Below are 288358 nucleotides of genomic sequence, written 5' to 3'. Positions count from 1 at the left end.
TCAGGGAGTGGTGTCTGCATCACAACATACCACAGAATAGTATGGACTGTGTGTAAAAAAAAGAAAGAAAAATAGGCTTTAATAAAGCAAAATGTAAAGACTGAAACATAAGCCAAAAACAACATGGGGAGATGACCAGGAACACTTCAAAAACAGATTATGAAAAAACAGGCAGGACTGAATTGTTACCAAAGACTAAACAACATTCTAAATGACCCAGTGCAGACACTGAGCACAGAGAGGGGCGGGGCCAATCAAATACAGGTGTGACAAACGAGACACAGGTGAAACACATTAGGGCGGGGCAGTTAATCAGGGAAGACAGGACAGGAAGTAAAACTACACACAAGGTACACAGGAAAGAATTTCAAATTAAAACCAGAAACCAGAATGAACTAAAAACTGAATAAATGTTCAATTATAAGTGACCTGGAACATGCAAGTACAGGTAAAAACTCATATTTAGCCCTGTAGCTTTGTGTGAATTATCACTGCATTACAACTTCTCATGTTATGGCACTGAACATACTCAGTCAATCAGAGATTTGCCTGTGGCAGAGGCGTTTTTAGTTTTAGTAAAGCTCTGACTTCTCGCAGCTGTTTCCTTTGGTGAGTCTGAGTGCAACATCACAGAAGCAAACACAGAGTTTCCAGAGGAAAGTACAACATTTAACCCCAATTACTTCCCATCTGCTCTCATGGGGTTTTTACCTAAAAACACACAGTTGGGTTGGGTTACTGTGTCTATTTTCTTAGTCAAAAAGGAATTGTCACACATTAATTAAGCATTTAGTGTGTTGTTGTTAGTGTTTTGGGGAAGGTAGTGTGTATTTAAATCGAATATACAAGCATTATTATTTTTATAGGGCAGTTCCTTTCTTCTATAGAGAGGCAGCAGTGGATTAACCACTTTTGATTTTCTTTAGGGACTTTTTTTTTGCGAGAGAGTGAGCAGTTTATGTTTGCAACTGGCAAACTCTACAGTGAGATCAAGCAGCAAACTTGTTCTTAAGATGTCGTAGACTTGAGCAGGTGTGGAGTTTATTTAATGAGCCTTTTGTTAAGTGGACAAATTGTGTTTTTCCATCTGTCCCTGCTGAGTGTTTGGGTCTCTCTCTGAGTCCAGTCTATACAAAGAGCAGCATGTGTGATGGTGAGTGTGGCAGTCACAGTGGCAGTGTTGATAATATGTCAATACCTCACACAAACACACTTAAAAAAAAGAAGTATCCCTTTAAGGGTTTGTTATAAAAGTAATTTAACTTCATTCGCATCTCTCCACTGCAGTGCCCTCCAAAATGACCAATACTCTGCTATAGAGTTTCAAATACAAGACTTAAAGTGATTATTCTGCCTGATAACTTTAGATGTAGCAGTAAACATCATTTGTAGATTGTTAATGCAGACGTCACACATTGTGTTTGCCACATTTCGATTCTCAAAACCAATATTGCCCAAGAGGTCATTGCCTTGATCGTCAATGAAACCTATTCTCTACCGGGCCTGCGGCTGACCTGTGACCTGTGACCCTAATTTAACTAACCCTCACCAGTTTACTACAAGGAGACAAACACTCCCAGTTGCTGAGGCTCTCAATGGTCTTTAACTGAAGGGGAGGAGAGTCCATTATGGACGCGAGAGTCGTCGTACGCTCAAGAGTGTAGTTTGCTTGTCACTTGAAGTCACTTGAGAGCGTCGCATCAGCAAACAGCCACGATTCAAATGTACATAGACAAAGACTTTCACAACTTAAATCATGCTTTAAGAATAATTACAATGTTAAGAATATGTTGGTATTGTTGCTACTCAGTCTTGTTGCTGTGTTTATTTTCAGTCTTTGCTGGGAACCTCACTGTGTAAACTGGTTTATTTATGCACCGTGTGTTGTGGCAGCATAAATCACATAATGTGTTCGCACGCAGAAGAAGACAAATTACCTGACACATTTCTGATCTGCTCTTTTCTTTGAATAACGCCTCTGGCCTCGGAGTGAAATTACAGATTATAGTCTGCATCTCCATTGTCATTATGGTCTGCCTTATTTGTTTAGTGGGTCTCCTCTTTGATTGGATAATGATACGCTGAGCTGTGATTGTACGAACAAAGAAACATTTCCCTCTCCATGCACACCGGCAATTATCTCGCCACGCTTTAAGACCCTTGATGAACTTTGACCTTTCTTCTCAACAAATGTGGCTTTGGAGACATTTTTGAGGAACGTGAGAAAGTGATGATAGCTCTGCTCAGATCACAACGACACAGGGAATTTGACATGAAGTGTTTCAGCATTTTTTTACTGTGAATAAATCACTGAATATGAATAAGAGTCCAGTCCATCCATTGACACATCCATTCTGCTTTTTTCCCTGATAGAAAGTTGGGTCAAAATGATGGTACAAATTATTTAAGTTTTGATTTCTGTTGCATTTTTGTTGTATTCTAGAGGAGGTTGGGGGTTCAATACCCAGCTCTGCTACACACAATGCACTGAGAAGCCACTGCAAATTCATTATCAAACATTTACATCATATATTGATATAGATCTACTTTCTGTACATGTGACGCCTACTTTATGTCTGTCCATTCATCCAGAGAGGATCCCTCCGCTCTGGCTCTTCCTGAGGTTTCTGCCGTTTTTCTCCCGTACAAGTATTTTTGTCAGGGTCCAAGGATAGAGGGGGAGTGACTTGCTGTACACACTGTAAACCCCTTAGTCCTCTCCACAAAGAAAAGGCCAAAGCCTTCAGGTGCACTCTGGGAACAACAGGGAGCCATTCTCTGAGTTGCAATGCACTGTCAGACCAAAAGTCATCATGACCACACGGACGTTCTTACAGGAGAAAAAAGTGACAGAAGTGTATCCCAAAATGTGGTTGACCCTCAGAATTGTTCCAGGTCCAAGATCCAAGATCTACCAGGTCAAAAACATCTCAACGGAACTGCACAAATGAGCATCGACTGATCATATAATGTGACATATAATATAACGATGAATATAAGCTGCAGTTTGTTGTTCTCTGCTGTGAACTCCTCTCATCTGATGAGAAAGGACAGACCTATTCATTCGTGACAGATAACCAAAAACAATATCACCATCTCTAAAGTGCATGTTAACGCATCCTATTGCATGTGTTGTCCAACTGTCTTCAATTTTTTATTATTTTTTTGGTTTTGTTGCATCAAATAAAGAGCACCAGCTCTCTCTCTGAAATGCCCTGTGACCTGATTGGTCAAAACCTCCCTTCAAGCTGCAGGTTTAAGGCTGTGAACAGGTTATGGGTTAGGGCTAAGAACTTGTGGTCTCTCTCTTAAATCCCTATATTAACATTTTGCTGAAATGTTATGAAGGAAATATTATTACAATAAGGTCTACTGTACCTTTAAATGTTTGAATATTCTGTCCACCAAGGCCATTTTAAGGGACTTTTTGGGACCCAGGGGCCCTATTTTAAACTAGTTCAAAGAAAGCTTGTGACATCAGGCTTAGTTAGAAGGTTTCCAACCATGGTGTCATAGCTGATCCAACAATTTAAGGGTGGTCTCACAAAAGTGTAACTGTTGTGGACACACATAACCACCTGTCCTCGGAGGCCCTTTCTCAGCTCAAGGCCCAAGGCAATACTTGCTTTGACTGTGATTCAACCACAAACTTTTATATTTTTAATCACCTTTTCAGAATATAACATTACTTGTTGATCATTACATGGTGCTGGTTTTCATTTGTGTGGACAGGAGGTTAAATTCAATGGAAACATTACGTTGAAGTCCTGTGGGGAATGATACTTATTCCAACAATGTGGACACTTGTCCAGAGGCAAAATTCACAACCTCACAACTATTTACAGCCAGACATTCACTACATTTGTGTGCACTTTGCGTTTAAGCACTTGCACTGACTTCCATCTTCACCATAACCTGCTCATGCCTGACCCTAACTTTAACCTCACTAGAATTGAGATCTAGCCCTAAACTTAACTGGTTCCTCAGAAATTAGGTTCTGCTTCAGAAGGACAAGGTTTTGGTCTCTGTTCCTGACACACACACACACACACACACACACACACACACACACACACACACACACACACACACACACACACACACACACACACACACACACACACATACACACACACACAAACCAAGCATGTGACATGTCCACAGTGCAACAGTAGCTACAGCAGCTGCAGTGGGGTGCCATCAGTGGTCATGTCTTCATACGTTTGATCCTTTAGGCTTCAAGCTTTAGTGCTGCAGGAGAAAAAAACAGCAAAACTGAGCTAATGTGTGCCTTTGTCCTCCATGGGAGGGGAGAGCCTTTCTTCTCCCCAAGTACAAATCGCAAGACTTTGGCTGCATTCTCACAGGACAGGGGGAGGCAATGGCAGAGAGAAAGATCCCAATCAGACATTGATCTGAACCAAACTAATCCCCCATTGGTGCCAACGTGACCTTAAAAAATCGGCTTAGAGCAGCTCAGTTAAACTGGACACGGTTTTGCTATTTAAGTGGCTCCAGTAGAGCCCACCCTAAATTTGCCACCCACAGACATTAGTAGAAGAGAATTAAGGCACATACATTCATAACACTTTTCATTGCGGTGAGGGAGGGGCTGTGGGTAGCAAATCTGCCGCCCTCACACAGTGAAACAGCCTGACGAGCAAGATTATCTGAGGGCCTGATGTGAGGAGATGGGATGATATCCTTTATTTAATCTGTGAACATTAAACAACATGACAGTGTTTAATGCGTTTTCACAATAAAAAAAAAAAAGAAAAAAAATGGAAATGAAGGTTTTATTTGGACACATTTGTGTGTTTTTCTAAAATCTACAGATACTAATAATTGTCCATACATTCATTTATTTGGTTGCAATGATGCCTGTCATTTCAGTGGATACAGGATGCTTTTATACAAAGTCTGCTAATAGTTTTAAATTTGTTCTTCAGGAAAGGTCTTTTTAATGATGACCAGTATTAAGCAAATAATATACGTGGTATCTAATATTGGTATATATTATATGACTTTTGTAAATACAATCAAAAAGTAATGTAAAACAAGAACATTTTGGAACTGAAGCCACTATAAAAAGTAGAAATTAGCAGTCAAACAACAAAACTGCAAACATGGCAGCCAAAGCCAAAACATCTCTCCCAGCTTTTACTGTTTTCTGGATATTCCTTCGAATACAACCTGTTGCATTTACACATCATCTTATCCAATAAAAAAAAACACGAAGGAACAATTTGTGATCAACACATAGTAATTATAATATAATTGCAGTTTTGTAAATATTAATCCCTTAAACAACTAGTTCCCAGGTAAACTCATTATATTACAGAGTAATGCAATACCACCCAATACTGATAATGACACAATTTTCTCATCATAGATGTGTATTATCCCACTGAATGCAGAAGTCATGACGTTGAACCCCAAACTGCACAAATAGCTCAAAGTCTCCAAAACTCGAAAAACGCAGCCAAAACGTGCTCTGTGTACCAGCTATAGTGTCACATTCGTTTTCTTTGGCTGCAACTGACGTCTCAACTTCTGCTTTTGATTAGAGAGCATGAGCTGCGACAGTTATAATCTCAGCTTCTCTGCGTACCCGCCTGTCTGTCTGCGACTGTGTGTAGGAGGTTAGCACATGAATGGATAAGAGGAATAGTGGAGGGGATTTTGTTTAGGGGGGGTTCTGTTGTCTATACTGGTGAGACTGAGACTAACGAACATTAAAGAGGCAAAAGAAACTTTTAAAGATGCAGATCTGTGTTGCGGCCTGCTGGTTTACAGGCCTAGCTGAAGACAGAGGACTATTTTAAGCGCGGGTAAAAAAAACGCATCTCAGCTTTGTTAGAGAGGCCGAGTCTATTGTGGAGATGTAAGAAAATCAACCACAGTAAAACTAACCATATCCTGTGATTTATAAGAGCACCAATGCAGCCATGATCCTGCACCGCCACTTCCAGGGATCAACGGCTAAACCAACAGCCAGTGAGAGGCATTTGGGGTTGCTGGCAGAGAGCCAGGGCCCTTAGAGAGGGTTCCCATTATAAAGACAGATCTTTCTATTAAACAGGCTGCACCACAGTGAATCCGCTGAGAGACACAACACACAAGAATCACACAGATTGTACATTGATTCTTTCGTTATTGCAGACACAGTCCAAACACTTTACATTTATGTCAAAGGGGGTTTTCAGTTTCAAAAGAAATATGAAGGATTATGAACATTTTGCATTTGGAAAACATGAGATTTTGTTTGTTTCACTTGTTTTCTTTGCGTCTCACGGAATTCAGCCGTGCAATTCTGTAAACTCCGTCCTCGGACGTGTCTGTTTACTGTTTAGTCTGCACCGTCCGGCAGCACAGACCAGCCCTGTGTCCCGTCTAGTACTGTGCCTCTCTGCAGGGAGGCAATCAGCGTGTGTGTGTATACTGTATGCGCTTGTGAGTGTGCTCCAGCACCTCCATAAATCACTCAGAGGAGTTCCACTGGAATGTCTGGCTGACACATCAAAAGGTTAACTGTCCAATCAAGTCACAAGCTGTGATTTTATCCACCTACAGCAGGGAAACGGCGCTTACACAAACACGGTGACTTTATGTACTTGAGCTGAGACGGATGCAAAACCTCATTATGTCAAATGGCTGTCACCAACACACATTCGTCTCAACAGAGAAAGAAGGGCGATGACACACAAAGGGGGATTTGATTATCTGCTTGCAGGGACGCAGTGAGAGGATGTGGACGTCAGTTAAGGTCACTTGTAGGTGAACTCGCACTGAATGGAGTTACAACACAATGTTGTATTTAAAGTGTAAAACTGTAAAGAAGCATTAGTTCTAACTCACCTAAACCAAAATAAGCAGTGTCAGTTTTCCCTAAACCGTGGATCAGTGATACTGTTTAAGACGTCACATAAACAAAGAAATGTTTTTTGCAAATCAAAACCACATCTGATCTGGCTCCAACATTTACAGTCACACCAGGCCCACATCTGAAGAACGAGTATTTCTCTTTCTGTTTATGTGAATCTGTGTCAAATCAAATTTCGCTTGTTTCCATGTCAGAGTCAAGGGACTCGTAACGTTGTTCTCAATACTTCTGAGGATATGAAGAGAGCGTGCTAGACGCACACACACACACACACACACACACACACACACACACACACACACACACACACACACACACACACACACACACACACACACACACACACACACACACACACACACAGACGCACACACAGACACACACACACAGGGTTAATGAGGCAGCACACAAAACCCATACCACTCTTAACTCCTCAAGAGAGACACATGCACTCGAGACAGTTCTTAAGATGCTCTCAGTGTTTCTCTTCAAAGGAAACAAATGTATAAGAGCCATCATTAAGGTAAGCAAGTATTCTTGGGCTCAACAAAGTACTGTAGTGATACAAACCACAAGAAGAGCACAGTCAAATACTCCACCCAGCAGTGTGTGTGTGGACAGAGATGCCTTTTTTTTATTTGTTTAATTGAGCATTTTCCCTTTTGAAAATTAAACTGAACACACTTATGGGTACACTTGAATCTGATGCTGTAAAAATTATTATTCATCATTAACTAGATGCTTACTAACATGCATATAAGTAGCATACTAGCCCTTTATTAGTAATTATTAAGCACGTATTAACACCTTATGTAGGAAAAATCTTAATTCATGTCATAATAGAGGTAGAATAAGGTTAATAGCATAAGGTGTTAATACGTGCGTAATGATTACAAATAAAGGGCTAGTATACTTATGTGTTAGTAAGCACCTAGTTAATGATGAATGTGTTCCCTAATCCCTAATCTAAAGTGTTACCAAATGATTCTTTATTTCTGTCTCCCACCTCTGCTGCTCCACATGAAAAGACAAACACTGCCCTCTATCTTTACCACGTGGAAACACATGAATATAAGATGCATCATTGTTTGCTGTTATGAAAAAAACAACAACATCATCTCCTCCAAACTGTTGCCCATAGCCTGAAAGGAATAGCAATTATATGTTTGGCCAAGGATTGCAGAATATTTTTGTTCCAAAAAAAAAAAGTTAAGCGTGGCTTTTCCCCTCACTTTATTTATAGGTGAGAGACTCGAGCTGTGGTGCTTTGTTGCCTCGGTGAAGATTGCAGTCACTGAATCGTTAAATTGTTTCTTTGAGTGAACCAATATGAATTCATTTACCAGTCCAATGACAATGTGTTTTTTTTAAACTGGGATGTACCTCAGGGGCCCTTCATTCACAGAGCCCCACTATAAAAACAGCCATTGTGACTTTATCAGTGTGATCTGCATGTCAGCACAGTTCCGCTCTCTCACACAGAGTTAGTAGGGTTTTTGTAAGCAACCCAAACAAGTTGATCTGGAAACAAAGCATTTGACATGTCCACAAGGCAAACAGAGGAAGGATATTAGACGCATGATATAACAGAGGATGATTTAAGTTACAATAACAGGTGAAATAAGGCAAGTTAAAGTGTTTGATTTGGTGGCAAATGGCAGACTTCCAATAGAAGTAGTATGGATGGAGGGATAACTTAAGTGAAAATGAATTCATAACACAGTATTTTCTTTTTCTGACCTCTGAATGTACTAACAAGCCTTACCATTTATACAACCAGAGCTACTGAAACAGAAACCCTGATGCACTGTACACAATGATTCAAAAAAATATGAAGCATTCTAAAATAGTGAACCAGTGCATCACAACTTTGACTTGCAACTAGTTACAGGAAGTGTCAGTTTGGGGCCTTTTCATTTCAGTGCTCCATTTGATATGAGTGATGATCACATTCTTTTGCAATGTCTTGAAGAGATTACTCTGATTAAAAGAACTGTAATTGGCTGATTTATATGATAGATTCCAATTCATCCAAGCTAGTAATAACTGCTCCATACACACAAATATTAATTACAGAGTTCCACAGGGCTCAGTACTTGGGCCTATACTCTTCACTCTTTACATGCTTCCTTTAGGCAACACAATTAGTAAGCACGCCTGAACTAATGCTTCCATTGTTACGTGGATAAGGCCTGATGAAAAAAATCAGTCCGTGAAACTCCAGGAGTGTGTCAGAGACATTAAGTCTTGGATGACTTGTAACTTTTTACTTTTAAATTCAGACAAAAATGATGCAAGCCTGTGACTTAGTTCAGGCAGTCAACTGCATTTTAATATCCATAAGACATACACGTAAAATTAGAAAGGATGCTAAAAAACTGGGCCAGTCAGATTTGACTACTGCAATTCTTTACTACTGGGATGTTCCAATAATTCTGTTAAAATCCTCCATTTGATGCTGCAGCACGAGTTCTGTCAGAAACTAGAAAGAGACGATATAACTTCAGTGTTAGCTTCTCTCCACTGGCTCCCTGTACAGTCCCAAATTTTATTTAAAATTCTCCTCCTCACATACAAAGCACTTCATGATGATTGTACCTTACCATCTCAATACATCACGTTGATCCCAGAATGCAAGGCCTCCTTGTGGTTCTGAGTCTGTAACCGTAGACTGGGAGGCAGAGCCTTCAGTTACCAGGCTCCTCTCCTGTGGAACCAGCTCTCAGTGTCGGTTCGGGAGGCTGACGTCCTCGCTGCATTTAAAATTAGACATAAACTGTCCTTTTTTTTAAAAAAGCCTATAGTTAGGGCTGGCTCAGGGGAACCTGAATTATCTTAGTTATGCTGAGGAAACTCCCATGGTGCACTGAGCTCTCTCTCTGATTCATCATTAATGTTACATTATGATTAAAATTTATGTCTTTGTAGTTTTTTTTTAATAAAGTGTATGCTTCTGTTGCTGCTGAAGCAGACGGTTGCACATCCGGTTTCTTCCAATTAAAAGTCTGTTTTTTCTGTCATTGAGGGCTTTCTCATTGTGCAAACTAGCGTTACTCTTCCCTTCTTTCTCTCTTGGGATAATGTATGCTGTGGTTTGGCACTATACAAATACAATTTGATTTGATATATAAGTGGATACATCTAACCAGTTTAGGTACTACCTACAGGATCAACAAACTATTTGAATAAATTAGAATATAGAATTCCCAGATTAAGTACTTTTACTATCATTATTCAAACGTGAAGAGATATCCTGAAGAAGAATCAAACATTTCTCTACATAGCCTTCAAATTCATTTCCAACATGGCACATCATGTCAAATCCTGTTTCCATAGTAACAGTGTGGATGAGCTGGCTGTAAGGTGGTGACCTGTTACAATGGATGGGGACCACATACTAATGACAGCGACCCCTGTGCAACTCAGAATTTGATGGGCTTCACCTCTCATTTCACCTGCTGTGACATTCTGCAGGTTTTTTTTTAATAAACTGAAATTGTGAGAGGGAAAACCTGTCCGGCTTTTCTTTTAAATGCTAACCTTCATTTTTACATTTAAATTATTTAAATTAGTTTCTTCAATCCTGTCCACGTTTTGAAGGGACAAATCCGGGGAATTACATGTAACATTTCTCACAGTTCAACACAATTAGATCACCTCCTTCGTTGTCTGCTGAAGCCACACGGGAGGTCAGGATAGTAACCTTACTCCACCTTTACCCTGTGTGAAGGAGGAGAACCAGGATAAAGAACTTTAATGGACACATGCTAGGGAATTTGACATGGTGGTCGAAGGGCTGACATGATTCTTTGACAATTCACGGAAAGCTAATATTTTTAATTTGCTTGTTTTAGTTTGTCATAGTTTAATGATCACTTCCTTTTTGGACTGTCTCAAAGGCCAAGTATATGCAGGAATCTTGGAATGGTGTTTGTAGACAAAGTTGGCCCCTCCTCCACTGTTCATGACCAGCAGCACGGAGTCTCAGATAATAAACTTACGAACACCTGGGTCACACTGGATGCATGTACGCTGTTGAACTATGCCTGGAATGGCTTTTCATATGTGGGCTTGTAAATTAGTCATACCGGCTCAAACCAAGATGCAGTAGCTGTAGGTTCTGATAAACTAACCATGGAGGTCTGTAACAGCTATTATTGCTACTTAGGTTAAACGCTAGCACTTACTTGTCTAACAGCAAAGAGGCCACCTCATCCGCGTCCTCTTCTTTAGGGATCACCAATGCAAAAAGGCCAACCCCAGATTCACACTGGTGTTTGAACAGGCTTTGGCACAGAAACTTGCTTTTCCTACACTCTCTATCTGCCATTACTGCAACTTCTGATACCTGCCAGGCTGTAACCTGATTGAACTGATCCCACTCCCATTGCTGTCATTGGCTGGAGGAAATAAACCCACTGTCCCACAATGGCTTTGGGTCAACCCTAACCCTAACCCTAGCCCAACCCTAACCCTAAACCCCAACCCTAACCCGAACCCTAACTCCATGCAACAAATCTTTTTGGATGAATCTATACTTTTTTCTATTCAGACAAATGCCGCATACTCTACCTCAGTGTTGCTCAATCCTGGTGCTTTTTAAGGTGCTATATAAATAAAATGTACTTAATTCACTTACCTATATCTCCAGGGTGTTGTGGTACTGAATGTTTCCAGGAGTGTTTTCAGGAGGGTTATACCAGCAGACTCACCTTTAACCACTAATGCACTGGAGCTAAAGAAAGGGTTTGTTTTTGCAGACAGAAAATAACTCATAGACATACATACAGAAAATGAGGGAGGTGTGTGGGCGACAAAAAGGCATAAAAAAGTGAGGTAGACTGTAAGGTAGAGCAGTGTTTCTTAATCCTGTTCCCCGGGACCCACTGCCCTGCATGTTTTTGATGTGTCCCTGCTCCAACACACCTGGTTCTAATAAATGGTTTGTTACAGGTTTTTGCAGAGCTTTCTGATAAGCTGATGATTTCAATCAGGTGTGCTGGTACAGGGAAACATCAAAAACATGCAGGGCAGTGGGTCCTGAGGAACAGGATTAAGAAACACTGCTCTACCTTACAGTCTACCTCACTTTTTTATGCCTTTTTGTCGCCCACACACCTCCCTCATTTTCTGTATGTATGTCTATGAGTTATTTTCTGTCTGCAAAAACAAACCCTTTCTTTAGCTCCAGTGCATTAGTGGTTAAAGGTGAGTCTGCTGGTATAACCCTCCTGAAAACACTCCTGGAAACATTCAGGACCACAACACCCTGGAGATATAGGTAAGTGAATTAAGTACATTTTATTTATATAGCACCTTTCACAGATATAAAATGATGTAGTGCTTGACAATAAAAATACAATAAAATAATAAAAGCAAAGGAGCAGCTACAGAACATAACACAATACATAAAACAGACAATCATTTAAATGGAGAGCGATGTACTCTCTGCATCCTGACAGAACTAATATAAAATAAATATATACACAATTACACATGGGCATGTGTTTGTGGGCGGGTTTTATGTGCATGTGAATAAAAATAAAAGCACTGCATATGTTAAAATAGCTCTGAGCACTTTGTTGTGTTAGCCGCCGTGTTTCCTGGTTAGTGTGTGATCCATGCATTGCTGGTCATGTCCGCAGGACTCATGTTCTGCATTCCAAACATGCAGTGTTTTATGGCTGTTGGTGTTGGTGGTGGTGGGAAAAAGCCAAAAATCCCGGCTCTGGCTGCTGAAGTCATTAGGTTTGTGACGGACAGGCTCTGAAATGTTTTACTGTTAAAGGCACGGTGCCCGAGAAGTCCCGCCTGCTCCCATGTGGACCCCCGCTGCCAAAACTCAGTTTCTACACTCATGCACACAAACTGCAGCTGGATGCACAAAATCTACTTTCACAGAACCCTTAGGGGGCCGCACACCCATTCTTTTCATTGCACAAGCTGACACAAAACACACACCTCAACTCAAACCATAACGCATCAGGTATTTCGACACACACACATGGCACACGTATGCCTCATATGAACCCAATAATACGTTTTACAGTTGTCAATGTGCCAAAAAGTAAAAGCTAAGCAATCCAAGCTGTCTCATCCCTACACCCCTGTTTTTACAGCAAATCTGCTTCGAGCTGTTGACCACAACACACTTTCTAGACCCCCAAGACCTTCCACAAGCCGGCACATAGGGGGGTGGCTCAGTTGAGGACACAGAGGTTGTCCGTCTGACAAGAGAAAATGGATGGTTGGGCTCATTTGCTGACTGACCAGCAAGAGAATCTGTCATTGTAGCCCTGATGTTAAACGCTTTCACAGGCCACAGTGTGTGCATGCATGTGTGTGTGTGTGTGTGTGTGGGGGGGGGGGGGGTCAATGTGTAAACACACATATCTGGTGTCGCCTCAGTAAAAACTACTAATTACACGTGACTCATTTACAATGTTTTCAAACGGCAAGAAAACCCAGAACAAACAAAGTTGAATCAATTGACCGTAGAGAATCAAAGCATCCGAGGCTGATACATGCTGTAAGTGTTGGAACTGGAAGTGTTTTCCATTAAAGAAACACATTTGTTTCCTGTGAAGAAATGTCTTAGTCTTGAGTCAAACATGTTTGAGGTTAGAGCAGAGAAGTCTGCTGATTTGCAGAAATGTGATCAGCATTGAGTAATAGTGTAAACACAATGAGGACCAATTTTAATTGTATATTGTGAGAAACCATGGGAAAACAGAACTTTAAACGCATCACACTGGCTCTGAAAACAATTGCACATTGGCACTGTTGTTGTACCGTTTATCCCACTCACCCTCTGAACAGTCTGGTCTGAGGCATTTTTGCAAGAGGTGTCATGGCAGGGGTCTGGTGGTCATGATGTTAAACAGACTCCAGATGTTGAAGGAGAGCACAGGACAAGACGAGTGCAATGCGATTGACAGTGAAAGGGATAGAGAGAGAGAGACAGAGAGACAGAGAGAGAGATGCCACTGACCCCTGCGGACCCCACAGGGAAACTGACTAACCACTGGGTCACATCCGTCTACTTCTTTCAACACAAAGTCATTCCTCTCCCCCTCCCCTCTCTCTTCACAAACACCTTGATATATGCCAAAGCCCTTCCTGGCAGCATTTCTCACATATCCCCTCCTCTCCTATATATCTGCTAAATTTACTATTTCCATTGCCAATGCTGTCCTAATCTGGTCATTTATTCTATGCTTCATCCCTTTTCCTGCTCTCAGTTCTCTGCTTGTGGCCACTCTTGAGTGTGCTTTACTGTGATTCACAGTGATTCCTTTGTCTGTGAAGTACAGAGGATTAAATTTACTGGAAACATGAATGCAAATTCATGCAGGACTCAGTTTATTCTTGCTCAAAGAGTTGGCTTGTTTTCCTGTCAGCCCCATGAAGCAGATGAGCAAGGATCTACAGTTTCCATTGATGATCTTCTGCAGCGCACATACATGCTGAAATGTTCCTTCACTTGTGCTGTATATTTGTATCAGAGCTTTTAATTAAATAGAAAAAAAATTGTTTGCAAGGGCAGTTGAAATTATTTATTTCCATGCATGTTCTGGGATTGTATTATTTTATTATTTTTCCCCTTGATGCCATTTTAGAAGGATTTTTTTTTTTTTTTAATCAAATGATTTAACTTGGCAGGCTTAGAACTGGGCGAACATGCAGTGGGATATAGAGCTGCAGTAAATCTGTGCAACACTGCCATCTATGGAGACAAACACCGACTCTATGCATCACACTGTATGCATGTCTACATTATTTACACCAGTTCAGGCTGAGAAACATACTGGATTGAAAATGTGACTTGATAGAAGTTGACTAAAATGAAGAGAATGAGGAAACACGTTCAACAATCTTGACTTTTTTATTTTAAGGTAGACGGCAAATGATGCAGAATGTTTTCTGAGATTATTTAATTCTGTTTAACACAAAAACGTGTTAATAGAGGTGTTATAAAGTTAAATTTAGGACAATGCTTATATGGTTTATTTTTTATTGTAATGTTTTCCAGATAAGCATAGTCACTTTGAATACCCTTCATTACTTTAAGTTAATTACCAGTGAGGTTAATTAGGCCTAAAAAAAACTGTTCAGGAAATCCTGAATCTTTTATGTTAATGTTACAGACATAAGAGACAAATGACAAACAAAATTCTGCAATGATATAATTTGCAGTTTAAGTTTATATATGCATATTGTACAGTAAAATACTATATCTAATCCATACTTTGAGCTCCTCTGAAAATTCACAGTCTTGTGACCTGCAGCAGGGTGTAGCTGGAAGGTGCCTGATTGAACACTTCTTCTCTCCCAAACCCCTGATTACTGCGCTGACTTCTGCTGACCCTGTTCCAGGCGAAGTCACATTGGTCCATTGTGACTAAAAGACTTCAATCAGAGAAGTGAGCTGGTGCTGTAATGACTTCCATCACATGGGGGAAATTGGACCAAACCCAGGGCTGCTTGACTCAGTGACATGTAGAAATTCATGAAAATGTATGGACCTGTGCGCACACACACACACACACACACACACACACACACACACACACACACACACACACACACACACACACACACACACACACACACACACACACACACACACACACACACACACACACACACACACACACACACACACACACACAGTTCCCAACCAGTTCACACTCATTTTCATTTGACTCTTCATTTCTCTTATCACTATTTCAGGCTTAGAATCACTAAAGCAAGAAGACCCAACAAAATAAAGGACTGGGTTTGTTTTTCATTTCCTCTGCAGGGCTCAGACCAATCTTATTACTCCAAAGGGCCACAGACACATCAGCCCCCTGCAGAACTTCCTATCAAAATTAAGGGATAAAGATTCCAGCAGCAAAGAAAACATTTTATGTTGTTTACTTCCCAGAGAGTCTCTGTGGATTTACTGATTCAACTCATAATGAACAATTACTAAATATGCGCTCAGACCTTTCACTGCTAAAAGCACTAAACTTGCCATGTTGGTCATGTGACCAGACTGCATCACTCTGCCATAATATTGGTTAGCACTACATCTTCCTTAGATAAATATTCTAAATGACCGAAATCCCATGTCAGCTGTGCAGCTGTGTGTTGGTGGCCAGAGGGGAATGTTTATGGTCATGGTAAACTATTGATGGTTATATATGCAATCATCAAACATTACAAAAGCTTGCCAAGGAACTTTGTGTTGCTGCAAAGCTCCAGCGCAGATGTTCATGGACAGGGAGGAGGTAGAAAGACAAATATTAGTCCACAGGACAGCTCAGAGGAGTAGGCTTTGGGTTCAAAAACATCAACAAGGAAAGACAGAGTGCAAAAAAAATTTGGGAGAAGAGGAGGGGAAAGTGCTTGGGCATTTGAGTAAAAAAGAAACTTTTGGTTGGAACATCTTAGTCACTTGGTTGAGATTGTTTGGTCAAACTGTAGAAACCAAAATCAGCGTAGGTGTTTATAGAGAAGAAAGAAAGGAAAAAAAATGACGTATCCTGTTCAAAAAGTATAATTTGTGGTTTGAATCTAGAAAAGAAGGTCAGTTGCTGAGATAACATATTTACTTTAATCAAACACAGGGAAAATACATCAGGAGAGTTATCTATGATCGCTGCTCCGAGGTTACCTATGCCAAAAAGGATAAATGATAAGGTGTAATGTTATAAACACATTTCTTCTTGCCATAAAGTAATTCAGTTATTCCAGACACAACTGAAAGAGGAGGGTGTGGCAGCAAAATAACTTTCACCTCTTTCACCACAAACATGAATAGTTTATACACGCGTATGTGCTGGACTACATTAGAATTCACGGAGGTGTTCATGTGTGAGGGTTAGAAGCTGCTGCCAGCCCAGTTCAGCTGTACGTGACACCACATGTGAAGTCAGCATCAATGTTTGTTGCTGAAGAAGAACCCCCCCCCCCCCCCATCATGTCAAGGTCATTCTGTGTTGGGAAGTTCAGAAGGGTGAGGCCACCTCAACACTCTCTGGTCATCTCTGGTCACCAGTGCACACCAGCCCGTGGGAGGAACCACACTGCAGCAAACCAGCCTCAGTGTGCCTGTGAGGCCCCCGTCGATACCAGGACTCTGGGTGTTAAGTGACACTGGATTGAATTAGCAAACAAAATGGACAGGCAGTAGGAGGGTAATTTGCCATGTCAGGGCAAATCCAATTATCCCCGAGGTGCAGATGGCAGTGTATCCATTACTACTGCTCAACTGATAAGCACATGCACCCTGTAGTTATCTTTAGTAACCCAGTTTCTTTCTCTTTACTTCACGAAGGGCTGAGCATGTTAATCAATGTTATAATGTACATTGGCTGATTAAACACAACTACATAGTTATTGAAGACTTTCTGCATTGCCTAGTGTTCCCAAAAATCAGGGAAACAAGTTGGTACAGCCATGCTCGTATCATATGTGCAACACATTGTATGCTACATTTAAACTAGTGTCAAGTGAATTCACACATAATTCATGCTGATTAGAGGCGAGGCAGAAGTGGGTGGAAGAAGCACACGGCGTTAGTAAATCGCGGCAGTCTGTATACTATGTTGTACTATGGCTGAAAACACACAAGGCTGTGCTCATGAAAACTTTCAGAAGTGGATTCTACAACTAAAATTACTCTCTGAATTACTCTTTGAATTGTAATAACAATCATGATTTTGTTGTTAATAGAACATGTGTGCACAGAGCAAATCAAGTGCTCCCATAAACAATTGCCTGTGTGCCAAACACAGCTGCTGCTGTTTCTGTGACCATGCAGCTCCAAGTTTCCTGAATTACTTGTATTGTTATATTAAATGACAAAATCAACAAAATCGAATAGTATTGGATGCATTGTTTTCCAACATTTTAATTGATTTCATTTAGTGCTGGGAACTAAATTCATTTTCTTTTCTTTGATGCTGGTCCTGTTAGTATTTGTGTTATCATTGTGTTATCACTGTTTAAGGCATAAGGTTGACCATGTTTACTAGTTTAGTTATTTGTCAAAGTAAATGCAAATTTAGAGTTATAGTTTTGCAGATATTTGGTCATATTGTATTTAAGTGTGATTGTTTATATCCTGTATCTTGCATGTACTTTGTCCTTCCAATTCCAGGTCAGTCCATCCAGTTTTCATATGAGTTTAGATTTAGTTGTAAAGTTTGGAACCATGCTGCTCACACCATCAAAAGTACTATTATCACAACTGTTTCAAATAGCAACAACTGTCTTTAACGAAAGACTAAAAAGCAAAATGTTGGTATAGTAAATTCCACTTTTGTGCCCTCTGCAGGCTTCTTTGTCAAATAATACCTCAGCTTCTCACCCTTCCCCTTACACAAATATTTAGAGTCCCCTGATCCATCTAATAAAACAGTTTAGAATATTCCCTGGGTGTTTCACCTCAGAGCAAGGATGTAAACTATTTCACAGTGTAAAAAAAAAAAAAGAGGAAGCAAGGCGTAAAGAGTGATTGAATGTCTATGTACACCTCATGTAAATATTTGGGACATCTGCAAATCCTGGATAACCTTCTGTCTTTGGAAAGATTAACTGTTTCCTGTGATAATAATTGTGCCTCACCTTCCCCAATTCATGCGTGGTTATTGTCACTGAAACTTTGTATCTGAAAGAAGATCTTTCACGCTGCTAAAGGACATTTTGTATTTATCACTGCATTTAAAATACACATAATGACCAGGGCTGAGAGAGTCAAAAAGAGCTGTTTTATATAACTGATAACTGTTTCCTGCTCTTCTCATGCACACGTCTTACGTAAGCAGCATCACTGAATTAATCATTCAGGATGCTCCTTGTGTTTTTGATGCTTGGTTTTTTGATGATGTATCAATTGAACGCCCTTACGTCATCTGGATCGCAGCCACAGCTGAGATAAAAGAGCCCTGTTAGCCATTAGCTCAGGAAGCCTGCTGCAGTATGGTCCATGTGATGTGCATTAGGAGCTAACTGGGATGGCTGGCTCATTAATATCAATGTTCTCTCAGATATGTCTCCAATAACAGAAGGATTGACATGAATCCAGTGGTTATCATCACATATTTATAATGATCATTAGATGTACCCACCTGACTAAAACACAACATCTATGTGAGTAGCCTGTTATACTTGGTGATTCTATCTTGTTTTAGTGAAAACTGTACTGTGGAACTTTCAATGACCATTTCGTGGATACTTAAAATGATAACTTGAATGATGTCATTGGTATGGAGGAAAATGGAAGTGTAATATTATTATCTTTTCAGTAGCAAGAACTTAAATGAAATTATAATTCCTGGTTAAAAATCATATGCTTGATGAATTGCATCTGTTTGTTTTGAAAACTACTGAACCAATCTCCATGAAATTATGTGGAGGGCTGAGGCATGACCCAAGGAAGAACCCATTAAATGTTGGTGCAGAGAGGAGCGAACGGTTAAGAACTTACACTGTGAGCTGTCATTTTACTTCAACAAGCACATCCTGATTTTTGTGAAACAATTTCTACAGCTCATTATAGGAGCTGTGGGAAGTGTGCACTGTATTGGGAAACTGTAAAAAAAACACATACTTCTAATATAATGGCTTAAAATGTATTTATCCCAAATGGGCAAATATGATTTACATTACATTCTAAATAAGTTGCTGGATTGATATTATAACATGTTCTTAGAGCACACCCATAATAAATCACATAAGATTTATCATAACACTGGTTGTAATAAATAATTTGTGATTGATTATAACACAAAAGGCAGTGTTATTTATTATAACACTGATCTGTGTACATGGAAATTGAAACCAAATCAAATTCTAAAGCCCCCGTTGTGAACGTGATTGTAAGGTTAGTTTGTTATTTCACAATATGAGTCGAGTTTCTATCATCGTCTCATTATGTAACACCTCGGTTATTGCCAGATACTCGACACCCTTAAAAAGGAATGAAAGTTAGGTCACATAAAAGAAAATCCCGCCAAAAATATGTCACCATATTTTATTATCACTATCATGCTTTTTTATTTGGACGGGTGTGTGTGAGCAGAACAGCGGTTAATGTCAAGCTTGGTTCACCGCCATTAATTTTGTGCTTTAAAAATGAAGGAAAAAAAAAAGTTAATGTCCACAAATCTAATTACGTTTGGAAAGCATTGAAGTAGTCGAGAAAAATGGACGAGCCCAAAGCCTTGCACACAAGGCCTTTAACTTAAAAGGATGGTAGTAGGCGGTATAGGAGTCTCAGGATGATGATCTCCTTTATTAACACCTTTACTGTGTCTATAAAACATGCACTACAGCTCATGATGGACTTCCTCAAACACACCATCACTCGTGTGAATATAGAACTGCAGCAGTAACTTTTGCTATGCCACCCAAACCGTTATATTTCACGTCACTATTTAGTCTTTTTCTCCCTGTGCTGTACATCGACCAGCTCTCATACTAAATAGTTCTGGCTGGGCTTGTGACTAAGACGGCTGCTCTTGTCTGTCTTTAGAGCCCTGAGGGGGTTCTTTCCTTTGATTACATTTTTTAACACTGAGCCTTTCTAAACCCACAAGCCTCAATATCTCCATCCCCCGTTTGAGCTCAGACTCAGTGAGTCAGTGCGTAAAGCCATTTTTTGTGACAAATTACTGGCATATGCTGAGCTATACTCTCTTTTTTCCCCCAGTGATTGAAATGAATTGCCTTGAAGTTTCACTATAATTGATCTGCATATTGAACCGTGATGTTGTTGCATTCATTTTTACATTATTCATTTAGTGCAGAAAGCCAGGAACGTGAGAAACTGCCGAACACAGAGCGTTCCATGAATCCTGCAACTTTCTCACACACTGGATGTTGTGGAGGGCACAAAAATCGCCCCCTGTACCCTGCTGCTTTTCCTCGGGAAAAGATCAGATGTGTTGAGTGAAAGTTTGGAAAGCACTATGCAAAATATTACATCTCCACAACTATATGTGACACTGGAATAAAACATATGAACGCACTGCACGTTGCGTAACATTCTTCATGAATGATTAAATCTGAACGTGATTATACTCTGGACTTTTATTACGCAACATAGCATCCCAAGATCACTGGAGCTATATTCAGCTGCTGGTCACAAGACCCCACTCAGGGGGGGAACAAGGCTGATGAATATTTGACATGTGCTCGAAAACCAAGACCTATACACTTTGCTCTCTCAGTCTTGCACTCAGCTAAACATGAAACACAGCTGTGCCACGCAGGTTATATGAAAAATGGACAGTCTCCTTGTAATATATGACATAAATTACACAATCCATTCTATTACCTAAGCTAATTGAAGGTGACACATTGTCAATTTCATTTATGGGAGCAACTTTAAGGTTAACAATTGCAATTAGGCTTGACATGTGGTGGGCAAAGGCAATCAGCAGGGTTAGACAGTGGATCTATAGTAGTGCATATGTAATTAATGCATTCAGCAATGCCCAGGGCATTCTGCTGAGCAGAACACGCAAGATGCAAAGACTGCGTTATAGCTCGGATAAGAGCTGCAGATGTGAGCATGTTTTATTGTGTGTGCAGTTTTTCCCCTGTCACAGCCCCTTTCTGCTGCTTGACCCATTCTGCCTGTGTTTGTGTGTGTGTGTTGGGATAAATACAGAAGGTGAAATGCACAGCCCTTACTTAAGTATTGTTTTTTGCATATGTGTATAAATGGAATGTGCCCGAGCATGTGTGGCAGAGTTGACGGGCCTTCAGAGCAGCTGTGGCAAATGAAAGTGATGCTCAGGAGGAGAGACGCCTGGAGGAAGGCTGGGAATAAACAGCCGGATCTGTGACGCACTTTGAAGTACACATCTGAGAAAGGAAAGGAGAGAGGAAGGAGAGAGGGAAAGAGCAAGTAGAGAAGGGACACAACATAGTAGGGAGCTGTTTTCAAGCTCTTATAGTGCTGAGGTATAACTGACCATACACTGGGTCAACTCACATGCAGAACAGCTCAACTGTGAGGTAAATCTGCTGCCAGGAATCCAACCAGCATCACGCAAACAAACTGACACTTTAAAGGAACAACCCAAGAAATTAGAAAAAGCATTGAAGGTGGTTGCTGGATGGTTTGATGAATATGAATTTGAGGTGAATCATAATCAGAGTCACTACATCTGAAACCAACTGCAGACCTGTGTTTGGACAAACATGTGGGGCAGCTCTTTCCACCACCATCATCAAAACACCAAAATGACTGAATGTGTTTTGTCATGCTCGGCCGAGATTTAAAGAATCAAAGCCAAAATGGACTGAAGCTGCAGTGGTAGCACATGGTGGCCCATGCGACTTACTGGAAACTTTTAGTTTATTGTGTTGTTTTTTTCCTTTCATTCACCACTCACGTACATGTGAACACAGAGGTACAGATACATTTCTAATCAAAAGAGACATGAGTTTGACCTGAAGAACTAAACTTCTCACTGACCTCTGTTGTTGCAAGTCTGACGTGATTAGAGCTACGCCAAGTTGCAGAGGATCACACAGTGACTGCATCTCCTTTAAGAAAGTCTGCACTTCAAATATAGGTATTAGAGAACACATTTACTGCAGTGTAGGATTAAGGTCATGCTATTGTCCCAGCATGATAAGAAGAACTGAGATTACTTCAGATATTCTTATCTAAATCTCAGCACCACTACTGGCAGGATTAGTCTGTCATCTGGGAAAATATACAGTACATCGCAAAAGCAAAAACGTACACTGAGCATTTAAACATGCACGGTCACATAAAGAAAGAGGAAATATTCTCTGAGGAGAAAACGAGTACTGTTTGTAGGTAGCAGAACAAAGATCGACACCAGTCCTGCATGTTTTCACTGTTCCAACACCTGATTTGAATAACTGGGTCGTTATCAGGCTTCAGCAGAGCTTACTGATGAGCTGACCATTTGAATCAGGTGTGTTTGAGCAGGGAAACACCTAAAACATGCAGGACAGGAGTGAGAAACCCTGATTTGAGGGATTAACAATAGTATACAAGGTCAAGGAAAGCCCAGAGCTGAGTTGGCTGGATGAGTGTAATTGATGGCTAATAGTTCCTGTCAGAGCTAAAGGCATAGCTATATAACCAATATGTAGTTAGACACGACCACAACTATTTATTTTGTGTCTTCTTTTATTTTGCCTTTGCTAGCTTTACTTTAACTTTATTTTGTTATTATTTTATTTATTTGATATTCTGATTATTCCACTCACACTGTGCCTGTGTTTAGAGTGCTATATTGATACAATTATGAGCATTATTATACGTCATATGTGGCCAATACTGCACTTAATTCACGTGGTATGATTCTGAAATAACTGCATCCATGTACTATTTCTGTAACTTAACCAACAATCCAAATATCACATACCCACATGATAGAGGTGAGAAAGTAAGTTTATGTTCTCTTAACATCCAGTCCGAGCATGAGGTAGGTATTAACGTCTAATAGTTCTCATCATGACACATATGTGCGTTATACCCTGGCTTCAACTTCCACAGAATAAAAAGAGGAAAGCACTGTATTTATTGTCAAAAATTTATTGAAATACTTTAAACTTTAACTGTTTTTGTGACCGGCTTTCTGAGTGTGGAACGCACCCAGCTTTCATGTGCATATAACACATCTCTTAGGTCAACGGATTTTATCAATTAGGTGGCTTCTGGCTGTGAAAGTACATTAATTAATTTGTCGATAATTAATTACATTACAGAAAAAAAAAAAAAGCAAAAGCAAAGACACACATTTATACAGCCACAAATATCATCCACCACCCTGCATGGTATAATGAGCACACGGAGACCCACTGTGGTTCTGCGTCGGATGGGTCACAGTCTTCAGAGATGAGATGCTCTGAATGTATTTATCCCATTAGCAGACAATCGTGTGTTCACACTAATCACTTCGACGTATTCACCTGCACATTCTGAGGGGATTAAGTCAGGAAATGCATCTGTAGCCATCACTGGTAACATTTTCACAACGTGAACATGAGCAGAGATTTTGGACGGTTCAGTAAACACCAATGTGATCAAAGAGCATCAGTCAACATGAGTTATGAGTGGGCGTGTGTGTTCTTGTGTTTTGTGGCTTTGTGAGGACAAAACATCGTATGAACCACACCAGCAAAGTGAGGACATTTGGCAAAGTGGGGACATTTTGCCTGGTCCTCACAATTCTAAGGGGCTTTTGGGAGGTTAAGACTTAGGATTAGAATTGGGTTTAGGTTAGGGTTAGGTTAAGGTTATTAGTTTTGAGGTGACGTTAGACATGCATGTCTTTGACTGTTCTCACTAAGTTAGCTGTACAATATGTGTATGTGTGTATGTGTGTGAGAGAGAGAGATAAAGAGACTTTGTGTTTATACAGGGATGTATGTGGTCTTCTGTGTCAGCCATCTGTGTCTTTTGGAAATGTTTATGTGTCGTTCCATGTGTATATGCCTGAACAAGACTGTGGTGATAAGTGATAAGAGTCATGGTCAGTGAGAGGGACAGGGTGGCCAGCCCACAGGAGTGTGTCAGTGGTTTGGCGTGGTGAACTCTGTGTTATCTAAGAGGGCTTTCAGCAGGGACACAACTGCTTCTGAGAAACCCCAAGGTGGCAGGCTGTGGTAATACCCTGAAAAACTGCAGCAGACCACCATCTTTAATGTGGTCCCACTCAGACCACAGACCGACCCACGCTGCAAAGATGGGTAGGTAGGGCAACAGTGGCTGAGTGTTAGAGTGAGTCAATTGATAGAAAAAGCCCTGCACATAGATGACTGAGTGAGTATGAGTTTTGTTTTTATGCACATTGTTAATTCGGCACAATTTAGAATATGCCAAATAAGCTACCAGCAGTTATTTTTTGCAATACAGCCAGACTAGATTCTCGTTAGACTAGATAGGAGTATATTTTTTCTTGAACATTTCTGCTGCAAAACTCACCCATCCAGTTCCCTCAGGTCGTCTGGAACAGGTCTGCTTTCTATCCCCAGAGTCAAACCTAAACACGGAGAAGGAGTGTTCAGTTTTTACGCTCCAATTATCTGGAACCAACTCCCAGGAAACTGCAGGTCTGCTGCAACTGTGAGTTCTTTTGAATCAATGATGATTACTTTCCTCTCTGCCACAGGCTTTTATTGAATCAGATAATTTCTCCTTTATTACTTTTTATTCAATTATATCATTTACATTCATACGGATAATTTCCCCCCGTTTTAAGGGAAAAATATTTAATTATAATTTCATTATATTTAACTGCCTTTCCTAAAAAGTATTCACGATGACCATCAGTGATGATGATTTCCTCAGTGTTCATTTTAATACATGGGTTATTATTCCTATGGTTTCAGATTTGACCCAGTTACGACCCACGCACTGAGAATTTTTGACACAAACTGCAGCAAATGGGGCCAAAAGTTTTACTTTTACTTTACAGCGAACACAACAACTCCAACTGAGTTTCTTGGAGGGGCCAATGAGAAACACTGAAATCTGTTAAATCATCCAACTGCAACAAACTACCTGATGTTTTTAGAACATTAGCATGCATGTGTCCTTGTTGAGTTCACAAAAAACAAAATTAGTTATTAATTAGTGACCTCTAAAGGTTTGAATGTGTTCTAAATTACCTTTGCACTGAGCCAGGATAGTTGCTTCTCCTCTAAACTTCACTGACACCTGACCCTGGCCTCATGTACAGACTTGAGAGTGATGATGCAAGTGAAACTACTCCCTTACTCATGAATATAAAATATATAAATATTCCTATTTGGCTTTACGAATGCAATATTACCATGCCTTAGTATCAGTCCTCATTCCTTTTAAAAATCCCACACTTGTGTTACACTTCAATTGCATCATCCCTTTTCTTCACTGAGTTAAAGTACGTTCACCTGTTCATCTGAGCCTGAGCATGTGATGCAGTAACAATGTGTCATAGGAGAGCGATTCCCAAAGACCGGGTTAGAACCAACAGAGGAGTCATGGGAGATTGTTGCATAAAATTAAGTTTTAATTAATTTGCCTATTATATATTTGAAGGAAGATTTAACAAGTTCCATAGGGAGAACAGCACCGTTTGCAATCATTTATAATTTCTAATATCCAGCTCACATTAAAGCAGGCAGGCAAACTCTCCGGGTACCGGGTCTTATTTTAAAGCGGAACTAGACCGGAAGTTCCTATTTTCGCTGTTTTTTTTGGTGTGTATCTGCGTCATTACCTTGTTTATGAAGCCTGACGGTTCGAAACAAACAGTTCAGCCATTGCTGAGAAAGTTGTGTTTTATTGTAATCTCGGGGCTCAACGAGATCACTGAAAATCCCGTTAACGTTACGTAAGCAGCGGTTCTCCTGAACAACCGATCGTCCTGCTCCGGGCGGTAGTCCGGGCACATCCGGTTGCGTACATTGAACCGCAGAAGAAGAATAACGTCCGTTGTGGAGGTGTTTCACGAGCAACAGTGTCTTCTGACTCTGGGTCTGACTCCGGTTTAAAGTCATAAAAGGGACTGCGGCGGGGAGTCGAGCCGAAGCTATTTTTAAACACTGTTAAAACAATGTTTTGATAATGAGGAGCAGTGAATCCACCGCTCCAGAGAGGGAGCTGCGCTTCTGAGAGCATACGTGATAGATTACGTCACTTCCAGATACCTGGCCAATCACAACACAGGTGGGAAGGCTCTACGCTGGCTGGCCAATCACAACACACTCTGTCTTCTCGGGCGAGATTTATGGCTAAAAATAGCTCGACTGACAAGCGCTTCGAAAAGGACAGATTTCAATCGGCTCGTTTACATCAACTAGGAGGATTTTGACCATAAAAACAACTTAATATATGTAAGTAGACCTCCATAACTCACATATATGTGCAACAGGACCACTGTCCAGATTTTTACCGGCTGCTTCTTTCAGCTCAATAAACTACCCTCTGGAAAGGGCGACCAGAACAAATATGGCGGACAACTCGAGTGTCTTTAAGAGGTTTTATTCTAAACACAACTCAATACACTACTTAATAGTGGTAAACCGGCAAAGCATACAGGTTCTGATGATCAGTTACAGATGAAAACACACAAATAAGGGGTTGGTTATATATAAGAAGCGCCTTGGATGTTAAGGCTTTGATTGCGATTGCTTTGATGACGATCCCACTCTGATTCCATACAGAGTGCGCTGAATAACTGCTAGAAAGTTCTACAACCACTCTATGTGACCTTTAAGTGATCAATACGATGATGTGTTTGGACTTGATGCCACTAGAAGCAGTGATAAGGGAACTAAAAATTAAATAATCCAAGTGTTTATCATGTAAGAGGCAGGTGGAAGCAATTCCAGTGGATATTCGGTGAGGGTCAGGGTTCACCTGGACAGGTCAGCAGCCCAGTGTCAGCCCCAGCCCCAAACTGCTTGTCTTTGGACAATGAAGGGGGCCTGAGTACCAGGAGACACAAGGACCTAATGTAAGCTCCACACAGAAAGGTCCTGGTTGGGCCAGAATTCAAACTGGGATTCATACCAGGAACCCTCTTATTTTATGGCACAGGTTAAAGGTTTGCATAAACCATCATAGCTGGCCAAATGCATGTAGCTTATGACGTGCATGCTGTGTGTCTGTGTGATTTGTGTGTGTGTGTGTGTGTGTGTGTGTGTGTGTCCTATATTTAGCTCATTTTATGAAGGCTCAGCATTTTCAACTGGATTTAATCATCTAAACACAGAGAGATAATAACGGCCGTCACATACTGCAGGTTATTATATTATTATGAGGACAAGGCTCAGTTGCCTCTCAATGACCTCTCCTCCTGCTCTGTAACTCCCTTCACCACTCTCCACTGAAGGTTGGAGATAAAGACCTTAATTACCTTCCTCACTGGCATAGCTGTGCAAGTGTGCCGTTTGCTCCCAGTGTGTGTGTGTGTGTGTGTGTGTGTGTGTGTGTGTGTGTGTGTGTGTGTGTGTGTGTGTGTACAAATAAGTCGACAACACAATGGTGGACTTCCACTAAACTTAGTGGAATTAGTAAGTGTGTAACTTTTGGAAGTGATAGGTCAAGGTCATTGTCAAGGGCAACAAAAATAGTGTATGAAAAGCACATTTCTAAGGTTGCTGTGTTGATAGTCAGAAAATCAGTGGACATTTCAAAGATTTCATTGAACATTAGAAGACAGATGAGATGAGAGAGATGCCATCACCAGGAACTGCTGGCACACAGTTTGTTTCTTATAATCATACAACAAAACACACCACAAAACACTGAGCAAAGGCTGGCCTAAAGGGCAACGTGCAGGTGTGTCTGTGTGTGTGTGATGCTGTTTATTTTCTTTAATGTCAGACTTGCAGCTGGAGCAGACAGGTTCAAGCAAAGGCCTCAGACAACTGAACGAACACATGCTTGTCATCCATAGTAGGCAGCGGGTACAGCAATGGAAGAGTAGGTCAAACCATACAAAACAATCTTGCAAAGCAACTGCCAACTATGTTTCTTTAGGAGCTAATGAGCAAATGAGCAGCAGATGTGCAGACAGGTGGTTGATCACAAGAACAGTCAGGAGATTGAACAGAGGCAGGAACGATTAGATGCCTACTGGGCAGGAATGGCATTACTAAGGCCCACTTTACATTACGCTTTTCGCGACAACCGGACTGGCGACTGTCGTTGTCCCGCTGTCTTCAAATTTTCTCCCGACAACTGCAAAGTGGTCGTCCAACAACTCAGCAGGAGAAGCCGGAGGTCAGGGTTTAGGCGGTTAGCATATAGCGTGCGCTAATTAGCATATACCGCAGGACTTTTGTTCCGAAAAAAAATGGCGGGGGTGATGGAGGGCGCTGGACGCTGTACGTGGAGCACCCCCGAAACCAAGTGCCTGATCAGTATCTGGTCGGAGGACGAGATCCAGAAGAAGCTGGAGTCATCCAGGAACAAGATGGCCTACGTAAAAAAATGCAACAGCGGATGCGGGAGGCCGGCTACGATCGTACAGTCGAGCAAGTAAAGAGGAAAGTTGTAAGCGCCGCTGGTGTCCTGCCAGATTTCCGGGCGGTGTGTCTAAAGACAACGAAATTTCGCCGCTGTCACGAAAAGCGTAATGTAAAGTGGGCCTGAGACTAAAAGATAAAACACAAAAACATCACATTGTTGCTGAGCCCTTTCAAAGGAGGAGTATTATTCTGCTTAAACTGAGAGGACACTGCTGATCAGCCTTTAACATTACAGTTCTAACAAACAGTCAGACAGGTGACCACACTGACAGCATAATACAAGTCAATTCAATGTACACACACTCTCAGTGAGCTCAGTTAATTATTAATGCATTTTTTTCCAGACACATTGTCCACTTTTACATTTTTTCTGTACATTAGTTCTATAATTTGAAACATTTTGACATTTTTATTGACCCAATCAGTCCCACCCTTACAGCCTTATATTATGTTCTTATGTCATAACCGCATTACAACCCACACACCCAAACATGTGCTGAAAGGTTACAGAACTGCACGTTACCATGGCAATACCTGCGCTGATATGTGCAGCAGAACCAGTGACTGGAACATATTGTGAAGGTTGTCATACAAGGTCTGACTGAAACTCAGAAACTGCAGAAAGGAATAATACTTGAGAAAGTGTCTGTGCTCCAGTGAACGACAGTGGGCCACCCCATCGTCACACTGACCCCTGACCACCTCCACAAGCTGGTGATAGTTGTGCTGCCTGTAGGTGCAGTTTTATGGAGAGTGGAGGCTGATGACAGAGAGCTCCCCTGAGCACAGTTAGCACTGTCAGCAGTTGCTCAACAGGAAATGCCCAGGCTTCAGGCCTATCAATGGGTCCTTTCAACAGGAACACATCAGCCCTGTTAAGGCCGGGTAAACAGAATAAGAGTCACACCTCATGCTCCTGGATATCACCATAGCAGAGTCTGAGTCTGATTCTTCTAGTACAGTATGCTGCAGACATGTATGCATAGCTGGTCCATTTACTGAAAATATTGCTGCAGAAAACAAAACTGTTTAATACTTAATTATGTTAATTATTTGATTTGAAAGAAGTGTTAATTGACACCTCTATGTTGAAAGACGTTTGTAATTAAAATGATGGCAGTGCTGAAGAGGGGTTGACATAATGGATCTTCCAGTTGCAAAATAAAAAACACTTTTCATTCTTATTTTTTTGTCATGAAAAAAAATGTTTTAACCCAAAACCACACACTATTTTAGTCCATCTTTCCCCTCAGGTAAATGTTCATTCATGTTATAAAACAGTGTGCGAGTAATGTACTCGTTTGTTTCCCTGCTCCAGCACAACTGATTCAAATAAATGGCTCGTTATCAGGTTTTTGCAGAGCTTGCTGATGTGTGTTGGAGCAGGACAACATCTAAAACATGCAGGCCAGTGGGGCCCCAGGACTAGGACTGGGAAACCCTGTTTTAGATGTTGCCCTTCTCCAGTACACCTGATTCAAATGAATCACTCGTTATCAGGCTAATGCAGAGCTTGATGAAAAGCTAAACATGCAAGGCAGGGGACCAGGATCTGGTATTGTATTAAATAATACATTTTTTTTTTACAACCTTTGGAGTTGCCCCCTGGTGGCTAACTGATACTCCTTTTTCCTGGGCTTCACTTTTGAACATCCATTTTTATATGCAGGCTATGGGAAAAGAGGCAGTGTGTAAGTACAAGCAGTACATATGCACACACAGAAAACACATTTCATAATCATGATTCATTTGCTAATAAAAGATGTTTGTTGTGTTTTCACGAGGCCAAATGAAGACATTTCAGGGTGAGGTTTTGAAGTTGGTTGTGGCGAAACAAAAAGTGTGGGGGGGGTTAGATAAAGTTTTTCTACATGTGTGTCCGAGTGTGTTTACAAGACAAGAGACACGAGAGCGGGAAAGAGGGAGCATGAAAAGACTGGAAGCATCTCCCTCAGACAGCTGGTTCTCATCATTCTGCGTCATGCTTGGTCCATCTTCCTCATTAGTGACAACTCACACATCTCAGAGTGTCTGTTGTGTGTGTGTGTGTGTGTGTGTGGGTCTACTTCATTAGTCACATTGCAGCAGTTGCTGACTTTGCACTGGTTGCTATTATTCAGACCAAAGATCAGCAGAGTAGATGCACCTTAATGAATTGTTTGAGTCAGATAACTTATAAACCAGGCCACTTATTTATTTTATTGAGATAACTGCTAGTTTTGTGCTAAAAAGTTAAGTAACAAAACCACCAACATTCATGTACAATACAATTTGCTTATTTGTTACAGTTACAGACCCACCAATATTTGGGTATAACAGTCACAATTGGCTCTTACAAAATAAGAGGTAACAATTAAGGTGCAATGGCCACAAAAGGCTATTTTTGCAGAAATGTAAGAAACAGTACCAATAAGACACAGGTACCGCTACAGTTGGCTCATAGTGCAATATATTCTGGTACATACATAGGCCGCCTACAATTACAGCTGAACTAGTATTTGACAAAAGTGTCACAAAGTGCCAGAAATAGGCGAAGCTATGGTTTTATTGGCTTTTTAATAATACATTCATTATGTACGGGTTAATGGGCCGCGGGCCGGTCCAAATTGCTTGAAGGGCCTGATCTGGTTGAATAGCCTTGATATAAACCCAAACCATAGATGCAGAGTGTTGTATTATGCAACCAACCCTTTATAGCGCTGAGCTTGATGCTACAGAGCAGGCCTTTCAGATCATCTGATTATTATATTGAGTCATTCCCCTGTAGGCTGTGAGCCTTTCACATAACCTTGTCTAATCCATGATCTCCCACATCAGAAGTGTCAGGCTCCTCACATAGATTCTGGCAAATCAAAAAGCAGCCTACACACTGTGCTTTGAATTAAAAGCAAAGGTTCTTGCTTCTGCTAGAACAAGGTGTTCTCACCTCCCTTTCCCTCTTCTGTCACTCTCTGCCTCTTTTTCTTTTCTATCTCTCCCTCAGCCCCTCTCTCTCTCCGACTCCTGGGGCCCCCACCACCTCTTGCCGCTCCGATAAGAAGACAAAAGATAAACAACCCCTCCAGCATCTGCCATCGATTGCTCTGTAGTAAAAGCCTAATGGCTTGGCTCAAAGTAATAACACTCCTGGAGTTCTCTCAACTGATGTCAGTGATAGATGCTCTGCCCTCAACGGCACCTGTGAGTCTGCAAACAGAGAGAGTTTGAATGTGGATAGGAGGGTGAAGGTTGGGCCATGTAGAGCAAGACAAAGAAATAAATGTACATCTGAAAGAAATAATTAAACGGACAAATGGAATCTTTTCCTCTGGAACCTGGAGTGTATTGTTAGCTGTGCTCTCTCCGGCTGAGGTGATCTGGGTTGTAAACCAACACCTGCCACTTATCTTGATGATCTGAAATCGTGTCTAGCTTGTGTCACAAGGCAGCTGTAACCAATGTTCTTACACCTATCTGCCAATGTAATGTATGGCCTACCTGGCAATTGTGTCTTTATCACAGATTTCTGTTACATCAAACCTGTCCCTGACGCAAAACAAATATAATCTGACACTAAATCCTGTTTGATGCATTTCAGAGAAGGGAATTGCCTGGTAATGTTAAATAGGATTTTAAGGCACGTAGCCATGCTACTACAGTGACATAACACAGTGCAACATGTCAGCCTTTTCGAAAGGTGACACCAGGTCCTGGGATTAACCGTCCATACTCACACAGGCATCTGCTATAAAACATGCTATTTGAAGTTGAAAACTTGGAATGGATACTTACTTTCAATCCTCAAAATGCTACTTTTAACCTGCCACAACCCTGCCTAAATATGCATATTGTGTGCACATGTGTTTCATGATCCACTAAACTCTCATTGTTCTTGCTTTTCTTTTTTGTCCTATTGTGTTTTCTCGCTCTGTAATTATTCCTCCTACTCACACTAGCCATGAAGGCTAACTATTCTATTTGTTGTTACTGTTGTTTTAATGATTTTACTATCCTATGTTGACATCAACCTGCCGAAGGGACTAAAGATGGAAATTAGCCGTTTGGCTATAATCTTGCATATTTACATGTATGTGTTCATTAATATGTATTGTCCCTGCTTTAAATAAATGAACTCAAACTCAAAGACAGTGTGAGACTAAAAAGGAGGATGTGACACAGTCGTAACAGTCTTAACATTTCTGAAATGGGCCTTCTTAGGTCACACATGCTGACAGGTCACAGTAAAGTGTAAATAATGAACTAAATGAAGACTATAAGGTCAAGTTAGCTTTTTTTAGTCAAAGGGTGTCACACTGTCCAGTTTTACATGAACTGAACCAGAGCCATTGTCAGTGTGATCAGTAACATAATGTGGCTCTTCTGACCAAAACATGTCAAAATGTCTGTGGTGAAAAAGGTTAATTGTTTGAAATTTCATCTTCCACGTAGTTTCAGGTCTGTTTGTAAAGATTCATACTCCCTCTAACGTTCACTCTACAACAGTACATTGCTCATGTTGGTAGCTTATACAATCAGACATATTAAAGCTATTGCACATATTGGAGTTATGGAGGTCTACTTACAAACATTAACTTGTTTTTATGGTCAAAAACCTCCTAGTTGCTGTAAATGAGCCAATAGAAATCTCTCCTCACTGTAGCTCTCGCCAGCCGCACTGTTTCAGACTGAACTCTCACACCCAGAAGACTGTTGTGATTGGCCAGCCGACGACAGCTTTCCCAACTGTCTTGTGATTGGCCAATACCTGGAAGTGATGCAATTAGAACACCATGCTCTCAGAAGCGCAGCTCCCCCTCTGGAATGGTGGATGCACTGCTACTCAATATCAAAACATTGTTTTAAAAGTGTTTAAAAGTGCTTCGCCACGACACCCGCCGCAGTCCCTTTCTTCTTCTGTGGTACAATGTACGCAACCGGATGTGCCCGGAGCAGGAGGATCCGCTGTTCAGGAGGAATGCTGTTTACGTAACCCAACCGGGTTTTTTCAGAGATCTCGCTGAGCCCGAGATTACAATACAACACATCGCTCTCAGCAGTGGCTGAACTGTTTGTTTCGAACCTTCAGGGCCTCATAAACGAGGTAATGGCGCAGATACACACCAAAAAAGCAGCGTTAATTAGAACTTCCGTTCTAGGTCCGCTTTAAATATGCATCTTCTTCCCTGACCACACAATGTTTTGATGAAAATTCTGAATACACTGACAACACCACAATGTCTTTCTAAGCCTTGAAACACTAAGGCAATCTAGTTGCAAATGCGTGACAGTAAAGATAGGAGCAAGGGGTAATAAATGGAGAGAGCGTACTTCCTCCGACAAACTCCTTTACAAGTACCATGGTGTAAAAGCTTAGTGGTCCAGAATGAATGGCTTCCGAGAAAGAGACGGTGTTATCCCACGAGGGGACATCAGCGTATCCTCCTCTAGAGTAATTCGCTGCAAACGCATCAGACTCTATCATGCTCACATCACAATTCCCCATGCTATCGTCCTGAAACAGAGTTGGACCAAAAAGACTGTGCAGCTTGATAGAGTGACACCATCTTCTCTGCTCACTAACACAAAGTTTGGAAGTTGAGACAGCCAATTAGGAGTCTAATTAGCCACAGAGTCATTACGGTGACTTATTAAACTGAACGGTGCTAGAGCTTGAAATCGTGTCATCCTCATACTAAAAATAATGTTTGCACTTCAAATGACTTCGCCTTCTCTTCAGAAGCTAAGTCAGAGCTGCTACAACATGTGAAATAACACTTCTATTACAGGCAAATGGTGTTTAAAAGGGTTACTTCCATTTAGTTTTTATCCTGAAACAAGGGTCACCATGTCTGTCTAATTCATGAGGGTTAAACATCATGGGTGTGTTGATGAGGTGACAGTGAACAGAGACAAGCACACTCTGCCACTGTGGGAACAGGCACAACCTCTGAACCCTGACCTCACTGCTGAGGCTCTCTGTGGTTGGCTGTCTCTCTCGAGCTCTCCGGGGCCACCCGATCACAAACACTCACCTTGGGCATGATAGGCTGTGATGGATGGTAACCTGTGAACCACGAGGTCAGCCAGAGTTTGCCCCACATGGTGTTGACCAACTGACCTCACAAAGGGGGGTGTTAATGTGGATGTGCATCACAGTAAGTTATTCAATAATTCCTGATTTAAAATCAGCCTCTGATACACAGAAACACTAAAGAGAGTGAGAAAAATGGACCGACATGATTTGGGATCAAACTTGCATGTACCAGGGAGAAATTGCTTGGCAGCAAATGCACACTGTTTTAAAGGGATATCTTTTATCAAGATCATGGAATGGATTTCAAATTTCACTCAACTTGTGAAAAAGCTGTAGCCTATAACTTTAAAAAATGCCAGAGCTCACACAATGTGATTGCGCCTATCCAGACAAACTATCTCTCTATTCCTCAGTATAGTGGTGATTTGGTTTTGTGTCCCCTGGCAACAGTCCCTCACTGCACAGAGGAAGTGATTTGATTTATATCAAGAGAGACAGAGACAACAGAGACGACTGCAAACAGGTTGTAATGTGACTTAAAACACAAAGAAGTGCCCACGACCCACCCTAGCACTACTGCTGTGTACACAACACTCTCTTAGTCAGGTCTGATAGTATTGCTAGACAGACAGTTTTCTGATGAATGATGCAGCTGACAAAGACCATACAGCCTATACAGAGTAATAATACCAAACAACAAACTCACCAAAAGTTACTCGCTGCATCTTTAATATTCCCCACCATGTGTCTCTCTCTGTGTATTCAGCTGATGGTCTTACGATCGGCCTGCAGCGATGCACTGCAGTGTCCCTGCTCTCCTCTGTGCACGGTGCCATAATGACATCCTCCTTCTTAATCGTCGAAAATGACAACTGACACTCTTAAGTGTGTCCCTCTGAGTCAGCCCCGACACACCTCCCCACAGGTCCACCACAGGCAGGTGTGGATGCAGATACTGGAGGTGGGGATGTTACATAAGTGTTCCATGATAGATGGTGGGGGGTGTTAGCAGGGCAGAAGATCCTATCTCAGAGATCAGACTGAAAGACACGTTTATATGGAGACGGTAACGATGAGCAGTAATAACCAAGGTGGACATTATTATTAGACAGACCATTTTGTAAATTACATTTTCTGGGAAAATATCATTTCAAAGCTGAAGCCTATTTAAGAGAAATGGCTGACACCTTCTTGGTAAGGAGAGCCATGATTTTCATCCACATGCATTGTTAATGTCACAGTTATGAAGCGAAATCCATGAACTTTTAAAACCCTTCATCAACAACGTCGTGGGCAGGCGGCTGCTGCTGCTTTCACAGTACTGATGCACCGCAACTCAGCTGTAACTGAAAGCCATGAAAACAGGCAGAAGCTTTCATCATGAAGGGCATTTAGGAAATAGCTGATATTTCCAGAGGTAAAATTAGACCGTGTACTAAAAGCCCTATAAATGGATATAGTCCTTTTGTTCTTTCTCCAGAGAGTAAAGCAGTCAAACAAGGCACAGATGAATGTGTTTCACTGTGGAAGGCGCCCTTTTAACAAAATCCCATCGATGGCTTCCCATCAGGCAGCCATTATACAGGGGCTCATACTATTTAACTTAACTGATATTAGGTTTTCTAAAGATAAGTGAGGCATTCTGGTTTTATTTTGTCTGACAAATGACTTTCTGAGGGCATAAAGTCAAAACACAATCTTTGTGCACTGCTGGTTTTGTGGGTCTAGGTAGGAAAAAGTCACTTGAGTTAAGTATGAAAAAGCTCTGTTGTCTGTGAGGAGAGACAGCAGGCCAACAAGACATTGTTAAGATAAAAGCTTGAGGGAAAGAAAGAAAAAAAAAGAGACAAACCAGAGGCAGACAAGGCGGAGATGTTTCTTCTCTTCAGCCTGCAGTAAACGGAGACAGAAGTGAAAGATTGTCGTGAGACTGAGACACAAATTAAGAAATGGAGCAGTGTAAGTGTAAAGCTACAAGGACTCATACAAAAGACTGAAGAGTGGAGAAAATTGGATTTTCTATAACATTGAACTCACACCTATGTAGTTAACTACGTATTAATAAATGCTAAAGTGATGTTGATGTGACAACCACCATGTCCACCATAGATGGAAGAATCTCACAAATAACATTGGTAAATGGGAGAAAGTCATTGTCTGAGATCTGAGCTAAACATTAATTGTAATTGGCCAAGAACCTGTGCTGGGAGATTAGCCTAAAGGGGTTTGATTTTCAGCTGACGCCTGCACCATGAACATATGAGTCCAGAATAACCAATCATGAGTCTCTTAATGGTCAGCGTTGTTTCAACAGCAAAGCTTCTTTGGCCAATAGTTAATTATCCTGTAATTATGGTAATCAATGATGCTTGTGGTTACCTCGGTAACAAGTGCACGATAGTATAGTGTTTTTCTCTACCACAGAAGCACCTACACACAGCGTTAGATAGCCATCAGCAGCACACATGTAAGTTCTCCCACGTGCTCACACACACACACACATGTACGAGCGTCACAGAGCACCAGGAGAATAACATGCGGTTCAAGGGTCTGATTTGGATCAGAGGTCACATATTGAGTCTGTCCTCGCTGCGACGTTCATCTCTGACAGCTTTGAAGAAGGGTCGTTTATCATGGTGGGGAGTCCTGCGTGTCAAACCAAGACCTTGTGTAACACGGACCATCCTTCCTGTGTGCGCATGTATGCATGTGCACTGAGGGCATGCAGGGGTGGATGTCACCATTACTGGTCTGAATTAAGAGTTCTTCCCACGTACCGGAATATTTCACCATGTTCACCAAGTTTTTGGATTATTGTCCATAATCATGCCAATGTTTGGATGTGTATCTGCTTGCCTGTCATCACTAACATTAGAACGACACCATAATCAGACAAGTAAAAAAGCTTGCTTGATAGCAGTTCACTGTGTGATGTTGGATTCAAATGTACTTTCTGTGTGGTTTTTAACCATTTTTAATGTATTTAATTATCACCATTTTCTTATAAACCCTATCTTAGCCATTTATCTCTCCTAACCGAATGGACTACAGGGGTATTAACCTAGCCAGTTGCTAAATCGCAACGAATCACAAGAGACATCCTTTTGTTTTTTATCTTAAAATGAATTACTGAGAAAAATGTTTCATACGTCATAGTCCAATATCCCACAGTGATAACACAAATATTGGACAGTCATGAATAGTGACGATGTTCATCTTCTGTTGCCAGGAAGCAAAATAAGTGTAATGCAACTTTCAAAACATTAGATGTTTTAGGGTTTGTCTTCATATACATGCAGTTTCATTTTTTGCACCATTCACAACAATCATGGTTGCATGATTGTTGTGAATGGTGCAAAAAAATGACATTACTATACAGTGCTAGATCCACAAGCTGCACGGTATCACATTTCAGAGTTGCTTCACTTTCATGGGAAAGTGGTGAGAAATTGGTGAGACATCATGAAATAGTTTTCTTTGAACAATAACTCTAAACTGTCAAATCATCAATTCTTTCTGTTTTATATTGCTATAACCCATTTTGTTTTTCCTTAACTTTTTTTGCTGTAAGAAAATCAACATGCACATTGTTTTGGTGTCTTCATGTACCACAAGAATCACAATGACCATCACATGATGAGACATGGAGTAAAGATGGCTTTCTTCACTTGCTTATTTTCTGCCTGATCTATGACACTCGTGCAGGTGTCTAGATTTCAACCATTTCTTGATAGATGATCCACAGATTCCGAGATCGCCTTCCCCTCACCCACAGTTGACACTTCTGTCCCCGTCTTCAGTGCCGTCCCTCTCAATCCTTCAATGTCATTCTCCTCCATCCGTTGCATATTGTGTTACAGCTTACATGTTCTACCTCCGTCCCTGCTTCCCTCTCTCCGCACTCCACACTCCCTGTCCCTCCCTCTCAGTGACTTTGTGAATTTTTGCAGCTCTCTTACATAATGGTGCGCGAGGGACGAGGGCACTTCAATCAATACTTCAAACAGCCCAGCCCCAAAGGACTCGCTCCAAATGCCACGTGACAATATGAGAGGATGACATTTTAAGAAGGGAGGGAACAGGGACACGACGCTGAAATACCCATTGCTACAAGCAGTGCTTCAATGGAAAAGGAATGGCTATGATTGGAAGGGAGAAAGAGAGTGAGAACACTGATGAGAGATTACAGACCACTGAAGACGGGGAGTAATTTCAGAAAAAGTTGGAACAACAGGCTGATAAAAAAAAAAGACGAAAAAAAAACGTGCTCTAGGACACGAGCCCAGGGTGACTCACATGTCTGACTGAGATAAAAGCTAGATGAATAAATTGAAAAATAATTATTCATTCTGTGACATCTAGAGGGGGAGTACAAACTTTATTTTTTAAAAAGATTGCAAAGTAGCCCATAAACTGGGAAAATATAGCTCTAGGGACAAACGCTCACACCTCTCTTTATCCAGTTTCCATGCGTGATGCTCCCTTGATGGAGGTTGATCTTGCATTAGATACACGGCTAAAAATATATAATAACAACTGCCAATGGCCTAATGGAATCATTGTTGTTCGATATTTTCCCGTTGAAGTGTATTGGCCCCATGTGTCTGTGAGCATCGTCAGTGATTAGCCAGCCTTGGACTGCGAGTTGTTCTGTGCGTCGTATTCTGGAGGAAGATGAGGACTCCAGGCAACAATAATCTCCCACTGCTGCTGCCTGGTTCGGGCTATTTCAGGCCTAAGTGGCCACAAAGACCTGGCTGTAACTGTGGGTTTCTCCTTCAATAAGTCTACATCTATTTGACCTGCCCCTTGTGAAGGCAGTGTTCACTGCTCAGGGTCAATCGAGTGAATCAAACACCTTCGAGTGTATGTGTAAAGGACGAAGAGAAAGAGCGGGAGGGACATTCTTGGAGACAATCCGATTTGTCCATCAAGTTATCACAGTTAAAGTGTTATTTATCACACTGTGGCAGCGAGAGACCTTTTGTGCTTCAGCTGAAACATCACTATAATTAAATCATAATGGATTGCTGGTCCAGTCAAGAAGCAGGAGTGGGAGGAGTCCACGTGTGGACATGTTACATAAACTGTGCATGTGCAGCACTTTACCAGGCGTATGATATTAGTGGGTTTACAGTCTGTTTAAATGAAATCAATGCAGGAAATTTGCTGGAAAGGTGTGGAAAAATGCAGTGTAATGCACACATATAAATACTAATTGTTCATTTTTCTTATCAATTTGCAAAACACATAATGACCTAACGAGCTGAAGATCTAAATCAAATCGAATCAATAGTTGGTGTGTTTTAACCCTGCATATGAAAATGATGATCATTAGCACATGTTTGGTATAATTGGTTAATCATTCACCTCACTAAATCCCTGACTCTGTGTGAATGTGCCTGCAAGAGTTGATGCTGGTTTGAAGACAGAGAAACTATTGATTTGATTTAGAGTTCTGATTGCTCACTTTGCATTTTGTAAATTTGTGAAAACGTTATTATTTTATAGCATATACACCTAAGAAAATGTTTGCTCATGTGTAGCTTATTATATGATTTATTAATCATAATATTTCTAATATCAATGAATGTCCTTTTTTACATATAATGTATTTACTGCTAATGAAGCTTCCCGGGCAACAGGTTTTCACTCTGTGTGTGACAATAAACATCTTGTTTCTCCGGGGCCAATGTGTTCCAGACTCAGACCTCCCTATCCGGTCTGCAGACCTGACCTGAATCTCTTTGCCTAAAACAGTTGTCCCTGAATGTTCCAGATCACCCTGACAGAGGAAGTTTACAGTACCAGAACAGGAGTGTACCAGGTCACAGCAGCTGGGTCATAAACTCCTGCGTGTTTATGTGTGCAGAACACATGTATGTCTGTGCTGTTCTCTCTAATCTGTGAGAAATGTCAAAGTACTGTTACATTCTTTGGGCTGAAGATCTCTTTATAGGTTAACTCTATATATGTTAGCAGGTGTCATCAATTTACCGGGCCCCCAAAATTGGGCCAGATCGTCTTGTGCTATTCACAGTTACTACTAAAGAATAACAATGAACTTGCACTTCAGTTTTTATCTGTCTACCAGCGGTGCAAACAGTGCTATAAATAATTAAATTATTTATTTTGAAGGGTGCTGTGCTGATATGTGGTTTTATTGTTTTTACTTTACTTTTGCCACCTGTTGTGTTCTGTTTGAGATTCATGGGGTGCATTCACACCAGCCTTGGTTACTCCAACTGAATCAAACTCTGGAATATTTATGATGCAGTTCATTTGGGTTAGTGTGACCATAATCCTCTGATGCAAACCAAGAAACCGCACTCTGGTCTTTCACTACAGCCTCAGTGTTCTCGTCTACGTACATCCCCCAGATGCTGGCCTGAGTACGGCTTGTCTGTCCTGTCTGTCTAGGAAATTCTAACATTTCCTTCTCTGCAAGTAACCTAGCCGAGTGTCGTCATCTTGGAGCGCCGCAAAAGTGTTGACTTGCTGCATTTTTTCAGAAACGGGAAGGCGGGCACAAGGCCTAAGAGGTGTGGTAATCACCTGCATGCTCAGAGCCGTCCTTCCCTCTGCCAGGAAACAGGAGTGAGTCCAAGGCTTTGAGGCGCTTAATGCTAGCAAAGCTAAATGTGCTAACTTACAGGAGGATGAGTAGGGACCTCTCAGACACAGAGGATGGATACGTCCTCTTACTTTGTTCTATTAGTGGTTCTCTTCCCAGAAAAACACTGAGGCTGTAGCCGGCCAACTAGGCTCACTTGCCGGCCATCTGCCGGCCTTCTGGGAGCTGCTCATCACCAATGCAGAGCAGCCACTGCTCCATGATGTAGAACTTGCAAAGGATTTGTCTTTTTTACTGGCCTACATGTTTGACCAATAAGTCATCGGCATTCACGGCCTTTGTTTCCAATTTATAGTTTGAGTTTGTCTGAAAATTAAACCCAACTCCCATCAGTGGACCAGTGAAGCGAAATATTAGGTGTGAGTGCATCCTTAAATAGATGTGCTATTCAATCAAATTATAATCAAACTAACATGGACCAAGGAGGTGGGAGGGGGGGGTGTTAAATATCTTGCTTTTCACTCTTTGTATGACGTGGCTGTGAGTAGTTCACTTCTCTTTTAAATCTGACATTGTAGACGGACACATTATCCAGTTGAAATGTGTATAATCAATGTATTTTCAGTTGTTACCGTTTCTTTATCGTCCAGTAAAATACAATGTACTGCATCCGTCAAACAACCTCAAAACCACTTAGAATTCAGTTCACTTGTCTTGAATTCACCTCCAGCTATGTGAGCCTTATCCAACAATACATTCACCTGGACACATTTTTTAAAACTACAGGCATGTTGATTTAAGCTTACCATCCACCATCTCATTACATTTGTATCCTTTCATGCATAGACAGAAGGGGCTTTTTGAGAGTGCATGTACTCAGCTGTTAATACATCAAGACATCACAGTGGGGTACACCTAGAACAAAGATACATTCTGATTCATGGATTACTCACACTGAATGAGTGCTAATGGAGCAATTTTACATCGCTCTCATGGACCACATGAGGTGGTTAATCAGAGAATAACACAACTGAAGGCCGTAAAATCAAACAACACACTGGACAACTGGTATATTTGGAGAGAAATGAGAAATCTGGCAATAAATTAAAATATCAGAATAGGACAAAGCATGAGTCACAGTTGGCAGAGATTTTCAGGTTCTTTGTCACGACGCTAAATAGCTCAGGGGAGGAGGAATGAAAAGTGGGGACAAGTTTTAGCCAGTGAAGAAATCTGATTGGGAGGGCGCGAGACACACATGCCGAAACAGTGCAGCCCAAAAATGTTACAGCAAAATAAAATAAACAGTAAGACAATACTAGTAGTATAGTATATAGTATAGAGCTCTGGGCATCATGTTTATACCACCATTTTGGCAGGAAAAGCTTCTGTTAAAAGGAATAGCAACAGTGCTGGTTTGAAGTTAGACATCACAGATGAAGCAATTGATTGTAAAACTTAACAGACTGGATGTATCTGATGCATAATTCCATCAGCCACAGCGGACATTATTCCAAATCTGCAGTATCCTGACATCTTCAGATTGCTGATCAAATTTCCTTTGTGCTATTCAGGAAATGCTCAGCTATCTCAATGAAAGCATGCAAAATAAACAAGATATTATTCTGTAGATTGGATAAAATGGCCCTTTTCTTTGCTTTTGGCACCCCTATACAGTTATAGTTATACATCATCTTCAGTTTTTAGGAAAACAGCAAAGAGACTTGACAGATTTGAACATAGACATAATGGATATACGCGTGTATGGATTTAAACAATGTCACTTCCTGTCAAAATGGCATTGTTTTGAGACCGATCATTGCTTGACAATTATCTCTCTATATTAAGATTCTGCATAGGTTTTAGACCTGGCTGGTTGAGTTGATCTTCAGCCTCTGAGTCTGTGTCTATACACCTAAAGAAGTTGAAGCAGCAGCAGCAGAATGCTGGATGACACTGTGTTGGTGGGTTTCCTCATGCATGTAAGGGTAATTTGAAACTAATGTATGAATGATAGTGTTGGCCTTTAACAATAAAACTACTACATTGAAAGGCAACTACAGAGTATGTATGCACTGAGTTTTTACTTTAAAACAATAAAATGTACGATCTAAAATCAGACATTACTACTCTATATCAATTTCCTCAAATGACAACAGAAACCAAGGCTGACTGCTACCATAGACTACCAAGACTCACATTTATAAAAGCAACTTGTGCCCGTTTCAGCAACTTGGTGACTTTGGCAGAGAAACATTTGATGGGAGTTTGAAAAGCAGCAGTGCAGCCCTGGAGCAGTACAATGTGTGCTGAACTTTCATAGACTCTATAAAATGTGTCCTTAATAGGTCAACCTACACGTCTTAATATTGCAGTACACTTTAACAAAGGGCAAGGAGAAGTCTATCATACCGAACTTTGTGTTGTGTACCAACATTTGATTAATCATTGTGTTGACCAAACAACCCAAATACCCGTTTACAACCTGAGATTTAGCACAAAAAAAATAAACTGCAGGTGCCCTCACCGACCAGATTCTTCTCACTTCTCAAAGCGAAACCTGTTTTCTGGCGTTGTTGTGCCTTCATGTCGCTGTAGAAACATGTCGGCAAAAGATCATCCTATCATCACTTTCACATTGGCTGTGACTCAGACCACTGGCTTTAGTGACGATCAATCGGCACTGACCTGTGCAACACCATCCATCACGATTGCACGATTTGTGATGGCTCCTCCTGGAAAGCTTGAACGAGTTCCTGAAATTAATTTCATTTCGATGAAAACTATCAGGATAATGATTGTAAACAATGCTAATCCCCCTGTGTGCATTGTTCTGGGAATTAGAATTGCAGAGTTGATCCAATGTTCATTCCTCCAGGGATTTAGAGTGTGTGTAACAAAACACTGTGTATGATAATTGTTGATATTGCTCCACATTAAATGAATACTGACTTCATGCCTTTATCTCCTACAAATCTCTCAGAATGATCTCTTGAGGGACGAAGAGAAATGTAATCAGCTGTATCTTACTCATAGGCTTAACGGGAAGGGAAGATGTTTTTGTTTGTTTGTAACTTTCAGATGTCAGTGACTCATAGGCAATGTGTCACATAATTGTCATCTGCTATGCTGATACTCCTGCCTTGGATGTTCACATGCGTATATCCGGTGCCTGCTACCTACGTTATGATTAGACCTCTCTGGGTTTTAGCTGTGTGGTTAATTACACAAAGCTGAGGGAGAAGTCTAAACAATTTGCCTGCATTCAGTCCCAGTTCATTTAGTTGCTGCCCACGGGACGGAGGCTTTTCATTATGAATGAGGCACCTCACTGATGTGCCTCAAAGTCAGAGGCTCATTAGAGCTAAACACTGCATGCTGCCTGCAGTCGCATCTTGATGACTTCTTCAAGAGCACCGCAATTCCATCCTGACTCCATCACTTTTGAGCAATGGCAGCTACTTGACTGATGCAGCTGCATTCAAGTCAAGTCAAGTCAAACTGAAAGCTGTTAAGATATGTGTATATTTTCTCCAACTGGCTTATAAGGCTTTATAACGTCTGAGATATAACATGTTTAAGCTTTTGCTCTGCTCCAACGCACCTGATTCAAATGAATGGCTTGTTATCAGGCTTTTGCAGAGCTTGTTGACGAGCTGATCATTTGAATCAGGCGTGTTGGAGCAGAGGAACATCTACAACATGCAGGGCAGTGGGTCCCTTAGGAACAGGGTTGGAAAACACTGCGTTAAGTGTCAAATGATGCCATTTTCAAACGCTAATAAGATGTATCTTGTATCCAAAAGGAGCAGTTTTACATTTTGGGGAATTTGGTTTTTCAGTAAACGGTAGCAGAAAGACTTTAAATGGGGCATTACACTGGCTGGTTTGGTTGTAAAAACTGGGTGTTATATGCTGCTCGTTGAACCTGTACAAGAACAAAGTGCAATCATAACAATCATTTTATAAGGAATCATACCATGGGTTATTTCTTGATCCTGAGCATTTGCCATGCAACCAGTGGAGACACTTAACACTGTCACGACCGGCTCAAAAAGCCATGACGAGAGATAGTGAGACGAGGGTAAAGTAGGAATTAACAATATTTATTTAAATAAAGTGCACAAATCATAATGATGCCATGAGGTTCATCAGGTTATCAGTGTGTCTGCCGATGGGTGCATGTGAGTGATGAGTGCAGAGTGTTGTAAAGTGTAGAAACCGCAGCCAACAAAACAATACAATGACTCCAGAGGATATAACCAGGTCCTTCTGGTGTGAGAGAGGGAGAGAGCGACTGAGACGGCCTGCTCTTAAGACTTCCAGGAGACTGGCCAGGTGCTCCTGGTTTCAAGCCCTGCCCACTGAGATACATGCTGACAGAAAGGGAGGGACACACAAACACACAAAGCAGGCCATCAAACAGCAGGGGGGCTTCACAACACAAAAAATACAAAATACAATTAATGTCATATAGCATATTAACACACTGAATACTGTCGCAGTGAGACTCAGGCTGTGTCATTCAGTTTGCAGAAACCTCATATCAAGTGTTTACGTCTACATAAAGCACCTGAAACCTCAGCAAAGCTACTCAGATCAATATAAAGCTATAAGACTGCACACCTCTTAACTTATTACATGCTGTGTTACAACTGTCTGTAATGAGTCGCCACTCTACCTCAACCACTCGTAGGCTACATGATCATTGTTGTCAGTTTGCTGGAATAACACTCATTTTCAATAATATGCATCATGACTAATCTCGGACACCCTTTTTGCCTTGTAATGAAAATGACAAAAGAGAATTAAATTACTTCAATCTGCTCCTAATTTCCCACCTCACCAGTTTCTTGTTTCCCTTTACTGGTCTGAGGCCACTTCACTGCTACTTGTGTTACTGTACGAGCAGCAAGTTTATGTTTTGACGCACAAATTAATGTTACTTTTCATTTCTCGGTTCTCAGTACATAATACATAGGGGTTCTTGATACATACACATACTCACGCATGTGTGAAACAGAGAGGGGGAAAGCAATGTGTTCACTGTGATAAAAAAGAGAGTACATGTACTCTGTTCCCTGTGGGGTTGTTAACACATTTATATGTGGGCTATGTCACTGTTCTTTCTCCTTCAATTGACTTATTGATCCACTCTTAATTATGTAACAATTTCAGGTTAAAAATAGGCCTCTGCCACAGTCAATATGCTTCATAATTAGCATCCAGTACAGCCTCCCCAGCTCAGGCCATCCATACCACAGGATTAGGAACCAACTAAATGGGATTACCACCCGTCCAAGAACCCTTTGTTATTCACTCTTTCACCCACTCTAAGATTAATAGACCACTTTAAATTCTAATTCAGTAAAGGCTGGCTTTAAAACATGCAAAACAGTTGAAAATCAAATTCACTTCCTCATCTATCCTTTACATTTAGTCTCTTACATGAGTGTGTGTCCTCTCTTATCTTGTGCCTTGGTTAAATGATTGTGTTGTGTGCCAACCTCACTCTGTCACTTTGCAGCACAGGACTGCTCGCTGATGAAATTGAGTGCAGGCAAATCGTGCAGGCAAACCTGAGTAGACTGATTATGCTTATACTCAGGAAGTGGAAGCAGTGTAATCAGTTTCCTGAATCATCCGGAACATCGTACTCTGTTTATCTTACAGTGGCTGGTATTGGAAACAAATACGCAGAAACGAGAATATGTTAATTCATCATTTATCATTCAATAAATATACAGAAATGCATTTGTGTTCGTTACATTGAGCCTGTGCATTATTATCACATTAATATAAGTGTGTGTTTATCATCAGTGTCTATTTCCCTCAGCTTTTGCTTGCGCCAACCCCTCCACCCTCTCTGTGACGCTAACCTTGCACGTCAGCTCAACGTCACAGGATCAGCCGTAGGGGAGGGGACCATGGGAAATGGATGAGAAAGAGAGGGATGAAGGAGAGGATGGTGAAACGAGCACAGGAGAGAGAGGAGATGGGGAGGGAAGGAGTGGGCGGGGGAAGGCACGGCTCCAAGTGTGACCTAAGTGTCACTCCTGGCCCTCGCTTGCTGGTTAAGTCGTATTCTACACACATCCATTAAATCCCTGGATCTGCACTATTCCCTTTCTCCTCCGTCTTTTGCATGAAACTGTCGTTTGACTGAAAAGCCTTTTGTTTCACTCACCACTCCCGCAGTTCTCTCCGCCTGCCGTCATTAGTCATGTCGGCTTGCACTCTTTGCTTTGTGATGTGAAGGCTCCTTTTAAGTTTTAAACAGCAGCTCCATCCTGCTCAGTCTCATCATAATAATGTACGATTTCAATGCAGTACATTTTTATTTGATTGTGGCCCTGTTTTTGCACGTCTCTCCTTAGAAGTTTAGAAAAGCATTGCTCGAAACATCTTGTGTCACCCTTAGGTTATGGAAACCATATCCACCAAGTGTGTCACACCACTGCGCACACACTGTACTGAATGGAAAACAGAAGTGGGAAAAGATACAGACACTCCACAAAGAATAAAAAAGGGTGAAGGACTGTCACACAAAAGATTTTTGAAACATGAAACTGATCAACTTCAGACGGACTTTGAGCCTCCAGACCATCATCAATTATGGCGCTTTTCCACTGCCCAGTTCCAGCAAGTTTTTTTTTTGCATTTCCATTAGCGATAATAGCTGGTACTTTATACTGTACTGTATCTGCTCTGACGTGGTTCCAAGAGAGCTGAGCCAATATTATTGGCTCAGCTCGCTTAGTCTGTCGACGTCGACAGACTACCACTGGATTCTGGAAGAGTCATGAGCAACACTTCTGACACGAGAATCAAAAAAGAACAATGCTGAACTGTAGATCAGTTAAAAAAGACAAAACAACTGCTTTAAAAGCCACTAGTCACTAGCTTGTGTGTGTCGCTATAAAACTACGCCACAGCAGTTACATGCAGCCATGCTATGATGACTCCGCCCGCATTGAGGAGGTACTATAGTAATGGAAAACCATAACAAATGGTGTAGTCTAGCCGTGCCAAGCCGAGGCTTCTACTACACTGAAAGGAATAGTTTGATCCGTGGACGCTCACTGTTTTTATCGCTATTTTGTGGGGGGCTGAGCTGCCTTGGCAGAGGTCTGCGCTCTCCGAGTGCTTTTCCAGTTTACTTTCTTTTCAAAACTCTCACTTGTTTTATGATGTTAGTAGACAGTAGCCATACAGTGAGCAAGTGAATTTGGGAAACCAAGAAGGGGTCCAGACACATGACCCCAAATCATCTTTAGAACCTTCAATGAGCCAAGGAGCCAAGTTTATCCCATTTTCTCAGCCACACCAGGCTAAGTTAATCAGCTGCTGACCCTAGCTGTATATAACTAGACAAAAGTGAAGGTAGTATCCAAAACTAAATATGTGTATTTAAAAACTTAACTTAGTATAATAATTACTCAATCTAAATATCTTAACAACATCGCCATAACATCTGCGTATCAGTTATTACATGGTGTTGCAGCAGCTAAAGTTTATCAAAAGCAGAAGTGAAACAGGTGCACATGCTACAATGCATGTCCTTACACAGTTATGACGTCAGTGCGTCTGCATTAATTCTTTGACATGGTTGTTGTACGGGTCATTGCGAAGATGTAACGCTATGCCTGAGGCTAAATAAAATCCATTAAGATGCTTCACATCGAAGACTTAATTATCTCACCGGTGGTCATCTTAACAGCAGGGCAGCTGCTGCGACCACAGAGGCACGTGAGCAGCACATCATACTGCACTATAGCAACACACGTAGACAAGCAGAGTACAGTGGAAATCAGCACCACACAGAAATAATCAGAAGTAGTATCAGACATACATCAAGAGCAGAAAAGAAACCTGCAAAAGGTGTCAAAAGGTATGAAGAGTGAGAGGATTGAGAGGTAGACTGTGTCAAGAAGCCTGAAATGAGGAAACTATTTCCATGGCAACAGACAGACAGGAATAATGACCGCCACAATTGCATGCCAGAGCACGTAGACGGAACAATAACACTCTCATAACGTATCTCATAACACTGAGTTTTCGATTAATGAGATTTGGTGCGGCATGTATCACAGCAAGGTCTCATGTCTCATTGTGAAAACATGCACAGGTTGTGATTCACTATATTAATTCATGTTTAGAGCCCCTTTGGAAATGAACGCCTGGAAATAAAAGTCATTTTGGGCACACGGGCGAAGGGAGCACATCAGGGTAAAGCAAGAGGAGGCGAGATTTGTGAATATATTTAAAAAGCTGAATGTGTTCATTGCACAACAGATCTCTCCAAAATGATAATGCTTTCACAAAGAGTTGAATAGAAACAACGATTGACAGCCTTTTGCTTTTGTACGAGTGTTTATGCATTTCTGGATATTGTTTTTTTTAATTTCATCAATGATTGTGTGATGTGTCCATGAACGAGGATGCAAGGCTTCATGGCAGCAAGAGTAGAGTGACTGTCTAATAAAAGGATGAGAGGATTACGGCTGTGATGAATGACGCCGTCTGTTCACATACTTGTAAGTCCTGGTCATCTGGACTGTTGCATCATAAGCCCAATTTAATCACTCCAAAATACTTCGAAATGAACAGCCCCCCACCCCCCTTTTATTTTTTAGTTTATTTTATGCTGTATTCTAACCAGAACTTTACATAACCATCGCTAACATTATGATGAATTGCTATTCTCCGGTGACACTGGTGTGGTAGGAGGAGATATTAGGGTAATACAGTGAAGCAGTCTTCACACAGACCCCACTATAAATGTCATGGAATATTAGGGTGTGACTCTGTTTGCAATCTATTCTCAGTGGATCAAATGTCTCTCTAGAGGCGTGGAGGTCCCGCTGGGACATTGACATCGTGTCAAGGACTGGGATACGCAGGATTCTGCCAAATGGACTGATTTCTGCAGCTCAACTGCAGGGTTTAAAATGATAAGTTAATATACAATAAAACTTGTTCCTACAAACGGAATTTAATCTGTTTATGCATTCAAAACATCAAAGACAAAGACGAGGAGCAAGTGAACCAGCTGAACCAGCTTCTTTGTCCTCTTGGACACCACCTTCCCCTGGCTGGCCATCGGTCCTCTCTCATAGTTGATACCAATGAAGAACCGGGAAATGTAATAACAGAGGAATGTAAGGTCTATATCTGAGTCATCTATATTTCAACTTAACCTTGAGGTGAAGCAAAGAAAATGAACATGAAACAGCCCCAGAACAAATGGTTAAATAGAGCTTTGTCCTTTATAGCGATTTTACAACAAATGATCATTTCTAAAGACCAAACTAATTTTATTTATAGACTTGATAGAGATTCAGTCATGAAGTCAAATAAACGGATGAGGTTCATGGAGATAATAACTTTGCCCCCTTGGCAGATGAAAGAAGAGAGAGTGTAACTGTAATGTGCAGTTTTGCCATTTCCCTAAAAAACAGTCAAAATAAAGCTTTAATAAATTAAAGGGTAATGTTTACTTCCAGAAGATTGCCTTGTTAAGTAAACCACAGGAGCAGGATGGATGATGGTGTGTTTGAATGAGAGCAGGAAAGCAGTAGTTGGTAGGATGTTCGTCCACTTTGCTGCTGGCAGGATCACTGCCAGAGTGATTTGTCTTCAGGTCTTCATCCTTTTGTTCATCTTTCTTATATCTTGAATAAAATCTGTGCCAAATGAGGCGGTGCAACTTTGCACATAATATGTAACTCATATTATGAGTTACATAGTCGACAGATAAAATATATGGTAGTGGCACAAAATAATAGTAATGTATATTCCACAAATTGCACTGAGAGAAATAGTGCAAATACTAATTATATTTGAATAGTTGCTTCCAGATAGAATCCAAATCATTTCAAATCCTTTATTTCTCACACTATATGTCTTCTTCTGTTACAGTGTCTGCAGCCAATCAGGCTAATATGACTTTATCTAAAGAAAAACTTGTGAGTGAGTGACATACAGGACTGGCAGAGGTCACTGATAGCCTCTCACATAGGACCAGGATAATGAGACTGTCCCACTGTCAGGCACCTGTGGCCCCGTTGTACTTTTCCTTCAATACACCCTTTGGTGCATGTACACACATAAACACACACAGGATTGTATATCAAGTCACAGACACAATTTAATTCACTCGGTGACAGAAATGTTTGAAAAACCCCAAACATAAACATTTTAGCAGTGAAACCTGCATTGGATTGATGGTAAGATGTGTGTGTGTCAGTGTGTTTAGGCGTCTGTTTGTGAGTCTCAGTGCTAAGGTGTAGTTTTGGCAGGAGAGAGATGAAGTGCATTCATCTTCATTTATTGGTTGGCTGTGTTACCTACTGGAACAGAAATGCTCTGTTTCCCCCTTGAGATTTAGACCACCAGTTTGACACCAAGATATACCTCCCTGTTCATCTCCCCCTCTCTCGCTCTCTTTAGCACTCCCTCCCCCCCTCTCTCCCCCTCTCTTACTCTCACTGTGTCCCTCTTTCATTTGTCTCTTCCTGCCTTCTGATTCTGTATTCTGTTCAGTGTATGTCCCCCTTGTCCTACTTGTACAAATGTCTCCGTCTTTTGTTACAATCTGGCTTGGTGTCACTGTGACATTTGACAAATAGCGTGACAAATCACACTATCCGTCGTTTGCACTCTGAATGATGACATTCACACCAGTGATTACTGCTCATAGAGCAGCAGTCAGACCTACACATGAATGCCCATGTTCTGCAGCCACACTCTTATGAGACACTTTTCTCTGTGTCAAATGTGGAGCCCCCTTTGACACTAGACTAATGGCTTATTGAATACTTCATTATTTCCACAAATTATTTTGTTAGAGCTGAGAAAATTCAAATCGACAGGCCTACTTTATCACCACGGCGTTTTGTGCAAATGGGAACAGTGGCTATCAAAGAAAAGAAAGACATTCTCATAAGAATGCTCTGGAAACTATCGATTCTGAAGTCTTGTCTGAGTGTGTAGCTTCAGACTGGAGAGTGTTTGAAGAGGCAGAGGCAGCGGACCAGTCACGGAGAGGCAGAGGCTAATGTGTGATCTTTTGTTTCATCTCTTCTTCTTTGTGTATAAATAAGTTGAAGTGGAGAGCAGTGTATGTGTGTGGCTGTGTGAACGCCACTCCTATATTTCTGCTGCCACCTTAAATCAGCTTTAAGGTGGCAGATGATTACCAAGAAAAAAATGGAATGCATTTCATTCCGAAAAGTGAATCCATTCATCAACAGCTACGGTGAGACAACACCACGCTGTTCTGATAGTAAACAAAAAAACAAGTAGTGCGACAGCAGACAGAAGAAGAAAACAGGATTAGATGTGGTCTGAGGGTAGACTACCAGATGAATGACAACGAGGGACTGAAGGAGAGAGGACTGTTTATTTTTTCCAGTCAAGTATGAATGTGCGTCATTTGCCTGCAGTGCAGAGAGGAGGAAATATCAGTATTTTTCAGTCATGTTGAATAATTACAATGAATATGACCCAGGGTTCAAGTCTGTTGGTACAGGGTTGTTTTCACTCTACCAACCTTACAGCCTTCCTCATTCAGAATAATTCCTTGTACTACAAAACATAGTTGCATACTTATTAACATTGAATTCCATACCATAGTTACCATAGTTCAATGTGATTACCCAATCCATAAAGACTCAATGTAGTGTGTTTTGCTTGTTGAGAGCATGTTGAGTTAATGAGATCCTGGCGTAAACAAAGGTTGCCTCAATTGACCCCAAAATGACTGCATTTTGGGGACTCAATGATCACATTAGAAGGACAGAAGGAAATGCAACACCATGGTGATGGTCACCATGCTGCCATGGTTGCGTCTCTTTGATGACCTTTCCTTGAGCCGTTTTCTCTCTTCAGTATTCATGCTATGAAGCTTTGAATTTGCATTGATGATGGAGCCAATGGATGGGTGGATGGGTGGATGAATGGATGGATGGATGTATGGAAGGAAGGAAGAGTGAAAAGTGACCTTTCACTGCCACGTGAGAAGGCATAGAAAAATAGAATGATGATGGTATATCAAAAAAGTGAGTTAACCAGGATCCCTGTCTTTGCATAATTATGTGACATTCTCATATGCCATATGATTTCAAACCATTACTGGGGAGTGAGGGAAATGTGTACCAATCTGTTAGGTGAATGAAAGAGAGAGAAGAGAAAAAAAGAGAAAGAGAAAGTGTCCCATAGAGGTGGGGGGAGATTGGTTTCACCTGCACCACAGTGTTTAGATAAACTCCAGTAGCAGGGAACTGAGGAGTCAGCAGAAACGAAACAGGATGCAGGTTCAACTCAGTGTTTCAAAGTGAACTCAAGATTTGAACAAAGTCAAACAGAGAAGAGAGGAAGGAAATGGATGTGGAGGATCACACAAGATCATGTGGAAGGAAGAATGGCAACTGCAAAGGTCAGCGGGAATGATAGGCTGGGGAAGAACTATCTTCTAGTTCGTGGTCAGCTGTAGACATGTCAGACATTAGCCGTGGTAGCATTGACTCTGGATCTGAAATACCAATTCTGGCAAAACTCGATCCTAACACATTATAGGTGCTACCAAGTAATGTTGACACTTATGGAAAATAAAAAGTGTGCCAACAAGACACCCAGGGTTCTAGACCATGAAGGTAACCCTACTGAGTCATAAGCTTGTCTTGCCCTTAAAACCAAACAGCTGGTCATGTTACAGATCACTAACTGAATGCAATGAAATATAAAACTGAAGCCTGGATCTTTTATTTGTGATCATTTAATCTCATTGTTCGATTGCATTACAGAAAAACTATGTGGGTCTAGAAGGATTCATCCATTGGATCCTTTGCACAGGCTACACTCTTAAAAGGGTCCTTCCACAAGGGCTGAGGTTCTACCTGGAACCATTTGCCTCTGAAATACCCTTTCCCGAAGCAAGGGTTTTTCAAGGGTTCTTGGTAACACTAATGGTTCAAGTAATAACCATTTTGGTCAAGAGAACCCTTTAAAACCCCTTTCCTGAATAAAGGGTTTTAAAAGGGTTCTTGGTGGAATCCTCCAAAAGGGTTCCAGAAGCGAAAAATGGTTCTTCTGTGAGGACAAGCCAAAGAACCTTAGAAGGTTCTACTTAGTACTTTTATTTCTAAGAGCGTACTTGTACATCTGGATTATCATGATACAATATTAATTTAGGGAATCACTAAAGAAGACAGAATAGTTTTCTTTCCTGTACTTGTTCAGAAACATTCAAGTCAATGTCATTGTGTTACAGAGGAAGCAACTTTCACCTGCCTACTTCAATTACCAAGACATAACGCATGACAATGAAAATGAAAAATAAATCAAATAAATGAATTGGCAAAAGCATATTAGTAGAACACTGGGCACGCACATGTACTCACAAGGTCTTTGTGACTATTCTCTATGTATTTGGTAAGTAATGACTCACCTCTACTTTCTGGGTGACTCATAAGAAGAGCGGTCATTTTGTGTCTGCACTTGTGTTCTCCTGCAGCACCTGTGGCTCACAGAGTCTAGGGTTTAAAGAGCTGCATGTGGCATGCCCCGGAGGAAAACCACATCTGAAAACAGGGATAACAACTGTTTTTGTACAGATTCAGAATCAAATGCACAGCTTTACAGAAGTAGCTATTGTCAAAGAGAAGCAAAACCACAACAGCAAAAAAAGAAGGCAACGTATACAAGCAACAGGTATAATAGAGTCTGTATTGTACACAGGTTTAAAATACCTGCTGTAACACTAAGCCTCAGACATGTTGGCATTTACTTCAATTATGGGTACAGAGAAGAGTTCTTTGATGAAATGGTCTGCTCTAAATCAGTTTTATGTTATTACTTTTTTATTGCATTACAATAGAGGTCCTGTCAGAATGTGGCGCTGAAGAAGTTGGTGACCTTTTGCAAGACATGTCAAAATTTTCTTTAATTTTCCTTCCCATTATTTTGTTTCCTACTAAATGTTGAGGGAACTCCAGCTTCTCCCAGACTCCCAGAGCAGGTTTGGGCAGATCTCTTGTTTACCTTTACTCTGGCCCCCGCCCCGCAGCTTACTTCCTGATCACCTTGGCCTGTTAAAGGTGAGCTGTGCTCTGAGCTCACACAGGAGCAGCTTTCCCTCCAATGGGCTCGAGAATTCCCTCAAGACCGGTAACCAGATAGAATTTCTCCACTGCTAGCCAATCGGCGGGCTCCGTGACTGGGACAAAGTCCTCTTTACTGAGACATTTAACTCTGCCGTCCTTCCCCTCCACTGCCTCTCTGGATGGTTTAACATTACAGCCTCGGCTAGGGTTTACCTGTCCAGGTGAAGAGCACGGTTGAAAGTGAACGTCGCTTATGTAAGTACGCTTTTCCAATCCACATGTAGTTTTTACTTTTAGTAAGAAAGGTTTGTCAGTTTGATATTTATCTGAAATACCTAAACTTTGCCTGTCATAAAAGTGTTTCTAGTACCTGTTGCTGCTCTGTTTTATTTGCATTGAATGTGTGTCTGTGTGTTAGCATGAGCGTACGTCACTGTACTTTTGTGTGACACAAATGGGAAGTATAACAATGTTGTTTTTCCGTGTGTGTGTGTGTGTGTGTGTGTGGCTAAACCAGTCAGCCATTCTAATATTAGAGACACTTCACAGAGCTTCACATCTGCCTGCAGCTGTTATCCCAGACTGGGTCATCAGGTCTTGTTCAGACTCACTGAGGAGATTGCTATGAACTCAGAGAGGGATTGGCATGCACAAAAACACACATAGCTACTAAGTTTATTTGAAATGAAACAAGGTGTACTTGAGCTGAACTCGCTGGTCATTTACATTAAGTGTGTAATTCAGCAATGGGTTTACGACAATGCATTGAAATACACACATGACCAGCATGTTCAGGTATGAGTAAACTATGGATGATGATTTCTATCCTGATAAGGAATTTATTTTGTTTTACTGTGCTAACAAAGAAGTCACCGCAACGAGGGAAGAGAAAAACACTGGTTACTGGAATCTTGTGTTTGTGCTTTGGGAACATGTCTGAACACAACAGAGTATGCTGGATTCATTTTTATGTTGTGCCCATAACTCCTGGGTATATTTTATATTTTCAGTCTCCTTTCAGGGGTCCATAGTGAGCAGCATGGCACAGCGGAGTAGTACTATTTTAAGATTTGTATTTGATGATCTGATGACCAACAACATGTTCCTGAGTATTTTATTGTTCCCATTCTGTTGTGTAATTGTACAGGCCAGTGTGTGGGCGCTGCGATCGTGTGTCACGGCTACATTTCTTGACATGAATCACAGAGCAGTTTATCTAGAATGCTATATCTCGGCTAGGCCACACCTGCATGAACTACAACGACACAGCGTCTGTGACTCTCGAGAAAATCAGTATCTTGGAGCACATAAAATGAAATCTTTTAATGATTAACAAACGAGTTACGCAGGAGAAAGCTGCGTTCACATATTATCCAGCATGTTCTTCGCACACATACTCAAACTCTGCTGACCTCTCCTCTGTGGGTGTGTTTGTTTGATTGATACACTTAATATACTAAATAGGAGTGGATAGTGCAGTACATAGCAACATGCTAGATCAGCGTGGACAGTGATAGTGCTGACACAGCTCCCTTGTTATTGGGTTGTTTTTCACCCTCACTCATTTGAAGGGGCTGACTTGGCACAGACTTGTATCATAATTAACTCGTCAAAGTCATCTCAGATCGGGCCAGAGTAACCCAAGAGTGATTCAATATTTACATAAAACGTGTGGAGAGGAAGAAGGCACAGGCTTAAACAAACAACTCACGTTGCTCTCAATAGTTGAAAAGCACCAGGGACGGCCTGTTGAGCCAAGATGTGACATGACTTTGGTTCTTTAGACACTTCAACTCTGTGTGATGTTTGTTGTCCAAACAACTGCTTTCTCTTTCGCTTTGTGACAAACCTGAAGTAGACACGTGAACAGAATGATACATTTGCTGTCAAAATCAAAGCCTCACCTTCCTCGTGCTTGTTTGGCTGTGGGATAAAAGTATCAGTAATATGTGATAGGTTCAGCCAGTCAGTTTTTGTCTCCAGAGCAAAGTGAGGCAGGACTGTGTTGGCAGTTTTGCGATCACTTCAGGGGTGAGGAATGAGGCAGGTAATGTTCCCCAGGCACGGGTGTGTCCTCTGAATCTTCTCGCCTCTGTGTGTGTGTGTGTGTGTGTGTGTGTGTGTGTGTGTGTGTGTGTGTGTGTGTGTGTGTGTGTGTGTGTGTGTGTGTGTGTGTGTGTGTGTGTGTGCATGTTATTGAGCGCATGTCTCGGCCTGCAGGTAGATACTGTATTTGTGTGCAGGAATGCGATGTGCAATATTCATTCCAAGCACACATTATTATGAAGAATATCAAATCTTACGAATGTGGGAGCTGGCTAAACGGACAATATGATTCATCTCTTTTTATTGTTTGTACGAAGAGATATTTTTTAAAGATATTTAACCCCAAAGTTTCTCAGCAAAATAATAACAATCTTATAGGAGATTATTATCGTGGTCAGATTAGAACTGTAGGCAGTTTCTCTCGTCGGAAGTTTTTCGTTCTCTGCACACTATTTTAAGGTCACCGTCTCTGTCTTACTATGAAAAATGCCTTAAGATACTGTAATATATGTGTTGTGATTGGGTAAGTTTCTTTTTTTTACTATTATTATTTCTATGAGAAGTTGGTAAGAATATCAAATCTTTTTCTTTTTCCTGCTACAAGGTCATTGCTCCTTAGATCCTCTGTACATCGTTTACAGTGCACTGAGATGAATGTGCGTTGCTTCACAGATCAGACCAGACCTCAGGTGCAGCAGGTGCCTCAGTGTGAGATGAATCAGCCACGTTACCATAAGCTCTTAGAGGGAAAGTTCATCTTTGTTAAGACTGTTCAGCCTCCTGTTATTAGCCTTCCCCTCCCAGACGAGCCAAAGACACAATAAGCTTTTATGGCTGACATAACTCTTCGCACTGTCCTAGCACTGTGTATGTAAAACAAATTGGGGAGCCTGTTTGTTTTGACATCTTGGAGGATCTCTGGATTTATACTTGTACGTGCACAAGGCTGTATTTGTATGCACTGGCATATTGGGATGCTCATCGAAGTCTGTTGTTTATTTAGAGCGGGGAAATTTGCCCACTTAAAATAAAACTGGTGCTTTGATATCATTTGTTGTATTTTTCTTTTGTTTTTAAGGAGTTGGTATTTTGAATATAATCTAGTGTCTAATTGAACAGCAAGAACCAGCAGTAGGTCCAGGAATGAAGCTAGATTAGGGCCAATAAGATAGCTATTGCCAAGGTTACATGTCTGGCTGAGCCCATCTGTTCATGTCCATGTGCTTGAGGAGTCCGCCTGTTATGTGACGTGTACTCTGGCAAGCTCACACTGTTGGGCAAAAGTGTGTTACAGAAAAAAAATATATACCTTGACATGTTTGAAACCATGTCACATCACTCATTGGATTACATGTGATGCATTTTTGTATCATAGATTGCATTGAGTGAGTGAGGACTTGAAAGTTATCTGTGTCTATCTGTCTCAGCACTTGCTGCTGAGAAGAGTGGTGTTGATATCGCTGCATGCACTAAAGAAATCTCTCTTGTATGATATCTCCTTTTAGTGCCAGAGGAGAAAATCAAGAACAAACTGATAGAGAAATAAGGTTCAGAGACCTGCAAACATCAAATGCTGCTGTTCATATGTGTGTGTACGTCTTTATACGCTCTTCATACAATGGTGGAGAGTTATATCAACAGTTTTTCAGAACAATGTAGTTGTATTTTAATTTGTAGAGAAATTTTTGACTTCATGTCAGTATTATGTTAAAAGTGTTTGCTTAGTTTAATAGGAATAGAAGAATGCGAGCATTCAGGGTTATACTGAAACCTTATTAATCCTTGCTTTCACTCTGGTACTCCAGTATCAGTATCCAAAAGAATGAGGAAAATGCTGTTTACCTGGTGTTTATTATGACACAACACAACACCAGTTCTGAGGAAAAGCACCTGACGTTAACAGCCTCAACAGTGACCAAACAGGAACCACGAATGAAACAAGGGCTGAATGTTGCCTCTTTTGAGAACATGGTATGCTTTGAATTAAGACATGTTATACTTTCTATATTTCATTCTCTCCCATAATCCCCACAGGTTCTGCCAATGACCTACTTCATGGATCCTACGAGACATCCTTAGATCATATGAGTATCCAGGAGGAGAGTGTAGAGCCAGAAGGGGCTACTGCGATGGCTGAAGCATCTGCTCCACCGCTTTCGCCATCAGACTTTGGACTGTTGTCCCCACCTCCTGACCTCTGTGTGGCATGTGGCCACAGTCACCAGCTGGAGGAGAACCACGAGTATCTCTACAAAGATGAGGTGGATGACGACCTTATCTGTCACATCTGCCTGCAGCCACTCATCAGGCCGCTGGACACACCCTGTGGCCATACCTACTGCCAGGAGTGTCTCACCAGCTTTCTGCTGGAGAGTGACTTCTGCCCTGTGTGCCGTGCACCCCTCATGCTGCAGAGCTGCAGGAAGCCCAGCCTGCTGGTGCACAAGCTGCTGGATAAGCTGACTGTGGCTTGCCCTTTCACTGACCATTGCACTGAAGTACTGGCCCGTGGTGACATGGCAGACCACATCAAGAGCAGGTAGGACAGTAAAAACACTGTTTGATATATCCCAACACTAGACTGTCCACCAATTAATCTATGGGTCGTAATTCCTGCATATGACCCATAGGCAAGTTTTTAAAATAGGCACTCTTAGAGGTAGTATACATAACAGATTGCTGTTATTTAGGGTTAGAGTAACCCTAACCCTTATCCTGGTACCTTGGGTGTGTTGTCATCAAGTAGCTTCAATTAGGTCTCCACCAGCAGTTCATTTAGTGGTTAAAGCATTGTACTTTGGCGTGATTGACACCAGTTAAAATTCTACATCTGTCGTTGTCTGTAACTTACTGCCAGGCCCTGTCTTTTTTACTCCTAACCTCACTCCTTCTGTGGGCCCTAAGCCTAGTTGACTTGAAAAATACCAGTGCCTATGGGTCGTTATTTAGGGGTTGACCGAAACTCATAGTTATGTTTCAGTTGGAGGACCATGTTGTAATAAAGGCAGATTGGAACATTTATAGACCTTTAACTGCACATTTTCCAAGAGATCTGTGTACATGTTCAATAACTTGTGCTAATATCCTGACAAAAACAACAATGGCCTGCACTAAACACACAGTTGCTTTTGCTTTCTGTCTACTGCCCATTGGCATTTTATTATAGTTCCAGTCTCAAATGGGAGACTTCCTCTGCTAACCAGGCTTTCATCGAAACTCAGCCCGGCTCTTGTCATTAAAAGACAGTATTCTACCTTCTTTCACTGTTGGTCCATTTTCATTGATGCTCATTAACACCCCTCCCCCCAGCCCACAGGAATAATTAGTGCATCTCACCACAGACAAAGTGTTTGATAATCATTTGCACTTTATAGAACCCCAAGAAACAGTAAACTTCAAATTCAACTTCTTTTCAACCCCATCTCACGCTCACACACACACGTATCCCCCCCAAATTTCTCTGCATTGCTTCATAGTTTCCACAGTCTTGTCCTTCGTGTAGTGTGAGTGTTATAATTAAGAGTGTGGAGCTTGGAGGGTTGACTCCCTGAAGAATTTAACTGCTCTCCCATTGTTAGCAGGTGTTGTCTGTGAAGGTTAGAGGGCACATCCAGAGAGACAGCTCCACGCAGTGTGTGCAAGGATATGAAAGGTTTTGAGAAAACACCTTTTGTTTCTTTTCCTTTCACTTAAAATAATGTTGTCCAGTCATGATGGCTGTTTCCACAGTGGTGAAAATATACCTTTGGGGAAATAGTTTAGGCTTATGAAGCCGGATATCGTTGTTGGTCGGTCATTTGTTGAAATATAGGCAACAAATACCTTTCAGAGAATACCTTTTAATTCATAGTCTACAGGTTAAGTATGTACACTTTGGTCCGACAGTCTTCCAAAGGTGTTCAACTGGCTTGAGAACTGTCATAACAGAAGTCAACAGACTCTGCCCTCCCCCACCCCAGCCTTCTCTTCCTATCACACACACAGAATGAGTGCACAGAACGAGTAGAGCAGTGAATCAAAGACACTGAAGATCTAAAGCTCAAGAACAATCTGCTGAAGTGACAGAGATGTTGCTGTGAAGAAGACACATCTTCTCCTGCTGCAGTTTTATGACACCAATACAGTTTGTCTGCAGGAGTTAGGACTATGAGGATTAGGAGGAAACTTTTAATGGGTGCATCTTGGCATTGTCAGCCGAAAATGCGAGCTGTGACATCAAAGCTTACGCACTGCTCACATGGGCCTGCAGAGGACCACTCTTGCCCTACTTGCGTAGCTTTTTCGCCTTCCCTCCATCAGTCACGATGCAAACGATGTGTGCAGCACGGCAATGTCACCACAGACAGGAAAACACAACGATGCTAAACTGAGAAACACAGAGAGTGTTGTGTGGCACTGATAGGTTTAATTGTGTAAACTCCTTTTAAAATGACTTGAATGTGTCAAACATCTATTTATATTCAAAAGTTATGAATTGTGTTTTTTTGAGAATGAAAAATAACCAAAACCTTTTCCCACACTGCTTGGGAGTCTGTCATCCATCTTGAGCTAAGTAAACTTGCCTAACTTTACAGCTGGCAGAATCACTCAATCACGCCACATGCAGTTGGAAGTGTAATAATATTTGTACTACACTTGTCTGAACTCTACACAGACTAATGGTTTTCTGATCTTGATGTTGGGGAGTCACAGTTCCCTTCTGAATCTCAATATGTCTTAAAACCATGGTGATGCAAAATGACTACCAAGTCAGTAAGGCAAGTATCTCATCTGTGCCCTACCCTACACTCTTAGAAATAAAAGTGCTAACGAGAGCCATATAAGGTTCTTCGGCTTGTCCTCATAGGAGAACCCTTTTGGAGGGTTCCACCAAGAACCCTTTAAAACCCTTTATTCAGGAAATGGGTTTTAAAGGGTTCTCTGGGTCAAAATGGTTCTTACTGGAACCCTAACCCACCAACCCACCCTTCCACCAAGAACCCTTGAAAAACTCTTTCTTCAGGAAAGGGGTTTTTCAGAAGCAAATGGTTCCAGGTAGAACCTCAGCTTTTGTAGAAGGACCCTTTTGGAACCCTTATTTCTAAGAGCGTACATGTTACAGTTATGAGACATCTAAACATGTGACATGGCTCTAGTCTGATCATATCTTTCAGTGGTTGCATTTTGGTGCCCTGAATCTGGCACTGGGTCAGGAGTTGTCATGACATGTGACAGGCAACCATCTGGGCAGAGCTAATTCCATACCCATCCAATGACTCATGACCTTTTGTTGGCCTCCGGATGGAGAATTTGTAATTCTGAACACATTTGCTGCGATCTGTATGCATTATTGTCTCTGTTGCTCTGTCCTGTAAGGGCCTGTGCAGGATTCAGTCAGAAGCAGCCTCTTCTGTTTTCCTTTTCATTCCATGTACATGTAGCTACACGCACAGCCCAGTAAACAGGTTTTGCCTCGCTGTCTTTTCATTTTTTGCCTCACTAACGTTAGAGTGTAATGTATATATGCAACTGATGTTCAGTCTGGTGCATAATGTTGTTTCTTTTCACTTCTTCTCATTTTTTTTTGTCAAGATGTACTTGTTTTCAAAGCCCGCTGAGAAACTCTTCAGAGATAGTGTGAATATTTGAAGCAAATACATTTGTATGAGTGTTTCCTGTTATTTCAGTCCCAGAGATTGCTTTTGTGTGTGCTCTTGTGTGGGTGTTTGAAATATGTATATAATACTATTCCAACATTTATTACATATTGAAATGAGCACTTGACGTTTCGATAAAATGTGTACATTAGAATGTTCATATAGGAGGAGTTTTTGCAGCAGAGTTTATTAGATTACACTTTCAGTTCCAGATAGATGTAACCAATAAACTGCCAGCTGAGCACAACCAAGAAAACACAAAAGACTTTAACACTTTAAACCACGAAACAGTAGTCAGTGTTTCTTTTATTTACCATTTCTCTGACCTTTCCATTACCATAACAGTGTTTAATAAAAGTGTCTGATATTTACCAAACCATAAAAACTTCACAACCTACAGTATACTGATACTGTGAAGATGGGGGGCCATTACACCTGGTGCTTCTATACTCCTATAGGTTAAATTCAGTTGTTATTATGACAGTAACTACATAGGTCATTTAGGTTGGAGGTTGTTGACTTGGGTAAATGGGTAGAACAGTTCACTATCTTGTTGTTACCCATCAGCCCCATAGACTGTGTATAAAAAGTGGCTTCCAGTTTGTTCACGGACACCAACCCGGGAAGTAAGAATATACTGAATAGCCACCAGGGGGCAACTCCGCTGATTTATAATGTCAGTAAACAGTATATTGAGGAGATAATGATCTCAATCACTAGTTTTAGGTCCTCTTCAGTAGAACATGATGTCCGTGGAAAAGGAGGTCAGAGTCAGGTTGCAGGTGAGGTCTTTCTGCAACATGGTGCCGGTCAAATCGTGAATCTCAAGGCTGTGAGTTCAGATATGTAGGATGACGTCACAACTGGTTGCAACTTGGTCTCACCCTCAGACTTTCCCTTTCAACTGACCTTTCCCTTCCATCATGAAGCATTCTCAGTTTTCCAATTGTCCGTCAGTATTCAAACCTGCCTCCTCCACCTGTGGTACAGTGTGGGCTGTGAGTAGGAGTAAATATTTGAGTACAGTATGTTATGATGGCGTTCTTGTGAGTGTGAGTTAACACGCCAGTGTATGAAATGACTCCTGTGGGGCAGACTGGCTTCTGTTCACAAACTGCATCCTGTCACAATCCAATTACATTTCCATTTCCTGCGTGCCCTGTGGTCTTGTTGCTGTGCATACTGTTCAAATACCACAGGATAGCTCATGCCCCAGTATGCACGCAGCGTACACATGCACACACTTACATACAAAATCAGCCTGTAACCAAACCACACAAGCCCCATCCATCAAATATTTATTCAGTGAGGGTATTTACACCAGCTAAACTTCTTACTCAAAGGCAGCAGACAGCTCCTTTCTCTGGAAAGTCCATCAGATAATAAAAAAAAGTAGAGGAAAATAAGTTTGGATAACAATAGGTAAAAATATAGAAATACACATAACAAGAGAAGAGGGTTGACAAGAACAAATGTGTGGTTTGTTTATAAATAAAACTGCATAAAATAAATAATACTAAGGGAAAAAGATCAATGGTCAAGTGGGAATGAAAATTATTTTTGATGTGTTGCAGTGTTTCATATTTTAAGGTGTTTACCAACCAGCCTGATGTCTATCACACACATTGACGGAGCAGTTTGGCAGTGTGGAGACAGATCCACGAGGAAGGATTAAATAAATTATTGTACATCACTCAAGCTTGCTTTTCAAAATGAAATCCCTTTAAATTCCCGTCAGGGTAATGTCAGTCACCAACACAATGACTAAGATGGTCTGTCAACACATACCTCTCTCCCAGTCACGTCCCAGCATCCCTCTGAGTTAAAGCATCCTCCATTAATCTTCCTCCTATTTTTTTTTCTCAGAAAATATATGAATTTATAAATAAGGGGCGGGTCTTGCTCGAGTAGAATGGGAAAGGTTTACTTGGAACAGAGGATTCCCAACAGGACAATTGCTAGGATACCTCTAAGCTATGTATCCAGTCCCCATTATTCCCCATTGACTGCGTAAACTGGCGCAGAGGTGTCAAACTGGTGGTCGACCAGTTATTATCATGTTATAATGGAAAAAGAACCTAATTTCTTTTAAAAACACAGCACGCATTGCTGAGGCATATTACCCATCCACTACCTTTTCACACTATTTTCTCTACACTGGCCCCCTCTTGGCCAGACATTGGCCCCCAGGTCATTTGAGTTTGACACCTCTGATGGAAGCATGGAAAAGAGTGTAGTCCTCAAGAGCATGATGAAACAAAGCTAACACATTTCCTGCGATTGGCTCCATTTCTGAATTTCCCCAATGAGGTATCAATAAAGGTACATTTTATCTTATCTTACATAATCTCCTGTTACACTACCAGATGGTCTCAGACATCTTCTGTTGTTGATGATGACCTATTCAATAAATTATTTGTATATGCATGCTGTTTGAAAGGGCAGTCATGTTCAGAGACACTTTAAGAATGTGATCTTTAATATGTCAGACTTGAATCAGATTTCAACTGTTTGGGTGGTAATATGAACACAGCCTCGTGCGCCCTTTGCCTATAGACATTGCAAGGATTGTTGTCATTATTGAGCTGCTCTGACAGCACAGCGAGGCCAAACATCTATAGTGTGTGCAGTCCTCAAGAGCTAAATCTCACCCACATATTTGTCGCGATAGCTTCCACTTTCTCTCCAATCCCGAGTTGCCTCAGAAATATCACGTTTTATGTTGTTGTTGAATGAATTGTATATTTGTACGACGGTCCAGAGCAGACTTTCTCCACATCTCTATTTTTTTTTTCTTCTTAATGTGTCGTTTCCAGTCATGTCAGTCAGGATAACAAGCCTCCATCGCTGCAGAGAATATTGATTTGCCAGTGTGTTTCGGTCATGCTCTGATTTGTTTTGGTTTGTTGTTGTTTTTTTTTACACATGTAGGAAGATTCTTTAGAGCGATCAGACCAATCTGCAGCACAGAGAATCATCCATCATTGAAGAGGAGGGGTGAGGGTTCGGAGGCAACATATTCTCTTCCTCCCCTCCCCTTTGCTCCCCTTCACAGACCAGCGTATGGTCAGGCAGTGGGAGGTGAATGTAGAGGTTGTATGTGTGTGACGTGTGTGTATGTGTGTGAATGAGTCTGTGTGTGTGTGACAGGGCCAGAGCCAATCAGAGCAACACCAGGTACCTTCCCCCCCCCCCCATGTCTTTGTTTGGTCTGCTCCATCTCCCCCCTCAGTGGTTTCTGCTGCAGTATAAGTCACAGCCTGCGCTGTTCTCTCTGACATACACACACACGCGCGCACACACACACACACACTCTGAGCAAAACAGACATGCACACACAAGCATACGAGCGTAAATCCTCTTACAACTCGCCAGTGTCCCGAGCAGATTAAGGCACATCTCAAATTGTATTCCAAATGTGCCACCTTTGCATGGGTCTCCTTTCTCTTCTTCTTGCACTTTCTCCTCTTCCTCCTGTGCCACACCGGGACTTCTCCTCTGCACCAGCTTCTGCTGCTTCTTCTTCCTGCGCTTCGTCTTCAACCTCTGGCAACTGGCCCGCTTGCCTCTGCAGCTGAGATGATCAGGCAGCCAGCCTGAGGCAAAGGAAGCAACTCACAGAGCCCGAGAGAGGGGTGGGAGAGCAAGGGGAAGGCAAAGAAAGGGGGTGAAGAGGTAGGAAGCTGGGAATTAATGCTGATCTGAGAGCACATCTGGAGAAGAAAAAACAGGTGAGGAGGAGGATAGGGGGGTCAGCACAGCCAGGTTCAGAGAATTGAAGCAGGGGAAGGACGGGGGCATAGAAGAGGACAGAGCTTGGGTGCAGAGAGGAGATAAAGAGGCAAAAGAAAAAGGAAAAGAGTGAGTGTTGACCATGAAGGCTCTGTTGCTGTTGGTCCTGCCCTGGCTCAGCCCGGCCAACTACACAGACAATTTGGGCAACCTGCACATCCTCTATTCTGAGCTGTGAGTACAACACTCAGCCTCCACCTGCATCCTTTCATCAACACCACTTCCATCGCTCCCCTCCATCATCACCGCATGCAGCTTTTAATGAGTTGTTTTGCACGAGGTTCACTCTGCACAGCCATTTGTTTGTGCGCCCATGTGCTACTTTCATGCGTATCGAAGATGTGTAACTGCTTACGTTTGCATTTTCATCATCACTCCGAGAGTGAAAATTGTGCCTCTAAGTTGGAAGAATGCTGTAGTTCGTGCATGCTGTAGCACTGTGTGATTCAGCAGGTAAAGCGTTGTGCTGTTCAGGACAGCTGGTGTTTTACGGAACAGTACTGCAGCATGGCATCACTCTTTCTCTCTCTCCATCGCTCTCTCTCTCTCTCTCCCTCTCTACGGCTGCATGTGTGTTTCTGTACTGATGAAGTGAAATGTCAGCGAGCATTAGTTTGTGTAAAAAGCTTTCACCTCAGCATTAAGAATTTAAAGCTGGCTTCTCTCCAGTCGCATCTGTTCCATACGCAGTGTGCCATCCCTTGTGCACACACAACTTTTATCATATTTATGTCAACAACAACAACATCATTGCCATTACATGAGAGAACACACAGCGTTAAGACGCACATGTTGGTGCAAAAGCTGTCCTTTTTTGTTGTTGAATATTTAATCACCTACGGCACAAAAATGGACAACATGTTCAGTGTTGTTTTGAGGCTCCATGGAAACAAGCCTCTAATCTTCTTTGTGTGTCAGGACTGCGACTAAAGATTAATTTCACCATTGAGTGATCTGTGAATCAACCAATATTTTTTTCACTTGAAAACAATAACTATTTCACAAGGTTTGCATCAAATTCTTTGTATCTATTTGGTATTAAATAATGATATGAAAAAGAGAAAATATCAGCGGCCGTTCTGTGTACTTTTGTGAAATTTAATAATTGATGATCAAAACTGGAACTTAGTGAGTATTTGATGAATTGCGTCAGCAGAAATCATCAAAATAGCAGACAAAATCCTCTATTAATGCTGTCTGTGTTTGTGGCCCCACTTCCTCTGAAATGTGTCTTCTGCTTTGTATTAGCCCTCAGAGTGGAGTTAATGACTGTAAACAGCGGCTCCACATGAAGCTGGGGCTCCGTGATCCCTAAGTTGGGCTCTAGCTCCTCTCTGCAGCCCCAGTGGAAATGGCTCATACTGTTTGAACACAGGCAACAACGGAGAGCTTCTCATTTTATACTCTTCTCACTAAAACAGACCCCAAGTACAGCTTTGGCGCCAGTGTAGTGAACAGATGAGAGGTGGATTACTCACGTTTGATTATAGGTAGAAAGAATAGCAGGAGGTGAAGGATGCAGAAAGAGCGGAAGTAACGTGGATGAGCATTACCTCAGACAGGAGACAGCAGGGAATAAGGTCACTTCCTGTACATGCCGCCCATCTGGCCATTCATATGGCTGCCATGGTGATGACAACCAGTATGTTGTATGTGGGGCATTTCAATGAGGAGTTCCTTTCAAATGTTGATGAAGAAATATCGTGTGGGAGAGTTATTGTTGTTGTTGTTGTTGTTGTTTTTGGCTGATTATGACATGACGGAGAGAAAAACCAGGAGCAGACAAACACGGACGTGGTGCTTTTCTGCCTGACTGGAGAGCAGTGGTACGCCATTTGTCTCTATCCATTCTGTTGACAGGAGAAGCCTCCAGCTCTCCGTCTATGTGACCACAGACTCTGCTTTATTGCTATTTTCCCTGCTCATTCACCTTTCTTCATCAGCTCGGTCTGCCGTCTGAAGTCTTTCAAGTGTGTGGGAAAAATGAAAGTCTGACTCACAGATACATGGACACACACATGCTTAGATAGATAGATAGATAGATAGATAGATAGATAGATAGATAGATAGATAGATAGATAGATAGATAGATAGATAGATAGATAGATAGATAGATAGATAGATAGATAGATATCTTATTATATTATTATTTTTATAGGTATTCTGTCATACTAATGTCACACTAGCACACAGAGGAGAGCACAGCCATGTTTTACTTGTTTCTTCCCAACACACACACACACACACACCATAAGATCTTGTGAGTTCCCTCCCCCCAACTCACGTGTCCTCCCCTGATAATTACAGCACAGTGCTGTAGAGCATTAATGATTAATCTATGTTCATTTCTGGGGCCCGGCCTGAGACGTCTTAAACACTATGATTAGCTTAACTTCCGATCTTTCAACCCTCATCTCAGGGGTGTTTGATCACCGAGAATCGCGCGTGGTCCCAGTGCTCCGGACGTCTTCAGCATGGACGCATCCTAACAGGATTAGCCTGCCGCCTGCCACACATTCACTGAATCTGAACAATAGCGGTCATTAGTTTATGCCCGGGTCCAGCTCAAGTCAAAGACAACACACCGTGCCTTGACCTCTTGATCCGTGTATTGCCACTCCAAGTGTGTGGAAGGGTTCACTAATTAGAGGTTTGTTTGGATTAAATATTAAACCCTGTTCTGTAGCGAGGCAGCTTTCCTTGCTTCATTGTAAACCAGGCCAGAAATACAGACACAGCCAACGGGGAAAAGTGCCTGAGAGATTTTTTTTTTTAAAAAGCGCCTATGCCTACCCTCCTGAAAAAACTTGCACAGTCCTTTAATGGAGACAGTATTTAAATCAGCTTAATTATTTGATTATGGGGTTTACACTATATGAGGCACTTTGAGTTGCTCCATCTTGGGAGCATTTACATGCATGGGTAGGCAAAGTCAACAAGAAACAACAGTGTGAAACAGAGTGCAACGCACGCATAATCAAGCATGAAAGGAAACATGGGGGCGAGGATGCACAGAAAAATGATTTACAAACAAACAAATGCATACTATAATATTAAACGTTACACATCATCACATAAAACAGATTAAAACTGGAACAAAGCATTTAATATGTATCACTGAAGTGTGTACGCTGCATATATAAACACATGGTCACAAAAGAACTGATGAATAATGTATTTATATTAATTTATTCATGAGAGAAGTGAACAGCAGGTCAAGGTGTCTACTTGAGCTGACCTTTCCTCTCAGATGTGTTTCATTTTTAGCCAAAGTACAACACACGGGCACGGTGAACAGGTGTTAGTGACCTTATGGGATGGAGTTTTATATGTTGTGTTTCATAGTCAATGAATTTTACACTAAACCCTAAATATTTGCTTCTGTAGTGCACTTTTATATCTGTGCTGAAGCATTTAAATAAAACGCCCCACTTTCTGAGACATATCACTGAAGATGGGTTTTGTACAGTATAGTCTGTCTACTGTTAAGGGGTTCCGAGGCATGACATGTTAAACGTGGAATATTTCCTTCTGTCTACAGCAAGTTACTCTGCAGGAGTCCACAGTGCAGGGAGCCAGCAGTGTGTAACTGACAGCACAGAGGAGAGCAGTGTGGAGTTAATCTCTCACGTGAGCCCGGTGCCCCAGTCAGTGTCAGAGCTGTGATTCAGGCATTTGTACCATGGCACATGGAGGTGGAGAAATCAGGATCCTGCCAACGGCTAGTGAGAAATATAGGCTAAAAGGAGCCAAGAGCAATGTGGGACGGCAGCCTAGTGGGAATTCTCTATGATCGTGTACTGTAGTGTAGTGAGAATTACAGTTAGGGTTGTCTGCACTTCAGTGACGGAAAACGGAATTCAGAATTGAGAGAATTGTAAATCGATAATTGAGCTCAAACATGGGGAGGATGTGAAGAGACTGGAACAAAGGAGTAAAACGAGCAAGCCTACATACTTAGAAATAAAAGTGCTAAGTAGAACCATATAAGGTTATTCGGCTTGTCCTCATAGGAGAACCCTTTTTGGCTCCAGGTAGAACCTTTTTATAAAGGTTCCACCTGGAACCCTTTTTCAGGAAAGGGGTTTTAAAGGGTTCTCTGGATGAAAATGGTTCTTACTGGAACCTTTAGTGTTACCAAGAACCCTTGAAAAACCCTTTCTTTGGGAAAGGGTTTTTCAGAAGCAAATTTTTCCAGGTAGAACCTCAGCCCTTCTAGAAGGACCCTTTTGGAACCCTTATTTCTAAGCGTGTATCAGATAATTTTATTGTAATAAAGCATTTATCAAGAAACATACTTGCCCACACAACATTGCAATAGCTCCGGCAAAGAGCAGTGATTAAAGCAGCTTGAGTACTTCCTGCGCTGTTCTTTGTTGACAGATGTAGTGTGAGATTGGCCTCCTTGTTGAAACCAGACACTGACACACACTGTACAAACAGTAAATGCCGCATAAATGTTTCTTTCAGCCCCGATCATGGGGTCAGGCCTCAACTGATGATTGTACGTATTGATTGGCTGAAAAACCATGACTCAGAGTTTGGGCCGTTTTGCAACAGAGTCGGCGCTGGACACTGTGCTGGGAGGACGGCTTCCTCTCTACGCGCTCCTAAAGCATGCAGACGCATCAAGCATGCAGAACTTGTTGAGCCTGCCATTGCACAGGAGCACAAAGGAAAGTTCAAACACAAAGCCAGGATTTATGTGCTATGTAGGCAGCTGTACACATTCACTTTTGGTTTGTGTGTGCACATTGGGTTTTGTAAAGGCTGTAAGAAGTCACACCCAACTAAGCCTCACCTCTGACTTCAATTTTGGAAACAAGCTTATACGTAGCTAAAAAAAAATCTTCCCACAGCAGAGCGATTCCCCTCTTGCTCCTCATGCAGCTCGTGGGATTACACTTCACAGCAGGTGGATTCAATCCACACACCAACACGGCCTTTGATTAACACTCCCCTAGTTCATCATTAACTGGATTACTCTGTCTGTCTTTATGTCGCTCACTCCTCTCTCTCACTCTACTCAAACACAAATAGTACAGTATAGTATAGTGTGATAAAGGAATACACAACAAAGAGACGACTAACTTCCTTAATGAACACTGCACTAGCTGTATTATTTATCTTCTACATGTTGTAAGTGTGTCATGGGGCACTGGGGTTATTAGTCACAGCATTGTTTCTGGTCTGAGTTAAGGTTCCTCTTGATGTTTCTCATGACTCCCATTCTTGTATTTACTATTTGTTGTGAGGCAGGATTATGTTTTTACATTTTCATTTTCAGCAGTCGAGGATATTTGTGCACCAAAGACTAACATGAGTGACTAAAAGTCGTTGCATATTACACCTACTGAGTCTGTGCATTCCCACGTACATTAGAGCTCTGAGAATAGACTCATTCTGTCAGATCCTGCCACACTCTTTGTCACACATGGAAACCTCCTATAAACATACACCTTTCTGTGAAGAAGAAAAAAAAAAACCTGTCAGCTACCACCAGGCTCACAGTGTAAATCATTCTAATTTCCGTCTCAGGTTCTTACATGTCAGGTGTTGCAGGTGTATTTTCAAGAGCATCAAAAAGCTGAGTGCTGAAGCTGTAACTTGTCAGAATCAACTGCCTGCCACTGCCCTCTGATTTATAAGGAAGTAGGATGAAGAGAAGGGAAGAAGAGCTCCCTTTGACTCAAAGTCAAAGTCACTCAAACTGTGGATCATGCACCTGTCACCTGGCTGTACCTCACAGGTGACGCTGTGCATAAAGACAGCGCTTTAGACTCCAAGTTGCTTAAAAGACATTGCATCGTTTCTAAATTTGACTGTGCGACCATGAATACCAGGAGGTAAATTGGGCTGTGTGCATGTGGAGTGTGGCCCAAAACAAGTGATCGTGAGCAGAGAGAGCATTTGGGTTAGCATGGATAATCCACACACCCATAAAGAGGATTGGAGAATCTCACAGGCTTTGATGACTTGTGAGCTGGTGTTTATTTCACATCACAAGAACAAGGCTGTTTGTGTCACAGCCAGGTCACCTCAGCTCCACCGCCACGTCACCGAGAGCATCATGGGTAAATGGCGTTGCTTTGAAGATAGCGGACAGGAAGGAGGAGGGAGAGGGGAAGAGTGCTGAGCACGTTTTGGCGTCTTTGCGTCTTATCTCGCCACAAATCCTTTGGTTTAGAGACATGATGTGATAACAGAGGCTGTGTTGACTAAGACAAGGATACTGCGGCGCTAATGAGCGTCCTCTGAGTTCACTGATCATCCAGCGATGATGATGATGCATCGCAAGAAAATGGAGCTGTGCATCAACACTCAAACTTCCATCGATAAACACAAAGGGATGTTTGTTTGTCTGTGGGATTAAGAAAATGAGAGGGGAGAAATAAGTAAGCAAAGTGTATGTGGAAGTCTTTGTAAGCACTTCACCTCTCTAGTGTGCAAAGGTAATAGACTCTCTTACCTTGGTCCCTGAAGCTCTGAGACCACCCTGTGCAGAAAGACAAGGTTTTCCTGTCAAGCCTGCCCGTAACCTCAGACAGCTCAGACTCTGTCCTTAAACGCTGAATCTCAAACTTTAAAGCTCTAAGAAGCTGAGATATGGCTACAGGTATGAGGCATCTCTCGTTGCCCTGGAGGAAGGCAGTTTTAATTAAAAAGGGGGACAAAGCCTCTAATAAAACATTCGCACACAAACCAATAACTGTGCTGCAGCTGCATCAGTGTCTGTTTAGTAATGGCTTTTATGTTAGCGTGACGTATCAAAAATGGATTTGATTCACATTCTTTTACAGATCCTAATATTCCATCCTTCGCTTTTCATCATTTTTGCCCGAACTCTAGATTTGCATAAAAGAAGACCTTCAGAGCTTCCATAGTTAGAAAGTCACGACCGTCTCATACGGTGTGTGTAGTGTGCATTCATTTATACTTGGGCAGACTTTATTTCCTGAAAAAGTTGGGTGGTCTGTAAGATTTATGTAACTGAATGAACCTGTATTCAACAGTATTTGCCCATCCCCACTAACTGACTGTGGTTTCACATTTTCCACTACTCTGGGTGAAACAGGGCAATGTTGTCTTAGTCTTCAATTCCATATAGTGAGTGGGCGACTGTACGAGTGCCTATTAAAGGTGCATGTGTGAGAGATCCCTGCAGTACCTGAACACATGCATGTGTGTGTTTGTGTGTGCATTTGTTTGTTTGTCTTATGATTCTTTGCAGCTTAAAACGTTTGAATCTACGTTGTGTTAGTGCCAGTATTAAAGGAGCTTACTTTCTTGTAATTACTGTTGAGTAACTGCAGTTGCTGCTGAATGAAATGTTGCTCCATTCAACCACCTTATTCAGTGAAGTGGTTGCATGGGCATGCTTGATAGCCTTCACTTTAGCCAACAGAATCAATGAACAAGAACATAGGTGCACATACATGCATTCTCTAGGGTCAATGGGTATTTTAGCTTTGTGTGATGCTGTCTAAAATCTGCAATATAGATAGAACAAATGATCCATCCGGACAGCATCAAACATGATGTTGTGCCCTCAAACTCTCACTAACTTGTATTGTAATATTGTTTATATTATGGTTACGCAAAGATGGCCACCATTTTACTTAAACTCTCCATCTCTTAATAACAGTCATGTTACAGTCAGTGGTACCCAGCCCATCTTTCATCCCACAGCCGAGGAGAATGGATGCTGCGCCTCTTCATTTTCTGCACTACTGTCAAAGCAGAGTCTGGCTTTAATCCAGCTCATTAAAACCCAGTTAATGTTTGTCTTGATGGCCCCGTGGAGACAGAGGGAGAGACAAGCCAGTGTTATTCCTGCCTATGATGAAGCGTCAGCTCAAAGCCTTCATGGCTTTCTTCGATAGAGCACTACCCTGCTCTGTGGGGATATATTTAATTTGCAAACAGACATTCCCAATTTAATATTGTCAGTATGAAGTTGTGGCAGAAGTGTGTGCAGTGTTGCGGATAAGTTCTGTGTGAGTGTAAAGGTCACATTAGCAGTCTTTGTGTAAAGCTGACCGACAGTAGAAGACGAGGTCAGTGTAGAAATATATCGAAAGCCTCAGGCCACAGGAGATGCTGAATTTGACATTTTCCTTGAATGTTAACATGGATGTGTTGACTTTCACTCACTGTAATGACATCAGCATACTACAGAATGTCAGCATACCGTGTCACATCATCAATGTCACTATTTTATCAGCCTGCATCACCCAAACCATACTACAAAAAGCAGTGAAGTTACTCAGATTACACCAGCTTGTGTAACTTGAGTTTGTAACTGACCGTCTGACTCCTCCTGTGTGCAGGTGTAAAGGGGCCTCCCACTATGGGCTCTCAGCAGACAGGAAGCGACGCTCGCAGGAAGGCGAATGCACTGACAGCACATCAGAACTCACCATTGCTACACTGCCTAATGATGGGCCAACCTCCGCCGCTGTGGCGCTCCTGTCAGATGAGCAAGGTCTGGTCAACCCTGCGTTTGACCCCAGCATGGAGGACAACAGTCAGTCGGGCAGCACGACCAGCCTGGCCGCCCGCAGCAGCTCCAAGAAGAGTGAGTGTGAGTGGGAAAATGGATGTTTTTGCTCATGTGAGGCCATGTTCAGTGTAGCATGATGGTTATCGTGAAGTTATCTGTGGACACAGAGAGAGAGAGACAGAACACTATGGTTGAGCCAGGATGACAGATTGAAAAATCAATAGAGTGTAGAGAACCTTCTAGGCACTGTTACACAGTCTCCAAGTCAAAACCTGATGTGTGTACAAACATACGTTTACTTCTGCATACTTATGATATATAACCCAGCCACTTGTTCAACCTCGAAAACAGACTTTGTTTTCCCTAATGATCTCTGATAGAAATCCTATTAGCCAATTAGCTCGACTGCCTTGTTTTGTTTTTCTGCCAATCCATAAAAACTCTCCATGGAAAACACAATAGAAACTGAGAGGGAAAGTCACTGAGAGGGCAGCAACATTATTCATTCACTGGAAATAAAAAAAAAAAGGAAAGACATGTATGTTAATTCCCAATGATGTGGTGGCAAACGTCCCTACATTTCACCCACCACTGAAAGCAGAAAACCGTTACAGGGGTTCTTCTCTGCCCCTTCATCCCTCTACCCATCCTCTAACATCAGCACACACGCAGTGGGGACACCAAATGACGCTGCATCAGCACTTTTGGCTTGGCCGGCTGAGTGAGCACCACCACCACCACCACCACCACCACCACCACGAGCGCCACTACTGCTGAACAAGCTGTCAGCTCCAGAAGCGGCTGGGGCTTTAAAGAATAATGTGGCTGTCAGGAGCCCTTGCATCTCCTGGAGCCCGCAGAGAGAGGGAGGGGTTCTGCAGAGACTCGCTGTCCTGAGCTCGGTGCAGCTGGGCTGCTGCCTCTCCACTCCACTGCAACCTCTTGTTGCCTGTCTGCCTTTTCCTGAGAAAAGCAAAGTACCAAACAAGAGTCTCTCTGGGATGTTCTTTTTTTGCACATGGTCACTAAAACATGCACTGTATGTTACGTCACTGCTGTGATTATGCAACTACATCACTAAAAGAAAAGATGCATTATTTGAACCAGTTGCTCACTAACTTATCCTTGGAATAAATGGCTGAACTGGAGGCGATTCAATTCTAACTCCATTGATTTCAGTGAGACCGCAGATTTCGATACTACATCCAAAAACTGGCAAAAACAAAAGCTGAAGCAGGCTCAACGTCTTTCATCGTAGATTCCTTGTTTTCCTGTCAACAAAAAAAGTTAATTTGCACACAATACAGTTTCTTTGATAGTGTCTTTATGAAATTCATAGTTTCTTTCTTCTGCCACATCCATTTAGGCTGCTGACTCATACCACAAATAAAAGGAATTTCAATTGCTTCCAGACACTGTGGTAAACATGTTTAAATGTGTAAAAAAACTGGAAAAATGTGGATTGGAGTTGGGTATTTGCATTGGGGTAACAGCAATAAGTATCACTTAAACACGAGTCAGCTTGGTGCATCCTTAATGTTTCCAGTCTTGTTTTTCATTGCCTTCATCAAAGTGCTGAATATTTTGCCACCGACTGTTTGCGAGGAGGAACAGCAACACACTGGCAGTAGAAATCTACAAATCTACAAACAAACATCATCACAAAGAGTGGGTCTCTTAGTGATGATCAGAAAACAAGAGATTCAGAAAATTAACTACTGGCATCAGAAGATTTGGAAAACTTCCTTATACTATTTACTTACCTATACCTACAGCAGCACAGATCTGTTTTATATGCAACTGTGCTTATAGTGAGTAAATGGCAGCTAAAGCCTGAAAATACATTTGATTGGCTGTGAGGAGGCCCTGGCCCTCAGACATGTCCGGGCATGTTAAAGGGTGAGGTAATCTATTATAAAGTACCTCTCTGTTTTCCCCCTGTCTCCTTTGCAGTTAGAAATTTTGACCGCTCGTCAGTGAGGAGCCGTTCCTTCAGGAGGTTGAACCGGGCTTTCAGTGTCCTACGAAGAACCAAGAGTGGCAACGCAGTGAGCAATGAAACATCTGAGGAGAGGGACAATGTCAGGAACTCCACTATTCCACAGGAAGGTAAGGATCAGGATCTTATACAGTATATGCACTATATGCCCCCTGAGGAGGCTCTCTTGAAAGAGAATGTGTGTATTGTTGGTTTAGCTGTACAATGAGGGTGACATGGTCAGGAGCCAACAGTGTGGCAATAGCATATGTTTCCTTAATTATTCAGCTACAGATTGCAAAAAGTTTGCTGATGCATCAGATCAGGAGGCAGGGAGAGTGGTCGCCTGAGGCACTCTGGACAGAGATGAGGAACAGGAGGTCACTGGAGATGGCTGGTGACAACGTGTTCTTCTCCTCTTTCATCTCTTCCTCCACCTCTTTCTCCCTTGTATCTCACTCTCCCTGCAGCACACTCAGGGTCATCAGGTGCTCACTAGGTTGATGGAGTAGTCACCAGGGACAGCAGTGCTCTTGCCGTGGTAGAGCAATAAGACATGTAAAAAAAAAAAGTAATGTATCTAATGCCCCTTGTGTTATGGTATTGCAGAGGAGGGAAGCAAGTGTAAAAAGAGCTTAATGTGGGAAGAAGAACTGCAGCATGATGACAGGAGGAGAAGAAATGTGGTATTACGTAAGAATGAAGGATGACGAACGATCAGTTCCTTAGATTATTCTCTGTGGCCATCACTGTGGAGGCTGAGAGAATAGATTAAATATTCATCGCGTCGCCTGCTGCTGAAGAGACCAAGATAGATGGAGGGGATGGAGAGAGAAGTATAATTTAACAGCGGCAACATTCAAAACAGTTTGTACAGTATATAAACTGTATGTGTACTGCCAATTAACCATAACATTAACTGTTTAAAAAGAGAAGATACAGTAATAAAAAAAAAAAAGACTGTAGCCTAAAGGAAACAAATAAGCTGTGGCAATGGCCTCATGAATGAAATAAAAAGATACTTAAATGAAAACATTTATGGATGGAGCAAGATAGAGGTGTTAAATGGAATGGTTACATAATAGCTGCAGATCCCTGTGTTAATGTGATCTCCCTCCTTGGAGCAATATGCTGCAATAAAGACAAAATATTGACTTTGGAATGAAGAAAGTGCAGCGTGAGTAAGAAAGAATGGCTGTGCCTATGGAGCTGGAGACCAGAGGGAGACAGCCCACTGAGGAATAGGGGGGAGGGAGGCATTTTTCATAACCAAAGAAAAAGAAATACAAGAAATACATCTTTTCTGTCAGTTATTCATTAAGGCTGCTGGCCAAGATGAGTGATCCCCACCCACTTCCTCTCTGTCCAGTCTGTGGCGTGTTAGTCTGCTGGTTTGTGGATTTGACCACTAAACAAAATGGGATGGGATTTTCCACAACACGAGAGAAAAGTGGCAACATTTATTCTGATTTCTCAGAATTTGTTTAAATGGCTTAATCGTGTGTATTGGGATGAAAATACAAATCTGACTGTTTTTTTTTTCCAGAGTATGCTTCAATAACAAGCAGGAAACACACATTACAAAACTATGCAAAAGTTTGTGTAATGTTGCTGTTCCGCACCCAAGTAATAACTATGGAAATGTAAAATTGAGGATTTTCCTGCGAATACTTGCTACAGATGTATGTGACTAATGGCAAAAACATCAAGTTGGTTAATCAGCCAAGAACATTTTCCCTCTTGAGTTTGTTTTACTAACCTGGGGGAGTAGGGACAGCTGGTTCCACTGCTGATCTTCTCTAACACAATCTACCATTCTTTTTTTCCCCTCACTGAGTCTCATATTCACTCTCTTTATCTCCCACTTCCTCTCCTATTTTACTTGGCTGCTCCAATCCAATTTGGATTTTCTTGTGCATTTTATTAAAATTAGCCATTTCCTTCTCCTTCATCTCCTTCTTCTTTAGTGCTGGCTCTTCCTCAGCTCCATCACCTGATCCCTGATGGTGAGCTTACCAGTATTAAGATCACACGGGCGGATCACTCAGAACCACTGGCCATCAGCATTGTCGGAGGCAACGAGACCCCCTTGGTTCGCATCCTCATCCAGGACATCTACAGAGAGGGTGTCATCGCACGGGATGGACGTTTACTTCCTGGGGACATGATTCTGAAGGTATCACAGAAACAAATACAGCAGTATTCCATATCTGTAAGAAGCAGTCAAATTTATAATGCTATAAACAATGTTGCCCTCTCAGGTAAATGGCATCGACATCAGCAACGTACCCCACTGCTACGCCGTGGCAACCCTCAAACAGCCGTGTCAACTCCTCCGACTAACCGTGCTCAGAGAACAGCACCATCGCTACCGCTCGCATGGCCACCAACATGGCCACGGACACAGCCATGACGGTGCCGGGGGCCACCCCTCTCACGTTATACCACACCATCCCTTGAGGGACGACAGCATCCACGTGGTCCTGAGTAAGAGCACTCCAGACGAACAGCTTGGCATTAAGCTAGTGAGGCGGCCGGAGGAGCACGGAGTGTTTATCTTTCACCTGCTGGAGGGCGGCCTGGCCGCGCGTGACGGACAGTTGTGTGTGGGTGACCGTGTGCTCGCCATCAATGGGCACGATCTACGTTATGGGGCACCAGAACACGCTGCTCTGCTTATTCAGGTGAGTCGACAAGGGTTAACTGAAAGTGTGTTGTGTTGTTTTTTTTCTTTTAAGGAATTGATGTAGCTAAGAGAAACAGGTCCGAGCAATTTGTAGAAAGTTCACAGCCGTGACACTCAAATGAGTCCACATGTTGTTACAGACCGTAAACAACTGGACTCTGTTCTTACTCAGGGTCTCTGAGGTATTAAAGATAATTGTGGTGATTCAGGCTAATTGTGTTGTTCTCTGCTGTTGTGTCTGCACAGACCGCACTTAATAGTATTTAATTGTGGCGATTCCCTGACGGACCAGGACATGCAACTGCCTCTGGTTCCTGGTTGATGCCAGTCAATGGTGGTGTTTGTTGTTAATCATGGTTAATTGCAACATGTTAGTGGCTGACTGTGCCGGGTCTCTGAGACCGGAGTTCCTGTCTAAGCAGTCTGACCGGCATCTTCTGTGTCTCTGCGGAGCCAGGACGGCCCCGGAGAGTAGACACGTTCTGTCAGAGATCAAGAACTGGGAAGGAAGAAATTAAATTAGTCAACTAAGGCAATAATGGGCAGGGCAAGCTAATTCAGGAGTCAGCTCTGTGGAACCGAGTTCAGGGGAAACCTCAGAGGAATGAAAGCAGGAGGGGGAAGAGGCAAGCAGCCAGCCAGTCTGTGTGTCTGTTGGATGACTTTCATGTGAATGTGTAATGAGGACTGAATTGGCATTTCACTGTGGTAGGTTCAGCAAAATGGTGACAGTGAATTAAATCTATGTTTGATGGTTTTTGCTGCAAAGTTCTTCTTAAAGGGCCATTTCACCAAGATACAAAAAGGCATACACTTGTGCTAGACATTAAAAATGTAGTGTGCTAGAATATCTGTCACATTCAAATCATCATTGAATCACACAGTGTTGACCAAGCTTATCGGCTCCTCACAACTCTTGTGTTTCTCAGTATAGTTGTGTTTACGTCTCATGTTGCCCAACAACATTCCCATTTTATGTCAAGCAGCATTATTATCGTAAAAACGAGAGGGTTGCAAACAGGTTTGAATATTTCTGAAAGCACACCAGGTGTCTACAGAAAATTTCAGAAGTCAATTTTATTGCTCAGAATAGCAGGTTTAGCAGTCTGACAGGGTCTGACTGTGCTGCTGGTGTATACACACAAACACTCCCTCAGTCTGATCTAATTGTATTACTTCAAAGTCCATTTTCAGATAAAGGATGCAGCATACAAATAATGTTACATCCTCTCTGTTCCCATAGACCAAACAGAGGAAGAATAATAACATCATCAACAACAAAAATCACTAAAAGTGATTCACTGGAGCTTGGTTTGAGTGTGTTTGTTGAATGTGCAGCTAGTTAGGGCTTTGTTTGTGCCAATTTAGAGATGGCAAACAAGATTTTAACAAGGTTTTTGATGGCGTAGAATAACATTTGTTATGCTTTACTTTTTAAGGTTATGTGAGGTTAGAGAGTTTGCTGAGAAGACTAATACCACTCTGCTCAAGTACTGGGCTTCAGCCGTCATCCAGTTAACCCACCTCAGTATAAAGTCTGGAAACATAGTGTACTTCTTCCCAGAGAAGAAAAATTTAATAATCTGCAGATGAAGTTGTCTGTTTCTTCAGAGTCACTCATGTCTTAACTTTGTGTTAACTCTCCGTGGTTTCTAGGCGAGTGAGGAGGGTGTCCACTTCATAGTGTCTCGTCAGATCTGCCTACCGACCCCAGACATCTTACAAGAAGCTCCGTGGGGCATGGACGGTCCGCCGCCATACTCTCCTGTGGATATAGAGCAAACACTACTGGTGAGGAGGCACACACATACACGCAGTGCACAAGAGACAGGGAGAGTACCTGTACTCTTGGGAATGCTTTTTTCCCACAGTCTCCCCTTCCCTTGATAAATATTCCCTTTCAGGGACAAAATGATTCAACGTTGTCACCTATTTCCACCCCCCATCAAAGCTGAATGTGTCATTCAAACACTACCATAGACAGTCTTCTCCCCTTCAGAGCTGATGCATTCGTATCAGCCATTTTATTTTCACTCGACAGACAAAAACATCCTGTCATCCTGCAGGATTTAGAGTACCTTCTGCCAAACCCTCACCAAAGCTTTTATCCAGACAGTAAAGTCGGCCTCTGTGCATCACTGTCACTGAAAATTCATTCCGTGTGCTACGAGCTACATATTTGCCTCAATATCCCTTTTTAAAAACAGGATGACATTATGACAGATAGGTTGTTTTTTTTCTTGCAGAGAGTGAAATGAAAAGACACCACAGACAGTCACCGGTTAATTTATCTTAGGTATTCAGCTATTCTACCAGAATTGCTGGAGCTCTCCTCCTAATACGTTAATAAATACAAATCTTGTGTCCTGTGTACAATCCCAAACCAAACCACAGCCTGTCATTTTAACTTTGGCTTACATTATTAACAAATTGTGTATATGTTGTACAGTAATTAGTAATAATTAGTAATTAGCTTTCCATGTCAGGTTTTCTGAACCGGCACATCGGTACGTGTCAAACTACTCACCACAGACCACACAGCAGAGCATAGCACACATCTTTAATAACTCACTTAATATTGCATCGGCAGGTAGTGTGGACTGTATCCACTCACTTAAGTGACCACAAGTGATCTGTGATCTCCGTGTGTGCATGTCTTATTCATTATTACTCTTACTCTCCCTTGCCCCGATCACTGAACAAAAAGACACTTGAGCTGCCCACCCCACCCACGCTAATATCCAGTACCAGTTATGCTAATGAGGTCATGTATTAATTAGCACCTATGTCTATATTATTGGACTCCAATAGCGTAACATGCATGGTTTTCATATGAATTTTCTGAGCATTAAGAAGCTATCACCCGTCACAGTCTTCATTAATATGCAAATGTGCTGCTGCACAATCTAATCAGTGTGTGGAGTCTGAACAAGTGCCCTTGGTGTCACAGCAGTTTTGTGATTCTGTATGGGAAATGTAGGGTTTTTTAATAAAATATTAACACTTAAAGAAAAAAAAATATCCATCAAATATCCTTATCAAAACGATGCCTGTTTTTCATGAAGGTTAGCATCAGGGAGGGACACAATTCATAGTTGTTTTATTTAGTGCTTATAGCATGATATTTACAGACTAACTTCAAGACATTAGAATATTCAATCCCTATACTTCGCATTTCCCCCTGTGTCAGTTGGGATTGGTTACAATGGCTTTGTGCCCCTAATGTGGATGATAAATTTGTACCAGTAGACGAGTGGAGATGTTGACAGTGGTTCATTTACTCTTATTCTCTGTGAAGGACTCGTGTCAGAAGCCCGCATGCTACGAGAAGACAGTGACTTTGACTAAGGAACCGTATGACTCTCTTGGTATGACGGTGGCCGGGGGCATGTCCAGCCGAGGGTGGGATCTCCCCATCTATGTCACAAACGTGGACCCTGACGGAGTGGTGGGACAGGAAGGCTCTATCCGCAAAGGTAAAATGAATTACTAATAAACTGTAAAATATGCTTATCCCATTACATGTGTAAAAGTTTCACTGTAACCTTGTTCTTTTTTCCAAATGCATTTTATATTTTTTTTAACAGATGACATGCATTGATTCTGTGTGATGTTAAAGCAACTGGAAACCATCAAATAATAGTGTAGATGAGGAACATATCTAGGTTGAATCTACTTGACTGAAAAATGGCATTTGCTATGAGTGTGGGTTTGCTGGACGAGATATACAGTAGCAAATTTAAACAGCAAAGTATCATCTTGAAATGATGTTATAGTGTAATCCATATTTTGTCTTTTTGTAAATACCTGCACACTTGTTTATTACAAATCACAGTTTTAGTAGATTATATTATATAATCCCTATTGCAAGGAATGTCATGTTCAGCGCCTTTGTGCTAATAATTCTCCGCTTATTAAATTTGTTTACATGCTTGCCACTGTCATAAATCTGACGTTGCTGTTGAATACTCAGTGTGGAAACAGGGATGGTTGATGAACACTTGTGTTTCATTAGGAAGGCTGTTCATCCAGCAGAAAACTCACAGCTCTACAAATTGGCTCTAACGTGCCGAAAACAAAAACACATACAAACATTGGCAGAGCGGTGCGCAGGACTCGCAGTGATCCAAACGAATTGTTCGAGGACTTAATTATTTCATTATATGAAATCAGTCGGCTCTCAAATGGATCAAATCACGGAGCAGCACACAAATAACTCGATGTGATAGCTGTAATCTTCCTGTCTAATAATGCACTTTAAGGCAGGGAAGTGAGAGATTGGAGCCTCAGCTGCTTATACCAGCATATCCATCTTCAAACATGACCATATTAAAGCCTGTCATTGTGCCCCCACTGCTGCAGCAGCTGTCTCTGTTTGTGCTGTGATGAAACCTGTTTGAGTTTTATAATAGGCTATTATTTTGCATTAACATATCCACACAGGGCAAATGTGCCCTTTGAGTTGCTTATTCACAAGCTGGACCGTGCTGTCACTTTTTCTTGCACCACTTTCATTACGAGGAGGCTTTTTAAATCACAGGTGGTGCTTGGTTTTCCGTAGCCTTTGTGTTCCAGCAGGGACGCTTTTGAATATTAAATAGGTAGATGATAAGTCCCTGTCCTGCGAGGTCTTTTGAAAACCTATTATCAAGTCAGCAAACCTGGACGGATGACAAGCCGTGCTGTCCACTCTCTCCCCGCAGGTGACATCTTGCTAGACGTGAACGGGGTGGATTTGACGGGGGTGACGCGAGGCGAGGCTGTGGCCAACTTGAAAAACACCACCTCTCCTGTTGTGCTCAAGGTCTTGGAAATGCGTCCTCCTGAAGAAAGCCTGCAAGAGTGCCCACTGCCGCCTTGTCTCACACCCTCACCCACAGATAGCACCAAGAGTTCGCTTCCTAATGATGACTACTCCCCACAGTGGGTGTCATGGCTGCAGTTACCCAGGTGAGCACCCCTGGAGCCACTCCATATTCATTTTTCCTTTGAGTTTTTCCATTGACAGAATAATCTACGCCCCCACAGTGGTGCGTCTGACCTCTGCCAGCAGGTGCCAACTCAAAATATTGACAGAGCGAACTTTTCAGCTTAAATATTCATAGTTATTACATCAGCAGAACTTCCTCTCAGAACTTTTAGCATATGATTTAACAACACTTAAAAGTGACAGAAAAGTGAATTGATTAGGAGTCAATTGTCAGTCAAATGAACAGGTTCCCATAAGTCATGGTAATGAAGTCTAGACCAGAGGTGCAGCTGAAAGCCTTTGAATATAAATTTTATTCAGCCTTGAGCTTTTTCTATGAGACAGATTTCGAAATCCCACGATCATCTTCTGGGAGGAAAAGTCACACTGTGATTCAAAGAACTACAACCTTTTATCTCTTCGGCAGAGCTGGTTGTAGCAGTCTAGCTACGGCACACATAGCCAGTATGGTTATACACAGTATGTATCATTTAAAGATGAAGTTGAGAGATTAGTGTTTTTAAGCTCCCTCTTGGCTTATGCAGGCATCTCTACTGCTGCAAAGACATCGTCCTGCGGCGGAGCACATCGGGAAGCCTGGGCTTTAGCATCGTGGGAGGTCAGGAGGAGGTCAACTGCAATCAATCCTTTTTTATCCGCTCTATCGTGGAGGGGACGCCAGCCTACAATGATGGCAGGATAAGGTATACATACTTTTATATTTTCTTATGTCCTGTCAGCAAAATGATATAGACCATTAAACAAAGCCTGGGAAAACTACATTTCTTTCAGATTTTTGATTATATCCATGAAATGAACTGTGCAGCATCTGTAACTTTTAGTACTTGGGTACCGATGTTGCTTTTTGGATACTTCAATTGACAATGTGCTGATGAAAAACAACAAATATTAACGGGTTAGTACCTAACGGTCCAGTAGAAACAGAGCCACAATGTCATTACTTTGCGGCCCTTTCTGGGCTTTCAGTTGTTGCCACCGTTCAAACGCAGCACTGACATTCGCTCTGGTCATGGATCGCTCTGCTTCAGCCTTTTTCTCTGCAGTAGTTGTCCCAAAAAAACAACCAACCAACACCTGTTGTTGGCTCCTTTTCTGCCATAACGGTGCTGCAACTGTCTCATTCAATGTTTAGCAAGCTAGCATAAGCTCTGTGGTTGTCTTCTGAGCCATTCAATATGATTGGATGGTGTTTTACATTTAAAATACTTACAAACCAAACTCCAACAAAAAGTAATCAACTGTGAAACTATAAGCTCTTTTTGCTCTGATTTGAGGCACCACCATGTTTTTTAATGGCCATTTAATGTCTCTGTTCAGGTGCGGGGACATCTTACTCGAGGTGAATGGGAAGAGCACATGGGGCATGACCCACACTGCGCTGGTGCGTCTCCTGAAGGAGCTGCGAGGAAGAATCACCCTGACCATCGTCTCGTGGCCGGGCAGCCTGCTGTAGTGCAGCAAGTGCAGTGCACCAAGCCAACACATTGCTGCTTCAGCAGCACGGACCAATGAATGTGGAACTTAAGACTGGTTGACGTTTCTTAAGCTTGCAGTGTGGGAGAAGCTTAGAATAGTACTGTAGCTGTATGGATTTCTCACATCTGATAGACAGCTGAGACATTGCCAGGAGTTGGACGAGGGACACACACAAAGACTGGAGTGTTACCAGAGGTTAACTTGCCCCTCCGAGAATGCCGAACCAGGGAAATCCAGGCCTCATTGGCTGCCTCTAACCAGGAGGATTGGTGTTATCTGTTTAGGAGATGTGGTCATTCTCTGAAACAGCATCCAGTGGAGTGGAGTGGGTGGATCAAGAGGACTCACTACATGTTGCCAATTCCAGTAGTTATATATTAGGGTATGCATTAAGTTGGACTCACATTTCTTTACTGTAAATGTTGGGTGTCTAAAAAAAAAGTACTGATCCAAGCACTTGTAATAACATTTCTTTTGTTTGTTTGTGGTATGGCCTTTTAAATATAGGCTCCATTCTGTTTGTACTGACAGTGGTTGTCATCTTCATGTGTTGACCTGAGGACACGTTGCCAAGTAGTAGTCTGTGTTGAGGTTTTTTTTTTTTTCTTTTCTTTCAAAGGCTATGGCTTAATGATCAAACCACTGGCAAGAAAAAATATATATTTAAAAACAACAAAAAAATATGGATCAATGTGCTCATAACATGTTAAAAAAAAATAATGACATTGTGGAGGCCTTACTAATTTTCTTACTTTTAAGAAAAAAATAAAAGCTGACTTGGTTTCTGTGTATCGGTGGATGGTCTGGGGGCCGTCTACTGTGGTTGTGTCTGTCACACTTTGGCCTGTGTAATATATCTGATGGTATATTTGGTTAAATGATCAATAAAGTCATTTAAAAAGATTACAGTTGACTGAGATTCACATCCAACGGCCTTGTTTTGAACTTGATATATTGATATATAGGGGAACACATATTCACCATTAACTATGTGCTTACTAACATGCATATAACTAACATACTAGCCCTTAATTAGTAAATATTAAGCATGTATTAACATAGGAAATCATAATTCATGTCGTAATAGAGGTAGAATAAGGTTATGTAGAATAAGGTGTTAATATGTGGTTATTGATTACTAATAAAGGGCTAGTATGCTACTTATATATGTTAGTAAGCACCTAGTTAATGGTGAATATGTGTTACCCAACATATATATATATATGAACTTTATCCAATACATGTAATACACACAGCAAAATGAAATGTGTATACAATGCTCTATAGAGCTTTTTGTCAAATAGCGCCAAGTCTAAGTCGGATTCAAACTCCCTCTTTTCATCATTTAGTTATTGGTGAAAGATCATGAATAATACATTTCACCATTATTTCAGTTTTCCAAATCCCATCCACCCGTCATCACTCTGCCCTCAAATAATGAACGCGTGCAAAGACGCCTTTTAGTTCGTTTCAGACTTCTTTTTAATGACACAAATCAAATACATTACACATAAGTTTGTTTTCATAAGTGTATAATCACTTTAAAATAAAAATTGGTTGCGTTTTTTGTAGCATTGAAACGTGTTTCTACAAGAGCCCGAACAGACAAAACAGCAGGAGTGCAGTTAGCGTTTATTATGCAAACAAAGTCGAATGACATCCTTTCTGGTAGTGATGCACTTTGGAGAGGGAGGGTGAAGCAAAGAGTCCTTTATTTATTCCAGTCTACAGTCTCACTTACCGATGTTACTATTTCTTACACGCTGGAGCTTCAAAGTAAAAGCCCAGGAATAGTAATAATAACAAGAATGTGTCCTTGTGATTGCATTTCAAGATCATGAAGATGAACCAAGGACTTAAGTATTATTTTATGTCTCCTTGTTCTTTTTGTTTGTTTTGGTTTCATTGTGTTTGTGGCTCTTACTTTTCCCTTTCCGCCTCATCATCTCCCCATCCTCTACAAACCATCACATGCCAACTCTTGTTGTCTTTCACTCTGTAGCTGAGGACAATGTTTTGGTGTCAGACCTGCATGCTGATTTTCACCATCCCTTTATGCCTCCACTGTGTCGATCTTTTTTCCCCACTGACCCTTTCAAAATTGTGATTTTTGTGCCAATCCTTCTTTGTGTCGCTTTGACTCATTCGCTCCATCCAAACATGGATAAAACATTTTTCTTTCTTTTTACTTGTACATCTACTATTGACGCAACTGAAGGCTTTTCAGTGGAAAATAACACAAAGGAGGAAAAAGCATATTGGCCACAGGAGTTAGTCTGCTGGCCATTTTTCTCCACTGGGAGAGAGATAAGTCAGACCTCAAAGGACAAAAAAACCTTAACCACAGTGCCTGAGCTTTTGTAGACTCCCCCCTGGCTGTGACTTTGAGCAACAAAGAGCGCAACACTAGTGTCACAGCATGCCCTACATTAAAGTCATGCAAGCGTGCTGCTGTATCCTTTAAACTAAAAAAGAATCTATTATTCTTTGCTGTTGAGGAACCAGGGCTGTAACTCTCAAACTGGGAGAGTGGCTCCAACACATTGGTTCTCAAAGTGCGGCCCGGGGGCCAATGGCCGCCCGCAGAAACATTTCTCGCGGCCCGCAATGAATAACAGTTGATAGTTTTAATCCAGGTAGTACTAAGCTTGTTAAATGTTTACTGGACATTACTGGATACAGACCAATAAGTGTAAACACAAATACTGGGTATTAACCTGGTTTCTATATGGTGAATTTTGGTGTATTATTGGGTTATACGCTGGTAATAAGCAGGTAGCTACAGCTCCCAATTACTAGCGATTTACCCAGTAAATAATGGTAACAGAAATGTGTTACTTGGTATTAACCTGTAATTAGAAAGTAAGAACAATGGCCAAAATACTGGGTAATAACCCAGTAAATTATAAAGCGTTATTATATTAATGTTTAAATTACATTATATTAACAGTTATATTACTTAACGCTAAACTGTAGAACTGCAATCTGGTCATTAAAAGGATTACAAATGGGATTTCTTTCTGGGTTTTTTTCCTTTTTTTTTCCTTTGGCTGCCCTCAGTCCAATGTTCCTAAATTGGCCCTCAGGTATCAAAACTTTGGGAACCCCTGCTCCAACAGATTCCAGGAACACCATCTGAAGTCTTTGTCCAGAGAAGTTCAGTCCTCGGAACAGCTACCTCAGGCCACCATTAGATATGTTGTTTTGGCAATCCTATAATAACCATATAGTATAATAATGTATCAGTCATTTTTTTGAAAAACAATATCTGCCTTTAAAAAAGGGTCTATTCCACCAGGTTTATTCAAGACATGCGTGAGCATCACATACATGTTGTATGAGTTAAAGTCATTGACAGCTTGCTGATATATAACACCAACTTTCAGTCGTGTCATTCCAATCCAAATTCCAGTGTTCACAGTATCTGACAGACATAAAAACAACAAGGTTGGTGGAGCAACCTTTGGTACATTTCGAAATGTTTGTAACGTATGATAAAAGAACTCCACACGCCTCCTTGCTGCACAAAACAGCAGTTTTAGGATAATGAACCTAACCTTCATCAACCATCATCCCCGCTGCCTCTTCCCTTGTGTCATCTAGTTTTAAAAAGACTATAGGAAAAGTAGAGGTTGATTCGTGGCTTACACATGGTTGGGGTAATTATTACCAGTCCCTCGCTCAACGCAAAAAAAAAAAAGAGAGAGAAAGCCTTCAGGGGCAGGGTTGTTGCAAGAACAAAGCAAAATATATTCGATATTTGGAGACAGCTCTTGTATTAACAGCAGGAATCTGGGACCCAAGGCTCACATTTGTTCTTGCTTAAAGCTTTAAGACAGAAACAGCCACCTCACATAACACTAAGATGACAGTCAAACTGTTCCCAAGGAGACCATATTAGTAACAGTGAATAATAGCATCAGGCACTGTTCTTTTTTTTTTTTGTTTTCACATTTTATAATTGTATTCATCAGCAGTGGCCAGGCCTGTCAGGGCAGGCAGTGTAACAGATTTCATTATAGATACTTGAGCCTACTGTGGTGTAATGTTGTTCACTCCATCGCTACAGTCATCTAACCAGAGGCCCGGCTGAATCAGGGAGTCTCACCACGGATATGAATTTCTAACTAACACAATTAAAATGAAAGTCATATTCACAAAAATAAATAACAGCTGTGGGTGGAGGGAGAGAATATAACATCTAATGAATCATGGTTACGAAGCTGTTTTTCTTTCAGCTCGACTGTGGAACTGTGTAGTAGTGTCACAGTTCCACGTTCCTCTACTTAGTATCACAAATAAGTCCTATATCGCAGCACTATTCTCCTTGTTTTCTTCTTTGATTTGGCTGAAGTGGCCAGAGTTATCGCGGTGAATTATTACGACTGAGCCGCGAATATGCAAAGACGCCGATGCTAATCAGTTTGTTTCAGTTAGAACAGAGATACTCTCAGGAGCCATTATTTCCACCGGAGCGTGAATGCAAAATTGAACAAAATTGGGGGTCTCAGCTCAAACCTACAAAATAACCAAAGTGGAACCTTGTGAGGTTGTGAGCTTCCAACATGTTTTGTAAAAAATTAACCAATTCACATTGCTGCTGCAGGGGTTTAACCTTCTCTAGATACAAAGTGAGCAAATGTTGCAAGCTCTCTGTGGGAAAAGAAGCCATGTATGTGCCACTGTTTGTAAAGCTGAGGCAGAATGTCCAAGATGTTTAATAATACCAAAATTACTGTTGAAAGCAAGGACTACAACGCACTTGGGGAAAGAATATTAAAATTAGCTGGGCACATGCCCCGAGACTGGCTCAGGAAATAAATTAGTTTCATGCATGAAGTTAAAGCAGAAGAAAAACAAGTTTGTCACATTTCATACTTGGAATTTCTAGTCGAGGAAAAGTAAAAGCAGATGTAATTGGAAGAATGTACAGGCTCATGGATCACGGTAGGCCCTGAAGCCAGAATATAATGTGGCATGTGGCACAAAGGCAGCTGAGGAAAATCAAGTCAAAGGCACATTTGTACTGTAACACAGTCTGCCAGTGGGAGAAGTCGCGTGGCAATTTGGATCATGCCAAGTACTTCTAAATGGAAAACAAACCCGCGGAACGGAGCCAGTGTTGTTCTTCAAAATCACTCAAAGTTGTAAAGTTCACTTATCAAAGTAAATTTCTCATCCAAGAAAGAAAGTCGTTCAGATGTGCGTTAATGCAAATTGGATGAGGATGTTATTATTGACTGGTGCAAATTAGTTTGATGCTGTAAAAATATTGTCGTCATTCTCTTTGCTGTTCTGAATTAGCAAAGTCCTATTTTAGTTTCTGTGAAGTATTCCATCTGCTCTGAACATAAAAATAAGCCCCACACTGTGTTTCCTATTGATGACTCCAGTGCAAGTTAAGTGCAATTAAAAAATCATTTTTATTTTTTTGTCACGTCTCCAAACTCACAGGGGCCAAATGTGTGACCACGACCAGCCGTGATCAACGTGTGTTCAATTGTGCACGTGTCAGAGACAAAACAGAGGGTTGATATTCATCCACAAAGATCTGCGTTTGGGCAAGTAAGCTCTAAGTGTCAGGTTTGTGGAATCAAATCTGAGACATGCAGTCACAACCAAGACGACCAAGTAACCGATGCCCAGAAGGCTTCCCTGCCACATACTCCCTTCACCTGTGTGTGACCTTTTCATCCTTTAAGTCATTGTGCGTGGTGTGCATGCATGTGTGTGTGTGTGTGCGTGCGTGCGTGCGTGCATGCGTGTGTGTGTGTGTGACTCAGCACAGGACATGTGGGCTAACAAGCACAGCTCCTACATCAGTAGCACGAGTGCACGCTAACGCTCTCAACCGCTTTATTGATGAACAATAAGCAAAAAGGCCGTGGAAGGCTCCATCTGTTTCTCTCTCTTTCAGAACACCACCCACATGCACACACGTGAACACGCACACACACACACACACACACACACACACACACACAAAAGAACAATGAATCCCTCTGGTTTCAGTCTAAAAATACTCTTGAGTGCAGTCATAAATCAACGTGAGAGAGAAAATAAAACCTGCACATGACTGTGTGTGTGTGTGTGTGTGTGTGTGTGTGTGTGTGTGTGTGTGTGTGTGTGTGTGTGTGTGTGTGTGTGTGTACATATATATATATATATATATATATGGTGTGATGAGACTGTGGTCATGTGACCAGGATGTCAGAATGTAGGACAAATGCATCACAGCTCGGAAGGTGTGAGGGATATATATATATGCCTCTATGACTGTGACATTTGAGCACTTTTATGGTGGGATAACCAAACCCCCTGTGCATTATTCCCTGAGTGTGACGCCTGCACTTCCCATCTTTTGCACCTGTCCCCAAGTCCCACCTCCAGTAAATCCAGGAGAATCATCTAACACACAAAAATGCCCAAGCAAAAGCGCACAACTTGAAGCTGGAGAAGTGCTTAAAAGCGAAATAGTGTTCGATGATATTTTACCACAGCAGAGTACAGTAAGAGATATTTCAGTTTGTCATTTTTGCCATTTTTGCACTTATTTCCATGCAAGTTAATTAACAGTGCAAGCTCCAACATGAGCTGACACAGGGATTTGCAGCTATCAAAGGCATTACAGCTTTTGCAACCAAAGATAGTATTGTATTAGCCAAGTCAAAATGTCTTCGGCTTTACTGCGTGTAGTTGTAGAGGTGATAATGAAGGAATCCCACTCTCTATCTGCAGACGAGCTCCTTGGTCAAGGTTCAATGACAAGAGTATTCCCAATACCTTCCACTGCCACAGTGACAATGTCACATCAGTCATGCCGCATAAGCCTCAGGTTCAACTGAGGAAGAAAAATGTGACTGTGTGTATTACAGCTGGCAGCTGCCTATGTGTTAATAATTAAATAGACAACATGGCCACTGGTCAGCGCTGAGTGTGCAGATGAAATGTAGGGCAGGATTTTATCTTGTGCATGCATGTGAGCATGGCTGACGACACACATGACAGCACTCTGGCAGTCACAGGGTGTAGGGTAGTAGGGCACTGAGGGATATTTGGAGAGGATCCTGTAATCAGAGAGGCGCCCGCAGCAGCAGAAGCAGGAAAGGCCTAAACTACATGAGGAGAGTGTGCACTTTAAATGATTTCCTGGCAAATCGAATGCGTTATTTCCTCATGTGGTCTGCATCCTACCTACCGCCCCCCTCACACCTCCCACCCCTCACTGCACCACAACACCTGAAATAGTTCTGCATATGCTGGCAGTAATTTCTCCTGCCCATGCAATAGTGTTTATTTCTGACACAATCGTACTAATTTTCTTTTGCACGAGGGTTGCAGCAACATTTCTTTACAGCTAGACATTTTTGTCATTGCAGTCAAAGCAGTTTGTAGAGAGACGTCACTTGGAAACTTGTTCTTAGTGTATGTGTGAGTTTGTTGTGACCCTGAGTCTTTTGTGGGTTTGTTTGGCATTTGTATTTGCAGTTGTCTCCTCTGTTGAGTGTGTGTGTGTGTGTGAGTGTGGTGTGGGTGTGTCTTTGTGACTGTCAGTCTCTCAGGTGGATTGGCTCACAGTGAGTGGCTCCTTTGAAGAAGATTGGCTCACCGTGAGTGGATGAAGTGATGAGGGCGAGGGCTATATAAACTCTCCTCTGGGCTTCCTCCTCACTCTTTCCAAATGAATCCTTTGTCTGTGTAATCGAAAACTGTTGCTGATAGCAGTTAGTTATAGGTACTTTTCTTGTGTTAAGTTAAGCTAAGTTGTTTTACTGAAAGATAGTTTTCTTTGTTCATTAGTCGAAGGTAAATAATACTTGCTGTAGTCTAACTAAATTGGAAATGTTTGCATTTAATTTAAAGGTAGCAGGAGAGAGAAACTCTTTTTGTTCCACCTTTCTTTTCTCCTTTTTTTAAATTAGGAGCTTAGGTAAGGTTTTTTTTCTTTACTGGAGATAAGATTTAGAGAAGTTTTTGTTTGTTATTTTAGCATTGCTCTTCTCTGAAGTTTGGTTTCCTTTGGAGAGAAAAGTTGGAGGTCACACACATACATGCTACCCCCTTGTTCCCCTAAACCAGGCACATCCTGTGCAAAAGGCAGATAAAAGAGAGCCAAAGTCACTGAAATACATAACTGAATAAAAAAGCTGTTTTTTTTAGATATATATCAACACAGCGTGTATGTCTAATATAGCTGAACAAGGTATTAAACAATTTTGGTGCATAGAAGCTAAAAGAGACTTTGTGAGCTAATTTGGGTTCTGCTGGAAAAAAAAAAAACAGCATCTGCAGACCTGAGTTCTTGCTGAGTTCTTGCTGAGTAATAAGGTATTAAAAGACCTGGGCTGCAAGAAGGTATAATAATGCACGATTGTATTTTGTATTCGCTTCACAATATATTTGGAATCAGGAACCTTCTTGTGTGTGTGTTTGTGTGTGTGTGCATGATGAACCCTGCCTCTCACCTTAACTCACCTGGGATTGACTCCAGCTCACAGACAGTTATGTAACCATTTCTGTTGTGCTCTTTCCTCCGATATTTTCAATCATCCCATGACACATTTAGCTTGTTATCTGGATACTGCTGCAAGTGCATGTGTGCGAAAGAAAGCAGGCTGTGGAAGGCACACATACTGAAATAGTCAAAACGGGGAGGACGCCTGGACAAGAACCAATACTATATACACTCTGTTGCACAATCGTGAAGGCCGCAGCTGTTCAGCAGACATTTACATGTTTCCACTACAGAAGGGAACGTGGACGAAGCTTGATCAAAATTATACAGAAAAGGGGAAACATATTTGAGAATTTAGAGCATTATATGACCTGAAATGTCCACTCATCATGAGTATATATAACTTCCTGCGTCACCTGTGGGGAAGCTGTGGGCTTGAGCTCAAGGAGATGGGCCTGCGACCAAAGGTTTGCTGGTGTAAATCCCAGGACTGGCAGGATGACCTGGCAAGAAGAAAGACAGGATTAAATGAACAGTTCTTTTCCCTCCATCCACTTCCTCAGCACTGCAGCACAGCTGTCCACTGCTTCAGGTGTCTGCACTTGCTGATCCCACTGTGCTTATGTGTGCATAATATATCTGCAGAGGACATCCAATGTGCAATATAAGACATTCTTATTTTTCTCCTCATCTTCTTCCTCAGAAGACGTTATTTTCCTGTCTTTGTCATGGCCAAGCTCTCTGGATCTGTCACACTTTTCCTGCCACATGTAGCATTCAGCAATGGCTGTGTTAATCACTCCAGTGCTGGAGGCCACACTCTGTTGGATTCAAGATGATACCCCGAAGAAAAAACAGTCACGCCAGACACATGGCTGGGGAGAACCGTAAACAGCAAGCAGCAGCTGGACTGACACCACACTCATGCACTTACTTTGTTCAAAAGGCAAAGAATTCAAACTGACACCAAGTCATGTCTTTGTTTTCCATCAAGAGTTGTGTACCAATGTATGATTAACAACAAACTAACTGCATGCATAATGGTATAGGGTGTATGAGGAATGTCTCAATCAGAGTTGTATTATTTTATTAAGTAATTATTTCCTGATTGGTTTGAGCCGTTTATGGATATGGTTACCGAAGGGAAGAGATTCATTTGTTTTGCATTTGTTTAACTTTTTAGTGCTACGGTATCTGCAGCCGGTCAAATGTCGTCTTTGTCGTCTTTCTCCGTGTCAGCAGATGAGGTTCGTGAGGCAAGGGAGAGGGCGAGCTACCGCGGCCATAGCAAACGAAGCGGAGAGAGAGGAGGCGGGACTTCCGCTACAAGTAAAGAGACGCTTGATTTGTTCTCTCGCGTTTGTCCTTACAGGCTCCGGTAGAAACATGGCGTCTCGCTGCTAACAGTAGCTATGCAACCGCAGCCCGCGACCATATTATTTTACATGACTTTTTGAAACACTACGAAAATGAAACAAAAACTATTATACAGCGACTAGACAATGCAGGAGCACATAATATGTATAAAAAAGTGGATTTTGGGTCATATAAAACCATAAATACTATACTACTACAGTGTCCCTTTAACCTTAACAACTTAACCACAATTAAACCTCAGAAATTAAGTTGTGCAATATTAGGACCAGGTTTTGGTCTCCATTACTAATCCTGATCCAGGTTCATAGACCGTAGCTGTTTTATAAAATGTCATGAATGGGTAGTTGGGAGATCATAAAAGAAAAAAAGGAAAAAAGTTTATTGTGATTGTAAACAAAGACCACATGTATTTTATGTTCCAAGTGCAGCTCATGCAAAATTAAACAATAAAAATAATCAATGCACAATTTATGCTATGAGGACAACTGTGTTATGCATCTGTATGTAGATGTAATATAATATCTGTGGTATTATAGGCTATAGTATATGAAGAGGTATTGTTTTATTCTTTTGTATATGTTTTCAGTTTTGGCCAACTCTCCTGCTATTCCCGCTAGATTGTTATGCCAGCTGTCATTCAACTTCAAAGTAATTTATTTTAAGCAATTCAAACAGGAATGAGGTGATCAGACAAGTTTACAGATGAATCAATGAATTTGAAACAAATGGACTGGTCTACAACATGATCAAAGCACTTTTCCAAATGCACAGCTGTGTTTTCCAAGTGTTTGAAGTGACTGGCTCATTGTCAAGGTGCAGCGCGGGCTCACACATAGCCACGAGGAACGGATGGAGGGCATATTACTGATAATATCTGGATCTTCCACTCATCCACGTGGCCTGGACGTGCACCAGCTTCCAGTTGAATACTTCCGAGTAAGCTGAAGGTGGACTGACTGGATGTGTGTGAAGCACATCCAATGGAGCTGCTTCCCACCAGATGTGAGTCCAAACACACACTATAAATCCTGCAGTAAGCGAGTCTATCAGTCCCTGTATTGTATTAGCAGCGGCCCAGCCAGGTTTCTTTCTTTAATTTTAGCGTAGCAGAGCTGTGGAGCAGCTTGTTTGTGAATGGAGAGTGAATGAGTGAACGCAGAGTGAGTTTGTGAGTGAGTGAGCAAAGCCCTTACAGAGATGATAATGACTGTAATGGTTCATCAATGGTTTATGAACGCACATCCCTATGCTGCTCCACTGGAGAATGATCTATACGAGAGCATTTATGTGTGATGTAACATTAAAAATGGGTGATAAGGCAAATGTAATGGTTTGCATAATCCATCTGTATATTATTGCCAAATGCAATCAAAAACAATCAAATTAAATGAGAGTGTAAGCTGGACACTGTTGACATGAGTACACTGATGGTGTAACACAGAGACCTTATATATGTATATGACATTTGAAGCAAGATAGTGTTAAAGTGACCTAATGCATGATTTATGACCAATTAATGTCTCCAGGATAATTATACATCAACTTACAATGGGTGAATGGCACCTCTGTTGAAGCCTGAGGAGGTCTGCGTTGCCTGCATTGGCACGATGTTACTTCTTCTTTTGATGCCACAAAAAGAACTACAACATTCTACTTTACAAACAATGGGAATATGTCTTGGACAAACTAAACTACATGTCCTGAGTGATTACAAGTTGGAGATAAGTTTGAAAATAAATATTTCCTATTGACTTTGTCTTTTGTTGTCACCAAAACTAAAGTGCTCCACTTAGAATAAGAGTCTGGAGCTCTACAGATACTCAGCCACACTGTGGTGAACGTGTCCAAATGCATGTTTGAAAACTGCCTGAAACGCCTGAATCCCCTCCAAACACTGACATATATAATCACTCAAAACGTCATCACTTTCTTTTCACTGGAAGGTTTGAAGGTTTAAAATGAAAACCAGGTAGAGTAATATCAGTTTTTGATTACACAGCCTGCAAACACTTTGTGTTTTCTGTGGTTTGACTTGTTCAACAGTGTTTTTTTGTTTTTTGTTTTTTTTATTGTGGTGATTGTGCAAGACTGAAAACCATGAATGTCCAGCTGTAGCAAGATGTTCTTTCACCTATCACTTGGACAGTTAATACAACTTTTGTGCTAAATACTAAATTTGGGTGTTGGGAACCACAGAGCTCATAAAACTAGGCCTCAGATCAAGCAAGAAATAACCCAAGGCAAAGGCTGCACAGCACCAATATGGCTGTGTGTGTAGACACTTCACATGTGTATGTTAGAAAAGTTAGAAAGGAAATGATTTATAAAGCGTACGGGAGATGGTTGGCAGAGTTCTTAGGAACAATAAGTCCCTGAAGGATGTGAGGATTTGGCAGATGGACTGAGATGTGAGGGGAAATAAAAACATCTTTTAAAACAGAGCCACAGCACAGAGCAGAATTCAGTCACACGTAGACAGAGAATTAAGAGAGAGGAAAAGAGCAGGATTGAGAAAAGAGGAAAAAAGATGAAGGGCAGGAAGCTGAAGAGACAGACAAACAGAGAGATGGATTGAGGCAGGCTGGATACAGACAACATCCAAGAGAAACAAGCGCAAAACCAAACAAAACTGAAGTCAAGTGGAATTCAGGCCTATGTAAGAAAACGTAGGAGAGCGTGGGGTACAACGTGACCCATGTGTGATCTAAGTGGTATAAATTAGAGCTGAAATGTGGGAGTTTGTAACATACATCAGACGAGGGGAGTAGACGATGACTTGGATACTGATAAACAGGAGACCGGATGCACAAACAAGGTTGCTGCCTTGCACTCTACCTTATTAGGACATTGGTACGTTTGGGAGATCAGCAAACAGAGAACTGTGTGTCTGTGATAAAACTGATCCAGCTGAGAATGAAAAGCACAAATGTCAACTAAATACATGTTGTCCTTTGATGAGTCTGTCATAGAGATTAGGCAACTGCTCCAACAGCAGTTATTTTTGTTCAAAAATCATCACTAATGTAGAATTTTATTAATGAGCTTCCCACATTTTTTTTGCTGGATGTGTCCTTACTCATGTGTGCACCTGATTCAGGCCTCACTATAAAAAGAAAGGTGTCCGTGCCACCTGCAGTTTCTCCTACTCACACAGTCTCTGCCACGACACACTGGTAAGCACACTGGTCTGTGGTTCAAAATCACAGGCTTTATTCATGGGAGAAAGAGGGAAACACAAGAGTGCCGGAGAGTACCGGTTCACTTGATTTCATATAAATAACATTATTACGGTGATGTAATTACTAACAGCTAAAATAGATGTGGATGCAGGGTAGAGATGCAGAACTGAAAGTTAAATAAAATCAGTGGAGGCTTTTTGATAAAAGAATGTCTTAAGTGAGATCACTTAAGAAATCACAATGTGTGCCTTCAACCCATATATGTTTTTAGATGTGATTGCCAACAAACGTGACTAAATCACTTATTCTCTATGAGTAAACTTAACAAACATCTACTGTACAACCAGGAACATCTGTGAGGAGTTTTATTGGATGAACCAACTAATGTGTTAGATGACTAAATCCTCCACTATAACTTGGCGGGGTTAAGCTCTGGTCCCTACATTGCCTTTTTAAATGTGCTTGTACCGCAATGAGAATAAAATTAAGGAATGGATGTCCATTATTTTGCTCCATAATGTCTTTTTTTTCCCCCTTTCATTGTTTGTTTTCTCCACAGTGGAATGTTTTAATTGTCTATTCACAGCAGCTGTTTTTTTTTTACTGCAAACTCCACTGTTAGCCAATTGCAACAGAGGGACTCTTTATGTCCTCAAGATTTGTGCTGCATAATGTAGGTAACACATTAAAGTCAGCCTTAGGCGGAGAAGTCAATATATATGATTTCATTATATCATTTACGTTTGGTGTATTTAGCGTCATGTGCAGACACTTGGCACATAAAGTATTTGTAATGTAACATCGTCAATAATAAATAATGCATTTAGAACTATTCTAATCACAGGCAAATGCTCCATCTGCCCCCTGTGGTCCAGTGGACCATGTCCAACTCAAAGAGAGAAATATTTCACTTGGATGGATATACAAATATTATGAAGGCACATTAAATATGGGAAGAGCAATGTGTTAGCATCACTATGCGGAACAAATAACAGGAGTGCGAGCCATGAAATTCACCAGCATCAACCATTACCAATGCTACAGCCACGTCTAAGGTATAGCAAAATGGATTAGCCTCAAAATGTCACAGCAACCAAATGTAGCCATTCATACTTTCCTTTCCCTGCATCAATAAAAATGAACGAGTCAAACGCACGGGTGCACAGCTAATGGTCCCAATTGTTATAATGCTCATATTTTACATGACCAAACAATAATATCTGTTCTAAAAACACTGCATTGAGTACACACGTGAACACTTAGACACACACACATAGGTTGGTGCAGCTATTCTTCTTAAAACAACTGCATTGGCTTCCATCAGCCTGAACAAAGCATTATTCATAACCATAACCAATTAGGTCAGTTACCAGACAAGGTCAGTGTTTATGCCAGAAAAGGAATTAAGAGGTAGCAAAATACAAGTACACACACATGTACACACTGTCTTTGGAGTAGAAGGGAATATTCACATCTGGATACAATTCCCTTTCCTTTTTTTCCCACAAAGACCCCTAAACCTAGAGAAAGGGCTTGGAGCACTTTTCACCAACATGAAGAACAAAAAAAAAAATGGTTGAAATTGGAGGAAGAATAATAAGAGCGACTGAAAGTTCAAGCTTGAATATTAAAAAGAGAATGAGACTCCGCTGTTCTGCAAGTGAAATGGAGAACATCCTCTTTGCCTTTCAAAGACAAGCCCCATAGAGTTGAAGGAAGCTGAACTGTGCTGACTGTAGAGGACTGACCCAGCGAGGCCTTTGATACCTCAGACACCTGGACACCCAAGGGAAGACGCACACACATGTGACCGCATAATGTCCATCAGTGTGTGAGAGAGCAAAGCCCTGAAGTGTAGTCCTGAAAACCTGCGGGCAACATTTCCTTTGAAAATAACATACAACTATGGTGTGATTAATCAAGAAAGCGCAATAAAATGTGATATGCATGTAATCAGCCCAGACATTGATTAATCACAACAAAGGACAACACAGAGCATATAGGATCAAACGCCATGATGAAAGTACTGAAGTTAAAAGTATAGTGTGGAACTTTTAATCATGAACAAATGTCTGTTATATTCAAACCATCGTCCAATGAGTTCACACAACGCTGATTCATTAATCGCCGCACAACTCAGTATTGCACTATTTAAATTTCATGTCACATGGCCAAGGCAAGAGTCAAGGGAGATGGCTGTAAACAGCATGGAGTATGACTGAAAACATGAAGCACACAAGATATGTTATCAACACAAAATCCCCAAATGATATGCACTGCACCTTTAAAGATTGAAGTGAAGGAAAAGGTCAGTGCGGTCAAGAAAGTGTAGTGTACTGCAGACACACAAACAACAACACAACAAATGCCAGCTTGTTGACATGCATGTCATCAACGTTGGCGTGCGTGAGTAATTGCTTCTACCTGTGGTGATCTGGAGTGAGTGTTTGATGAGGGCTGGAGTTTCATGCTTGGCAGCATATGAGAGAGCTAATGGCCGAGAGCTAATGGCTGCCGATTGTGCTTGCGTGGCTTTCTCTCTCATGCTCATGGAGTTTCGGGGCTGGAGGGGTTCAGATGAAGTTGATTAAACGTCACTATCGGGCTACTTGATGCCGTTTGGCATTGCAGTACAAGTCTGAGTTTGCTTTGCTTTCAAGGATAACCGTTTGCTGCTTCCTGTAACAAAAAAAAAAGCTCCAAACTGCAGAATCAATACCGGGTGCTGCATTTAAAGCGTCATTATTTTAAGATGTGTGGGTCCTGTTATAACTAGTTTGTAGTTTTTTTAATGATCCCTGCAATAATGAGAGCTGTTGAGATCAATAGTTCTTATCAGCAGCAATGATCAGAGGGGGTCTGAAAAGAGGAGATTATCGGAAAGACCAGCACATCTGCTCTGGAAAGATCTTCTCTGAATGTATCAATGTCAAATGAAAGGAGATTCACATACACGCTGTGTTGCTGCAGTTACTGTACTGACCTACTAACCAGCTGCAGAAGGCATTAGCTCCGGCACACAGCAGCACACAGCCTCACCTTGGCTATATACAGTATATGCGCTGTGTTGCACTGATAGATGGCACAAGAACAACCCTGCAATAACGCAGTTCCACTCCACACTTAACATCTAATGTGACGTCACTGAAAAACAAACGGGAACTTAAGCAGCTCTTCTATTCTTTTCTCTTTTTTTTTCTACCACCGCTCCATTCCCTAAGGTCGGACTGTTCAGCACATTTCTTGTGCCACAATCTGCTGGCCCAGCACCTTTTTTTCACCATGGGCTATTTTTATCATGCTGCACATTTGCATCACAAAAGGAGGCAGGCCCTATAACTTAAAGAAGGGGGAGTGGCTTGGACAGAAGTTACACAAATACACTTCAAAGCTGGATTTGACAGTTCAAAGCTGCAATCGGCACGATGTTTGATATTTTGGCTGTTTTTAGCAGCTTTGGCATGAGTTCGCTGGGCAGTATGTGGCTCAGAGAGGGGGTGTAAGAAGGGGGCCTAAGCTTGCATTTTTATTTTACGACCTTTGAAGATGAAGATATGATGGAGCCTCCCTGGATTTCTGTCTGACTCTCTGCTAAGATCAACAGGATGTACTGATGGACTCACACCTGGATGACACTACAGGAAGGCACATGTCCATACACTGACTTCAAATCCTTGAAAAAGCACACACACACACGCACCGACACACTGCCCTCTGTCCTTCAACCCCACAGGATTATTTATTATCGCACGTGCTGCAGCTTCTCCAAACACACACGGTCAGATTGCTATTTGTCATTTGTGCAGCTGCATGAGTCCTGGTGTGGCACACAAGGGGGGTCTCCTGGGGGTACTATCCACCTGAATCCTCAGGAACACTTCATCTGTTAATAATCACAGCATCATATGAGAGGGAGGATGGACACATGCGAGGAGATTTGCCTGAGGAGATTTTGTCTAACAGGGACACGGTGAATGTGCATGTATGTGAGAAGTTAAAAGTGTGCAGGTTTTATTTTTGGTTTGTTTCATGTGGTGACCTGGTGGAAAGTATTATGTGAAGAGAGAATTGCAATTAGGTAGTAGGCTCGCATAAGAAACAATTATATCCTCCTCGGGGGACATCTTGGTTGTTGCCACCTGCACAGTAAACTTAAGTATTAATAGCTACAGGCGCACACATGCACACAAAAATAGACACACACACACAAACAGATATTCTTCTTAAAGCACTGCATAGACTTCCTTTTATATGAGCAGCCTAAACTCCTGCATCATCCCTAACCTTATCTATAACCACTTAATGCCTAACCCTGACCTTAACCAAGTCACAATTCAAATCTTAGCAATACACCCAACTGAGGTTCTGACAAGGTCAGTGTTTATGCCAGAAAAGGTCCTTAAGAGGTAGCAAATACAAATATGTATACATATACACATATATACACACACATGCATATGTATAGATACACACAGACAACCTGAGTCATTCCTCCTTTATTGCATAGACAAAGTCTTCCAATTCAAACCATACTGTATACATTCAATGGGTACATACATACACACACTAAATATGTGTGTATATACATACATACATACATACATACAGTGCCAAAGAACGAAAGTCTTTCTTGAAGAATTTTTTTTTCATCCATGAAAAACTAATAATAAAAACACTGCCTCCATGAAGTGCACTTATACAACAATTTTAAAAACAGGACATTAGCTTGTCCTAATCTCACTTCCCATGTCCCTACTACAACCCCCTGCAGGTCCATTAATGCATTAAACCTCCTTTATGTGGGTCATCTTGCCTTCTTCACAAAACAGCAATTTACAGTCCTAAGCACCCCCACCACTCATTGTCCGTACACACATGCACACAGAGCGATGGGACACTAACCTCTTTCTGTCACTAGGATTTAATCAAAGCACACAGAGAAGAGGAATAGCAACAACATCTAAAGGCAACTCAACAGGGGAGTGCTCGGAGCTTCTTAATGTCCCTTTTGCTCACTTCAGCTCGGAAATAAATAAAAACAAGTTCAACTTTTAACACAGAAAACAATTGAAACTTCTCTGAAATCAAAAAATAAATCAGGAAAAAAAAGGTTTTGGCGCACTTGTATCCCTATAAGGTCAGTTGAAATACTTTGCATGGTACCCCAGTGGACAACACCATACAGTTCAGCAAATAATACATCAACGTTATGTATACTAATTTAAGACATCATATACTGGATAAAACACTGTGTCTGACATGCTATGACATTCTAGTTCAACTCCAACAGGCGAGACGTCACATCGTCCCTCAAGCCACGTGACCTCAGAGAAGGACAAACTGGTTGAGAGATGGGGGGCATCACTGGGGTAGAATCTTTAATTAAGTGAAGCTGTTTCCTCCCAGGCAGCTTCAGCTGACAGTCAGCACCAACAGCAAACATCAACCTCATCAACCATTCAACTAAATGAGAGGGCAATGGGGCTACGATGTAGTTTTGCATGGGCAAAAGCATTGAAAGGCCTATATACTGTCCCAGCTGGTCCATAAATGAATAAAGAAGAAAAAAAACATGCTGGTTACTGGATGCTGTTTACTAACATGACAAGCATATGCTGCTCATGAGCATATACATCAATGAAGGGAGAATGTAAGTAGGCTGTAAAGCACCATGAGCCCCAGTCTAACTGCTCTGTCTCCCTCAGGCTCCAGCCTGCTCTGCTGCTTAAAGCCTCCCCATAAAAGCTTTGCAGATCATGTAAACAGACTGGAAGAGCAGCCGTTTGACAATGCAGAGCTGACCTATTTACATTTAGGATTTGTTTTTAAACTATGTTCACCATGCCAATCAATTTGTATTCATGTGGCATGGCTTTTACAATCTGGACAGCATTTGATTCCTAATATGAACAGACCCATAATAGACACACTACACACATCATTTTGATTGTACTGAGGAACTATGCAAAATTGTACTCTAATATATATACAGTATACAGTATACATATGAGTACAAGTTCCCTTTTCCAAGGACCAATCAGCAGTAGTAGGGGTTAGGAAATAAATGTTCCTTTAAGTTTATGTGTGTTTTTCTTAACTTCATTGATCTTGATTTTCTACATTAAAATAAAAAAGTCTTGCAATGACTTTAGGATTTCATTGACCGCCTGATAAAGGGTTAAGCAACATAACTTATCTTAACTCAGTTATGGGGTACAAAACACAAAGATGTCAAGTACAAATTCAAATACCTCAGTATACCTCACCAAGTACTCAGTCCTATAATACAGTTTATATCGACTGTTTATTTACAGTCCATATGAAATATTTGGAAAAATCCTTACATTGTACTTGTGCGTGCCTACTATGAATTTTAACTGCAGCCTATAACAGCGATCCACACTTTGGGATGCCTTGCCACTAAAACCCTAATATGTTAAGCCCATATTCAGATTACAGAAAAACAGATGGCATCAGCCTTATAGCTGATGTGTCACAAACAACCAATAACAACCAGCTGCTATCTTCTCTGGCCCTCAAAGCTCAGCCTCACAACAGGGAACGGAACACTGGGCAGAGAGCAGTACGGATACACATAATAACAAAGGGTACACAACACTTTGTGACCAACCTGGAACCTGGACCAACCTGAGCAAATTGAGGCTCATTTTCTCTGTGTCTGGTGTTCCCCCTCTGGACCTGAGGGGAATAACAACAAGAACTCATTCATCTGCTCTGTAATCTACTCAAAAATAATTTAGCCTCAAATGAAAGAGATAAGTATCTTTTTTGTCCTGTGTTTTCTCTCTTATTCTGGTTTTAGTGAGCAGATTTCGAGAGGTGTGATCTTACAGCTGCAAGAAAACACCTGGCGCGTGCATGATCATCACTGGCATCATCCTGAGTAACACTGCTGTATGACCTTAGCACTGCTCACTCAAACAACACATTAAAATATGTCAAACTTTTTGACGGTAAAATTGTGCAAATCCATATGCAACAGATAAACAACGAATAATAAAAAGGTGGAAAATGCATAATTGTGAGATGATGCAAAGGTTTACGCTCCCATGCCGTTTATTTACACATAAATAACTGTACTATTGAACATTGTCAATATTTTTATCACCTTATTCAGCTTTGAAATCACCACAAAAGAAACTGTGATAATAATAATATACAACTGTATGTCAAAACACATTACTTTTAAAAAGAAATGACCTATATATTTGTTAACAAAGCCTTATTATGACTTAAAATGACTTTACAAAAAAATACAACAAAACAAATACACATAATACAACACAGTCAACATTTTATTTTAAACCTTTGTTTGGATTCTTGTGGTGGGTCATTCTCACCATCAGCTCTCACTCAGCCAACAACAAAGACACTTGCACTCTTATCCTTGAACTTGAACATTCAATTTAAATCACACAAAAAAACCAAATCAACTTTAGAAAGAACATGACTATTATTGAAGCTTTTGTGTACGTTACAGTAAATAACTGTAATGGTTGCTGGTTATGCTACATTTATTCCGAGGCAAAGAGTCCACAGATATCGTTGGCGCTCCACTTGGGTGATTACATCCACATTTCCCCGATTGCAAATAAACACTGCCTCTGCCTGGAAGCACATTTAACGAGAATCAGAATACTTTGCAAGGTTCCACATGACTGACTGCACACTTCAGGCAGCACACACACACACACACACACACACACACACACACACACACACACACACACACACACACACACTGCAGCTATAACGATCACTGTTATTGTACTGTAAAAAGTCTATTGTGTCTGAATGCTTGATTAGTGCAATCCAGAAATAAGCATGCTTACAGTTCCCCTTGACTGTGCTACATCACTCCCTGACATTAATAATAATATGAAAAAAAAGAAATAGCAGAAACAACAAAATAGAAACATCAAATTGATATAAATTAGTTTAAAAAAAAATGTATATAAAATAATACAAATATAAAAAAATATTATTTTTATTGCTTTTCTGTTAAATGAGGTAGTTTTTGTAGTCCTGTGCCATAATTTAAAGCACAAAATGAATATTTTTATCTTCACACATTAAATTAACGAATATAGACGTCAACAACAACATAAATACAGTCACATTTGGCTTCGTTCTCTTGTTGTTCTCTGGTTCCTGCTTATTGCCACAGCAACGAGGAAACGCTTGGGTGACGTCATCATGCTGCGACGCGGGATTGCCACGTCACCTTTAGGAGACTCGTGTGTTTGTTTTGCTGGCGGTGCTGGTCTGATGTTGACGACTTGTCTTGGACTTTTCCGTATAATAGCATTTTAGCAAACTGACAACCGACATCTGACAACATGCCGACGACGGACGACTTTACGCGCTTCCCGCTCCAAATGTGGGCAAAAGTGCTGTCTCGGGTAAAGAAAGCTGTTGTTTTTATGGACGACAGTTGCGCTGAAGCTCTGCACTGGAGCGGAGGAGCCTCTGCTTTACTGGAGGCAGGAGCGAGAAATATGAAGCAGTTCTCGAGCTTCGAAGCCTGTGGCGTGAACGAGCCTAAAGCCGTGTTCGTTGTGAGCACTTTGCTGAAGGGGAGAACAGTCGACATCATCAAAGACATCATATCCCTCAGTCACTTCCAGTACTGTGTCGTCTTCACCACAGTCGCTCACTCTGTCCACCTGCTCGCCAATAACATCACAGCAGAAATGGACGGAAAGCCCGTGTTTGAGCAGTTTGAAGAAAAGCTGTGCGAGTGGATGGGGAACATGAACTACACTGCTGAAGTCATGCACGTCCCCGTGGTGTTCACCCAAGTGTCACAACACTTGCTTCTCACACCCACGTTTGCTCACCTGTTTCCCCTGCTGCCCACTGACCTGGAGGCGATAAATGCAAAACGGCCAGAGAAGAAGAGATTTGGAAGTGTGACAGATGTAGACATGCACGCTCTCCCTGTGGAGCTGCAGCTTGAAATCAAATCCTTGACCTCAGCTTTGAATGCAATGTTTGAAACCACAGGTACCAGGGAGGAGAGCTTTGCTGTGGGACCCATGAGTCGAATCATAGCAGGTGATCTGGCCAGCCATCCTCAGGCTAAAAACAGAAGAAAAACAGCCACTAATAAAGCATCGATCATCTTTGTGGACCGAACAATGGACCTTACAGGTAAAGTCTTTTCTCATGTTGTGTCACATCATTCTGCCAGGAAGCCTTCCTAAATGTTACACGCCGGACCTTTGATATGCATTACTATGCTTAATACTGTTAATGTTTATGAATGATTCTCCATCAAAGTCAGCAGGAGGATGCAAGTAGACACAGGTGTTTGGATACCAGCTGTGTCTTGGCCAGTAATGAAATCGATTTTCTTGATTTATGTAAAGCTATAACAGATGGGGCACAAATACAACCGAGTAGGGAAGCACAATATTGGACTTTTGGCTGATATCCGATATGCCAATATATCGGGAGTGCTTGGGCTGATGACCGATACACATAAACATGCATTTTTTTCCCCTGTGCCCAACTACAATAGTCATATAGTGTCTTCTGTAGTTAAATTAACATTTTCCACACTTCTGTCTCAGCAGTATAATAATGAGAGGTGTAATGCTGTCCTTCACAGCTCAAATTATTTATTTATCACACATCCTCTCATTCTGCCAATCAGAATGTTCTTCCTTGTGCAAAATAAATAAACATGCATCCCTACAACTGAGGTCTGTATTTACTCATTTCAACTCTTATGGTCTTTGAAATTCCCCATTTCTTTTTCCAGGAGCTGTTGGACACCATGGTGACAACCTGGCAGAGAAGATTCTGACTGTGCTCAAACCCTTACCTGGTCATGTGACAGACGTACAGGTGGACATGCTGGAGCTCACCAGTCTACAGCGCACCCCTCACTCCCAGAACACTCTAGCTCCCGGCTGCCTTGCACAAAACCAGTGAGTGAATTGAATCCAACTACAGTTTCAGCGTATTCAGTCAGAGCACCATTAAGATTTTAAATATACACACACTGTACTCGCAATTGATGTATGTTATTGCCCACTGTACATATATCTTTATGCATCCATTTCAAGTTTGAAATAGAGTATTTTTTCAATGCGTTGAATTATCAGGTTCGATTGGTCAGCTCACTGTACTAAACCAGATCCAATGTTGCAACTGCAGCAAATTTGTCTTACTACTCCACTGATAATTACACTCATGACTGCATATTTTTTTCTACACATTAGCTGGTAAGTATCTTCCAGTGAGAGAAAATGTGCCCATTCAAAGGGAAAGACTCAACAAGCTTATTAAAACTACTGCAGTCTGAGTATATTGTAAGGAATTCTGCCTTGAAAAGCTGGTTGTACTGTATGTATAGTAGGCAGTTATGTGGGATAATGTGTGCAGCAGTTCCTTATGACCAGATGGTACATAAACTCAAAAGGAGAAAAAAACAATTATCAAGAAGGTCCTAGGTTTAAATGTACCACCTTTTTTGTGTCATCACTGCATGTTCTCCTAAAAGCGTCCCAGAAGGCAGGCAGGTTTAGTAACTAGAGAATTCCCTTTAGGTGTGAAAGTTAGTTTATACTGGAGTAGGGAAGGGCATTTCAACCAAAATGCTTATCTGCAGTTGCTGGGTATTATCAGACCTGCCATGCATTATGAATCTGGTAAAAGAGCTGTGGCTGCAGCTCTGAAACGCCGCTGAATCACGGCACATGCTGGTGTTTTAATGCAAATGTCACTTGGAACTGTCTGAGCTGTCACAGAGGAAATCCTAAGCAAAGATACGCAACATGAACAGGAGGATAAAGAGATGGTGAGATAGAATTAGAATAATCGCTCTCTTACTAATGTATTTTAATTCTCCTGCTCACATTAACACATACTTATTTATGCCCAGCCCTATGGTTGTTTGTATGAGTTATGGTAAAGGCTTAATGCATAATGACGATATTTATCCAGTCCATATTTGATTGATTATTTTCCATTGATTAGCAATGACTAACCAAATATGACTCCAGTCAGAGATTCATCCAGATCCTTTTATGTATTAAGGCTGAACCATTTTGAATATGTATCTAATTGCAATTATTTTGACAGGAATTGCGATTGCGATACGATTCATTTTCATTGGAAATACATATTTAAACGGTTTATTGTCTGATATTGTGCTGGTCTGTAAGAAACAAACATGTTCTCTTCAGTCTGTAGAGTAAGATGTGTATAGATCGAAAAAATAATGGATCTAAAATTATATTTTGACACACATTTTAGCTTTAACAAATAACGTGCCTTCTAATTGCAGTAGGCCGTATTGCGATATAATTTTGATTAATTGTTCAGCCCTAATGTGTAATGTACTGTTACCTTTTTTCTTCACACCTGGGATCACCAAATCCCAATTCAACTTGTGTTCAGGCCCAAAATAAAACAGAATGTTTTAACCTATCACTACAGCCGACCTGAACAAACAGTAGGTGCCAGTGGTTGGGTAAAGCCTGCCTCTCGTCCTGTCTGTGCACATGCACATGTTGAGTGCCTGTGGTGTGGTGGTGCTGTTGTACAAGGCAGGGATTAGTTCTTCATCATGTGTTTCATTGCTGCTCTGCAGCTACATGTGGTTGCAGGAGCTAGAGAGACTTAGACTGAGAAGTAGAGTTTTGTGGCTGGAGCTGTCATGCTGCATGTCTGACCACTGTGAGTGTAATTATCAGGCCTACACTGTACATACAGCATGGGAATGCAGCAGGGACCATAGCAAGAGAGGTGGGAGGTTTGTTTCTAATAAATCCAGGCTTAACTCTTTCGAGTCGGCGTGTGGTTGCAGATGTGGGCACAGCAGGTGGTAGGCTGCACTGGCCTTGGGACGCAGGGCTCAAGTACTGTATATCTCAGTATAGGTGAATATCTTGGTTTGTCTCTTCATGAAGTATTTCAACAGCCATGTTTGCAATCACTGATCCAGAGCTTTTCACCAAATGCAACATATAAACCACGTCAGCTAAAAACAAATCACCTAATTATCGAGCCTTTGACCGATTTCGATTTTGTACGCAGGTTCTATCAGCGGCTGGGATACAAACAAACAGATAGATGGAGAAGTGTAAACAATAATGCAGTGGGTGCTGCTTTTGAATGGAGATACAAGTCTAATCAGGGCCAGCGGGATCAGTAGGAGTGTTATTGCCTGTGCTATCTCTGAGCAGATGGCCAAGCTGAGCCTTATCACAGATGTTTAGGAGATTGAAGTGCTCCTGAGGCATAGCAAGAAAGGAACCAAGGGTTCCCACTTCATTTAAATGCCTTCAGATGAGTTCATGTCAGTCACACTAATGTGTTCAAGACGGCACTCTGTAAGTGCATATTGTTAGAGGTGTACTTTTCTCATGCATAAATCTCTCATTTATTCTACAAAAAACACTAAAGTCCCAAAAGGACTGTTTTTCTTGCATGATGTGAACTGTACAAAACACCAGGCTCCATGTGGTTTGATTGTTCATGTAATAACTCCCCTCCCACTAAATGTTTATACACCTATGATTTGTCAAGCTATTTTTAGCGCAAAACCCACACTGTGTTTTCATAGGTCTTGTTCTGTAGAGCGGCTCAAGCCTTTAAATATTACCTACAGACCTAATTTGGCCCTTTTCTATGATATTTCCTGAAGTAATTCCAGGATATTTTTATAGATTACTGTGCCTTAAACATTCTGTGGGTGGCTGTTGATTCTAGCTCTCTCGGCAAGACCTCACACTTACTTTGCAATTACTGTCGTATTGTCTTTCATAACCTGGTGTGAATTTTCCTTATCCTACAACCTGAATGTGACTATGTGGTATAGGAAATTGTGCCAGACAGAAAAATGTCTGCACACACACACTTTTGCCTCATACCATCTTTTTTTTACAACCAGCCAGGATGCATAGTATGTATATGTAGGATGTTGAGTGAAAGTGGCAGCGGCAGTGTTGTTTTGTGTGCCCTGTGTGTTTGTGGTCAGGTTTTTTCCAGCTCAGTCTGTGTAATTTGCTGTGCTTGGCTGCACAGCCCTTTTTGATCCTGAGTCGGACTTGTGGACCCCATTGGCAGATGCCATGAAGTTTCCCTCAGTCTCAGACTGACACCACCCTCCCGCTCCACCATCGTCTGGCTGCCTTGGACCGTGATCCTGTGGCCGGGAGTGTACGCATGTGGGCAGAACCGAGTACGGGTGGCCAAGGTGCCCTGGGTCTGCCTCAGGAGCTGCCGAGCTTGAGCCAGGCAGAGTAACTCACCGCACCCTGCCATGAGAAAACACTGCAAGGCTGCCATCTCCTCAGATCTGGCCAGCTGATCCTGCATATGTACCACCAGGGAGGGACAACACCTATTTCTGTCCCAGCTGGGAAACATGAGCATGAATAAAAAGCAATGCTCACTTGAATTTGAGTTCAGGCCCATAAACAACAAAGAAAGGCAGAGATAGCATAGTGTGGAAAGGAGAAAGCAAATGACAGACAGCTGTCAACCACTAACTCTGTTTTTTTCCTCACCAACAATGAAGACGTGGGAATGATAACTGTCTCTGGTGGTTCATGATAGGGTAGAGATTGTTCTGCAGAGTTATACTTAATGAGAAGAAGAAATGTCAACTGTTGAATGAAGATGCAGTCTTTTAAATGATTTATTGTCTGAAAAAAATTCAGCATTGCTATTGTTGGACTCGCACTTATGCGTCGTGTTAAGTGAATGAGAAGCGTTTAATTTGATGTCTTCACTGCATACGAGTGAGTCCAGTCAAACAGTATAGTATGATCTTCCATACAGGCCTATCTGTAATTCAGGAGTGGATGGTTTGTTTGAACAGGGGCACACAGGATATTAGTTCATGTCAAACACTGTGTTCCTGACATAATATGCTACTAAAAATAAATTCTTACTATAACTGAGGGCCATATTTCCCTATCACTACAGTTGAAGCTGCAGCTGATGATACATCTACAGTAAATGAATACGCAGTATACGCGTTTCTGTCCGTCTTAGGCTTTGAGGGCAAATTTCACAGTAAAGACAACAAAAAAATTGTGTCCCTGGTTGAAGGAAAAGGTAGGGTCAGGATAAGTGTGTGTGTGTGTGTGTGTGTGTGTGTGTGTGTGTGTGTGTGTGTGTGTGTGAGAATAAATTGTGGTTGTCATGCTTTTTCATTTTAAGAACAAAGCTCTGTCTTGCCTTTACTGAAGAATCAATGTGTTGTTGTTTTTTTTATTGCAGTACAGAGTCAAGATAAGAATGCCACAAAATGTTTCCAGTTAAGTGCGACTATTTCAGTCCAAACTTTCATCTTATAATTTGTCACAGTAATTTCTATCAGCCTCCCCTAAAAGGTCAGTGGAAGCTTAAGTTATTTGCCAAGGGGGGAGTTGTTATTATCAGTTAGTTTCTCAAAGAAAGTGCAGGGCAGCCGGGATTTAGCCACAAATGTTTTAGATTTCCCTTGAGTCCCCTGGTCCATCTCTGATATTCTCTCCCTTTCTTTCTCTGTCTAATTCTGTTTTCACCTCAAACTTATCTCTTGAAGCCATAAGTACATCAATCATTGAGACTATACACTCGCACCTATACATCGTGTTCCCACTGGGACATCTGACCAGTATGCTGTCTTCTGATCGGATTTTTGCTCAAAAGTTTGTGGGTAGTTGGACACTACACCCCTGCACTTTACACCTAAAAGCCAGACTCCTTTAAAAGAACCCCTGTTTGGAATTAATTTGAAATTGCGGATATTCCAGGAGAAGGATGCATGGAGTCATCACTAAATAAAGTTGGCTCAAGAAAGTTCCTAGTTATAGCTGTGTTGTGTGTTTGAGTTCTCCCCTACACTCTTGCTTCCTGCAGAGCTCCTCTCCCGTTTTTTTCTCCATAAATCCATTGGGTCATTTGTCCCTCCTGCCAGGACATAACAGACACTCAAGGCCAGGTCTGGTTTTAGTCCACTCCTCTCCTCTCCTGTCATGTCCTGTGCTAGATTGGGATGTTTACAGGAAACCAACAGTGTTTTTTTTACCCCCATTAAACACACTCCATTAATTAAGTTGCAGAGGAATGGGACTGACCTTGCTCAATTTAAGTTGTCTTTATCTGTTGCATGTACTGGAAAAGTAAAAGGCTCATGTGAATCATCTCCACTGGGAAGTAAATAACAGGCTAGATTTCCAATTACCTGAATGTGACGTTTTGACACTCTTGATCACATCAAGGTTACACAGACGTGCACTGGAGAATTCTGTAGTTTGAGCATTGAGTCGAGTTCTACAGACGCTGACAAACCCCCGAGAAGTGGTGTCAAATAATAATGAGCTCTGCTCTGTAGTAATTGGCTATAAGTATTTTTGATGTGTAAAGATGACAGATAAGCTGGGTGTCGACTTGGTTTCGGATTGAAGACATAAATAAAATATAAATGTGAGATAAAAAAGCCAAAGCCAATTAAAAGTTGGAATTTTTAATTTGCTAAACACTTAAATCACTTAAAAACTATTCTATTGTAAATCGTGCTCTAAATATTTATTGCAAAAAGCAATGTGAAGCTGTACTGATTATGTACAATAATAAGATTGTCAAAATTGTCTTGATAAACAACATGAATTTGCTGTAAGGTGTGGATTTAGATGATACCTGCTAACCAGTGGACAACTCTCTTTGAACATACAGTTAAGAGTAAAACAATACCCAGTATCTCCTACAGAAGCATTTATATTAAAGTTTTACAATATTAAGAATATACTAGTATGATCTATACTATGACATGTCCCCACCATCTCCTGGAAACGGGTCTTTTGTGTTTTAAAGTTTTATTGTAGCCACTTCTCTTCAGCAGATATTTTCCCCAGGACAGCTGTTGACGACACGTTAAGTGGATTATATAGACAAACTGGGACACTTTCTGGACAGAGATGCTACTGCTGTACTTTTTTAGATTTTGTTTTATTCTGTGCTTCTTACCAAATGACAGCACAATTCATCACAAAACTTGAAATGAATAAATCAAAAACTGTGCATAGGTAGACACAGTTCGAGTTATGTAAAAAGTGAGTTAAAAGATGTGAACCTTTAGTTTTTTTCCACTCTTCTTCAATTATGTATTTATCATGACTCGGATGTGAATCATGTCATGAATGGTGACTTTTGCAGCGGGGAGTTGGGCTAAAAAAATAAATACTGAAATGTGTGCGTACGCATGAAGGGAGGAAGGGGCCACGGAATACAGGGTGCATTTTCAAACCCCTGAGTCAGAACAGTTAGCTTCATTCTTTTATGCTGCATCATACACTTCCAGGAACACTGCCCACCTCCTCAAACCTACATCCATTAATGACCGGGCCAGAGTTATTTCACTACTTAACCAGGCACATATGTGTACAGTCTTTCATGTAGTAGATCTTTATGTGTAAGTCACATTATTTGATGATGAGCTGTCTTTTAATGGTACAACACTCATTACATATCTTGTAAAGTTTAATGTGTCTACAAATGGCAGAAATGTCCAAACATCAGGCTGTCCAAGCATGACACAGAGGACACTGACTTTGGTGCAACAGTGCCCCCCTCAGTCTGTAGTTTGTCCAACAGAGAGCCACACTGCACTTAACACTTGCAGATGGCTAAGCACACGTACCCCACGATCCTAGCCCCTCCCCCCCGTCATAGCAGGAAAGTTACTCAGCAAGGTTCCTGGCTGGTTATGGACCCTGTCTCACACCCCGCCAGTATAAACCTCAGCCCTCACCCCTCAACCCCCACTTTTGTCTGACCAAATGGCCCAGGAAAGCATCGGGGGAATGGGCCGTCAGGGAGGCTGTGTGGGCAAAGAGCCAAATGAGATCCATATTTCATCTGCACTCTGCTGTGGGCCTCCGTCTTCCAAGAACACACACGGATGCCCAGGGTCGTGTGCAAACATAGTTATATACACGTCCTCAGTCACAAACACACGCACATGGCTGCTCTAATACGAGCTGATCATCACACACCATTGGTATTTCAGCCATGACAACAATGTGGGGACTTTTTAATTTTTTTTAATTTTGCATAATTACAGAACCATTTCAAGTGCATGGGAAGTGATGTTATGAAGGATTTTCCCAAAAATGACACCCATGTTTCAGCTCTTGAGCAATAGCTGCAGCACATTTTCATGTCCTGATCACAGTTAAAATAAACAAACAGATTGCCATGAAGTAACAGATGTATGGTCTTGTTTCTTCAAAACAGAAAAAGAAAGAAAAAGAACTGTATCGTTCTTTACATTAGACTCTTGTGTAGTGGTGAGTCGTGTTTGTCGGTCTTTGTGTCTGGTTCTAGTGCAAAGATGGCGGGCGTCCCAGTGTGAGCCCCTCTCCTCCCCATCTAGCCCCAGCCCAAGGTCTGGAACAGATTACATCTGATATTAAACACATGGCAGCAGTTAGAAAGCAGAAAAGGCGAGAGAAGAAAAAAAGTTTAAACGAAAGAAAGAAAAACAAAGTGGATTTGTCAACGATCTCTTTCTTACCCTTCCTCTTGTCCCTAACTCCGTTTCTCTCTTTGTCTCCTTCTCTTTTTAGTTTCTGGTCACTCGTGTGTGTGTGTGTGTGTGTGTGAGTTAATATCATGCCCACTGGTCAGTGCAACTGTCTAAATCAGAGACACATCTTTACTGCTGATGTCTTTTTTAAGTGTCAATGTCTTCAACAGGACCAACATTTCAATATTAAACCAAAAGGGACAGAGAAATATAATCCAATCATATTTTGTATTCTAATGCTGGGCACATTTTTTATAACAAAAACCTTCTGTTACATTATGAGAGTGAGGGAAGGTCCTCGGTGACACTTGATTCTATCATGAAAAGGTTTTGGAGGCAATATTCTCACACACATGCCTTGTCTTCGGTCACCCTTTAGAGATGGGGATCACAAGTGTTTCATAACCTAGTGGATAATGAGACAAGGGACTGAGATGGTATCAGGAGGAGTCAGGAGGAGGAGCCCTAGTCTGCAGACTGTCTTTACGTGTCACTGGTGTAAGGACGGCTTTGAGCAGCCCAGAGGAATGTTGGCAGTGGCACACAAACGTTTAAGGTGGATTGAGAACATTCCTAATTTTCCCTCCACTAATTTCAGCTTTTTCCTGTTCGGGGTCCCATAGGGGAGTCGCCACTCCCTGACCAGCACGCTCTCAATCACGGAGATGAGCACTCAATCACGTCCATGTTGTCCTTTTGTGTTAATTACATTTAGAGGCCCACATGCCTGAAGCAAAGGGCAAGAATAGCAGTATTTATTTTTGCTTGGCAGAGCTGAAAAAATAAATCACATAAGTTGTACTGCTAATGTTTGCAGTTTTCCCTCATACTGACCATTTTTATTGTTCTACCTATCAGGTCACCAGCAGCACAGTCACTGTGGGAAGCCATGCTGACCAGTAAACAAAAAGAGGGGGTGATGGAGGTTCGACGGCAGTTGGTGGAAGCTGCCAGTAAGGAGAAGCTACCCATCAAGATGAGCATGGGTGAGATGCAGAAAAGTGCACATCTTACTTCCCAAACAGGCTGCAAGTATTCACAACAAGTGAAAGTATCATGGGGTGTTGTTTTTGGAGAGAAGTGTGCGAGATTGCTGAAGTGTTTTTCGAGGATACCCATAGCGCCTCCTACTGAGATCCACAGGCTCTGCTGTGTATTTGCCCATGTGGCCACAGAGGAAATCTGAACCACATGTTGGCTCTTTGACACACTCCCATACACACGCACATATACACATGCTCCTCGTGCACACATGCTGCTTATGAAAACTTTTGTTGTCTGTTAATGAGGCAGGGGGCTGCAGCGAGGGATAAAAATATGTGTAGGCACGCAAAAATAAAGTCATTACATGCACGAGTATGCAGTGCCCTCATGCACGCACCTCTGTGATACGCAGTGACTCACAAAAGTAATGGATGTATTACACTTGCAAAAGTGCGCACACACTCGTACACGCACGCACAAGGCTAATGTGCAGGTTAGCGTCTGCCAGAAAGGCGATGTTCTAAGGGAGGGGCATTTTGGTCCCATAGCTCCTATAATCTAAAAGAGGTAAAGAGGGTCTTGTTTCTCTTAACAAGCAGGTTGTAATATGTCGGTGGTCGCATACATATATGCACACACACCACACACTCTGCCAAGCAGCTGTCTGAAATCTGGATGACATGGGACAAAATGCACAACCAGAGGTCAAAGATTCAGAGGAAAATTGAAGAGACAATAAAAGTGAAAAAGTATATAGAAAGAGTTGCATTAAAGCTGCTCCCCACCTGCTGACTGACAGTCTGTAAACTTAATGTCTTTGCTGAGAGAGAGAGAAAGGTGGGGAGGCATTGTCAAACCCTTCTCACACTGAACCATTATACCCCACTGGCAGTGGATCAGACTCCACAAAGTCCTCTGAGTTTTCAATGCACCCCCGCACACTTCCCATCCTACCCACCAGTACCAGCAGCCGAGTGTCAATCTATCACGCCCTGCTCATGTGAGACTGAATTAGAACTAGCAACACAAAGCGCTTAGTAGTAATAATAATAATAATGCTTGTCTGATTTTGGTGCACTGTTGGAGAGTAAGATTTTCCACATCACACTCGCACTGTGGTAAGTTGATTCAGATCGGCAGAAAAAAGACTGTATTGGTGAAGTTCGGTGAAGCTGTTGCATTTTCACATACACACTCATCCAACTTGGCTCCTTTTCATCTCAACAGGATAAAATCATCCAGGGTGAGACAGAAAAATAATGATTTTCTCAGAGCCTGAGAGTGACCTGTTAGGTTTCTATTAGCACAATGGTATGATGAAATCCCCTCGCTGTCTATGTGTGTACTTGTGTGAGGGAGTGTGCGATTACTAGTGTGAATGTGGTTGTGCATTCAATGTTACACCTTTTGTTTTATTGTCCACAAATATGGATTTTTCTGTCCAACTGCATATGTGTATATTATCAACGTATGCATTGCATATGTGTGCGTCACAAAGTATATATATATATATGTATACATATACATATGTGTGTATATATATGTATGTGTGTGTGTATATATATATGTGTGTATATATATACATATGTATGTATATTGTGTATGCACTGATACCACTGTGTAAATGTGATTCAAGCATGATTTGTGTATGTGAGTATAAATATGTAATTGATGACATTGATGGCACATTTGTATCAAATACTTTAGCAAATTAAAAATCATCTAAAACATCATCATAGCCATCAGTCAGTAAAATATTCTGAAATGTTTCAGTAGGACATTTCTTACCCACATGCTACACAAATCATATGACGTCAGATAATAACATCAGACATCATTTGTGATCATCAAAAGAGTGTGTATTGGATTTGCTGTTGAATTGTGTCATTGTATCATTAGAAAGAATGGTAAAGCTGTTTCATTGGTCTGTCCCAGTTCCAGACAGCTATTAGACAGATTGCATTAAATAATGGTAGAAACATCCTTGTTTTACAGAGGATGTATCCTTATGACTTTGGTGAGCCCATGACTTTTTCCTCTCGCTTCACCATGAGATTTTGCATTTGGGGATAAAATGTCTCAAGGACTTTTGGATATGTTACCATGAAATATGGCAATATGTTCTCCTTAGGGTGACGTTAAATACGTTTTTGCTGAACTTCTGACTCTTCATCTAATGTCGTCATCATCAGGTTTTGCGTGCACAAGGGCACTCTTTCTACAAGTCTCCAAATGTTTAGGCTGTACTCTGCCTATTGTAAATGTATGGTAGTAGCCTTGTGCACATGTTAGCATGGTGGCATTGTCACAAAATTGTATGTAGGACATTACCGATTGCATGGCTGTAGACACAAATGTAAACAACATTAAAAGAACATGAAAACGTTGTCTAGTGACTGAAGACAAAACCCTCAATTGTGCAGTCACTGCAGGTCTTTTACATAACGTAAGAGGATCTGCAGGTAAAAATATTTCAACGTGATCTTGAGTTTCTCCCAGCTCCACAGTTTACTCTTGAAAGAGGCCCCAACATGCATCCACAAATAAAAGTTCCAGGAGTTTCCTCCTTGGACTGCATAAATAAGTCTCTCAGCCTTCCTGTGTCCCCCTTCCATGTAGAATTACTTATGAGGTTGTCCAGCTGCTGAGCCAGGCCACCACTCAGCTCTACACTACTGAAGGCAGACATCACTTAGCCTCTGAGTAACCCTGTGCACCTCGAATGCAAGACATCTTCCAGTAACAAGACTAAATCATTTTTGGCCCCTGCACTTTCTTGCATTGTTCAACACTTTGATCATGACCAACCCCTCAACTGCCACTTATGCACATCAGGCAGAAACGGGCAGAAGGCTCTAACTGTTAATAGCACACAAATGAAAATGTTATGTACTATTGATGGTCATTTCAGGCGGTAAGAGAAGACAAAAACTGTACTACTACTGTATTCTTAGTAGTAGAGAGTATACCTGAAACATTAAAAATAACCCATTATTGAGCCAAGGCACAATAAATTGACATTTAGAGATATATAGTTGAAGTGCAGGTTCCCATTACATGTGTTCTCATATTTATTAGAGTTTGAGAGTTACAGCCTTTCAGTCCTGCTTTTTTCCTCCAGTTTGAAACCAGAGTGCAGTCGACAGATCTTCTGTCTGAGATTCATTTTGCATCTGGCACCAAGATGCTTGAGGAATCACAGAACGTTTTTTGAGAGACGTTTTGTGACATAGATAAGAGCTAAGGCTTGACCAGGGCTGTTTGATTGTGTAATGGAAAACAGATTTTGTGTGGCTTTCTCGTCCTAAATGTTCCCCCTTTCTATCCTTGCTCTTGCTAGTCGTCCAGCCTGGCTAAGCTATAAAGTCTGATTATAGTTGGCCTCTACTCCACCATTCTCATTGCCTTTTCACAGGCAAACTTATGCTTGGCCCTTGCTTTGGACGTATTTCCTTGTTCTGTGCTAAATTATGGTTGGCAAATCAAGCTTGGTGAACCATGGTTATAATGCCTGCAGTTTTTATGGCTGGATATGTTCACAATAAAGCTTTTCAGGATTTTGAAAATGTCTGGGCTGAAGCTTTTTCTTAAAAATACATTAATTTTACTATGAAACCTGATTCCCCTTTGTAGAAATGTTTCGTCTGTTTTGCCCCAAAATTCCACAAGACACACTGACTCTTTCAGTTCACTTTGGAAAGTATTTTTCCCAACAGGCGGGACTCACAGGAATCGGTGTTGCTGTCAGGTTTACTTATCAGCGGCTGTGAGTGCTGTTGCTAGTTTTCCTGGATGATTCCCTCGCATAATATTTCACATATGTAGATTTTGTCAAGCACTTAACAAAGTGTGTTGTTTTAACGTTTGAAGTGTCTCACTCTCATATTATATTTGGTACTCTGAAGCTCTGCCTCATTTTTGATTCCTGCCCGTCTGTTTCTCTTGTAGTCATATGTTTGGCCTCACTAAAGAAAACACTGGCCATGTAGTCCAACAGGAAATACTCCCACATCTGGTGCTGGTTCAGAACATCAACATGAAGAAGTAGGCTTTATGAGGAGTTAATGTGCCCCCTCTCCATCCTAACCCCTGACACAGCCCCATGTACCCCCAGGCTGCCATGCACACCCCCCCAGGTCTTAGGCGCTTGACTCTGCTTTTCCTGTGTCTCTGTGAATGTTCATGGAAAGGGCGGGGCCAAATGGCGGGTTTCCTAATCGGTGGAATCAGACCAGTATCTTTCTACTGCATCTACAGTATATGTAGTCAGCAAGTGTTTCTGATTTACACTCAGGCTTCATCACACTTCAGACCCTCTCAAGAACCCTTATCCATGTTGCTGCATCCCTGCCATATGTTGTAGACATGCAATAACACTCACAAATGTATTGTGATTCTGAAACATTCCACTGTTGATAGTGCCTCCTGATTGGGTCAACAGCACATTGCACACACTGTCAACCTGTGGAGTTTTTGCATATTAAGAGAATGTAATAGTCTGCTTTGGTGTCAGTCAGTCCCCTCTAGCCTAATCTAAGTATGTGATAGTTATGAAATTGCTGTTATGCTTGGAAAAGGTTAATTGTCCCCATCAGGAGAAATAATTGTGCCTGGGTGTATGTGTGCAAAGTTGCAGCTAATTCATACTGATTAATGACATTTTTGTTGAATTACAAAATATCCACATTTCACTGCTTCTCTCCTCATAGGTCGCGTGACTCCCGAGCAGCTGTGCTCCTACATGCAGCTGTTCCGGAGCAGTTGGGGGGCACTAGAGAGTCACTGTGGGGTGCTCCAGCTGGGATTGGCCACAGCCCAGACACTCCGCCATCCCAACCTTCCCCGCTGGGATTCCTGCCTGGGCTTTGAGCGGCTCCTGCTGCAGGTCCGTACACATTTTCATACAAAAAACCTACTATCCATACCTGTTACAGGAAGATGACAAAAGTACTACAAAAAATATTTCACATGCATGCATGTCCCTATTCTACAATTGATACTTTCTCTAAGGCCACAGAAGCAAGCAGTTTTTATTTTAAAGCAAACATGCTTGAATTTTCCTGCATTAACCTGGCTAAATGTTGCACAGTGGACATTGAAGGAATGAAGTTCAAATATTGAAAATAAATCACTGCTTCTGATCAAGCTATATCTCAAACAATGACACACTTGACAGAGTCAGCCAGGTAAACAGTACAGTTACTGGCAACGTGCAGGTAACTCAATGACTATTCTTTTCACATCTTTTCCTTTGGTAAATATTGTATTGCCAATGCTCTGCAGGTATAATTGGCCACTTGCGGTCGACTAAATGGTCGTCAGAATGTTGTGTTAAACTGACAGAGACAGGAAAAAATGCAGATTCCTCTCCTTCAAAAACAAGGTCAGTTGTGTTTGTAAGGAAAACATTCAGATCCAGTAAACACAGCAGAACATGCCAGATTTCCATCCTGATATTTAGAGTAAGAAGGGGTCTAGTTTACGGGGGCAGATTAGAGGCGGATGTACACGTGTGTTTGACTTCTGGGAGGTGAAAGGACACGACTGCTGGGAGAGACAGAGAAAGCAGACGAGGGAGAGTTGGATTCTAAGAATCAAGACGATTATTTTGTTTTCTTAAAAACTATATGCAGTATATGACCAGGTTACCAAGCTATGAGCTACCAAAAACCGATTTTCTGTCTCTTTCCTTTTGTTTTCATTTCCATACTCCCGAAGCTGTAAAGCAAGCAGTAGGACAGCAAAGTATTTAGGAGCTTATTAAGCTAAATCACAGAAAAACGAAAAACAAGCTTGCAGCAGTGCCCTGTGCTTAATTGGAATTTGAAAACAACCTCATAAACCTTGGACCTCAGCTGGGGCCATTGCTGGTTTATTAAATAAAGGAAGAAGAGTTTGGGGCTTAAAGTTCCAGTGTGTATTTTCTTCATGACTAAACCTACATCCACTCTGCCTTGAATAATTCAGTGTAGAACACTTTAGTTTTAGTCTCTGAACGACAAGGTGTTAAGCTTTGATCATACTCTTGCACGGACAATAGGAGCAGCCACAGAGGTGTTTATGGTTGGCCCATGTCCATGATTGGTCAATATGCTGTGAACATCAAGCTGGCATACAAAGAAAGTAGTCTGGATAAACAGGAAGATGACAAGATAATGTATATAGTTGTAAAAAACAAATGTTGAAAAAGAAAACCTCTGCAGGTTTCTCACCTGAGATGTGGGGTAATGAGGGGACTAGCAGTGTTCTAGTGACAAAGGTTACACACTGGGGCTTTAAAATACATTAAAGCAGTAAAAGCGATAGACAAGTGAAGTCTCTGTGTTTTAAACAGCTTACAAGCCTCCCTGTGTTGCTCTGTTAATTACACCATCACAACTCCTCTCCACAACCACATGCTTGTCTCTCTTGCCTTAGAGCTGCTTATAAAGACAAATCTGCTTGGCCAGTTTTCCTTTGAAAGCCTCCGCTGCATGTGCAGTGCATGCATAGTTTTAAGTACTCAGAGTTGGGGACATTGTGCCGCAAAACTGTTTTTAACACGCTAGCAGTTGTGACACAGTTTCTGGTGTGAGCAGCCTCACACTGGATGTACAGTTGCAAGTGTAGGATTGCATATATTTCACTTGGCCTAGATTCAAAGTGGCATTCTTCAAGAATCAAATCTCATAATCAGGCCTTGAGCGCAATGTGAGAGCTGGTGTTTACAGTCATAACGGTCCTGAGTTTTATTGAGGTATCGTAGGAAATGAGTTGTCTGTGCTCTGTACCCCCCTGTGTTTATTTAATCTCAATGTGAGTTTTTTTTTTCTTAAGGACAACATGGACAGAGAAAAGTTAATTACATTACAAAATGCTGGGGTAAAATTCCTTTCAGCTTTGCCTGGTGGTCAAGGCTGTGTTTGCTCTGCCTGAGTGTGTGAGGGCTGCTGTGGGTATGACTGGCCAGAGCTGGACAATCCATCATTGGGTTCACATTGGGTAGAGGCTCGACTGAGGCAAAGGGCCATTGAGTACACGGACCGGCCTAGTCCATGACATTTCCAGCGCTTTGTCTGTATAAAACACTGCCTATTAGCTCTGTGACCTACAATAACTTTTCCCTCAGGTGTATTGTTGTGTCTTACTCATGAGGTAATGCGTTAAGATGCTGCAACCCCTGAAAACTGTTAGGAAATGTGCTGTGCTTTTGCGGAAGTGTAACCTTTGGCATTCAGGCGATATACCTGGGAGGTTAGTAAGGGCTCAGAGCACAGATGTGGTAAATGCAGGTTGACATGTTAATTTGATTATGATATAAATGTGTATAGTGGGAAACTGCAGTTAGATTTATTGCTACTTCAGTATACTACTTGCACTTGTTTGAAATGGCTACATATCTTCTTGGCTGGCGCTACCACCCTGGCTGGCATGTAATAGGGTCTTGGTCTGAAAGGGACAGATTGAGTAGTTTGGTCCAGCTCCACGCCGCAGTTACAGAGTGTTTGTGCTAGACATGGTCAGTGTGGCCGAGGCAATACTCAACAGACTCTCTCTTTCACCACTTCCCAGAACATCACAGGCACACTGCACTACCCTCTCATCAATGGCCCAGCCAGCGTCTCTACCTCACCAAAGCAAGCATATGTACTACTAAACACAAGTTACAGCGTCATTTTTTTTGTTTACAAATGAGACTGATGTAAAAAGACCAGCATTGTCTTTTTCATGTCACATCACTAACGAGGGAAGTGATGACAACCGTGCAGTAGAGAGGAGCTAACCTCTCTCACCCCGGCATGTTGCTTTTCTCCACTGGGATTACCAGGGCATGCCTCTGCAAACATTCTAGCTTCAAGTTATTGCTGGTCACAGCACAACCCAGACAAGACATTGCACTATAGTCTGTTTGTCACTGCCTCCTATGGGTCTCACTGATCACGTGCGTTTAAGTCTGAATAACTTCACACTACTGTATAATTTGCGTAATTCTCATAAGGTATATACACCACCGTTCAAATAGAAAATGAATGTCCTTATTTTTGAAGGAAAATCACTTTTTTTCAATGACTATAACATTAAATGAACAGAAATACACTCTGTACATTGTTAATGTGGTAAACGACTGTTCTAGCTGCAAATGTCTGGTTTTGAATGGAATATGTACATAGGTGTATAGAGGCCCGTTTCCAGTGTTCTAATGGTACATTGTGTTTGCTAATCGCGTTAGAAGGCTATTGGGTTAGAAAACCCTTGAAAACCATTGTGCAATTATGTTAGCACAGCTGAAAACAGCTTTACTGGATCTTTGACGAAAGCAAAGTTTGTATTATTTTCTATTAATTTTGCAACTCTTTTGATGAATAAAAGTGTGACTTTTAATGGAAAACAAAAAAATTGTATAGGTGACCCCAAACTTTTGAACAGTAGTGTATACATATATACAGTATATATGGGTATCTGTGTTTATCAGACCTTTATTTAGTGTTTGGTTTGTGGACCTCTTGGATAATGACTCATGACCTTTCACCTCTGTCCTTCGCTCCCCCCTCCTTGACATAAACTGACCTGTAAAGGTTCAAACATGCTGATCTGTAGTATGTCAGGATCGTCGTGATAAAACCCATGTCATGGCGACAGAGGGGGATATGTTGATATTCATCCCATGTAGCCTCGTCTTATCTGAGCTGCATGCCACAGACAGACAGGGGGCTTTAAGCCTGTAATTGGTCTTTCCCCAGGGTATGGAGTCTGTCCCCACTTCCCATACATTCCCCCCTTATTCTTCATCTCTGCCGTGTCCCCGTTGCTCCCACAGGGGGGGATTGTGCTGTGTTTTGCCAATTGTAACAAAGGGGTGTGAATGACTCTGGGGCACTGCCCTTAGATGTCCAGCACTGACCTCCTACACTTCCCCACTGTTTAACAGCCTCACATCTGGACTGACCTGGACTGACTGTCTCCTCATCCATCCGCTTTCTGAGCCACACTCTCTCTCATGCTGCCACTGTGATTCCTCTCTGTAGTCTCCTCGAGCCTGGGGCGACACAGAAACACTCGTAGAATGAACTGCAGGAGGTCCAGGATCAACTCCTGTCTATCTCTCGACAAAGCAGCCTCTCAGTCTCGCTCTCATCTTTTATCTTTATTGTGCTTCCTTTTTTAAATATGCCACGTTTGCCTATATCTCTGTTTAGCATTCTCCAAACATACGCCTTACTATAATGTACTGTATATGTGCGCTCTGTACAACATAAACTCGACATGGATTCCATGTCTTTGCACTAAAGGAATATGCAAAGTTAGAAAACAGATGGGTTTATCAGAGAAGCGAGTTATTTACCTATCTTTTCCTTCCTGTGTTTAGTTGGAGAAGGATTACAGTGGGAGGGAAGAGCAGTGATGGAGTTCACTCCCAGGACGACATAGGAATAGCGCCCACCCCCCCAATCCTTCTCTCTGTGTCTGAGATGGCTGTGTTTATATTGTTCTGCACAGCTCAGGCCTAATGTACTATCTGTTTAATAGGCAGAGCGAGGCTTGTTTATTGAGAGGGACCTTTTTTAACAGAGGTGATGGGTTAGTGGGCCACAGGGCAACGCCAACTCATTTTACTTCCTGTTATCATTACCTCTCTTCTCTCAGACAGATAGGTGCTTGGCTCGCTCTGTCTTCTGCATTACTTTACCTTAATCACCTCACCCTCCTGTCGGAAATGATTGTTCTTGACCTGTTCGCTCAATAGTAATTTGCATGTGCTGCATTTCCAATGTTCTATTAAGCATTTTCGTACTACATCTATGTCTCAGTCCACTGAGCTGAGACTTTAATGGAATTGCTTTGGTGTTAATAGCTGTGGAGTTATATAGCTGCAGCTCTCTGAATCCTAAGGCCAAATGAGTAGGGTATGTATATAAATGTGTAACACACAAAATATTTACTTTTTTTATTTTGGCATCTATGTTATGTCAAAGTTGCATTCGTCGTATATGGGCATCTATACATTTTTTTCTGGTCTCTATTGTTTACTGTGGCTGTTTAACTGCGGAGTTATAACCCTTCACATCAAGAGATTTTTTCATGTGGCCTGGAGACTTTTTTTTTCCTGATGAATGTGTGCTTTTGAGGGTTTTGCGGGATATAAAGTGAATGTTTTTCTCAGCTCCAGCCAAATGTCTTTCTCACATTTTCTCAGGCTAAAGTCGGAGAATGCATTGGCTGATCTGTCTTGAAGATCGTCCACACTGCTCTCTCCACTTGAGCACACTTTTGGCACATCAGATTTCTGTTGTAATGAGCTGCATTGTCATCCTGCCACGTTTTAGTGAGGTGATCAGAGGGGGGCTATGGAGCTTCCATTGACACTGGTGAGTCAGGTCAGTGTGGTCTGCTGACTTGGCCTTGTGGCGTCAGACTTCATTTGAGCATACTCCAGTAAGACACCACAGACTGGGGAAAATCCCACAATGCCCAGCATTCACTTTTGGTACTGTTAACAAGGAAAGACCGTAGAAAAAGCTGACCATTTGGAAAGATGGTGGGGGCTCGCAAGAGACGCAACAATGGCCCAGTGTCCTTCACAGATCTGGCCAACAAACTACTTCATACCTTAATATTCCTCTGACATGTCAATGCTCACTGTATATTTTCAATTTTTCCAAAATTATGTCCTTCTGAAGCCATGGCCAGATGTTCTTGCAAATGAGTGTGTGTGCATGCATTCATGCATGTGCATCCTGTCATTCTAGTCACAGTGTCTCAACTTTCTGTTGTCACAAACAGGCCCTCTGTTCCCTGCAGAAAAGCTCCACTTCAGTATAGATTAACTATCAGGTCATTTGTTACTACCTGCTGAACACAGGCCAGAGAAGGTCACTGCCCACAGGACATGAGGCTTTGTGTCTATGTGTCTGATCTTAGAAAGACGTATTCCTGGGCCTTTAAGTGTCCTATTGTATAGTGGCATACCCTTTAGAGCAAGATTAAATACTTTTCATCATCGACGAACAATTAAGTGATGAAAACTGCTCTAGCAAGCAGTAATGTGAGATAATCTGCTGTTGTGGATTTAGCATGTTTTTACTCCTTCAGATGGAGAATTGAGAGTATTGATGAGCTTATATGGTATTCAGTATCAGTCTGATTCTGGTCAAAATCACTTTATACACTCTTAGAAATAAAAATGCCAAGGCTTGTGTGTAGGGTATGGAGACATGAAATCTGATACAATCCAAACCCCGAAGTTTCATATAAATGTTGAGATCATTATTGGTATGTACTTAAGGTGGTGATATCGTTGTCTATATAGGGAAAAGCACTATCGAGCCTTTTCTTGCTGGCCTTTACAATTAGGGACACAGTAGACTGGTAGCGCCGCCTACAGCCAAGGATGGGAATGGACTTATTCTATAGACAGAGATGAATGGGATCAGGTGGGAGGAAGTAGGAGTGACCCCCTTAGGTTGTGAAGCAAAGGTAAGACAAGGACTTCTCTTTGCTGTAATTGTACCCATCTGAAATCCCCAGTATGTAGCTCCTTCTCCACCCTCTGTTCACTCATGCCCACCCTTCAGATCACCTCGTTGCCTGAGGGATTCAACCAGTCATCCATAGGGAACAAGACTGACCAATCACTATGGTAACTAAGCAGTGAGGGGTCAAACTGGGTCAATCTGAGACAGACTTTTGCCACCCTCGCTCTGTCATTAATTACCCGTACTTCCCTGGGGCACTGCTCCATGTGTAACTGCATAGCCCAACAACCCAGATCCAGACGAACAGAGTGTATGATCAGGTGAAACACACCAACTGTTGCATATGTGTATCTGTGACAGGGTCAGTGTTGTCTCTATTGCCAGATAAGTGAGTGTGCCACCTCTGAAACTGGTGTGTCAAATGGCTGTGTCATGTTTGCAATAATAACTCAAAGCTGTCCCCTGACCTGTATGGTGTTGTAGAGACCTTTGACTCTAAAAGGGCAGCTTCATTTGATTAAATCAAAGGTTCATGGCAGAGCAAGCCTTTACCATCTCAGTTTTAGATGTGTGCAACCAGAGCGCCCACAGTTTTTATCAATGTTTCTATGTTGTGACAGCATTGGCTGTGTCTGGTTTTGAGCTCAGCTTTCCGCTTGAGTTTGGATTTGCATTTGTTTGGAGCAACGTGGATGAAAGAAAATAGTTACAGCTTTCCTTCTTTTTTTGTGTTTGGCAGGGTTTTTGCCTTTTGTTGTTTTTGGAATCATCTTGGGCTACAAATGAAAATCATCTGTGGTGTTTTTTGTGGGGGGTGGAGTTGGATTACTCTGCCCCTATATGACTTGACTGACACCAGGGTGCAAAGAATAGGGAAAGAGAGATCGACCCCCACTATATTATTCCTGCAGCCTCTCTGCTTGGGTCTGGAGGTATTTAGATATAATTCTGTCTCCCTCTAGTTCTATAATGTTTGCTTTCAATCCCTTTCCACATAGCTTTTCCCTAAGTCCTATCTAAGTGTTAAATTGGTTACCTCATTATATTTGTATTGTCTTTATTTGGTACGGAAGGGTGTATCTGGTACAGCAGTAAGAAAGTGTGTACTCACATGCAGAAACATCCTGGAAGAGGCTGAAACCAGAGCAGCTGATGTGAATATGTACACATTGACTAAATATTTGTAAATGGATTTTTTTACAATGCCTCAGAACAATTGCCAAAATACTGGATTGGTTTAGTGCAGTTATGACAAAATAGAGATCCATTGCCCACGTTTGGTAGATTCAGCACACAGAAATGTTTTCAGTGAGCACTGTAAATGCATAGAATGTGTCAATGTCACAAGAACATACTAGATTATTAGACAACAGTGTATTTTCTTACGTATCACAGTTTGTTTTTTTGTTGAAAAGTTTCCACTGCCTGTCATAGTTAATACTAGTATAAGCCCGAACTTTGCTGTTCCAGCCCTCAATGTTACACTATAAACAATCGGAACGCTTCATTTTTCAGACATGTTAGGGAAAACATCACCGATTTCTGTGTTTTCCCGCTCCAGCTTTTGTTGTCTGGAGTGAACTCATATGCCCCACTTCTCTTCCATTGTTCTAAGCATGGCATATGAGGAGACACATGTGGGTCTGTTTGTCCCACTGCTGTTTTCATGGAATTGGGAACAGGAATGAAAGTAACCCAAAACAAGCACCAATACTGAACCGCTAATTATGAGCTGGGGGAGGTATGGGGACGGGGGGGTCTCCTCTAACCCTCTTTTAAAAGTTATTTAAGATGCTGTGTGTTCTTTCTTTCAAGTTTGCAGCTCTGTATTCAGAGTGCCATGTGTCTAAACATCACACCATCTCAAAACTCCAGACACTATTAACGATGATAAGGTTTTTACGGCCCCTCACATGTTGTGTATTGTGTGTTTGAGGGGCATAATAAATCATGCTACAGTTATGGCTTCATGAGTGTATGTTCATTTTGGGTGGCCATAGTTGTGTCGAAGTTGTCATAATCTTTCAACGGATTGTCAGTTGCTCATTGTGGTTATTGAGAGCTTATAGACATTTATTATAGGGGGGGGAAAAATAATAGAAGAACCAGTGACTCAAACAACGCAATAAAAACATACGGTGTGCACATCTGGGCGAGAGGATCAAAAGTTCAGATGTCCTCGTTCACACTGCACCAACCACTGCGCCACATCCTGTCCAAAAACATAACAAATTCAGAGGTTAAACTGCAGAATCCAAATTTTATTTTTTGCAAGTTTGCTTTTTAGTCTGCAGTTGGCTGACTCTGCTCAGACCGTTTCTGCTTTTATTTCTTAGACAAAACCTTTTCTCGAAGCATTTCATTAAACGTGTAATGCATACTGAATATACTGAACCCCCCCACCCTTCTTTTTTCACAAGATTTATTATACTAAACATGGCATTACACTAAAAATAGACATGCTTTTTTCTGGTTAAGAAACCCTGCAGTGAATCTTACGTTTATAAAGATCATCATCTTCAAATCCTTTTCTCAAGCAGTACCAGTATCCCATGCATAGTATATTGCGTTATAAGTAAAAGTTTGTTTTATTTATAATATAGCTTGAAGAAAAGTGCCAGGAAAGTGTGCTGCCAAGACTCCTGATCCAGTGATTGTTTGACTTAAAGGAACACAATATGTTAACCTAAAAAAATGGCTTCAAACTTATTATGAAACATATTATACTGTTACTGACTTGTTATAGGGAGAACGGTTCCTCTTTTATTCCCACCCTGCAAAATTAACTTTTGTCCCTGCATGATACAATACTGGTGAGAGTACCACATTGCAAGAAGAGTAAAACCTTAAGACCATCTGTGACTTAAACTGCCTTTATCATCATCAAATCTGCTTTTCGTCATGAGGCCAAACCAGGGCCCACACGGTTGGTGTAATGGTTAACGCTGTTGCCTTTGCAGCGAACAAGGGCCTTTCTGCATGGAGTTTGCATGTTCTTCCAAAGTTCTCTGGCTTCCTCCCACAGTCCAAAAACTCTAAATTAACCATAGGTGTGAGTGTGAGAGTGAATGTTTGTCTGTTTCTGTGTGGCCCTGTGATGCACTGGTGACCTGTCCAGTTTTTCCTTGCCTTTTGCCCTATGTCAGCTGGGATTGGCACCAGTGGAGGATAAAGCAGTAGAAGATGAATGGATTGAAACCATGCCAGACCGCTCTGGACTTATGTTTACAACAGCTGCACACATCTTTAACAACAACAATAATAATAATAAAAAAAAGTGAATTATATTAGCTAAGTGGTGTACTTTGCTCACAAGTGCAGTGACACTGTAATTCTCACAGTCATAGTTGTGTTTGAAAAGCGTGGGACACCTCTGCCACTGCGACGGGTTTAGTCCTTGTGTAGCAGCGAGGCTCTGTGCTGCATCACAGGATAGATAGACAAACAGACAGACAAGGCATTAGCGATGTGTTTACCATATGTTCAGGAAGGAGAGACATGTTGAGAGAGGATGAGGGAAAAGAGACATTTTGATGGTGTACAAAGAGACGAGTGGGGGGGGGGGGGGTGCGTCTGTTGATTTACAGCCCGACGTGAACCATCACAAAACGGACAGACCAGTCAAACATTGCTGTACCCTGTGGCACAATTGTCACCCTTAAGTTTGAATAATGGTGAGGACGTGTCAGGGATGTTGTCTTCTTTATAATATAAGACCCACCTGGGTTAGAGGGAAATCATCACGTTGGTAACAGCTGCCAGCCTTTAAGAGACCCCCTGCTGACTGAAAATATAACACCCACAACATCGCATTAGGTGCCCTCATAGAGAAATGATCCATGCAAAATAGTCCCAAAGTGAGAGAAACATTGTCAAGCTGTTGCCGTCAGTTGTTGAGGAGGAGGCTTAATGTTCAAGGAGACACAGTTTATGACCCAGGAATTCTGCGACGTGCAGGTGATCCACGAGACCCCAAAGAGATAGAGTTAGGATTGAAATTGGACGGAGTTTGGTGAAGCCATCCATCAGTGTTATTTCCACTCGAATTTCTGAGCGAAGCTGTCATTTTTTTTGACTTGATTTGTTTTTTGTTTTCATTCCCTGCGATTTAAAGCATTTTTATTTGATTTGTGTCAGATGTAAATTCTGACTTTTCAAAGTCGTGATAGCCTCATAAGGAATTTATTGTCCCGTCAAAAACGCTGAACCATCTGTGTGACTTGGCGAGAAGGATGAGAATAAGATAAATAAACAGAGGAATAGGTTAAAAAGTGTCAAGAAAATGGCAACAATAGTACAATGAATGCTATATTGTGTCCAAAAATAATACTATATCATATAATATATATATTAATGGTTTGAGTTCATCTAATCACCCCACTCTGGAGTGTTTTTAGCTGAGCTGTGGGCTTTAGGCTCTGGGAATGTTTGTGCAGTAGAAACCCTGGGTGATGTTGTTTGTATTGTTCTGTTTCAGCCTGTGTGTCGAACCAGTGTCAGCAGAACAGAGCTGTGTTTTCTTTTCACCCTCTCTCTCTCACACACACACACACACACACACACACACACACACACACACACACACACACACACACACACACACACACACACACAGTCTGTCTCCATCCTGACCCCCCTAACTCTGTTAATGCATGTTTTGCTCTTCGACCCCATCATCAAATGTGGGTCAATGCCCAAATAAATTGCCAAAAAGAGATCCTTCTAAAATCCTCTGATATTCAGAGTGTTATAACAGATGGATCTACACAGGGCAACGGGTGTTAGTGTGTGCAGACATGTACTGCAGAAGGATCACTGCATTTCTGTGCTCTCTTTCTCTCTCGGCTGCATGTTGTCTGCGATGACATTTTCAGTAAACACAAGTATAACACATTATACCTTATGTTACCTGTGAGTGTGTGTGTGTGTGTGTGTGTGTGTGTGTGTCTGAGTGCATTGACTGTGTTAGCAGCAGCACAGGAGTGTAACTGTGTGACAGAGGAGCGCTGTGTGTGCAGAATGCCACCCTGTCTCAGGTCTTGGATTGCTCACATAAATAGTGTTCTCTTCACAGTTGAACGCGCCTGATACATTAAGCAAAGTGGAAGTCACCACGTTGGAATAAAACCATTAACCAATGTAACCAACATAACAGTATTTATGAGCTAGACTCAGCAAGTTTTGTTCAGGTCTAATCTGCCATAATGCCACTTATGAAATAGTGGAAGAGTTGCAAATAAACTTTTTTTCCTTAACCTTTATTTTGGAGGTTTAATCCCCTTGCCACCACAACTCATTCATTACTTTAGCTTCTATTTCCTAACCCAATTTCCCTGCTCCTGTATGTCTGAACCATAGTCATCTAGTAAAAGACACAGGACAAATATGCCAATAAATGTTTATTATGTTGGATTTACACAGTAATGGCTTTATTTTTCTGTGTGTGTGTGTGCATACACAAATATGATGGATGTGTCAGTGTTACAGATCTTTTAGGATTTTTATTGACCTACGGCTGTTTCATATGCACGTGAAGTGCACGTATCCTGGCTCAGACAACAAACATGGGTGTTGATCAACTGGTGAAGTGAGTTATGTTCTGAGTGCGGTCATCATAGGGCATCATGGGAATTATGTAGCCCTGTCATACCACTATCACTTCACTGACAAGATCTCTTCATGGAGGTCTAACTACACTCTCTTCCGAAATGTATTCCCATGTGTCCTCCTCTCTCGTTTTTTTTTGTATTGTTTGTCTTTTGGGATGTTTTCCAGGCAGTAACATGTTCCAGTACTTTCTTAGTTTGGCCATAATTCATCTCTACAACCTCACAGGTGTGTGTATGCGGGGGAAATGAAGGGAGATTAGTTGTTTTCCATTTCCTGAATTTGTAATGAGTGCTTTTATAAATGTTTGGGGAAGAGCAGCCGTGTGTGGGTGTGTTTGTCGGTGTCTCTGATAGAGAAATACATTGTCGGGACGGGGGAAGAGCACACAAAACATGCTGCTTTCCCATCCATGCTACGGCATAAAAAACCCGTTTCAAATAGATGTATACTTAACTATTTTTTCATTTACTCATAAATGCAGTGTTAAGTCAGTCTGTGACCTCTGTGCTAATGTAGGGTTCAGCAAAGAAACCTCTTTCCATATGTGGCTCAAGAGGTAGCACACACACACACACACAGGTTTGCACAGCTATTCTTCTTAGGACACTGCATTGACTTCCATTCCACCTTAACCATAACCAGTTAATACCCAACCCTAACCTTAATCTAACCACAATTCTTAACTTAGTCCTAAGCTTATGTGTGTGTGCATATATATATATACGTGTGTGTGTGTGTGCATATATATATGTATATATATATATACCAGCTGTTCCCCAGAGTGATGACTCACAGAGTACACTCACCAGTGATACATGTAGTTCTCAGTATATTCATGAGGAATTTGCCTGTTTTATCAAACATAGACGTCAGAAACTTGCTCCTAGCTCTGCATCCACTCCGGCCGTCTGTGATGACGCCTCTCCAGGTTAAAAATTACGTCACAGGCAGAGCTGAGGTCAGTGATGCAGAAATCGCAGTTGCACAGCCTGAACCCATTTGATATAGAACTCACCGTTCAACAAATACCCAACACTTCAACATCATCCCATTTCCTGTCTATTGTAGCCTTCTCCAGAACGGAGGGATGGAGTTTTGGAGGGAAAGAGACTGACGTGGTTCAGTCTGGTACATGCACAGATGAAGTGGTCCTCGGTTTGATGTAGTGCAACAGTGCCCCCTAATGATCAAAACACACCACGGGTCTTGGACGTGAATGCAAAACTTTTTTATCTCCCTCTTAAGAAAAATCTGTTGTTATAAACGTATAATATAAAAGTATGAATGTGTTTTCTCTCAAATAAATCAAACTCAAAAAGGGAACAAGGTCTTTATAGCATTGGTTAACAGGTTTCTCCAGTCCACCGTTCGAGTCAAACTCTTATTTTGAAATCTCCTGCTTTGTGATGGTTAAACTTAATCACCCCCTACCCCACCTCCGCGCCCTCTCCTCCATGTGTAAGACAGAAACTAGAATCAGATGGGCTGCTTGACTCACGTGACTTCACGTTACAAGTTCCTTCATTAGCGACAACAAAAAAGGAACAAGAAAAGAAAAGTGATCTGTCTAATCGAGTCCATGCCACATGACTTCAGTGAAAAACTAAACTGCAAAATGTCTCAGACTGTTGTTTTGCTTTGACTGCCAGCAGATAACTTGCGGTTGTTGCATTCTGCTTTGTCTAGAGACCGTCTGTTTACCTCAGGATGTTTTCTCCCTGCTGGAGCCTCCTGAGTCAATTAGTCGTGGATGTAATGTACTGTCCTTGGCAGTATTAGAGGGGTGTGTGTGTGTATATATGTGTGTGTGTGTGTTCCAGTGTGCGAACGTGTCTCCTCATGAATGCGTATGATTCAGTTTGTCTCAGTGTGAGAAAAGTGCAGGAGGTTTTACATGGCCCTGGGGTTTGTGGCTGCACAGAAACTCTCATCTGGTGAATTACGCCATAATCTGTTGCAGCCTATGTGGCAAAAATAAAAGGCTCATTAATTCCCTTATGTTTCTAAACACTTGGCGTGCACTGCACCAATGCAGTGTCTTACATTAAAGCTTCAGTTTCTATCAGCAGCTGCAGCATCTCAGCCCGTGCGAGTGTGATAAGGAGGCAGGTTGTCGTGTGCCGCGCAGACACAGTCCAGCCACAGTGACCAGCATGTGGCTGACTGGCGGTGACAGGGGAGGAGTGCAGGGACCATATGTTTGTGTCTGCGATTGGGTCCCACGTCTCCTCGAAATTATAGCCCTCAAGGTCTGTGCCAGGCCAACCTTTGACACACAGTGCAGCAGAGAAAAACCGCAGATAAGTCGGAGAGATTCATGTTGAGACAGTTGCCGACAGAGAGAGAAAAAAAGGAAAAAGAAGTTTTAGGGATTTGATGTGAAAGCAATTGAAAGCTTTTGCATGTACTGGCTAAGAGGCAGCTGCCTTGTTCATCCCTCTTCCAGTCAAACTGACCTTCAGCTTCACCTCTTTGTGCAGGAGACCGTAGATTTGTCTCCCTGCAATCCGGCATGCAGATCTGTGACCATGGCGGCTCTGCTGGGCAGAAACAAAACAGACCCACCTCAGACTCAGACTGTGTGGTAATCCAGGCCTCATTTGAAACTAAAGATTTATGTCCTGGTGTTTCCACGTATAATATCAGGATCAGACTGGTGGAGCAACACCAGGAGGTCTTTTTAACTTAAAGAGCGCTGTCTGTTATTCCACCAATCACTTTGAAACCAATCAGTTAACAATCTGGGTCCTTCTGGTATATTTTACCCCCTTTTGTTTTCATTTGTCTAACTTTGTTTATGAAAGTTTTAGGATTATGTTGAGGCATATACAAGTTAGCAGACTGGTGAGTGATGTCAGTTCATGACATCATTTAATGAGTGTTAATAGATTTGTTGTAAAGAAAACTCTGGAAAACAGTGTTTTGCTGAGTCATCGGGTCACCCTGAAAATGACCAGTGATTACAGATGTAAACAAAGCTTAAAATGGGACTGAGATCAGGGCACACATGCATGTTTTAGTGTGATGTCTCTAATTTAATTCTGCTCAAAGTTTCTCAACTTGAATTTCAGCCTTCGTCAAGAACGAGTCAAGAATTGTATTTCATCAATTTCATCAAATCAAAATGAGATTCTTTTGTTGTTTTCTGTAAAATGATGAGCAAACTCCAAATTCCAAAATCACTTTTATTGTTTTCAAAAAGGGGGAAGAAAAAGTAGTAGACACAGAGAAAGGTGCTGATATAAGGCTGAAGTTTTTTTTTCCTCAAAGCGTAGTGATTTGATGAACTGGTGTTCTCCCTCGATATGATACCTTTTGCAGACTTTTGCTCTTTTTCTGTGTTTAAAGTCATATTTCCGCTCTCCTTGTTAAAATCCTGAAGCATTGTCCACACCTTTCACACAAGACAGAATAATTATAGTAAAACGAATACCAGAGATAAACTTTATTTTTCCATTCCCGCTCAAGGAAGGTAGATTTCCGCCTTTTAAATAAACAGACGTTTTCCGTTGAACCTGTTCTAGGATTCGTCATGTCAGGATGTCATCACCACAAGTTACGAAGAGCATGTGTCCCTGCTCAGATACTGCACTTGCACAAGTGCACTGGCAGGCTCAGATAAGTCGTCTATAAAATGTTTGTTGAAGTATTTGCGATTTTGCCAGCCTCTCTGAGACTAAAGGCATTCCTATTTGTTTTCCAGCTGTTCCACGACAACTCATGAGTAAGCTCGCTGTACATAATTTAGAGTCAAAGCTTAGTTGCCGCCTTATAACTCGAAGATTTATGTATTTTGTTTCTGAGTTTGCTTGTAACCCTTCCAGTGTTTCATGTTATTTGTGAACACAAATTGGATGTGATTACATATCTTCAAATTAAGCTCATGTGTGCATTTTTATTTTTTTTGGTCTATGGTAATGATGAAGTGTCTGTCATCCATGTAACGTGACTCCTGACCAGTTTCTCTTTGGTCAGCAAGAACAACTCACCTATGGCTGCTATGTTCATGCAGCCACAAGGACCCCTACCTTCAACACCCACCCCTCCCCCACCCGGGGGCCCAGAAAAAGGTTCATTGTGCAGGCAGAGAGTGAAGCAAACAAGGCCTGGTTCTAGTTAGCTGTGCTACATCTGAAACAGTCACCTTCCTCCAGGGGTAGCATCTGGAGCTGGTTTCCTGTTCAGGCTATGCTGGGCAGAGGCGGAGTTTGGCCCGACTCTGTTATTGGGTGAGATTGAGCCTTTGTGGACCCTGGGATTGGTTGAGATTGCCAGACAGTAATCTGTCAATCACTGGCATATGGATTCAAGACAGACCATAAAGCAAGAGGGATTTTATGATTGGTGCAAAGTCCCCAGGTCTAAGCCAGCATTGCCTCGATTTTATACCAATAATCCAGCTGCAGGTTAAGCATAGGCCAATCTGCCGTCTTTAGTCGGGGGGAACAAAGGCGCTTCATGATCTATACATTTTACCACGTGCCAGTTTTCCGTCAAAATTAAGCGCGCAATGTTAAGAAACACGAAAGTCATTTTAAGTAATGGCTTTATATCGAGAAATTGCGAGCTCTAAAATTGGCATTGTTGTGACAGAGTAATGCAGTTGTGATTCTATAATTGTGTGTAATAGTCACATTAGAGCATGGCGGCAGGAATAGTGCCTTCAGTAATGGCGTGTAATAATAACTTCAGCTTCCTGTTATTACAGCAGTAATGCTCTAGTTCAGGCCACTTGCACTGCTCCTAAAAATGCACTGTTTTTAGAACCTTCCCTGAAAGCCACTTGAATTTAGTAGCCTTTTTTAGCCTGAGAAAAAAGCATAACAGTAAAAATCATTTTGTTTTAATTTCAGTGTCTTTACTACACACTATGCTTAACTAATTGAACTGAATTGGGGGTCACACTGTGTTGCAGCTAGCATTGTTGCCTCGCAGCAAAAAGGTTGCTGGTTCGGATCTCTTTTTGGTCTTTCTCTGTGGAGCTTGCGTGTTCTCTGCATGTGCGTGTGGGTCCTTCCACACAATCTCTATATGATTGCCCCGTGATGGAATGAGGATCTGTCCAGGGTGGACCCCGCCTTTCGCCAATATGCCAGCTGGGATTGGCTCCAGCCCCCAGGACACATGTGGATTAAACAGTGGACAATCAGTGAGAGTGAACTGAAATCAATTGTAAATGAATGACACCTTAAAAGTTTGATGTTGTCTTTGTAAATCCCTTTTGATTTGTCATTCGTAAAATCTTTGAATAGTCTTCCTTATTTAAATATTAAATAATGGATTATTGTGTAATTTTGTATATTTAATCATAGAACATCATATAATGTTTCTGTTTTAAAAATAATTGTCTGCATTATTGCTATTTCTGTGACACTCTAGATTTCAGGTTTACATGTTAATGTATCAACACTGAAAAGAACCATTGAAAAACATCTGATCGACATATATATTGGGTAGTTGAAACTGAAATTTATTTAATCTCAGTCTATATCTAGTTCAGTAAAACACACAATTCCTTTGTGTATTACCCCTGAATGGGTTATCCGGAGTGCCTTTGGAAAGCATGCTCTATTCTGCTCCGTGCCATTCCCAGAGGTGCACAGTCCACTACCTTTCCAGTGCCAGTGCCAACAGCTTCAGCCAATTTTCCCACTCAGCCTCACTCAGTTCAGTCTCAGGTCTGTACCAAAGATCCCCATTTCCTCCTCTGGTGCCATCATGGCATGCAACTGACAACAGCTTTCATGGACTTCCTGAAGGGACCCATATATTGGCTTGCTTTCGCTCACATGTCAAACAGCACACAGTTCCCAGTTCACAGGACAGAAGAGATACTGTAGTGCATTTGTACATGGATGAAAGAATTAAATAAAATGTGAGAAAGCTTTAAAAAGAAACTAGCTATTTGTCGTAGCGGGTATTGTACTTGAGTTCATTCACAGAAATGTTTCAGCAGCTGAACAAACAAAAGTACATACCGTTTATATCCCCCAGGCATATAAAAAAGCAAAATAAATAAATCAATAAAATAATAATAAATAATAAGACAAACTGAAGAGCCATGTTGGCTTAAAGTTTTGAGTCACCAATCAATAAATAACATCCTTTGTTTACCCTCCCTGAGATCTGAACTTCTCTACTAAGGCGTCCCCAGATAAACCCGTGAGGTCATGATATCAAAACATGTACTGTAATACTGCAGCAAACATATGTTTGCTTGATTTTCTGACTCTTTTGTGTTGCTCTGTCTTTTCTTGTGAAACGTTGGGCACGTACGGCACAGAAAATAGGAAACAGTTGGACTGAATGTCTTTCAGTCATTTTTCTTCTGCGTGACCGACAGATCACGTACATTCCTATTTTAATCAGTCATGCTCTCTGCAGGCTCTGCGCTTTTCCTCACATGCTACATCTGTAAACCTTCTGTACGATTATTGTGTGTTTTTGCTTGAAATACTCACAACTGATGACCTTACTCGCAGATGGACACTGCTTCTGCTTCATTTTATGTCCTTGGCAACTAAGTTTGAAGGAGGGCTACTCCTAAAGGATAACTAAAGTCTTTCATCTGACATTTAAACGGTAATAATTAAAATCAACCTTTTTCACTATGCGGCAGCCATATTGGCCAACCTTTCACCTGTAAGGAAGTGGTTAGGACTACAGTTAAACAATTAAAATTAAAGAACATCAGTCAAAAATCCTTTCATCAGGTTTGTGCAAAAGTACCTCTTGATAAATGATGTGGAGACCATTGGCTTCTATTTCAGCTCCTCCTATTTGAACTGAAAGCTTGTGGTGCCAAAGTTATGATGCAGTGGCAATGAAATGAAAATGTAATTTGTTGACATGTACACACTCCTTTAAGAATGTGTTGGATCGTGTGAGCGTCCTCCGTTGGATGTTATATACAGACAGAAGTGTCGTAGATTAATTGTAAACAAGAAACGCGTAATTGTCTTTGTCATGTTCTCCTCGTTGTTGTCCGCGAACAATGCGAGCGAGAGAGTGGTCCCAAACATTGTTTGGCAATGTGAATGAGTGCAGCTTGGAGAGGTATTTGATTTCACAATGTTAAAGAAGAAAAATGTGTGGCGAGATTGTGTGTGAATGTCCCCCGGGGGGTTGAGTGTTTGGCTGGGGTCTGAGGCAGGGAGGAGACCATGTTTAAGTGAACAGAGCAGCTAAATTTTGTGTTCATCTGATACCTAACACATTAGGAGGTTTGATTAATGCCTTCAATGATTTCTGTTCATGTCACACACTTCAGAGTCGCCGAACGCAATCAACGAGCGGAAAGTCGGACTTCTCCTTTGCTGCTATGAGAGACAAAGAGATAATTCTGTGGCTTTGGCTCACCATCATTGGGTATGATTGTATTGGCTCACTCAAGAGATCTTCTAGGTCAGACACAGGATCCCCCCAGTGGGCCCACCGCAAGGTCCAAAGCCCCTTATTCTCAGAGCCTGTTTGTCTTGGTGGGAGGAACACAAAGCTCTTTCCAGAGGAGTCCCTCGTTAAAATGAAATATATCCATGGGGCATTTGTAGCTCCATCTGACACAAACATACGGTCCATTGTCAACAGCCAACCCCTTTTATACTATCATCTCAACCTAACTATTTCTGCAATATCTTTGTATCTTCTTCATCCTGCATTATTTTTCACTCGCACTCCCCCTCTGTGACCCCGTTGCCTCCATTTCAGCTCTATTTTTCATTTGATTTCCATGCCGTTCATCAGACAGATCAGCTCCACGCCCTTGTTTTATTGGCCGATGAGCTCACCCTTTTTGTCAGAGTGACCAGTGTTCTGTAAATGGTCCTGTCATCCACAGCATGTTGGACGAGATTGTGTGTGATAGAGAAAGTAGGACAGAAACAGTTCAGTACCCGTACAAAAATCCAACAAAAGAATGGAGCAAATTAAGCTTTACCTCAGCCTCTTGCAAAGCTGTAAAATAGGCGAATGGAAAGATGAACTCACCCATATTGTGCTTGTAATTTAAGCTCATTTTTACAACAGAATCAAGGAAACCAGCTAATAAGCATGGAAGCTAGTGATTAGGGGACATCAAATGATGCTTTGCATCATGATGCAACATACACCTAATTTTTCCTTTTGTGGTTTTCACTGTGATGGCACATTACATAAGATGAACTGCCAGTATTTGCTCAGTACCATTTTTGAGAGTCTAATTTTGGAAAATATCTTATTCAGCTTCTTTCCCAAAGATAAATCAGTCGATTGAAATTCACCAAAGCGGAAGAAGACAAATTAAAGACTTATTATGATTAAATACAAAAGGAGACTGTCAGCAACTGTCATGAAACACCAAAGGAGAGGAAGATCATCGTGACTGCAAAGGGGAGTAAAAAGCTGGCCTGACTGTGCTTAACTTCATCTCAAAATATCACCCACTAACATCCATCCATTCATCTTCTACCGCTTTATCCTGCACATGAGGGTTCGACGGTGCCAATCCCAGCTAACATAGGGCGAAAGGTGACAAAGGGTGGGGAACACCCTGGACAGGTCGCCAGTCCATCACAGGGCCACATAGAGACAAACAACCATACACTCTTAGATTGTCCAATTTACCTATTCCCCAAATCTGCATGTTTTTGGACTGTGGGAAAAAACCCACACACACAGGGAGAACATGCAAACTCCATGCTTATTCCAACCAGGTCACAAATCCATGTCTTCTTGCTGCAAAGGCAAGAGTACCCAGTAACATGTTATAATATGTTTGCCATCATCATGTTAACATATTTTTAGTGGGTATGCCAAGCTACCTGGCTACTGTGCACTGTACATACATGACATGGTTATCAATATTATTACTCCTGTTAATGTCGCTCTGCAAGGTACAAAATGTGGTGTCCGACTAACCACCTGCTTTGTTCTGTGTCACAGGCTCTTGGAGATTCTGATTTCCCCACTGTGCTGAGGCAGCTGCTTCCCTTGATGAAGCCCCTCGGAGGTGACGACAGCTCATCCTCAGGGTCAAGGTCCAGGAAAGATGAGTGTGGGCCTGATGAGCTGATCCTCCTCTTGGTTTACCTGTACTCCCTGGCTGATGAGGCACAGTCTGCAGGCCAAGACGCGGAGGAGGAGGAGGAGGAGCTGGAGAAGCTGGAAAGGGACCTTATAGGAGCACTTACCCTGGTCATCATGCACGAGACAGAGCTCAGCCCCTTGCTTCAGAAACTCACAGGTGAGTAAGACAGTGGGAAAATGTTTCATTCCTCTCTCTGATTCCAGTGCTGTTAATGGGTGGATTTTGATCTAAGTATTCACACCCCATCTTTTTTTCCCACTGCTCTCTTTGTATCACACTTTTCATCCACATCCTCCTCCACACACATTGCCTGCTCAGTTTGGCAAGCTGCTACTCAAACTGTCAAGTGTGGGAATGTTTGAGCTGGATGAGTGCGAGAGAAAAATAGTGTGTGAGAGAAATGACCCTTTACTTTAATTTCTACAGTTATATCTGAAATCCATAGAGATGAAAGACATTTACTGTTTGTATTGCGTTGCTACCAGTGTGCGTGTGTGCGCGTGTATGTGTGTGTGTCCTGGTTTCTTTGGTTTAGCTGAGCTGGTAACTGTGTGGTAGAGCAGATCAAGGCCAACTCCTAAGATAAATTAACCGTCTACCTCCACACCACAGCTGTCTTTACCTCCAAGAGTAATAGCGTCTTTAACCTTGAGCCTTTACACACACAATCTCCTCCCCTGCCACATAGTTCATAATTAGAGCTACTTTTAGTTTTCGCCCACTCCGTGCTGAAGCACACACCCTGAAATAATAGACTCCTGTGAGGTTTTCATCCCTTATCATACACGCGGTCATTTTCGTAGTATACTGTATATGAGGTTGGTAAATCCATGTAACGCCATATTAGAGGTTGTTGATCCCCCCCCCTGTTCTTTTTACTCCCCTTTCTCCATCTTCCAGCTCATACTCTGTCTCACTCTCTTCCTGCTCTACTTGGCTAAGTGCAGTTTGAATATGAGGGGCCTCTTGGCAGGCACTGGTTCGAGAGATGTGGATCATGTTAAAAACCTGACTCTGTGTTATAAACACATCATTGGAAATTACCCTGTCATTGTGTGCCAGGTGTGTTTTAGACAAGCAGAAACAGTGTGTCTATGTGTGTGCACTGTATGTAAGCACTCATGTGTGTGTGTGTGCATGCTTTACCCAGTCAGCACTGTGTGTGCACCTTTCTTTTTTAAATTTAAATGTGTGTATGTCCATGCACCACTGCCTGCGTGAGGGTTTTTATGGCAGCCAGTGAAGTACTCGACTGGAGTAACGTGACACGGTATAGGTAGTCTTTCGCTCTCTCCGTCTCTCACACACACACACTGTACGCTTTTCAGAGCACAACATCGATTGTGACATTCTCTCCAATTAAATGACGCAAATTGAAACCAGACGTTAAATGAAACCTAGCCGCCATGAGAACAGTGTTTTTTTTTGTTTTTTTTTTACAAATTCTTTGCGTTCCCCTTGACCAGAGTAAGCATCCATAGCTGAGCTAATACACTGCAGACACACAAAAGACAATATCATACACACAATAATGCCAGGAAAAAAGAAGAAATGAGTTAAGTGCTGGATGCAGCACAGGTCTGTGAAACAAAAGTATCTTTTTATGGAAACTTGATTAAAGAGCGCCTTCAGGAAATCTTGTTCCTCAGACTTAACATAGTGAATTTATTTGTTATTCCATATTTCCTGTCTAGTGAACCTTAGTTTTCTTTAGTGTAACACTCCCTTAAATGAACTCCGACAAGCGCATTGTTCAAACAACAAAGCAGGCTGTAATATTTAGCCAGTACTGGTACACATTACTTTTTTGTTTCAACGTCCCTGCACATGGTTATGTTGGGGGAAAAGTAATATGGTAGCCAGAAGAACCATGTGACTTATGACATATTTATAAGTAAAATAGAGATTTACAGCACAGAGATATTCAAAATCGATCAAACTTTTAATCCACAGACAATCTTTAGTAGCGTTGATGCATTGCCAGTGAAGGCTACATCAAAACAGATACAGAATATGTCCAAGTCTTCATCTTTTACCTTCACACCAGGGATAAACAGCAGAGCAGCAGTCAAGAAAAAGTTACTCTTTCATTTTTAATCACTGTGTCTCTGCTTGTGAAATATATATTCGTACATGTGTTTGCATTGTTTCGGGGGTATGGCTTTGATTAAAGGCCCGCACAGTATTTATCCAAGAAAATGGCTCTGCTTATTGTAGAGTGTGAAATGAGCTCTTAAACCCAATGCTCCACAGCCAACACCGCATGTGGAAAGAACCGTATTGGTTTGTTAGCAACACAGCGGATGGAGAACAAATAATGGGATTGGGTGAGGAACCAGCGTATCTCCTGAATGCTGGAGTCTGATTGGCAGCTGCCAGTTTGCGGTGTCAAACTGTGGTTTGTGTTATGTGTGCAGGTTGTAAATAGCTCAAAGCAGTTACTGTTAATTCCTAATTCAGTTGTGGGAAAATGTACTTTGTTTTTGGTCAGAAAGCAAAAATGTGTCTCAGACTCCTTCATGGAGCTTTTTTTAGCTGCTGCAGAGTCAAACTTTCTCCCACTTTTCCAATTTTTTTTCACCTCTTCTACCATGAATTGGGGAATAGAAACATGAAAAAGAAAGCAGGCTAATTCTTCACCATAGGACGTCGAGCTTGCTCAGCATGATGGATCATAACTTGTCTGTACTTGTGTCAGTGAGTGGGCGTACGGCTCCAGTAGTAAGATTGTGAATTCCCCAGTGATGAAAGTTGTGATTTACCAGCATCTATGACACAGGATTGGAACAATTCTGTAGAACATTTTGCAAAATACGATTTGAACTGGAATTGCAGTGGTTTTCATATCACGTCCTCTCCTTTTCTGTCTCAGACACACATTGGCTTTGTTATTCATCCTGTCAGTGGGGTGTGCACGGGGCAAGGAGGGGGAAGCGGAGGGCGGGTTGGACCTCCCCAATGTCATTGTTTGGGTTGGCACAGCATTACGGGCCAGATGAGGGACATGAAAGGGATCACACATAACTCTAGCCACCAGCTCTCCCTCTGCCTACTTTTTCTACTCTTTGTTTTTTTAAATGTTCCTTTTCCATTTCTCTCTCTTTCTTTCCCATTTTCTGGCCTTGCCTTTCTCTATTTCTTCCTCTTCTTCTCTCTCTGTGGCCCTTAAGCACGGAGCTGGTTGCACGGGGAAGTGGAGCATATGTTAGTCTAATGATTATGCCTGATTAAATATATTTCCCCTGTTGCGCTGTGTTGATGAAATTAGTCCCAATTATTTTTAATTGGTGCTCTTTCTTTACTTCCTCCTATGTTACACAAATACACTTGGACACATGCACATGCGTACATGAGGTGAACACCACAGACCCTAGGGTGGACAAAGCAGCCAGTGGCATTGCTCTCTTCAGTTCACTACATCAGATAAGCTGATGACTTGGAGCTCAGGCTTTAATTAACAGGCGCTCATCAGATTCTCACTGCCAGGCCAGACAGGCCTGGTTAACAGGCAGGGCCACACACAAAGCTGCGATCAGACCTCCCCATTCACTGCTGGCAGATTGTTGGGTCTTGCTAATGTTTGCTTGTAATCTATCCCATTTTCCATCCCATCTTTTTCTTATGGGGTGTGAACTGTGTTATAGCAGGGAAGAAAATATTAATCATGCAATTCGGCCACTTTATTAGAACACCTAATTAAGGGTGCATTCACACCAGCCCTTCTTAATCGAACACTATTTCTTTTGCTTGGAAAGTCTGGTTAGTTTGGGGAAGTGTGAATGCGCAACCGAAGAAGCGAACTCTGGTCCGCCTAAAGACATAGCTCTCAGTACGCTTCAAGTGAACCAAACACAGGACTACAACGCCATTGTTGCAGCGTAAATGTGTCGTATGTTCGCATAAAAGAAAACCCAAGACTGCTCTTATGTGGCGGAAACAAAAGTTGCCCTGCGTTCACCAACAGACGAGCAAATTTTCTTGTCCGTTTTTTGTCTCGTCTTCTCCTTCAGCAATTCTTGATGCGGCCTCAGGTGACGAGGAGAACATGTTCTTCAAAAGGTTTGGTTGGTTTCACTAAAGTGAAGTGTGAAAGCAAACTCGGACCGGCTGATTGTTGCAGTCCCCAAAGAGTGCAATCGGTGTCAATTTTCAGCATGTATGAGCCAGAGGTGCAGATTCTCTAAACCCTTGAAATCGTGTGTAAAAATGGTCATTGATCAGCAGTTCCTGAAATTCTCAGAGCAGCCAGTCTGTCACCAACAATCAACATGTTCACTTAAATCACTTACCTTACCTTAATCTGATGCTCGGTTTCAGCAGGTTGTCTTGACCATGTCAATAAGTTTGAGTTACTGCCATGTGATTGGCTGATTAGATATTTGTGTTAACAAGCAGGTTGGTGTACTGTGCATGGATGCTGAGTGTAGACACAAATAGAATAGCAACATAGCAACAGCCCTGATAGGAATGACAAGTGAAGGGGAGCTGTACAGGTAGAAACCTGCTTGCAAGTCTCCATCTCAGATGTGTTAATGCTATAATAAATACTTCAACTGAAGCTTTTTTTTGTAGTTTGAGTGTAACTTGGAGGCTTGGAGGATCATATCTATTATGATAAAGATGTGATCCTCTATTTAGACAGAATGCAAACTTCCATCTTTTTATTTTTCCACACACATTTGACGTTTGATTTTATTAGCCCCAAACAGCCAATGTACTTTTGTTGTAAGCTGGTTAGTGACAGATGCTGAGGTCACAGTGATCTCAGGTTCCGCTCACTGTCAACGCTACGCCTGGCGAGGATAATGTTGGGTCTATTTTTCTGCTCAACATCTGTCTGAACTGATTTCCCCTCTGTTTGTGTCTCTTTTGTTCTCCTCTCTGTGCATTTATGAAGTGGATTTATGCAGTTCTATCCAAAATAATGTCTAACTTGGGTTGGAAATTGTGACATTATATTACTTCGCACCACACGTGCATTTTAGTTGAAAGTAGACATTTTACTATGCATCACACATCTAACCCTGACTATTTACCTACTTAATGTACTTGATAGTTTAATACTGTATCATTTTGCTATGTTGTAAATGTGGAAGTGGTAATCCCCTTCTCCTTCTTTATTCTTACAATTAAAACATTTGCTTTAGTAAAGATATGTATGTAAATGAGCTTTGGTTCAGTTGTTTTTGAAATGTTATACTGTAGGTAGTACACTGAAATACTGTATGCAGTAACACATTTAAGGTACCTGTTGTATTGTCAGTCAGAAGCAAAGCAGTGCATTCACCGGTAGCAGCGGTTCGTCGGGTAGATTTCATTTGGTCCAGGGTGTAGTTTACACCTCTGCTTGCTTTATGGAGTGTGTTAGCGCTCAGCAGAGAATTCCTCTGCTTCTTATTTATGACAGGAAATGCACATCATAAAAGGTTTGTAAGCACTTATATCTCCGTTGGGAATTGAGCTTGTATAATGAAAAGAACACTATCATGATTCCACACAGACTTACACATACACACTCACCAAAGCTAAAAGCAGAAATATATACCAGGCGCACACACGGGCTGGCTCCAGAGGGACTCTGACTGAGACCGTGGCCCCTGGCCCCTGCACACGCGTCAATGCAGGCAAGGGTCAGCCCTGGGACCCTTTTTGACAGAAGGTCAGCAGAGGAGTCCAGTCAACACACACTTCCTGCTCGCCTCTCCTTTCTTCTGCCCTGGAAACTCCTCTGACTCCTTTCGGGAAAAGAGCCCTTTATTGGCATAGATAGTTTCAACATTATAGTCTGACTTAGACCAGTGTTTTCCAAACTTTTTGAAGATGACAACATATTGTGACCCAGTTCACAATAGAAATTGTCACAAGCAAAGCTGTGCATATGTTTCTGACTATTTTGACTGCCATTCACTTTATTTTGTGCATGTCATTTAATAAATCTTTTATTTTGGTGACCCCTGCAAAAAATTTCCTGTCACCCATGTGAGAATAATTTAACGAACGGTTTTTGCCAGCGACTCTTGTTGTAGATGTTTGCCTCAGGGTCTGCTTTTCTCCAGTCTGATGCTTAAAAAAATCATAAATAAGTGTGTATATAAAGTGTGCTTTGCGTGAGTCTGTTTTTTACCAGACCCACTTGGTTTTTACAGTATATCTGTGTTTTATCTTTTAGTGCGGAAGACCTTGTTTACACTGAGGATTCCAGTCAGCAGTGAAAAATGACCTGTCCTAATGTACCCGCTTTCCTCCCCAAACTGCCCCCTCGTGCTCTCCACCCCCAGCCTCAACTTGATACATCTCCTAAAGTCTGAGTACGTCTCTGACCGACTCTCGCTTCACACTCCTCACTCAATGCCCATTTCTGTGATGTGGTTGTGATTTTCAAGGCCCGGAGTGCAAATGCTGCATCTCATCACTGCTTTTGGCCTCTGCGCCAATCAATAACAGCAACAGAATGATGGCATGAGTCCTGTACAACCACTAGGACTAATCCTTGAATCCTTGAGTGTTCATTCAGTTCTAGACTCTCATTTTTGGTTCCCAGTTCTCCTGGGTGGAGAATTTCTCCATGGCCTCGACACCAGATGGAAGCTCTCCTGGCGCTATGAGCTGGCCGGGTCATTTCCTGTCAGGAGGCCTGGTGTTAATCAAGCCCTGAGCCAGCAGGAACGCCCCCTTACTCCCCGGCCTCCTCCTTCATTTCTCCTTCATTTCTTTTTTTTAATAGTCCCTCTCTTCTTACATGCCCTCATAGCAGTGAAGCTCAGAAATACACATTTTTCTCTGCTCCCCTATTTCCCCCCTGCCTTTCTGTTCTTTTGTCTTACACACTATGCATGTCATACTCCACTCTGAATGTCTTTAGGTGGTCCTAAATCACAAGAAAGTAACAGCCTGTGTTATCAAAGTGTCCCTATGGAGAGCTGCAGGTTCAGCCTGTGTAGATGGAATGGCATTACCAAGAAATGAGGAGAAAGGACTCTTTCTTTACATGTGAGCTGGTGTCTGGTCACTTTCTGTTGTCTCTGTGGGTAGATATCTTATCTCCTTGTTCCCCCGCCTGCTCAGCTGACCTCCACACTGACCAGACAGGCCTTCAAACTGGCGGAGCTGTCAGGGAGAATGTTTGGACTCAAGCCTCCTGCCTCGTGTTCCTGCTGAGTCTGTCTTACACACCAAACAGGCTGCGTGCCTCCTCTCCAGTGTGCAATGGTGGAACATTGACGAAGCAGATTTTTTGTTTTTTTTAACGCAGATTCATTTACCGTACATGCATGATGGTTTTTGACTCATGCGTGTGCAGCTCATGTATCCTAGTTTTGGTGAGATGCTTGGAAACCTAATTCAAGAAAGAAAAAGTATATGAGTTTTGGCCTGAAAACATATTATTCCACTTTTTCACTCTAATAGATGTCATAACCTCAGTTAAAAGTTAGCTGGAAATCAATTTTAAGTTCTTTCATAAAGCTGCTGCCTATTTTTGGCTGTGAAACCGAGAGGAATACATAATGTTAGCAACTGTTGTTATGCTATAAAAGGCATAATAAATAAAAAAAAATAAGTAAAAGGCATCGTAAAAGGAAAAGCATTGTCTGAAGGAGCTTTGAAACGTTTTTATACAAAGCAAAATGTGACTGGTGTTGTGTTTGCAACATATTTGCATTTTCTTGCTCAAAGTATCTTTTTACTGCAGTGAGGTTTGTCATATTATCAGAATCAGAATCACATGTCCTTGTTTAATTGGTGCATTATTAACATGAGCAAAAACAGTTCTTCTTCAGTACTAAACTTGGAGAAATATGAATGTGCCTTTTTTTATTACCGCCTGAACTCTTCAATGTTGGAGTTTTTCTTAACACAAAGCAGCTGTACAAGGATTTTGCCGTAGCATAAAAGAAACTATGAATAAATCTCTAAATAGCTGATCAAAGCGCAAATAAACATGGATCCAGTGCAGACTTTTAATACTTCTGACACTTTGTTTTTGTCTCATCAGCCAAACCTTCTTCTTAATACTCAATGCTACCGCTAATTGTGGTAATAGAATAAGAATCGTGTTATTGTCACTTTCTAATTCGCAATTAGCAGACATGAAGGTGAAATTGGGGGCCCTTAGACATAAAAAAAACATAGAATGCATACTTTATAAACTGAACTATAATGAGACAGTTGTCTTTGCAGGTCTCCCTTGTACAAGAGATCTCTATCTCAAGCAACTTCCTACTTAAATAAAAAGTATGCATGGAAAAATTGAATAAAGGACATGCAAATATGTCATATATGAGGCCACCCCCTTCCTCCTTTGTAGCTCTATTTTGGCACATCATTGGTTGTGGTAGTGATTAGCAGATGACTCAATGATGTTGTACTGTACTCAGTCTGACTCAGAGTGAAGTGGTACATTGATAGAAGCTTTTCCTCCATCACTTTTTTTGTCCTCATGTCTGCCTCTGCATCACCTTATCTCCTCCAGGTTCCATCTGTTTCTTCTTGGCGTCTCAGGCTGCCGCTCACACAGTGCTTGCATTCATCCACGCTCTGCGCTGTTCTTTGATGCAAACGGCTGCTTGCTTTCTGCGCAGTGTCTCTGAGCTCTAGCGATATCACGTTCAGCTTACTTCGTGTCTCTTGCATCTCTGATATGGCCCAGGCATGAATGGAGAGATGGAAGGATGAATGGACTGGTTCACATTTTCTCTGCGGCCTCTCAGGAGAGAAAACATTTTGGAGAAGAGGACCGTCAGTGCAGTTATCACCATCGTCCGCACAGTGTCGGCGGTGATAATGACTTGACTGTCTCTTGTGAGAATTGCTGCAGTGAAACCAGGGTAAACTTGGCCCCTCCTGAAAACAAACACACACACATATACACAACTCCCTTATAACTGTTGCCCCATGCCTAAGGGCCAAAACAACACCCCCACCCCTTATTGTATGCTCTCCTCTATACACCAGCTCCTTCTCTAAGTCCCTGACCCAACACAGAACTCAGTTCTCCACACTGAAAGCACTCTCTATTTTTGGCTGCACTTTAATTTCCCTCTCCTGTTTGTAGCGATAGCAAATCCTAAGAAAATCTACCAAAAGCGGTGTGTTATTTCCAGTATGGGATATTAATTTTCTTCCTTTTCCTGTTCTCTCTTGCCACGTCTCCCTCCACTTTATCCACGCATATTGCTGAATATACAGTAGATGTGTACATACAGCAATTCGATACTCACTTAATAAAAACAGTAAATAGTTAACAACGGGTCTGGTTCAAGTAGCTTTAAAGGGACACTGTGTAGTATTTATGGGTTTATATAACCCAAAATCCACTCTTTTATACATATTATGTGCTCCTGCATTGTCTAGTCGTTGTATAATAGTTTTTGTTTCATTTTCGTAGTGTTTCAAAAAGTCATGTAAAATAATATGGTCACGGGCTGCGGTTGCATAGCCACTGTTAGCAGCGAGACGCCATGTTTTTTCTACCGGAGCCTGTAAGGACAAACGTGAGAGAACAAATCAAGCGTCTCTTTACTTGTAGCGGAAGTCCCGCCTCCTCTCTCTCCGCTTCGTCTGCTACGTTCTTACTGGAACCATTAGTGTTACCAAGAACCCTTGAAAAACCCTTTCTTCTGGGAAAGGGTTTTTCAGAAGCAAATGGTTCCAGGTAGAACCTCAGCCCTTGTAGAAGGACCCTTTTGGAACCTTTAATTCTAAGAGTGTATTGCTGTGTCAGGTTTGGCCTTCTTTTTTCTGATTGTACAGAATACAGACTCACACACATATAAATGCAAACGTATGTCTCTCAGGTTGGAGCAGCCATCCTGGGGCTACACACATACACACACACTTTTAAACATTTTAAAAAAATTTCCAACATTTTAAACCCGATGTGTTTTTCGTTTGTGAGACAATGGTCTCAATCCATCCATGACAGCTCTCAGTTGAGATGTGTGGGAGAGGATTAGCCCATTGTGTGTTTAGAACGACAGGATTATGAAGTTTGTGTGTTTGTAGAGGGCTGGCGTGTATGAAGAGTGCGTGTTATTAGGGGGTGCGCGGTGTTATTAGTGTTATGCTAACCTACTTTTGTGAGCAGTACGTCTCTTCAGCAGAGGTTAATGTGGGTACACTGTCCACCCTCAGGCCCTGAATATGATACACACACACACAAACATACACACATTATTCAGTTAGAAGCTAAACGGACTGTTGTGATTGGTCGCCAGACAGGTTACATATTTGTGTGCGCGTGAAAGTGAAAGAGAAAAGCAGACAAATACTTGTGAGATGTTGTTCCCGTAATCCATGGGTGGTGTCAACATGTCGAGGTCAGAAATAATAAGTGGTATGTCTGCTGGCAGTCACCATAGCCCTGGCCTCATCCACCCTATAATCCTCTTTGATGTGAGTCTCAGCCCCACCAGGATGTGATGTTTGTGTAGGATGGCCGCCTGGATGGTTAAGTATACTGTATGTATGATCCGGATTGGTTGTGAGTAACAGTTTGAGTGTGATGGAGTCCAGCTCTGAGGGACTGAAACAGGAAGAACAGCAAGCGATTAGGAGGATCTGACATTTTGTAGAAGGAGCTTCCTGTGATAGGAGCTTCCTCTGTGTCTGTGGGACTCGCCACCTTATCTTACCCCTGTTCTCCCGTATCTGGCAATGACAACTTTCCCTGATACTTCACTCCTCTCTAACTCACTACTGCCAGAGCATGATAGCGGTGTATTCCATTAATTCTGACCACGGCTAAAGGGTTAATTCACAAAATATACAATGGCATAGGCCACCATTATTTTGTTTTTTGTGAAGCCATGTTATAATGGTCATTTATAATCATTGTCATATAATAATTTCTCTTTATGAGAATACAGACATGACATGCACAAAATGTCTATGCGGTATTAAAATAATAGTATTTAGTGTGACCTCCTCTTACACTCGAACAAAAACAGAACTGTGGCTCTTTAAAACCTGTAGTGAAATTTAAAACACATGTATTTATGCTCCTATTTCATGTCAAAAATGGCTGCAGTAAAAAAAAAAACGCTAGTTCAAGACATTCTGAGGCATTACATACACATGCTGTAGAAGTTAAACTCATTGAAAGCGTGCAAATGTATAAGACCAACATTCAGTCCTTTCAAAATGCTAAAGATCACAGAATTTACCATAGTTATATATCTTCTCCTGCTTTTATTAGTGTGAAAACCTTAATATGCATGTCATGAAATCTGAGAATAAACTAAAACATTTAAAATATATATATATATGTATATATATATATATTATACTATATATATATATATATATATATATATATATATATATATATATATATATATATATATATAATATACGTGTGGCCGACATGGGTAGAAATCACTATTAAAAGAATGCAAGAAAATACATTCTGCTGCTGCTATTAGAATCTGATTATAAGGAGACGTACAGTAAGTACCAGATCAACAGCTATAGACAATACAAATCCATGGAAGGTGATTGCTAAGCCTGTTCCATTTGAAAATACAACCCTGTAAGTCTAAAGCAAGAAAGTCCTTTACCTTAACCTCACATTTTATGGTTTGTTATCTTTGGTTGCAGTATTTCAAAGGCTCATTATACATTCACTACAATGTACGACACTTTCACTTTTACACGTGAGCAGATCCCTTTTCTTTGCTCAGCAGCTTCATCTCTTACTACCTGATAAATCCAGCCTTAATGTGCAAGTGCACCTTCTGTAGCTGTTAAAGGGAATGGGAGATGGAACTCTGATTGGTTGATTGCTTTATACTTTACTCACTCACTTATGCCTTAATTAAAAGCCCAATTACAGCATATTTTTGTGCACTTCCACCACTATAAACTGAGATTAACATAAAATCATTACTTCATTAGTGCTTCGTTAGTGTTCCAGGTTAACAGTGTGGAGCGTTGTACAAATCATCAGTTCCATGGCGCAGCGTTGTCTCAATATGTTAATGATCCGATTTCATCTTTATAGCCAGCTGCACTTACTTTCTGCATGTTTCCAAATGGTTGACATGATGAGGCTCATTACCTGTAGCAGCTCAGTGAGCTCAGTCTCTCAGACACTGGAGCTACTTTTAGCTTCTAAAATGCCTTGTAAGGAAAGCTCAGGCCAAAAAACATTTAATAAAATTGCATGATTTTTTAAGATAACACCGATGTCCTTTATTTTTAGCTTTTTCCTTCTAACTTGGCCATTTACGAGCCACTGTTAGCCTCAGGATGTTGTTGCGATACAGCTCAAACGCAGCACAGAACACATGTAAACTGAGAATCCACATTACTGGGGGAAAAAAACTGTTTTATTGGAACTAACATTCTTCCAAAGAAATGACAACTTTTCAGTCTTCGGCAGCAGTTTAGTTTTAGTTTTAGGTCCCATGTTGCCCTTTGCAACCTGTGACGAGGTGAAGTAAAAGTCCCGCAACAATTTTTATTTCATCTTTTTTACAAGTGTGCTCAAGTTTTGTAGTTCTCACATTTGTAGTTCCCATGATGCCCCTCACCACCTAAGAGATCTGTTTTGAAAATCTGCTTCAGCCTCCTCTTCTCCGTCACTGTGGAGCTTCACAATTATACAACACAGCTGTCCTGCTGTGCGCTACTGTCCCTTTACTGCAGCATCAGAAAAGTGCTCCTCTCTGAAGTCGCAGTTGTCATTTTGGGAAATCACACAGCTTTCGTGTTGCTGCCACAGTGTGCACTTGTAGAACTGGGACTCGGAGACAAAGACTTATTCTCTTTGTTCTCCTCCAGCTTCAGTTTTTGGGAGCAAAGCCCCTCTCAACACCTCATCACTCTCCTGTGTGGAGGAGATGTGAGTCATCCCACAGCACAACGGTGTGTGTCTGAATGAGTCCGGGATGCCTGTGAGTCACGTTGAGTGTTAATGTGAAAGGGACTGATAAAGGGAAAGAAATGAAACTTTTTAAAAGTGCTACACTATAATGTCATGTGCTCTGGCTTTACTGCATAGTTTTGTGTTTTCAGCGAAACATTCCAGATGAATCAATCACTCTGTGTGTTGTGTGTGTGTGTGCAGTGAGTGACTGAGTGCGTTAGTGAGTGAGTGAGTATGCGTGTGTGTGTGTGTGTGAGATGTGCGCTGCGCTTCAACATGTGGCTTCAATCTCAGCTCTGTGTTGTGTCCCACCCCTCCTTTACTCTTCATAAAGACTTGTGACCATCTAAGACATCGTCTTGATTGAAAACAAGTCGTGTCATACTGGAATTCAAATTTGTCCTCGCCTTTTTACACCATAGCAAGTCTAAAAACACTTATGCAGCACCATAACAGTCTGATGTCATGCCAAATTATTAAAGCGAAAAAGGTTATTGTGAGAGCGGGCCATGTCAAGATGTCAGAGCGTGGGTATGTGTATGTCTTTGCGGTGTGTTGACTGATGAGCCTGTAAACAGACCGAGCATCTCAGATAACCGTGGAGTGTATTACTCTGGGTTTAGATCCAGCAGGTTCCAGTTGTTTATTTGGCTTCAGGTATCAAGTGAAAGCCGCAACTCTCTCTCTCACAATCACATGTGTATTTTCCTCGCTCTGCTTCACAGAGTCAATAAGCAGTCAAGCGTGAACAAATACACAAGTCATTGTCCAGTATGTATGGAAACTATAATCTCTCTTCTTCTGCTTTCCCATAATGGATTTCCTCTCTTGTTTACCTTCATCGTTCTCATGCATTTTTACATACTTAAGGGATGGGGGACGATTAAAACGAAACTTAAGGGACAGTAAATGACATCAACCACAGAGGCTACTGGATGTGATCATTTGCAGGCTCTAGCAGACACATTGCCCTCATATATAACATGTATCCACTGGACAGATAAATCCTCTGAGGCTGGAAGTTTGTGTAGAACTCTGTGCTGCACTGTGGAACCTAGAATAGAACTTTTCGTGGACTTTGCAGACTTCCGGTTTTCAGATACTGTTGCCCTCGCCAGCACTCTTGCGTGTTTTATGGACAAAGCGGAGCTCCGCAAGACAACAATTCCAGGAACTTAGCATCTTGTGACGTCCTAGTGAGCGCAGAAATCAACATTGCATGTTTCATCTCCTGTACTTGGACTGAGGAAGACCACAAAAACATGAGTGAGTCATCTTTTTTCACACTTCAGCGACTGGTAGGACCTCCAGAGTCCCAAATATAAGGATTTAAATGATTAAAAAGTTGATTTTGCATAATGTCCCCTCTAAGAAGATAGATAGATAAATGTGATGAATTAACATTTTTACCAACATACAGTCCTCATGATTTATTTTGAAATTCCACAATTGGAAAGCCTGCATCTTTTCCACTCTGATACATCGCCATGCTTTGTACCAGATCAGCTTTTGTTTTGGAGGTCTTAGAGAGTATAACTCAAACCATGAGTTCCTACAAGCAACATAAACACCTCAACTAACAAGGGCCATCGAATGCACACACACACACACAGTTGCACGGCAAAAACATGACCAACCAACCACCATCATCCTCTTCTTTTCTTGCTCCATCCCTGCAGCTGCTATCAGAGATTCTTAGCTGCATCAACATTATCTGTCTATCTCCTGTGGGAGCAGCAGAGCACATAGCACAGTTATCATCCAACAAACACACACACACACACTCTCTCCCTCTCGACTTCTCATCACATACACTTGCTCACACACACACACACACACACACAATACAGAGTAAAGATCAAAGGTTAATCATGTCTTTTCATCACTTGCACCACCCTCTTCTCTATCTGTCCTTGTCTTCTGTCTAATGGTTGTGTTTGTGTGTGTCTGTGTGTGTGTTGTCCTCACAATACTTGGTATAAACTTTTTCTTTTTACGCTCACACACAGTGAATATGAATATACAGCCCTGTCCTCCTTTCCACATTGTTTTCTTTTTCTTTCTCAATCTCCGCAGTGTTTTTGTTTCTATGAATCTAAAATCCTTTGTTTACACTAGCTGATTTACTAGTAACCCAGTCTTTTTGTTGTAGTAGTAAAGTAGGCTATTCATTTGACGTATTCTCCAATAAAGTCTGTAATATATATATATAGTCTTTCTATAATTTGATACATTTTTGCCGCATGTCTCAGAGTTCACGTGAATATCCTGCAGAAAGAAAGAAAGAAGGAATGGGACTTACCCCCCTGCGTGAACCCCAACTCTGACTGAAACAGGAAGTGCTGATTCACTGAGGTGTACATTTACAGAAAACCCTTCTCCTGCAACTTAAAATGAAGAAATGGGGGCACAAATGGCCGTTGAAATACTGCACAGTGAAAATCACGTGTATTATCTTTGTGATTTTAAGGATGTAGAAGAAAATGTTATTTTAAAATGATCTGATCTGAGCAGCGACCCCCTCGAAAGCTCCTCCTGCTCTGAAAGAACTCTGTGAATATCTGGGTTTGCGTGTGTGTTTGTGTTCCCCACTTCTCCCACGATAATCATTTTCAAACATCCTTGGTGAGTTGGTATTTGGAAATATTCCTTGTGGAGATTTGTTTTAGAGAAGCACTCGAGGCTGCGTGCATGTAAAACAAACAGAAAATTAATTATGCATTATCTGTGGAGAAGTGTTAAGAATATGAAACCAAGTAGCTTAACAATCCCCTTCTAGCAATTTATGAATCAAACAAGTGCTTTGCAATTATTATTTGGATCCATTTTCTTCTTTTTTGGCAATAATATCCTACTGTGCTGACTGTAGACGATGCACATTCACGAACTCCGAGGAGTTACATCCACCATCCTCTCCTTTTTTCTTTATCTGTCCCACTCTGACTGGGTGATGGAGTTGCCTTGGCAGAGGAAATCATCCTCTGCCATGACTTACAGCACCCTTGTGTCACAGTTCATTAAAGATGAGCCCAGCAGTGAGGCCCGGCCAGGAGCCGTGCCATTCCACCAACGCTTCATCCGTAACGCCGCAGAGTCAGAGCATGCAGGGCTACACTAAAGGCTGCCATCAGTGCTGACATGCGTATTATCACATTATCATGCTTCCCTAGTTGGTGTTAGTGAGAATCTACTATCATGTGAAGCACTTTCACTGATCTGACACACTTGTGGAGCTTTTTTTTATGCCGTTGGGACGTTACATGGTTGCAGTGTTTCATAAATCAAGTATACTTGTCTTGGTGTGGTCGTTATGTTATAGTTTGTCTGTCTGGTTGTTCTAACTTTATCCTTCAGTTCATTGGCATATTTATTGTGTCAACCAAACTGCTTGAACACTGACCTGCATTTTTCTTTAAAAATGACACCATGCAGACATTAATAGGTTCCTATTTAACACGTGTATCATCAGACATAAACTATAAATACTATAAAGCCCCTAATCATTCTGGTTTCCTCCAGGAGATGGCATCTGTCCTTTTCTTCTGTGAATGACTGTTCTCTTCTAAAAAAAAAAAATAATGGTGATTACAACACAACAACACTCTGCTCAGCCATATGTTGAGTTATAGATTTTGCAGCTATATTTCAGATACGACTCTAGGATTATTATGATGCAGAGTTTGGTAAGAGAAGTGAGTGAAAAGGCCAGATGCATTTTTGATTCTGTCCAAAGGTAATAAAATAACATTATGTCTGGTTTGTTGTTCGTATATATAAAAAAAAAAACTCATTATGTTATGGCAACATATATCCACCCCTCAGTTGTATCAACTTCCAAATTGAATGGTTTCTTCCTTGGGTCATACCCACCCCACCACAAAATGTCATGGAGAATGATGTTTTCTCTGTAGTTTCTGACTTATTTCGCTAACCTCAGCAGTAGAGGTCTTAGTAGAGTTTGCTGCCTGCTTCGAAACTTGCATTCAGATTACATTTTGTCTGTTTCCAGTTAACATGGTAATATCAATTTGTGGCTTCATCAATCTATCCATTATCTACCACTTTATCCTCCACTGGAGGGTCGCTATGCCCATCTCAGCTGACATAGGGCGATAGGCCGGGTACACCCTGGACAGTTCGCCAGTCCATTACAGAGACAAACAACCATTCACTCACACTCTCACACCTACGGTCAATTTAGAGTGACCAATTCACTTAATACCCAAATCTGCATATTTTTGGACTGTGGGAGGAAGCTGGAGAACGCAGAGAAAAACCACGCAGAGAACATGCAAACTCCTTGCAGAAAGACCCTCGTTCCAACCGGGGCTCGACCCCAGGAACCCCAAAGGCGAGAGCGCTAACCACTACACCAACCGTGGGCCCTGAACTTGTGGCTTATGTATTATATTATATTACCTTACATACAAAAGCACTAACATCTTACTCACTGCAGAAAGCAAATATGTTCAAATGTTGAACTAATCCTTTAAATGTGCATTTGGGAGTTTTTAATCCACACAATATAATTAACACAATATTTGCATTATTGGAGCCTGATTAACATGTGTTTTGGATTTCATTTCTCATAAGAAAACATTTACAAAGCAAATATTTAACATATTTTCAGTCGTACAGTAGTGACATCAATGTTTGCTTGCTTGCAGTCTTCCTCCACGTTAGATTCAGTTGCTGCGTTTCTTTGCATAACCACCACCAAATCTGTGTGTTGTATTACTAACTGGGCACAGTAATTGTTTTAGGATTATGATGCATAGTTACCTACACACATTCTCTCTGTTCACCATCCTAACAGTGACCCCCACACGTCCTGCTTTACTGCAGAGTGTGAAATGCGTCTTCACTAAGACAGATACAGGCAGTTTACTTTGTCCCTTGAGGGAAAGTAGTGTGCAAGAACAATCACAGGACATTGTCCACACCAACATAACAAAAACACATTTCAAACAAACCAGACATTACCATGGTGGATGGGTTCATTCAGGCTTTATAGTGAAAATAAAAACACATTTTCTGGTCTCGTGCTTGCGCTCTATGTGACTTTATGATTCTGATACTGACAACCAGACCCTTCTGTTTCATCGCATTCAATGGTCATTGGAGGTTTATTTTCATGCCTTGTCCACATTAGACTGGATCTTGTGTTGTTAATGAAAGCACCACTGTAAATGCACCTTTATCAAAAGCATGAGGCATGAAACCTCTGTTTATTATTGATTTCTTCATAGAATCCTTTTGCCTTGTCTTTATTTTAGAGGTCTGTGTTTGTGGTCAGGCCCCAGTGTCAGCTGTGTCCAGTATGCTAGTCTGTTAGTGCTGCATACAGGTCAGACCTCTGTTTTCAACCTTTATTACCAGCCTCAAGGTCACAATTACTGTGTGAGGCGAAGTGCCCTCCCTGCTGTGACTTGAAAAAGGTTGTGTGTCTTATCCATCTTACATGTCACACCCAAGTATTTCACCAATGTAAGTTGAAAGAAAAGTCTAGAATAATAAAAGACAAGAACTAGGAGACTGTGCCACTGCACTCTACACTTAAAGTGAAATGTTTTGGGGGCAGATCGAGAACAGAACAAAGTTAAACACTAGGCTGTGATGAATTGAAATGACCGGTCTGAGCCAGAAATCCTCTCCTGTTCTTTTTCACGTTTCCTCTATTCCGACTTGTCTTCTTCTTCTTCTTCTAATAATAATAATTTCCGGCAGGCTGTACACTGTCAGGCACATTTTAAACATGTGAAATTTAAATACACACAGTATCTTTACGTTGCTCCACAGAAAGTTGAATTTCTGTTTTTGTGGTTCTTGCAGTGCTTGTGATTAGTTTCAAAAGATGGCAAATGAGCACCACCAAAAACGAGAGGAGCTGTAGTAGTCGAGATGAAAATGGTCAGGAAAACACACACTGACATCAGAGAGGAGGGAAAGTGACTGTGTTTTTAGCAGGTTTAGAGTTAGTGCCTCACATCTGGACCACAACCCCTCTGTATTATCTGAGATGGAAAAGCTGGATGCAGTAAAAGAAGGAAAAAAAAAATGTGACGCTGATCTCCCTCAGGAGAGCAAGAGAAAACAGCTCAGTCGTGGCAGCAGTGTTTTGTAGAGTGGGGGCTGATGTATGTGTGTGTTTATGTCTGTAAGAGTGTGTGTGGTAGACTTCAGGAGTCAGAGAGCAGTGTAACAGTGCACCCTTGTGGCCATGTTGAAAACAATTTCAGTATAAAGTGTGTGCAGCTGAATAGGCTGCAGAAATCTTCCTCTCTAAAAAAAAAAATACAGTATATATTACAACCTATTTCCCAATGCTGTTGTTTCAGCAGTGTTTCCCACAGTAATAATTGTTTTCCGCCTTTGTCAAAGATCAGATATCGTTGCCAAGTGAAATATTTGACCACTTACACAATCGAGAGTTGTTTTTGGGGCGAGGATTATGAAGTTCGGTAATACAGCACACACACAGTTGTTCACATTCAGAAGACAGTGGAGTTGTCCGTGCTGTAGACTTCAAGAGCAGTCACAGACTCACAGTCGTGTCCCAACAGCCTGGCTTTAGGCGACATTCCACAAGCTGCCTTTGAAGTTTTTTCATTTTCCAACTGAATACAAAACATGTGCATTTTACATTATTACCTCCGATTTATAATGTGTGATGCAATGAAAACATGCATCATCTTCAGACTTATCCTTACATTCATGCTTCTTTCCTGCCTCGTGTCTGTGTATCTGTCCATGTCCGTGTGTGTGTGTTTGTGCATCTTTGACGCTGCACATGTGTTTATGCGTTCCTGTGCTCCGCTGCAGCTTGTAACTCGAACCCAGCATGTTGCTGGGTTAAGAACACCACAGATGTGCAGATGTTTCTGCTTGAAAAACAAACAGAACAGAGGGCATTTTCCTGCAGGACATTGGGACCTGTCAAAATAAGACCTACACCCCCCTCCCCCATTGAACTTTACTCCAACAGTGACTCTTTTGCATACACAACTTATGACTATTTCTGTCTAATTAATGTTGTGTCCAGAGTATCATTCTTATTTGAGAACAAGGGGTTAGACTGTGGGAGATTTAAAATCTTGGAACAGGAAAAGTGAGGTGTGAGAGAACTCTTGGTGAACACACCTGCCACCATCATCTCCTCCTGCCCTCTTCTCCTTCTGGTCCACCTTTGATTATTGTCTTGCTTCCAACAGTGTAGAGCAGAGCTACATTGGTCTTGCTTAGCCCCAGGTGAAGACCTGAGGGCCACATGCAGAAAGAGTGCAATCCCATTTGATGACTCTGTATTATATACATTTATCTTATGGCTTTTATAATTGTCATAGCATGGGTTGTTTGAAATGAAAGCATTTATATCTGTGCTGATAGCAGGAGATGAATGTGACAGTCTGAGTAAAGGAGAAGTGAAATTAAAGAGGATCAAAGTGTCGGTGTGAGTCATAGATAAATCCTGGTCCCTCCCTGAGAGGAGATGAAGTGTTGTGATGAAAATGTGATAATACAGTGATTCACAGCATTAGGATCACACCAAACAACCATCAAGTCTGTGTGTTTCTGTGTCTGCGTGTGTAAACTTGAGCAGCTGTGTGCAGATTTTTTTTTTTTCAACACCTAACACAGAAGGTAATCCAACAATGGGGGAGTGGTGGTCCATTGAATCCTTATTAGCCATTACTTTGTTCCCAGAACATGTGTGTGTGTGTGCGTGTGTGCGTGTGTGCGTGCGTGCGTGCGTGCGTGCGTGCGTGCGTGCGTGCGTGCGTGCGTGCGTGCGTGTGTGTGTTTGCTGCAGTGTTGGAGACCAGCAGTGCTGTGAGTTTGTTTCCTCTGGGCCACATGTGCAGTTTGGTGCTGAGCAGACTCAGAGCAGAGCAATAATGAGAAGTCCAGGTGCAGATCTTACCCTCAGGGAGAAAGTCTTTGTTTACTCATATTTAACCTTGTTTCTAACCTCCCTTTTCTCGAGGTTTTTATGACCGTGTAGACTTTGGCTTGCTCATGTGACACTGGTCCAGAAACTGATGAGATACTCCACTGGGTTTGATATAGCAGCAACAATGATATAGACTGATAATTGTTTGTAATGAGTGACTGTATATTCTGACCCTAGGTCAGACTAATTCATCAAACATAGCACTATAACATCAGGAATACAGAGTTGTCTATTTACATAGAGAACTTTTTTTAAACAGTTAACCTGACTTAACCTAACTTCTGATTCCATAAATGCCCAGACTCTCACCTAAGTACATTCTATACTACATAATAACACTGTAAAATAACTGGCTACATGATGATGTTTTCTCCAGTAGTGGCAGGTAAATAAACTGATGTTGTCATTGCAGCTTTTGCTGTGTGAAAATACAAACACTCTGTCTCTATTTGCACTAAATGAATTAGTTCTGTTAGTTTGTGTACAGTATGCATACTGTATTTGTGTTTGTACAAATATAAATACTCAAGTTAAAATGAAATATATGAAAGTATATGAAATTTAAACTTCTCAATAAGTGTACACATGAACCCCAGAATTGAGAATCAAATGTAATAACTTAAAAAAGACAAATGTGATGAGCAAATAAATAAACATATAGGTAAATGCAGTGTTGCAGTTTTGCAGGATGAGCCTTTAAGTTAGCAGTGAGGAAAATTTACTAAGAGAGCAGTGATTCTGGTTTCTCACTCCTGGTCCTGGGGAGTCACTGTCCTGCATGTTTTAGGTGTTTCCCTGCTCCAACGCACCTGATTCAAATGATCAGCTTGTCAGTAATCTCTGCTGAAGCCATTTATTTGAATCAGGTGTGTTTGAGCAGGGAAACACCTAAACCATGCAGGACAGTGGCTCCCCAGGACCAGGAGTGAGAAATACTGCCTTAAATGAAGCAACGCAAACAAACGATAGAGGAACCGAACTTAGTTGCAACGATTGTTTGCACCTCAAACATCCAGGGTTGATAACAAGCTTATTGTTTCAGTTATGTAATTTAGTGTTCTAAGATTGTCAAGTTGGAGCACACAAATTATGATAGCTGTGTTTTATAATTTATTGCTATCACCAAACTCTTAAAAACAACCTACTCTTTCCACACTGTAGCTTTCAGTGAATTCACAAGTACATTGTTGATTTAAACTGTTATTCATTTAGGAAACCTCTAAAAGGGCATTATTATTACACCAGTAGTGGACTTTATTTTATGCTTTTGTCCAAAGCTATTTTTCCCATGTCCATATGAATAATGGACCCAGCACACGTCATAGAACCGAGTGTTGTTCTGCCTATGACCACCTGAGGGCTCTCTGTGAGTGGAAAACATCTTTAGTAGTCTCAGAGGAATCCCCCTCTACTCTAATAAAGGTTTCCCTATTACATATATACTGTTGTAAAGTTTTATACTGTTTAGACTGTTGAAGGAGCTGCATTCCTGCAGCAAAAGGAGACACTGTTCGTTCAGCCATGTCCTGTCAATAAACAAGCTGCCATTATTTCACACTCAGTGGGCTGCTGCTGGAACTCACTCTCTGCACTGTCCCTGTAGCCCATTAGGGGGCAGAATAATCCCACTTTTGCTCATATGAGACTTGTCTTCACTTGTGTTTGTGGTCTCAGCATGATTACCTGAAGGCACACTTGCACCCAGTAACTTGTTTAAATGAGATGTCTAATCTTCACTCGTCACAGTGCTACAGTCGAGGTCTTTGTCAGCAGTTGGAAGAGCTCAGGAGTTGCCAGCTCCTGCTGCAGGTTCAGAAAAAGGAAGCACTGTGAGCACTGGCGTGATGTCTGCAGCCACTGATGCTCAGACTCAGGAATGGCCTTGAATTGAGGAGTGATGAAAAGTATTCTCTAGCGTGTGCACGCCAATTCATCCTGTGCATGTGTGCGCGCGAGAAAAACAGCATTTTTCAACAAATTAAAAAAATCTCTGCCTCTGTCCTGGCTTGGAAAGTATGCACACTCAGTCATCATAGTGCTAATGACATTCCCTCGCATGCATGCAGGTACCACATATGTAGCAACACTCTGCAGGTTCAGCTGAGTCCAGTGACTGATTTTTTTCATCATTTATAAATAGTAAATAGAAAATGCTACACGGAAGAAACATGCCTTCCCTGTGAGTGCTTAAATGCCGTGTATTTCACTGCGACAATGTGCTTGCAGACTTTTTCAGACTTTTTCAAACATTTCTCAGACAGCAGATGTCTGCTGAATCATAAGTTGTCACTTTTTGCATTACCGTTCATGTTCAAAAGCATTTCATAATCCTTTCTTACTTGCATAAGATATTTTTCTTCTTCTCCTTACATAACATCTACCTGACCATGATTTTGTTGGAATCTGAACATTTTAATTCAATCTTTATTGCAGACTCACATGAGGTGCATAGAAAACTAGAAAAGCACTCGGAGAGCACAGAGCTCCGCATTGATATTTTGGCAACATATAAAATAATCATTTAGGGGTAAAATGCTGTGAAAAAGTTGTAGGCACAGTGCCTACAAAATACACCCTGCCGGCGCGCCTGGGTCAGACAGCGAGTGTTGTAACCAGTGATAACGTGATGGTCAAACAACGAGTGTTTTAACCAGTGATAGCATTGTGGTCAGACAGCGAGTGTTGTAACCAGTGATAGCGTCTACGGATCACGCCACCAAAATTTAATCACTTGTTCCTGGTCCCATTGTGGACATTTCCTGAAAATGTCATCCAAATCCGTCTGTGACTTTCCGAGTTTTGCTAACTAACAGACAAACAAACAAACTCGAAAACATAACCTCCTTGGCGGAGGTAATAACATAACATACAAATGTAAAACCACAGCAATCAATTTAGACATTTGTAACATTCATACAGAGGCTACAGGGCTGGTTAAAGCGTCTATGATGCAGTTTTCTGAGTCATCTAAGCGACACTTAAAGTTGTCTTTGGAGAGCTTTACATATAGCAACAACCAGGGACGCAACAGTTGACTGGCATCATTGTCGGCCATGATGAACCTCGGCATCCTACTTTTTCTATAGTTGCACCACATTTCCTTCTCTTATTTCACATGGCTTAAACACACGCCAGAGCCTCACACACACACACACACACACCTGCAAATGTGTACACATGTTACCACACACGTAGGCCCGACACACTTCAGTGCACACACACACAAAGAAGAGAGTGACCCTGGGATTTTTATGAGCTACATACTGCGCACATTCAGTACTAGCAGCCTTTTCAGCCTGCAGTGTAAAGGTATTGAGTTGCCAAGTCAACTACCCTCTCACCCACAGCAGTGTAAACCCCCACAGACTGATCAGATAAGCACCTTGTGACACGCTTTACGAACACAGACTCTGCAGGAGAAAGTTCTCTTTTCAGAGATTTGCGAGCGTGATTTCAAGTCTAAGTCCCTTAAGTATAAAAACATGTTTTAAAGTTTATGATTTTAGCTAGTTATTTCCTGATTATGTCCTGCAATTAGGACACAACAGACATAGTAAATAGGCTGAAACATAAAGAAGTAATCTGGGTTTTTAGAGTGTAACCAATACAGGATTTTTTGAGCTGTATATGATGATGTACATTTTCATATGCATTTTTACCAACAAGACACAGCTTCTCCCCTCCGTCTGCTGAGTTCAGTTATGTGCTGCATGTGCTGTAGACGGTGCAGAGAATATTGTAAACATCGCAGTCAGACACAGTACATTCTGTTAGACAAAGTATGTGATACCATCTTTTTTTTCCTACATTACGTTCTGTAAAAAAGAACACAGGAAATTGCCTTTTGAGTTGTGTAAATATAGAGGACATTACTCCCATCAGGCTTTTTAAACAGTGCCACACAACGTTACAGTGGGTAAAATATTCATATAAAATACATGTAAAAAGTTGCATATAGTGAAACATGCTTAGAGAATTGGCGAACACTGCAATTTCCATTCTACTTCTCAGAGTTTATATAACACCTTTCAGCTCGTCAGTTTGATTCACTCCCAAGGGGTCAAATGTTTCCCTTAAGAGTTAATGCAGATAAAATACAGAGCTTAAAGACAGTCATAATAGAACATACTGTACATGCCAGGGGATACATTCAGGGACAGCTTGTGAGCAACATGTGATTTTGCAAGTTGTAGAATTGGCACATAATACAGTTTTGCTGTGGAACCTAGAAATAGCATGATTAGCTGCTTTTACATACATTACAGCCATGGCCCTATAACAACAGACGAAAAATTAATGCACACTTGATATTCAAGGTGCTGGTTACTCAACTCATGCAACTTTAAAGAGTTAGTCATTTGATTTTCATAGTGTCATAAAGTAAAGATTTGAAGAAAGAAAGAGAAAGAAACATGCAATTCAGAGCTAGGACGATGTGCTTTTCTCACAATTCGATTACTTTTCATTCGATTTCTATCACAATACTGATTTATTGAGATTCTCTTGTATCGTATTTCAAGAGGATCGGTAATAGTGATTTTCATTTTCTCCTTAAGCCCAAATTGAAAGATTCCTTTCTTGATACAATAACCTCACAATCATATTTCCATAATCCAAACCCTGGATTGCAGATTCTGTAACACTGATTAACAGAACCACCACTTTACTTTTTGAGGTAAATTAGTAACTGATACTTTTAGCTGCTTCAGTTTATCAAACTAGTGGAAATATCAGAATTCTGTCAGAGGAAATTATTTCTTCATTTTATTCTAAAGGAAATCACAATATAACACAATTCAATATTTTTGCTATATCTCAGAGAACACGCCACTGTTATAAATAAATCAGTGAACCGTATGCCGGTAAAGGTTGACAGTTAGAGCAGGCTACGATTTGAATTCAAAAGTCCAAGCCCCTTTCTTCAGACTTCCCTCAGAAGCTACGCCTCCAGAGCACAGGAAAGCGCAACGAACACAGATTCACAAGCATTGGGCAGCATCTGTAACTTTTGATATGTTTCGGTGACGCCAACTTTTTCGGATATATTCATTCGAAAAAGATGGCAAATGCCGCAGCACCGATGTTCACTCGGGTCTTGGCTCGCTCTGCATCAGCCTTTTTATTGGTAATCATTTGCCACCAACACCTGTTGTTGAGTCCTTTTCTGCTTATGGTATTTTGACTAAAGCATGTCACAGACATGTTCATTAGGACACCAGGGAACTAGATTAACTTGGAGAAATAGGGTATAATATGTCCCCTTTAAGTAATTAGCTACAATCAGGGTGTGAAGAGGATTTAAGGCAATACAGTAAAAAATGCTCCAGAAAATAATCTTCCACTCTGCCTTTAACGGCAAAAAGTATGAGCCACTGAAGGAGAGCAGCAGCCACTGGGTGTGATTGCAACATTTGATTTGTTTGTGTATACAACCAATCCTTTTCTATAGACACGTGAAAATGCACCACCATGTGTTTCCACAGGGACGTTGTTATGTAACCGCTGAAACATTTAAGAGATGGGAGGACTAACACATTCTGCATCCAGGCAGCCAGACAGCCTCAGTTAATGTGATGTGGAGACGGGGTTTGTTAATATCACACCATACTACACACACTGTTCTTCAAACACATTCTCTTTCTCACACACACACGCACTAAGAAGGAAAAGGACTCATGTTGCATTGCGTGCAGAGTTGCAATTTTGTCTTTGTCTACAGTCTGTGGCATTTTCTGCTCTGTGCCACATTTCACCGGTCTGCCGCGAAACCAGGCTTAAATCACTGTAACCACACTGCTCATGACACACACACTACCATTAACACACACACTCACGCACACACTGCAATTACAAAGGATCAAAGTTAAAATTCAGCAAGTCCGATTGTCTAGCTAATATCAGGCGACAGCTACGTGAACACAAATCATGAGGAACAGAATCAAAGAGTGAACCTCGAGTTAGGATCGAGACGCATGAGCTGCTTTTACTCTGATGAAAGTTTTCCGTTCTGCACTTAATAAGGGATTGTGGATCAGATATTGTCTGGGTCAACAAAGGGGACAAATGTGACTTTTTAATGAGCACTTACTTTAATGGGAAAAGCTCTTTAATCTTTTTATTATATAAAGGCACGGCCTGTGTACATTTAGGCCCTGTCAAAATCCCTTTTTTACTAAGTTAAGAAAGAAAGAAAAAGGGGGTCATCAGTGTGTTTTAGATGTTTCCCTGCTCCAGCACACCTGATTTAAACGGTCAGCTCGTCAGGAAGCACTGAATCGACCAGTTCATTTGAATCAGGTGTGTCGGAGCAAGGACAGTTATAACACCTTTTTTATATGTAACATACAATACACTAATCACTCCTTCCCATCAGAAGCCTTGCACAGGTTTATGATTTGCAGAGGAAACAGATCTGTGAACTGTGAAAGCGTGCAAGCAGATCATTTTGTGTTTGTAAAAGTGTACGTACACCGTGCGTATCTCCCATCTTGATAGCGTTCCCAAAACTGACTTCAGACCTGTATTTTGTTGTTCAATCATGCGCTCGCTTTCCACTTCCTGAAGATAGCAAGGCACCAGTAATGTTCCTGCTCACACCTCATTTGAAAACCAACACGTCAATGGGCAATCAGTAGAGACTGAGCAGAGACGATGGCATCACATTCTCTAAGATAGGTAAAAAGTTCAGTGGCACTTATTGTTTGTTACTTTCTTTTGTGCACTTTTCACACAAATTATTAAGCGTACATGCGTGTGTGCACCTAATCTGCTTTAAAAGCCCCTAAATCAGATGGATAAATTAGTGGCTGCCACACTTTGATTGAGTAGATCAGTACCCTGTGATTTAAGCCGCTGTCCCCACGTTTATCACACGCACATGTAGGGGTCTCTGATCTATTCATGGCGAAGCATGTGTTTACTCTCATTCTTGTCATTTACTATACCCACACACGCAGGCAGAAACCTCTGGCAGCGACGAGGTGTTTCCCTCTCTGTGGGCGAGTCCTACATACCTTCTGTTTGATCTCACGCCTGTTTGCAGGCAGCATAACATCTGACAACTCGGTTGCTAAGCCACTGAGTGGCCCATATGCTCTTCCACTAACACAACCACCCATCTGAGATGAAAGTGCTCAGGAGTGCGCTCTCTCTGTTCTCCACAGTTGTGTTGCCCGTGGCCTCCTGTAACCATGACAAGTTCGCTCTACATGTATCAGTGGCAGAGCTGAGACGCACACACTCTTCAGTGTGTCATTAATCACAGTCAGTGGAGGACTGATGCTTTGGATGCTGGCATGCTGTCGTGTGCGTGCTTGAGTGTGTTTGTGTGTGTGTGCAAGTAAATGCCTTTTAAGTTAACATTTTCTCTCGTCGTAATTCACTGGCGAGCCACACACGTCTACTTGAGTGCACTTCAGTGAGGTCTCATAACACTGAGGAAAGAGAGTGTGTGTTTGTGCGCGTAACTCGGCATTAGCAAGATTGTTCAGCACTTCCTAAACAGACTATGAAACAGCTCCAGATTACCAGGTCTTGTGTTTTCACTCAACTGGGCCTCACTGAAGAGGATTAAGTTTACCACCACAATCCAGACTACTTCTAGCGCGCTGACACAGCAAGGCGACCACTGACCACTGCCTGTCGTTGAGTATATGTGGCCGACCATTGAGCTTATTATACTGTAATGAAACCAGCAGAAATGCCACATTACCATCATGTCTCCCACATGGATTTCCACCATTTGGGGTTTGACTCGATCTTTTATGTGATGTCCTTCAACAGCTTAAGGCAAAGCCTGAAACAGGAGAATCAGATGTTAAGTTTGATGTGCCCAACTAAAGGTCCAGTGTGTAAGCAATTATACACTTATACTTATTGGTAAGTGCATTCAATATCTGCCAGTAAGCCCTGCAGATGTTATGCACTGTACTTTTACATTACATTATATGTCATTTTATTTAATTAAAGGTTATTACATGACCTTTAACACATTATTGTTAAAAAAAAATAGAATGTTCTTTTACAGAATGTCTTTTCGGAGTACAGATGAAATTCATAGGAAACTTGATTCCAGTTTCAGTCTGTAGTTATGTAAGATTGGGGGGAGGGGTAATAACAGAAGACTGACTAATCATTTCTTCTCATAAATCGTATATGAATGCTGTACAAACAAATTGCATAATTATTTTGTTATCAAAACCGTAACAGTGAATCCTGCTCTGACGCATTTCATCTATAATTAAACACTGCATTACATTTGTTGTTTAGATGTTATTTTGTGAGCTTGTTTGTTTTTAGCTCTGCAGGCTCAACACAAAAGCTGAAGCTAAATCATTAGAACTTATCAGAATGAATTTCCTCAGTACAACTGTACAGTACAGTGCACTTCCTCCCCACCTCGAGATTATATGGTCATTACAGGCATTTAGCTCGGGACACCCACCACTTCTGTGTCTCTCGGTTAGTCTTGAAGTAGCAAAGATGGTTTCCTCCCTGGCATTCCTCAGAGGATTAAAGCATCTGATGCTGCGTGCCTCTCTCTCCACTGTCTGCCCGCCTTCTCCCTCTAAAGTTCACGTACGCTCATTCTTTTCTCAGACCAGAATAGCATTTTTGATCAGGTTTCAAAATAAGCAGGATATTTAAATACGTAGTCTTGTTGTCTACATTCCACTGATAAGTACGAAGCGATTAGTTTTGATTGCAGGGTCAGGCATGGCTGGTGAGTTGTTGCAGTGTTTTGAGGGTTGTTGAGGGAACAGACACTATTTCACTGTGTTCTTTAGATGAGACAATGTTTTTTTTTTTTTTTACTTTACAAAGAACGGTGGTTTTGTAAATGATTGTGTGTGGGCATTTAGTATTACATTCTAGACAGATATTGTGTTTTATTTGTCAACAGTTGCAGCTCCAGAATGATAATATATCATCAGTTATCACTGAAGCAACATAATGGACATTAATAGCCTGTTTAAACCAGTGTGTTATGAGTCATATAACTCTCCCATTAAAAACTTTGGAAGACACATTTCCTCTCCACGTGACCGTGGACTTTTTTGAGTTATTGTCACAAACAAATCCTTCCCTTTCATGCCTTAACTTCTACAGTGTTGATCCTAACTTGTATTCATTTGTTTTTTAAAGAAGGAAGTGTTCTGGTTGATTTGATTGGGGATTTCATTTTAAAGGGGACATATTATACCCTATTTCTCCAAGTTAACCTAGTTCCCTGGTCTCCTAATGAACATGTCTGTGACATGCTTTGGTCAAAATACCATAAGGATGAAGCCCCACAGCAGTTCAATCACCCTGCCAAAACAGTCCTGTTCAGAACGCTCAGTTTAGTAGTATCTCTTTAGGTCCACCTTAAAAGTCCACCTTAAGAAAAAGTAAAACAAAACATAAGGGACAGGAAATGACATCAGCCACAGAGGCTACTGGGATCTAACAGCAGTTAGCATTTGGAAAAGTGATTATTTGCAGGCTCTAGCAGGCACTGGACAGATAAATCCTCTGAGGCTGGAAGTTTGTGTAGGACTCTGTGCTGCACTGTGGAACCAAGAATAGAACTTTTTGAGGAAATTGCGGACTTCTGGTTTTTGTATACCGTTGCCCTCGCCAGCACTCTCGGGTTTTTTTACGGACAAAGCAGAGGAATTCCAGGAATTTAGCGCATTGTGACGTCCCAATGAGTGCGGAAGTCAACATTGTGTGTTTTATCTCCTGTACTTAGACTGAGGAGGACCACAAAAACATGAGTGAGTCATCTTTTTTCACACTTTGCCGACTGATAGTACCTCCAGGGTCCCGAATATAAGGATTTAAATGATTAAAACGTTGATTTAAATGATTAAATAGTTGATGTTGCATAATATGTCCCCTTTAAATCTTTTCAGGTCGTTTTCATGTGATATATTTATAGTTTGTCACCTGATAAAGGTTGGTACAGTAGTTCATGCAGCATAATAACCAGTTAATTACAATACTGCTTTCCTTACTTTGCGATGATTTACTTGAAGGTTGGTTTGTATGACGCATAATCTCTGAATCATGCAGTCTCAAAATCAGTATCAACCTGACAATTTAGGTCAACAATTCTTTGTTATAACGTCACAGGTTTCTTTCTTGGTCTTTGATTGTGTGTCTTCACTCACGGCAATTGTTTAATTTCATTTAATCCCCGCTCCATTTATTAGTAATGTGTTACTGGGCGCCTCTGGTTGGTCGGCTCCACTTTTCTCGCGTCACAGGTTTTTGCGTCACGTGTAAATATTGCTCACCTCCGGCTTTGTTAGATCTAATTAAGAAAACCTACAATCAGCCATTTCCTGTTGAAACTACATTGCCTCTCTTCTGTGTGTGTTTACTCTCTCTCCTTTTTCTCTCACTTAGCAACGCAGCACTGAGTCAGTCTCAGGTATTGCTTTCTGATTTCCTGTTGATTTGAGTTGGTGGCTGTTTAAGAGAGGGAAGTAAATGTGTGTGTTTTTTAGACCTTTGTGGCATTTGCTCTCAGTATACAAATCTGTTTAAATACTGCTAAAAGGTGTAATTATATGGACAACAAAGTCTTATCAGATGGTGTGTTATAAATGTGGTGCAGTGCCAATACGGTGTGTGGCGAGGCAGGGTTTTCGTGAGATGAAATCACACACAGGTGTTCGTCCTCACAGCCAACTTAGATATCGTGCAGCAGGAGCAGCACCAGGTGGATGCTGCTCCACGATCTGTAGGACCACCATCAACATCTAAACCACACATTGTCTGGAGGGAGAGTGGAGGGGAGGGGGGGGCCCACATCCATCAGCCTGCCATAGCAGAACCAGACCCAGGGACTTTCACTGTGTGCTTTGGCAACGAATCAACCAGCTCTCACATGGCAGACACGCAAGCAGTTCTCTCTGTAGCCTACTGCTGCCATTCTGAGCAGGTCATTTGACTGAATTTATTGCTGTTGTATTTTATATTTATTTGGACCATGGAGTTCATTGGAAAAAAAAGCAGAGACAAGCATCAGCTGTAGTTTGTTTTATAGAACGCCTTTCTCTTCTGCTGCTGCCAACCAAGATAAGACCCTCATCTGACTGAGTCTTCATGCTCACCCTGTTGTGTTGTTTTTTTTTAGAGAGAGAGAGAAAGAGTTTACCTCTCAGCCAAGGCAGTGCAAAACCACTGAGCCAAACACTTTACATTCCTTCAGACAGGAACTCAAAACAAAGCTGTGCTGGATTTGATATCATCTACAGGTGAAGGAAAAAGAGCTAGAAGTGAACGAATAAAAGACACCCAGACTTGTATGTTCACTCACTCTGCTTCCATAAAAATATACATTGGCTCCTTCAATGTGCCTGAGAAAATAAAACAAATGTACTTATGTGGGTCAGTTTTCAATCCTAACCTGTCATTACAGTCCTGAGGGGACAGTGTTTTGTGTGACATAACTGTCCACTTAAAGAGTCCATCATTCCGCAGTAGGTTACAAGTAAAAGTCAGTGTAACTTACAGTGGGTGAGTGTAAAGGATAGTTTTTACCACATGTCTTGAGAATGTTAGATCTTATCTTTTAAAAACTCACATATTCCCATCTGTTCACTTTCTATATAATGTATGAGCTCATACGTTGTTATGTAATCTTGAAGTAAGCCTGCCTGTTGTACCAAAGCACTAAGATTGTAGGATCTAGTAGTTAGAATACTACTTTAGTATAGTTTTTTTATAGACTGGAGTGTAGAAAGATTGTACTAAGACAGCATTTTGGTTTTTTTACTTCTGTAAAAGTCCATTGTGTAAAATCTAGGTGTAATTGCTTTAATTTGGCAGAAAGATAAAACAAGTACACTTGGTTTTTTTTGTGTGCAATCACCTGTTTGCATGAACTGTTGTTTTTCATTACCCAATAATTAGAATCAGTTTATGGAGGCAGCCATTATGGACCACCATGTTTTTACAAAAACTAAATATGTGTTGAGTTTTGATGCTAACTGAAGGCTACATAGGTTCTCCGACACACTTGGATAGGAATGATTCAGCCAGAATGTAATAAAACATGGGGAGGCACAGTAGTATGCACTGCCACTTGCCTACACTCAAAGCATAAGCCTTATATAATAGATGGATTGTTACATGTTTTCTATGTATCATCTTAATATGGAAGTTCAGCTCCAGTGCCCCCCATCGTACTGGCATATTAGCATCATTGCTGTGAGATGTCAGGATTGGTAGGAAAAAAAAATTGATTGTTGACTTTGTTTAAATTGTAGCGTTTTAGGATTGCAGCTTCTCTCATCACCTGAACACAGACGTTTTTCATACTTGACAGATGCCGCGAAAGTATTTCATTATTTTAAGGTTTTTCTTTGTGGCATAGAAAATCATTGCAGGTGCTGGAGTAGCAATCAAATAACCATCAAATACAGCAAATTGTTACATTATGTTTATTGATTATAATAGGTCATTCCAGATACACTGAGGAGTGAGTCAGAGTTCAAAGGTTATTTCTGCCTGTTAATGAATTAAATACAATTAATGGAAATATTTGACCCTATAGTCTTTCATATTGATCACAGTCGGTAATTAAGGTTTTGGTTGGCCTTAGAACATTTTCAGAATATAAAATGGGTCATGGCATTCTTGTGTTTGGGAAAAGCTGATCTTGTATTATATACAAGAGCAGGATTTGTCACTCCTGGTCCTGAGGAGCAACATGCAGGACAGTGGCTCCCCAGGACCAGGAATGAGAAACCTTGTACTAGAGATATGACAGAGTGAGCCGACATACCCTGAGAAGGAGAAAAGTGCAGGAAGTTGCTCCTGCAGCTTAATCTTCTTAAACCAGCCTCCAGTTCACAGTCACTGACTGAGAGAGAGGAAGTGGGAGCTTAAAGTTCCAGTCAGTGTAAGTCAGTCATGTCAGATGTTTGTAGCGCATTAATGAAGGACTCATCGATGCTCTCCTTCCCTGCTGTGCGGATGCTGTTCTTAGGTTTATATCTTCTTTAATGTAGCTGACCTTCTTGTCAACATAAGAGAGACACATACCTGAGCAGTAAGAATAGGGAAAGTGTGCCGGTGCCAGATGACCTACTTTGCCAACAGCACTGTAAACTGCCAGTTTGACTCTCATCTTCTATAACCCTTCTTATTTGCATATTCATGCTGTTTCCCTGCATCCCCCACCTTCTGTCAATGTTCTCTCTCCTTTTATCTCATGTCATTTCCCATGTATTTCACAACACATCCCTAACTCCCTTCTTTAGATAGGAGGGAACATTAGCTTTTCATTAGACAGCAGTGTTTCTGCTCGAATAATGGCGCTCTTGTTCCCTCGCCCCTGTGTGTTTGCCTGGATAATTGGTTCCAGTGAATACCCAGCTGAGAAAATTACCTGCAAAATGCAACATGGTGCAATTTACAGCTAACCTACTTTATAATGCTCGAATAGCCTTCCTCAGGCAGGATTTTTATGTGAATGTGTTGTGCTAAATATGGCCATTAGGGATGCATTTTCACGAATGCTAATAACTGCTCAAAGATTGTGCTCTCTTGCATATGTGATTTTTGTGCTTCTTTCATTCACTCAGGGTATATCATTTGTGTTGTCAGGTTGTGCAAATCCAGAGGAGCTGACCATAGAGCGAGCCCACACTGCAATGGAAGTCATGTTCAAGACCCTCCGAGGTCTGAGCCACACCAGAGATCACCTCAAGCAGCTGCACTCCGTCTATACGGCCAGCGATGGAGTTCACCAGGTAAGACCATGGCTACGTCCACACTACTACTAAATGTTGCTCCTCATACACCTGTTGTCCATGTTACTCCAGCATTTCAGAGCCCCAAAATTTAAAAAAAAAACGCTGCTGACTTCAGGCTGTGATTTATGAAACAGTAGCACAGTATAATTGCATTCACTGGTTCTCATCTATCAGCTGTGGGAGTTAAAACTCATTGACACCTTCTTTCCTCGTCATAAATGAAATCCTCGTCCTTTCTTTGCACCATTGTTGTTTCTCATTCTCTGTGAAACTAAGCAAACATCTGCGGTGGATCAACTTCCCACACCTTTAGGAACCACCGCTCTTGCATAAACTCTCTGTATGTGCTGTATATTGGAGATTATGTAACCAAGAAAGGCCTCTTCTGTGTGAATGGTCCTGAAGAAAAGGCATCTCACAGAGAGTCAACAGAAGCAGCTACACGGCCGCTGTCCTTCACAGTCCCCTTTATCAGAGACTGAGAAGCCGGAAACATGAAGGTTAGGCAATTGCTTTGGGTGATTTTCTTTGCCATATAAATGGTCTAAATAAAATGCTCTTGGAAGTAGAGATGGGTTCGAAGAAAAGCAATATCACAGAAGGACCTTCTTTGTCTTTTTAATCAATCTGTCTTACATAACATCTTTTCATAGAGCCATGAGGTACAAAGCCTAAAAGTCTTTTCAGTAACTTCAATGTTACTGTTCAACAGGTGAGATTAAATGTTTGAAAGGTTTGAATCTAGAAATATATTTCAGTCATATTTTAGTCAACTACTTAAAGTTTTTATTCAGTATTATTCAGAAATCACTGAGAAGTGTCATACTGCAATTTTTAGAGGTTCAACCACTCTTATAACTGGATGTGGAAAGAAATACTCAGTTTTGATCTCAAACAGTGAGACAAGCGACTTCCTCACTTGGTCAGACTCTCAGTCGGTTTCTCGGAATCTGGTCCCAACCATTAAACAGTCTGGGACATTAAATGGCATATGTTGTTTTTGCTCTCTGTGTTTTCTGGTAACCAAAGCTAACCACTTGCTGACTGGAAGTTCATGCCGACATGCGGGTGATATCAGTCTTCTTATCTAACTCTTGGCAGGAAAGGGATAAATATTTTCCCTCAATGTCACATGATTTATTTCACATTGTGCAGTTATGGAGATCATACATGCAATCTGAGCAAGAAGAAGGTTTGTTCAACCTCAAAAAGCAAAATTAGGAGTATGTACATATGTACAAACTCCCCATGCAATTCTACAATATTCTACAGGTTTGCAAACACAACATTTACTTTGTTAACATTTCTTTACAAAATCATATCAAAACCCTCAGTTTGAGCTAATGAATGTGTACAAAAGCTTGTTATAATCATAAAATAGTTGTAATCCTAAGAATGGCATTTCATTAACCCCACAGCATGATGTCATCTTTGCCAAAACGTGTCAATAGACTTTTTGGCGCGTGCATGAGAGCATCATTGTTGTGATTTGTGTTAGAACAGAACTGTCTGTCCCTGTTCCTGATGAATTATGAAAATGACGTCCTTAAAATGGGGAAACAGCAGGATCTCTGCCAACTATTGGCTGTTCTTGGGGAATATTAGCAATCTATCAGCACCGTCTCGGCACGTCTAAGCTGAAGAAGCCGATACGTGTCGGTCAAGATGTCTTCCTCAGACTTGAGCTTTTCTCTGAAGTGGTGAGGCTCTCTGGTTCACATGGTTCACAACCTCTTGATCCACTTTTGTTCGCACAAATACTGAAATAATCAGCACTGCAGTGGGTCAATGGGGCCATATGTTATTATCCCAGCATGCTGTCATGCTGCGATAATAACATGTAAGTGTGTGTGAGTGTGTACATCTCACAGTTGTCTTGCCTGGTACCGTCGCATGCTGCAATCAATGTTCACATTTCCTGTGCACGTCATGTTGTGAGCAACTGACCAACTGAAAGATTTCCTTGAAAAAAAAGAAATCCATCAATGAAGTCTGAGCGATGAAGCCTGTAACAGTCGCAATGTGCTGACCTAAGTGAAGCGTATAGGAGCTTCTATGAGAACCACTTAATAATATTGGCAGTTTTCCATTGCAGTTGCATCTGTCATTCGTCTTTCATTCACCAAGGTGAAAACTGCATCGATAGGAAGGTTTTCTATCAGCCTGTTTTCAATTTGCAGGAAAGAAAACCTGAATGGAAACACAGAACATTCAAAAAGGGTATTCAAATATTACTGAGATAAATGTGACCTTTGCACTACTTATCTCAGAAAACTAACTGAATCATATTTGCTTCACATCAGTGGGTGAAAGCACACATTAATGTGCATTTTTTTTTATTAATTATTTAATAATTATTACAATTATTTATTAATTATTTCATATATTTGAATGAAACTAGACAATAGCTCAAAAATTTGCACCACAGTAGGAAGCTGGCTGTTCACAAGTGTCTTCTTTTCCCATCATGGCACCTACACATTATTATTGCCATTGGCAATTGTCATTACCACTGCTATTAAACTGTGAATAGTGAAACTGTGTACTGTGACTCTGTAACAGGGGAAGCTAATTTCATGCCCAGTTATTTAGACATACACTCAACAAAAATATAAACGCACGAAGAAAAACTTGTAGTTATTGTTATGTGACAAAACAGAGTAACTATCCAAAAATAACAGTACAACTTTATCAATAAAGTGGCTTTCATTTGCGAGCATTAGGATCATTTTCTGCTAGGCTGCTGTGAGGTCGAGACCCTCTTGTGGTCAACGTGCTCGGAGATTCACCTCTCGTAGGTGGTTCCTGACTGTCTGCGCTGAAATCCGCCTGTTGTGGTCCAACAGTCTCACTGGCAGTTCTGGTCGCTGGGCGGAACCGATCACAGAGGTGCTGGAGACCGCTGTACCGGTCCTGCTCGGGCGTGGTAACATGCAGCCAGCAGGCATGTGCACAGTTCGCTGTCGTTCCAGTCTCTTTGAAACGAGTCCACAGGCGGCTGTCAGTGGAATAATGTACATTCAGTTGTGATGCCACAGCTGTAACAGCTCAACTCAGCACTCAGCATGCCAATGGCACGCTCCCTCGTGATTTGTGACATCTGTGGCATATTGACAAAAGTGACAAAAGTCCACATTTTGGTGTGCCCTTTTATTGACCAGACCATAAGGAGTGTCTGTGTACTGGTCACGCATATTGACCACCACTCTGCCATGCTCCATGACTCTCTTGAGTTGAAATACTCACAATCTGAGATTGTAGTGAATAGGAGTGGCCAAGTGACACTGGACTACTGGGTTTGAGCAAAACAAATCATTCCGTAAACAAATGCATGAAGAATCAGAGCAAATGTCATGACATTCTATTTGTGTTCACCATTTCAAGTTTGTGCAAATGAACAACTCGAACAAGGAAACTACAAAACCTTTCGCCCTATGTCAGCTGGGATTGGCACCAATGTGTTAACATTTTGGACGGTTTTTTGACAGAAACCGAATGTACTACCCATAAATATGCTTGTATAAGTGTGTAGTCGCTTTAAAATTTATTTAAAGTCAAAAATCTTTAGGTTTTTGTGGATTTAGAATAAGCCTGTCAGGCATTGCTTCAGTCTTATTATTAGATACAGTGTTCCTAATTCTTGACTGTATGTGTCACTGCCACTTGACTGTTTGCTCTAGTCATATAACCATTAGGAGGTTGAATCTGTATTATCATATGACTGATTCTAGCACTGTTTTTATCATGTGGGTGTTTGGAAAGCTTTCTGAAAAGCAAATGAAAATGGAACGCGTGCGTGACCACGGGCTGTGTTTGTCGTTTATACCCGCGACGCTGCGTGTTGTTTGTTTGCATGCATGAGCATGTTATTTAGAAGTGAATCATTAATGTGTTTACTGCTAGAGCTCAGTTTGTGCAAACTGACCCATATAAGCAGAGTTGTGTTGGTGGAGGCAAATGTTAGTTTATATAATTAGCTATTTATAAACCTGCCAAAGCAGATGTTCCCCTAATTTGCCCACTCCTCGTGGCCTAGAGTGGGAGGAATGGGACTCACAGTGATGCTGACATTCCATAATGGAGTGAGAGAATGTCTGTGGGCAGAGACACCTGGGTGCATTAGTATTTAGGTAAAAGTATGTGTATGTAGGTGTTAATAAATGCTTGAACCAAGTTGAGTATATTAGTTTTCAGATGTTCCTCTGACCACAGCCTAAGCAAAGGTTTTGGTCTATGACTTTAGAAACCTATATGCCAGCAAACTTATTATTAAATCTTTGTCTTCTGTAGGGTGAGGAAAGACATGCATTGCTCCAGTATGATCAGGAAGATATTGAGTCTATTTTAGGACCTTTGTTATTCAGAGCAGTTAAATAAAGCTCTGTCAAGACTTATCTGAGATGGAAGAATTCACTCCCTTCAAAAAAAAAGTCAGTCTTGAACCCTTGACCTGCTGACTTTGAAGGCAATAAATGGTACACTACGTTCTGGATCGAAGCAGAGAAAAAAGTTGGATTCGTTACTGTCTTTCACAAATTAAGAACATTAGAAGACATTTTTGAGGCTTTGTTGGAGATTTCACAGTTCACCTCATGCGAGGACATGATTCCTGAGGCATAAGCGAGAAGCAGGGAAGCAGGTCATGTGATGATATCAGTGTGTTTGTATTGAAGAGAAACTTAAGCACAGTGTTTTTCGTCAGCACACACCAAAACACTTGTGGCTAAGAAAAGCTACACAGATAAATGGCATGTTTTTAATGCATGAGGCTAGTATGGGTTATATTTTTAGCAGCATTGGAACAACACTTTCAAAGACTAGAGGCTTGTGAGTGAGTCTAAATTAGATTTATTTCCTTTTGTACCTGGTCGTAATTTACCAAGTACTAAATTTAGCCACATTCAGCAGTGCATATTTTGTCCTGATTGCAGCAGTGTTGTAACTCCTCATCCTGAAATGACTCATTCATCAGTAGCGTATTTCTCTGCAGAGGCTACAAGAACAGAACACTCTACTGGAAAACACTCTCTGAGCAAACTCTTTGAATTCATTATATTGTATCTAAAAACAGATGTGTCCTGATGTGTCCTGCGGATATTTTGAGCGCTCACTCAACATTCAAATTTGTTTTGTGCTTTTTGTGTTTTGCAGGCAACTTATCGTCCTTTCCTGCGCCAAATCCTGGAGGAAGTCTTCCACCCCGACAGAACTGAATGCCCTGACATCGAGCACATGTCTGGAGGTCTTACAGACCTGTTAAAGACCGGCTTCAGTATGTTCATGAAGGTAAGAGATTACTTAAAATACACAGACTAAGGCTGAAACGCTAAGTCTGCTCCTTTGTTTGGGGCCACATGGTTGGTGTCGGGGTTGGCACTCTTGTCGGGTTCAAGCTCGGTTTCTGCATGGAGTTTGCATGTTCTCCCCGTGTGTGTGTGTGTGGGGGGGGGGGGGGGGGTGGGTTTTCTCTGGCTTCCGCCCACACGCCAAAAACATGCAATGATTAGGTAAATTGGACACTCTAAATTGGCCGTAGGTGTGAGAGTGAATGGTTGTTGTCTTGATGTGTGGGCCTGTGATGGACTGTCAAACTCTCCAGGGTGCACCCCGCCTGTCGCCCTGCGTCAGCTGAGATTGGCACAGCACCCCCGCGACCCTCCTGTGGAGGATAAAGCGGTAGAAAATGAATGAATGGACTGTTAATGGACTGTTAGGATGGCTGGATGGATGGATTTGGGGTTTCAATTTTGCGAATTTGCAAAACGAAATGACTAATCTTACAGAATGTTACTTCTTCTGTATCTATGAAGCATGCATTAGCATGCAAGTTTTATTCTGGATCTGAACATAAAGCCCAGGTTCAACAGGAACAGTATCACTGGACGTGAGCCTTTTGTTATTAACAAGACCACCCAAGTTGTTTATCTATCTATTTTAAACAATGTTTTTCTTTAAAAAAAAATGATACAACAGGAAACATTCTTCTGTTATTTACACATTTGGTGTTAATAGTGTGCTTTATAAAAATATAACTTGATCTGACTTGCACTCGTTCACTTATTCTTTCATGCAAAGCTATAAATGTATCATGGTTTGAATGAAAGGGTCAGAATTCTTGGTTTGTACTAATATTTTAGTGAAATATGAGAAGAATTACTCTGGACGTGGCCTGGGTTTACACAAATTAAGAGACTTGGCTCGAGAACCACAAAGTCAGACAAACCTATAAAGCAAAAGTTGAAGCATTTTATAGCAGCACACACCCTTGTGCCCCCCCCCCCCCCCACCCCACAGTAAAAATTGTATTTTTAACCACAGAACAAGCATATACTTCAGTCTTTATATGTATATACGGTATGTATACATCACTACTCAGAATTCTGACCCATTTAAAGCACCATAGCTTTAAATATCGTCGTTATCTGTCTGTGTACATCTGCTGTGCTATGTTCGGTCCTTATTTAGACAAGAGTCCCAGATGTCCAGAAGATCCAGGTCGCAGCTCCTTCAAAAGTCAATTCAATCACATCTTCTCTATCTATCTAACAAGCACCAGCAAGTATGTGTTTAAAGTCCCAGCATATCCCACTGTAAATTTTGCAGTGTTGATTTAAAGCAGTTTCGTTGTTATAACAGTTTTCTGTCGGGGAATCAGGGGAAAAACAGCCTCTGATGAAATTTGTGCTCTGTGTGAGCTACAATGGAAACAAGAATCTTTCCTGAAAGTCTGTCTGAGGGTTCTCAATAAGACTCGATGAATACTTGAGTGCAGTGGCTTCCACTGGTGAGTTACGAGCCCACTCAGTTGTGCTCTGAGTGGGTCCTGAGCATCTGGATCATTTTTAACCATAAAAAACTATTTTGGTATGTAATTAATATTTGGAGCAGTGCCTTCTTCTTCTTCCTGTGGCAATACAACAGCATATATACAACTTCACAGAAGTTAGCTGATCAATGGTTGGCACAGGGGAACACTCGAGGGCAGAACAACAGTCACCTCTATTTTTCAGTGGGTTCACCCAGGTTCACAAAATCGCTGGAAAACCCCTAATTTTAGTGTTAAAGTGGCTTTAGTCATATGACCTTCTTCTCGCAAGTCCATTGACCGGAGCGTCTCCTTCTCTAAAGAGTGATTTTATGTAAAAAGTGGGATATGTTGACATAATGTACGATTTCAAGTGAGACAATATTAGAACGAGATGTTTCAACAATGGCAGAACAATTTGGTTGTTGTGACATGCTCTGAACTCTGCACTGCCCTCTAGTGTTGTGTTTGTTTAGCAACCACGCCAATGTAGAAGAGCGAAGAAGTATGTAGTCAACATTTACAGCATTTGAAACGGTTGCATCCCCTTATGTATATAAACACTAGGGATGTGAATCTTTAGGTGTCTCACGATTCGATTCCGATTCTTAGGGTCACGATTCAATTCAAAATCGATTCTTGATTCAACCGATTCTCAATTCAAAAACTGATACAATGAATAGTGTGCTAAGGCAAAATATGGCATCAAAACAATACAGTTTGTATAAGATAATGATAAAGATTTTTTTTTTTTTTTTTTACTGATTCCAATGATGTAATCACACAAAGGCAAACTTAAGACAAAAGTTAACATTTATTCATTCAAAACAAATTAAAACTTACTGTACAAAAAAATAACTTGCATAAATAAAAGCTTAGGCTAGCTGCCTTTTTATCCCAGAAGTTACAAAAATAAACTATACACAAATAACACAAACTGGTGTTTTGTGTGTTTTTTTCAAAATAGAAATAAAAAAATAAAAAAATAAAAAAAACTTTTTTGGTTTATGAATCGATTCAGAATTGTGGATGATTAGAATCGCGATTCTTATGTGAATCGATTTTCCCCCACCCCTAATAAACACGATATAAATGAGCTGTTCAGGCCTGGTATTAGTGATCAGATCTCGGGCAGATCGCATCAACTACATGTCTGAAGGGAACGCTCCTAATCCGTTCTGAATGCGGCCTCAGATTTGATCACAAAACCCACGTTCGGAGGTGGTTCGAGGACTTGTGTGGCATGTTTCTGAGCTGTATGAACACAATCCTTTCTTATGACAGATTAGAGTCCACCTCCTCATCCGACATTGTTTGAGCTGCTGTTGTTTCAGGGTTTTTTTTTCACACCAATCAGTGCTCAATTGTTACAATTCTATTAATCTTAAATGTTTGTTATAAGCCTAGACTTAAAATAAGAATAAAATGCAGAATAAAAAGGCACAATAAAAGTGGTCTGATGTCTTGCACTGACAACAGTGGGTTGAGTGTGAGTCACAAAACACAAGCACATTTCAGGGAGGAACATTTTTCCTCCTCATGAATATAGAATAATGTTGAATGTTTACTCCTCCCCCCTCCCACTCCAAGGCACATTTCAGCTCACACTTCCCCACACAGACACACTTCCATAAGCTCCTCCCTCCCTGTGCAAACCCATGGCAGCGCACATGGTGCAGGCGCTTCTTTGGATACAGGCAAAACACAGATGGTGGATTATATATCTGTGATGTCACGTGCCAGAGAATCTTCTGTTAAATATGAAGTATTTATTGAAAAAATACATATGCTAATCGAATTTAAAGAAGTAAATACACTAGAAAGCCTTTGTTGACTTATCATTGAACACATGTTGAACTGCCTCAGGCTTTACCCCCTGCTGTCTTCACGTGTACAGCCACTCTCACCTCGGGTCTGCCTCCCTGTAGCTGTCATTGCCTGCTTAGCATGGACAGGTTTTGTCTGTGCCGCGCAAGTAATCGCACAAAGCCATTAACCCCGCTGTTAAAATTCATCTCCAAGAGTCGGTTGAGAATTGTTTGTGTGGCACGAGGAAATTTCCGAGTCTGCGTGAAGTTACCGACACAGGAGTTGTTGTCGGTGTGCATGTGTCGTATGGTGAGGGGTGTGTGTCTGCTTACATGCGTCCACGTGTCAGCCATTGTAACACTAGTGTGGGAAGCCATTGTGCGCGCTGAGTTGACCTATGTCCTGGTAATATCACAGGAGTCCAGCTGTGCAGTGACTCAACGACAAAAACACAGACACGACCACATGTAGTAGCAATGAGAGGAAAATGGTTAAGGTTTGCTACTGTGTGAGCATTATGGTTGTCATTTTCAACACCTAAGAGGGCCTAAAAAAAGTACTGACCAACAGTGATGCCCCTTTTTTTTTTTTAACTCCAGGTGAGTCGTCCACATCCCAGCGACAACTCTGTGCTCCTGCTCCTTGTGGTTGGAGGCGTCACACCCTCCGAGCTTCGTCTCATCAAAGAGACCGTCTCCACACACAAGCCTGGGACCCAGGTGAGCAGGCACCACTTTACACACATTACGATTATGATTAAACATACAGTATATACAGAGGGTAATGTGCAATATAGAGTTTCTTACATCCTTTTTTTCCACCACAACCAAAAATTACATTTTCACCAACTATATAAACACACCTGAGCAAAAAGTACTAAAAATGTTTAAAATTAGACTGAATTTGTGAAATTTCTCACAGTTCAAAGTCCACAAAAACATCATGTGACTATTTTGTGACTTCTGCACAATTATTGCCACTTTATATCACTACTAAAAATTTGATATAAAATGAATTGGTAACACTTAGGGAACACATATTCACCATTAACTAGGTGCTTACTAATATATATATATAAATAGCGTACTAGCCCTTTATTAGTAATCATTAAGCACGTATTAACACCTTATACTACATAACCTTATTCTACCTCTATTATGACACAAATTAAGATTTTTCCTACATGAGGTGTTAATACGTGCTTAATATTTACTAATAAAGGGCTAGTATGCTATTTATATATATATATTAGTAAGCACCTAGTTAATGGTGAATATGTGTTCCCTAAGTGTTATGTGCATGTTAGTAAGCACCTAGTCTGATCTGAAGTGTTACCAATGAATAATAACTTTTACTCAACAACACTTAAAAAGACGAAAAAAACACAAATTTTTTTAAAGACCTGAATATGTGACCTATAAACACACACCCAGGATGTCCATATAAGGAGTTGTGTATTATTCCAACGGCAATTTACCATAGGTGCTCACCTGTGCCGCAAGGGTTAACTACCAGTAACTAAATTCCAAGCTACATCAATATTAAATCTATTTGTGTTTCAAAACTCATACATTCTGCTCTCGATGTGCCTACTGTCCACACAGCCCTGTCATTTAACAAAACTCCGGGGATTCTGGTCTAAGCAGACAAAAAGAAAGACCTCACACATTCACGTCCTGTTTGGTTCTTTTCAGCCAACTAAAAGCCCAGCAAGACTTCATTTAAACAGGCTGGGCGTACATGTGTTCATGTGATCACCGCACTAAAAGGACACAAACTGCCCGTGTACTTCTCCAGGTGCAATTAGAAAGACCAGTGTGTCTACAGCTGTTCATGTCCTCATCCATAAGGGATAAATCAAGTTACTACTCATGATGTAGCAAAGCACTGTTTTCGATGAATCTTCAACATCTTCATAAATGTCGTTTCATCTCAAAGTTGTTTCTGACAATCAGCAAGAGCGCTGTTGGCCGTAGCAGTTCGTGGGTAAATGCAGCTGGATACAAGTCGTAAATTAAATTAAATGCACAGCACTCAGTGTTCTGAGCTATCCGACTAAGTGGGTACGCTTGAGTTTCATATACACGTCCAAAAATATAATTGTATTTGATTTTGAGTCATAAACAGTGAAGTGTACTGCACTAGTTAACATCTAGCTTGAAAACAACTGCATGCTGTAGTGCAGTACCTGTTCTGTATGTGCCTGTTGTTTTTTGAATTGTCCCTATTACTGTTAAACTTCTGTTTATTTTTTTCTTATTTTTACATTGTATATAAATACAGAAATATAAATATTGGCAATAATAACAATGACAAATAACTACAGATTGAATATGCATTTGTACTGATATCGTCTGCTGACTTTGTGGCACACTGATGCGACACGAGGACCCATTTATTACCTGGCAAAGAATGAACGCGCACAGTGACCTACTTTCACTGATCAGATATCAGTCAGACCTGGTGTAGATCTCATCTTTACACTTATATCAATTACATGCACAAATTTGTTGTTTGCCTGGCCTGCGTTTTGAGCCATTTTAGTGCCGATTACATATGCAGTCTACTGTGGCACCCTGAAAACATGCAGATGAATGTGTTTTTCTCTGTGTCAGAGGAGTGAGAGGAGGGCGACGAGGGAGGTCGGACTTGGTAACATGGGTTTGTCTTAACAAAAGGCAATGAAAGGCTTTTGTAAGGATCAAAGACCTCCATCTGTAATCAGCAAAACTAGATGCAGATGAGATTATATAATAACCTACTGGCCTGCACATTCACACTCTTACCACATACACAACATACTGTGGACCAGAGATGCATCTAGTTCTGTGTCATCTTTTTAAACCGACCCTCCACTGAAAACACATAGCAAAGTTTGTCTTCTTTCAGTTTTTTGGCCAAAATTCCTCAGACGCAGACTCTGCCACTACAGACAGACCCGGTGCCAATTTTAGCTTCTGACCTGGAGTTAAAGCAACACTGCAGCAGAGGAACAGAGCTGCTCTGTTATACAACATAAGAGAGCCGTATAGTTCCAGTTCTGATGAGAAAGCACAGCAAAAAGTGTTTAAGTCAGCGCACAACTGCTGCTAACAATCCTCATAAAACCACACAAAGTGCAGCTGAACCTGCATCTGCATCCAAAAATCTGTGTATTCTAGCGTCAGTCTTCACCCCCTACTGACTTCACAGGTGGATGTGAAGAGTTTTCTTCTTTGCACATGAATTCACTTTTCACACACACACACCCTTCCCATGCGACTGTAGTGTTATATTTACGCGACTTAATAAGCACCTATAGGTCATACTTTACAGAAGCCAGACATTTATTTTAGGCAGTCTCTGTGGCCAGAGTCTCTGGAGTTTCTCCTGCTGCGTTTATCACATGAAGTCACGCGGACGTGAACTGTTGTACTCGTGAGCTGGCAGGAGAATCTCCAGAGTGACTGCTGTGAACACTCGCAGCCTTTCTGAAAGCTCTACACCAGGGGTCACCAACGTAGCTGGGCTCACTTTACTTCACCTCACTTGCATGTCTCCGTATGATCGCTCAGTAAAATATGTTTGATATTGTTTATAAAAACTGATAATCGTTAGGAGTAAGCACTGGAATGAATGTGTATGCAGTTGAATGCATAATATTAATCATTTAAATGGTAAACAAACAAAAAAATATTATATGGTAGCCCTCCATATTTTTTTTTACCCTTAAGGTAGCTCTCTGTCTCAAAAAGGTTGGTGACCCCTGCTCTACACACTCGCCAGAGCTCAGGGCATGACTGTAAGCAACTCAAAGACTATGATATATTATTGTGAGGGCACTCTGTGGCTCTGGCTCTGTGCGAGTGGAGGGAGAATCAGCTCACTGATCATCAGGTGTGTGTGTGCGTGTGTGTGTGTGGCACTGATTGGCGTTGATGAAGCTCAGGTGTGGGGAGTGTTCATATACCCTGAGCCTGCAGTGCTCTGTGCTCACTCACTGTCTCACCTTCAGAAGCAGTGAGAGGTTCTCCTCCCTGTGGGTTCTGTAAACACTGACTCAGAACTGTGTGTGTGTTCGATGTCAATTGCCTGTTTCCAAGTGTATAGCAGTTTGTTTTGACTTCAGCCTTTTGCGTTATCAAAGGTCTCGCGGGCAGCCTTAGCCTTTCGTGTTTTCTGGGGCTCCTGGACAATTCTGGCTTTGAGTCAGCAGCTTGGCAGCTGTGTTTTAGTTAATCATTTTTGTGCTTTATTTCTTTAAGGACGCCTGTAGTGGCTCTATACAGTTTCATTGTTTTTGTTACAGTTACAGTTTGAATTCTTGAGCAAAATACATATTTAAAGGTGCCATATGTAAGAATGTGGCCCAAAATGGGTACTACCTTCAAATCTAAAATACCAAGGTGTTTTAGGTTTCTTTTTTTGATCTAACTGGCAACCCGTGGTTGCTCGTCAGCTGAGACTCTACTGGCTGCAATAATTGGTAGACGACGGTAGGTGGCGCCACATGCCAAACCATTATTTCAAAACATAAACATGATTTGCAGTCTGCAAAAAAAATTTTAATGCAAATATTTTGGCTGTGCTGTTGTTGTTGGTGAGTTCAGTTTGTTACATGAACATTATTCCTGAGTCTCTGTGACATATTAGGAGGATTTTATGGCCAGTTGCTTTAGATTTATTACATAATGCACCTTTAAACCCATATACATGTTGCCAATCCCACACAGCTCATGAATATTATGCCTGAATAAAGCCTCAAACAACATTTGTACCTGGCGTAAATGACCAAAAGTCACCATTTTAATGTACCTGCTGTGTTTTAAATATAATATATAAAAAATACACACTTTCTCACTGAAGCCAAACCAGGAGCAATATACTGAATAGAAACTAGGGGGCGACTCAGCTGTTTGCAAAAAGAACTTAATTTCAATGGAAGTCTATGGAAAATGAGCCTACTTCTCACTTGATATATAACGTCAGTAACCATTTCTATGATAAGTTTACGGTGGCAGTGGATGCCAATGCCAATTGTGTGTATCATTTTTCCATGAAGAGGAAAATGGACGATAAAGCAACGGGTTATGAGTGGACACCGGTGTGATTGACGGCTGGTATCGTCCAATGAGAACCTGGTTGCAGCAGGTGACGTCTGTGAATATCCTCAACATTGAGTATCTTGAGTATATATTCTGAGATCAGTTCTAATGAGCTTGTGTGAACACAGCAGTTACACCCTGCTCCGGCACAAACAAACCAGGCTGAGACCGCTTGGAGAGGGTGGTCTCAGCTCAGTTGCAATCGCTCCACGGAACAGTTTGTTTGCAGCGTGTACACTATTTATCCAGCTGCATTTACCCACAAACCAGTACGACCAACAGCGCTGTTGCCAGAAAACAACTTTGGTAAACAGAGATCAAGCTACACATTTAAAAGAGTCTAAAGGCTTGTAAATGGGCTATACAACCAAGCAGCTTATCTGATGCACCTTCAGAATACAATCTGTCCGGTTCATTAGGTCATGATACGTCTCTAGAACATGTCTTCTCGCAGGTGTAAGGATGCAGCAGCAGTGTGTCTTCCTATCATCATCATCATCATCATCATCAGATATAAGGCCTTATTTTCTCTATGTAGCCTAGTTGCTCTCTCAAATTGTTCTTATACTGAACGCTGATTCTGTATATCACCATCCAGAGAACGGCAAATTTCCCACAACATTCTGACCAATCACAACACTGTTGACAAGCATGTAGCGTTGAGGGCATGTCAAGTCTACACTGCAGTGTGAAAACCAATCAAACTAAGGTTAAGTACAACATTAGAACATATAACTCCCTGAATTGGAACGAAATACAGGTATGAAAGACAACCAAGACAACAATGTATGTCCTCTGACATGACCAAACAACCGAAAAAATAAGAACAGGGCAATGAGTTTCACACTCAAAACCTCCCCCCAAAAAGACTTGCTGTTCCTCCACATCAGCTGTTGAGAATCCTGAAAACAACCTTCACTTGACCCTAAATGACCGTGTTGTTTTTCACTCCAGGTGCTGGTTCTGTCGACCAGATTGCTGAGGCCGACAGATGTCCCTGAGTTGCTCTTCACCACCAAAAGACTTACGCCTGATATTGGTGTATAAAAGGACTGTGAATGTGTGAAATGACTTCTGCGCTATGAACAAAAGGCTGTAAATGGAAATCAAGGAACGCAAGCTACATTCCTACTTTGTTTGTTAAGATAGTTAAAGGTCCGGCGTGTAACATTTAGGAAGGGTTTTTTGTCAATATTTGAATATACTACCCAACAGTATGTCTCTATAATCACTTAGAATCAGGTGTTATGGACCAGGGCAAGAGGACTGGGAAACACTGGGGGGTGGCTTTATCTTTCTTGAGAATGGTAAATAAATGATGTGTTAATGTATCTTTCTCAGCACCAGGTGTAAAATGACAACATTATGATTTAGATACAGCTTTCACCAAATGTTAATAATAAATAATATAACTCCATAATGAGCGATGGATGTGGGTTTTCTTTCTTACACTTTGTCAGTATGTGTCAGGCTGCGGTAAAAGCAGACGTGTGTATGTGTGTGTGTGAACTCATTACAGGTGGAAGTGTGAACAGAGGAAGGTGGCGAGAATACACACTCTCTGTCAGTGTCCGCTCTCACCGACGTGTCGAGGGGAGTAACTGACAAGTCGTTTCACACGGTCTGCTGTGAGCCTGATCATTTGCACACACTTTAAAGCGTCGCCTTAACACTTCTCGTGTTCTCCGACGCTCTGTGAAGCGCAGGGTGGGACGAGGAGTAAAGTTATCCAGGAAACCTTTTCTGATATTCTGAGACTCACTTATTAAATTATCAACTGTAAATAAACAGATCTTTAACCTACTCCAATTCAGAGTTAATTGAGAACAGTGCTTAATGTCATTAAGTGCCCTTCTCAGAGGTTGTAATTCTCAGAAGAGTCTCTTTATATGTCAAGGTCATCTCTACTAACATGAACTCCTCTAACTCTGTCGGACCGATTTTCTGCTTTCAGGGATAGCATCTGTTATTTTGGCTTGAGAGCGACCTTTAGATCAGAGAATCAGACATTGTCTCCGTCGTCTCCAGTTTATCAGAATTGCTTTATTCATGGCCCAGGCAACCTTTGTGTGTGTGCGTCATCCCCCTCGCAGTAGGACTTTGTCATTGGTTTGCAAAGCCAAGGACAGTCTTTACATAATAATATAATAAATATAAATCTATGAAGAAATTAATATTTTAAAAAAATACACTTTTCAGCCGTCTCATAAAGTGGTAAGAGAGGCACCCAGAGTCCATCTGCTTCTTGGTTAAACCAACTGTGTGTTCAGAGGTCAGTTATAACCAGTGGCTATTTGAGCTGCTGTTGCTTCTGTGTGATCTCCAGGCAGTCTGGTCAATCTGTGACAACAGGGAGGGAATTTTCACCCAGAAAACTGCAGCTCACGATGGACATGGTTGTGTGTAAAAATCCCAGTGGATGCAGTTTCTGAAATACTCATAAACTGAGTCATTTAAATCACCTTTCTTTTCCATTTCGAATGTGAGCAGGCCGTCTAAATGCATCAGGTTGATGCCGTGTAAAGGGTTATAACATATGGCTGAACAGGTGTACCTAATAAAATGGCTGGTTATTGTATATAAACAGTTCATTGCATGTTTAATGTCCCATTAAAAACCCAGAGACAAAGTCAAATTCATCATCATTTATTGTGAACAAAACGTGAATTTCTAACAAATAAATAAGAACAGCCCTCTTGGACCGTTCCGCCTTTGTTAAAGTGCATCAGTGATAATGACATGCTACATACTGGATTTGCTGATCCACTACAACCCACCCCAAAACACACAGACACATATTCACAGCTGAAAAAAGCTGTGGCTCAATAAGACTTGTTTAACAACACCATCGTTTTGACAGGACAATGAAGTGACACAGAGTTCAGAAAAAAAAAAAAAGACTCTGCAGCTAAAAATAAGCAGTGAAGTCCTTCAGAGCTGCTGTTGCCAGGAGATCATGATTTACATGGTTTAGTATGAAAGAGTCTGGGCTTCATTCAGCCTCGCTCAGCCTTGCTCTTGTGTCGGTGTTTGTATTTTCTCTTCCACAGTGGACGACGAACCTCCTCACAGCTTCTCTTCACAGGCCGTATCTGCAGACCAGACGCTTGCTCACCAAGACGGGATTTCGTCTGTCACTGTCCAGAACCTTCCACTGTTCAACCTCAGTCCTGCCTTTGTCTGCCAGACTGGAACAGGACACCAGTGGAGAAGCACAGACTTGTGTCTGCTGTCTTTTCTCTTCCCCCTTCAAAGCTTTCTTTCCTGCGGCCACTCTGGACCACGTCTCACGTCTGGAGCTCACACTGACGTCACGGTCCTGACTTTTGCAGACAGCACTTGCTTGAAACGCCGCTTTAGGTCTTGCATATTGGGAGATTTTGGCCTGGGGATGAGTGGCGAGCGCCTCTTCTCCGTGGTGGTGGTGGCGGTGCTCGTGGAGGTGTTTGAGGGGCTGGAGACGCGAGGCGGCTGTTTGGCAAACTGGCAGCACAGTCTGTGGAAAGCACCGTGCACCTGGCTGTAGTCCTCGCTAGCGGACACTTCGTAGAAAGAGCAGGCCAGAGTGGTGGCGAGCAGAGGGCCCTGCTGGGCGTCGACCCGCCTCAGGTGCACCATGTCTGACTTATTGGCCAGCAGGATCACAGGGGGCATATTGGCACCGCTCGCGCGAGAAACCAGCTGGTGCAGCTGCTCGATCTGGTCGAAGCTGCACCGGTCAGTGACCGAGTACACAAGCACGACGGCGTCAGCCCACTGGATGGCGCAGGTCACGTGCTCAGGTAGACTGATGCCATTATCTGTCATCTGGGACAAAGAGAGAGAGAGAGTAAGATGGAGACTGATTAAAACACAGTCAGATTAACATTTTTCTCCTGAGTTGAGAACAGATTAAACGTTCTCGGACTTTGTGCAACTGATATGCTGTAATGACTGGAATGCTGACTGAGGCAGACAAGAGTGATAGAGTTACTCCTGCAGAGCAGAGAGGAGGTGTGGGCGATTCAGGAGTGTGGTGTATCATTTACTCTGGCCTCAGACATCCATTAGCCTAAATAGGAGATTAGATGGCAAAACTGGTGGGCTCTTCCCTTTAAAGCGGGTTTACAATACATTAACAACGTGGGGGGCCATCCTTTTTATAATAATACTTATTTATCATGCAAGGTCCATAGTCTGGTAATAAGGAGATAATGTTTCAATAATACCAAGTTATATCCAGCTAATAAAAAATACAGTGGATTTGATTAGAATTTTACTGGATTATCTGCAGATTTTGCATGTGATGGACAGTTCTGCTACCTCCAGTCAGCACAGTCAGAGAAGAATAAGCCTGGAGCTCACCTCTGCACCAGGAGTGTCCTGAACCTGGATGGTCACCTGCTCTCCGTCCACCTGGACTTCTCTGGAGTAGAGGTTTCCTACAAACACACAGAGAGAAAAACAGTAGATATTAAACACTTGTAAGATTTAAAGGCAGTGTTTTAACATGCGTTTGAGCCCATTTCACTCAAATATCCCACAGTCCGTGAACTCACCGGCATTTCTCTCATAGTCGCCGATGAAGCGCCGGGTCAAGAATCTCACCACGAGCGCTGAAATAACAACAAGACAGGATTAGATAGTGTGACACACAGAAGAGTGACTTTATACTTTATAAATACTACGTTTTTCATCAACTGCATCGATGTTTTCTTACCTGTTTTGCCAACGCCGCTGCCTCCTATCACAGCTATTTTGATGCCTCGGTTGGTGACCGAGTATTCAGGTGCGGGACACTCCGCGATGGTCGTCATGTTGTGGATGAGACGCATTTTTTGTTTGTCTTCTTGTCAATTCTGTCCGAAGAAGAGAAAAACAAAAGATGATTCTGATTTTTTTTTAAAACCGGCGAGGTTAATCCAGGTTTAGTCCTAAAAACACGTTGGTTCCGTCGATGTGAATGATATATTCAGCACTGAGTGAAGTGAATGTGCTGCTGCTCGTGGTCAGAGGACTGCGCTGACTTTATAGTCCGGCAGAGGAGGGTTCGTCTCACTGAGCACCTCCTCCTCCTCCTCCTCCTCCTCCTCCTGCTCCTCCTGCTCTCAGCAGGCCACACCCCTCGTTCTCCGTCTACACGTGGACTCACCGGTGGGAAAAATATAAATAAATAAGTCAAAGAAATGCTGCTACAGCAGGTGAGACTTCAGACTGAGGAGGGGAAAGCAAAGAAAACATGCTTTCTGCTGGAATCAGATAGATAGATAGATAGATAGATAGATAGATAGATAGATAGATAGATAGATAGATAGATAGATAGATAGATAGATAGATAGATAGATAGATTCGGTGGAGACTCAAAGTGCCGAATGCAAAAATCTATATCTAAACTCAACGAAAATATAAACGCACGAAGAAAAACTTGTAGTTATCGTTATGTGACAAAACAGAGTAACTATGCAAAAATAACAGTACAACTTTATAAATAAAGTGGCTTTAATTTGCGAGCATTAGGATCAATTTCAAAACAAAAGTCAATGATCCAAGTTCACAAACTTGAAAAACGTGTGTCCACCATTAGCCTCACGCAAAGCGGTACAGCGGCAACGCATGGACATCACCAGGTTGTCGATCGTGGCCTGGAATGATCGTGAAATGATGCACATAAACGCTCAACTCAGCACTCAGCATGCCAATGGCACGCTCCCTCATGATTTGTGACATCTGTGGCATATTGACAAGTGACAACAGTCCACATTTTGGTGTGCCCTTTTATTGACCAGACCATAAGGAGTGTCTGTGTACTGGTCACACATATTGACCACCACTCTGCCATGCTCCATGACTCTCGTGAGTTGAAATACTCACAATCTGAGATTGTAGTGAATAGGAGTGGTCAAGTGACACTGGACTACTGGGTTTGAGCAAAACAAATCATTCCATAAACAAATGCATGTAGAATCAGAGCAAATGTCATGACATTCTATTTGTGTTCACCATTTCAAGTTTGTGCGTTTAGACTTTTGTTGAGTATAGCTATGAAAACTTCAAACTGTATTGTTGTATTTCTTTGAATGTGGTTAAGAAAAAAGGTAAACAAGTAAGCAAACAGAATGTGTGTAATCCAGTGGGATGCAAATGAATCATGTTTGTTCTTTATCTAAATTTTCTTCTAAGTTTTCTTAGATATATTGTGTTGTCTCGTGCACCAAAAGCAAATGACTTACTAACTGTTTCTATGGTTGTGATTGTGCAGTGTGGAGCTGCAGCTGGGAGCCTGTTCAGACATGCCTCTATACACTTGTGTATCTTCCACACAGGGGGCTGATGTTGTTGCATCCCCACCTCCCAGCTCACCAACACAAACACACACATACCTAACAAGAAGTCATTCAGCATTCACGCTGTGAGCTGTGAGAGACACCATCATCGTCATCGTTCGGAGATAACGACCTCATATTTCCGACGGTTATATCCACGAGCTGCGTTTGTTTATCGTTCACGTGCCGGCTCTGTGACTGCAGCTGCTCTCCTAATCTGCATTTCTCTTTGTCCCACTCCCCCCCCCCTCTCTTCCCTGCTCTTTCACATCCACCTCCATCACCTCCCTCTCTCCATCTTTCATTTGTGCTCATGTGCTCCGAGGTATTTTGGCAACCGTGTCGTCCGTGATTATGATTATGGTCTGGTATGTGTTTTTTGATAAGAGCGCTGATGACAGGCGGCGGCGCTGAAATATGAAATTGGTGCTGGAGCTTGAGCACACACACACACACACACACACACACACACACAGGACCTGTGTGAGTAAACACTGTAGGTACACACACTACAGAATAGATGAGTAAATAACGGAGCAGATTTCATGACATGTTAATTGTTTTCCCTGTGGTTGAGACATTTTCATAAGTGGTGTTTGTTTTGATGTTGATTTCAAAACACTAAGCAACAAAACTCACAACCGAGGATCAAAGTGCGCATTTTCCAAAACACTTTTTGACAGATGCTTTCATTACAATACACACACACCAAAGATCATGTGTTCATCTAACTGAAATCACCTGTTCAAAATGGCACAACTTAACATCAAATGGCTTTTCAAAATAAAATTCACACATTGCATTAGAGATGACCGTATGTTTGTTTCATGAGTGATCTAACTATCACCTGACACAACGGGAGGACTTTAATCCTTGTCTTTGTGACATTGTTCTGTAATATCTAATGGTTGTATGACCAACTAAGCAGTTCAACTATTTATCTTTTTTTATCTTTCGTGTAGCTGATTGTGTGAGTGTCACATTTCTTTTAAAACTATTACAGCGAAATGCAATGATTTAATCGTTTGACAACACTCTGATTGTGACGAGAATCACACAGATTACTGGGAATTATTGTCCCCGGGTAAATAATTTCCTGGTAATAAAAGTTCCTGTAAATGCTAATGTGTAACAAGAGGCAACCATTACTATTTAAAAAAAAAAAACGATGTAAGTGAATTAGATGAGTTATGTATTACTCTTCAGGCCCACACTGTTGCATATGAAGAAAAGAAAGCATCATCACAGTCATTCCCTCCTCTAGCAGCTAGGTGAGAAGGTAAAAAGCGTCGGCTCGTGTGGGTGTTTTATTGTTTCGTCACAATGCAGGATTCGCTCAGTGGTGAATGACTCGCACTTAAAGTCAAAGTAGATTCTTCTAAAAGTGATTCACAAATGTGGAAAGAGGAATACCTGAAAAAGTCAGGACCAACTACGCCTTTCAATAGCGCTCCACTAGCTCAAAACACCACCTTGGCAGGAAGCCACGCTGTTAAAATCCATAGATTATCTGACACATATGTAAATAAACATGTGATATCCAGAGTTCTGTTGCACTACTTTCCTTCTCTCAGTATATAATCACAAGAGGGGGAATCCATTTATTGTATGAAATTAAACGGCCCCTTTCAGCTTATTTGTATTGGGTGGTTTCCGCTGTAGTATGCAGCTATTTGTTAGCATGTGAGTGCTATTCAGAGTCTTCTGACCTTTAACTTTATACTAAATACAATTATTTAAGCTGACAGGGCCTGAAATCGGTCTCCTTGTCTGTCCAAAACATGTACCAACCTCAATTTTGCCATGTTTCTCTCTCTCTCAGTACATTTAAATGCACAGTTTAATCGAGATAAGGCTGTAGTCCGACTGAGTCAATTGGTAGTCTGATTGAGGCAATCGGACAACTCGCTGAGTGTACATGTGGGAGGAAAGAAACAATTTAATGGTCTTGTACATCTGACTCCACCTCTGTAGGTGGCGATGTATCTCTCTATAAGCTAGTGCGCAATGATTCAGTTTCCTGTTGACCTTCACGTCACATGCAAACAAACCATCAGCGAACGACGAGATGGATCGAGCCGTGATTCTAAAGTATAAATCTCGTCTTCTCGTCAGTCCAAAAGTGGGTCTTCTCGTAGCTTTTGCGCTCACCAACGCCATCGTTGTCTCCTTCTACTTCCTGGTCAATGACAGATAGGAAATTTTGGTGAATTTGCACAACGTCAAGTCCGACTCCAGTCCGACTAAGCATATACATGCAGGAGTAATCAGGCTACGAATGTTAGTCCGACTAAGACTAGCTCAATTTTAATCGGACTGGTGTTTCCATGACATTAAGAAAGCCAAATTACGTCTTAGTCTGACTAAAATTTTACTTTAAAATGCATTTAAACTCAATGACCAGTTTTTGACGAACTATAATGAATAATTTGGGGGGTTCTAGTGTGACACACTGTAAGTCTGTGTGGCATTGAAACATTTCATACTGTAGCACAGTAACTCCAATAAGCTTAAACCCTGCTGTGTGTAAGAGCATGTCCTTTATTTCCCCTAAGGCAGAACTGGAGGTGAATTAAAATAGCTTTGACGTGTTTGGCTAAAACAGAGCAGAACAAGGCCTGACTCAGGATCAGAGTGTTATTCACACAGAGGTGACAATAGCTGGTTATAGTGGGTAAAACAGGGGGATAAATCCTTCAACTGGGGTGTGGACAATTGTCAGTTTGAGGTATTCAAACAGAGGAATGTGGAGTTAATTGGGGGGCAGGCAGGGAGGAGAGTGGAGGGAGGGGGGCGAGGGTCAGGTGAAATCTGCAGGAGGAGGAGAGTGTTCTCAGAAGGATGTCCTTGTTGACACAGAGGTGAGGGTTGATTTCCCGAGGTGGCTGCAGTAAAGCTGAGATGAGCCATTCGCCCTCGGGCCTCCTCCCACAAAGGAAGGTCATTTGGAATATCAGAGAAGAACTGGGGCAGTGTCGAATGCTCCTCCCCTGGGGCAAAACCTCCTGTGCCATGGTCATATGTTCATCAGGACCATGACGGATGCTTATCATCCTCATTGCCTGTAATCATTGTTTGAAAAGGTGTTTATTCGAGGCCAATTACACTGACGCTAGTTTGTTCCTTAGATTTTTGTCATTATGTCGTTTCTTCAGCGTAAGTTTGAATGCAACTAAGAAAAAGTTGTTCTATTTGGTCTCCAATCACAGGTTGAGGTTGTAAAGTGACAGAAGTGTGTGGATAAATAATCCACTGTTTTGGTCCCTCTATCTTGTTTTTTTGTCTTGCTTGCTTGATTTCACAGAAGCGAAATCATAAAAAAAAACAGGTGAAAAACAGATCACACATAGTTCACACATCTTTTCATAGATCCCTTCAACTTTCAATTTGTTTGTATCCACAAGATCATTTGCATTTCCAGCGACCAATGGAAATTGCATTGGCACAAGCTCGCACAAAGGAAGAGGGCTTGTTTTTTTCTCATTGAAATGTGAACCTTCTAACATGTCGAAGCATTCGCATACTTCTGAATGTCAACAGCAGTGGAGGGGGGCGGGGTGGAGGGGGGGGGGTGTGACAGTGGGGTTGTGTGTGCTCTGCCACTGGTTCTGAATAACAATAGCCCCCAATCACCACACCTCCTCCTGCTCCTACGACCACCAGCTCTGAGCTTTAAATGATTTTAAGTCCGTTGGCTGACTTCTTAACAACCACGATGTATAACATTTAAATCTTCATCATGCTCCTGTTTACATTCCACAGCTGAAAAAAATGCTCGGTTTCCACTCTCCCCACTTTCTAAATGAATGGTGGTGAGACAGGAGAGTGGGAGGGCTAAAGGTGTTGCACTTGTAATAGAGGATATGAGTGTGACGCACACGTGACCACAGACTTGTATTTGACATAAGACCTTAAACACGGGGATTATCCTCTTTTCACTGACTGAGAATTTGTGTTTGCTGCTCACGTGCAGCAACCTGTGAGTGAAATAATAGACTTATATGGTGCATATGTCCAGGGGTAGTCCAGTGTTTGGCATCTTGAGCCATATATCAACTGAAATTTAATACAGTACTATGTTTAATATATTATTATCTCCTGCAAATTAAGAACTGTTGTCTTCTTAAATGACCTTGAGCCAAACACTAGCTCCAGGTGTCACTTGTCATACACACATTCACCACTGGTGGCCACTAAATCCTACACACTGGTCCTTTAATTGCCAAAAAATATGTTACAATTAGAGTTTGAATGTTCTCCCTGTGTGTGCGTGGGTTTTCTCCGGGTTCTTCGGTTTCCTGCCACACTCCAAAAACTTGCAGATCTGGGGATTAGGCAAATGTGACACGCTTAATTGACTGTAGGTGTGAGTGTGAATGGTTGTTTGTCTCCTCGCGTCCCTGTGATGGACTGTCGAACTGTTCAAGGTGTACCCCGCCTATCGCCCTGTGTCAGCTGAGATTGTTTGTTTGTTTGTTTTCTCTTGGTTTGTCCTGGGTTTGTTTAGTGTTAGGTTTTTTAAAAAAGGTTGCTCAAGTAAAGCTGGACCTCAGTGGAGGGAAAATGACTTGTGAGACAGTGCAGGTAGACAAATCCAAATTTTATAGAGCAACACATGGGTTACAAAAACAAAAGGTCAGACTATAGTGAGTGACAGACTATAAGAAACCAAAAGGGTGTCACTGATCTAACACGGGGAAATGTAAGAAATCAAACTAGACCAAAAACAACAGGAAGATACAACAGATACAAAATAAAACAGGAAGTTAACAAAACAAGACACAATACATGCAAGACTAAAACACATTTTCTTACCAAAACACAAATTGAAAGTGATGTATAAATCATTTCAGTTCCAGCCTAATAGTCATTGATCAGGCATCCGTTGCAACAAACACTTAAACATGTGTTTATGTTAGTTTCTATTTTAAAATCACACGGGGAGTTTTAATGAGATCAAATCACAGAGAATACGATGAAGGCACGCAGACAGATGGGGTTCACAGCTCCAGATTCATGCGTTTTGCTCACTGTCAACAATTTAGTCTTTTCCCCAGGGCCGAGTCTCTCAGTCCAGGCTGCTGAACTGCAGAGCCGTGGGGCTTTAATGTGAGCAGGCAGCTTCATTGTTGGCCCGAGCCCCCGGTTTGTAGATGCGCGGCCAAAATGGAGGTGCTGCCAAGTCCTGCTTCACATTCTGTTAATTACAAAAGTAGTGTATTTGCATGCATTGTAGCACTGTGTGTGTGTACTGTGTAATGATGCATGAGTTATGGAGGTGTTTTGTTTCTGGAGGGGGAGGAGCAAAACAAAGTGGTAAATGAAATGTGTGACTCAGATGTTTTGAGATTCCAAATATTAATGATGTTTACACGGACCGCTGTCAAACATGATCGCTGACAGTTAACCCCGTGTTTGTCGTCGTCGTCCCCTGAGGCAGCCTCTCTGTCAATCAGCTGTCCTCATGTGTCAATAAAGTTTTTGCACCCAAACTGAAAAACAGGCTTAGTCCTGTCACTACCTCTGACCGGATGAATAAACCTGAACTCAGGTGGATTAGACACCTGTGACCACACATCAGCATGCTGCAGACAGACAGGCGAGAAAAGCACATTTAAGCAGAGAAAACACCAACAATCCTGTGAGTCGGTGTTAATTCAGGTGAAAAACAACTCGAAAAACCAACAAAACATTTTCATCAGTGACTGACTGAGATTCCCTGGTGTGAAACTTTCTCTTTGCTCTTTCAGTTTTTTTGTAATTTGTTCCAAACCCACAGTAGATAATGTGCCTCAGACCGCGTTAATCCTTTGCTGGATAAGTGGCCTTTTTTTGTGGGGTGAAACTTTTTTAGGGAAGAAACTGCACACGTTCACTCGCTGATGAACACCAGAGTCTGGACTTTGATGTAGAGATACAAAGTTAATGACCCACAGTCCTGTGATTGACCTGCTCCCTTTTCTCAGCTCTGTTTCACTTTGAAGTTTTGTTCATGTAACAGAAAAATATTCTTCTTTCTTTAAAGGACTCATATTATACCCTATTTCTCCTAGTAAATGTAGTTTTTTGGTGTCGTAATGAACATGTCTGTGACATGCTTTGGGCAAATTACCATAAGGATGAAGCACCACAGCAGTTCAATCACCCTGCCAAAACAGCCCTGTTCAGAACGCTCGGTTTAGTAGTATCTCTTTAGGTCCACCTTAAAAAAAAGTAAAACGAAACTTAAGTGACAGGAAATGACATCAGCCACAGAGGCTACTGGGAGCTAACAGCAGTTAGCATTTGGAAAAGTGATCATTTGCAGGCTCTAGCAGGCACATTGCAGTCATATATAACATGTATCCACTGGACAGATAAATCCTCTGAGGCTGGAAGTTTGTGTAGAACTCTGTGCTGCACTGTGGCGCCAAGAATAGAACTTTTCCCAGACTTCCTGTTTTTGGATGCCGTTGCCCTCGCCAGCACTCTTGCGTTGTTTTACGGACAAAGTGGAGCTCCACGAGACAACAGTTCCAGGAATTTAGCACATTTTGACGTCCCAGTGAGCGCTGAAGTCAACATCAACGTTGACCTCAAAAACATGAGTGAGTCATCTTTTTCCACACTTTGCAGACTGATAGGACCAAATATGAGGATTTAAATGATTAAAAAGCTGATTTTGCATACTATGTCCTCTTTAACATGAACTATGTACTGCATCAAATATGGAGGGGGAAGTTAATTGGTTAATTTTTGTTGTTAAAGCTCCAGCTCCAGACAGTTGTTTTTGGAATTTTTCGAACATTATCTGTGTGCTTTTTGTCAGCAGATTAGTTTTTGCTTTGAACATACATCCATCCATTTTCTACCGCTTTATCCTCCACATGAAGGTCGCGGGGGGAGCTGTGCCAATGTCAGCTGACATAGGGCGATAGGCGGGGGACACCCTGGACAGATCGCACATATAGAGGCAAACAACCATTCACTCTCGCATCTACGGTCAGTTCAGAGTGTCCAATTTGCCTAATTCCCATATTGCATGTTTTTTATTGTGCTAAATTTGCCCAAATCCATAAACTTTAAGGTGAATGACTTTAAAAACAGTGAGTGTTGATATGTCCCCCATATCCTACACTGTGCACATGTGCAAAGAGATTCTCCTTCACTTCATTTCATCCTGACATTTTGACTCATGACTCCACACACGCATTCATATGCACATAAACATGCACACCCATACATATTCTCGTGCTTGCTCTGCAGTTGTGCATCAACCCTCATGGACATCACACAAAGAAAAAGGAAAAAAAAAAAATTCCGCCGGATACTGATGTGTGAACGTCTGATTTAGAAGCAGACAGAGGCAAATCGCGAGGTCACCTCTCTCTTCAGTGTTTGTGAGGGCATGTAACAGGAAGGAAGGAGGATGCGTGAGAAACGAAATATGAATCATTCTCTGCATCAGCGGAAGTCCTTCGTATAAAGATAATACACTTAAAAATTATACCTTTCAATGCTGAGGTACATAGCTGAGGTCTCAGACTGGCTCGCGGGAACCTGATATGTGTGTGTTGCATGGATGACTGGGACATTAGGACACCACAGGAGTAAGAACGAGAGATAAACAGGCCAAACTGCTGCAGGCAATAATGGAGAATGTGTGTCTCTGTTCTTTGACGGGAACACACTGTTCTCTACACACACAAAAAAAAATTGGCACCAAGTACAATGAAAAAAAATAAAGACATGCGTCAGACAGTGGAAGGAGCGCGACAGCATGGAGCACCTCTGCACTCCCTTCACACAAACAGCCATCCGGACTCGGTGTTTCACACTCCACACACGGACAGAATGTGACTCCTCGAGACTTTAAGCCTTTCCACTTGTTGTGGCATAAGATACGTTTGAGTGCTGCTGCACTTAATATGAGGCAGACACTGAAGGACAGTGCTTCTATTCAGTGGAGCTTTTCAGTGGCACACGTTTGCACACTACTTTGACGCAGGAGAGAAATTCAAGGTGAACGCTGATGTTGTTCCTTCTGTGCAACGTTGTCACTCTCAGCAGATTAGAAGAACACTCACACACACACACACACAGTATAATACTGCTATGTAGGCACGTCAGAGGGGAGCTCAGTGTCTTGAGATGGCATGCAAATATTACAATTTAGAATACACATATTTGCACATTAAGCCTCCATTTTTGTCCTGCAGACCCGAGAGAAGGAATGTGCACACTAAAGTAAGTCACACTTGTCAGAGTCCAAATCCCTAAATTTCCTCCCAGCTCACTGATTTTAAACCTGAATTGTTAAACATCAGCAAAGGCATTGTGGCATTCGAGGCCACTGTTTGACAGTAAAATGTGATCCCTTTGTATGTATATTATTATATCATTAAATTAAAGCTGTATTTTCTTGACAGTGTAAACAGGTTCTTTGATCTTTCTGTATTTACGTGACCCTGGTATAACTTGGAGCCTGGAGCAAGGCCTGGAGGAGCAATTAAAGACTTAAAGACTCTTTGAAAAGTGGATAAATGCAACTCCAATTCACTCCAAAGATATTCCACTTACAAGCTGTTTGTTCTTGATTGACTGGGTGTAAAAGTACGACACATTCAGGGGGAAAAACACAATGCCTGTTTTTCCTTTACCATAAAGCAAATAGTAAGACTTATCCTCTTTCATTCAGTCACACTGTACACTACAGTTTCATAGTAATTAACCAGCAAACTAACTAACAGTTGAATCATCAAAATTATAAAAGGAAAATACAATACATCAAACATTCCTGATAAAGTAATATTTTGTATTTTGATGCTCACCCTGACATCAGAGGCTATTCACTGTCACACGTGTGTTGTTCACGTCACTTAAGAGATGATAGAGGTGGAAAGTGTTTGTACAGATGAAAGCAACTCATCATGAAAGTTTTATTGTGTTGCTGTATTCTTTTGTATCCAGTCAGCGTGTGTTGTCTTTATATGACAGCATCCTTCACACTGGTGAACAGTTACACTGAGTGCATTTGCATGCACACTCATGGGCAATAATCAGGTTATTGACAGAAACCTATATTTGTGTTAAACAGATACCGATAACGGCAATAAACCGATAATGATATCAGTTTATTCCATTTACATCAGAACTTGAATAACCAGATAACTACAAAAACCTGATAATAATCTTTTTTTTAGTGTGCATGTTAACACACTCAATGACACCACATCCATACCTTATATAAAGCACATTTTAATACTGCTAAATTTAGTTTAAAAAAAAAAAAAAACCTGCCTTGCGTTGCCTCCTGTCTCACAAGCACCTGGAAGGAGCAAATTAGTGTTGTTCAAGCTCCACTGCGTCCTGCAGCCGTCTCACCTCACTGTCGACATCCACTTATAACAGATCTATTGTTAGTGACCATGATCGGGTCGAGACACTTCTGCGCATCCAGAGGGCAACAAGGGCAGAGCAGGAATCTGGAGCTGCTGCAGGGATGACGGAAAATAAAATCAAATATGTCGGGGGTGGTGGTGCATGAATATGTGGTCGGCAAGGTTAAAATAGTTTGGGATTTTTCATTAGTTTTAGTTTTTCAAATTAGTTTTAATTAGATTTTAGAGCAGGTTAGCTAGTTTTTTTTTGTTGTTGTTTTTTTAATGCTTTATTATTTTTTCTCATTTTAGAGTCTGCTTCCTGTTGAGTTTCCCTCCTCTGTGATTAGCTGCCCCGCCCTGATGTGTTTCACCTGTCCATCGTTATAGTTCTCCCTCCACCTGTGTATTTAGCTTGTGTGTTTCCTGTGTCTGTAGCTTCCTTATCGCTATTTCAAATCAGTTACTCCTTTTGACCTGTTTTGTGTTTTTGTGTTTTTGTGTCTTTTGTTGCCTTTTGTTGCCTTGTGCTTTTTGGAAACCTGTTTTTGTTCGAGAGCAGTGAAAGGTGTTTTTCTGTTTAAGCTGGGGCTGTTGTCGAGTCGTGCTTTGGAGTCCACCTCCAGTGTTTGTCCAGTATTTGCCAGGTACAAGATGCAAAAAGCCCATAATAAAAACACATAAAAGGTGCCATTGAAAACATTTATTTTGGACCGATGAACAACCATCCTTGAATCAAATCTAATGGTCGACAAGAAGTTAGCCTGAAGTGCGAAATGTGTGTCATAGTGTTGAGGTATTGTGAAAGGTCAAACTCAAATAGCCAACAGACTAAAGAAATACATGAACATAACACAAATAATAATAAATAACCCTCATTAGAAACGTCTACTAACAGCATAACAAATGTTATGTTTAACTTGCATAGCCTTTTGTCACAAATTGAAAACAAAAGATAAACACAATTCGTATGAACTCTGAAGTGTGGATTATGTATGAAATACATTTACAAAGACGAAAATGACGCACATTTTCCCTACAATTTTAATTACTTCTATAAACACACAGTTCAGTTTCAGTTAGTTATCATTTTTCTTTAAACTTTCATACATTTTTATACAATTTTAGTATTCATTATTTAATATCTATTTAATTTCCGAATCTACAATAACCTTGGCAGTTGGATAGTGTATTCATCCAAATAACATGCAAGCCAGGATGGATGTGTTTGTGGATGGATGTAAATATTAACTCTGGACTGGACCACGAACAAAGCAAATCTATCCATCATCTTGACCTTCTATGAATACAGTTGCTCGACACATTCCCTGGTGTATATGCTGCCGTTTATATGTCAGTGGCTGTGAATCGCGTTGCTTCCTGCCAAAATGTCGTTGTTTTGATACTGAGTGTTACATGAGTATTGCTCAACAGAGGTCATGGACAGGGGCACCTACATATACACGGTTATTCTGTTTTATTGTTCAAATGAGAAGTCACAGTCCAGCCCATAATACCACATGAACTGCCCTCATGTTGGTTCCTTAGAAAAGTTGATCAAAATTGGGTCAGTGGGTTATTTAACATGACCGCTTCAATTATCCACTGACACACTGACATTCTGCTGTATTCCTGTGAGTCTGAATCAACGGTTACGTCCACATCAATGGTCACCCTTTCCATTTGAGTGCTGCACATCAATTTGATGTTGCACTGAGAGGCATCTACTTGGTCACCTGCACTCATTCTAATGCACGGACCACAGTTCACCAGTTCTCCTCTTCTCCCTGCTTTGTATTGTGAGAACAACGCAGTCTTTGTGCAAGTGCTATGTTCCCCTGAGTGAAAATGGTGGAGGAGCAGAACGGATACATGAGTGGAGTTGAGGGTGCAGCACAAGTAGGTTTTGAGCAAGGTCATAATCCAGAAATGAATATTTCTGACAATGAAAATATGTATTTTAATAAACTTTTGTTTCTGTTAGCTTTGTCAGCCAAGTCCATTTCACTTAAATATTTGTAGTGAAATGTGCAAAAAAAATTGATGCTTCAACATATGCAAATTTATTGTAATTATTCAAGTGAAATGCCAAGGTTTCTGTTTGTCTCTGTTTCATGTCACTGTGAAGTAAAAACCTTGTGGTTTTTGACAGATAGTTGGACCACTCGAGCTTTTGATAGCCATTTGGCTCAGGGGGGGGAACTGTATTTTTCTTTGTCTCTTAAAAATGTGAGGATTTTCATGTCCCATTGTTTTACAGAGTGAAATCAAAGTAAAACTGTCAGGCTGCACAATCTGCCTGCAGTTTGAGTAGTTATTTGTTTTTTTTTGAGTAGTCAGTGCTGTATTGTAATTTGTACTAAAAGGTCAAGTTATATTACCCTGAATATGAACTTCAGTCAGTGCATTTACGTGCATGTTAAAAGTCAGATTTTAGTCGGACTACGACAATAAGTCCGTTTTTAGTCATGTAATCAATTAAAATTGAGCTGGTCTTAGTCGGACTAAGATACCTGGATAATAAGATTCATAGTCCGATTACTCCTGCATGTATACGCTTGTATACGGACTGGAATCAGACTTCAGTTCTGCACATGCATGTTTTTCTCCTCCACATGTGTACTCATACTCTTCTGGTTGTCCGATTGCCTGTCTTAGTCAGACTACGGTCTCAGCGCGATTAAACTGTGCATGTACTGAGTTATGTTATGATACGGCGGTCACTATTTTGCATCATTCATTTGGTTTATCTTTAAATCAATCCTTTAGATGATCCAATGGATAAAATAAATCATATCGAGCACAGTCCCAAGTTTTAATGCAAATGGCTATGCTAACCAGAAGATTAATGTGTGCCGTAGTATTGGACCAAAAAATAGAGCAGACAAAGGAGATGTTAATTTATTGACCCTTCATCGGGATCTTATGTTCCCATTGACGTAGATCAGAGACAAAGCTGATTAAAGCGTGCATGGCACAGTCATTTGACCTGAGAGTGAATGCCAATTGAATACAGTCCATGTGGTGGGGAAAAGCCCAGGATTTAACATGTTTTTGGGCCAGTGAGAAGTGACCAGTCCAGATCATCCCAGCTACAGTGGACTTCCCTTGACCCCCTCACAGTCAGACTGACTGCAGACATCTTGCCTTTAATGTGTCTCTTACTTCATGATGAGCCCACGTTTTCCCTCGAGGCCTGAACGTAACAGTTGGACAAGCATCAGTTTACGTGTGATCACATGTGTGGTTCATGTGCTCATACCCAATTTATTTCTTCATGTTCCATCATTGCCCGCTTGGGATACAGAAAGCATGTGCCAGCATGCTAATTTAGAATACAGATGTGTCTGCTAGGAACAATGAGTACTGAAGGCGAATAAGCATGCCGAAGCAGAGCAGACTAATAATTCACTGTCCTCTCTTGACATTTCTGTTCTCTCTGTTCTGGCCAAGATCTTATTATCTTGTTTTCCTTCCACACCTTAGTCAATTTAACACAGGCAATTCTGCTTTTATATGGTTTTTGGTGACATCAAATTCAATTTGGCTCAGATACAAGAGATGTAAAATGCCCAGAATGTAGAATTATAGTGTATTTGAAAAGTTTGGAGGTTCAAGTCTGATTGGATAAGAGTAATAACAGCAGGTAAATGTGGATCAGGGGCCCGGGAGCAGAGCAGAGGACTAGATGTCCAGGCCAGCACCTGGGTGAGGGGAGCACATTTTTACAGTTGGAAGCATTGGCCCTCAGGCGGAGGCAGGGTCCAGGCAGAGGTTCAAGCAAACACACAAGGGGATGTTTGACAGAATCCAGGACACAGTGACAAGGCTCGGGCACAAATACTCAAATTCACAACAAGGCTGCAAATCAGATATAACAATGTCATTTTATGAAGGCAGAGGTAGAAAATCTGGATCTGATGTTCATATTCGGATAAGAACTAAGAGGGTTGGGACACACGGAAACAGAGGAACGAGACCAACTGTGGGGGAAGAACACATTTAAGGGGATCAATCCACAATAATACAATATTCATGTATTATCATCTGAAAAGTAAGAACAGATTACCTCAGAAAAATACCTTTATATTTTATTTTATTTTTTTTTTTAGCAAAAGTTATTCACTCTACCACTGGATGCCACTAAATCCTACACACTGGTCCTTTAAATAAACGCAGGGAGGTACTGGCACCAAAGATGACTGGAACATACATTGAAAAGAATTATTACAGCACAAGATTAAACAGGAAATAATGTAAATATGTGAATTCTGCTATGAATGTATAAAGACTTTGACTCATATTTGAGCACTGACTGCATTTGTACATGGACTTTTTGCAACGGAGACTCAAGCAAATCCATGGGCTTTCTGTCAGTAACAACGTGCGACATCAAATTCACCCTTGAAAATTTGGACCCAGGTGACGGAGGTGTGACACATGTTAACATGGTGACGCATTTCTCCTGTTCAGTCATGTTACACTCCACCAATCACCCCGTGAACTACCATCTTTGGCACAGGAAAATAATATCTGTAACACGTGAATTCATATGTGTTTTCGTAGTCTGTCGCTGTGTAACCTTGATATTTCAGAGGACAGTGGAATAGAAGTGTTTTTTTGTTTTTTTTTCAGTATAGCCACATTTACCCACCAGTAAGAACACAAAAAGCTGCACTGATGACAATGAAAGCAGGAAAAGGGCAAATGCATCAGCAGTGCTATTAATACTGACTGGACTGAAATAGAAGCCAAGTCTGGGAATGTTTTGCGTCTAGAGCCTTTGAGTTAGCACCTATGCTACTGTTTTCCTGTCAGTCAAATGTATTCATAGATGAAAATGAATGAGAACACATCATTCTCAATGTTTCTCAATAAATGCCTGCTGCATACTAAACATCTGATCAACAGACCGGCCAGTGCTATTATTCTGTTATTTGTTTTTTCTGTCAATACTTTTCATTCACCTCTCCTTTCCCACTGCTTTTGAAGTGTGTTACTCTGAATTATTTGTTGTTTTCCTTTCTTTTTGTTCACATGCTAAGGAGATAATTGTCAAGGAGATTTGTTGTGAAAGCATCATCAAAGCTGCGGGTGAGCGGGAGTGTCTGGAGGCCCTGGGGATTACTGCAGAGCCATGCATGCAGGCCAATCAGATAAGTGATATAGTAAGAGCGCAGAATACCTGCAGATTAAAGGATCATTATTATTGACTCTACAAAGTGTTATAGATAGCAACAAATGAGTTAATTCATTATTATTCTATGGCTTTGTGGTCTTTTTTGAGGGGGATCACATGCTTAAAAACTCTGGAATCTTGGAAACGTAGGTCAGGACTATCTTATCTTAGGTCTGGTGAAAATGCAATATTGGCAGAGTGCTCATTTTGAAGGAAAAAATGAAAAAAAGCATCGCAAAGAATCGCAGAATTAACTTTAAGCTGACATCTTTAAAGGTGTGGTAGTGGGATGTTTTTTTAGCATGATTGAATAAGAATAACCTTACAGGACAATGTAAATCAAGTCATCTAAGAGAGAATAACACTGGTGCATCTGCAGCCTTGGGAAAATGTGACCCATGATTGAAAAGCACTTTATGTACAGAGCAGCTGCTCTTCAGTGGAAACTAAGGTTGTGTACATTAGGCACATTGTGTAACTCTGTATATCCAATTATGTGTGTATATGTGTGCATGTATAGCTACTTTTGTATACACTGAGTCACTTCTCTAAATTATATTTAATTTCCTGATTATTATTTATTTGTTTCTTTGTTTTCCATTTCATTTTTGTTGTTATTTATTAATTTTCCCTTTTCTTGGTATTGAGCACTACTGTGTGTATTTATTGTTAAAATCAATAAAAATATTTGAACAATAATAATAACGTTAGGCATATTGAGAGAAGTAAAATTTTAACTACATTTAATGAATAATCAACATTTAAATTTGGAGTAAAATTGTCATCCTTTTTTTTTTGCCTCTGCTGATTTACAAAAAGCCGACGCCTTCAAAAAAAGAAGAAGATTAAACTACATTTCCTTAAAGCCTTTGCTGGAGGCAGTCGTCGCTGATTGGTTTTTAGCTGAGCTAAGCCTCTGCCATGCACGCTTATGTATGGACGCCTCCACCTGTCAATCAAACGAAATGCAATGCGAACCAATCAGCTCCGGAGTTTCCTCCGGGTGGGTGGGACTTACGCTCTTCCAAGCACATCACGCTTGTTTCCTGCTCGTTGCTAACAACCTGCTGCCGACAACTTCACCTCTGCTCTGTCGCCTCACGCGCTGCGTTTCCAGCTGTGATGTTCGTGACGTGTGCGTGAGTGTGGATGAAGTGTGTGTGTGTGAGTGTGTGTCAGTGAGAGTGTGTGTGAACGAGTGAACTTTGAGCCTCAGCTCCGTGCGGGCTGCATGGTGCTGCTGCTGCTGCTCCGCGTCGCTCCTCCGTCCGCTGCTCTCTGACGCTCGGGGCTTGCAGTCTTGGCCTCCAGCCGCGGCTGCGATTTCACTTCGTTTCTCAGCGTCGCCCTGCTCTAAAATCATGTTTATTTCATGAAGATGGCGGCGAGTGGGACACTGTAAACTAAATGACTGTCAGAAACATCGCCTCCATTTGTAATATGGTGAGTAACTCGCTGGTTCTGTGTGTGTATGTGTTGCTGTCGATATGCCTGTGTTGAATCTGCTGTGTGGGGATGTCCAGGTTAAACCCTTCTTCCTCCTCTTCCTCCTTCTCCTCCTCCTCTCCCTCCTTCTCCTCCGGGATTGACAGGTGTAAGGATGTGGGCTTCACCACACAGGCCTGCATCTCAGCCATTTTTGTGCCCTTGGCAAGTTTGCAAATTGTTGCCCTCCACCACACTCCAAAGAGGGTGTCATCATAATGGTTATTAAAGGTGCCATGTGTGATATTTAGGAGGATTTACTGCATACCCCCAGTGACACCAAAATGAACAATATAGTGCTTTAATCACATGTATGTGTTGCCTGTAATGTGACTCACATGCCTCAATAGAGCTAGGGATGTCGCATGACTCTGTTTCCATGTTTCTCCATCATGGCTGATTAAAGCTGGAGATGCACTACAAGATTATTTGCCCAGTTTTACCCATAATTCACAGTTGGTCAGAGTCTGTACCAGGCGGCACTAGTTGGGGACAGTCGGCATGGCTCGTTGGTACAGAAATCTGTTTGTGTGTGAAGGTAAAAGATCCAACCACAGTTGCAGTCAATTGAATGTCTGAATTATTTTTTAATTAACCCTAAAAATGAATGGTACCGGTGCTGGATTCAACCAGTCAGAGTTCACTGCACACTTTAAATCTACAGAGATGGATCTGTATATCGCGACAACTTAACAGACTGATCCTTATAATGCCCCCAGCTTGCTTTTTGCGCCGCGTTAAGTTTGGAAACAGCTGGAGAGGACGTTATTCTAGACCTACTGCACCCTGACATCTTCACCTGACCAATTAACCCGCCATCATCTTACCCCAAAACGTCCCTGAAAGTTTACAAGAGCCTGGAGGGAAACAAATGGAGAATATCTGGTTTTGTGACAAATATTCAACTCTGTAGTTCACCGACTAAAGATAGCGCTGTTGTCGTCAGTGAAAGAATAAGGGCTGCATTAGCATAGTGTTCGCATTAGCAACGGGTAGTGAATTGTAAATAATTGTCGATTTAACATGAGCTGACCCAAGTAGGGCTGTAAAGTCAAAGTCGACTGGTCGACTAATTGGTCGACATGCTCTGGCTCGACCAAAATTGGGATTGGTCGACTAAATTTTTTTTTTTTTTTTTAATGGTGAATTTAATTAGGAGGAAAGTACCACATGCTAATAGGGGTGTTTTACAGAACCCGTGCTTCACAGGTAACAGCCTGTCTTCAGAGAACACCCCCCTTGTTTTCCACTATTTTGGTTTAGTCCAGCCCAGTGTTTTGTTGTCGCTCCGTGGCTCATGAGCGACAGACAAATGAGCTCTGCCATTAATTAGACCTGAATTTTGAGCTTTTCATGTTAGGCTACAGTCAGCCCTCCTGTCTCATCCATGTCAAAGACATCAGCTGAGTGACAGCATTGTTCAATAGTAGATGACAGTGTAAAAGTCTTTTCAAAATAAAAGAGCCGCACCTGCAAAGTACCCCCCGTCGATTAGTCGATTTTTGATCGAAATTTCAGGGCTTTAGTCGACCAAGAGTTTCTTTGGTTGATTACAGCCCTAGACCCAAGAAATCTGCAGCTTGTTGGTTCTCACATGCTCACAATGAGCATGTTTCATATCAGTGATTCGCCTCCATCGTGATCTGTGGAGATCCGGTAAAAATGTTCTTCCATTAGTCTCCAACTGTTTCGGCATTCCCTGGGCACAGCAGCTATGCATCATCTACACTCCAATGGTGAAAACAGCTGGTGAAAAGTTGTCTAACATATTAGTGTATTGCGCATGCAGGTATGAAACATACAGAACCATAGCAAGATCCATCTCACCCAGTCCCGGCGGCATGGGCGGGCATTGGGGGGCCGTGCCCGCCCACAGAGTCAGCCGTGACCCCCCTGGGTTTTGTTTTTTACATCGGAGTGGCCAGCTCTCTATTATTTCTATCTTGGTTTATCGATCATACAACTCAACCAATCCAACCAACGAACGAAAGCAACATGCTGGCCAATCACAGGTGGTGGGGGCGGGTCACCGATGAGATGGTACGCTGTTAGCACTTGACGTTTATGGTCGCTAGTTACTAGCAGCGCCATTCACTTCTACTGGAAACCGAAGCACTGAAGTAAAGAGTAACACTGGCGTAAACATTCATCAGGGGGTGCCACAAGTCTTCGTTTCGCTCGCAGCATTGTCCGTTATTTTAGCTACAGGGCAATGCCCGTTTACGTGCCTCCCGATTGTTAAAATTAGTTTTTCGTGCCGTGGCACCGAAGTCCATGCACTGTTCACGTTAGCTCCGTTAGCTCCTTGTGTCGCTTAGCGCGCCTACAGTGGAACTGGAGCGGTCTGTTTATTAAAGGAAAAGAGCAGCGCTACAAATAACCAGCGTACCTGTGTAACTGCGTATGTGTGCCTCTGTTTTTAAAGTTTAGCGTTACTTTAGAGACTCATTTTAACAATCGGGAGCACTTAAACATGACGTCACATGCATCTTTTTCCGGTCAGTTGCCATGGAAACGTGTCATGCGCCGTATAGTGCCCAGCGCCCCAAAATATTTTTTTTGATTTTTTTGTTATCATGTAATATTCGTGAAACATTTAGGTAACCAGTAGGGCTGCAACAATTAATTAATCTTTAGAGAGTTTTTTGTTTTTTTTTTAACAATTAATACAAACTTTGTGATTTGTTAGCTTCTTAAATGTGAATATTGTCTGGTTTCTTTGCTCCATTTGACAAAGAAAATCCTTAAAACTAGGTTCCAGGTGAGCCTAGTTTGAGTGAGTGTAACTCACCTGCATGATGCAGGTGAGTTACACTCACTCACTCACAAACTTTAGGTTACGTGTAGGCAGAAGGGAAACACTGCTTTGTGCTGCTCCTTGTGCTCCCCAGCTGCTGTAGCTACTTCTTCCAGTATGAATGTTTACTTCAGTGTTCAGGTTGACATCCGTGCTTCTTTTTCCAGTAGTGAAGCTGCTGTATGGTGCTATCTTCTTGAATACATGCTTTATTTGATAAATGTACACAGCACGACACACTCTTTTTTGTAGATTTTGTGATGAACTGCCCCTTTTTAGTAAGAGCAAAATTATTTCTCCACACTGTAGGAGTGGTCACAGAGCCATATTGTTCACCCTGAAGCAAATAAATAAATAAAATAGGCTATAAAAAACCTATAAAACCTATAAAAAATAGGTTGAAAAAGTTTGCCCCCCTGAAAAAATTTTATGCCCCCCCTTAAATGTTTTTCTGCAGCCGGGTCTGATCTCACCATTCGCTGACGTAAAGGTCAACAAGAAACTGAATCAATGCGCACTAGCCTATAGAGATGTACAGTGCCAACTTTGGAGGCGGAGTCAGACATGTACACACCCACTAAATCGATTTTCTCCTCCGCATGTATATTGGACTCTGCAAGTTTTCCGATTGCATGTCTTAAGCCCAATTTATACTCCTGCTTAAACGGCTCTGCGTAGGTTACACTCCTGCCATTGGTCCTCAGGACAGGCCGAGATAACGCTGCTCTGTGCCGGCTCACAGTGTGCACCTAGTGTCCACAGAGGCGGAGCTGATCACCGCCGACAACGTCGCTGCCAAACTATAAATACGTCATATCTTAATACACAAACCACATAGACTCTAAATGGCCAATTTCTTGCCTCAAATTATCTTAAAACTGCGTTCCGTGACACAGAAAAGTGAGAAACGGCCACTGTTTCAACAACAGTATTTCTCTCTCGGACGCCATTGCTCACTGTAGCCAGAAGCACAACAACCTTGCGCAGCGACCCCTACTGATCGGGCGGGAAATTGCAGCGCCTATCCGTCGACGACGCAGAAGTATGAAGGCTCAAGGGGTCTCCGTGGTTACGCAGTCGGATAACGCATTACGCAGTCGGAGAAGTATAATGTGGCCTTTAGTCAGATTACGGCCTTAGCTTGATTAAACTGTGCATGTTAACATACTGAGTGAAGAGATAAACTGTAAAAATTGATGTGATCTGCCTCTTGTGCAGGCTAGCTGAGTGTAAAATTGTGAGGATCGTGGATGCAAATGGTTTTTCTCTTGTGAGATATCCATGGTTCATGTGTTGCCCCTGTATGTTTTTCCTATTTCTGTTACACTTCATATTATTTTGAAGAGCTAAACCAAACATTTTCAAGAGATATAATTTATAAAAGACTCGCAAAGTAATTTTAATTAAGTCAGGGGTTTATGTGGGCACACAGCTGTGGATGTGGTGTATGACTTTAGCCGGCCTTGATCTCATGTTCTGCACCAGATCTTTTGACCTTGTGTGTGTTGTCGCCTGCAGGGGTGACACAAGGTACAATTTGTAAAGTTGTCACTTCTCATTGACAGGTGAAAGAAGCAGAGGACTGGTCACAGTCTGGGTGCAGAGAGCAGACATCTGCACTAATCTGTGTTTATGTTGTGTTATGTAAGAGGAGACTTTAAATGGCTCTGCTTAATGCCACAGGCCTTTCCTTTATCTCGAGGTACACTGATGTCAGTGTTCTGTGTCAGTGCTGCTGCTGCACTTCATTAATGACACACACACACACACACACTGCTCTGATTGATTACACAAAGAACGAGCATTCGGAGAACACAAACCTCCACAAAGGCCCCTCTGGTTTTTTTCCACAGTGTCATTTCAATCCCTGGTCTCGCCAAGTAAAAATTAATAATAATCCAAAAACTGAACATGTCCAGATCAGCACCAAAATCTAATAATTTCTATGTAAATCCTATAATTTCTTTCCTTTGGCCAACACCTAAACTATTTTTGAAATGTGCGTTAGCTATCGTGCAACGGTTATCAGTGTTCAAATAGTTTTTTGTGGTTTGTAGTTGTTAATGTTTTTAATTAATTGTTCTTTTTGTTGAGTACTTTGTAAAGTTGTTCAGCAAAAGGACAATTAGATAAAGTTTTATTAATGTTATACAAACAAATGAATCCAAAGTTTAGTCCAGTAAAAGTTCCGATCTGCTTCGTTCCTATTGCTGCCGAAGTATTTTCCCCCGTTTTACTAAAATATGCCATAGCCCACTGTTTATAATGTGGCTTCATGTGTCAGTCTGTGACTAATGTTTGTACATTTTCATGGATTTTCACGACTACCACTGCCACATGTTTTCTGTCTGCTGTTAAATATGTGCAATATACTATTATGAGATTTCCGACCAGACGTTGTAGGGTTAGGATTATCTGAACAGATAATCTCAGTATACACTCACTGGACACTCACTATACTGGTGTCGTACTGTAACCAATCTGCTTCATGGGTTTTTAAGTTGTGGTTATTTGATTTACTGTTCTGGTCATTTTTCTTTGACCTCCTACGTCAAACTCCTGTTCACTGGATATTTCCTCCTCGTTGGATGGCTCTCTGTAAACCCTAGATATGGTTGTGGGTGAAAACCCCAGTAGATCAGCAGTTTATGAACCACTTTCATGGTAAGCTGATTAAATTATTTCATAAACATGCCGATCAACACTTCCGCCTGATGAAATGGCCAGTGAGTGTATATAGAGTATATTTTTTAACCTAATGTGAATATAATAAATCTACTGTAAAATGATTCCAAGGGAAGTACATTCCAGGAATATTATTATAGGGAATCTTTGGCTAAGAAAACACTGAGAACCTCTGCTGTACACTACAGTATATTCAAACAATGAGGTATTCAGAGAGAAATGAGGGTCATTGAAAGTCAGAGCCGTCCCCAAATATAAATTGTCGTCTGTGTTTGTCCAACAAAGCTGTGGTTCATTTGGAGAAGCTTTGAGGTCTGATGTGAAAAAGCTCTGACAGGAGAGAAGTAGTCCTGCAAAATACTCCTGATGTTTAGACCGTATCGTTTTTCTTCTTTGACGGGACGTTTTCTTTTTTAGGAAACTAAACTATAATTCTATACTTTATAATTTGGCAGAAAGATGAAAAATGCTGCAGCTTTAAAGCGTCAGTGCTCTGGTTGTGTAACATTTCCAAATGAGTTTGACTACACTCTGACTAAACAAACTTAAATTAGGCTCTTATTTCATCCCTGTGACTCTCCTCAAACACAAATATGCAAAATAAGACGTGATGATGGTGATGATGGTGATGATAACAAGCACTAAATGCACACTTGTTTTCCTGTTTTTGTTCTTTCAGGGCACCAATGCCTCTGCTCTGGAGAAAGACATCGGCCCAGAGCAATTTCCAATCAATGAGCACTACTTTGGCTTGGTCAATGTGAGTACCACTAAATCCTCTCATACATAAACAGAGGTCATTGGCAGAACACTGGTGTAATGTTTCAAAACAAACTGCCATGGGACACCAGTGAGTCACGTCCTTTACTGGACTGTTGTCCCGGACAGTGTTCTGCTTTGTTAATGACGCTCACACAAACACTGTCTACCAAGTAAATAAAGAACAGCATGTTGGTATTTTTGTCACCCAGCTGACCGACTAATGGACTAAACACGTTTTCTTTTTGTTGTCTTCACCTCTGCTCGTGTCCTCCTTTAGTTTGGAAACACATGTTACTGTAACTCGGTGCTCCAGGCACTCTACTTCTGCCGGCCTTTCCGGGAGAATGTGCTGGCTTACAAGGCCCAGCAGAAGAAGAAGGAGAACCTGCTCACGTGCCTCGCCGACCTCTTTCACTCCATTGCTACACAGAAGAAAAAAGTGGGCGTCATCCCACCAAAGAAGTTCATATCGCGCCTGCGGAAGGAGAACGGTAAGAGTCTGTGCCTGGTTTTAAAAAGCAGAGTAAAAACATTTTTCACATACTGCCTCCATATACTGAGGTTCTAGGCATTTGCAGTGATGTCAATTCTGGCTTGCATCCCTTTGTTACATCCATACTTTACTGTTATTACTATTGTCCTTGTGCTCTTGCTATTAAAGCTTTAATGATGTTAATTTCAAATGAAAATCTCTATGAAAATTATCCATTTCACATATGAACCTTTTCTATTTTCTGTTCTCAGTGCACATCTCCACTAGGGGTGGAACAGTTCAGTTAAACAATCCGTCCTGTTGGGTACGCTTGTCACAATTCGGGCACGTGTCTGTATCATTTGGTTGGTTCTAGAGCTGCAACTAAAGATTATTTTCGTAATCGATTAATCGTTTGGTCAATAAAATGTCAGTAATGATTTATTTGTTATGTGGAGCAAAGAAACAAAGGAAATATTCACATTTAAGAAGATGAAACAATCAGAATTTTTTTTAATAATGAAAAAAGCCTCAAACAGATAAATGGATTATCAATATAGTTGACGATTAATTTAATAATAATATTTAATTATTCAGGCGAATTAATTATTCAGGCGAATTCATTTAATAATGGATTAATTGTTTCAGCTCTAGTTGGTTTGGTTCATGACACACTGTTGGTAGCATTAAGGCTACAACTACAGGAAAACTATGTTAAACAGGTCAATGAAGCTCACTCTCCTCATATATGCGTTTATTGCATATGAGTATTAACTTGGCTCTAATGTGATCCGAGTATCTGAGGTGAAGGACAGGTGCATGCTGCTGCTCAGGTCACTTAGAGTAGAGCTGACAGAGAGGCTGACTGTTTTCTGCTGTCCATATTTGAGGAAACTCTTTGTGAATGAACAATGCCGTCTCTGTTTGGACTCGGCTTTTGGTCAGCTGCCTCCTCTCTGGACCCCCCCCCCCCATCTCCCCCACTCTTCTCAGTTTTCACCTTTCACATACAGATCTGTCAAAACAGGAGCATGACTGATATCACCGGTGTAGCCTGGTGATTTATTTTTTATTTATTTACATTTCACAGGACAAAAATTCTCAGCTATGTTTGGAATCAGGAACGGCACAGGTGTAACTAAGCACAGAAGTATTGGCTGTCAGTTTGTCAGTGAGCCATCGATGTTATGGATATCACCTGCATTATTGTCAGTGAAGAATGAAGGGACTTGTTTTTCATGACTTAAGTGATGTTTTTGGTTTTATTAGACAGTCAAAGTTGTATAACAGCAGTAATGAATTCACCCAGTATTAGGGTTGCAAAGGGGCAGAAAATTCCCTGTAAATTTCCATGGAAAATTTGGGGAATTAATGAGAATTAACTAATGATACAGTTAAATTAAAAAAATTAAACATGACACAGATTTATTTGTACATAGAACTTCAGGAATGCTTCATTCTTTCACTGAACAACAAAAACAGGAATGTTGACGGGAATGTTTCTTACAGCACCCCCTTCAAAAGTCTACAAAAGTCAGATTAAAAATTAAAAATTAAAGCAAATGTGTGGCTTTAACAGTCTGTATTTGTGTTTTGGGCTCAGAAAATCATTGTTCATGTGATGGAGGAATGCACAATGTTAGTGCTCAACTGTATTCACATCAAATCTGATTGTTTTAGCCAAGGTTACACTACAATATATGTTTTTTATCAACTGTATCCCCACCTTAAACTTTGAACATTTCCCGTTTATTCCAATTAATTCCATTGGGAAGTTTCCAACTTTGAAAATTCACGGAGTTTTGCAACCCTATCAATGTAGATTTAGTCAGTGCACAGCCTTACATGTCCTTCGATTTCCCTCCAGATCTGTTCGACAACTACATGCAACAGGATGCCCATGAGTTCCTGAACTACCTGCTAAACACGGTGGCTGACATCCTGCAGGAGGAGAAGAAGCAGGAGAAGCAGAACGGACGCCTCAAGAACAACGGCACCGCCGTCACCGTGGAGACCGAGACGGAGAACAAGACGGAGCCCACGTGGGTTCACGACATCTTCCAAGGGACGCTGACCAATGAGACGCGCTGCCTCAACTGTGAAACGGTGCGTCTCTCTGCTTCTTTTTTGCCTTTAGTGTTCTGTGGGAGGGGTTGCTCATCGTGGCGTTGTCAGTCCTCGTGTCACCCAGACTAAGTGCTTCCTCCTGAATGAGTCTGAAAAAGAGATTACAGAGACACTGGGACATGAAGTAAAAAAACAGATGTAGTGAGCACACCCAGTGGGTTGTGACCACCCACTTTACATCAGGGTCAGAAGAGGCTTTGTCGTTACAGTTCTGAGAGTGAGAGGTGGGGATGGGTTACCCCGAACAACCACTGTAAACATCAAAGTACTGCACTAAGCAAAGACAAAAGCTGCTCCTGTATAATAAGCAATTCAAAGACTGTGTGTATGTGTTTGGGTGGAGGTGGGTGACGCAGCAGGCTTCATCATCCTCATTAACTTAGTCATAGGAAATAACAATCCTTGTGTCTCCCCCTCTGTGTGACAGGTGAGCAGCAAAGATGAGGATTTTCTGGATCTTTCTGTGGATGTGGAGCAGAACACATCAATTACACACTGTCTCAGGTAGCATCTCCTTGCACTCCCCCTGTAACTGTATAATCTGATTCATGTGCATGTCCCACATTATCATCGTCATATACTTGTTTTTGTTTGTTTAAAAGTGAATAATGGAGCCTCCTGCAACATGTTCTCTCCTCCAGGGACTTCAGTAACACAGAGACTTTGTGCAGCGAGTACAAATACTACTGTGAGACATGCTGCAGCAAGCAAGAAGCACAGAAACGGTAAGTAAAGCACTGAGGCTACATCTGTACTGCTGCATTTTCTTTTGTATCCAGAGCATTGATACTGGTTGTGTGGATGTAGTCTCAGAGGTCACGTCACCTCTCTGTGTTACGTGAGAAACCCACTGACTGATGTGTCCGTTTTTCTGCAGGATGCGTGTGAAGAAGCTTCCCATGATCCTGGCGCTGCACCTGAAGAGGTTTAAATACATGGAGCAGCTGCACCGTTACACCAAGCTGTCCTATAGAGTGGTTTTCCCTCTGGAACTCCGTCTGTTCAACACATCCGGGGATGCGGTCAACCTGGATCGCATGTATGACCTGGTGGCTGTGGTGGTTCACTGTGGCAGGTACTTTACATTGATCATTGGTTAAGTGTTTTTTTCCATTTGCACCTCCATGAATTTAAATCACTCTCAGCTTTGCGTGGATTATTATAAGGCAATTAATTGCGAACACACTTATCGAGCTTATAATTAGGTTATTACATTTGCTTTAAATTATATTTAAAAAAATCTGCATATGTTTTTAATGAGTTATCACGATCATCCATCGCCATTAACAAGACCAGGTCTACTTCAGTCCTTAGCAGCAGCTTTACTTTGAATTTTATTCACAAAGAGTACACCGACTGTGGTTCAATTCACACACAGCTGCGCTACAACATGTTGTCCTTGCTGGACTTTTTTTGTTGGGCTTTCTGCAGCTCACCTAAATTAACCCCAGCTAAGAGGAGCCAAATCAAAATATGCATGTCGTCTGTTGTGGCAACCTCTCCCTCAGGACAGAGAATGAAAAAGGAAATATCAATCTGTTGGAGGACAGGATGAGTACTTTGAAGCAGATTTGCGGTGCTAAAATATGACACCTCGCAGATTAGATGTGTTTTGTAATATAGTATTGTGAGGCACTTGCATTTTCGATGGTCGAATGTAATAAGGCTTGAAATTGTGATGTAGACTGTAGGAGTTTTAATAACGTAACATCTATATAATAGCGACTGAGTCACTTTTATTCTCTATTTCCTCAGTGGCCCAAACCGAGGTCATTACATCACAATAGTGAAGAGTCATGGCTTCTGGCTGCTGTTTGATGATGATATTGTGGAGGTACGTCACTCCCTCCCTCCCTCTGCTCTGTCTGCTGCTGTTTGACTCATCTGTTTGCTCTGTGTCGGCGCTCTTTGTTCTTACGGTAAACTCAGTTTCTGTTCTTTGTTGCAGAAAATTGATGCCCAGGCCATTGAGGAGTTTTATGGGCTTACCTCAGACATCTCTAAGAACTCTGAGTCAGGATATATCCTCTTCTACCAGTCCAGGGAGTGACTGTGGCCAGATCACCCATCAGGATGAGACTGAATAGGATATTAATGGTTTTACCTTCAGGCGAACAGAACTCAGACTCCTGCCACCTTCAGCCCATCCCTCCCTTCTCCTCCTCCATGTCAGACATATGTGGCAGTCCCAGTATGAGTCTCTGGGATTACGTGTGCTCCCCCTCCCTTTGTAATTTGCTTCTTGTCTTTTAGTCACCTGCATCTGGACTGCACTTTAAAACAAAAGCAAAAATGCTCAACAGGATGACAAAAAAAAGGAGTCTACATCTAAGAGCCAAGCTAATTCTCCACCAGGTACAAGGTTAAGTGAAGACTTTTATGGACAAACACGGTGTGTCCCAGTCAAGGGGCTGTAGGGACTGCCGAGGTCAAACCCGAAATGTGACGACCCTTTTCATGTCACCAGCTTGTCCAATCCTTACCCCTGTCGCCTAGCAACAGAGCTGCAGCTAGACATGGTACAGATCAACCTAACACTTGAATATTTGAAGTCAAACTCAAAACTGTCAGCTAATCAATTGAGTTGAAGCCTGTGTGTGTGTTGCTTGAATGTTTTGAAAACCGGTTTTGTCTCCAGTGCTCACTGAATCCTGGGAAAGCTGCTGCAGCCTCCTGTTGAGTTCTTAAAGGCCCGAGGATGCATTTTGTCAAATTGGGCGACCTCGATTGCGGGCTGCAAAAGAGACGGAGCCCTTGATTGGGACACGGCAGACAATTGTCCAAAATTTTGCGACATCCTTTATAGGTGTGTATTTATACGTGTGTACATATATATATATGGTCCTCTTTCTTATCATGATTCCTTTAATTTCCTCGTCCCTGTCTTGTCCCTTTGATGATGTGTTTATATCCCTGGTGGATACATGCAGAAGTGAACACTGTATAATACGACGTGCATGTGATAAATATGAAGCAATACGTCGCCGTTAATTATGAGCCACATGCTTAAAAACTACCTGTACTGAGTAACTCATCGGCAGCGTCGAGTCCGTTTGACCGCTCGTTTAATATCAGACCAAATGTGATCCAATACTTTGATTCAGTTTGAACTAAAAGCTCTTATCACGGCACGAGAAAAGAAACGCTGCTGGTCCTAATCAGAAAAAATGCCTGGATATTGAGCTTAACATATTTATTTATGTTATATATAACACTGATGAATGGAATGGTAAATGAAGGACGCGGTTTATGTAATACACGACTTATGGCAGTTACCGAAATAATCTAAAATCCCTTTTATCAGATTTATTTCTTAGATTGCATGTTTAAAAAGTATAAGATTAACCCAACCCACGACTGCTAATAATCCTTTTTCATTGACATGAAATTAAATGGCAGTTCTGCACTAATAGCTGAAGTGATCCAATGTGCATTTTCCAAGGGACCCTAATCTATAAGATATTTAAATGTTAGTAGCTGATGTGTTTGTTTTTTTTAGACATTTCTTTTCTCCCATTGCTGTGTAAATAAGTCCTTGTTTTGTCAAAATGAAAAAGTCTTCATTCACTACCTGTAATGCACACTACCTTGCTCTGATGTTGGCCACCATGTTCTTTCACCATTTTTACAACCATACACATTACTGTGTTTTTTTATTATTATTATTTCATCTACAGCGTTGTTAGTGTTTGTTTTTGACTTTGTTGTTAAGACTTGTGTATCACACTACGTAGCACACTTGAATCCTGAACAGAGGGACGTTTTAAAGCTGCATTCATAAGTAATACGATATCCCTTGTACTGTAGACGACGAGGGTTTGTTGACGCGCCCTGCCCTATAGAAGAGTGGTTTTCATGTGAGGGACATTACTTTTTTGTCATAAGTAAGAGGTGAGAACAGGATTCCTTTAATTTGTTGTCCGTACAAACACAGGAGAGGTGGAAACTCTGTGTTGAATGATCTTGTTTGTCTCTTCCATTTTAGTCTGTTACCGGGGTGAAATCACGAGGAATACGTGCCAAACTGTGGTCGGCTCTGACCTTGCAGCAGTCTGACACAACATTAGTTTCTTTTGTAAAGTGTATATTATGTAGAAAAAAAACCTGTCTGGAAATATATTTAACAAGATATTTTTTTAAAGTACAAGATTTTAGCTCAACAACTGACCATTAATGTAACCCTGTTGAGAAATACTGTGCTGTTTTACAATCGCTTCATTACAGAATCAATCAGAATTGTGCGCAGAGGTCGCCGTCTGTCGTGTTACTATTTTTTACTCGGTTTGAGCGGAGCCAGAGAAGGAAACTGTAGCAGGATGAGACTCATGTGAGAAGAAAAAGGACTTTTCATGTGCTGCTCTTCCATGAACACTTATATGCACTTGCCCTCACTGAGATGCTCAGTTGTTGCACTTGGTCTTATACAGACAGGTGACTAATGAAAGGGAGAAAACCAAAATATGTACAAGTGTCTTTATTAAGGTGTGGATTATTAAGAGATCCAAGAACAGTTTTGGTGCACCTTTAAGTCTGGAGGGATGAACACCGTTCTTCCAAATGAGATTCCCTCACTTGGTGTTTTGGGTTGTCATGGCAAACATCAGTCCCAACATCTCTTGTTCTACATGTTAAGTAAGGTGGAAATCTGGTTATTGTGAAGGCCACAGCGTAACATTCTCATCATTTACACATCAAACAATCCAGTGACCCCCTCATGTCTCATTTACATGGAGCGATCTTTCCTTACTCATCAGGTTTTCCCTTTAATTTGTCACCCGCTTGTTTATCTTACTGTGATAAGATAGTGTTCTACCTATGTGAGCTCAGGTGCACCAGGTTTGGACCTGAGCTCTTAAGTCTCTGCTGGCTGTAATAAACTGAAAGTGCACTTTATTATAGTGATGAGCGTAAAATACTTTAATATGAAGAACCACGGTCTAACACGTTCATTTTGAGTTTGTTATGTTTTTTTCTCTCCTGTTAAAATAAATTGACTATCATCTATATTTCTGGAGTGTTTGTTTTATTCCTCTCTAGTTTGGAGGTTGAACCAACGAAAGTGTTCCCTCTTTTCTTTCCTCTTGATAACTCCACTGCCAATATACTAGAAAATGGGCTACACACATATAAATGTTGTCCTTGAGTGATTCAATTCAATTCAGTTTTATTTATATTGCGCCAAATCACAACATGCAGGGGGCATACAACTTTCATGGAGAGCAGAGAAACCCAACAATTCACACAATAACCAAACACGAGGCATCAGTGCAGAGGGAAAAAAATCCCTTTAACAGAAGAAGTAATCTCAAAGAGTTGCAGCCATCTGCCTCGACAGGTTGGGGTGAAAGGAACAATGCGGGACAGAGGAGAGACTCGCCATCCTTGGGTCAATGCTCCAAAATATATCATTTTATCATAATATATGTTGTACTTTAAGCTGGTTTTGCAATCATCTGACCCCATGAATGTGACATAAATGTCCAGAAGGAATTTCCTATAATTGAACTGGTAAGATTTTGATCACATGTCAAGGTCATTGTGAGCCCACAAACGTTATAATGCCAAATTTGGTTCATAAATGAACTGATGTGGTGAATTCAAAAGGTTAAAGCACAACTAACTTGATCGAGTAAAGAAGGTGAACGTACCGTATTTCACTTCTCACTGGATAATCAATAGAATTCCAACTTTTTAAAATCCCTCTGCTGTCAGGGTGAGGACATGTCTATGTCTTAAACTATGTAGTCCGTAGCTCCACCATCTATATCTGAGCAGTTATTTTTACCGTTTTCTTTGGCCAAGCATGTGAATGCATAATTGTTCGCGTCTTTAAATGTAACTCTGCGCTTATACGACACTCACAAATCAATGGCGGTGGCCTCTATCCTCACACACTTTACTTTACAACCACATGACAAGAAATGTGGATATATTTTATGCTTCAGACAGAAACTGGGAATCATGTTAGACTCCACTTTCAGAATAATGTCGAATGGAAAACAAAGTCCAAAATAGATTGAGTAGTAGTTTTTGGGTTTCTCTAAGAATCAGACGATGTGTCTACCTTCACAGTTATCACCTTTGTGTCCTCTCAGTCACCCTGAAACCTCAGTTAATCCCAGAGCAGAATAAACACAATGTCTACCAGGGAACTGACACAGCCTTTACCCTGTGGTGACACTTGTTCTCCATCTCCACTTGTCTTTCTTCTTTCAGTCTGAGGCTTCATCCAACGAGGTCACACACACTGATTCCTTTTGTCCTCGTCGTCATGGACCTCTTAACTGAAGTGTGTATTTTTCTTTGTCTGTTTTAATGGAAAAGCAAAGTGTACCTTGTGTAAATCCTGTTATTTCTTAGGTCTTTATGCCTTTTATTCTTTTCTGTCTGGGAAAAGTTGAATCAGAACATCAATTATCATCATCCACTTCCTGCAATGCTGATCTGATTGAGCGTGTCACCCTGCCCTTGCATCTCTTCCCAGGAGGTAATGACTGTGAATCTATTGTTCAGTCTGAGAGGTGGCTGAGGATGTTTGTCTTTCCAGGTAATTTCTTTCTTTTTTTTCCTTTTTTTTTCTTTTTTTTTTAATTGATATGAAGCTGCTGTGAAGAGCCACAGGTGGTCTCAGACATGATGTTCACCTCTCGTTCTGTTTCTCTGAAAAGAGTCAAGGCACTTCTCAGAAATGTCATCTTCCACAGTGAAGCTGCACACAATGATCCGTGTGAACCCAAGAACAACTGTGTTTCTGAAGACATTTCGCTTTAACTCATGAACCGAAAAGAAACATTGATAGGTTTCAGGGATGTTAAGTAACAGAAATCAATTCAACAATGTTTTCATGTTAATGTCTGAAACCATCCAACTCATTCATGAAATTAAGTGAAATTATTAGTGTTTTTAATAAGACATAACTTTTATAAGTGTACAATCACCTGATTGTATGAATGACCTTTTATATTCTTATATCAGCCGTATTGAAGTCGCCATTTTGGATCACTTTGTTTTGGCATTTGCCCATAAAGTGTGAGGTTTTTGAGGTTTTGATGCTATTTCACTGTAACACATTGTACCTTTAAGTCCCTAGTCATGACTATTTTAGTGTATGGGAAAATGGATGGATGGATCTAAGAATTTTAAATGTATCTGCCCTCATGCCACCACACACACATATTATGATCAATTGTTATTGACTGTTACCTGATCCTGTAGTGAAACTACCTGCTCTAATGAGTATTTTCATTTTATGTTACTTTACATGGAACTATTGCTTAACTATATTACAATAATTGACATTTAAATTTAGATCAGAGGTCTAAAGTTTCTAGTTTCATAATTTAACATTATGTTATAAGTAACAACACTGTATGGGATCAGTCAACAGGATTTAGTGTTTTCTTTAAGGATCTTCCACCACTATAATATAGAATATAATGTGTCCCATTATAGTAAACTGGGGAAAAAGAATAGTGTTAAAGTGCCATCTAGTGGTAAAATAAGAATATGACTTAATTTAAAGGCCTGCATTACACTTTAAGACATAAATCATGATTCAAACCAGTCACTTCTTTGGATTTAATCTATGTTTTATTTACCACTCATAAAAAAAAAACCAACACAATGTTGTTGTTTATTGTGTTGTTGTTCTGTTTTTCTATTCTTTAAAAAAAAATCAAAGTGCCTGTACAGTAACTGTGTTCACTTCTATCTTTTTCAGCTCTTCTCATGAGAGGTAGAAACAGAGCAAAGACAGACACAGACACAAAGACACGCTGCTATGTTAAAAGCCTCAACAGTGCCACAGCCACAAGAAAGTTTCCATACATTTAATAGTTGTACTCTTTCTCTGTGAGCTCGCTGTTATCCTAGCGCTCAGATCCACCACATCAGACTGTTTTTTTCTTCTCTCTCCCTCTCATGTTCCTTTTCTCCACCTCTTCTCAGGGTGGGGGTCTACAGCGTCGAGGCCAGTCGGACTCAGGATTGGCGCCAGATTTGATCTGTTCCCGTCAAACTGTAACAAGCCCCGGCGGAGCACTAATCTTCAACTCTCGCTCACACCTGCAAGCATTGGGCCTCTCTCCGCTGCCAGTGCTACTCTGTAATGTAAATGACTGGCTGTTATTCGCATTAATCACAGCGTCCAGATGTGTTTTTATAGGGAGCGTTCTAGCGGGGCTCCATCTCTCTGAGTTGAGCACAGTGCGGCCTCCTGACAAAGCAAACCATGTGACCTCAGCACAGACTGACACCTTTGCTTGGCCACTGTGACATTTTTCCATACGTCAGTGTAAATAGGGTTTTCTTTGCGAGCCCGCCGACGTGTAGTTGATCGCCTCCGACTTCAGTTAAGCGAAAAGGTCACGACAGCCTTTGAGACTTTAATGAAGTGTTCAGAGCGATGCTCTGGAAATTCATGAACCCAATCACCTAACTCTGGGCTCATGATCACCAACCCGGGTCTGGACAGCTCATTAGAATGCACCTGTGTTGAATTCATATGGAAAATATTGTGAAAAGGTCTGTCAAAGTAATAATTGAGACATTTCCATCACTGGAGTAAGGAAATCACAAATTCATCAACACTTGCATCACAGTTTGTGAGAAACTGGCCCCTGGTTTGCAGTAAGCGGTTTGGCGTTCTTTAAGTTCTGTAGCTTGTCACAGACCAGATGTGTGATGGATGACAGGACAGGAAGGAGGAAACACTCTGGACAAATGTCCGCATTGGGAAAAAGAGTCCATATTTTTGAAGTCGTTTTTCTTCATTGAATATGATCGTTGTCATAGAGAGAGAGAGAGAGAGAGAGAGAGAGAGAGGAAGGAAGTATTTATCCAGAGGATTTGGTCTCTTGATGTCTGATCTCATTGGAGCTGCGATCTGCAGTCACGCCTGATTTCCCCTCAGCATCCACAGGACGTCTGCCTGCGACCACTGCCTTCATATGACCTCATACCTTTTGTTCCGTGCCAAGGAGATCACCCATGGGGGGGTGTCCGTCTACAAGAGCAATAACAAGGGTGGGGTTAGATTTGTCCGTGCGGTGCACTCACCACATTATTCATACACAAACACTGAGATGATGTCTCTGCTGTCTCTCTCTCTCTCTCTCTCTCTACCTCTGCTTTGTCCCTTCTGTCATAAATTGTGAGATCTTCCTGTGCAAACCTGCATCCCTCTCTTTTCCAGATGTGTTTAACAGCCTCTCTGGGCCACAGACTGCGCTGAAATTAAATACAAAGGCCCTGCCAACCTCATCCACTCCTGTGTTGAATGGTTTCTCTATAGAGAAAAGAACACAGTCTTTACAAGTATTTATATTTAGTCACTATTTGCATTTGAATGAGTGGCGTAATATTTCCCCTCCTTCTCGGCGTATTTTTAATGCTGCCTTTGATTTATACAGCCATAATAGTGTCATCATGTTCTGTGATATACAGTCCCATTATTACCCCCCCCCCCCCCCCCCCCCCTTCCCTCTGGTCTGGTAGTTGAGATGAGGGTGGGCACTCATCACGTTCAAGCTCCAGAAAGTCAACTCTTCCCTGTAGTGTGCGTATTAGGAAGAGCCAGAGGAAACATCACACGGTCCAGCAGTAATGAGTCAGCCTCCTGCCACTAATCTGGAAACTTAAGCTGGGATTGCAGCTCGGCGCGTGTTCTTAGGGTGAACTCCAACTACTACTGTCAGTCTGCTTTCATCTACTCTATGTACATCTCTCTCTGTGTTCTGACAGTGCCTCAATACACTTTATTATAAATCTGTTCAGAGATATATAATTTAAGTGTTTTGTCTGGTTTCAGTGGGCTGGTACCAGACATGTGACAACCTGATTAAATTATAAGTACTGACTACACAGGTCTGCTTCATATTCACTGTCTTTTCTTCACCTTCCACTTAAATCCAGATTGTGAAGTCACAGGGATTCAAGTAGTTTCACTCAACAATAGTGTCTAGAGCATCGTCTGTTTTATGCTAGAGTCACTTCTTCAGATATTCAAGATTTCCATGAAAATGTACAATGGAAATCTTCATAGATGCAATTTGTGCTGCTATTGACATTCATTCATTTGGACAGCCTAAACCAACTATATTAATTCCTTAACCTAAACCACAATTCAAGTCTTATTTGCAAACTTTTCCAGAAATTAGGTTCTGTCTTATGAGGACGTTTTCATCTCTCTGAGGACAATTAAATGAAGAGGTAACAAATACACACACAACACACACACACAGCTTCTGGCATTGGCTTGTATTCATTTGGACGACCTAAACAAAGCATTATCTCTAACCTAACCCATCTTTTTCTGTGATTAGCTGTAGGCAACTGGACTTGCTTGGGTTAAGTTGGACACGTCATCCAAAAGACTTCTTTGTGAAGAAGGTTCACTGAAGAATCATCTTAGAAGAAAGGGGAAATGTCTTCACCTTAACTCAAGCAAGTCCAGTTGCCTGCAGCTAACTATTGATGACGACTATGACCTGGATTACTGAGAACCTTCCACTTATATCATAGCAGTAGAGTTAGTAGAGGGAGTTATGTAGCACAGTCAAGGGGAACTGTAAGCATGCTCATTTCTAGATTGCAGTAATCAAGCATTCAGACACAGTGGACTTTTCACAGTACACTGATCATTATAGCTGCAGTGTGTGTGTGTGTGTGTGTGTGTGTGTGTGTGTGTGTGTGTGTGTGTGTGTGTGTGTGTGTGTGTGTGTGTGTGTGTGTGTGTGTGTGTGTGTGTGTGCGTGCGCATGCGTGTGCGTGTGCGCGCGTGTGTGTTCTTGTACTTGCGGCATACTGAGGACCAGTGAGGGTTTTTAACCAACAGAGTGAGGTCATTTTTACAAAGTGAGGACATTTTGTCCTCACTTTGTTTTCATTGAAATCACTTCCTGTAGTAAAGCTATACTCTGTTTTTAACAGAGGTCATCTATTTGGTACAAAAAGCCGTTTTCCAGCCCTGGTGTTTCACACACTTTTTTGCTCTGGGACTCCACCTGCAGACATTTTATGGTACTGCACCCAATAGTTCTTTAAAGATGTCATTCATGAAATAGATATTTGTAATTGTGTTGATTTATAAAGTGGAAATGCTGGTCCTCACTTTTTCAACACTTATACCTGGTCCTCAGTATGCAGTGACTACTAAAATGTGTGTGTGTGTGTGTGTGTGTGTGTGTGTGTGTGTGTGTGTGTGTGTGTGTGTGTGTGTGTGTGTGTGTGTGTGTGTGTGTGTGTGTGTGTGTGTGTGTGTGTGTGTGTGTGTGTGTGTGTGTGTGTGTGCGTGTGCGTGCGTGCGTGCGTGCGTGAGTGCGTGCGTGCGTGCGTGCGTGCGTTCCAAAAGTCTGGACTTCTCCACACTGCAACAGATCATCACACAAGACACTCATTGTGTGGAAATGTGATGAGGGGGCATGGTGGAAGTTTCCATGACATGAATGCCTGTATACTCTGTCCCATCTTTTTTTCCATGCCTATTCTCCAAGTCATTCACAATCAGCTTTTAACTCAAGAGTTAACAAAGGATATTTTGTATTTTCATGAGAATAAATGTGAATTTTAATGACTTTCAGAAATGGCATAGAAGTCGGTGTGGGCTTCGTGCTCACACAGAAAAGACACGGAAACCACAACCACATAGTTTTGCCCCTTTTTGTGGCTAAAACCATAAGATGATATTATTCAAGCTATGTCACTCGTAGCATTCAAAATATTTTGCCCTAGACACAAAATCACAGCATTCGGCAAACAAGCATTCTGTGATGTGGAACACTATTCCCTGCAGTTCCAAACACAACGTGTAATCTTACAGTTCAGCCGCTACAGTCTAACCACGGCTGCATGAATGTGATTCCCATTGAATTAAATGAGAAAAGAGTGTGATGAATGAATGCATAAAAATGAATCCGGATATTAGTTTATCAAATAAGCACAAATGTATCTTGTTCATATCGGTGACAGTGATCAACCCTTTAAGACTCTTCATAATCATCTGTTCACATTGAGGAAATGAAGGAAAGTCTGCTACAGTTCCAGTTTCTGCTCTGCAGAACAAATGCTTCATTTCAGATATTAGATATTGTTTGAAGAGCTGACAGTGTAATTGCTTTGCCTGGTGCAGGACTGGGCGAGGCCTGCAGACAGACCTAATTAGATGGCTGACAATATGCTAAGCCATCATTTGAGGGCACTGCGTCAGGGCTGCTGCTGCTGCTGCTGCTGCTGCTGGGATTCCTGCAGGGATTCTCTCAGTCAGTCATTCTCACAGACTGGGTCAGGACTGGTCACAGATGATTATTTTCAGGGCTGCAAAATACTTTTACAGCAAAAAAATTCAAATCTACTGTATGCATATATGATTTTTCAGTTCATCTTTATTTATCAGGGACAATGCACTGAGACATAGTGGACATAAAGTGCATCTGATGTACTGCACATAATATTAGAGTATACAGCAAATTGCAACCATTGCAGGGATTTTGCCACTTGGGTGCTCTTTTATGGTGGAGTATCAGCGCCATCTATTGGTGGAATAGAATAGTGGTGTAACTATGATTGCAGGAAATGTACATTGGGATATTCCTTGAGCCAATTGTGGGGAAATAACTCCAGTAAAATCCTTTGAAGAAGGCAGCATTCATGATGAAGGGTTTTGGTCTAAATGTATCCCTGTTATAACAGGGACAGTAGTATTGCTGACTGATAAAAACATAAGCAAACAACACGTCAGAGAAAAATGTATGTTTTGTATTTTTTTTCTTAACAAAAGCAAACACAAAAGGTACAGTCAAAGAATGTCCATCACAGCACACATATTATTTTTTTCTACTGTATCTGTTAAAAGAAAATGTGCCATTAATAGGCAGATATAGTATCAGATATGGTAATATAATATGGAAAAAATAAATTCCAATATAATATTGAATGCATCCAGACAATGCTGCAATTAAAAAAAATAAAATAAAAACTACTGGTCACATGATTCTATACATTTGAAGAAAAAAACAATCACAAAGGGAAATTAAAAAGAATTAAAAGCCAAACTATGTTATGTCATTCATATCATAAACAGTGTGTTATATCAGCAGTACATCTGAGTGAGTGTGTCATTCATATGTATTTGGTGTTTTCTTAATGTTTGTCCTGTATTGTTTCAGATCTCACTTCCTGTCCTGTTTCCCGCTCTTGTGATTAGCTGCACCTGTGTCTCGTTGTCTTCCCAGTGTATTTAAGCTCTGTCTCCCCTCCCTTAAGTCTTAGCACTTGTTTGTATTCCATGTGACTTTGCTGGGGTTTTGGGGGTCTTTATTTTTTGGCCAGAACCTTTTTCATACTTTAATACCTTTGTGTAACTGGTTGCCTGTGTGCTGACTAATGCATGAACTTTTAATTCCTGCCTCTGAGTCTGTTCTGTGGGTCAATTCTCTATCACAGGTTCTCTGCAGCGTTCAACAAGTCAAATTTAAGACTCTTTTTTTAAGCCCATAATGAATACAGTTTAAGACCCATACACATCCACATAAGTTTTGTCCGCTGCTATGCTAAGCTGTAACACACCGCTGCGCGCGCACACAGCACACTAGCTAGTGGTTCTCGATAAATTTTCACCGGGGCAGCACAGGTGGCCTACTTTAGTTTCTTCTTGTAGTTATGTTATCGGCATCCTCAAAAATCGAAACATTTCAAAGCGAGACTGAAGTTTATACATGTTTTAAATAACAGTCACGCTAATAGATTTTTGAGACCTTTCAAAATTGTTCTTAAAAGACCCTTTATGAGATTTTAGGAGAATTTAAGACATTATAAGGCCTTAAATTCAAATTATTGGGTTAAGACCCCAGATACCCTGAGACAGTAACCATGGGAACTGACTAGCAATGACCATTGTCACTAAAATACTGGAGTTATTAAAGTTATCACTGACCATTAGCACCAGGTGTAGCATCATGTAGCACACCTAACTCGTCCTGCTACATACAGATGTAGTTTTACAAAGAAAAGGCTACATTTTGAACACAGTTGCTAGTTTTTCCTCTAAAAAAAAGAAAAACTAGCTAAAAAAAATCTATTATATTTCTCCTTTTTTGAATGGTAACACTTAAAACACAAAGACAATTGTTCAGTTAGCTGCCAGGCTCTTCTGCTTCATTCACAATGTACTGACCTCTTGCTGTGGTCAGTCAGTGTCCCATTAAAAACTGCCCTGTGTCAATGTAAACACTGAACCGCCTTTGTTAGGTACAATATCTATGTTTTTCCACTGCATTATTTGGTAAAAGCAGACGTGGGCGGAACATCACAGATAAAAACCTAAATGATGGATGTGAAGTAGACGTGTAGACTTCTGTCCAGATGAAAGAGAGGTCAGAGATCACAGGTGTCTGGCTGTGAGTCGCTCAGGAGACAGGCTTCTTTTGCTGTTAAATGCCTAAAAACAGATCATGATGTATGTTTACAATTGTGGAGTAACTTAGAAATCAAATCAAGCGGAGATTTTGAGTTACGCACCCTTAGGTCCATTGGTGTGCATGCAAAGCGGAATTGTTATTCAATCTTAATTTGAGTGTCTGAGCAGTTATGTTTTTGTGACCAAACTGTGTATGTGCTTCAGTGTGATTGGTTGGACTGTCAAACTTTGTAGAAACTTACAAGACTGCGAGTTGGGCTGAGAGAGCGAGAGCGTACAGGGCTGGCACTCCGGCTTCGGCTTCTGCTCCACTGAAAAAACAGACACATAATCATGTGATTCTTTACATGTTCTGCCAAGCTCTTACATTATTCTCTTAAGCAACACTTTTGATAGTAATACAAACTCAGTACCAGAGCTCCCCTCCTGGTCACAGCCTCGCCCTTCACTATCGCATTACTTGCTTCCATCAAGGCCGGCCACACATGGTACATCACCAGAGGAGCAGTGAACTCTGAGTCATAGCTACGACGATACCTGTCAGTGAGTGAAAGAAGGGAAAACAGAGCAGTGAGGTGGAGCTGGGAGTGTGTTTCTGATTAACTGCTGAGTGTGTGTGTGTGTGTGTTGAGAGGGACATCTACTGGTCAAGATATCAAATGACACAAGACACAACTGGTAATATAGAATATAGAATTAAAGTGCATCCAAACACATGTAATGGTTTCCCTGATAGACACAGTCGTGTAAAGTGCACTGACTTGTTGTCATTGTAGAGTTCTCCATCACTGGCAAAGGCCAAGTCGAGTGGAGGCTCGAGAGTCTGCATGGCAAAGGCCACCCTGCACGTCTCTCTGATCAAGGCACTGATGAGGACAAAATCCACTTCCGGTGGGAAGGAGATCCGAGGGTTCACATTCATGGCATTGATCACAGCCTGAGGAGAGGAAATACTCAGTCAGATCCACTCCCAGTGTCAAAGTTCATGCGTTTGCTCATAACTCTTGCAGAGGAAACCTTACATTGACACTGTCCTGTACATCATACAGGTCCAGATTTCTGACTATGTAGTCCACAGCCGTGTCCTCTAGACTTTCTGGCCCAAAATGAGACGGGGACAGGGTCTTTCTGACACGTAGCTTAAACTGGCGGTAGGCTAGTTTTGCAGCCATGAAGGATTCCTAGGAGATGAAACACAACCTTAATCAAACACAAATGAACATGTGTTCATAAAGGTGGCCCTAAAATGATTTGAATTCGTACCACGACAGCAATGAAGATGATTTTCTGGACCATTTCTAAATCAGCGATGTAGCGTCTAAGTGTGCTCTGGGCCTCCAGACGCTCCACAGCGTACATGTCGCTGAAGCGAGACACGAGGCGTGCATGGCGGGAGGAGTTAGTGAGCTGAGCTCTGGTGGGTGACTCATTCCTCGTGGGGCTCGAAGAGCGACTGACTCTGGGCAAAGGGCTTGGAGAACGGCTCCTCGCCAGCCTGAAAGTGAGGGGGAAATATAATATGTAGTAGAATCAGTATTTAAAGGTGCCATATGTAAGAATGTGGCCAAAAACGGTTACTACATTCAAATTAAAAATACAGAGGTCTCTTAGGTTTCGTTTTCTGATGTAACTGGCAACCCGTGGCTGCTCAGCAGCTGAGACTCTACAGTGCAATAATTGGTAGATGGCGGTAGGTGGCGCCACATGCCAAAACAGGATTTCAAAACAAAAACATTATTATTATTAAAAAAAAAATTTAATGCAAATATTTTGGCTGTACTGTTATTGTTGGTTCAGTTTGTTATATGAACAACATGAATTTTATGGCCAGTTGCTTTAGATTTATTACATAATGCACCTTTAAATACACCACATTTGTGTAATTGCATTGGGTCCATGTGAGTACCTCTCTTTCAGCATGGACTTCTCTGAGCTCAGGAATGACACTTCCTCTCTCAGCAAGCAAATCTGATGATCATATTCATCAACAGCATCCAGCTTCCTTTTGTACATGTCCGCCTGCACGCGTGCAGATCGCAAACTGAAACGCAGACACGTGTCAGACATTCATCAGAAGTGCATATGCTGCCTCTTAATGCCAATGGAGTGTATATGGTTCAACAATATCTGTCTGTGTCACCCACTCTGCTTTGAGTTGTAATATTTCATCTTCGGTGGCCAGCAGAGTGGTTGCTGATTTGCTCTTTGTGTCCTCCAGCTCCTGCTGAGTATCCACCAAGCTGCTCATCCAAATAGACAAGGTTGTCAAAGTACAAGTAATGTGCAAGAGAACATTGCATTAGTGCACACACTCTTGGACCTTTAGCCTGACCAATTGATATTGATGTTGTGAATATATTTAATTTGGACTTACTCTGCTCTCACAGAGTCAAGGTGCAGGCGAGTGGAGCACAGATGAGTCTCTATCTTCTGTATTTCATTGTCATGAGAGGCAGAGAGCTCCCTCATCCTCCTGTCCTTTTCCACTGAGTCCTGACAGTAAATACATGCATACAAAAGCACCAGGATGTCATGATAAAGGGACATTCAAACTGACAGATTATTTTTATTTCTCTTTGCAAGAAGTTGTGTTACACTAAATATATTTTAATTCATATTAATGGTGAGACATTCAGTAATACTGTCACCTGGATGAGCTGTAGACTCGTGTCGTCAACGAATGAGGGTCTTGTCATTGAGAAACAGGTTCCAAGCCACGGCAGCAGACGTGTTTTGAGGGTGTCCACTCCAGCATACTGTCCACCTGATCCAAAATGATCAATGTGTCAATAAAGTGTGTCTTCAAAAGTGTGTCTTTTTTTATAAAAGAGGACAAAGATCTATACGGCAAATGTTAAGCTTACCCTCTGCAGCTGTGAGGTTGAGGATAGCAAACAGTTGGCCCTGGATCTTGGCGGTTAATTCAATCAGCTCGCAACATTTATTCAGATTTTGGTCACAGGAAATGATCTGGGTGGATAAATATTATAATAATACAATATATATTATATAATATAAATAATTAGAAAATATATAATTGCAGGCTGCATATAGGGTTGTCATTTATCAAAACGCTAATATTTTTATTTGCTGTTATAGAAGAGTTACAGATTGCTATGCTTTCAATATCAGGTGTACAGAAACAAGAGTCCAATGTTTTGTTGCAAGATTATGATAAAACAAAGCATTTACCTCTATAAACTGAGTGTTGCGTGAATAAATAATATCTTATAATCTTAAATGTGCAGGTTTTAAATGGCTGCTGTGGAAAAAGGTCCTAATGGTTTAGAGCAGTCACTTCCGGTCCTCGTTACTTGTTCGATTTTGGCCGGAAGTAGTGGGACCGGAACTATCTTTATAGGGACGTAAAAGATCTTTGGAATAGTCCTATCGTAGCCATGGCGACTGGCGTCCATAGCAACCAAACTCTGCCACTGGAAAATCAATGTAGACGAATGAAAACAAGTGCATTCCTTTGCAGTAAAGTTTTATATAACTGTATGCATTTTCAAAACACTGACTTATCTATAACTCAAAAGGTTATTATCCGTTTATAATAAACGTTTATGTAAATGTAAACAAAGCAGTTTACATTTAGTGGAAGTGTGCGATGCTATATGAAGACTTTTAACCCAATATTTTTATTATTATTTTATAAACAAAAACCAAAAACCATATTGACAAATTAAGTCAATGTAACGTATGGCCTCTAATTTAAAATACAAGCACCCAGAAACAGCTAATGAAGTAGTTTGGTCAGATTTAGGTCGACCATGACTTATTGATGGGACTTACGTGGTAATCCTGGTTCCAGCTCTCGAGCTTGTCCTGTAAAACGCTGAAGGAAGACGTGTTGGCAAGTCTTCTTAAACTGTCGGCCATGTTCGTCCACGATAACCAGCCCTCAGACAAAAAGACAATGGCCTTTTAATCTGAGGAATCAGCTATGTCTTCTGTCCTCTCCTCTCCTGTCTCTATGTCTGTCTGTCTGTCTCTATGTCTGTCCACCTAGGACGACACGAATGCCAAGCACCGCTTCAGTTGTTAGTAACCAAGCGAAAAGACGAGCTGACAACCATCCAACCTGCTCACATGTGTTCTTTTCTTCAGTGTTCACTGTGATAAACGTGAGTCCTGGTGTTGTGTTGTACTCTCGTCTCTCCACTCATGTAATGTCACACTGTTAAACGACACCAAAGAACCGCAGAGTAAACCAGAGGCTCAGTGACACACAAACGATGCCAATCCGATTATAAAACACTAATAAATACACACACTGAAGAACAAGTGGAGGGAGTTTTGCAGAATATAACATTTGGTTAGCAAGTTAAATATCATTATTATTATTATTATTATTATTATTATAGCAATAAAAATATTGTTATATTGCTGAATAAATATTAATTTCGAAGCAGCAAATTATTTATGAGTCAGTTCAGTCTATTTTCAAATCCTAAAACATCACTGTGTTCATTGTTCTTTACTGGATTACCTTGCTATTATTGATGTTGTTGTTGTTGTTGTTGTATTATTATAATAACTTGGATTTGAAATTAATCTTCTTTATCATTGGTGACGTGTTGTTGTTGTTAGTCAAGTTCCATTTTGTTATGTTATTGTTTGTTATAAGTAAATTAAAATCTTATTGTTGTCAGGAAGATTTCATGAAACACTTATTGCATTAAATCAAATTAACAATCAAGTATTGTTATTCTAGACGTGCCTCCTCTGTTTTGCTCGATTTCCAGTAGGAAAATATGAATGGACATGGTTTTTTCTATTTTAGGAGTCTTCCATCATTGGCTGTTTGAACTTGAAATAAACCTTTCAAAAACTATTTATTGTGATGGAAATGTCTTCTTGTAACACGCGCAGTTAAAATAATCAATCAACACACTTGCTGTAGTTTGCCTCGACATAACGTTGTTTTTAAATAGTTAGTTACTGTCTACTCACAAGTAACTCACAACACAGCCACTTTTATTGTCCCCTCTCGACTGAGAAGTGGTACGGTCCGTGCCTGCCTGCTGCTCTGCTGCCAGCAGGAGAGAGAGGATCAACATGGCGTCTGAGCAGGTCCGTTATTCTCATCATTTGTTGTTATTCTTGCGTTTTTCTCAAGTTTTTAATAGCGTGTTTGATAATGGGCTCGCACTACATGCTCCACAGTGATGTAACGAGTGTGTGTTGTGGGCTTTTGTGTCGCTCAAATGTTAAACCAGTGTAAGACATACTGGCCTCCTCCTTCGTTATTATGGACTGCATTGTGGAATAATAATATGCCATTAATGTAGCGCCTGTACGCAGACAGTTTGGCTAACAAGTAATGTTTCAAACACGGAGAGCGTATAGGCCACATGGAAGTGAGACATGTGAGTGTATTTTCATTTAACTGCCAAAAAGGAGTGCAGTTTATTTTTAGTCCCAGGGACAGAGAGTCGCGGGGCATTTAACTGAGGTGCATTCCAGTGCAGAGCACAGCAGACACTGACTGAGTCAGTGCACTTCACTTCACTTCATTACCACACTAAACACCCGGAGGATTCAAAGATAGGTTATAATACAAGAAGAAAAACATAAACACGTGATTATAAGAGATAAGTGTACAAATGTTTGATTGATGAAGCAAATTAGCACTAAACCTGGGTTTGATAAAAGCATTCAGTGAATTATTATTATTATTATTTATCTACCAGATTTCACAGCACAACTGGGAAAGGTGCTGATTCCTGAGTCATTTGCTCTGTCGCATAGAGGTTTATTCAGCAATATCTGCAGAGAATCATCATAATCAACCTGATGTTTCTGTATTATGCCTTTTTTTAAATTAGTATTATTCCACAATGGAACAGCATAGAGGAGACTGTGATATGTCTTGAAGAGTGAACTGCAAAGTGTGGTTTTTATTAGGGAATTGACAACATTTCTAAAGCACTTTCCCCTCTGCACCAGAGTAGTATTAGTTGTTCCTAAAATATTCAGTCCAGGGTTCCACCTAATATACCACGCTGAGAGTCACTTGTTTGGTTTGTAAAGTGTCCTTGAGTGTCAAAAAGGTGCTCATAAATAAAATTCATTATGATTATTATTACTTAAATCACTTTTGTACCATAATTCTCATGTTTGTTTTGAACTGAATTTAGTAGACGTGATTAGCTGAATAGATATGCTGCCCTTATTGTGTGTTATTTTATTACTTAACTATTTATCTATTTTAATGATTTTATATATTCTTATAACTTGGCATTTGTGTGGACAGCAAGAAAGAGTTTCGTTGCACAGAGAAATGTGTTTTCTTGCCGAAGAAACTCTCTTCGAACTTGAATTTGTGTGACCACGCAGTATATCAAATATGTCTTATTTTGTTATTCACATTTATATATGTATGTATAAAAATATAGTTTTTGGCCAAAATGGAAATCCTGATAATGTTGATCAGTGTTGAGATTGTGATTATTTATTGGTAAAAGGGACCAACGTTTTAATGTCACTGTCATTATTTGTCATTACTGTTTACGTCAGTGTGCTATATATTCTTGCCAATTATTCAAAACTGGCTGCGGGCTTTGGAAGTCTTTCCAGAATTTTTAAGGACCTCAAAACACTGATGTTTGGGAAGTTCTGTGCTACAGAAAACACATTAATGACGGCTTTGTCTGTACACTTCTGTACAGTGACACTGAGGAAGCTAAATGGAACTCAGCCATCAGTCATTTATTTACACCTGTTCCTTTCCTTCAGTCACCTGCTATGACATAGGCCAATGGAGCTATTAAAAGTATTTGTCAGGAAATGTTGTTTTGGTTGTGTACTGTCACACATTTAAATGAAGGACTTTAAATGAATGGACTTTGAACTAACACACTCAGCTCCACAATCATTTTTGATGAGTGACTCACTGACTTGTAATGGGGAAAATGGTGCTCCTTGTATTCCTACTCTGTCCTTTCACTATGTGTCATTTGGGAGAGCCGACAGAAACGCTGTGAAAGGTGTGGAGCTTAATCAAAGTCAGCGACTCACACTGACAGAATGAGGCTCAGCACGTTCCGGTGAGGGTCAGTTAAAAAGACTTGGAAGTCGTGAAAAATCTGCTTTGATCATGACGGGTGTCTGCTTCAATGACAAGCAAGTCCACTTACATGGAGTCTTGCTTTAATGTTAATGCATTGATTTTTACCTTCCAGGAGAGTTCCAATGGGCCGGTGAAGAAGTCAATGCGTGAGAAGGCGATAGAAAGACGCAATATCAACAAGGAACACAACAGTAACTTTAAAGCTGGCTATGTGCCCATAGAAGAAGAGCGTCTTCACAAAACAGGCCTGAGAGGACGCAAGGGAAACATGGCTGTGTGCATCATTGTCCTCCTCTTCCTCCTTGCCTTAATCAATCTCATTGTGAGTACTACAAGCCCAAATGTAGCCAGTGGATCCTCTTTGTTAGACTTGGCCGTAAAATTGTGGTGAAACTTTTGTTGTGAATCATGGTCTTTTGTAGATCACACTGGTAATATGGACAGTCATCCGTATTGGTCCGAATGGCTGCGACAGCATGGAGTTTCATGAGACTGGCCTGCTGCGCTTCAAACAGAAGGCGGACATGGGCATCGTTCACCCGCTGCACAAAAGCACAATAGGAGGTCGCAAGGACCAGGACCTGGTCATTGTAGGGAACAATAACCCGGTGAGAAACTGTGTTACTTTCTACATGCAGAATATATCAAATGGCTTTAAGAATTCCTCTGTTTTACTTAAATTCTATCGTTCCAGGTCGTGTTCCAGCAAGGTACAACTAAACTGAGTGTCGAGAAGGACAAGACATCGGTCGTCAGTGATGTCGGCATATCCTTCACAGACCCACGCACCCAGAACACGTACTTCAGCACGGACTTTGACAATCATGAGTTCCATTTACCCAAAGGAGTCAAAGTCCTCAGCGTTAAAAAGGCGTCCACAGAAAGGGTGTGTACGTTTGCTAATAACTGTCTCGCTTGAACAAAAAGGCCATTCAGTTATTAAGTCAATATTTTACTGCCTGTGCACAAAATATTGCGGGTGCCCATTAACTCATAATGTTAAAGTCAAAGTTCCATGCATGGAACATTCATTTTTCATTAATGTTCATACAGTAGGAAAATGACACTGATATTAACAGAGTTCCATTTAGCTCCCTCAGTTTCAGGAACTGAATAGAACCATCATTAATGTGATGAGTTACACCAGGGTTCTTCAAAATGGCTGCTGCTGTGCAAAGGGCTCATTATTCTGTATATATAATATAATGTTTCTTCCATTTATTTATGGGAGTGGCAGATACACAGTCCAGACAATCAAAGAGTATCTTTAAATGAAGTTTTGAATGAGCCCAGGACTGTGATTTAGAACTTCGAACTGTGGAGGGCAGTATTACTACCGGAAATAATTTGATGAAGAAAAAGAAAAACGTGGGCCTAGCCAAAGCTTGTCAAGCTTAAAATTATAATGTTAAGAGAGGCATAATGTTTGCGGTTCGCCACCTGGGAGACTCAAATTTTTATTTGTCAACAGCAGCACATTTATAGGAGCCCAAAATAAATGTTTGACGATTATGAAATGTGTTTACGCTGTAATGAATCTGCAAAACATGCACCTATCTTTCAGTATCTGTATTTGAAATATGTCTCTGGTTATGTGATTTTAGATCACCAGCAGTGCAGCGTCTGACCTGAACATCAAAGGGGACAACAAGGCGATTATTCGAGGTAACGAGGGGGTCAATATCATGGGCAGGACTGTGGAGTTCAAAGTGGGAGGAGGCATCGAGCTCAGAGCTGTAAGTATATGGAGAATCGATCAGTAATAACACAGTGTAAAGCAGAGGGAGATGAGACCACATGGACATTATTGTTTTTTTCTGTTCGCAGGAAAACAGCATCGTCCTCAATGGCTCGGTGATGTTCAACGCCACACGTATCCCTAACTCTGCAGGAGACGTTTATTTCGACGAGGGTATGCAGAGGTACAAGCTCTGCATGTGTGCAGACGGGACTCTGTTCCGTGTGCAGGTCAAGTACTCCAACATGGGCTGCCAGACATCAGATAACCCGTGTAGAAAGTCTTACTAGGAACGTGGACTGGAGTTATTACACCACTGAAGATCACAAATTTGCATAAGAAGACATTCTATTGGATCTCCAATAACAATATCTCTGTGATTCTCCTGAGCAAATTCTCAATTATGTATTTTGATGCAAAGCTAGACATTTATAACAGATAATAATTACCACTTTGGCCAAAGATATTTGACAGACATCCAGTATTTGTATTGTTTTGAAGAGTTACCACTTTTTATTTAAGCTTTATTTTCCAAAGTGTGTGCTTAAAACTATTATTAAAAAAAAAAGCGCATTACGCTTTGGTTTGCACTGCCTCGTGGTTGCAAGTTATATTTTTTTAAGCTGTAGCCGTAGAAGCTATTTACTTTTTGCCTTAACATCAGTATTACAAACGCATACACTTCGTTGGCAGTTGGCTAAAACAAATGCAGTTTAATACAACAGTTCTGGGGTGAGATGTTAATTGTAATTGGTTTGATTTGTTAATTCTACAACCTAATGTAATTCGACGTAACTTTAACATCTCAGCCACCGTACAATACAACTGACAAAATGACAGTTCCCTAAAACTGGGCATTATAACTGTCATAAAGGTCAAATTCTTTAACTGTCTTTGACTGTTGTATTAACTTAATTTATTTTAGCACGGTTTGGGTAATAAACTACTATACTAACTGAGGGTACAACTCTCGTCGAAGGGTTGTATGTGACTTCCTGGCAGCTGTGTCTGATATTTCTCGTATTATTTTTCAGCAACATGCGTTAGAGTTTACAAGTTCAGTATTATTGTTTGGAAATGCAATGCACAGAATCATGGATGAACTGTATCCCAAACATTTTAAGCCATCCAGAAATGCTACAAGAGTGCAGGGCCTCTTTCTGCAGACTGTATCCCAATGGACTTACAAGGGATGATTCACGAGTCAGTATATATGTATGATATTCTAATTTTATTGCCTAGGCTTTTTACATTGAAAAAAAAACAACAACAACAATGAAAAACAGATTTGGAGTGTTTGCACTAAGTTAAAACGACAGATTAATGCATTTCTCTTTGAAGTGTTCATGAATATGAGTGACTTGTTTGAGGTGTATAGTGAGTGCGTTAAAATCGTGTGCCATATTATACTATAAAAAGATTCCTTGAAAAGACTTTATTTTGCTTTGAATGATCTTGTCTGTTTTCTAGCAGTATTGAATTGGAGAACATGTTGTTATTAATGTCATGGAGTACTTGTTCTCAGAGGATTACAGTCCTGCTGTAAAATATTTGTTTTAATGGGAAAAAAAAGAGAAAAAAAATGCTACTTGAAAACAACATTTAATTGCTATGTTTGTTTCAATAAAAAAACATGTTGGTATGTGAATTGTTGTTGTCATTGGTTTCAGTCAATGTGTTGTGTGTTATGTTGATTCTTTGAAACCGTAAAAGTAATAAAACAGACTTTACACTGTTTTATTATCTAATCGAGTGTGTAGCAAGGGTTTGGCCCTCTTCACCATAAACTGTCAGGATAAGCGACCTATCATACAGCGAGGTGGAAAAAACAAAGACAGTAAGACATTAACTCAACACGTAAATGATTGAGTGAATCACTGAAGGATTGTCTTAGGGCAGGTGCACGTTAAGCTGGAAGCAGCAAATCATACTTCAGACTTTGATCAGAAACTGCGATTGACTCTCCTGCAAGTTACACCGAGAGTAGTCTGGTCTTTAAAGAAGGGTCACACGTTTCCAAGAGTGGACACACAGGTGCGTTTCTTTTAACTGAATTGTTGTACGTCTTCTTTTATTTATTGAATTCACACTGTATTTACAGACTTAACTAACTGATGATCTATGTGTACTATAGGACAGGTCACGATGGCAGTGCCACAGTGGCCTGTTGTGGTTGTTGTGCTGCTCCTCGCCTGCGCTGGACTCCAGTGCTCCTCTTCCCCATCTCTGTGTCCAGAGTCGTGCACCTGTCAGAGAGCTCCTCTGTTGAACTGTTCGTCCTCTGGCCTCTCCTCAGTGCCTCGGTATATCCAAGACTCTGTCACTGAGCTGGACTTTTCTCACAACCTCCTGTACTCTGTAACACTCCACCGGCCACATCGTAACCTCAGGAATGTACGGCTGGGAAACAACACCATCACGCACTTGTCTCTTTGCATAGACACGAATGTGGGGAACAAGTCTGACAGAGATAGACGTCCAAATCACTTGAGACTTTGGCAACGACGCAGATGTGTATCCTGGGCCCCCACCCTGCAGCTGCTATCTGTTGAGAGGAATCAGCTGGTGCAACTCCCAGAGGGTGAGTGTAATAGAGTCATACACCCATTTAAACCACAGTCACATTGCTCCCAGTGAGCAGAGATATAAAATAGGCATTAACTAAACCTCTTGAAACATCAGGTGCCACTGCCGTCATTGATATTATTTTTATACATGTGCATATCAGTTATTTAGTGTCATGCATCTGCTATACTGCAAACTAATCTTATTTATTGATGAAGTGTTTAGTAGCCTGCTTATTACACTGATAACACACATGAACTGTATTAAACACACAGTGCAAAATGTAATAATCCCACATTAAAGGAAATTACGATCGTTTTACGATATTGCACAATACCATATCATTCCACAACCAATATGTTCAAAGGCTAAATATTTGCAGTAAATATTTAGTGTCAAGTTGGGCAATACACATAATGTACAACTTTAATTGCCCTGTGGAATGTCACTGGCTAATGACCACATACGTTACACTTGAGGCATGGACATAACTCACAAATTTACTCATCATTAAATTCCCGCTTAAAAACAGTGTGCATAATGTGAGCTCTGATTATTTGTTCATTACAGATCATTCTCGCTAATCCTTCATTTTACTCCTGCATTGTAAAAAAAACACCCACTTGTTGATGGTCCTTATCTTTAGTGCTGACCTCCACTCAGAAGAGATTACCTCCCAAGATAATGACATGGTACAGTTGTCAGGCAATCTCAGTTTTTATTGACATTCCAGTGGCTCAGATAAAGAGGCAAATATTCAACGCAGTATTTAAGGTTTTTCCTGCATCAGGAATTCCTTCAGCTTTGTTCAGCACGAGTGTGTCAAAGAAGTGAGTTTGTTTTCGTTCTTTTTAAAGGCATAAGGGGAGAAGCCCATACACTTAGCACAGAGCTGTGTTGACAGGCAGACTTCTTTCCTGTTTGGTATTCAGCTCACAGCACCCTCAGTACCTCCCTAATGAAGTGCAGTGACTTACTCCAGCCCAGAACACTTGGGGAGATTGTCTCAGGCAAGTGAAAAGGAGAAGACAGTAGGGCAAAATTAGTGCCACAGAAAAATGCTTCGCCAACAGTTAGTCATATAGTGTTCACAGTAAAAATAAGCCAGAAGCCTGGAGTCACATTCTAGAGATGGTGTTCACTGATACGGTTTTACAAACGATCAAGTTCTCACAAAGACATTTATTTAATGTCAGCATTGTAAACATTGCAGTAATGCATACAAAGTGACTTAATATCTAAAATGTATAAATTTTCACTTTGCAAGCCATTGTGATCGAACACAAGAGTGGCACAACAGGAGATAATCTGACCTGTTATTATCACTGAAAACATGTCAAATATGCTACAGCCCTCCCTCCAAGAGCCACACTCAATATATGGTCTTTTTTTTCTGTCATCCAGGGCTGGAAGGTAGTCCATCCTTATGGATTCTGCAGCTCTCCCACAACAGGATCTCAGCTCTTGAACCAAGAGCCCTTAGCCGACTTCACCAGCTAAAAGAGCTGCACCTACAGCATAATCTCATTACAAGTGTCCATCCACAGATGTTCGAGAATTTATCCCAGCTCAAAGTAAGATGTATTTGTTGATACAATTTACGGAGAAGTACTCACTTTTTCTAAAGATTATGTATCTTAAGTTTGTTGTTTAATAATTGTAGCAGTCAAATGTTATCTCAACATCTTCTGCATGTCCATGTTGTGTCCCCACTTGAGGTCCTTGACCTGAGTTTCAACATGTTGACCAGCCTCCATCCTTTGATGTACCTCTCCCTGCGGAACATCGGGGCAGATGTTAGGCTAGGTGGGAACAGGTGGCAGTGTGACTGCAGCATGCGCAATCTAAGAAGGCGGATGGCTTTTGACAACAGCAAAGGTCTGCAAGCTTGGAGCATGGTGTGTGCTTCACCCTGGAACCACTCAGGCAAAGACCTGCTGCAGTTGGAGGAGGATGACCTCAACTGTTTTGGTACTGAAAACAGGCCAGAGCTTCATCGAGATGTGACAGTTCATAGCGGCTCCGAGATACTTCTGTCATGCTCTGCACAAGGTAACCCAAATGTGTTGAATAGTATACGACATAAAGTACATAACAGTACAGAAAAGTCTAACCACATTTCATTGTTGATTTCTCTACAGACTCACTGTGGTGGAAGCCCAGTGGTCAAGCATCTGTGAAAGAACCTCAGGCTGGTCTGTTCATCAGTGATGTCACAGAGAAAGACACAGGACTATATGTGTGTATATCTGAAGAACACAAAGTTGTTTCGGTTTTTAACCTCCAAATCAAAAGAATAGGACACGCAGGAAGAATAGCTATGAGTTTACCCAGAATTAGACGACAAATAATCCCCCAAGCCATGCCAGACAGGGCAGGTCAAGAAAGGAATCAGAGAGCTGCACCATGTAACTTGACTCTTGCAGTGTGTCTGTCTGTTTTTATCACATTTCTGGTAGCCTTTATCATTGGGGTCTTGACAAGACCATACATTGATGTGCTTTGTACAAAGATCACTAAAAAGAAAAGCCCCCCTGCTACCAACTCTGCCTCAGGTGCAGAAGACAGTCAGTATGAGAATGAGGCCTTCTACGATGGTGAGGAACCAGATGAAATAGTAACTCATAGGGAGAGGAGAGTCACATTTAGCACTATCACTGTCAATGAGGATAATAATGTAGAATATTATGATACTGTAGCTAGTAGCAATCAGAAAAGTGGACAATCAGGAAGTGAACACAGCTCAAATAAAGAGGATGACCAGAGAGATGAAGGAGAGCTTTCAGGAGACACAAAAACAAGACGTATAAAGAAAATGAAGTTTGAACAAATCCCAAATGCTGTTGAGATGGAGGAGAGAAGGAGGTTGTCTTCAAGCTCAGACTCTTCACTATCTGACAGATCAACAACAGAGGACCAAATAACCCAAAGAGACTACACAACACCCAAGTCCCCACAGGTAGCAAAAGACTCTGTGCAGCAGAACAGTGAGTCCGTAACATCTAGACAAGTAGAGGTGGCAGAAATTTCCAGAGAGGGCAGAAGTGACGTCCCTGGGTTCTCACCTGAACCCTTTACAGATTGGTCCCCAATTAAAAATGATACTAACCCAAGAGACTCCGATCAGTGGCAGGAGAATGGATATCCATTTGAATTTAGTGATTCTGTTCGAAGTGCATCAGAAAGGTCCAGCAGTATCATTGGCTCAAAACCGATTAGAGTACGTACTTTGGATAAACAGAACAGTGATATATCCAGCTCCAGCTCGCATGTCAGTGAGGACGAGCCGACACAATACACTGTGAACTCAGGCCAGGAGGAGGAAGAAGATATAGATGTCACAGCAAAATCACCAGAGTATGATTTATCTTACGATAGTGAAAGTGAATATGAAACAGTTATTCACGATGATAGATCGAGGAAGGTAAAAATTCAAAAGCTTCCATTGCAAAAATCAGAAATTTCAAGTTCTGCTCGTGGTGGAAGTTGGCCTGCTGTAGATCTTCAACGGATTCCCAGAATCAAGAGGCGTTTAGATGTGAGATCATCAACACCCACTCCTGATTCATCTTTTAGCAATGACAATGAATATGAAATAGTGGATTACACAGAAAGACCAAGGAAGGTGGACATTGCAAATCATGATCTTCATGGGAGTTGGACTTCCCTCAAGCTTGAAAATATTCCTCACATTAAGAGACGTCTGGCTATTAAGAGACGCCTGGATATTATGAAACATCTGGATATTGAAGCACCATCAGTACAATCTGATTCATCATTTAGCAGTGACAGTCAGAATGAACAAATATATCACACAGTGATACCAAGTGGGGTAGACATCACAAGGCTTCCGTTGCAGAACTCTCAAACTTCAAGTCATGATCTTCATGGGAGTTGGCCTGCTTTGAATCTTGAAAATATTCCCCACATCAAGAGGCGTCTAGATATTAAGAGGCGTCTGGATATTGAAGCATCATCAGCACGATCTGATTCATCATTTAGCAGTGAAAGTGAGGATGAAACAACATATCACACAGTGATACCAAGTGAGGTAAACATCACAAGGCCTTCAATGCAGTCCACTCAAACATCAAGTCATGATCTTAATGGAAGTTGGCCTGCCCTGAATCTTGAAAATATTCCACCCATTAAGAGACGTCTGGATATTAAGAGACGTCTTGATAGTAAACCATCACCCCTGCGTCATGAGTCATCATCGAGTAGTAACAGTGAGGATGAAACAACGTATCACGCAGTGATACCAAGTGAGGTAAACATCACAAGGCTTCCATTGCAATCCACTCAAACTTTAAGTCATGATCTTAATGGAAGTTGGCCTGCCTTGAATCTTGAAAATATTCCACCCATTAAGAGACGTCTGGATATTAAGAGACGTCTGGATATTGAAGCACCATCAGCAGAGTCTGATTCATCGTTTAGTAGTGACAGTGAGGATGAAACAACATATCACACAGTGATACCAAGTGAGGTAAACATCACAAGGCCTTCAATGCAGTCCACTCAAACATCAAGTCATGATCTTAATGGAAGTTGGCCTGCCTTGAATCTTGAAAATATTCCACCTATTAAGAGACGTCTGGATATTAAGAGACGTCTAGATATTGAAGCACCATCAGCAGAGTCTGATTCATCATTTAGTAGTGACAGTGGGGATGAAACAACTTATCACACAGTGATACCAAGTGAGGTAAACATCACAAGGCTTCCATTGCAAAACTCTCAAACTTCAAGTCATGATCTTAATGGAAGTTGGCCTGCCTTGAATCTTGAAAACATTCCACCCATTAAGAGACGTCTAGATATTAAGAGACGTCTAGATATCAAAGCTCCATCACCGGAGTCTGATTCATCGTTTAGTAGTGACAGTGAGGATGAAACAACTTATCACAGAGTGATACCAAGTGAGGTGAACATCACAAGGCCTCCATTGCAAAACTCTCAAACTACAAGTCATGATCTACATGGGAGTTGGCCTGCCTTGAATCTTGAAAATATTCCACCCATTAAGAGACGTCTAGATATCAAAGCTCCATCACCAAAGTCAGATTCATCTTCGAGCAGTGAAAGTGAGGATGAAACAACATATCACAGTGTGAGACCAAGTGAAGTGAACATCACAAGGCTTCCATTGCAAAACTCTCAAACCTCAAGTCATGATCTTAATGGAAGTTGGCCTGCGTTGAATCTTGAAAACATTCCACCCATTAAGAGACGTCTGGATATTAAGAGACGTCTAGATATCAAAGCTCCATCAGCAGAGTCAGAATCATCTTCTAGTAGTGAAAGTGAGGATGAAACAACACATCACAGAGTGATACCAAGTAAGGTAAACATCACAAGCCTTCCATTGCAAAACTCTCAAACTTCAAGTCATGATCTCAATGGGAGTTGGCCCGTCGTGGATCTTCAAAATATTCCTCACATCAAGAGACGTCTAGATATCAAAGCTCCGTCACCAAAGTCAGATTCATCTTCTAGCAGTGAAAGTGAGGATGAAAGAACATACCACAGAGTGAGACAGAGTGAGGTAAACATCACACAGCTTCCTTTACAAAAATCTCAAACCTCAAGTCATGATCTTAATGGAAGTTGGCCTGCCTTGAATCTTGAAAGTATTCCACCCATTAAGAGACGTCTGGATATTAAGAGACGTCTAGATATCGAAGCACCATCAGCAGAGTCTGATTCATCATTTAGTAGTGACAGTGAGGATGAAACAACTTATCACAGAGTGATACCAAGTGAGGTAAACACAACAAGCCTTCCATTGCAAAAAACCCAAATTTCAAGTCATGATCTTGAGGGAAGTTGGCCTGACTTGAATCTTGAAAATATTCCACCCATTAAGAGACGTCTAGATATCAAAGCTCCATCACCAGTGTCTAATTCATCTTCTAGCAGTGAAAGTGAGGATGAAATAACATATCACAGAGTGAGTCCAAGTGAGGTAAACATCACAAGGCTTCCATTGCAAAACTCTCAAACTGCAAGTCATGATCTTAATGGAAGTTGGCCTGCCTTGAATCTTGAAAATATTCCACCTATTAAGAGACGTCTGGATATTAAGAGACGTCTAGATATCAAAGCTCCATCACCGGAGTCTGATTCATCGTTTAGTAGTGACAGTGAGGATGAAACAACATATCACAGAGTGATACCAAGTGAGGTAAACAACACAAGGCTTCCATTGCGAACCCCCCAAACTTCAAGTCATGATCTTCATGGGAGCTGGCCTGCCTTGAATCTTGAAAATATTCCACCCATTAAGAGACGTCTAGATATCAAAGCTCCGTCACCAAAGTCAGATTCATCTTCTAGCAGTGAAAGTGAGGATGAAAGAACATACCACAGAGTGAGACAGAGTGAGGTAAACATCACACAGCTTCCTTTACAAAAATCTCAAACCTCAAGTCATGATCTTAATGGAAGTTGGCCTGCCTTGAATCTTGAAAGTATTCCACCCATTAAGAGACGTCTGGATATTAAGAGACGTCTAGATATCGAAGCACCATCAGCAGAGTCTGATTCATCATTTAGTAGTGACAGTGAGGATGAAACAACTTATCACAGAGTGATACCAAGTGAGGTAAACACAACAAGCCTTCCATTGCAAAAAACCCAAATTTCAAGTCATGATCTTGAGGGAAGTTGGCCTGACTTGAATCTTGAAAATATTCCACCCATTAAGAGACGTCTAGATATCAAAGCTCCATCACCAGTGTCTAATTCATCTTCTAGCAGTGAAAGTGAGGATGAAATAACATATCACAGAGTGAGTCCAAGTGAGGTAAACATCACAAGGCTTCCATTGCAAAACTCTCAAACTGCAAGTCATGATCTTAATGGAAGTTGGCCTGCCTTGAATCTTGAAAATATTCCACCTATTAAGAGACGTCTGGATATTAAGAGACGTCTAGATATCAAAGCTCCATCACCGGAGTCTGATTCATCGTTTAGTAGTGACAGTGAGGATGAAACAACATATCACAGAGTGATACCAAGTGAGGTAAACAACACAAGGCTTCCATTGCGAACCCCCCAAACTTCAAGTCATGATCTTCATGGGAGCTGGCCTGCCTTGAATCTTGAAAATATTCCACCCATTAAGAGACGTCTAGATATCAAAGCTCCATCACCAAAGTCGGATTCATCTTCTAGCAGTGAAAGTGAGGGTGAAACAACATATCACAGAGTGAGACCGAGTGAGGTAAACATCACAAGGCTTCCATTGCAAAACTCTCAAACCTCAAGTCATGATCTCAATGGAAGTTGGCCTGCTTTGAATCTTGAAAATATTCCACCCATTAAGAGACGTCTAGATATCAAAGCTCCATCACCAAAGTCAGATTCATCTTCTAGCAGTGAAAGTGAGGATGAAACAACATACCACAGAGTGAGACCAAGTGAAGTGAACATCACAAGGCTTCCATTACAACAATCTCAAACCTCAAGTCATGATCTCAATGGAAGTTGGCCTGCCTTGAAATTTGAAAATATTTCACCTATTAAGAGACGTCTGGATATTAAGAGACGTCTAGATATCAAAGCTCTATCAGCAGAGTCTGATTCATCGTTTAGTAGTGACAGTGAGGATGAACCAATATATCACACAGTGATACCAAGTGGGGTAGACATCACAAGGCCTCCATTGCATAACTCTCAAACTTCAGGGTATGATCTTCATGGAAGTTGGCCTGCCTTGAATCTTGAAAATATTCCACCCATTAAGAGACGTCTAGATATCAAAGCTCCATCACCAGTGTTTAATTCATCTTCTAGCAGTGAAAGTGAGGACGAAACAACACACCACAGAGTGAGACCAAGTGAGGTAAACATCACAAGGCTTCCTTTACAAAAATCTGAAACAATAAGTCATGATCCTGAAACATCGAGGCCCACTGTGAATCTGAGCAACATTACTCGTATTAAGAGGCGAATGGCCATCAATCCCCCATCACTACCTCTGGAATCATTAAGTGATGAGAGCACACATCTTACATTGGAAGGAAAGCCAAGGCAGCCCAACAAAAGTACTACCTCTTACTCATCGAGTAGCTCAGATGATCAAGAGGAATATACTAAAGATATAATTACCTCCTCAGCAAAAGTACAACCAAATCCACAATGGGGATTGGAGATTACAAATCATCAAACAGGGACACTATTGCCAGATTTAAATAAAGGTGTCTCCCCTGTTACAGGCTTACCAAGTTCTCCTAAATCCACAGTGTCAAACATTTTTCCCAATCCAAAGCCATTCCAAGGTGTCAAATTGGAAAAGTACACCACTGTAACAGATGACTCAGGGTCAAAACCAATAAACGACAGTACAACACCAACGATAAACCCAGAACTTCAGTCACGATGGGCAAACATGAATCTTGGTGTCTCCCGCTTTAGGAAACGTCTTGAAATCACATCACAATCTCCTGGCTCCCCGTCTTCTCCCAGTAGTGAGAGTGGGACTGGGAACCAAAGTAGCAGAACGAGACTGAACAGAAGGAGTGATAGAATGCAGGTAATCATACCCTTAGAGTCGTCGCTGATCGTGGAAAATAAACCAGTGAATGTTTCTCCTAACCTGAAGAGTCAAGATAACTCCAGCTTCCATGTAACTGAAGAAAAGACACATCCAGATACCCTTTTGACTGGATATACTACGTCATATAGTAGGACGTACTTGGTCAGTGAAAAGGCTCCTGCTCAAGCACCATTACAGGAACCATCCGATTCTTCATCCAGCAGTGAGAATGAAGGTGCATCTCCAGAGTATGCAGGTAACAGACGGAGTGGTACATCTCAGTCCAAGAATAACACCTCCTTGTTTTTGACCCATGCTGTCAATGACAGAAGGAATGAATCACACAGTGGAACAGAGAGAGAAGCTGTAGTAGAGATCAAAAGCCAAACAGCAAGTTTGAGAGAAGAGTCAATGTTGCCTAATCTGAGTTTCACCAATATCCCTCGCGTCAAAAGGGCTTTGAATATCCAAGCTCCATCACCGCAACAATCCTCCGCCAAAAGCAACAGCGAGTATAAGACGACTGACTACAGCATTCCTATTCATAATCTTGTAGTGCCGCGCATTAAGAGGCGTCTGGATATCAAGGCACCTTCACCACAGGCAAATAATTCCTCATCTGCCAGTGAGAGTGAAAATGAGGTAACGAGATACACTGCAACAGAAGGCAACTATTCATCAAATACCTCAGGAATTATAGATTACTCTCAAATCACGTATAAACGTTCAATTATGAAAGCTTCATTGCCACTTAGTCATTCTTTTTCTCCCAGTGGCAGAAGCCAAACTATAGATGATAGTGTGAGTAATAGACCTGACCCATCTTTTCCCCCATGGAGAGTCCACAGTGTGAGCCCTGATGATATGTATCGGAAACAGACAGAGTCATCCAGAGGCACCACAGCCATGGACCTGCCATCTGAGATAAGCCAGACTGGTATCGGCCATCACTTTTCCACCTCAATAACAAGTCGCCATCTCGATGTAGACTTACCTTCTCCACAAGAGGCTCCACCTGCAGTGCCAGAAAGTTCCCCACCTGACTCGCCCGATTTCGCCCGAGGTAAAAGTGACTATGAAATAAGACAAGGCAGAGGGAAAGCAGATATGACACTATTGAACAAATACTCATATCCTGTTTCCACGAGATTTGGCACGGTGGACAACACAGCAAGTAGCACGACGCCTGTATCTGAAAATAAGAGAGAGAAGAGAGGCCTGACTGCTTTAAAAGTCATGTCAACAGAGAGACTTAAGTGGGACATACAAGAAGAAGATCTGGATACTATTTAGAGCATCTCCTCAACATGTGTTGTCAGTGGCCCACAAAATGACACAACTTGACTTTTACCAGTTTGAGAGGACATAAAAGCCCAGGCCAGACATAAACGATTCGTTCCTCTTCTACTTCAACAGATGAAAGAACAGTCGCAGATAGATTCCCTGCTACAGAAGGCATGATGTTAGGGATAATGAGGTGCCACACGTCCGTCTATTCTATCAACACAGTCACCGGATGTCGCCATTGAGCAGTAAGACTCAAGAGAGGAATGAAGCAGAGCTATTCTGAAATAGCTCTATAGAAATAGCAGCATTAATATGCTGTTTAATACAAATTATAACAGGAGTCCATTCTCACCAGTGGTCATAAATTGTGATGTATGATGTATGATGTATGAAATCTGAAATTAAATGTAAATATAAAGAAATGTGTGACATTGTGGAGCACGGGAGAGCTTACCAGGCACTTTTGTTTTTCTGTGAATATTTTTTTTTGTCTTATCATTTTTGTAATGACAATCTGTATAGTCCTAATTCTTTATTAATACTCATTAAGAGACCTTTATCACATTTTGATCATAGCAATGTGTTGATTTGTACACAAAAGTGGATTAATATGACGACACTAATGAGCCAAAACATAAGCCAATAAGTTAATAAACCATTTTATTTATGTATATAGACATAGGTTATAATGAAAACAGACATAGACACTTACATTGTTTTACATACATATATACAGTAGGGACAAGGCTGTTCATCCTCCTGCACAGTCATGGGGAAAAAAAACTAAACACTGATGTCTACTCAGTATTTGGAAAGCAATCACCTTGATTTTCGACTTTATGCTGATGGATTGTAATGACAATAAAGGCTGTCATGGTTTCAGTTATAGTGGATTTCATTGCCACGTGAGCTGATGTACTGTATATAATCTTTACAACAGATTTCAAAGTATGCGTGAGTGTATTGTAAAAGTGTGGTGCAAAAGTTGCAAAACATGTTATGTTCTTTTAATAAATAACATTAGATCCTGTATACTGGCTGCAGCTACCTAAAGCTTTACAGCACACATGAAGAGTCAGAGTATGGAGGAGAATGCAGGAGGGAACTCCTCTTCCACCATGAGGTTACAGGTGTGTTCCAGGTCTCAACAGACACGATCATGTTGTTCATCAGAATTAAGGTGGCATGACCGCGGCTATCAAAATAAGCACAAAACATTTGCACAAATTCCTGTACAAAACAAAACAAAAAAAATGCATCTGAAAAATGTTTTCAAAAAATTTCATCCATTCACAAAAGGCTCTGTTGGAGCATGCATGCAAATATTAAATCTTCTGACGAGTCAGCATCACACAACAGCCAGAGACAAAACTTTATACAAGTGTTACAAGAACATTATACTAGGCAAAAGAAGAGCATAGCATCATCACGCAGCTCCAAACCGTCAGTGTCCATTGTTTTGATTAGATTCTACGGATGGTACAAAGCAATGCTTTCAGCGAACCTACTGTTCTACTCGAGCCTAAAGGACCTTCTGAGACCATCCTGAGAGGGTCACTGGTCTTCCACTGTATTCATATTAACACTGTCAGTGTTGGGAGAGATGCTTACCAGTAAGAGGAACCTGAAACTATCAGTGGACTAAGGAAGACAAAACAGATATCACATAAAGACGTAATGGACAACAACTATATCTATGTCAATTTATAACACAGCCCAAACAGTCTGAATTAATCCTGAAATAATCCCTGACCACTCAGTGTGTTTATGTGTGCGTGTGTGTATGTGAGTGCTGTGTATTCATGTGTATTCACATGTGTATATAATGTACTTTTGGGTTTGTTGGTACTTGTGTGGGACACACAAAGTGACTTCCTTGATTTGAGGCACAATAATACTCTTACCTACACAACGTAGATACATCGATTGGTCGTGAGACCAATAATTGTAATAGTCAGAGCACTGGTGGCTCACCGCTGTACTATTATAAGAGTAAGTAAGCAGCAACGCTGTTGTTTGGTTTAAAGAGGTCTGAAGCCTTCGCAGTGGGTTAGCAACCTGTTAGCATTAGCTGAAGCAAAACAGCAGGAGGGATCAGAAACTTGAGGGGAGGGGGGGCTTGGGGGTCACTGGCAAAAACTCAATAGTAAACAGCACAGGCATCAGAAACTTGTACTCAGCCATTTGACACAGTGTGCTTCTTGAAGAACTCCTATCAAACCCACACACATGACAAAACAATAGTTAGTGCCACCGGTCCAGAAAAGCTCGACTTCAAGTTCATTGCACAGATATCGGAGAATGAAGTGTGCCTGGGTCACAGTGACCCTGTTTAAGACTCAGACACATTGCATGAATGGTCACTTGTGTTGTTGTGGTTTTGCTCTGTGCTGCGGACAAAATGTGAGGAGTGATTCTCCCACACTACACCATTTTTTTGCTTCCATCATCCATGTATGATACAAACTTATCCTAACACAGACAACAACATGACATGTCACAGTGAGAGAGAGGGAGAGAGAGAGAGAGCGAGTGAGAGAGCAATGCCACTAAGGGATTGCTGCAAGCTTGCCCACGATGCAACTTCAGTAGGAAACCGAGTTCCACAATGACAGCCCTTCACATCTGCAATCTGGGCAGCATGCACCCAGACTGCAAACCACCCCATCCCCCCTCCTTGCCCACCCACAGCCCAAATCCCTCCTTCTCTTTGGAAGCAACCACTGTCGATGCTTTTCCATTTGTGTATCGTTTACTTATTGGTTGTTGATTCTCGTGGTCGTCGTCACAGTTGTATCGTTTTTCATTTTTCATTTTGCTCTGCAGCTATGCCATTTGTCTTTCCTTGTACCATTCCACAAACTCGTCCAACAAAACAGGCCCTGATAAAAAAAAAAGAAAAATAAATGAATAAAACAGACATGAAAATTATTAAGAAGACCATACATAGATAAGATGTGGTGTTAAATGTCTATGTGGGTACGTGTTCACTTACAGGCACCATCCTCATCATAGTTACTGAGGTCCAAATTGATTGTCCTGCTAAACTCTAAAACATTGCACCACTGGTCTTTGTTGATGACTTTGTACTTGGATTGCTGGGGATAAAAAAAAATACCTGAACATTAACAAACAAACACATTTAACGACGAACAAACCTGTCTGTTTTTAATCATTTAAACCTTCTGTCCAAACTGAACCACCTGAAATTCTTCTATACAACCACTTTACATGACATACTTGATCTGGTAAAACATGTTTAAGACAATTTCTAAATGTGATCCTTACCTCTAGAAATTGATTAAAGACAGGAAACAGTGGCCATGTCTTTCCAAGAAGAAGCCCCAACATACATTTGGCTGTATTCAAGTCCAAACTCCTCTGATCCTTTTCCTGTCCAATCAAAAACAAACAGGGCTAAATGAAATCAATGCAAAATATCACCAGTTTAAACTTTACATGCTTGGCACATCATCAATGCTCTCCCCTAAATTCAATTCTTTAATTCACTGTTGTTGCTTTCTTTCATAATAAAATACAACATTGTTATCACAGCCACTGCAGAGTGTCATTGCATTCACGACGTCAGGGCGACCTGCTTTATGCACTTGTATAAAGTCAGACTATGTTAATCCCCTACACATTTGATAAGTGGTTTTCTAATCTAAGCCCAAGTGGAAAACGATATTTGACCTGCCCAAAATATCAAGTTTGTTCTCTATTTTGTCTTGAAAAAGACTAAATGAATTTAATCAGGTGTAACAACCGCAGTGGATTTGTTTTAGCGGTGTGCATGCATAAATGTCACTGTCGAAAAGAGGTTTTGCTAGACTCACCCGAGCAAAATCAAAGGCATATCTATAAATGAGCTTAAAACTGGTACTGTCGTTTAGGACAGATCTCAGGTAATCCAGTGAATTCCTCAGCCTCTCTGTCGAGTCGCACCTGAAAACAGCAGAGGAAATGTCCGCATTTCACTACGAGCTCTGTCTGACATAAAAGCGAAGCATCAATCAATTGTGAATAAAGGGCAAAAAGGTTGACACGAAGTGACATACTGCAATGAGCCCATGCCCCTCAGCCATTCCTGGAGAGTGAAATATCCCATACTCTGGGCGTCCAGCTTCCAGGCAAGAACCAGCATCACCACCTGAACACACAAAAATGTCCAAGTCACCAAAGCCAACAGGATTTTTCAAAATAACTCTCTATACAGAAAGCAAAATAATAACAGTGAGCAAAGAGCAACCACACTAAGCCCATACTGATGAAACCAAAATCTAAGACTTGTCAAGAATCCAAAATGCTCCCCAAGAAAAGGTAGTTACATTCTCTGGCTCTACTCCGATGTCCTCACAGAACTTCTCCATGCCCTCTGGACCCACCACATCATCACAGCCTATTTCAGACAGACAAGTGTGAAGCCACATATAGCATCAATTCCACATGTGAACCTAAAAACCAACAGTGTTGGTTAAAACAGTGGCTAAGAACGAATAAACCAATAACGTTTATAACGTGTGCAGTTCGTTAAAAACCTAATGCCTCACCTGCATATTCATAAAACCACTCCAAGCATCTTTTACTAGAAAATGTCTCCTCCTCACGAATCTGCGATGATTCATGTTTTCTGAAAACACTGAAACGATGATCAGACAGTTTTAGTCTTTTGCTCTGCTCTTATACTGCACATTAGAGACTTTTAAAAGCTCCACCATGACAGAAGCAAACAATGCGTTTGGGCTGCAACTACAGATGTGGGTTTTTGATCAAAAGGAGGTCACACCTGTCCTGGCGACTTTTCTTGGCTGACATGTCATCTCCAGCAGAGGGTCTCCTCTTTTTCCTAGGAGGCATGGCTCTGGAGCAACAAGCTGGGGGGAGGAAATGAGAGGCAGAATTAAAAGGAAGCGATAAAAGATGGTGGTGGTGGTGGTAATGATGATGCATGCTTTCTCTCAGCTGACATTCACTGTGTTAACTGTTACCTGAGGAGTGGCTTTCCTGCCCGACGTCTTCTGTCAGGTTCTGTCAAAACATAAGGAAAAACAGCACAAACACACACACACACAAACACACCACTTTAAGAGCTACACCAGTTCAAGTGCTCAACACATTTAGTCATGTAGACGTGGTCAGGAGAACCTGCTGAAGTTAAAACTGAGCATCAGAGAGGGAGAAATACGGTGAGTTAAGTGACTGTGAATGTAGCAGGGGTTATTGGTGCCAGATCGGCTGGTCTGAATATTTCCAACACTACTGATCTGCTTGGATTTTTACGTGCAGAACCATCGTCAGAAAATGGCCTGAGAAAAAGGACAAAATAGTCAGCTGCAGTTCTCTGGCTGAAAAATGCCTTGTTAAGGTCAGAGGTAAATGATAGAAAGGCAACAACTATTCAAACTCATACACAAAACAGACCTGTTTTGCATTATGTTCACACCTATTCGCTACAACCATGTTATGCACAAGACCAACTCTGAACGCGCAACACTTTAAGCAGATGGTCTGTGTCCTGTGTACCTAATAAAGTGGCCAGTATATGTATAGACACTGAGCAGTCACACAAACACTACGTATAAGCTGCTAATGTGTACTTACCAGCCTGTGCAACGTGTGGTGGATCTTATGGATGCTAGCCAGTGTTGTCAGGTGGGAATTCAGCTGAAAATCTATTTCCACAAAAAATAAAGCGGACATCAGATTTCAAAACACAAAAACCTACAAATGTTGAACCAAACATGCAACCATTTAGTGCGAGAGCAAGGGCACAAGGAGGTGACTTCATGCATAGCAGCAGACCAAAAAACCCGTGGTTTAAATTAAGTCTTTCGTCTTAAACCCGTGTTGTCTCAAACCTGTCGTCTGGTTTCTACTTTAACATTTCATGGAGGGCTGGAAAAAAAAACATCTCACACGAATGAGGGAGTGACTCCCTGGATCCGACATGCGAACTCGAAAATGTTCGATCGCGCATGCTACCTTGTTGGTAAATGTCATCTGTGCATTGACGTTCATAAGCTGTCATCAACAAACACCGACGCTCTTCATTTATTCCAAGAGGCCAAAGCCAAAAGCAGGCAAACCAACACAGTGGCGAGCAGATAGCACTAGCTGCATACCTAAAATAGCAGTGCAGACGAGCAACTTGCACAGAGTTTACAAAGTATCTGGAGAGCAGTGGGCGCATGGGAGTTGTAGTCCATTTCCCCTACAGAGGCAGTTGAAAAGTCAACACTGGCCCAGACACTGAACTACAACTCCCACGCCTCGGCAAAACAAGTATTTCTTTTAGAACCCTCTACCCCCTAACATTTAGCCAATCTGGTTGAATGCATTAACGTTGTTTTTTAAAAAGAATTCTACTTCTCATGCCTGCTGCTGGCACACACAAACTGCGCAGACGTTTCGCAGCAGCTCATGTAGGTGCCGCAGAGCAGCTCGGCGCTGCTGCAGCGGGCAACGAAAGATGTTTTACTCAACTGCGTCACAATTTTCATCCTCTCCAATAGTCTGCAGTTGACCAGAAAATTGCCAGAATAACACCTGAACTGCACTGACGCCGAGTTTGACACGACAAGCGTGGTGGACCCACAGTAATGAGGGATATCACGACAACAACGCTGCGATTACCATCAGAAATCCTTGCCCCATTTGCCTAACGTTGGCGACATTCAGCCGATCACGGCTAAAGCTACGCACAGAATAACTTCAGGATGACAGCCGTGGCACGACCAACAACCAGCACGTCCAAAACAGCTGAAATTACACCAGCTATCCCTCCTTTGTTGTCGCCCAGGACAGCACAGACAAATACAAAGACACTAGCGAATAGCACGCAATTCATGCGTCCCCATCAGCGCCTGCACAAGCACGGGCTAAAAGTAAAATTAAGCTTTTGTCAGTTTCTCCCCGACAGCATCAACAGGCTCCGTAGAGGGTGGTTTAAATGTAAGCAGAAGCAGCTACGGCGTTACTACTTACTTGCCGCATCAGAGTGCATTTTTATGAAACACACAACTGTCTGTGGGAAGTCCGCAGACCGGCCAATAGGCGGACCTTGTGCACGCAAGCCACGCCCCTTTGTGGTGATTGAAAGTGAACCTGTTTGGCCTCTGACTTTGCTCGCTGTTGATTGGTTATTGGAGGTGTCATGTCACAAGAAGGCGGAGAGCAAAACAGATCCCGCCCATGCACCAATATGATTGGTTGTTGATCCCAAACAGGCCGCTCAATCGCCGCGAGTCATTGGTTCAGGAATTATTATCAGCACGTCAATCATCAGAATTTCCTCGTGCAAACCTGAAGCCGGCCCACGATGGAATGTGATTGGTTAGTTCAGTGATAAGTTGACTCCCCTGCCAGTGTATGTGTGTACGTCGCTGCGGGAATGGGTTCGTGTGATTGTTAACCCCGCGGGTGGAGTTTAGTGACGGTGCTTACATACATTTTGGTCTCATATGGCGGATTACGAGAATATAACCCCGCTACGACGCATCACCGCCTGCCATGTGTGACACCACGCGTGGTCACTGGTGTGGAGGTCGGTCGGTGGTAGTTACTTTCAGCAACAAGCTCATCAATAACCACCATTAGTCATGTGACTGGAAGTGCTACGTAGTCAGCAAAACGAACGTACACAGTCACATCCAGCTACAATGCGTTCCTTCAAGTTGTTTATTTTTGTGTATCACAAGTAATACTAAGGGTCCCGTGTGTTACTTTTATGAACAGAGGGTTTATTAACAGATTATATATAGATTAGAGTATACTATTCTACTCATAATTATACTTGTATGGGAATTTTTAGAGAATAATAAAAGAAGAAGAATAAATAAATACCAGTAAAAAGAAAGAAAAGGTCAGTTGTGTCATTGCTGCGATTATACTTGTATAGGAATTTTAAATAATAACTGCCAATTATGTGGGAATTGTCCATTTTAGTTTTGACTCTGGGAAGTGAATAATCACACTGTGAGAGGATCTACCAGACCTTCTGTTAAACTCGTCTGTCATATATTTTGTTTAAGTGAGATCTGCTGTATTTACATTATTTTATGTGCATTATTTTACTTACAGTGTTGTACATGAGACGTTTACATCAATAAACAAATACCAGTAAAAAGAAAGAAAAGGTCAGTTGTCATTGCTGTGATTATACTTGTATAGGAATTTTAAAGAATTTTTAAAGAACTGCCAATTATGTGGAAAATTTCTATTTTAGTTTTGACTCTGGGAAGTGAATAATCACACTGTGAGAGGCTTCCCCCACCCTTTGAGATTTTTATCTTGCAGCAAAAAAATTTTTTAAATATGACTCAGTAATTATTAGTAAACCTATTAATCAAATTCCTTTGACCATTAAAAAAGTATCTTCAGTTGCTTTTTCCTGATATCCAATGTATTCAGGTCATGGTCATTACTCATAAGAGTGACTCTTATGAACACAATGACAAAGCACTTGGTTGCTTTGTCATTTCTGTTGATTTTCTCTATAATAATTGAAAAGTCTTGTTAGAAACCAGCCCTATACAAATGAAATTGAACTGAAATGAACTAAGTGCTTAAAGATTAAGAATAAAGCCACACAGCCAACATGACCTGTCCAGGGTGTACCGCGCCTTTCACCCTATGTCAGCTGGGATTGGCATAGTAGAATGACTTCACAAAAGTCTTTTTTTTCCTTTAATTATTTTATACAAGTAAAAAAAATGTATTGAAAATCCTTACAGTGTTATACATGAGACGTTTACATCAATAAATAAATACCAGTAAAAAGAAAGAAAAGGTCAGTTGTGTCATTGCTGCGACTGAGTTTTCTTCTTTTTTTCTATTTACTCTTCTCTGGCATCATTGTTAGATTTATACAAAACAAATACAATCGATTAATCATAACAAGAATATTAATAACAACAATAATAATACTAATAGAGAAATGCTAACTCATTCAGCAATGACAATGTGACATTGTCTTTAGTGTAGAGCTGGATAAACTGTCCGCTGAATGGTCCTAAATGTCTCCTTCTTATCATAATTTCCTCTGTAATACACAGTGGCAGTAAAGTTAAGATTTACTGTGGGGGCTTTAAAAAATATTCAACTATAAACTAAAGTATAAACTTTCAACCATACATGTTCATTGATCACACTAACTCAGTTTACGTATAAAAATGTTTCCCATAGTTTTTGTGTCCTCAAAAGGCTTATACAGAGGGGGAAACCGATGGTAGAGATGACCTTTACCCAGCATTAAATAATCAATTGTTAGAACAAATAAAGGTGTGTCATAAGATATTGTAGGTGTACAGAGGTGAGTCCACACTAGAGGACACAAGAGGACTAGAGGACTTGTTGATAAAACTGTTTGTGCTTCATGAGGAACATTTTCTATATGCCACAGTTTAAACTATTCTTCTAAACATGTTATTTTCGTTAGTGCAACTCACTCATCACAATGCCACTTATTTGTTTGATGGTGAAACAGCCCTTTGTGGACAGAGCCTCCACTATGTTTTTCAAATGTTTTTTTTGTTTTTTTTTAAAAGGGGTGGAGTTTACGAGAGGCCAGGGGAGGAGTAATTATGGCTAGACAGGCTCAAAGCAGGGAAGTACTTGGCTGAGCATATTGTCGTAGAACTGATCGCACTTAGAAGTGAGTCCTCTAAACCTCTGCACCATGAGTTCTGAAGCAAGTGGACAGACGACAGAAGGGAAGACAGGGGAAGCAGCAGCTGTTGGTGCTAAAGCCGCTGCAGTGAGGGGGGAGTGGAAGGTAAGAGATAACAAATCTACAGGAAGTTGAACAAAGCAGGCCTGATATGAAACCCTTGTTGTCTTCTCTCAGTTTGAACCATGTGAGTAACGTTATACTGAAACACGCGTCTCACCCTGTCTGTCCTACAGTGTCCTTCAAGTGATGGTCATGTTCACAGAGAAGATGTGAGGAAGGTCTGGAAAGAATGTCAAGAGGAAAGCTTCTGGTACAGAGGTATGTTGACTTCAGACATCTTCAGACACAGACGTACCTTTTTAATACTCCACATCTGACTCAATAGCAACTTGGAAAGCCCACAAATCTGTCAAATGACCAAAGGTGAGAGACCACGCAACATGGCTGGATATTCTTCCGCATGTTGCAAGATGTGTGTGGAGTGCATTGAGGGGGCAGGGCTCATTATAAACAGTCCATTCACTTGTGTGACCTTGTGTTTACATTCTTCAATGGGGACGTCACTCCATGGCATATCACTCAAAACTACTCTACTCAGACCTATACTATGTTTATTTTCACTTAATCCCTTGTATTGAATGAATCGGTGTGGAATCTTGAGGGAGTGGAGCGACGGAGGGAGTGTCCTCAAGTCCCCCAAAACCAGATATCCTTCTGAACGACTGCTTCAACATAAAACAAGAGATTTGAGGATTAGCCTGTCATGCACACCCACACAGCTCTGATCTCACTGACAGACCGGATACTGGACACAGCACATTTTTAGTTGACAGGGACCATGTATAGAACCCGGTCTAGAGTAAGCTAAATAGCTCATTTGCATCTGTGGTCACATGGAAAGTGTCCATGTGTTAAGTGTAAGCTATTTGAGCTAGCTCAACTGAGAGAACTCAGATATAAAAGGAGATTCCACAAAGTGAAAAAGGTGATCTCAGTCCTTTTCAATCACTGTCAGCTATGCAGCTGCTCCTCCTATTCTTTCATCACGCACTGCAACTGTCAGTGCTGAGAAATCAGTCCCATTCGTTCTCTTGACCTATGATGAATTGTTGAGTTTCGCCATTAAAAAAGGTCACGGTTCAGTCAGATTAAACTCAACTAATACATGAGAGGGAATAATATAATAATTAATCGGCCATAAATTAATAACAGTTCAACCAAAGTGATTCATATGGTTGTGACAATAAATGAGCTTGAAATATTAAAGAATAATATAATAATTAATTGGCCATAAATGAATAACAGTTCAACCAAAGTGATTCATATGGTTGTGACAATAAATGAGCTTGAAATATTAAACTTGGTTAATCTTTGGAAAGGCCTGCCCAGGAAATATAACCCTATTTGACCAGATGGTGGTGCTATAATTAAATCTCAAAGCTGCATTTTACATTTTGGACGATATAGTATAGTATGACATTTTTGTAAAAATTTGGACGACATACTATATAGTATGACGTTTTTGTCAAATTTTGAACCAAAACATTTTTTTTTTGTTGTTACATTTTGAACGACATTGTATAGTATGACGTTTTTGTCAAATTTTGAACGACATAGCATAGTATGATGTTTTTGTCAAATTTTGACAAAATTGCAACTTTTGTACTCTTAGCGCTATGGGAGGGTTTAAGGGGAGAGAATAGGGGAGGGTGTTTGTTTTACATGCTCTGGCATGTGTGTATATGCATGTTAATGTGTGTCTTTATAATCAAAAATGCAATGCAATCGGAAAAAAACCAGACCATATAAGTTCACCATTAGGGATTTTACGCTATTTTAATAAAAAATAAATAAATAAATAAACCTTGTCTAATCACGTCTAAACCTTTATGGATGACATATGAATCCTGTACAGTATAACTCCAGATGTTTTGTCATTGCAAGTCACCAATCAGTGTCAGACTGCTGACTTTTAACTTTGTTTAATTTCTGTATTTAGCTCTCCCACTCTCCCTGGGCAGCATGGCTGTCACTGGCGGTCTGATCTACCAGGGTAAAGCACACAGTTTTATGCTCCTTACCTTCAGTATTTAATGACACCTTACAGAAACAACACTTGTTGACAACACTTGATCCCTTTTGGTTTCTGTTCTTTTTTTTGCCATGCAGGTGTTTGGCAGCAATCCAAGCGACTTGGTCCCTTTCCAAAACTGGCAGGTGAGTATGACACAGTTGAACGAACGTCACTGTTTCAGTAACAGTTTTTTAACATGGCCTTTAACAATGGTTTGTCTTTAACTATCAATCATTAACTATTTGTTACAGTTGCTGGGATCCTTGGTTTTGCAGTGGGTAAAGCCTCTTATATGAGTACTTGTCGTAGCAAGTTTCAGACGCTCGGGATTGAAGGACCTGGATTTGGACCTTGGGCGAAGGGAGGTCCTAAATTTGGCCATGGACACAGGTGGGAAAAACACTGAATTTATAGATTTTAATATCATATTGTCAAGACAGACATTTGTGATGCTGTGTCAGAGTAATCACAATTAATAATACATTGGGTACATTGAATAAGAGCTACACATTTTTCTACCCACATTTTTAAAATAAAATCTGTCCAATAACTTCTGCTCTACTTGGCGTTTGCTTCAGATATAGAGGAGTGCTAAATATTTTTACTACTTATGTGTGTCACTGACCAGAATGTTATTCCAACAGAAAGTGCCACCATGTGTGTGAAGAATGCAAGAAAGAAGTCCCAGCTGCACCTACAGAGGAAACCAAAAGCTAGAGGTAAATGACTCGTGATGTTGTGGAAACACATCACACATTTGTATACAGTCTAGAATGCTGTGTAAATATTCAGTTTAGTTTTGTGCACAGAAACACTGAAATTAACCAAATGCTAATGTTTTCAAATTTTTTTCAGACTCTTGGGAACCGTTGGTCACTGATTGTAAGCTTTTTCACACTGTTTTCCAATACTGCATCAAGTTTGTTATAAATCTGTTCTCATATGCTCTGACATTCATATTCATGTCAAACCATGCACCACCATCCACTAGGGGACGCTGTGCTCCTTCCAGTGATGCATACTCAGAATAAAAGCTACTTCACTTTGTTCTGTTTCCACTTTTTTTCCATTCTAAACCGTATTGTGAAAACAGCACAGAAGCTCAGCCTTCTATAATGAGTTGAAAACGTTTTTCAGGGGGGTCATAATAAAAAAATTAATGTCACAGTAGAGGATTTTTACAATGTCTTGATATGGTTGTTTAAAATCTACACTCCCTCAATATTTTAATTTTATTTTAAAGTTCTTAAGTTGAGACTTTTAAAGTGACTCAAATACAGCAATGTGGATCTGATGGTTTAAATTGGTGCAGCTCGGACATTCTGTTGATGTGAACCTTTTCAATTCTGCCTAAAGCTTTTATTATCCATTGATGTTTGAAATAAAAACAAAAATAAAAACAAAAAACCCTGATTAAGATATTCTCACTGTACCTTGCTACTGAACAGTTGATCCTGCCTAACAATAGCTATTATATTATTATAGCCCATAGTATAGTATTGTACTCTTTCACATAGGCCAAAATTTGATTACAGCTTTTACCTTGTGATTGTAATAATAATAAGCTCATACAGGACTTTTAAACATTTAATCACTAATTTTGACTATCTTGAATTACCATTACACTGATAACAGTGTATTGTGGCAAGAATTGCAATCCGTAATTCAGTTTTAACGAGTCAAATAATGTCACAGATAACCGTAATTCAGTTTTTACTGGTCTAAATTAGGTCACAAATATCGGTTTTTACTAGTCAAAGTGACGTCACAAATAGCCGTAATTAATTTTTTACTGGTCAGAATGACGTCACTTTTGCCAGGATCGTCATTGGGACTAGTCACAATTCAATTAAAAAATCACAATTCAAATTTGACATATGTGCAACTTCTGTCTGACTCTCTGAAACTTGATTTAAAATTCAGTTACAGATCTGCAAATTAATATGTGTATTACATGTTATACACATGAATGACAAAAGTAGTTTGAATCTTACTAGTAAAAACTGAATTACAGATATATGTAACTGAAGTAAGGCAGGCGTTGTAACGCACATGTGTCAAACTCAAGGCCCGGGGGCATGGCCCGCCATGTCATTTTGTGTGGCCCGCGGTGATTAATTAATGGTCTTAAAAATCTGTGTTAAAATAGGTCTATGCTGCTTTAAAGGTACAATATGTAGTATTTATGGGTTTATATAACCCAAAATCCACTTTTTTATACATATTATGTGCTCCTGCATTGTCTAGTCGCTGTATAATAGTTTTTGTTTCATTTTCGTAGTGTTTCAAAAAGTCATGTTAAATAACATGACCGCGGACCGCGGTTGCATAGCCACTGTTAGCAGCGAGACGCCATGTTTCTACCGGAGCCTGTAAGGACAAACGCGAGAGAACAAAACAAGCGTCTCTTTACTTGTAGCGGAAGTCCCGCCTCCTCTCTCTCCGCTTCGTCTGCTACGGCCGCGGTAGCTCGCCCTCTCCCTCACCTCACGAACCTCATCAGCTGACACGGAGAAAGACGACGAGGACGACATTTGACCAGCTGCGGATACCGTAGCACTCAGGGAAGGGAGGGGGTGAGCAGAGCAGCAGGTCTTTGTTGTAAATTTCAGCCTCTCCTCTAGATGGCACTATAAACTACTTATTTCCCCTTTAAGGCATGCGTTGACCATAAACTACATTTCCCACAATGCATGGTGAAACACCATCTCTGACCAGGTTACATCTATAATGCATAATATTTGTAACTTGAATAAGTAATAAATACAGAAAGTTATTTCGCAATATGTTACAGAGTAGTTACCTTTATTTTACATTTATTCTGTATAACAGTTACATCTGGCCATTTGAGGGTAACCATTATGCTGATGTGGCCCTTAGTGAAAATGAGTTTGACACCCCTGTTGTAACGGTAGTGACTATTCTGTGTACAGATTAATGTTAAAACGACTTGCCAGTGCCATACGGACGTCGCTTATAAAAGCGAACCCTTGTGAATGTCACCCCGGACGTCATCCAATCAACAGGTCGTTTTCTCGGGATTGCCACGTATCTGGCGAAACAGAAATCCGTATTCTGTGTGGGCGTTACAGCACACAGGCCAATCACAGAGAAGAAGGCGGGACTAACAGGCTGCCGTCCGCTCTGACAGTGGAGCTCTCTTCCAACGCTGAAACAGACAGAAAAAAAAAAATCACACCACTACGTAAATCCTTCCAATGGAGGAGGGCCAGGACGGTGAAGCTTGTTCGGCAACGAAAAAAACCTCTGCAAGCTAGCAACCCTGCTCAAGTAAAGGGAGAGGAAACAAAAGTTGTGAGTAACATCGCCTTAACGAGTAATGAAGTAAATGAGTACGCGGCGGTCGCTAACTAATGTAATTAACGGCGGCTTACGTCAAGTTCCGTGATTAACTTTGTCGCTGAGGTTAACGTTAGCTTTCCAACTGTGGTACCCAAAAATTGGCTGCCGTAGCATGCTAAACGAGGAGTTTGGCTCCTGGGCTGCTGTGAGTTCATCGACTGTAGCTGCCTTGTTAAACTTAAGTCTGAAGAACAGTTCATTGTTTCCTGTGTTGTGTTTACCTCAGTCAGGTAGCTAGCTTGGCAGTTAACATTGCTACCACACTAGCGTGTTTAATGTGAGCTCATAGTTGACAATTGGCTGATAAACTACATCCAAGTTGTTGCTGCTGCTGCTCTTAGCTAGCATTAGCAGGTTGCCCAGTGCACTATCAACACAAGGTTAGTTTTCTGAGTAAAAGCTACAATGTGTGTTAGCCATTTTCAACCTAGTTAGGTGTCTTTTTGGTAATAGCTGTGTGTGTGTGGTGTGTGTGTAGTTAAAAACAGCTCGTGTCACACATGAACTAATAACGACATTATTTAGAAATGTCAACCGCAGCATTTGAATGACCACACTCTCAGTGTTAACCCACTCAACCCAGGCTTTATTTAATGTACTAGATTTGTCTGGGAGATTGATGTGAAACGTCTAAAAGGTTAAAAATATGTGTGACAGTGATTGAACTGTCAATTTTGCTACTAACATCCCCTCAAAAGCATCTCATTCTCCCAATTCTCAGTGCAACAGACACACAGGGAAGCGTTTGTTCATTTGTGGTAGAAAGAGGCACTTGAATACAGACAGAGGAATCTGGTCAGTCTGCTGTGAGGCTGGAGGTGGAGATGGCCAAACTGTAGAGGAAAGCACAGTAAGAAGAAAAGTCAGTTTGTGTTCACTCAGGGGTCCTCATGGGTGGACTATGCTAATGAGAACTTATTGTATGTGCACATATTCATGAATAACTGATTATTGCAGTAACTACATGTGAATTGTTGGAGTTCACAGAAATATTGATAAAATAAACTTTATTTAATCACCTGATGTCGTACTGATTGTTTAAGTGCTGTATCGATATGAAAATATTCTTGACAGTGGTTTTGTGTTGAATCTAAGCCTATCTAAGCCTCCAAATGGTAGATGGTATCAGGCTATTTGACTCTGCCTCCCTGATTATTGCAGTAGAGACAGCCTCATCAGCTCACGTGCTGATTTAATTGTATCCACCATCACAATATCAACACTGGTTCTAATGGTTGAAATCTAATTTCATGTTACAGATGTGTGAGTAGTGCTTTGAATAGCTCAGCTCTTACTGACTCCTCGCATCATTTCAGGGAAACAGGCGCACATATCCCAACAAACGTGTTGACACATCTGTGCAGACTTTTGGTATTTAAATATTTTGGTATTGTGAACAGAACACAATGCCTGTGTGTATTAGGGATGGGCATTCCAACCAAAAATTATATTCTGAATGGGGGCAATTTTATCAGCAAGACTTTACATTATTGTAATACGTTCGGCATATTGGACCACAGGTCTTTGCCACTGACTCATCTCCTCTCATCCCTGCTAGGATAAGCCTCAAATGGCGTTACAGATGTGTACTCTCGTACACACTCAAGTTAGAGGAATCCTCGTAGATTGCATGTAACTATCTATCTGTGATTATCTCGGGCAGTATACCAGTGAATTAGTGTGTTTGGTTTAATCCAGTAAGACATGCATGTCACTGAAAGGTATGGAGATAAAAAACAAGTTCTGTAAAATGCCCCCTAAGCGGCCCCTCACTAAGCTGCCCTCCTGCGAGGATTAACCGTCAACTCAGCATTTCAGTGATGACTCTAAAAATATTATGTAATGCAGAAATAACAAATCAGTTTCTCAATTTTTAATTCATATAATAATCCTATTAATCAAAAAATTATATTCTGGGGGGTTTTGTAGTGTTTGATGCTGCAGCAGTGATCAGTCGCTAAGTAGCTACAAAGTTTTGGGTTTTTGGCTGCTTGCATAGAAGCAGCTTTCTCAACAAAATCACCTTATTTTGATATTTAAAGCTTGTTTTCCTATTCTTAGCCTATACCTTGGTTCTAATGCGTGCCATGTTGTCATCTGGCAAAAGCAAACATTGTGTCCTCCGTTAAATGTGGTTGAACATTTGTGACTACTCAAATACCTTGGCTTTTTAAACTGTAGACTAACAGTCTTCTTCACAACTTGCAGTATGTCTTAATGACATAGTGACCTATGTCATTTATTTGGCAAGATTAAGGAATATTTCCTTTAAAAATCCTAGGCTGATTGGCTGAATGTGGAAGTGCGCGTGAGTGTGTATTTGCACATAGCTAAATTATTAACTGGACACTTAAACAAACAAGACACTCAGGCACAAGTTAGGCTCCAAACCCTGCTGTGCAAATTAAATATTGTCCTTTGAGCTTCTGTGAATGCTAGCAACCATATTTGTAGTACACTGAGCATTGTCCCCAACCCAAATTTTACCTGCAGACCACTTATGATTGGTTGGCATTGTGATGCTCTATTTGGTGTCAAATGCATCCAATAAAATAAAGGCTTCCAGTCAAACGGTACAGTTAAAAATAATAATGAGTTTGTTTGATTGTTATCAAACTGTTATAAGATTGTTTGTGTCTGTCTGTCTGTTCAAATTTTACTAATGTTGGTTGTATATTGTTTTGGAAAATTGTAGTTTGTCACCATCTTCTTCAAAAGTATCCCCCTTTTCCATTCCAGCACAGCATAAAGCACAACATAACTTACCCTCACATACATGGGTTCTATTTTATTGATTGTACTGAAAAACTTGGTGTAATGTAGTACACAATAAGGACAGAGTCTAGCTAGAAATAACCTATAATTGAGCCCTGCCGAGGAAGATTATCCTTGGCTTTGGGAGACAGGGTTTGGAGCATAATTGATGTTTAGGTCTGCCTTTGCCAAAGAAACCACCCTGCCTTTGCCCTCGCGAGGGCCTCGGCTGAGTTGCAAGTGTTTCAGACATATTTGGATCCAGTGATGATGCATCAAAGCCTCAAATGTTCTGCCTATGCCTGTCATCCAGGGAAAGATAAGGATAAAAGGCATATCTGTTGAAACATGCAAGAAGGTGTTTGTTTAAATCCACTTCCTTTTTTAGTTGGAAGAAGCCAACTAAATGTTTCCACTCAAAAGGTAGTGATTACAACAGGCCAGGCCTGTCATTTAGTGTTGGATCGAGCCACATATATGCTCCCCCTTTGTCCAATTTATGTGCTTCCTATTTCTGAATATGAACTAGCCCAAATTCTTCAAGACAAGTACCGTGAATAAATACATCAGATATTCTTGAGTTTGTCTTCTAAATGTTGATGATGGTTGTGTAGTTGTTTTGTAAACTTAGTTTTAAAAGGAGCTGGAAGGACAGCTGTACAGAAATGTACTTGTCTATTTGAAGTTGATATGTGACAGAAAGGTGGAGGAAACGACAGCAAAGTGAGACTGGTAAATATTGTCTTTGTATGGTTTATTTTTAATTACCTGGATGGACTATTAACCTCCTCCTATCAGCGTCCGTGCCCTGTGCTGGACTGTAGGGTAACATAATAAAGATATTGGGATTAGGAAAGTTAACCATTGATCAGGTCAGCCTCATGGATCCTTAGCTCTTCTCACATGTTCCACTCAAACCAGAATGTACACTATTTAGACCTATTATGCTTACAAAAAATGTAAATATGTTCAGATATGTGTTTTAGTGCTACCACAGAAATGCATGTGTTTAAATATAGAGCTTTGTCTGTGGTTGCGTCTGCTACAGCTTTCAGGATGTGCACAGGGCTTGGCTTACCCTTTTTTCTGTGGTCACAGTTTTTGTTTTTTGGAGTCGCTGAGCTGGAGCAGGAAGTCAGATATTTTATTCAGAGGTCTGTCACTGTCAGTGTGACAAGTTAGTGACTGCATCTGAGAATTTTCTTCTGTTTTGCTGTTTTTGGTGGGTGGGATACGGTAGGTGTGAAAGTGTGACATGGCTTTCGGGCTGTCAAGGTTTTTGCTGGTTGGCAAGTTTTTGTTTAGACTTGATGTGTTTGCTGACCTGTTCTCACCATCACCATGTTAGAGTCGATATTTTCACACCTCAGCTTCTGTGTCTGGCTGCTCTATGACTCAGTGGCTTCTTCTTCCTTCCTTTCTTACTTCAGTTTGATGATGATGATAAAAAGCCTCTTGTCTTCTCTACTTACTCTTCTCATTCATGTCAAGCTAATGTTGGTGTCCAATAAAATGTTCCTCACAAACGCGTGTTTACCGGATAGTGAAAGGAGTCTCTATAAGCCACTATGACAATAAACTGGTTGGAGAGTACAGTTTTGGAAGGCTCTAGTTGCTTATGTAACAACCTCTCGGATGTTGTGGGTAATCTTCAGATTATTACTCGGCTCAAGGGAGGGTTTTAATCCAGTCCCAGTACAGAGCAAGTCAGGCTAAAGCTAACAGTTGATTGACCCATCAAATAGCACTAGGCTGTATAGCTGTGGCTGTTGTTTCATGTTTCATCAGTAAAATATTCAAATCTTTGGAATGTTTAAGTGATTGAAATAAGATGCATGGACTGTTTTTTTTTTTTTTTTACCATTTATGTTTGGTTAAAGTAGGATGTTCTTACTAAAGAGTACTTTTTTTTCTACCCTATTTGTGTCTTTGTCTTCTTGTCAGTTGCTGTGGCCTGACATCTGTGTTCTGTTTCAGATTCCTGTTCAGTGAAATTGTGGACCTTCCTTTCTCTGCACATTTCCAACCCCTGCTCTATGGCCTTAAGGTAAGCCACACATGGGCTAAGTGTGTTGTGCTCCACTGTGCACCAATGTTTTAGGTTTTACACAAACTGCAAGCTAAGTAGTGTGGGAATGAACATGGTGTTGGATTAATCTCTTTGTTTTGCTGCACTCTGGGAGAAGAAAAGCTAAGTTTTCAGTTGCTGCTCATGCTGCAGTTATACGGTATAGAATGCCCACTCTTATGCACTCTGATGTTTAACATTATCTAATTTTCTAAAAACCTTTAGCGATCACTTAAATTGTATATTTGGCAGACAAAATTTGGTATAGGTTTTTCATCTTTGTGAGGCAAAAGCTGGCTTTGCAGAGTAAAACAATTAATGGGTTAATATAGTAATTCATTACTTTCATTTTTTATTTAAGCAAACAAAGGCACAAAGAATCCCTTTGTTACATGAAAATAGTATGAACTCATGAACCTAGCTGTTGCACAAACATTTTTTTGTTCACATCATTCACAGTGAAGGAGAAGCAACCTTTAAATTAACACACTGTCGTCGAGGTCTCTGTAAAGGTTGAGAAACTGTAATATACAGGTTTTTTTTTGGGTTTTTTTACCAATTGCTGCGGAGCACATTATTTCTGCCTCTGGGTGGTGAGTGTGATCTCAGAATGGTAATTGATGCAGGGTCTGGTTGGGTCACATTCTTCATCAGTGACAACCAACTTCTCTGTCGGCTGCCTCACAACTGTCTGTCAGGACTTGGCAGAACTGGCTTGATCTCTTTTTGTGTCTCAACATCTGTGGTAGCATGTCATGTTGTTGTTTGTAGATGAGTGAGCAGTCCTTTGTTATGCTTTTTAGGTTTTCCTATTAGGAGTCTTATGTATATTGTTTTTAATTGTGTTGTTATAAAGGATGAGGTCTGCACCAGCAGGAGTTATTTTTTGCCCCTGATCTACCTGAGATCCCTGTTTTCTGTTTGCAGTATCTTTTGAAACGGCTGACAAACATTGCAGTGTCTATATAATATAGCAAAAGATACATATTTTAAAATTAAAACATCAGTGTCAGTGTAATCTAAGTGGTTGACCAATCACAATTGGTGGGATAGCTGTTCAGTTAAAACAGGCTGAAAACAGATGCAGTCGCAACGGGTGTGAGACAAGCAATTAGTGTGTAGAACATTGCAGCATTAGGCCTGCGAAAAGAAGATGCTATATATTACGGGTGCTAACTGAAAGCAGAATGTGTGATCACACAGTGGGGAAATTAAACATTAACTGTATTTGTCAGACCGTGTTTTTTTTTCCCTTACACATTGCTTTTGAGTGAAGTATGTAAACCTTCCGATTAATTGTGATATGTTGCATTGCTAAAGAGTAAGTGGTTTTGTTTGCATGTTAAGATCTGGACTAATGTATGCATGTCTCTCGTTCACTGTGTTTGTTAAGCTGCTCAGTATTATAGAATTCAATATTAGAATAGTGTATATATCTAGTTGGGGTCAACTGAACGGCCAACTGACCTCATAACACATGATTCATCCCAGGTTGCATGAAGGCAATGGCGCAAAGGTGTATGCAAAATCTAACTTTATGGTTACATTATTTCAGCTTACATGTCTCACTGGCTTACAGGGGTTGCAGTCTTGATATTTTATTGGCTGGTTACACCATTAGGGGGCAGTGCAGCATTGTTTTGGTCACTGTGGACCTGGGAATGTTTGCTGACATCCAGTGGTTGAGCAGCACTTGATGTATGCTAACTCAAAGCTGTGAAACTGACTGCAAGTGGTGACCGTTTACTCTCCAGCCCCCCAGCTGATTGCAGAACAGGCTCTGACTTCTGGGCCCCAGCCCACTAGTTTTCCTGTTTTCTCCTGCTTGAAAGCAGAACAAGGCAGAAAAACGGGTGGGACCCAGAATGGCATAGGAACGCTGCACATTGTTCCCAGAGCTTCCTCTTCCACATTCCTGGGTTGATAGGGATCTGGGCCTCCTGTGCAGGGGTATTGTTCTAACTTAACAGCAGCACAGACCTGGCCTCAGCAGGTCTGCACTGACCATTGTGGTGCACAGACTGAGTAAAGGCTATATTTGCCTCATCAGTTATCCAGCTCTCTGGCTCATTTAGAGATTCTACTGGGTTGTGCTGCCTCAGCCCCTGTATCCTTGCTTGGACCATAGTCTTGCATTGTTTTTTTTAACAAATATCCCACCTTACTACTTAAAAAGTATATTGCTATCTCTTCTATTTATGTATTATCATTTCTTTAGAAGCCAGACAATCATTAATTGTAACTGTAATCAGGAAAAAAAGACTTTCCAAGAGCCCTGTGTGCTTGTTTGCTCTTTTAAAAGTGTGAAATTGTGATGTAACAGTAAATTAATGCATTCTGATTAAGGAATTGCGTTAATTTTTACAGATTTCGACAAATGGAGTGATTTCATAGTTCAGGTTTCTGCAAGTGTTTGTGATCCATGCAGACTTAGGCTCTAAAAAGCTTTTTCTGGTGGTTTGCCATCAATTCTTGCTGAGCATTTTCCTTTTTACTCAGCAATTTGGGGCTTGTCAGTAGATTTCAGCTATTTGTTTTGTGTGGCTTGGCATGTTGTCTGCCAACTGTCCTCTAGAGGGCAGAGTTCAGGGAAGGCATTGACCCTGCAGTAATAATTTAACTCTTCCAACTAGCCTGCTTGCTGCATAAGTGTAATAGAAAAGAATAGTGAGACATTAATAAGTAACTGAAGATTGAGTGTGTCATTTTCAGAAATATCACAGGAACTGAAGAAGAATTTTTACTTCCCCTGACATGCTTTATATAGTGAAACAATTACATCATCTCAATGACATTTTCACACGCTGCAGTAGAGGGTGTAAGCACTTCCCTAATACATTTCTGACCACACTTACTGGTCTTACACAGTGCATTTTTGCAGTAGTTTCTTACATGTTTTTCTTGAACCAGAAAAGTTTACTTGAGCCTCTGAAATTAACAAATTATAGGTATCTGGAGTCTTATTAAATTGTGAATATAATTACTGCCTTCTTGAAAGCATAATCTTATCCTCCTCACAGGGTTTACCTAACTTACTAGAATGACGTTTGGGAAAGCACATCTTATATTAAAATCTTTGATTTAGAATACGTTTACAGTGTGTTGGTATGTTTTATTAATTATTGGTCTCCTCAGTGAAGTTTAACAAATCATAATATTACTATTTATTTTCAAAACCTGCGTTGCATTGAATGCAACCTGCATGCAATTGTCTATATATCATTTTGCTTTTTAAATCTGAGTCCGTGTCTCCAAGTCTTTAAGTTTGCAAAAGACATAAACGCACACACACAAAGTGGGGCGAAAGTTAACTCTGGTAAACAATGAGTTAAATGCTTCTCAAAACATGAAAACCAGGCTGAATTATCAGCATATGTGAACACACTGTTACTCGTCCTGCCGTTATTTTTTTCATGCTTTTGTTTCTATCTCTTAATTTATTGCGAGTGATATCGTCATCACAATATTCAGCAACGTGATTGCATTATTTCCTAATATCGTGCAACCCTAGTTGGTCTGTCAAATTTTGTAATCATTGGCATTTGGATTGGAATGATGTGACTGAAAGTTGCTCTTATATATTAGCAAGCTTTCAATTACTTTAACTCATACAATATGTGTATGTTATGCTTATGCACGCCCTGTATAAACCTGGCATAATGGACCATTTTCACAGCAGATATTTCACAACATGAAATGGTTGGGCAAGCCCAGATGTTACCAGTAATATTAAATTCCACTCCAGGATTAAGAGAGTCAGGTACATGCAATTGTTCAAGTGTATGGGTAGGTCACATAAAATACTTGACGCCCTAACCTTGTCCTAATATAAACATTAAAGTAGTATTGCGGCACTATCAGCCCTGTTACAGTACACTGGCTCAATATCAATGGTTGGAGTCTTCATTTGAAGATATACAATTTGCATAGTACATGGCATTGCCCAATTAACATACCATGGTGTATAGTTAATGATAAACACTTTGCTGCACTCTGGTGCCACATTTGTCTTTCATTTTTGTATTGTTGTAAATGACTATCTCTGTGCTGAAATGGCTGGTAATATTTACTCAATCTCAGAGAACAGCTAAGAGGTCATTTCTGTATGATGTTAGTCCCTCTTACCCCTCAGCTAGTGGTTCTTGGAGGGTTTTGAGTTTGCTGCAGGTACAAACTGTGGAGCGAAGCAGAGCACAGCTGTCTGTCATTCACTCTTTTGCAGACCCCATCACTTTAGTCGCTCTTTAACATTGTCAGAAGTGAAAGGAAGGATTGGAGTGCTCTTGTTAGAGCAGTAAGTTGGCAAGAAACCCATCAAGCATTTGTGTTTGTGTATAAATGCGTACAGGAAAGCCATTCAGACTACGATAAGGGCTATCAGTAAATGCAGGCACGTCCGTGTGACCAGCTTGGAGCTTTTGATACTTCTTGTAGTGTCTGTCAGTCCGTCTTCTTCTGCTCTTAGTCTCCTAAACTGGTGAGCAACACAGGCTGGCAGGGTGTGGCTGATGTCTTCTCTGTTGTGATTGGCTGGTTGCCCAGGCTTGTGTTATCTCCTGTGGAACATGTTCTAGTCCCGCCCCAGATAGTGCCTGGCACTCATGCGTAGCCCTGCCCACACAATTACATCACGACCTATGAAAAGTGCCATATCTGTTTTCAGTGTGAGCAGACAGGTAATATTGCAGTATCCGTCAGGTTGGCTAGCCACAGTCACCAGCATCTCGTTGACTAGTTGGTAGAGACTGACGATTTTGAAAGGTCTGACAGCGGTGCTTCTTCAGCTCTGTACGGGAAGAGCTAATGGCTCTCGCGTACACTGTTTAATGTTTAACTGCTGCACATAGGTCACAGCTGGGCCAAGGGACTGCGCTGTCTGCATGCTTGTCTGTAAATGGGAAAGATGTGGCAGGCAGGTATTATTTGTGGGCGAATGGTACGGCACAGATTGGTGGACTACACACCAGAGTGAAAAACTGCAGAGCAAGTCTGCTCGAACATGGAGTTTCTCAAGAGCCTGGTTCCGACGGTCATCTCAGGGGATGGGTCCACTGACCATGGGGGAGCCTTGCCCCGGGATACCGGTCCACGGCTTCTTCGCATGAAACGACTGGGCCTCCTAGCCATGGGGCAGACCGTTGAGGAAGATCCAGTTGATCCGGTAATGGAGGTAGAACCACTGAATGACTCTTCCAAGCCAGCCCGCACTAAACGAGCAGGTTTTAAAGGTACAGGTGACTCCCATGCATATGGATGCAGCAGTAATTTGTACAGAATTTTCGGGCGTTTTTGCTAATTAACATAATCACTCTCTTTGTTTGCATATGTTACGCTTGACTAACATGTACCCAACGTTTTCTCTTTATACTGTACAATTAGGTGTGGGATGTTATTTATACAGTATTTTCTATTATTTACCAAAGCTCAGCTGCCAGTTTGTCTTGTAGTCTGTAGGTCTGTGCTGCCCTTTGACCATGGGCAAAATGGAGAAATACAATGCAATGGAAAGTTTATACAAGGTAATGCTTGAGCTGAAAAAGTAAATAATAGGGGTTTGCTCCAAGTGTTTTTAAGATTAGAATTAGGTTCCTAACAGCCCAGAGTGTGATGCTTTTGCCAGGAGGAGGAACTGGAATCAGTTTAGTCTATAAAGATCACATAAACCTGCTGGTGTTACCACTGCACTGATGAAGAAACCTGAAAAAGTGACGAAGTGCAGTGGTTTGCAGTGATTAACGTGATGCTAATTACAGTTTTCTTTCTAGTAAGCCACCCCCTCCTGTTTTTTACTACACTGTCTGAAAGACTCAGACCTTGGGCTAGATAGATTATAGCTTAATTTGGTTTTAAATAAATGAATTGTCTTCTGTATTGAATTGGAGAATTTTATTTTCATAAATACACTATTCCACTGTTCCCATTAACTCAATTGCCTGCAGTACCAGGTAGCTGTTTTCAGCAAACAAGCTCTGCTCAAATGACTTAATCCAACCTCTGTTTTGGGTCCAATCAAGAGGCGAAGTTCGTACCAACTCACAAGCAATCCAATGTATACCTCAGCACAGTTGAGGTATAAAAATACAAGTTGTCTCAGAGTTTTCTGAGACAAATCATGGTTAAAATAGCTTTTTGCACTTTGAGCCAGATATACACATACTTGGCAACACAGGAAGCCCTCTGTCAATACTATGTTGTGCATCTTAAGAGTGTACTTATTACTTTTGAGTAATAATATTACAATCTTAAACAGTGTTCAAAACCATCTAAGTAAAGCTAGGGTGCCGGTTCTGTTTCTGAAATTCTGACATACAGCTGTATAAATATAAAAATATGATTTAAATATAATAATCTGACCACATTCGGTATCTGTAGAAGGTTTTTATTAAACTGTTAAGCTAAAAAATAATAATCCAGCAGAAGTTTCAGTGCTTAAGCATGTGTTGGCTGACACTGTTAAGTATACTTTTATGTCAGTGCTAGCTAAAGGTTGAATACATGCATGTCATGCATGGATGTATGAATAAGGTGTTGTGTGCAGGCCATTAAGTCTGTACCAGCACTGGGGTGATGACTTGTCGTCTGTCTCTTCGTATGGCTTTTTGTTGTGCTACATGTCGGAGCATGCTTGCTCTTCCTGTTTGCTCATGGCTAAAGCTTGACAGAGCTCTCTCTTCTGCAGTACACTCCCAGACTGGTTGCCTCCTCCTCGCGAATGACTTTTCAGCAAGCTAAACTAACCCACACAACATTGACAGATACCACTTTAGTTCTGAGTTTTGATTTTTCTTGGTAAATCTGGTGTTATCTGATTTGTCACTGTACATGCTGAAAGACGTCAAGCTGATAGGGCTAGTGTTTTCACACCTTTCCTTTCTTTCTTTCCAACTAGGAAACATCCGTCATTTTAGAAAGGTCTCCTTTTTACATCATGCTGGTGGCAGGGGTCACAATGGTGAGTTGTGTTATAAAGGAGGTGATTTTTACAGTAGTTGAGAGATGGGTATAGTGGAATGGTGTATTCATTCCTCTATAATTTGCCTGGTGTTAGAATGAGAGAACCACTCCCTTGTTGCTGAACTGGTGCAACCTAAGTTGTCTTATATAAGGTGGTGCTACTCTTTTCTTTCTGTCATTTTCTTTCTTTGTACAGAGTGACATCACCCAGTTGCTGGACAAACAGTTGAGCTTTCTTGAAGGGTTTGATTGGAACATTATTTAGTAAATGGGTGTAGCAGGTTTCCTGTTTGTGATTTGGGTGTGTTTGCAGCATATGATTGAATATGAATTTGCACTTGACGTGTGTAATCCTGTTATGGTAATGTCAATGTGATTTCTGTGTGTTGGTGGGCTGAACAAACTTATTCACCAAGTTTTGTAAAGGTTTAGTGTGTAAGAGTTAGTGACATCTAATGGTAAGACTGCAGATTGTAGCAAAATAAATCTCTGCTCACCCTTCCCTTTCTCAAGAGCATGAGGGAACTACACTACAATGACCTTTGAATACCAGAAAGGATGTTCTTCATTTGCATAGTAACCTTTTGCTTCATAGTGTGGAATGTACACTCTGGTTTTTCAGTTTGAGGCTTCTGTATTTGCAAGATAGTGGCCTCCGTAAAGCTAGGCTCTTGCCAAAAGTACATTAAAAAAGGATTATTCCTCGAAGAAAACCAAACGATCTTTATTGTAAAGCAACCATACACTCATAAAAACATTTATGAGTGGTGTATCAATTTTTTTTGCCAATAAACTAAATGTTGCACACTGGCCTTATATAAATAATTATCAGGAGTTGGGGTGAAAACATCTACCGGTACACATCTCGTCTGGCATCTGTATGTCAAAATACGAATGCACAAACACTTGGTATCCAATTTATTTTGCTGCACCATCTCAAGCCATTCAATTGTAATTTTCCATCTTTATTGCTCTCTCTCTCTCTCTCTCTCTCTCTCTCTCTCTCTCTCTCTCTCTCTCTCTCTCTCTCTCTCTCTCTCTCTCTCTCTCTCTCTCTCTCTCTCTCTCTCTCTCCCCCTCTCTCGGATCAACAATTAAACTTGTAGTCAAAATGTAGGTCTCCTGTCACTCACTGGAGCTACAGATTTCAGTCGGGCCAGTACAGCTGGTCAAACTGAGTTATTATAAGCCATCTATCTTATAGTAAAACCCAAGAACTCTTTACTAAGGTTCAGTAACCCGACATGATTTGGCAAGCAGATTTGAGAAATTACGTTGCTCACTCTCAGCATGTCATGGTCAGAGGAATATGCTATTGGCTTTGAATGCGTCTATAGTACTGATTGTGATTTATGCAAGGGTGTGTTTATGAGCATGTCTGTGATTGTTCAGTAGCACATTTACAGAGCATTATACCATGTATGTTGGGGGTGCCTAATAATATTAAATCTGTAAATATGCATAGTTTCTGTCTGGAGATATGAGATTGCTGGCTCCTTGACACAAGGGAGTGCTTGGAATTGAGGATCAGTGCAGGTTGCAGAGTTGTGCTGCATACCCAGACTGTTGAGATGTATCTAAATGGCGTGTCCTCTGCAGCCCAGGCACCACTGGGGAGGTCAGGGATTGAATTACAGCTCCTATCGATTATTTTTCCTACCACTGCCCTTCAGAGAAGCCAGGACAGGAAATGCATCCTTCACCCTATGAGCTCCTGGGAAGAACAGCTCTCTTGTCTGCAGTCAGGATAACTAACTGTCAGTCACTGCTCCCACTTTGTGAATGGAGCTTCAATAACTTGGCCATGAAATGTTCATTTAGTCAGGATTATTTCATCAGTGGTCTCATCTTTCCAGGAAGTCAGTCATAATGTCCTCAATTTGCATCGTTTCTGGTAGAAGCTCTCAGCTCTAATGTTTCTAGAGACGCGACGTTGGCAGTTACTCCTCAGCGTTTCTTAAACAATAAAGCTGGTTTACAGAAAACAATGTGTGCATAGGTTTGCTGATAAGGATGATTGTCTGTTCTTTGTTGAACTTAAGCCTACATCCAGTGATAT

At 41.2% G+C, this 288358-nt stretch overlaps 8 protein-coding genes across 11 annotated transcripts; 5 read left to right on the top strand and 3 right to left on the bottom strand.

Annotated features, from left to right (window-relative positions):
* Positions 1-59710: 59710 nt before the first annotated feature.
* lnx1 (ligand of numb-protein X 1) lies at positions 59711-86664 on the top strand (the record flags this gene model as incomplete). Its single annotated transcript, XM_083887532.1, has 10 exons — positions 59711-60165; positions 75385-75638; positions 77511-77666; positions 79503-79711; positions 79797-80219; positions 81878-82012; positions 83520-83697; positions 84925-85171; positions 85736-85894; positions 86529-86664. The coding sequence occupies 10 exons, from the start codon at positions 59711-59713 to the stop codon at positions 86662-86664; spliced, it is 2352 nt and encodes a 783-aa protein (XP_083743658.1).
* A 21369-nt stretch (positions 86665-108033) lies between these two features.
* scfd2 (sec1 family domain containing 2) lies at positions 108034-193717 on the top strand. The gene is made up of 9 exons (XM_083888656.1): positions 108034-108872; positions 109486-109654; positions 118111-118238; positions 122946-123121; positions 144219-144519; positions 178782-178927; positions 184082-184216; positions 188144-188263; positions 193583-193717. Exons 1-9 carry the CDS (start codon positions 108059-108061, stop codon positions 193673-193675), a joined length of 2082 nt encoding a protein of 693 aa, XP_083744782.1. The 5' UTR covers positions 108034-108058; the 3' UTR covers positions 193676-193717.
* Positions 193718-195538: 1821 nt separating this feature from the next.
* On the bottom strand, positions 195539-197450 carry rasl11b (RAS-like, family 11, member B). The gene is made up of 4 exons (XM_083887916.1): positions 197328-197450; positions 197167-197223; positions 196973-197049; positions 195539-196435 (listed from the first exon to the last, which is right to left on the bottom strand). The coding sequence occupies exons 1-4, from the start codon at positions 197440-197442 to the stop codon at positions 195929-195931; spliced, it is 756 nt and encodes a 251-aa protein (XP_083744042.1). The 5' UTR covers positions 197443-197450; the 3' UTR covers positions 195539-195928.
* Positions 197451-214875: 17425 nt separating this feature from the next.
* Positions 214876-225947, top strand: usp46 (ubiquitin specific peptidase 46; the record flags this gene model as incomplete). 2 transcript variants are annotated; one of them, XM_083888484.1, is made up of 9 exons in its annotated part: positions 214876-214911; positions 221115-221195; positions 221511-221688; positions 223537-223775; positions 224224-224300; positions 224438-224521; positions 224674-224871; positions 225552-225630; positions 225745-225947. In XM_083888484.1, the coding sequence occupies 9 exons, from the start codon at positions 214876-214878 to the stop codon at positions 225844-225846; spliced, it is 1074 nt and encodes a 357-aa protein (XP_083744610.1). In that variant the 3' UTR covers positions 225847-225947. The 2 variants fall into 2 exon arrangements, with proteins under 2 accessions (XP_083744610.1, XP_083744609.1); XM_083888483.1 differs by having other exon boundaries at positions 221475-221688.
* Positions 225948-238089: 12142 nt separating this feature from the next.
* spata18 (spermatogenesis associated 18) lies at positions 238090-242091 on the bottom strand (the record flags this gene model as incomplete). Its single annotated transcript, XM_083888753.1, has 12 exons — positions 238090-238230; positions 238452-238520; positions 238623-238746; positions 238971-239146; positions 239232-239390; positions 239473-239704; positions 240116-240250; positions 240354-240449; positions 240584-240702; positions 240858-240973; positions 241074-241179; positions 242005-242091. The coding sequence occupies 12 exons, from the start codon at positions 242089-242091 to the stop codon at positions 238174-238176; spliced, it is 1476 nt and encodes a 491-aa protein (XP_083744879.1). The 3' UTR covers positions 238090-238173.
* Positions 242092-243233: 1142 nt separating this feature from the next.
* Positions 243234-248664, top strand: sgcb (sarcoglycan, beta (dystrophin-associated glycoprotein)). Its single transcript, XM_083887534.1, has 6 exons — positions 243234-243285; positions 245397-245606; positions 245707-245892; positions 245979-246170; positions 246889-247020; positions 247112-248664. Exons 1-6 carry the CDS (start codon positions 243271-243273, stop codon positions 247310-247312), a joined length of 936 nt encoding a protein of 311 aa, XP_083743660.1. The 5' UTR covers positions 243234-243270; the 3' UTR covers positions 247313-248664.
* An 11406-nt stretch (positions 248665-260070) lies between these two features.
* dcun1d4 (DCN1, defective in cullin neddylation 1, domain containing 4) lies at positions 260071-266471 on the bottom strand (the record flags this gene model as incomplete). 3 transcript variants are annotated; one of them, XM_083887626.1, is made up of 11 exons in its annotated part: positions 260071-262298; positions 262412-262514; positions 262705-262809; positions 263253-263361; positions 263475-263566; positions 263745-263815; positions 263967-264055; positions 264203-264290; positions 264405-264444; positions 265018-265088; positions 266401-266471. In XM_083887626.1, the coding sequence occupies 11 exons, from the start codon at positions 266417-266419 to the stop codon at positions 262243-262245; spliced, it is 843 nt and encodes a 280-aa protein (XP_083743752.1). In that variant the 3' UTR covers positions 260071-262242. The 3 variants fall into 3 exon arrangements, with proteins under 3 accessions (XP_083743752.1, XP_083743751.1, XP_083743753.1); XM_083887625.1 differs by lacking the exon at positions 266401-266471 and adding an exon at positions 265399-265444; XM_083887627.1 differs by lacking the exons at positions 264203-264290; positions 264405-264444; positions 265018-265088; positions 266401-266471 and having other exon boundaries at positions 263745-263870; positions 263967-264033.
* Positions 266472-269092: 2621 nt separating this feature from the next.
* ociad2 (OCIA domain containing 2) lies at positions 269093-272204 on the top strand (the record flags this gene model as incomplete). Its single annotated transcript, XM_083888688.1, has 7 exons — positions 269093-269188; positions 269320-269404; positions 271086-271139; positions 271256-271303; positions 271412-271550; positions 271805-271879; positions 272016-272204. 6 exons carry the CDS (start codon positions 269093-269095, stop codon positions 271875-271877), a joined length of 495 nt encoding a protein of 164 aa, XP_083744814.1. The 3' UTR covers positions 271878-271879; positions 272016-272204.
* Between the last annotated feature and the right edge of the window lie 16154 nt (positions 272205-288358).

This window comes from Microchirus variegatus (assembly GCF_963457635.1).
Source record: "Microchirus variegatus genome assembly, chromosome: 4".
NCBI classification, from domain to species: Eukaryota; Metazoa; Chordata; class Actinopteri; order Pleuronectiformes; family Soleidae; genus Microchirus; species Microchirus variegatus.
The sequence above is the reverse complement of the archived record's forward strand: the minus strand, read 5'-3'. Positions and strand labels throughout refer to the sequence as shown.

Excerpts from the sequence above, each read along its gene's own strand:
- scfd2 (XM_083888656.1), top strand. The coding sequence starts at position 108,059 with ATGCCGACGACGGACGACTTTACGCGCTTCCCGCTCCAAATGTGGGCA. Across the intron at positions 109,655-118,110 it reads GGCTGCCTTGCACAAAACCA|GTCACCAGCAGCACAGTCAC; the intron begins GTGAGTGAATTG and ends TCTACCTATCAG. Across the intron at positions 144,520-178,781 it reads CTTGCTTCAGAAACTCACAG|GTTGTGCAAATCCAGAGGAG; the intron begins GTGAGTAAGACA and ends TTGTGTTGTCAG.
- rasl11b (XM_083887916.1), bottom strand. The coding sequence starts at position 197,442 with ATGCGTCTCATCCACAACATGACGACCATCGCGGAGTGTCCCGCACCT. Across the intron at positions 197,224-197,327 it reads CAGCGGCGTTGGCAAAACAG|CGCTCGTGGTGAGATTCTTG; the intron begins GTAAGAAAACAT and ends TTGTTATTTCAG. Across the intron at positions 196,436-196,972 it reads AGGACACTCCTGGTGCAGAG|ATGACAGATAATGGCATCAG; the intron begins GTGAGCTCCAGG and ends TCTTTGTCCCAG.
- sgcb (XM_083887534.1), top strand. Across the intron at positions 246,171-246,888 it reads AAAAGGCGTCCACAGAAAGG|ATCACCAGCAGTGCAGCGTC; the intron begins GTGTGTACGTTT and ends ATGTGATTTTAG. Across the intron at positions 247,021-247,111 it reads GAGGCATCGAGCTCAGAGCT|GAAAACAGCATCGTCCTCAA; the intron begins GTAAGTATATGG and ends TTCTGTTCGCAG.